Raw genomic sequence first — 219,510 nt, 5'->3', positions numbered from 1 at the left:
GCGCCCGCGCCGCCCGCGCCGCCGCCCGCAGCGGTGCTTGGAAAGGGGCGTTGCTGTGAGGACGCAGCTGGCAGAGTCTCTTCCCCGCCGAGCGCAAGTGGGCCTCTGTGAACTCTGTCCTAAGGGTGGTTTTGCTCTGTTATTTGCAGACCGACTTAATGTTACTTACTAAATCCCATTCCGACTACGCAGCGTGGATTGCAGCTGCTCGGTCTCTGACCTTCAAGCACCGCGGCATCCCTCCTTCCCTGGCGGCCAGCGCCGGCCGTGGGGCTCGGCCGCGGTCGCCCCCGGAGCCCGCCGGCCCGCCGTGCCCGCTCCGGCCCCGCGGGACCCCCGCAGGAGGCTGCGCCTCACACAGGCAGCGCAACCCAGCGGCGCGCAGCGGCTACGCACAACGCGTTCTCGTTAAGGCTTTCCGCGGAAGCTGCACCAAGGCCTCTCAACGGCTGGGACGGGCTCTGTGGCCACCTCCTTTGTCAGGCCTTTCTTTCCGGGAATAGCGTTTATAGTAGCAGCAGCAGAATAAAATGAAGAGCAAAAAACTGCCCTAAGAACCTTTGGAGATAAATGGAGATAAGCAATCATTAGTAGCTTCCCACCAAAAGTAATTGGTATAGAGAACCATACAGGTTCTCTTGTACTCCATTAAAAGAGCAAAAATCTAACATTATTTTAATTGTGTGCATTAAAGAGTGTTCCAGACACAGCTTTTAGGTCTCTTTTTAGAGTATATGCTCATTTATTGTATATTCGCAGTCGGAAGGTAAGGCAGTGGAAAGTTTATCCTATTGACCAACGTTTACTTAAGACTCTACCCTTGTAAAGGCTCTGCCTTTGTAGCTCCTGACTGTAGCACAAATACTGTCTTATAACAGTGGTTGAGTGATGTGAATGTCCAGAATAAGTGAAAATCCAGCAGAAGTCACTTAACCGTATATCTTTAATCTTGAAAAGGACCAAAAGTTAAATCAATGAAGGGAAAAACTGCAGTTGACTACCGTACTGATGTTTTTATTTATTATTTCATACTTTTAAAAGTCTCCATAGTGCTGTCAATACATGCTAGGCACTGTTCCTATCACTTAAGTTATACAATAAATGAATGTACTTCTATTTATAATGAGTTTTTGCACCTTTTGGTGCTTTCCAGTTGTGTATTGCAAACTTTTTTGGAGGCGTGAACTAATTAATCCTACTAACATTTCTTATAGTTACTTCTACGAGATGGGAAAGTTTGGCCAAAAGGACATAGGCCCAGCTTCTCTTTCTCTGCTTTCCTGGTCACCGCGCGATACAAATGGAGTCTCTTCCCAGGGCTGAAGGAGACTGCTCCTCCCGTGGAGCTGCTCTCAGCTCAGGCAAGGCAGCCGTCTCCCAGCTCGCAAGTGCTGCCCCTTGTCTTGGTGTACCCCCGCCCAGGGCCGAGTGTGCCTCTGTTCTCCTCATTTTGAACTTGTGCAGAAGGCTTTGGGGGGCTTTCAGCGCTCTAAGATGGAGCGACCCAGATAGTTGCTCTGATTTGCACTGTGGCTGGAGCTGTGCTAGTTTGAATATCAAGAGGTTGTAACAAGCTTTCTGACTCTTCCGTGCATCCGCTGTCGAGTGATTTGCCAGGAGGGAATCTGAGGAGAACAATGTTGATTAAGGTCATACTGAAAGTTCAGAGTCGTAGTTAATTGCCTTTGCCATACATGCCACCATAAAAAAAAAAAAGTATATTTTTTTATCAAGGATCCATTTGATTAAAACTGGCCTTAATCTATGTTCCAGCAGCCATGCCAGATTTACTCCAGTATGAATAGGAGTAAATAGGCTGCAAACATCCTGAGCTTTGGAGGCTGTGGCATGTGAGCACAACAGAGCCTTTGTTACAGACACAGCAGCGCTCCCACAACGGAGTTGCTGCTTCCAACTCTTGTTGTTGCTCTTTCAGAAAAATCAGCCTTCGAAGAAAACTGAACCAACCCCCCATGCACTTTTAGTGATCAGCATCTCTTTGCAGTGACACTGGTCCCCCATGCTACTTTCCAGGGGCCCCCAGGTGCAGCAGAGGCTCACGCCCGTAGCTTGGCTCTGCCTCCACTTGCCGTGGGCACTGGGAGCCACCGTTGGGCACCGTCCTGCGCTGGGTGGGCTGGAAACCCTCCACCTGGAATGATTTGTTCTGCTCCCTTGCTTCTTGTTTGCTTCCGCATCTCGAGGCAACAGATAGATAGCAATTGCTTTTACCTGCAGCACAGAAATTAATGTAAACAGGTATGTTAGTGTAAGCTAGTACTATCCGGCATAAGTGGCTACAGCTATAGTTTGCAGACCATTGCAATTCATAAATTGTATATCGTAAATCCAGCAAATATCTGTATGCAGTAGGATTAGTGTAGGCTGGCAATGATGAATCGTAAATAAAAACTGGAGAATGTTTTGTATGTGGAGCTTTATAATCGTAACAATGATGGTATCATCATATTCATGGTAACCAGCAGAGACATCTAGTACTTTAACACCTTACATCTTTGTCGTACAGCCAGATTCATGTTGGCAAAACAGTGTGAAAAGTCCCTTCTATGTTGATAAACAGTGTTAGAAGGTTTGGGAAGTGGAAGTGATAGAAAAATATAAGCATTCAGTACACATTCAGAAAAGTGGCAGAAACAAACAAAAGATCCACTAGTGTTCAGAAGGTTACCTACCATTCACTGAGCTCTGAAGTTAGCCACATTTACCTGCTATTATCTTAGTAAAAAAATGTGAAACGTTCTTTTGAACACAAATAACAGTTTTATAATCCTGAAAAGAGGAGAGCTTGACTCTTCTGAAACAATTAACAACATAGCCTTAAATCGTGCTCTTAATGGAACTAGAAACTAGTGTCCCCAAAAGCACAAACCCATGAGATTCCAGGTACTGATTAGCACAAGCTGAAAGTCGGGCACACTACGCAGGTAGCAGGTATTGAAGGATCTGTATTTTTTTATAGCCATACTTATGAAATAAGTGTATAAAGCCAGTCTTTTAAATAGCTATCTCATGTTGACAATAATTTTGAAGTCCATCGTTTAAAATACAAAAATAGGGAAAGCCTTTGTTTTACAAAGGTCTTTGCATGAGTGACTTATGCCTATAGTGAAAGACATCAGTATGAATCTTTGCAAGATTCTGAAGAAACAGGTTTTCTGTGTATTTTTCACATGCTTCTTAGTGCTGAGGCAGAAACAATAAAGCACACCCTGATTTCATTATACCCTTCCAAGTACTAGAGGCTGTCAGATTGTATGATCTGCAGCAAACTCTTCAGTGACTTTTATTGTTTTGTTTAATTACTTTTTATTTTCTATAAAATGCAATCTTTATAATTTGTACTTTCCTTCCTACTTAGGAGATCAGGGCTTTCTTGGAAAAAAATAAATGCCTAAAAGCTGCATTGCTATTAGATAGATACGTGAGAGATGTCAGAAATGTTTCATGGGAAACAAAGCTATCTGTGGTCAGTGTCTTTGCCGAAGACATTATCCCTCCTTTCTTGGGGACAGCCTCGAAGTCAAGCACAAAATGAAGGAACCAGAAAATGTTTCTTGCTGCCCAGGTTTCTTAAATGCAAACATGGTTTCCCCACAAATTTCTTTCCGCTTGGGAAGGAGGAGTAGTTTTTGGCTGGCAGTGGGCCCCGAGCTCCTGTGACGCTGCGGGGAGACACACCATGCAGGTAGCACCCGATCCGGTCTGCTGGGTCTGGCCTGGGTCACTCCCCAGGAGCAATTAGGGTGGATCTTGGTGCAGCCTCCATAGCTTTAACCAGAAGGTGCAGGGCGACAGGACGGGGCTGGGGATGTCTCACGCCCGGCCTGTGGCTGCAGGCGCAGGAGGTGAGAGCATCCGTCACGCTAGCCGCATGCGCCATACCACTGAGCAGGTTTGGTGGCTTGCCCCCCACCGCCTCTGTCGCCAGCTGGCTCAGCCTCTTCCAGATCACTGCTGCCATGCTCACTGGACAAAGGAACAACCGGACTCACCATGCGAGTTACCATGTGAGGCATAACAGCTACGAAAAAGCACGTGCCTCCAAAGTGCTAGCTGCAGAAATAGAAGAAAGAGTGCTGATTATCAGTGCACTTTTGAATTACTTCTATACAAAGTACCTTATGTTCAGTTGAAACCATATTTACTGCTCCACACGGCTTTCCTCTGCTTGGACCACAAAAAGGAATAATAGAGATTTTTCTAATGAGCCTTGATTACTTACTGACTTCTGCAACTTGCTCGCTCTTTGGCCATGGGGTTTATTAGCATTAGCTTGTTGAAAAAACTATATCTAGTACCACCACCATTTTTGCTTACATCAGTTTTATATTTAATTTCCAGCTTCAAAATGGATGATTAGTAGGTATAAGAAAATGTTAGTAGGCTAAAGGTGGTCAGATGGTGACATAAGTCAGAGATCAAGAAATAGGTGTGCCATACTATAGCTGTTGTGGGATGTGATCTTAGTAAAGGGGAAGACAAAAAGGGCTTTATACTTTCTCTGTGCCTTCCTCATATTGGGCTATTGTAGATTCTAGTGCAATTCTTACAAGGAGATAATCCAGTTAAAGTTGGTTAAAATATTTTGCCATAAATTTCATTTTTGTGAAGTGCAATTTTTCAATCAAAACTGAAGTATTTTTTTCTGATTCAGTTTTCTGTAAAAAAACCTCCCATTGAGAAGAATTTTTGGGTGTTGAAATCTAGCTATACTGTTGATTAGAATAGTTGCTTGGGGTGTAGGAGACGGATCTAAGATCCCTGTTCTCTCTGTTAGAATGATATGAGATGAAAATCTCTGCTCTGAAATAAGTTGAGTAGGACTACAGCCTAAGTCAGACATACAAAGGCACCACACAATTTGCTTGGTTTTCTGAATGTTTTATTTTCATGTGTTGAAACCTCAAGGTATACGTTTTACAGTCAGTTCCTGCTCTTTTTTGAAGCCCTTTTCAAGACTGTTCTGCTATGCAGAACACCCAGATTGCTGTGCCTTCATGCTTTCAATGCGGAGCAGAGAGAGGATAGCGTCATCGTCTATATTTGTATTTTTCAACTTGTGGTTTATGGAACTGTAGGGGAGGTGAAATGGGTGGGCCATCTGAGGACAATGTATAAAGTGCTTGAAAAATGATGAAGAAGAGCAAATTTTTATGTGTTATACCTCATTTTCATAGGGAACATTTCTAAAGGAATCTGTACCTTTGAGGGAAAATTCTTACAGGTTCACAGATTTGAAAATTACTAGTATATGAACTGAGAAATATCACTAATTTTTTTGACCAAGATACACAATATAGGGTAGCTGTACCAGTGGCCAGAAGCCAGGATACTTGTATTCACATGAAGTTAATGAATATGTTCTTGAGAAAAATTTCTGTACTTTGTTTCTGGGAGTCGGAATAGAAAGCACTTGGAAAGAGGATAAATTGAAAGGAGATTCTCAATAACATCTGTTTCTGTAGTGTCTAAATAGCAATTCTTTCTATGTTAACAAGAGCTTCTCAGTTATGGATTTTGAGTACATTCTCTATATAGATTCCTCTTCTTCTGGCTTGGGTTTTTAACTTTACAAACAGCGACTGCCTTCCATGGTGTATACTAACACTAATCACAGTCACTGATAGCTGCAGTGAATAGAAAGTGGATAAGAAATATGAGCTATTTTTAGAGGCAATAAGCCAGAGCTCCTGAGTCTTGGAGAAAAGGCATATTTAGGAGTGAGTGGCTGATCTGGTCAAAATTCATCACTGTGTCTACTAGTCTATGGATGTTCTTAAAGCTTGCAGACTTTATAGTTTGTCATGTTTAAGCATTCAGGAGCCTTAAAATATAGCTTTTGGAGTAGAGGAGTACCTTATTTTAAAGAGATTCAATATTAGTCATCATTCAATTACTCAGTAGTCAGTGTTCACCCTGCATGCCAGAAATCCTCTTTGAGAAAGATAGAATTTCATGACTAAAGAAATAATTGTATTACCAAATAAAGGAATTACATCTATAATCATAACTGAGACGTAGAATGTTTTGGAATGCAGGGAAGTAATTTTTCATTGCTTTATCAAAACTGTTTTGTACAACCTTCACTTTAATGTGAAAGAGTAGTCACAAATATAATTGTGTTGTTCCTTAACTTTAAAATATTTCTGAAAATCCATTTTTAGGCAGAATGAATAGGATTTTTGAACACATCCAAAAGCCCTAGGAGCCCAATCGTGGGCCTTGTTTCTAATTCACAGAGGTGTTTTAAAATCCCATTCATTGGTCCTCGTTTTGTTTTTACTTTGCTTAGTTCCCAAGCAGCTTGTAAACTTCTTGCTATATCAGTTTTCTGCATGGCATACATCAGAAATCATGGGGAATCAGACTGCAGCACTGACCTTTTTCACAGGAGTCATGCACATTTCAGATATACCACTGAATTCAGTAGGGCCACCTTGAGAATAAGGTACTATTCAAATGGAATATGAAGACTACCGTCTAATACAAAGTGCTAATAATATTCTGGTCCAAGGGAAGGATTTCTTGAGCTTTTCATCGTTACAGTATTTGGTGTTATACAACAGCTGAAATCTGGATGTACTGTTGAGTACTAAATTAGGTACTTGGCACTTTGTCTTCCAGTACATGAACATAATTTCAGAACAGCTCATACTGAGATGTGAAAAATAGGGCAGAGATGAATGAAATCATGCAACAATTTTTACTTAATAAGGTAATACTTTTAAATTTCCATAATAAGAAATATTGTAAAGAATGTAATCTTGCAGTGAGTTACTGTATGCAACAAAATTTTACAAAACTTGTAAAACGTAACAAATTTACAAAAGACTTCCCTTACAGACTCATAGCAAATTTTACTTCAGCAAGTGATCCTTTCTAAAGAACAGATCATTAAAAATCCTCATATTCTTCCCATGAGTCAGTGAGTAGGTTGAAGCCCCAATGTACTACAAAATTAAGATTCCCTGTTATATTACTTTCAGTATCAGAAACCATGAAGAAACTTATTATATGTACACAAACAAAAGCGAGGGAATCTCAGGGAGCACAGTCAGAGGCAGCTCAACTATATGCATGCAACTCCACTTTTAGGGCATGGCAGTGGGAGAAAATATTTCTGTACTTACATTAGGTAAGAAATTAAAATTTTGTCATTCTGATTGAATATAATCACAGAATCACAGAATCACAGAATCTCTGAGGTTGGAAGGGACCTCTGGAGATCATCTAGTCCAACCCCCCTGCTCAAGCAGGGTCACCTAGAGCACGTTGCACAGGATTGCGTCCAGGCGTGTTTTGAATATCTCCAGAAAAGGAGACTCCACAACCTCTCTGGGCAACCTGTTCCAGTGCTCTGTCACCCTCACAGTGAAGAAGTTTTTCCTCATGTTCAGATGGAAGTGTCTGTGTTTCAGTTTGTGCCCGTTGCCTCGCGTCCTGTCGCTCGGCACCGCTGAAAAGAGACTGGTCCCATCCTCTCGACACCCTCCCTTCAGATACTTGTACACGTTGATAAGATCTCCTCTCAGCCTCCTCTTCTCCAGGCTAAACAGGCCCAGCTCTCTCAGCCTTTCCTCATAAGAGAGATGCTCCAGTCCCCTAATCATCTTTGTGGCCCTTCGCTGGACTTGCTCCAGTAGTGCCACATCCCTCTTGTACTGGGGAGCCCAGAACTGGACGCAGTACTCCAGATGTGGCCTCAGCAGGGCTGAGTAGAGGGGGAGAATCACCTCCCTCAACCTGCTGGCAACACTCTTCCTGATGCACCCCAGGATACCATTGGCCTTCTTGGCCACAAGGGCACATTGCTGCCTCATGCTTAACTTGGTGACCACCAGCACTCCCAGGTCCTTCTCCGCAGAGCTGCTTTCCAGCAGGTCAACCCCCAACCTGTACTGTTGCATGGGGTTATTCCTCCCCAGGTGCAGGACCCTGCACTTGCCTTTGTTGAACTTCAGGAGGTTCCTCTCCGCCCACCTCTTCAGCCTGTCCAGGTCTCTCTGAATGGCAGCACAGCCCTCCGGTGTATCGGCCACTCCTCCCAGTTTTGTATCGTCAGCAAACTTGCTGAGGGTGCACTCTGTGCCTTCATCCAGGTCACTGATGAAGAAGTTGAACAAGACTGGACCCAGGACTGACCCCTGGGGGACACTGCTAGCTACAGGCCTCCAACTAGACTCTGTACCACTGATCACAACCCTCTGAGCTCTGCCATTCAGCCAGTTCTCAATCCACCTCACTGTCCACTCATCTAGCCCACACTTCCTGAGCTTGTCTATGAGGATGTTATGGGAATTGTTAATCCAATTTCTTATACTGTATCAAATATTGGTGAGTACCTTGTTGCTTCAGTAGTGTCTTTCTTGTAATGGTAATAAAGGTGCTTAAATCTACTTCATATTTCAGAATTAAGAGCTAGATTTTGGTCGCTTCTTATGTTTAGTTTTATTAGTTTCAGAGATACATGCAAGATTTGGATGGAAGCTTTTCCCTAGTCTGGTGCAGGGTGTGTAGCAGCTGACCCGCAGCTATTGCTGTGGTCCATCTATACCTATCCCAGGAATCTGGCCAGTTGATCCATGTGTTTTGTAGAGCCTTCCACCATGAGCTGCTTTGTTTGTTGTCAGACTGCACAGAAAAGGAACAGCTATTTTCAACTGTGTACACTTCAGCCTTTCAGCAGAACTGTGGTGGTTCTCTTCCTTTTCAGATTTTGCAGAAGTGTCTTTTGAGATGGAACGGGAAGGAAGCTGAATTTACACCTAATGAAATGGCCATCTGGACCGAAGGCTTTCCAAGTCCTGGGCTTCTTTAATGGATGCATTAATTTCTAAGAACGTGATACTATTGCTGACTTTTAGCGCTTCTTTTTTACAGCCTGGTATTTCAAGATTTTTGAGATGTTTGATTTAACTGAATCAAAAGTATGTTTCAAGTGTACAGGTGTTTGAAACAACCCAGTAAATGCAGAACTGTGAGGTCCTTTTGCTTAAGCATTTTGCAGGGCCTCTGCTTGATTCACATGATTTTGTGAAATAATTGTTTTTCATTCTTCTTCTAAATCCTTTTTCAGAACTGACCACAGCTATTTTTTATACTTTATCCATAAGTAAAATGTGTGTGTCCTCTAGTTATAATCAGAGACTGGATCCAGACTGCCATTTGCCTTTTTATCCTAATGGTAAATAGTTTGTTTATAACATGCTGTCCTGCATTTATGAGTGCCTCTATGGTAAGAACCTCGAGTAAAATAGGGGAACAAAGTATAAAAGGTTAGATTTTTCAGGACTGGCAAGAAACGTTTCAGTCCTCCATATCTTGGCACTGCAGCAAATTGTCCTAATGAACCTTTCTGTTTGATATGCACAAGGATACTAAGCTTGTGTCCCAGCAGAGAGGCTGCATGCTTTTAAGTCTCCCTTAGGCAAAAATAATTTTCTTCCCTATCCCCAAAGCTGATCAAGCCAATACTTTCATTGAAAGAAATATTCATCAAACTCTACCTCAAATTAAAAAAGAAATCGCTCCTGTAAAGTCATACGTGCTTTCCCCTCTGTACACTCTCTGAGTCCTTTGTGCCTACCATCACCCCTTGACTGCACTAGTCTTCTCTTCAAGGATTTTTCTGTTGTCCAACAAATTTGACTAGCCAGGATTTTCTGAGCTTCTGCTGTGCCATTCCTCAAGTGGCTTCTGCCTGAGCAGATCCAGCCAATGTTTAGACCCTCCAGTATTCCGGTTTTTGGACATATATGTCACACCTCTGGCAGCAAGTGGCAGGTTCCACATACACTGACATGTTTAGTAGTACAGAAATGTTTTGAGATCAGTCAGAATTTGTAAACTGCACAGAGATTCCCCAAGATGTCACACGTGACTTCTTCCTTCATTCTTTTTAATTTTAAAATCAATACAAAAAATAATCCATTTTTGATAGGATAGAATAGTAAAAAGCCTATTCATAATTCTGCTTCCAGTCCTGCTTATCCTCATAGATATAATTAGTTCTGTTGTATTTATGGTGACTACTCACATATATGAAGTTGTTTATTTGAGCAATATGCCTGCAGAATTAGGGCCTTGTTTGCATTATTATTTTTACCACAAACTAAAATGAACCCCTTCTATATAATTGAAAATCTTGGATTTATACTTATAAATTTTGTACTGAAGTGCAAATCCTATAATCAAATCTGTATAGGTAGATACTACCAACAAGAAGCCTTATTAATTTCAAATATTTCTATAGGTCCATTGGCAGGACTGTGATCTAGACTTCAGATCATATATATACCATGTAAACATCTGAGCCATATAAAGGATTTAAAATCAGATTTCTGATTATCCAAAGTCCTTTGGAACAGCACAAAAGAGTTTTTAGCTGCATGAAATAGGACTCAAACTGACAAACCTATCTTTGGATTTCCCTTTTCTTTTAAGCAGACATTAGAGGCCAGATCCAAGTCATTCTTAACAAATGTGGTTTACCTCCCAGAGCCAGAGTGTACTGGATACTTCCCAGATCATAACCGAAATGCACAGCATTTCTTTGCTTCTCTCACAGAGCAGGACACAGATACACAGCTTTAAACATTTGCAGCAGCTAATCTGCAGAAAAACAAAACAAAAAGCAGATCAAAGCCTAAAATTTTCTCTCGCTGTAGCTTGTAAATAAATCACTGTATTTGGGTTTGTTCCAGATTAGGACTCAACATTTTTACCCTTGAACAGTTTTCAAGTTTTTCTATTCTGCATAGTCATTTTATTTTATCAGTGACCCCCATGCATTTTTTTTAATTACATTTTTAGTCTTCCCTGGCAGAGCATGCCTCCAAAATGCATTAAACATTACAAAACATTAATGAACTGCAGTATCTGCTGAAGGGCTGGACTTGCTGCACTATCTGGTGAAAATATGATCTGCATTTCTAATTTTAGGTTTAAAGGCAAAAGGAAAGATTTTTCTCAAAGCTTTGCAAAAAATCTCTTATGACTCTCCATTTAAGGAGTCAAAAATAAATTTTAGAGAATGTGCAAAATATTTACAGTTTGTTGCAGTGAGAGGATTTTACTTTTTAAATATGATCGTATTCTCATTTTCATTTATTATTTTGTTAACAATAGACACAAGCAATAATAGATTTTATATATATTGTGGTTAGATATAACAAGGTTACATCCAGTCATAAGGCAACTAAATAACTTAATAAAAGCATATGATTATTTTTACATTGTTAAAAGAATAAATAAGCTGTGCTTATTGGTAATGGAAACAGGTTGCATACAATTATTTTCCAAACAAATATAATGTAAGAATCATACTTCCTATTTTTTTTTCTATTGCATATAGCAAAGCAGAACACACATTGCCAAAGAATTTCACATCTATTTTACTAGAGAGGGAAATTATTTCACAGTGTTTTTGAAAGCCTAGATGTCTGTAAGCCATTCCAGTGAAAATTCACTTTCTTTTTATTGATCTAGAGATTTTATGTTGCTATGAAGAAGCAGGAGGCTGCAAAAATGTTATAGCACAGAAGGAAAGGGAAACAGCAGGTATGGTCACATTATTTATGAATTGCATAATAAAATAATCCTGATGTTGGCTTCATTTTGTCATTTCTTAAAAACAGTTATAAATGACAATACTGCAGAAGCATCATGTAGGATATTTTTTAAGAAGAATAAAAAATAAATAGCTTTGCAATGGGAAAGCCACAGTGATGGAGCCTTGTGCAGGGGGGAGAGGAAAGCACACTAATCAGCTTTGTGTTGTATGCTCAGATCCCTAACAGAGCAGCAAAGAGAAAATCCTTTCCTATGCAGCACAGGAAGATACCACTTTCAATCTATACCTCAGTATCAGAAGTATAATGACAATTCAGAGACTGGCACTGATAATTAAGGAGCTAGAGCGACTGATTTATAAGGAAATAGCATTGATTAAAATTTGCATTTAGAGCATTTTCTATCAGAGGATCACAACTGCTGCATTAGTATTAGACCAGCATTTTTCAAAGCAAGCGTTAATGGGCTGCTGTACTCCAATGGACTCCAGTACTCAGCAGATTTTCAGAGCAGGTGTCTAACTGTGCCAAAGCCTGCTGAAGCCCCTTGTGCTAAATACTCCAGGAGGAAGCGGAGGGCTGAAGCGATAGACACATTACTGCTCTTTGTGGGAGCACGCAGTCAGCCCTCTTTGCCTTTGTTTCCAGCCAGGTGCTCCTGATCTAAACAGCTTCAAGCACAAATGAAGTGGCAGAAGTGAAGGGTCATTAGGACTGTATAGGCACTACTACTGGTAATTCAGCAAAGCACGTACCTTGGAACCACTAATAGGAAAAAAAACCAAAAACAAATAAATCCAGCTCTCTCACACTCCTTCCCCCAAAACCTTAACCAACCAATTAAATAAACTTTGACTGAAAATGAATGTCACAGAGATAGATGACAGCATGTGGAAGGAAAGAAGCAGCTACTCAGAAGTCTGGGTGAAACCAGAGGGAATTGCAGTCCAAAGGGTAGTTGCATCAGCCCGTGGCTGCAGCATCACATCCCCCACTAAAAGCACGTGATGCAGCTGAAGAGATTATAGAAAGGGGAGATGCTACGTGATTAAATATAAGATACATCCACACACTCTAAACAGGGAGGAAGAGCCACAGAGAGCTTTCCATGACTTCACCTAAAGACTATTGGAAAGACAAGCTCATGTACGAAAAGGATGAACTTGAGAAGGACCTGAAAAAGATGAATAGACAGAGCCATGATTTGGGAGACCTAGTAGTGTCACCGCAGCGTTGTATGCACTAACTAACTACCCCAAAATTTAAAAAAATATATTTTGGGAGCAGCCTGGTGTCTGACAGATTTATGCTCTACATTTCATTCTCCCATGCTTTCCCCTGCCCTTGCTCCTCTCTCCCGACCAATAAATACCTGCAGTTCCTTCCCATGTTCCTGTCCTTGTTAGGCAGAGGTTTGTAACAGCAATGCTGGGATTAGTGTGAATGGAGAATGGATAGGAATGCCTGGAACAAAAGGCAGGAGAGGGGATCTGAGAATGGCATGTGTTGATGGCACCTGGATTAGCAGCTCATCAGGAACCCATCATATTTATGTGCAGCTTCTAAGGATGTCCAGGTTAGGAGACAAAGGAGAGTGAGTAAATCCTGATGACTCACAGAGGTGGGACAGGATGGAGACACTGATGGCTGTCAGCTCCTAAAGGGTGTGGAAAAGGCATAGCCGAAATCAGCACATGGAGCTCATTGAGAAGAATGGAAAAACAGCAGAGAAGCCCAGCAGACTAATCTGCTCAGATAATAGAAGCAAGGAAATATTCAACCTCTGTTACAAAAATAGAAGGGGATTTTATGGTCTTTATGCTTTTTCCACTGCTTATTCTGTGGAATAAGTAGCCAGTATTGGTGGAAATGAAGTCATGCAAAGTATTATAAAATAACCTTGGGGAAGCAGAATAGAGACCCTGGGCCCCACTCAGCACACAAGTTCTCTGAAAGAAGTCACCTTGCTGAGAGCTGTCATCAGTGAGATGGTCTTTGGGCCTTCACATCGGACCAGGGACAGTATAAGTGACTAAGCCTAAGCACATATATCAGAAGATCTGGTGCATAGAAAAATTCTGCTGAATACACATTGCTTTTATCTTGAAACACAAATTCCTATATGTCACTGCTCCAGTGAAATATATACTTCAATAATAATTTTCAAATCTCTCAGGTTCTAATCATTCAACCATTGTTAATTATTTGGCAATTATGCTGATGAAAGGTTAAAAATGATCACAGAGCCATTTTTTCAGTCAGGGAAAGGAGAAACGGTTTAAAATTAAATCCTTGCAGTTGGTGCTTAATGGTAATGACATGCTATTTTTATATTATTCAAAGTAACAGATGATTACTTAGAAATTTTGACTTTGGAAAATGAGCTAGAGAGGTATGGTAAGCTAAATGACAGATGAGCATTCTCTACCGTGAAATTAGTACATGGTACAGGCTGTTACAGAAATACAACTTTACTGGTAAATATCTTGCTGACCACTGAATACTACAACCTGGGGTTTATAGTTCTGCTGTATATGTATACAGAAGTATATATAAAGTAAGCAGAGACTATACATAGGAGTGTTAACCTAAACTTCGTCTTTCTGAGAAAGAACAAGGTATAGTTTCACAAGGTATGTTTTAACTTATTATTAATGCAATAAGCCATGCATATTTAAATGAAAAATATAAGTTAAACCAATTGTGGGCATAGTATCTTTTTAAAATTGCACATCAATGATAGTGTCTTCTGTCGAACTGTTACCAAAAGGCAATCGGTGACAAAGCTGCAAATTTTTTGCTTCATTTTTTTTCAAATTTAGCATAGTTGGAAGAACTCAACTACAATATCTGGGTGGCCTACCAGTCATTTCAGATTACAAAAATAAAAGTGCAATCTATTTAATTTTTCCCACAAGCAGTAGCTGGCAGCCAGGGTAGGCACAGGAGCCTATATTTCATGTTTTCTTCCCTTCTTTAAAGGAAGTTGGAACAAATGAGCAGAATCTTATGCTCTTAAAGGGAAGAACTCCAGGATATTTCAGGCCAAGAGCAAGAGAGCATTTCAAAGCCCAAGGGGGTGACTGCGCCAAGCACTTAGGTTAAGGGAGGTGCATCCCGAGCACCTCTTCCAGTCGCAGCTCTGGCACCACAGGGAGGAGAGAGCGAGGAGGAAGGCAGTCTCCTCACACAGATTGATCTCAGGTTACCAGTCGCCTGTTATCTTCCTGGTACATCATACTAGGCATTATAAAGCCATCACTTAAAGCAGACCCAATCTTCTGAGTACCGCAGAGACATTTAACATAATGCTGGGTGCTGTAAACAGCTGCTAGGAAACTGATGACCTTGTGTTTATTAGCAATAGCCAGAGCAATCATACAAGCTATCATAAGAGGAAAGGTACTGGTACACATTATTTAAGAACAAATTTGAAGATTCAGTGCTGCTCTGCAGTACATGGAAGTACATGGCAGCATATGGAACTTCTCACACTTTTTTGAGTATTTATTAGGGCTTCATATCCAAATGTTAAATGCAAAATATTTCAGGAAATACCATATTTATGAAGAGGGGGAAGTGCAACCCTAGTTTCAGGCTTTTCATGACAGAAAAAAAGGTTAGGTTCCAATTTCAGGAGTTTCTAATAAACACTAGCTCAGATTTTTAGCCTGAAACTTGGAAATACTAAACTAAGTGGTTTCATTCCCAGTGAGCTAATTGTCCCCACCTGTAAATGGCAAATGAACTTGAATATCAGAACAGTATTTCACTGAAGGGAAGGAGTGGAAGGGTAACGACGAGATGGGGGATATACAAGAAATAACCTCTGCTTTCTCAAAGCACAAGCAACAAGCACGTAATATAAAGTCCTTTTCTTTCTTTTCTTGTGCTAGGTCCCGTGGCTCTTTCTCTCTCCCTCTAACAAACACCTCACTCCCGTAGGGTACGGCCCGTAGGCAGCTCCGGGGCTGCATCGCCCACCCTGCCGAGGAGCGAGGCCTCCTGCAGCTCGGGATTAAGCTGATTACCGGTCACTGCCTCTGCCAGTGCCTCCGGCCCCTGGCTCCAGCTGCCCCCTTGCTCCGAGGAGCCCCTGCAGTGTTGCCACTACGTAATTTCCCCCAGTGTGATGCGCCTGTTTATTACAAAGAGAAATATCTCACCTGCAACATAAATAGCGGACCAGGCGTCTCAGGGCTCACCTCTGTTCCTTCCACTCAGCAGCAGATGCCAGCCAAGTTCTCCTCCTCCTCCTCCTCCTCTTCTGGAGAGAGCGCAGCTCTTCCCTTTAGGCCTCAGCCATCAGGATTGCATTTAACTGAAAAGACAGAAAATTGTAGTTCATCTTCCTGGTTCTTTCTTGAAACAGCAAAATATGAGATAAAATAAATGACCTGACTGAAACCTTATATGAACATAAACTATGGTGTAAGTTAAGAAATCAGTTTGGTTGTAATAGTAAGCAGAGCTTATCATTACATTTCATTTCCTGTAATGGACCCTTTCTGTTGCATTTATATAAACAGAGAAATTCTTTTTAAGCTAAATTATGTGTGTTTATTCCTATGTGCTTTAAAACATCCAGGGCTTCAGGGCATATACATCTGAAGAGCACCGTACTCTTCCTTTTCCCTTTTTTGTTGCTTCAGTGACAAAACTGTGATCTATCACTGGTTCCAAAGTGATTATACAATGTCGAGAGGACAAGTGGGTCAGATACCACAAGGTTCTTCACATCTCTGTTAGGCATTTTTTAGGTTCTGCTCTTTCTCTCACAGTGTTCATCAACTTTGAAGACATACACACCTCTTTTACTCATTCTTATTGGCACTCAAAAAACTGTTGCTTGTTCTCATGTTAGAAACCCTTCCCCCTTGTAGTTTTTTTTTTTCTTTTGAGATATCACAGCACTAGGATGGGAGCAATTTCCCTTTATTTAGGAAGCATGTTATACATCCATAGTGGCTCATAAGCAGCACAGTTCATCTGGGATCATCTAAAGCACATACAGCTCCTGCACGCAGCAGTTTCTGTCGGGGTTTATACATTGCTGAGTTTATCTGTGTAAACCCATGGTAGAAATCATCTTCCAATCAACTCCACACCAACAGTAGCTGCAGAGAGTCCTTAGGGGTGGGATAACAAATCTAAAATGAACCTCATTTATAAGAGGATAGAAAATGAATGAGTCCATAATTCAGAGAAAAATATCACTATTGGGTCAAGTCACTCCCTTTTTGGGTCTCTGTCGTCTTAAAGGTGGTAGGCACATGTCTCTGAAGGTCCAGATTAGCACCACTGGAAGGCAGGAGAGCCATAAAGGCAGTCAGTAAAGAAGCCCTCTTCCCCCATCCTCACACTCTTCAGAGCTAAGCAGGGACAGATCTGAAAGCATCCTCTCATCCCTAAAATATTGTCCAAACAGAAACTGCCAGTCAGCACTTTGAAAAAGGTGCTACATGCAGAGACAGGCTTTTAATCTATTTCTCTCTCTCCACACACTTTATTCAAACAACATTTTCTATTTGTCTCGCAACATATAAAGCTTGACAGTCTTCTCAGTACAGAGTGGGGCTGAACTATTTCAAATGCCCACAGGACTTCAATTATCCTCCTTGCTCCTCTGCAGTGATTAATGCTTTTGGAAACAAACAGCGTCGCACCGGTACGGCGGGAGCAGGCGTGTGCGTGCGGGCCTGCCTGCAGGCAGCTGGAAGGGGAGGCAGGAGCAGCATCCCCAGTGCTGTGCTGACCGCAGAGTCCAATCAGTGATCCACAGCAAAAGCATCACGAGCTGCACAATGTATCAGGGGATTTGACAGCTGGCATGTACCATTCCTAGTGGCAGGATACCTCAGTGCAAGTCTGAGTTTGGAAAATTTGGAATATTTGGGGTTTTATTTTTCAAAGGACCTGTTGTGTATCGATACAATTGAAATGAGGAAGAGAATTTGTTAGATACAGTCATTTGTATCACTCCATAAAACCTTATTTTCCCGACAGAAGAAACTGTGGAAATCAAATGATCTGTTCTGATCTCTAGCTGACAATAAACATTCATCTATATTTTAATGTCCTTAAAAGGATTAAAAATATACTTAAGATTTGCAACAACCTACAAGCATAAAAATCACATGTGCCAGAAGACTTGAAAATTGTTGAACTGTATCTGTGAAATAAAAGTATGCATTTCAGAGATGTGTTTATTTTTTAAGGGACCTTAGATTCACACGTTTCTCACAAATCTATGATTTAGTGATTTAATTGCAGCCAAAAACAGATGGGTGGAAGAGAGAGAGAAATGCTTTAGGGGCATCAAAAAGGTATCTTGGCACCATCAAGCTTTATCCTGGGATCACAACACAGCAACACAGCTGCTTGTAGGCTAAACATTAGTCTAAACATTAGATATGGCTTTTATTCTTTCCATATTTTTTTGGGGGGGGGGATGTTTGTTTTTATTTTCTCACTTTCATAGTTTTCTCTTATTTTTAGCCTTTCCTGATATCATTCTCTGTTTCTCCTCTGCATATTTATTTCTGTCCCTCTGTGATCCCAACTTTCCCTTTGTTGCTCAATATTTATTCACACTCCTTCTTTCCTTCTCTCCTATTCTTCTTTCTTTATTCATCTTTTCTCCTTGCTCTAGAAGCAGTCTGTTGGATTGCTTCTCCTTCCAACAGAGGGAGGGCAGATTTACTTTTTTTTTCCTTTACTCTTCCCTGGCCCCACCTTTTTTTCTCCTTTTTTTTTCCCTGCTTCCTATGGCTCATAGAATTATCTTCCTATTTCTTGATTACCTTTAAAAATATTTCCTTCTTTACCATCTACCTTTCTACATCATGAGAACGGGCCCCACTTAACTCTAATTGCTTAGATGTTTGTTCATTGTTAAATGGGAGAAAGGCTAGGCACAGCGATGGGAAGTTGAACTCACATAAACAAATGAAGACAACTCTAATTAGATTCTCTGGCCCTAACTGATAATTTAACCACGCTGATTAGGTTTTAGGGACTGACGCCTGATAAGTACAGGAGTCCTCCTGACATTTCTTCAGTCAGTTACTATTTGTTCATAGTCTCCCTACAGTGCCCACAATTTTCTCTGATAAGTGCATCATCTCTCAGAAACTACTGGCATTTCAACAAATACATTTGGTCATGGAATGACAGCCGCAAGCAATTCAGATAACACTCAGTTAGCAGGAGACTGCACATAACGTGCTTGTCAGGCACCTCCCAGTCCCCCTGCCTTTCTCTGGATGTTCAGGCCAGGGAATATATTTTTGCCTCCTCTACTTTTCTGTCATCTGCATTTTCATTTGCTAAGAGTATTATACTGTCGTGTTTATCTTGGACTGCATCATCAGGATTTTTGTGCATCTTATCCCCTCCAGGAATTTCCCAGGGAAGTATTTCCTTACTGCACCTATTTGCTAGACACAGACAAAAGAGTTCTCTAACATAAAAAAGTAGAGACTGTCCTCAGAGAAAGCCAAAATCCTTCTGAAGGATAATTAATTTTCTGGATACAGTTCAGCAGAATGCCATTGTGTGTATGAGCACGTGTTAGCAAGAAATAAAAGCTTCGTGTAAAATAAGCTCTCTCCTAGCTGATTGTAGTGATCAGAAAAAGACCAGTTCAGTGTATCTCATGGGTTCTTAGCAGATACTTTGAGCTCCAACACTCAGCCAGGATTTCTGGGACCACTAAATACATCCCCTGAGAGCCCTTGGAAGTTATTTCCCACTTCCAAACACTGCATTCTGGTAAGGGGGAGGGGGGAAGCAAGAGAGAGATTATCATTGATAGAGAAACACAACTTCAGCCTGAACACTATCCCCAGCAACGTTGTTTATGATGATACATAATATATTCCCTTAAGCTAGTTTTAGAAGTAGTTTGTTATTTTGATTCCTCACTCACTAGAAAGAATGCACAGCAGGGCAGGCATATATACTGCTAGAGACCCCTTCTCCGGCCAGTGTGTGGTTTTCACTGGGTAGCGCAGTGCAAGAGGGCTTGCAATGCTGCCTGACCCTGTCCTTCGGTTCATCTAACTGTGGTAATTTCAGCAGCATTTAGCTCTGGGAAAAAAGATGCCCTTGTGGGGCCCATCCAGATTTGCTATCATTCTCTTCAGCTTCTGGAAGAACCTGCATTCTGGAGAGTCTTTCTCGGGAGACAGACTCTGAACTGAACTCCACATTAAGTTCAGTTTCACTATAGAACTAGTTTTTCATTTGCTTACTGTTCTGATGGCTCCCAAAGCATCGCCGGGGTAGTGCCGGGTTGAAAGCTTATGCAAATAAAGCTTCCTGATGGCCTCCTTTTCCCTGTGTGCCAATAACTGAGAGCAGAGAGCCCTTTATTCTCTGCGGTTTTACCCCATCAGGAGTGCTGGGTAAATGGTTTATGCAGATGGGTTAGCTCTCTGCCCATTATTCTCCCATTCGCCCAGAGAGGAGACTTCTAAAGATTCAGGCCGTAGGGCTTAAATGAGGTTTTATGAAATAATATTTTTCTATTTTAGAATAATACCTGTCAGAAGGAAAAACAAGCAAAAAAATCTACAGGAGTTAAGATTGCCACAGCCACATCCAAGTATTTAAAAAAATCCCATTATCCCTCTAGACTTACCACAGTGTTGACGATACTGTGTAGAGGTGCAAAGTTCTTCAGGTGAATCACTCTGTTATCAGATGCAATGAGCTTTATGAAAACAAAGAAGTTTCTGTTGATTCAGGGTCAGGTAAGGTCCATTAATACCAATCTCTCACTGACTGGTCCAGAAAGTGCCTCTAAGATTTAAGCTGGGCTCCTGAGTTTATATTTGAGTGCACTCTCTTCATATTTTCTCAAACGCATACACATACTTACTTGCCTTCGCCCACTTCAGCATCCCCACAGGGACGTGGGCCAGCCTTCTCAGGGTCTTCTCCAACTCGGCCAGTGTCACCACCTACAACATCAAGAAGCAGCCACAGCTGGGGCATCCTGGGCTGATGAAATGTACCCTTATTCCCCCATTGCTTTGCACCTTTTGGTGGCATGCCTGTGATCAGTATTCTCCACATTTCTTTCAAAAAGCTCTAGGTGTTTTGGTGATTCTGCTTAGTGTCCTTCTGTGGCATATTACTCTTTTTTTAGGTCATTTCCATCCCTATTTTTTCGGTACAGTTTTGACTCTGTGGCTTTTTCATTCAACATAAGGAATGAACTTTTAGTTGCAAATGTGTTTAAGCCCACTTATTCAAGGAATTTTCTACCAGGGCACAAAGTCTTTTTTTTTTTTTCAGCTGTTACGTTGTGTACATTCTCTTTTCCTCTCTACAAAACCATTGAGATTACTAGTAGCTATGTCTAATCTTATCTTTTCCTACCTGATAACTCTATAATCAAAGGTATTTGAGAAATGAATGAACTGACTCCAGAAAAAGGGTTTATTAGATAAGAGCTAGCACTATGCAAACACAGTTACACTCATTCTGGACCTGACCCAGACTCAGTTCAGTGGATTTAGTGGCTCACTGCAGCCCGGTGATGTTTTTACTATATTGTTTTGTATGATGCATAGCCATATCCTCCCTCACTTACGCAAGACTGTAGTGCTAGCTGGGCATAGCACCCCTTTCCTTGGCCAGACCCTGCTCCCTGCTCCAGTTTCAGAGTTGCTTCTCTGTGGTTGTTGTAACGCAGTAGCCATCTTCATTTTTCTGTACTTCTAAAACTTGGACTAACTATGTATGCAGGAATATTTCCATGAGGCAATGCCTGACCCAGATGCCTGGTCTGCACGGCTTTGCTCAGTGTGGCGCGGGGCTGTGTGGGACTCCCAGAGCCTCTCCCACACATCTCTGTGTAGCTCCTGCTGGGCTCACGGGCTGGCGCTCGGCTCTTACTCTACTGTCAGCGTTAGGGGCTGGTTTTCCTTGCAGATATTGTTAACTTATTTATTTAAGAATTTTGGCTGCCACTAGCTATTAGTCAAAGCAGAAAGATGTACATATACATTAATCCGAGCCATAGGAATTAATGGGAATATGAGTCCCCTGCTTAGCAGACTTATAATGGGAGCAATTTATAATCTCTTTTGAGCAAAACTGGATTCAAGCCAGTTTAACCAGCACACAAAAGGCTGTGTAGCTAATTAGCAGGTTTTTGTAGTATCCAGGCCCCCAATAAATATTAATGTGATGTCCTAAAGAATGAGGTTTATGTTCCTGAAACCTACATTTATTAAGTCAAGATTTGACCTTTTTGGAGATTACACAAGCAAAATCCTTTACTCTCTGCACACACAGGCAAAAATCAATCTCCTGCAAGCATACTCTGAAAAAATCCAAATGCCACATCCCACATTTAATGGACATATTTGATTGAACTGAATACAAAAACAAAATAAATGCAACTCTCCTAACCTAGCTACAATAAATTAAATATTAACACAAGATCCAAAATTTTAAAATGTCATGTATTAGTTTTGAGTAATATCAACAATTACAACTATTTTGTTCCTCCCACAGTAAGAGGAGAGTCTATCTATATATAATTACTGCCAAAAAGCTACATTAAAATCCTGTTGCGAGTATAAAGTCAAACACTCCAGAATTAGTAAATGCTAAAATGAAATCTATCAGTAAAGCAATCATTCTCCATTATGTATGCATTCTGGTATTTTCCTCTGAAATTAATGGTCAATAACATTTTAACTCTTATGCTTCATGCCCGTCAGCATGGTTCTCTTGCGCAAAGGGGAAACTTTTAGCAGAAGAGCTGTTTTCCCTCATATGGACCACTCATAATGCACGTGGTACCAGTAAGTGACGTGACTGTGGGGGAACGGCAAGGGACTTCCCAGCTTCTCAGAGCTCAAAGAGTTGGGTAGCGGTGAGGGAAAGGGTTACAGAAAGGGGGACGGGGATACTCGAGTAACATGCATTTTGTAAGAGGAGCAGCGCAAATGAGTCAGTGAGATTTCATTTTGCCACGTTAGCGACCGGCATTACATCCCCCTAGCACTTTGGATAAAGCCCTGAAGCACCATACTTGTAAAAGCAACTGGGGAATGTAATAGACTTGTCAGCCTGCTTGGGTAGGAATATTAGATCTTGATAAGTAATAAGAGTCATGATCTACCCAGAAATAGTTACCGAAACTGATAGAAATCAGAGTACACAATCTTGCGACTTCTGGCCCGCTCTATTTTACCATGTATTCTGTGAGGAAAGTCTCTCTCACTTCAGATGCAGCCAGGTGTGACAAGATTGCCTGTATGTCATGCTTGATGTGCATATAGACCTCCCCGGAGGTCTATATGTAAAATGACGGTTGGTGCTACTTTATCTTATTCTGTAATAATCCATTCCTCCCAAAATCTATTTCTACTACCAGTTGATTAATATATGCATGGCTGAAAACATGTGTGATAATGGGAAGCATCTTTCTTCAGGCCATAATTATTTTCAAAACTGAAATATATTTTACTTAAAAATATTTTTTACCTAAAGATAAAGACTACTATGTTAAGCAGATATGCCTATTGCACATCTGCAGCAAACTGCTACAGTTACTTAGCAACCAGTAAGATTTTTCTTTCTGACAGAAGCAAAAAAAAAAAGATCATGTAAAGGAAGAGAAATATTGGAAGCAAATTGAGTTGAATTAAAAAAAGCAAATACCGTATTAACATTCAATGTGCATAATAATATGGGTAAGTTTCCATTGTATCCACCAGCAACCATTGCACAGCATTAACTCTGCTTTTAAAATCAAAGATCGGTCTAACTTAAATTAACCCACAATTAAAATGCACTGCCTACCATCTTATGCCTATATCGTCTTTGTGTTTCATATTACAGAGAGAAAGATGCAACAATAGAAAAATGCTATGATGAATTAAAACGTTTGTGGGTGAGCACCATTTCTCAGACTGCACAGGGAAAGCAATCTGACCTGGAAGAATTTACTGGGAGCAAAATTCTGCTTCCTGCATTCAGGAAGAATAATTATGCAACCACACGGGACCTCAGCAGAACTGGAAACTCGGCTGTTGCGCAGGAAAGAATAGAGATGCCCCCGTGCCCCGGTGCCCCAGCTGGCCAGTGCATTTCTCAGCATTATTCGAATCTGCTGGGCCACACGCTTACCTTCTCCCATGGCTGGGGCACCCTCTTTCCTCCCTGCTAGCTAAGGCAGGATTTAAAAGTTCCATTGATTCACCTTAAAAGATGAAGATGCAATATACTTTCTGACCTAGAGTGAATGTAGTGAAGATTTCTATACAATGATCAATGAATTATAACTTTTGAGCCTGGATTTTATGATTTAGGAAGGAATGAATTGTATTCTAAGGGAAATTACAGACTTAATTACTAAGAGTAATGATGCTATGAATAAACATTTAGATTCTCAGCAGGCGGTAATTACATTTCTATCATAAGATCGTTTTGAAAAATTTAGCACTGCAGCTTTCTTTATAAGACAGCAGGGTTTCATCAGTATAGTGTAATATATATTACCTTCCAAGGCAATAAAAGTCTTAAGTATAAAATACCAGAGACCGACATTCACTTCTGTGGTTAGTTATTACATTGCTTTTTATGTTAAATTCGAGCAAAGGGACTGACAGTTACAAATTATTAGGCATTTTCTATGGAAAATGTTGATTGAAATGAAAAAGTGGCATTTTACTTGATATTTTTCACTACAATACTCTTTTGCAGATAAAAATTGGAAACCTACTGAGTTTTGTTTTCATATTTGTTTGCAGGTAAAAAAAATTTAGGAAAAAGTGTCCTTCAATAACTTTTTATTAAACATGATATTTTTTTCACTACGAACTTTGGAACAAAAATCCAAACAGCTCTCCCACAGCGTTTAATGTGGCACAGTTCTGCCACCATAATATTTTGCATTTCTAAAGAACAAGTTTTTCTCATGAAATGCAAGAGAAAAAAAAAAGTCTTTCCTAAGTTCCAGAGAAAGAAAAAAGTAAAGTCAAAAAGGGGTTGCGAGCTGGTGTTTTATTAATCTGAAACTTCAATTAAGTATCAATCATTTTAGAGGGGAGAGTGTCCCCACAGAAAGGCCATAGTGGGTGGTTACATTAGAAATGTGATTTCTGTGCCTGTTTCCTGAAGCCTGCTTTTGCCTGACTTCTTGTACTCGATATCCCTTGCTTGTACAGCCAGTGATTTATTGTTTATTTTTTTTGTAGAGTGCTTGAACTTTCTCTAGGGGACCACTTTCTTTTTAAAACACAATAGGAGTAGTTAGTGTTAGAGTTACTAATATTGGTTTCAGGAGACCTATAAAAATCTTAGGCTTTGTCGAGGGCATGGAAGTATCATTAAAAGAGGACGAAATATTGGCACCACCTCTTTGTTCCAACTGATAAGCGAAGCAACCGATCTGAAAGAAACTTATTCTGCACTAATTCAGCTCTTACCAGGCTTGGCAATTTTTACAGTTCTGTGGGAAGCATTTTGTGGACTTGCTAGGAGAGCATTTTGAGGATGGAATTTCTTTCATAATATACCACATTCACATCTTCATTTTTACTGTTACACTGAAATTTAAGATGATGTTTCATTGTTTTAGAAAACTCGTATTTTAATCACAAAGATGTAAACATAGGAGCCAAGTCATAACCGGTTTCACTCTAAGAGCTTTTTACATTAACTCTACACAGTTTTAGCTCTGAGACAGTTTGTTAACAAATACACAAGTTCCTCCCTGAGCAACAAATACATCACTGAGGTTTATGGGCTCCCAGCACTTTCACGTAGACTACCTGTGATAAACTATGGTCCCCAGCTTCCACAGGGCTAAGATTTCTCCATCTCCATTTCCAGGCATTCCAAATTAAAGCAAATATTTTATTTAGGCTGACACTCAACAGTGTAAGAACTGGCTTCATCTCAGCTCTGTGCAACCAGTCTGATCTGCATGTTCATTTGCACTTGGCAGAAGGAACCCTCTCCACTAAGCAGTTCCCAGTATCGATGTCTGCTTGCTGCTCTTGTGCCAGTATCCCACTGCCAAAAGAGGTTCTCATTGCCTTTGAACTTTAAATTTAAAAAATCACAGATTTCTCTACAGGTTTTTTTTTTGGGGGGGGGTGGGGGGGGAGAAAGCAGGGAACACTATACAAAGTTTCAGTGAAATGGAAAGTTCTGATTTACAGTAAGCAGAGGACTGGAACAGGACTGCAGAAGCTTAGATGAAGATACGTTCATTTTAAGAGGTTCAAAAGAGGAGTATCAATGCATGCCCATCTATTCAGTCTTTTGAACACTGCAAGAACTGTCACTGTGGTAGTGTAGGTCTGAAAAGCCACCTGCTTGTTCTCTACAGCAATAGCGAACTTGAAAGTATCGTTGCCAGGTTGAACAAGGCAGATTGATTTCTTCACAATAGAGGCAGAAGCCGACAGATTGACTTTCAGTGATGATCTTACGCCCACAGACTTTTAGCCGCTTTAGAGAGATCTGTCTTTTGATTGTATCTTTGTTCATAGCACACATTTGCTATCCTTCCCTACATAATCATATGAAAATGTTTTTACAGATTTACTTTCTATTTTTGTTTTTCTTATTTGCGGCTGGGTTAACCTTTTATATGAATCTTGAGAGGCCTGAAATTCAATTGTGCATAATTCCAAGAAAACAGATAATATTTATTTATTTTGTGGTGTGCCCTCCAGACTAAAACATAATATAAAACTTCCTCTAACATTCTCTATTTTTAGGAGCATCAAACATCAGAGCACGCCAGCAGTTTAAATTATATAACTGAACAAAAATAAATAGGATGTGTTTTTATGTTCTTAGCACCCAGCTAACACATGTTGCCTTAGTGCATTAATCTATGCAGGCCTCCATATAAACAGGTAAATAAAGCATCAGCATACTAACGGGTCTCAGGCGCTCTCCACAGACGTGCAAAGCAGGCAGAATGGTCTCAGTCCCAAGCTGGGATTCTGCCAGTCACATTTAAAGCCAAGACTCCCTGCAGCTGTTTTTTCCTCCCCTCTTTAAAGTGAGAAGCTCATTATCTCTTCTTTCCATCTATGTGCCTCACTCCAAACCTTTAATTAAGGGAAGGATACGATACTTTGCAAGATTTCCCTACTTTAGACTTGCCTCTTTCCCTTGAATGATTCATCACATTAGTGAGACTTGCTTATAGAGCAAAAAACTCAAGAGAGCAGCTAAAATAGTGGGCCAGATTCACAGTCGCTTACGGCCAGGCTGAGGTGACTGTGCCAGACTGAAGGGAACATAGGGCAAAGCATGGGTCCTATTCCATTGAGCCGGACAGGTAGCAGGACCATCCATATTCGCTCCTGGTCGGTAGGAGACTTACTGCATGTAAAACCCCCAGAAAGGGCTCAGAATTGCAAGATTGCAAGAAAATAGACTGGAAGTGACCCCCTACTGACTTATTTGGGTCCCTCTGTGGGGCCCTCAGGAGCAAGACAGATCTTCAAGCCTATCACCTAGACAAACATCTGTATGTGAGTAGCAGCCAAAGCTAATTTCTAGACTGGCACCAAAACAGTCTCCCTCAGTCAAGCCAATCTATTTGTGCGCTATTTGCTTCTGAAGCCAAAAAAAGCAAGATAAGCAAATGATATTACAGCCTTCTAGTAAGTGTTAGTTACCAAATAAATGCATAAAAATTTAGTAGAGTGTTACTGCACAGGAAGTGTATACATTCAGCAGCAACGATGTGATTTCAACTTCATTAAATCAAGAAAAATGAAATTTCCTGTGAATTATCACAGTGAGATGAGTCCAAACAGCTTGACTTGAATGAAAACCAGAACAATGACTGAAATGAGACTACTTCCCAAAGAATCAGCATAAAGTCACCTCTTAAGCTCTACTGTCAGATGTAATGTTTTATTTCTAACCAGTCCTGCATGCACTTCAAACCAAAAGAGTCTACAGAAAATGACTTTTCATATGGCACAGAGGCTTTCAGGAGTCCTGGCAGGGCTCCATCCACAGAAATGCATATTTTAAGCTTTAGATTGTAAAATTCTTTAGGACAATGATCAATTCTTCCTCTTTGTATTGAGCTGGCACCAAAACAGACAAATCAATACACATTAAAAGAAAGTTAATAATGTCCCAGTTTTTAATCCTCTGTTCAAATGGTCTCTTTAGTAATTTTTGTTGCTACTTGTATTCATTTTCAGTCTGATCATGGTCAGAGTGTGTAATAGTCTCAAAGTTAGAACAGAAGCAACACAAACTTGAGGGCTGATAAGGCAAGTTTTCTCCCATGGGCCTGAGGAATAACATTCTTATGGCAGTGCCACAATGAAAAATACACAAAAAACAATCAGACAGCATACAACTAATGTCTATGAAAGATAATATACTGATCAAACCATTATCCTGCCACAGGGAATGTGCTGAAATGCTGGAGATCACAGACTCACAGAATGGTTGAGGTTGGAAGGGACCTCTGGAGATCATCCAAGTCCCACCCCCCTGCTCAAGCAGGGTCACCTAGAGCACATTGCACAGGATCGCGTCCAGGCGGCTTTTGAATATCTCCAGAGAAGGAGACTCCACCACCTCTCTGGGCAACCTGTGCCAGTGCTCTGTCACCCTCACAGTGAAGAAGTTTTTCCTCATGTTCAGATGGAAGTGTCTGTGTTTCAGTTTGTGCCCGTTGCCTCGCGTCCTGTCGCTGGGCACCACTGAAAAGAGTCTGGCCCCATCCTCTCGACACCCTCCCTTCAGATACTTGTACACGTTGATAAGATCTCCTCTCAGCCTTCTCTTCTCCAGGCTAAACAGGCCAAGCTCTCTCAGCCTTTCCTCATAAGAGAGATGCTCCAGTCCCCTAATCATCTTTGTGGCCCTTCGCTGGACTTGCTCCAGTAGTGCCACATCCCTCTTGTACTGGGGAGCCCAGAACTGGACGCAGTACTCCAGATGTGGCCTCCCCAGGGCTGAGTAGAGGGGCAGGATCACCTCCCTCGACCTGCTGGCAACACTCTTCCCGATGCACCCCAGGATACCATTGGCCTTCTTGGCCACAAGGGCACATCGCTGCCTCATGCTTAACTTGGTGTCCACCAGCACTCCCAGGTCCTTCTCCGCAGAGCTGCTTTCCAGCAGGTCAACCCCCAACCTGTACTGTTGCATGGGGTTATTCCTCCCCAGGTGCAGGACCCTGCACTTGCCTTTGTTGAACTTCATGAGGTTCCTCTCCGCCCACCTCTTCAGCCTGTCCAGGTCTCTCTGAATGGCAGCACAGCCCTCTGGTGTATCGGCCACTCCTCCCAGTTTTGTATCGTCAGCAAACTTGCTGAGGGTGCACTCTGTCCCTTCATCCAGGTCATTGATGAAGAAGTTGAACAAGACTGGACCCAGGACTGACCCCTGGGGGACACCGCTAGCTACAGGCCTCCAACTAGACTCTGTGCCACTGATCACAACTCTCTGAGCTCTGCCATTCAGCCAGTTCTCAATCCACCTCACTGTCCACTCATCTAGCCCACACTTCCTGAGCTTGTCTATGAGGATGTTATGGGAGACAGTGTCAAAAGCCTTGCTGAAGTCAAGGTAGACAACATCCACTGCTCTCCCCTCATCTACCCAGCCAGTCATTCCATCATAGAAGGCTATCAGATTGGTTAAACATGATTTCCCCTTGGTGAAGCCATGCTGACTACTCCTGATCACCTTCTTTTCCTCCACATGCTTGGAGATAGCCTCCAGGATGAGCTGCTCCACCACCTTTCCAGGGATGGAGGTGAGGCTGACTGGCCTGTAGTTCCCTGGGTCCTCCTTCTTGCCCTTTTTGAAGACTGGGGTGACATTGGCTTTCTTCCAGTCTTCAGGCACCTCTCCTGTTCTCCAGGACCTTTCAAAGATGATGGAGAGTAGCTTAGCAATAATGTCCGCCAGCTCCCTCAGCACTTGAATCTCACTGATCTCATGTCAGTTCAATGCAAAGAAACACGTCTCATTCTACTGCTCATCAAATATGCATTATACAAACGTAGAAGCTCTATATAGGTTAGTAAAGATCCAACTTTAGAGGTAATAACATTCTTGATGGAAAACTTTTCCTCTCTGGTACCTGCAATGAAGTGATCTTATGCAGGCCATTTAGAAAGGTAGCAAGGGAACAGCAGGGGATCTGGTCTCCATAAAATCAATTAATGAGACAAACCTGATTTTGAAGCTTAATTCCTGTCTCAAAAGGTGCAAGAGCCTCTGCAGAATTGAAAAATAAAGAAAACAAACAGTAAAACTGGCTCACAATTTCAGAATGAGGAAGATGCATCTTGGGACATGGGAGTGGGGAGTCACAATGAGGGCATGATGTTGGAGGTAGAATTCTTTACTGTTTTGTATCTTTAAAAGTATAATATTAGAAAGCTTAGTGGAAAGGACTTTGTAAACAAGAGGTTGTAAGATGCTGGGTCAGAGAAAAAATGTGCCTAGGCTGAAGACCAGCATGAAATGCTGTGTGTTAAGGTAACTTAAACAATTACAGAAAAAGACCAAGAGTGAACAATAAATACTAGCAAGAGACCAATTTCAACTAAGGGAAAAAGAGTAAGATGATGAGATTTGATTACTCTAGAAGCCCTTTGGAAGAACTTTTATCCCCCAAAACAGACATCTTTCTGTAGAAGAGAGATGCAGTCATAGTATTGCAATAGTCACATGCTAAAAGAATGGGGAGTGCCATTTCTATTTTTATCTATTATCCTCTGTTATTTTGTGCAATTAATTTCCCTCCAGAGGCCACAAAGTAATTCTTTATATTGATTTATCTGTCATATACCTAAACTGTAGGCTTTCTGGGGCAAGATCATCTTTTATGTGTCTGAGCAGTAATGAGCACAGGGGATCCCTGACTGTTGACTAACATTACTTGCAATAAAGATACTCCTAAAATATACTGGGGGGAGATTAAGGAGTGACCTAGCCTAGCACATAAATGCTTGTAATGGATACTCCAGCCTGATACAGAAGAAATTTTCTGCTTTCCCAACACTATATGGTAAAAGCAGGAAGGCTCCTTATGTTGGAATCTAAATCATTGTCAGCCATTTTCCTATGGTTTTTGTGTTTTTGAAACAGCATTTCTTGTCTATTTAAGATGGTTCATACCAGTAGATCCAAAGTAACAGTCCTTTGACCTGTCAGAAGAGGCTGATGAAAGACCTAACCTATGCTGGGCAGAGACGCTTTGTTAAAGGCAAAGAACACAGTCTTGTTACCTGAAGGTATTTTAGCTGCAATCAGTGCCCATAAAGCAGACAGAGAGTTACAGCACCAGAGGAAGGTTTCCATAAGGAAACGCGGACGGCCAGACCTGGAGATTTATCTTGGAAAAGTTAAACTGCATGAAAAATATTCACCTGGGGTTTCAGACAACAGAGATGAAGTGTCTGGAATAGCATGTTTTTAATCAGCTGTCAACTCCTCTTGCTTAGCACAATAGCTTTCACTGTGTCTGTGACAGAAACTGCATTATATGCACAAGTGACTTTTGAAAACTCTTCAGTGTATAAGTAGATTGGTGAACCCCATGTTCTTCTTGGAAAAATGTCCACTCCAGTAGCTCTTCCAGTATCAGTTATTCTCAGCTTTGCTGCTGGGGTTCAAGGGACAGGTAGTAAACCCCCTGCATTCAAGACAGCCTTTTTGGTCAGTACAAAAACTGCATAACATAAATTTATTTTCTTTTGTAAGACTGACATTTATAAACATTTCATGATTTAGTTCAGAACCATTCCATTTAGCGGACTGGTGATTTCAGCCTTCTACAGCAGATGAATCATAAATGCTGAAATCTAGCTCAGATTTAGTTTTACTGTTGTGATAGGCACCTGCACTGAACAATCTATAAATAAAAGAATATGAGCAACTATACATCATAAATATTTATTTTCCAGTTTATGTTTCCCTATCCATCACGCAGACCTGTGTCTGAGGCTGAAAAACATATTTGTGACAACCCCTTCTAGTAGCTGCAAATTGCAGCAGTACAGACATCTTGGGGTCTTTATTAATTTACAGGTAGTGGGGAAGTGGGACCGAGTTTCTTAAAACTGTGTCCCCACAGCTTTCCTGACACATTTCACAACATGAGCTAGACAGCTGTTCTCATCTTCTCATGAGGCAAAATAAAGATGACTTTTGATATCAGTGTAACTTCTTTTTCAGTTAACAAGCTGTCCCTCTAAATCAAGAGCTGCCCTTGATGGTCACTGTCTGCAAGCCCATATCAATTCTGGGCTACCAGTATGTGTCAGGAAAAGTAACAGAAAGGCTGCAAGAGGTCAGTGGCCCTGGTAGACTACAAGACTGTTTGCCCGGGAAAAGCACTTCACAAATGTTAATACAAATTCTGGCACTCTGAAATCTTGAACAACTAGGATTTTCCGGGAAAAAGTAAGTGAATCCTTGATGGAAATGTGTTGATCTAACAGGAAAGCCACAAGCCCTGGTTGTTATATGACCAGCTGATACAGTAAAATCTTGAACTTGAGCAGCAAGTATTTCACTCAGTGCCCTCAGTTTCTAGTTTCTGCTGCAATGTATTTTTAACAGCATTAATTATTGTTTGGTACTTGCACTTGAAATGTTTTCTATAAGTCAGGCTAAAAGTTCACTCTCACTAAATAATAATACAGAAGCAGCCAACTAGTAAAAATGTATCAAAATGCTCTGTAATACCACCACACTAATGGTTGATGTAGGACTTTTGATTTAATTACAAGAGCTAAGATGTCAAATGTTTGAACAAACAGCAAATCAATGAACTGTGCATATACAGACTATTAAAATCTGGAGTGGGAAGGGATCTCAAGGTATCAGTCAACACATTGCTCTGCACTGAGTCATTTTTGGCGAAAGGTTTGCTGAGAGGTTGTGAAATCTCCTTTGTTGTAGGCCTTAAGAACAAAGCCTGGACAATTTAAGCCAATGCTTACTCACCCAAACCACGAGATTTTCTTCCTAATGTCTAGCTAGCCTCAATCAATAGGAAGAACAGCTCGTTTCCTTCTTTTCTGCTGCATATATAAACATATGTTGCATAGGGTCCGGTAAGGACTAGACCCTTCCTTTAGGCAAGCTTGTGCAAATTGCCGGGGAGCGTGGCTCGCAGCTCCTGCAGCAGGCGGCAGCAGGTTTGAATGGGGTCTCTGCCACTGCCAGAGATGCAAGTAACTAGTTCAGCCCTTCAGGCCACGTACCTTTGCCTGTCTCTACTATCTAAGCCGATACAGGGTCTCTTACTTATCCCATAGAAGAGCATGCTAAAAATCCAGGGTGCTCTCATTGGGTCTTTATAAGGTATTGGCCTTATATATAACTTCTTTCAGTTGGAAATATGTGGTTAATTCTCTCCTTATTTGTAACACAAGTAACTCTTACTTTGGCTAGAACTTATCCAACTTTCTAGGCCACTCTTATACACAGACGTCACTTCCATAATGTGACATTTTTTCTTCTTTAACAATTTTTTTGTTTGACCTATTTAAATCATATGATTAGAAAAAAAGTATAAGGAAGACTGATATTTTATTCTACCTTGGGACAAATTTTAGTAAAACAAAAAAGCCCAAGACAAAAGTGTTAAGTTTGTGATATTGTCCAAACAGGAGAAAATTGAGTGGCTGTTGCTGGAGGGAGGTGTTTGAAAGCTTCCTGCTTTCTTTCCTTTCTATCTGAAAGTCCTGAAACTGAAGTAGTTGATGACCTCTAACTCTGATATTACAAAGTGAAAATGAGGACGTTCTGATACAGAAATGGAGCTGTGTGTCACTGTGTGCAAATCATATCAGTAGTAGCTACTAATAAGCAGTAAGATAATTAAATACTTCAACTCAGAGACCCATCACTTAGAGGAAGAATCTCTGTCTTCCAAAAAAAAAACCCAGCCCAAAATACAAATTAAGTTAACAGAAAATATGGAATCAGGGAAAGAGGAGTCAGTCAAGAAGTTATCAGAGATTTAAAAGAAAGAGAAAAAGATCACTTTCACTGCTTCTCAGTGAAGTATAAGTTATTACATTTTTTAAATGAATGTTCAATTGCCCGAGTTAATAACTCAGATTGGTAGTTTAGTTGTGCCCTCAGCAATATCTACTGCAGGCTGAATGCAGCCCAGTGTTGCTGGAGGAGAAAACCTCTCCATTGCATGGCACAGAACCGGAGATGCAGAGGATAATGCTAATGGCAGGGCTACATCAGCCTCCTTTTCTGCGTAAGCATCTCCCTATCTATACAATCTATTAGCAGACTTCATATGGGAAGTAGAAGCCAAGCTAAAACTTCTTAGGTAATTTCAGGGCTGTTTCTATCCAGAAAACAGAAGACACCACACAAACATAGCATGCAACATGGGCAAGCTACAGAAAAGTGCTGAAAAAACCTTTATAGTAAAAGAAGTTATTAAAGGTACAGTAAAAATCTGTTTTGCAGGTCTGTAACAATGGTGGCAGACTTCCCTAAAGAGCTCATTCCAGGATGCAGGAAGAGTAGCTGTAAAGAAGGAAACAGAGCAAAACAAAACACTAAAATACTTCTTCAATAAAAGGGCTTTCTCAGGGACCATACATGAGAACAAAGTCTTCATCTACAGAAATGCTGGCATTTCCCTTTGATAGCCTCACAGACCCAGCTTGGTGATAAGAATAAATACATAGGAATCATCCTTAAGCAGCTTGTCCAAAGCTAACGTAAGCTATCTGCAGAGGCATGGGGCTCCTTCCCCAAATGCTGCAGCACGTTCTCCGTGGGGCCGAGAAGACCAGCTCTGGGCAGGCTCCCTCCTCTGCCCTCTTTTCCTAGCGTGTACAAGGGATTTAAAGGCACAGCTCAAAACTTCTACTCTGAAACTGAGATTTTCCTCATTAAATCCACTTTATCTAGAACGCTATATTTATTACCTTGAAGCTTGTATTCCCAGGTTATGTTACATGAACAATGGTCGAGGTTACTTGCATGGTATCCAAGGAGACAATTTTGCTGAGATAAGCTTATTGGGCATATCTTTTTGCTGTTTACAGTTGTTCTTAAATAGACGGTAACTGATCCTGCAGGGTTCATTATAGTTCCTTTATATGGAATACTTTATAAAGATATGTAATGTATTCATCAGAGCTGTTTTTGCTACTTAAAGTAACTTTTTTTTCTATCCCATTCATAACATATCATTATTTTCCACTTCTTGCTGTCAGCCTCTAGTTCACAATATGCTCCCCTGAACCTCATTTTGCTTTAGTGTCAATAATGCCGATTTCACCCATTTGTGTCTTCTCTCTCGGGCGCATTACTGCAATATTGCCACTAGGTGTCATCAAAACTCACACCAGCACAGTGTCTCTCCACTTACTTGAGAATAAGAATTGGGAATTCTGGGAAAAAGAGAAATTCGCCTTAGCTACCACTAAATTCACACCACAGTAGCGGGGCACCCTGCTTGCCCGACTTGCCCATCCCCTTCTCTGCGTAGCTGGTCCTTTGCATCACAGCAATAAGCTGCAAGCAGCACGTTCAAAGCACTCGTATTTATATGAGGGCGACACCAGCTCACCTGTAATTTCATTGAGAGTGATTCTACGGTGTGTCCAGATTTATACTGCTCATCAGCACTCCTGGAAAAGATCTTTCTGCTTCAGTCAGACCCTCTTGGCTTTGCAACAAGCCATCCAATTACACTACATCTACAAGATGAAAAAAAGCATGAATTGAAGAGGCATCAGACAGGATGCATTCATTCATTGCAGGGATTCACCTAAAAATAAAAAAAGGTAGATTCTGAAGCAGTTTCCTTCTCAAAACAAATATAATTCTTCCTCTTTGTTCTCCATGTCTTCCTCCCCAAATTGTTTTTACATATTAAAAAGAAAAAAATTAAAATGCTCTTTCTCCCTACCTATTATATTCCAAATGCCCATCTCTTTATGCTGTCAGTTGTCCAGTTCTTCATTTCTATTTTCAGTATTCTACATAAAGTTGGGTTTTTTTTTAAACCATCTGGACCAGACATTTTAATAAATTATAGGAGTTCACCAGGGCTGTTAATCAGATCCTTGATACAAAAACATTATGTCAGGTGCAGCAGCAAACTTGCCCCGAGTTCCCTTTGATGGCCAGGACTACAGGGCTTGCTCTGCGTGCAGGGGAAAGTAAACCCCACCAGGGCAGTGAGAGCAAGAGCTGCTCGAGAGCCGCCGGGCCGGGCTGGCTGCAGCCGCGCTGGGCTCCGGGCGCTCCCAGGGCGCTCCCGTGCTCCGGCCAGCCCCCAGCCTGCCCCGCGCTCCCGGCTCCGCTGCGCTGGGCTCGGCTCTCTGGCACCGGCCAGACGACTCGCAAGAGCTCAGGGAAAGATTCACACCTTCGTTTTCTTATATATCAGTATCGGTATCTTAAATACTGGAAAATCATAGCGCATGATGCAGTAAAAAAAGAACAGCTTCACCAAAGCTTCTAGCATCTTTCAGGAAAGCAAATCCAGTTCATCACACAAATAGATTCTGTATTTCCAAGGTGCTTATTTTGCTTCAGCACACACAAGCCAAAACATTGTCACTGATTTACCATTCCTGCAAGGCCTGGTTTTCCTGTTTCACCTTGCGACGTTGTTCGGTGGGACTGAACGTTACCCAGTGCTTTTTAACTGCCCTGCTTCTGCCCGGGTCGGGGTGGGATCCCGCTTTCCTCTTGGGTCGGAGGGAAGCAGCCTGAAGCCGTCACTTGCAGTTACCCTTATCTGAGGCAGTTAGCGGGGCCTCTTCCACTCATTTTAGTTCCTTTGGGAAAGAAAACTGATTAAACAACAGTAGGAGAAGAGCAGCCTAGAAGCCCTGGGCTGGGCTGGCCTGTGACCCCCGAACGCTCCCCCGAGGGGGCAAGCGTACGAGGGAGGAAGAATTATGGAGGGGTTTCAAATCCTGACAGAAGCCTGGGTCGCTTTGGCCGATGTCCTCGCCCTGTGCGAGGTGGCCGTGTACGTGAAGCTCGGGCCTTGCAGGATTCTGCACGCTGAATTTATTGCTAAAAGTAACCCCTGCCTTTCACCCAGGACTGGTTATTATTAATAGCCCTAGGTCTGTTTGACCTAGATTCAGTAGGCTGCAAAGTGCCGCATTTAAATCTAACTTCTAAAGTAAAAATAATTAAATCGACAAATCAGTCACTGGGCAATTTCGCATTCAGTTCATTTAAGGTCAGATTCCTGCTGCCTCAGAGAACATAAGTTATACAGTTTCAGCTTTCTCAGTGGGCCAAGTTGAGAAGTGATGCGAAATTAGGCATAATTGCACACTGGCTAATGAGTCTAAATTGGCATACAGCATACATCTTGAAAGGTATGTACCCATTTAGATTCTCTTTGACTCACTTATTTTTTGGACCCAAGACGACAAGGGTCAAAAAATGTCGCCGGGGCTCTGGGTTGCTCCAGAGGTGGCAGCTGGCGTGGACGTGGACCCGCCGCCTCGCTTTGCTACGCAGCAAACGCCTGAGGCCGGGGCTTGCAAAGGGCTTCCGGAGGGTCTTTCCGCTGCAATTCAGGGGCTGCTGAACCAGACGCAGTCTGCTGTGGATGACTGACCTTTGCAATCCATGTGGCACCGTTGAAACCCTTTTGCACCTCTCTGCTATGCTGGCTCCAGGTAAAGTCTGAATCCAAGATGAAACCCAACATGCTCAGGCTAGTTCAGCTTTTATTCCTCTTCAGTCTTCAACTTAACTCTATGAGCTACGTCTTGAGTTTCTGTTGAAAATCTAGAATAATCCAGTTGGAGAGGAACGCGAGCCTTTGGTCCTACATGCATTTTTTTTGAACTGCAATAACTGTGTTCAGCTCAGAACACTTTTAATAGAATTTCTAATATTACGAAGTATATGTGCATCACGGCACATTACACAATATATGCATCTCCACCGTTCATAGAGCTTAGCCCACTGTAGTTTGGATCCAGATTAAGACAGATAATTTCAGATTTAAGGATCTGCATCTTTGGTTCTCTGGCTTTTTTTTTAGTTTATGGGGTCTGACTAATTAAGTATAAAAGTATTTTCCTATAAAAAGGATCCCTACTATTTTTATTATAGCACAGTTAAATGTCAGTTCATGTTAAATTTGTATGTGTCTTTACAGGATGTTTCATTTTATTGTATACTATATTTTAAAATGTCTTCTTAGGTTCTCTGGCAAACAAGTTTATTGACTTGCAACTTACTCTGAAGTAGTTAATTACTTTAGGAAAGTAATTTGGAAAGTACTTTAAAATAGTAATTTTTTTCTTTTGATGATGTGCTCGCTCTGATTAATCTGTGCTTTTAGTGAAGCAATATTGATACAGCTGCTTCCCCTAATAAAATCATTCTTTTAGAGTGAAAGATATGTGACACAGTTCTTTAAACAAGATGACTTTTTCTTAAAAAAAAAAACCCAAAACTATTGGCAAGTTTAAATGTGCTCATCTACTCGTCTAAAAATAACAGCAGTTAGCCATAAGAAAATCTACATTACTTCCTTTACTCTGAAATGCCGTGTAAATCAAATATGATGCATGCATTGAACTGCTGTTCCCTAGTGCTGAGTCCATTGACATCCAATGAAGTTACACTAGGAATCACTTTATTCCTGAAGTTTTGCTGTTCAAGGTAGCATGAAGTGCCAGAAGGAATCACAGATTTTTGGTCTTTATATGCATAACAAATCAGAGCTTTGGATATAAAGAGCCATATTTTTCTTTTCAGTGGACATGCCTCTGGGAGGAGCACAACTGGTGAGAAAGCTGCAGTGGGGGGGACTTCATGGAGTTTCCTGCAAGTGTTCTGCTCAGCAGAGGCTTACAGATTTTAGGAGTGTCGTTATTTCCTGTTTCCCTCTTTTCTGGGTTAATGCATGTTTATTGCTACTGGCTGGACAAGCTGCTGGCTCAGCAGAGTGAAAGATGTGCTCTTGGCCTCTCTGCTTATTTCAACAGCATGAGGCCACCTCTTCTTCTCAATCTAGTTTAGAGACTTAGAAAAGGAAATTCTTTAGATCTAACTTATTTACACAGAAAACGGCAGCTACCAAGTTCTGTAACACCTTTTCCACTCTACTTTTCCTTCAACAGGTGACCAAGCAAAGGAAAACACCTCAGACATGAAATTAAGCTGCTTATCTCTGTTCCTCTATTTCTTACGGCAGCCAAGGCTATACCTCCAAGTGCAGACATTGAAAGGATCAATAAAAGTATGGAAAGATTCTGAAAATGTGAATAATTAGAAATTCAAGTTCTAATTAATTAAAAAGCTTGAAAAGCTCTTTAAAATCAGCTGTATCTTCAGAATATTATTATTTTCAGTGCATTGAAACACATTAAAAAAATTATAAAATGGAAAACCAAGAAGCTTGATCAATGTGAACTTTTCAGGCAGCAGTAAAATATATATATTTATAATCAACCTAAACACTTTTTAGCAGAACTGCACTATTTTTACTATAAACTTACATTCAGCTCTTCCAGGCCTGACAAGCTCTACTGAGCATTAGGTGGAGTCTGTTGCTGTCTTCCTGGTGTGAAGACTCTGTAGGAACTTCAGAAATAATTGGCAGCAGCTCTCAATTCCTACAATGACTACAGAGAGATTTCTTTGGATGTACATATTAAACCTCCACATATTTAATCTGTGCCAAGTTGAAATATATTTCTACTAAAGAGGGTTTAATTTGTTTGCTTCTTTACCCTCTAAAGATTCTGGGTGTACTGAGCTGGTCAGAGTCTGCTTATTCCAAGATTAAACTCCAGAAAAAAAAAAAGAATTCCAGTGCAGCAGAAATGTTTTTATTTTGTGTTTGTTTGTTTTAATGCCACTAGAATAGGAAGATCCTTCCCAGCAATTAACCCCCCCACCACCACCATCAGTAGTATCTGCAGACCAAGTATCATGCCTTTTTAGCAGTGCACAAAAACTTGGAAGTGAATCAGACTGGTCTACCGTTATATGTCAGATATAAATTTTTTCTTTGAAAATTGGATTTTCTCTTTACAATATCTGTACATACTTCCTAGAGATAAGCTTCTAAATGGCTCCAGGTTCTCTGCAGCAACCAAGCAGCCTTGTGCAGGCTGGCTGCAGAGTCACAAGTTGCAGGAAATACCAGTCGCTCTGTCCAGAGTTCAGACAAGCCAAACATTCAAGACTTCCCAAAGTTACTGGCAGGGCACCCACCTGGTTGAAGAGGCTGGCTTCACCCCTTCTTCCATACCATTGTAAAGCAAAGAACAGAACTGTGGCGTGAGCTCCCTTTCGCTCCCTTAGTTCTTCCTTTTAATAATAGATAAAATGGTGAGAGCATGATCTCCCATCAGCACAGAGACCTGGCAGCCTGTTTTGCTTTGATGCAGTCCTGGTAGACCTGCTCATGTATTCCTCTGTAAAGAATTGCTAGCTGTTTTTAAAGTCATGGTGTTTCTTTTCATCAACTGGCAATACCAAAAACTTCCTTTGTCTCATTAAATATAAATGAATGAGACACTCATGGAGTCAAAGTTTTTCTTATTTTAAATGAAACTAGAAAGCAAGGGGGTGATGTTGAAATGCATCATTGTATGATCTGCTCATTGAAAGCATGTGGACAAGCTTTGAGAGAGGGTGGGAATAATCATATGCTATCAGTCTTCCAAATCTGAAGTGAAAAAGGTTTGAAGATTTTAATCTTCCCTCTCTGTCATGATGAGAAAAGACAAGTCCTTTGACAATACGGCGAAATACATTTCTAATGTGAGAGAGCAAGTTCTTTATTTTTTTGCTTCATTATTTTCTTAAAACAAACTTTCTTTGCTATCTGGACTTTGCTTCTATTAGCCTCTACTTAAGTCCTTTGAAAAACTCTATGCATATTTTGGGAGAATCAGATACTTTAAGATGTAGTCAAGGCAGAGATAAATTTTCCATGTGGGATGTTCCAAACGATGTCTGGTCTTGTCGATAAAGTCTTGGGAGGATTACAGTTTCTAAAGTAGATATGTTGTATTTGAATTCTGCATTGTAACCACATAAATGTTATTCCCGTAAGAACAGTTACCCCATTCAAAAATTGTCATCAGCCTAATAGATTTGCATTAGCAGTGGAAGATTGCATCCAAAACATGAACAAGTGTCAGATCAATCTAAGAACATGATGCAAAAATGTTGGTATTTCTCTTTTATTTCCATACTAATACGCTAAGAAGCCCATATTTTATCTGTAATCTCAAGTTCTCTATTGCTGCCTCCTCAGGAATAATATGTAATAGGCATTTTGTGTTTCTTCCTTGTGCCAAGGTCAAATAATGCCAAGGTATCAGGATGAGAAACTTCTTTCCTCCCTCCCTCATGCCAAGAAGAAAATGTTTTATTTTTGGTGCTCAGCAACATTTTTACCAAAATAGTGGAAATATTTGACAAGTTCCATTAGTCTTAAAGTTCCTGTCATCATCAATATTCTGTGTTACCACAGAAGTGTTGAGCTGAATGTCTACTTTAGAGGAAACACATGCAATGAACATACTAATAGAAGGAAGTAAGCAGGACTGGTCAAGTTTCTTCACTGCTTTCCGGCAACTGCTTAACTTGGAACATATGCTGAATCTAGAGATGTTGACAATAAATGTAGTTGTGCCTTGTGAAAAATGAAGAGATCTCTTCTGAACTTATTTCACAACTCAGTTTTTCCAAATCATAGAATCAAACTTAGCAGTTAAAAGTATAGCTCCAGCAAAAAAAAATTTGAACCTTTTTTTTAGGGTTTTGGTGTGCAAATATATTTTTAGCTGATCAAACCACGGTGCACAGAAAGAGAGGTGCCAATAGAGTGGGTCAGAGCAGCCAGGTAAAGTCCTTGGAATTGAGCAGAGTCCTGCCCTTCTTGCTGCTAGAAGAGCCTTCTGACTTTCACTTCATAAGATACTAATCTATCAAGCAGCTTTTTGGTTTAACTCTTAGTTATAGTTTATTTTTGTCACAATGCAGAAATGCATTGCAAATCACAATTGAATTCTTGCTTGCTCACAACGTAAAACAAACACTGACATTTTGAAAACATACCTTCATAAACATGTTGTCCTCCTTAAACATGCCCGACTGCATTGCACCTGCTAGCTGCTCACACACTGTCCTGGTGCAGTGAGAGCTCCCCCTCTTGCCGCATTCCTCCTTGACCCTCTCATTTTTAGAAGCAGAACAGAACTACAAATCTGTCTCCTATCTCTGCTGATGGAGCATCACCCCGGCACCTGGTGACCAGTCCCTACAGGAGGAAAATTTAAATATAAAACGTCTCAAATTTCCATTAATTTCCTTTAAAAATAGATGTAAATAGTGACAGGCAACACATGCGAGTAGTTAAGTGTTTTCAGGGAGAGCCTAAAACTTTGTTCCATGGGTGTGTAATTCGAGTGACAGGGGACTGCAGAGCAGGCCAGCCACAGTGATTTAGAAGGCACAAGAGCGTTCCCAGCATCCAGTTCCATGTATGGAACAGCAAGTCATAAATTTTAGAATTAACTTTTGTGTTTGAAAACACGGATGTAATTCTTAGCATCCCCTACCTCTGAGCATTTCTGGTGCCTTTGGTAACACTGATCAGTCTCTTCAGCACTAAATCATTTACAGAGAGCAACCAGTGCAGTTGAGTTACAGCCCTGGTGCCATATGCGGCACCCCAAAGGGCTCAGCTGGCAGGAAGTGTCGGTGCTTGCACGATGGGTAGCAGAGAAGGGTTAGGAGTGTAACTGGAGTCTGTTTAGCATTGGCAAAAACCTGGAGCCTGGGATTTATGGGTTGGTGGCTGTCACACATGAGAAGCATTCATTAATGAAGTCCAAACTGTGCAGGATAGACACTGTGTTCCTGTTCTTATCTCCTTTTTCTTGGGGGCTGAATAATTCATCAGCAAACACTCACCTGTGAAAGTCAGAGGTGAATCTCACACTGGAGGTTTTGCTAAATGCGTTGTGACTGCTCCTCCACTGGGGGAGGGAAGAAGGAGGGCAGAGACACATGAAATGCACCCCTGAGCCAGGGGACGAGCGAGGCAGAGCCTCCAGGCACTCCAGAGGATTAACTTTTCAAGAGAAAAAAGCGGGTTCCTGTAGCCCTGGACTCAGTGGCTGTTAGAAAACAGTAAACAAATCTCTTGTCACTCTAATGCACGGCAGATATTTAGCAGGAAAAGAAATTAAAGCACAACATCCATTATAAGGCTTGCCTTACGTATGCCCCTTCCCATAATATATGGCAGGCCACAGCTTCACTGCAAACAGTGCTGTTTCAAAGGGTGGGTGGACTCGCTTCAAAACAAGAGCACATATGTGATCTTATAAGGAATTATATGGACAAGAAAAGCAAGAGCGGAACCAGTGGATTTTGTGTTACGGAAACCAAAATTCCACTATTTCGCTTGCCCTGTTTGGCAACAGGTAGACCCACACCACTCCACCACAAGCGACAGACTCAGAGCTCTGGTGAAGCTGGGGAGCAGAAGATCCATTTTTCATTCAACTTCTGCAGAAAATGTTAGAGAACATTTTAAAATTTGAATTGCATGTGAAAACCTGATTTGGTGCAGTTGAACGTGGAAATTAACTTTGAATGAAGCTACCACCTGCCATATCCTGAAAAGGAAGTGTTTGCAGGCATCACCGACCCTCTAAGGCAAGCATCAGATCTGCCAGAAAATGTGCTTAGCATAGTCACGTTGACAGCGCTTAGACAGATGAAATAAGAAGGGTCATGGTTATGTTGTTCCCTGTTCTTAGGTGTTCCTGCGTGTTAAAATCTGGCATCACAAAAGCTCCTGCCGGTTTTACTCTCCCTGCAGGTGTAATGGCGGTGGTGGATTTTTTTTCTTTGTTATCACCATAGTTATTTTTAAGTATGCTGCCGTAAGTGAGTTATATGGAAGATTTTGAAGGCAGATTGTCTGGTGACTTTGTAATATGGAGAGCTGCTTTCAAGCTTAAGGGCAGAATGGAAAAAAACTCACCAGCACTTGCTAGAAAATGAAGACTGACCTCACTCAGGGAACGGAGGAGGGAGCTGACATCTTGATAGAATATGAGAACTGATACTTAAGAGGCTGATAGAAGCCAGAGAAACAAAACATGGTTTGATGTGGTCAAAGGAGAGGATCAATGAGCCAGCTGATATAATCAGAAGGCTAGGAAGGAAGATGCAGCACCAGATTGAGACATGGGATGGCAAGAGCTTGGCTGGCAGAAATAGGTTTTTGAACAATGGGAAAACCCTTGTTTTTAGAGCTGGAGTATAGGAAGGACTGTCAGAATGTAAATGCAACTTGGATGGGGGACTCTGGGAAGAAAGCTTAACCAAAACCGTTATCTTTGTTAAGAGCATGCAGGTTACCGAAGGAAACATAAAATCCTGAGGAAAACAAATGGAAATTTCCCTTGCTAGACAAAAGCCATATTCATATCTCAAATGCAGGAATGAAGAGCTTGTTGTCTGAAGTGTCCTGAAAACCTGACAGTGCAGTTGTGGTAACTGCCTGGTTGCTATGCCTGTTGGACATACAAATCTGCCAAAATTACATTGCATATCTAAAGCATAAGCCACAGTCTTTGAAAAAGAAGCCTGTGTGCTGATGGCAACACTGGCTGTTCCTGGCCTAGGAAAATAGCTCAAACTAGCTAACACCTGCTAAACAATGTGTTTCAACACCACTACAGTCAAACTCTTTCATTCTTTCATTAAAGAATGCAAGACTGACCTAAACTCTCAGCCCCTTTCCTGATGCAACCTGCTTCAGGAGTTCAGACCTGGCACTTGTGCTGCCAGCATGTCGTGCCTGTGAGCCTGGCTATGCCTGTTCCTTTCCTCAGCACGTCGCGCGGGGGAAGCACTCCTTTCCTCCACGGCGCCTTGGGACTTCTGCGCAAGATGAAGCCATATGTTGTTTCTGAAAGATTTCTCAACTAAAAAAAACACTGCAAATACCTAAATCTACTTAGTCTCAGGTAAAGAGACTGGCCTGATCCTGTCTCCCTCACACAATACAAATCAGACTTTTTTTCTGGTGTAATAATTTCCCCCAGTTCACAGGAATCATTATATCTCCCATCTGCGTTCTTAACATTCCGCTGCCCTCACCTGTCATGGAATTTAGTCAAATAGTGGAGGCATTCAAATATTTTTTCAGCAATGACTGAAAAATAACTAGTAGCTATGGTGTGAACTCTACCTTTCAGTTTGGTTCCATTTTTGTTTGGCTTGCACGATAAAATCAGAATATTTTGCCTCTTTTTGTTTCAGAGGGAAGAAAGGAATTATTTCTGTTTGTACTGATGTGTAGACCTAGATCTGTTTTCAGAGAGAAAACATTTGTACAGTGGATTTATGTTTGACAGCATATCTATGTTATATGGATTTGGTTGGTCAGTTCTGCAGACCCAGAAATCATTCTCTTAACTTGTGCAACCCCACTTCTGAGTCAGCAGGCACCCTTTTTTTAAATCAGCATCTTATCTACATAGACCAGTGCTTAGTCATCAGATTCAGCCAGCAGCAGCCTGTCTGTTGCACACAGTATTTTTTTCCCTATTATACTGCATCCTCTTGCTGCTACTTTACTTTATTGCCAACATATTCCTTAAACAATCAATACTTGTCTAAAAATATGACCTTTTTAAATTAATCTTTACCTTTTTAAGTCTGATAGGGAATAGAAGAAATATGCAATTTAAAACCAAAACAGTCCATTGTTCCCAAACACATGCACGCAGAGACAAATACATAACAGCTGTTAGCCATGGTGCTTAATGAACTAATGGAAGCTGCTCTGCTATGAACATAAGATGTAACCCAGATTTGGTGAGAAAATTTTCAGCAAAACAGATTTTTGATTAAACAGTTTCAGCTCATCTAAACAAATAACTTTTGTGAAAATGTATTAGTTTTAGCAAAACTCGTCCAGGTTTGAATCAGCTTACATTCCAACTACTGCAATGTCATTTTCTTGGCCTGAAAAATACAATCTCAGCTCCCCACAAAACCCAGCCACAATATTACAGTAAAAACCTTTTCCCCACCCTATCGCTTTGACCCACTAATCCTTCCACATATGTCCTTCTGTTAGCTCCCCTTCTTCAGCACATTACAGGTAAGATGCTTGTCTTCACTTTTTCAGCATTTCATAGTAGGTCCCCACCATGTTATGATGAATTAGTATTCAATACTCAGAAGTTTATTTCTGTCCGTAATTGTCCTGTAATGCAATTACTCAACAGAACACCTTTTTACCTTTCAGAATTACAGAACCATTTCCGAGGGAAGGACCTCGAAAGGTGACCATATCCAGCCTCCTGCTCAAAGTGTTCAAAGCTGGATGAGGGTGCTTGAGGATTTGTCCAGTTGGACTTTGGGCCTCTCCAAGGATGGACATTGCATAACCTTCTAGGGCAACCTGTTCCAGCTCTTATCCCCTGTTCTGTGGAAACTGTCAGAATGGTCTTTTCTGCAGCTTGTGACTGCTGCCTCTCGTCCTTTTGTTGTGTTCCACTGAGGAAAGCCTGGTTCTGCCTTCTCTAAAACCATTCATTAGACAGTTGAGGACAGTGGTCAGAACTATTTTAGCCTTCTCCAGACTGAACAAACCCGTCTGTTTCAGTAACCTGTATATCATGTACTCCAGTTCCTAACCATCTTTGTGGTCTTCTCCTAAACTTGCTCCAGTTTGTCAAAATTTCTCTCATATTGGAGGCCCAAAACCAGACACAATATTACAGATGCAGCCTCACAAGTGCCGAATAGAGAGGAGCGATCATTTGCCTTAACCTGCCATCCATATTTTTGCTAGTGCCGCACAGTATCCAGTTAACCTCGGTTGCCACAAGGGCGCACTGCAGACTTGCATTCAGTTTGTCCACCACAGCCCCCAGGTAATTTTCTGCAAAGCTGTTTTCTACTCAGTCAGTCCCCAGCCTGTAACATTGCACGGGGCTAGTCCACCCCAGATGCAGGACTTTGCATTTGTCTAGGACTTCATGAGGTTCCTGTCAAATCATTTTTCCAGCTTGTTGAGGTCCCTCTGAATGGCGGCTTTACTTTCCAGGATATTGGCTGGAAAAGTGGATACCCCAATTTGGTACCATCCACAAACTTGCTTCAGGCGCTCTCTTTCCCATCGTACGTGTTGTTATGTCAAGCGTTACTGACCCCTGAGGAACACCACTCATATCTGGTTGTCACACAGACTGAAAACTGCTGCTACTCTTTGAGCTCGGTGGCCCGGCCACTTTTTCTACCTGCTTTATAGCCCACCCATCCAGTTCTTTCCTAATTTGTCTACAAGGATTAGATGAGAAACTGTCAAAAGCCTTGCTACAGTCAAAGTAATGACATCCACTGCTCTCACCTTGTCCACACAGCCAGTTATCTCATCACAGAAGGCAGCCAGGTTGGTCAGGCACAATTTGCCCTTAGTAAACCCATGTTGGCTGGCCCCAGTTACCTGCTTGTCTTTCACATGCCTGGAAATGGCTTCCAGGAGGATTTGCTCCATGGCTTCATGAGGACTGAGATTAAGCTAACTAATCTGTAGTACTTGGTGTATTCCTTTCTTGCTGTTTTTGAAGATGGGTATAACACTGCCCTATTTCCAACCATTGGGGACCCCCTTCAACTGCAAGCTTTCAAAGATGACAGGAGGCTTGATAAGGCTGGCACTTCTCATGCTTGGCTGGAGTTCGCTCTCAGCACTGTGTGAAATGTACAAGCTCATTGGATCTGTAGTGTATCTAGCACTGTACTGTATTAATACTAATAAATATTAAAAGGAAACCAAACCATTGCTAAGGTCACTTACATTGTTAGGTCAATGTTACTTTTATTCAAGAACACTATATTATCTAAGAATTATAGATACTTTAAAAAAAGATAGTTTTACCTGAAAAGCTGCTCATTCCAAAAAATGCTTAAGAAATACTTGAGGATGCTTAGGATGTCACTGGAAACAAGGATGTTAAGAGAAAATGGTAAAAAATAAAAATAAAAAATAAAAAACACACAGTAAGATAATCATCATGACCACTGTGACCAGAAGGTGACAGCTGTGGAGATTTACTCTCCAACCAAGCATGAATAAATAGTACAGTACCTCACTTATTCAAGGTGACTTGTTAAGATACATAGTGGGGCTCATTGGATTATTGCCAACTGCATGGTGAAATATTTCCTGCAAAGAATTTCTCTCCCCTAGCTTAGAACAACCATGTCCTTCCCCCCACCCCCCACAAATGTGAGGGAAATTCTTTTACAAAACTTTTCTGAGCCTAAAATGTATTGCTCAAAATCAGAGTAAGGGAGTAAAGCAAATAAGCAAATTTATTCTTTAATTAAATGATCTCTTTCTTACAGGAAATGTCTACAAGTTCATCTAATGCTGAGAGATGGACTTTAATTCCCAGTGTAACATTATCATAAGAGTTCAAGTGGTGATACGAACAGTAGAATGTATGTGCTAGCTTCTCTCTTCCTCCCTCTGCCATCTGACCAAAATCAGAGTGAAAGATTTTATCAATTTTTTGTCCTGTAGAAATGAGAGGCATTCTAGCATCCTTTAGTGGTCTCAAGAGATTCTATTTTTTGTAATATGTCTTAAAAGTATTTACCTGTATAGACTATTTGAGCACATCCTCTATTCAGTCCTCTCTACAGAAATCTTTTGCAGTACAGGGACTGTGATGTGGGCACAAAGAATTCCTGCTCATATTTCTGTGTCTAGTCTGGATCCTCTTTCTTCTGCTACAGAAGGAATGGTGGTGCCTGGTGACAACCCCTCACTGATACAGGGCCCGTATAAGCCTTACTCTGGCAGCACAACTTTCAGCTTCTCTTGCAGGAACGCCTTGCAGCTCGGGGGTTGGGCTGGTGCCCACTACTGGTGCCCTTATACACCATGGCCGTTCCTGCAGTGAACACAACTAGAATTAACAGACATACGACAGAACAGGACCCTATTACCTTAACAATAATATTTGATTTGCACATTCAGTGTATTCATTCAAAATGGTGACTGCATTGCAAGTATTGCATTTCTGTCTAACAAATCCATTAATTTCATTGCTAGCTGTCTGTAATGATATTACATTTCGGAAGAGACCATCCTAACATATCGAAAAGGCAGCTGATATCTTTTGTGCAAGTATGATATCATTTTTCCTTCTCATCTACAGTTTGTTTCTAAAAATGCAAGATCCCAGCAGGTGTAATGGGAGGTTTTACCATTTATCATGTAATTATTAACTCAAATGCTCAGTCCTGTATATCATGGACAAAACTTAGGTGGAAAATGGAGTTACAGCACACAAAGTGTAAGTTAACACAGCAAAGAGTACTAAGGGTTTTGAATATGAATCTGAATCTTCCTGGCTCACAGTCTTGGTCTTTTAGCTCTTTGTGTTTCATAGGTTAAATAATTCCACACATTGCTGGATGACACGACACATTCTTTCACTCTTAGTGACATAAATATTTCTCCCATATAAGATGTTCTTTGAAACAATCAATTGCCCCGAAAATCTACACATTGCTGATAGGTCCCCGCCTCAGTACAGCTTTTCTCTATTCTGTATGTGAACACTGTCAATTGCATTAACTTAAAATTGCTTTAAATCCCTTATCACCAATAGTGGGTTAAAAAAATCAGGCAAATTAGTGTTTTAATACATAGAAAATTATTGTTTCCTGAACAACCAATTAAAATATACAGTTCTGTAAACTTGTCCCATGTTGAGTAGAAATAGGTTCCTCATGCAAGTAACTCCACTGAAAGCAGCTCAGTGGTTAAACCTGACTCGAGATGAGCATGAGTTACAAAATCAGACAAACAAATGCCCATGGAAGAGTGTCTATCTGCACATTGTAATTCTCACACTCCACACGATTAGTACAACCTTTACTGCTTCCCTGAAGGATGGTAAAAGCCTGGCTCCCTGACGTACCCATTTGCAGGTAATTCTCTAGCAACTTCTCCCAACACAGTCTACTACTATACTGAATAGGGGAAACGGGCAGATTTAAACTTAAGGAAAATGTTCTCTAGTACATTGCAGCCATGAGGCATATATTGGTCTGTAAGCTGTGTGTTATAAAGTTCCCAACATTTTAATTCCTTGGCTTTTGTGGATTTGTAATGCCCACGCTGGCTTTGTATTAATCATAACAGCCTAACAGTTAAACTCTTTTTGCTCAGCAATAACCAAGATCTGTTTTCAACAGAACAACTCAAGCTCCTTAGCAGGGGAAAGGAAATTTCAAAGCTGCCCCCACACCTGCCTTCACCAGCCGGCAGCCCCAAGCAGCTGCCTGCTCTGCCAAAGCTGACAAGCAAGCCCTGGCTGCAAAGGGGCCTGCTTCCAGTCTTGCCCATGCCCAGGCTGGTTTTAAAGATGGCCCTTAATCTCATCAAGGGACGGCATAACCCCTTCGTAGCTTCCTGATGTAGGGCAATAACAAAAACCATCACCACCCACCTGGCTCCACTGCTTCGTTCTCTCAATCTCCAAAGGATTGAATGTTTAGAGTCCTATTACAGAAAAGCCCCAGTAAAGGCTGTAACAAGATGTAGCAAGGAAAAGACATTAAGACGTAAGGGAATACAGGTTCTCTAATTATGTTTTATTACAACTCTAATGCTTTGTCTGCTTCTAAAGACTTTTTTTAGCTACGTTTGCTTGTTCTGGGCATTTTTTTCCTGTACTAGTTAATAAACACAAGAAGCATGTATATTTTTCTTATTATTTTATTGAAAAGGTACATTTAAAAAAATACACAGACATTTTACTATTATGGATTGCTGATAAAGATGCTCTAAAAGTTAATTCAATTTTTTTCTTTCTTCCACCTGTTGTCCCCATTATCACATAATGACTTCAGTCTGAGTACTGCATATTGATATCACCTTTATAAAAGGGTTGGGGAGGTAAGGAGAGAGGTGGGACATTACTGCAATATATTTAGTAAACAGAAAAGACAGTCAGTCAATTATAAATATTTTATGTTCTGTACATTATTGCATTAGGGAGCCACAACATTATGCAGCATTGTTACAAAGGACACTAGTTAGAAATGAAGAGAAAGGATATTCACGTACAAATACATGGATCCATTGTCTTCTCAAACAATGCATGTGAGCTGTGGTAATGTGCAATTGTAAAGCTTTTTTTTTTTCTCTTTAAACATTGCTTAGCAACACCAGTGAGGAAACAACAAAATAAGTTAAATGAAAGTAGCAAACAAGTAGTAATCTTAACTATATGTTATATGGCTTTCTATTTTTAATCTCTCTAAATAAAGTGTGACACAAAAGAAATAATTAAAAAAAAGCCTCAGCGCTTCATTGCTTCCAAACCTCTGCACAGAAACTAAAAATTTTAAAATCAGACATGTGATACATCTTTAGTACTACACAAGATACACCAGTACTGGGGTCTAGGACAGTACACAATCCCTGTCAACAAGAGCACACTGAAAAGAAAAGGACACAATTCATTTTTAAGATGCTATCCACAATTAAGCACTTGGTTCATCTACCTTTTTTCACACTAGAATATACCCCATTGGTTTTCAGAGACCTATTTACATAAGTGTGAGCGAGGAAGACCCTAGTTTTCAAGTCAGTCAGGAAAATATTTTACGTTCCTTGTTTCCAAGGTGCATCATACACATTTAAAAAAAAAAACACCATTAATAGATGCATGAATCTTTAACGATATAATTTTATAAGCAATTAAATTTTTAGTAAATCACTCTATTTGGATTTAAAAAAAAAAGAGAGATTGACAAAGAGATAGAGAGAATTGTCTAGACTTCTAGAACGCAGTACCCGTCAACGATGAATTTTGTGGTGTGGTTGGTTAAGGTGTCACACTGGATGGCATTTCAAAAGAGAAAGACATTTTAAAGTATCGACCCCTTTCTTGCTTTCCTTTTACCCCTTCTACTGGCCATAGTTATCTCTTTTTTACATCACTGAAACTAGTATGGTGCAAAAAGGATCGAGGCAGGTGTTGCACGGATGGGACCATGGCCCGGCCTTAGGAGAGCTGGGGGTATTGCAGGTGCCTGGAACAGAGAGGCCGTAGGACGGGGAGGAAGGGACAGAGCTGATGAAACAGCCGCAGCCGCAGCAAGAGGAGATGAAAGGAAAGCAGGTGCCAGCGGTTTAATCATGTCTTTCTGGAATGCAAGTTTTGCCTGCAATGAAACAAACAAACAAAAAAAAAATCAGTGTAAATACAGCCCTCCCTGTGCCCATTTTTACATGAGGGAAAACATTAACCCTGACAAAGTGCACACTGTCGTTTTCCATGGAAGCCTGCTGTCAGCTGTTCTGAAATTTTACCCACATTGTCTTCTTACTCCCAGGACAATTTAAGCAATCAAACAGTATATTTAAATGCATATACATCTCTTGAGCATAGGGGCAGTCACAGTGGAGTTTAGGAGGAAGCATAATTTGTAAATGAGTAACATCAAATTCTATAACTCACTACTGTGCAAGAAATAATAAAAAAAACATGACCATGACTTCAATGCAGAAAGTTAGATTTTCCTCCTTTATTTACACTTGCAAAAATTATTTGCAGAAAAGTACAAAGGTCAGAGAAGGGAAACCAGTATTAGTTCAGCCAGCTATTCCCCTGTTAATGCAGAGCTGTTCTTTTCAATATATATATATATTTTTTTTAAGATCAATACTGTAAAAAGTTCCTTCTGAAATAATTATCACTCAGTTCTCAGAACTACAATGGGGCTGGTGCTCATGGTGAAAATAAACTAACCAGAAATATATACAGTACAGTTCCACTGAAAATGGCAGGTTTCACAATCATGTGTGTGTGTGGGCAGAGATACTCACATCCTTCTTTTGTTAGTGCAGGTCTCCTCTTACCCAATAGATTATAAAATGATGTATTACACAAGTCAACAAGATTACTGTGTGCAGAACCTACTGAATGGGGAGACGTAGAAAAAGCCTACGGCATTTTCATTCAGCTCTATACGATTACAAAGACACATTAATATTTCAGCCTTAAAGGCTTTTCACACGCTTACTCTTGCATACACATATTTGCCCCTCTTTCTTTCCAACCTATAAATTGTTTTTGTACCATAGATGGCATGCACTTTTCCCTAGTGAATAAAATACAAGCTGAGTCATAAGCAAATAAACATACAGTCTCTGCTGTGCTAGAGTCAGCCTGAACTCCGTCTGCATCTGACCGGCAGAACCAGCTTGGGGAATTCTTGGAAATGCAGGTAGGTGTGAAAGGGGAATGGTTGGGGGGCACAAAGACAGGAGTAGTGTTTTGAGAGCTGGTGACAGACATAGCCCAAGTGTGCAGATAGACCATCGGTTCTCTTGAACTCCTTATAGCTCCTTGGCATATCTAATCCAGCGCTCTGTTTTGCTATATGCAAAGAAGGAACATTAGTATTTTTATATTTTAACACCTTACATCATTTTCCCTGACAGCATCCATCATAACTGGGAGTTATCTCAAGTGCCCAGAAAAAGAGAGTATATGCATTTCGGCCTTCAAGGAGAAGTGCATTAACGCAGCACAGTTCATACCTTTCCACTAGGCACACAGTTCATTCACTGATTATTTGCTTCTTCCTAACAGTAAATAACACTCACACTGTTGTTTGAGTGCCTTTGACTGAGCAGACAGAATACACAACTACCTTAAAATCTGATCCCAATGCAGATTCAGCCTGCAGGGGGAGAAACTCTGTGGAAGTGTCAGGTCTGTCATGTTCTTGTCTTTGTGCAGTAGGAGTCCCCAAGGTCACAAATTCACATAGACAGTGATGACAAATAAGAATACTTACTGCTAAAATACTTGGGCTGCGCTGAAGTTTGTTGTAAGGACTATATTTAGGTTTCATAGGCTTTCCTGCAACTCTGTCCTTATGCCTTCTGCTGGAAATATGCTGAAATAAATATCACCACATTTAATTAGCTGTTTAAACATTTCTCAGTTTTCGGTTTAAAACTGATGTGGTAGCAGAATATGCTTAAGCCTCTGTAAGATAAAGTAGGTGCTTTGGAGAGGGAAAAGATGAGTTTTGCTAAATTAACAATTTGGAGCACATCAAATAGAGAACCAGAAACTAATCAAATACAGCAACTTCTGTAATCCGAGACTAGTTCTGCAAATAATTGACATTTTGGTTAGTATTTTCCTTTTCTACTCAAGGAGCTTTGAACCAGACAGAGCTGTAATCACTAGGTCATAGAGATATTCAGAAGTAGGGGTATACGTACACTCCAGTCTTTCTTACTGATGTTGTTCCAGTCGTATACATAATTCAATATTAACTGAAGGAAGAATCAGTAACCAGGGATATGTCTATGCCATGCAGTTTAATACTATCTTAGAGATAACTGAAGCAACTGAATGAGAGGATACATTGACATATCACAGCACCATCCAGTTCAGAGATTCCAGTTTGGGTATCAGATGCAATGTAGCTGTATTGGCATAGGTCTGAACCTGTGGCTAATTAGCTTGGACAGAGCAGAACTGTATGTTGCTACAGCTGTGCTGCTTCCAGGGCTAATGATAACATTGCTGTATGGTACTACACAGGACAGACAAATCTAGAGTGTGTTATCCTCCTGCTGATTGTCTTAAACTAAGATTCAAGCCACATTCTCCCTCTCACATTCAATGAGTATTAAAAAATATCCCAGCAGATTAGAAAAGCACCAAAGGAGGAACTTAGGGAACCTCAGCCCAGGATTTCTTGCATTTGGGAGAGCAAAGTTCAAATCTGCTCTCTCCTGAGCCATGACAAACTTTGAAACTAGATCTACTATATTATTTGCTGATACTGACACCTCTTCTGCTTTACAATTCTCAGCCCATTTTTTTCCAGCTGAAACAAATTAGATGAATTTGTTGGACCTTTAGAAATAGTTCTGGGACGATGGAAAACAAATGTTCATTGAGTTCACTTTTTGCCAAAACATCTTCGCACAAACCTACGTGAAACCTATAATACTGCAATATAGCTAAAAACAAAGAAGAAACCTCACAGACACACAAGCTACCTGTTTAAGCTGAATTTCTGAATTAACATGGACGTCACAGATTTCACAATGAAATGTCTTGTTCTGCAGTCCTGAGCCTTTACTGCCATTCTGAACCTTCAGCCGAGATCCAGGTCTAGGATAAGACTTAATGGGACCAGCACCATTTCGAGCCTCAACCATTGTCTTGTGCTTGGAGCCTAATGGACAAGCAGATGCAGATGAATTAATAAACGGCAATATATAATTGTATCCATTAGTCTTGCGATTTCTTGCAATATGTTTATCTTCAGGATAAAAGGGTTAAAATCACCAATAAATCTAGATTAATAATGATGCTGCTTTTGGTCAGCGTAGTTCCAGCATCCCTGGATCCAAAGGGAAACCAAAGAATGGAAGAAGGGTTTGTACAAACAATCAATATAAGCACACCAGGATACTGCCCCTCTGTTTGGGGGGCAGCGTGTGGCTGTATGGCCCAGGTGTCTGTCACTTGCTCTTCTGCCAACATCCATGTAGCTGATGGATCACATCAGGAAAGGGGCATTAGCCAAGCAGGGAAAAGGAACCATAGCAGTCGCTCAGAACTCCTGCACAAAAAGCCGTGATTAAGCTTACAGCCACTATACTGGAGGACATGTGGAGGAAAAGCCACCGCATGAAATCTTGGCTCTGTTAATTTGATTACAATTTTTCCATAAACTTAACTGGGATCAGAATTCAACTCTTAGCTTCAACTGTGGGAAGAAACAAATAACAAACTAGGAGAGGCTGATCTCCTGAACACTGCATGATTTTGGAGGTCCTGATCACCCTGAGACTTAAAGTGCCCAGGAAGATTATACTAACCAGAGACACAAGTCCTCTGGATTCACCACTTTAAGAATACTTTTATGCAGAAGTCACCATGGCCATTTTCTCTCCAGTACAGGTAGCTTTTAAGGAAAATAAATCTATATTAAACTTCCAACACTTAAACTTAATGGTGACTGTGGGACCATGCAGGAAGGTGTAGAACAAGGGAGCTATACATATCACCAGATGCAAATAGAGGTGATGATGATGGAGACTGTAGCAGTCCTTTAGTATCTTTGATTTGGAAGGAATGTCTGCTTTGGCCATTTGAAGAATAGACTACAGCTGTAAAACCAGCTTCACTGGTTTGTTAAGAGGCTTTCCATCACCAGCACATCACAGAGCAGCCACAGTACATTAGGGATTGTTGCTTGGGACCTTATAAAGAAATTATGAGAAGAATGAGGGGAGAAAATTTCAAACATTCCAGGACATCTAGGAAATCTAAAGAGCCCGCCTTAAAAATATCAGATAAAAGATACATCTTTGCAAAAAAAATTACTACTAGCTATGCCAGCAAAAAACAAGCATCAGAGACAGAGAGAACTGAGAACTGAAAGAGATACAGAATTGTCATTTTAGGAACTTTGGTTGTATGGAAGCCACGATGGAGGCATGATGCAATATGATTAGGTGACATGATTTTGTCAGTTAAAATCTTATAGAGTACATGAAGTTTCAAAAATTAGTAGAGAAGTTCAATAAAATATCAAACACACCATTGCCATCAACAGAAACATTTCTGTAACTTGCCAATGTAAGTCTACATTAAAAGACTCCCTTCAGTAAAGTGTGGCTACAATAGTGTCAGAAAATCAGCTTGTTTTTATAAAACAACTCACAGCTCACACTTGCATTGTGTACATACTTACCTGTATTGTGGGCTTCTAGTTGTGACAGGGAATTCACAGCCACTTTGCATAATGAACAGTAAAGTAGTTTTTTGGCTTTTTCCTCTTCTGACTCGGAAGCTGTGGTAGGAGCTCCATTTGTGCTCTTGGAAGATGGCGTAGGTGCTACAGGTGCCACTGCTGCCACTCCGGGCTTGGGAAGAAAAGGACCCACTTCTGTACTGGAATGCTGACCTTTATCTTCTAAAAGAAGAAAAACATGTATGTCATAATATGCTGCACATGACAAAGCATTAAGTGATTGTTCTGTGGTTTTAGTGAATCTAGCACAACAGGATCCTAATTCATCTATTTTATACAGGACAGCAATATCCGTGAAGCCTTGCTAAAATCCTACCGTGAAATGTATGTAATCTGGGGGAAGGGGTGATCTTCCTGTTTTTCAGGGTAGCAGTGAGTACCAAGGACTCTTCCCTCAACAGATTCATGTCAGCCACTGTTGTTATCATGCTGCAGGTCTGGGCAGCCCGAAAGGAGCCCCCAAAGCCGCTGAGGTGAAAGGCCGGAGAGCACTCAGAAACACACAAGGCTCTGTCCTGGGGATTATAAAAATGCTTTTGAAAAGCAATATATTTGCCTTTGGAACGGCCCAAAATTCACAAAGTCACTGGGATGACACTCAAAGACTTGATATATGATTTCCCTCATTTCAGTTACAGGAGTTGAATATAGTACTACACTATCCACATGAACACAGCTGCTAATATTTTTAGATTATTCAAAGAATAACTCTCCACATATTCAGAGATCTGATGCTTCTGATGTTCATTCAGTGCATTCCTCTATCACTTCACAACCACTAATCAATAATCTGTGCTCCGTTGGGACAGGTAGGCATACTTCATTTTACAGATGGTGATCGCAAGGCAGAGAGATTAAATGTCTTAACTGATTCTTAGGAGGGACTGTGGGCCAGAGCCAACATTCAAATGTACAACGACCTTGCTCCTTGCCAGTGTGTTGCCTATAAGAGTTCATTGCTTTTTAAGATATTCAGTTGCAGTCCTTGTGGCCACAAGCCATCCTAATCGTCAGCAGAAAAGCAAATTCACCTATAAAGGACCTGAGATGGGAACAGGAAAATACAGTGGGTCTAGTGTGAGCAAGCCTTACAAAAGGGACATGGGAAGTGATTGCATAGGACTGGGACCTGTTATCACTCTGAATAAACTGCCATCATCAGAAGAAAAAAGAAATCACCTTGACAAAATTTTAGTTCTATTGATTAAATAACATTGGCACCTGACAGTTTGCATTTTTAAGATTTTTTTGTAAGTGGAAAAGGACTAGATAACTAATTTTCTTAGATACCAACCAATATTAGCCTTGACATTTCCGTTCTGAGATTAACAAAATTCCAAAGGCCAGCTCTGCATTTAGGATTAATCATAGTTGGATCACTTGCAGCACAAGCACAAAGAGAGCATGACATACAGATGAAGTATAGAGAAAGAAGTGTGAGTGATGATGCAGACAAGCACGTCCTCAAAGTTCAGGCTTATATCTTATTTTCTCAGAAAAGTTAGAAACCCAAATAGCTCCACTTACATTGTGCACTGTTTTTTTCATACTCATTGCTTTTACTTTATACCTCAAGACACCTCATCTCTAGTGAGAAACAATGTGGATTTATCATTGCTGTCACTTCCACATGATGACTGCTCCCTCTACTTTGGAAAATCCAGAAAGGGATGAGGAGGGAAGAGCATTCCTTACTCATGTGCCCACAGTAATTAATATTTAAATGGCTTTGGATAACTAAGTAATGTCCTCGGTCCTTCTTTATGACCGCTGCTAAATTCTGCCTTGATTTACATGACATTTGCTTCTGGTTAAGCAATGACATTTTTCACGGCCTTCAGATTTGAAAGAATACTTTTAAGTATTCAGCAGCCACAACAGGAACCAACTTTTTAGCATGGAAGTTACAACATCTAAGTAACAGCAACCTCTTAAAAACTACTTATCTCCTGTTTGAATCCTACGACATAGTTTCAAATGTGTTGAACTGGTTTGAAAATCTAGGTTCTATTTTGAGCACTCAGTTATTTTTAGATATGGGTTCTTGCAATTTATGTTTACAGTTACTAGACTCTGTCTTAACGTCGCTCTGTATATCAGGCCAATGTTGTGCTATTGAGAATTCTGAAAGCAGGACTGGACCCTCTATCAATATATGGCAATAGCAAACACTTGAGAGTGCATACAAACTATGAACAGGAATGTTGATACTAAAAAACACAGTTGTTGGCATATTTCCCAGAAAGGCATTGCAGCGCATCAATTTTAGATTGTTAAAACCAGAAGAAAAGAATTTCTAAATAAAGGAATTATTTTTTAAAATACCTGTAAAACACTTTCAAATTACACAATATAAACTATACTAAACATATAAAATAATTAAGTATGAAGACCACTATTGGGACCAAATTCATGATAAAGCCAGATTCTGAAGATATTTTTGGTTGATAAAGTGAAAAGTGATGTTAAATCATAATTCATTGTTCAATTTTAATGCCGCTGTAGTAATTGGTGACATCTGCAAAATTCTAAAACACAGAGATAATATCACATTCAGTACTTATAAAACACATGCTTTCAATAAATATGTTTGCTAACATTCTAAATTAGAGTGTTTTCAATATGGAAGGTTCTCAGAGGTGCTAACATATAAAAATGAAGCATGCTGAACTGTTACTGTTTGTGAACTGGCATTACAGGAAAACAGATTTTTTATTGCTGTTGTTCTATGTAGTATTATGCCAAACTGCAAAAGGCATAATGCCAAAAGGTATGTGAACTTGAATCCAGAAAGAAAGCTTCCTTGGTATCTTGCATTTCAGGTCATAAAGGTTTGAAATAAATTAAGAAGAAAGCTCCCAAATAGCAAAAATTCTAAAATAAGATACCTGCAGAACTGCAAGCTGTATCTTAATATATATAGACTATACTTCTAGCTTGGGCTTTCCAAGCTTCAATGTATTTTTTTTTTTTAATATAAATGTACACATTTAGTGCTTCTGAAACATTTCCTGGAGACAGAATCACCTCACTCTGTAAGAGACAGAACAGCACAGGGCAAGCAGGAAGGCAACGTCCTGCCTCCGTGCCGGGACAGCCCTCACTGCCGTAACAGACTGCCTTGCCGAGCAGGGGGACAGTTCACTTTTGCCTGCAGCCTCTGACCTCCGGGTTCAAACTGCCTGTAACAACAGGGAACAGATTTTTATTTCTTTATTTTGCCATTAAGTGTCTGTGGACTGAGATCCTAAACAACGGAGTAAGATCCATTTTACACAGGCCACCAATTACCATCACAGAGTGAGTTTTCCATTGCTGGATTTAACAGGTGATTGAGAAATGACAGACCTCATTTCCCACTTCCACTTGCTTAGACAGCCACTAATAAGGGGGATTTAGTTCTGTGCCTCAAATGCCAGCTGATGTAGTACTTCAGTATTTAAAATATTCCCTAAATTTACAGTGTTTTCACTATTCATAATACTGAGAGATTCTACAGTACGTAACGTGCAACAACCTGGCAAGAAAACGTCTAGAAAACTAGAGAGAAGTTACCAGCACCCAGCTGGGCAAAATTCTGTCAGTTCCTTAGCTCCTGGGAAGGACCTCAGTTCACACTGCCGCTCCCTCATTCGGAAAGCTTCCCAACACAAACAAGCACTTCATCTGTGTGGATAGACATGTATGTGGAAAGACACATGCACCTCTATGAATTGGCATTTCTTTTCACAATTCTAAATGCTTAATGCGGAATGTCTTCAAAAATCGTAATTATAAGGTTATTATACAGCTTAATTCCCACAGAAACTACACGGAGCAAAGTGCGTGCTTATCACTTCAGCAGGGCCAGAATTGCATTTTTTTGGCTTCTAAAATCAGAAAGTTACACTTCTCCAAGCGGGTTTTAGATAACAGCTTATTGTTTTCAAACTATAGAGTTAAAAACACCATTACTTACATTTTTAGGTTTGAGATAGAAATGCCTACCAAATATTCAACTGTGCAAAGCACAGGAAATGCAAATCATACGTATATATGAAGCACGAAGAAGATTACTCCTTTATTGGTATTTATAGCACAGATTTAGTAAATAATACCCCCAAGCAGAAACAAGAAATGTAACTGTTTAGGCCTAAACATACATATACAATTGTAATCACTCTTTAAAACACAGGCGGATGGCTAGATGTGGCTATAGGATTATAGGGCACTTGCTATTTCTGACAGCAAGAATTGAGAACAGGTGAGAATAGGCCAAAATTTGCACCGATTTACACCCGGCCCAAGCCCCCTAGGCTCAGCCGATTCAGACAAGGCTGACGAGTCCCTGAGCAGGTCCCTTCGGCTTGGCACCGCCGACGATCCAGCTCCTGCTACGCAGCCCAGCAGGCTGCAGCACCGGGGCTCCAGCCCCACCACGGCCCCTGCTGCTAGCTGGAAGCAGGAGACCGTGACCGTGCCAACCTCCTCCCAGAAAATTACGGCTGTGATTCAAGCTGGCTCGGGTTCAGGTTGAAGTGCTCATGTCAGTACTCACATACAAGGTGTTCACTGAAAATCTAACTCATACTGCATGGGACCATGTTCTGTTACAATAGCAGAACAGACCTATTTTGTCTGTGTTAAATTCCTGTCTTTAAAATAAGTCTCCCTTTTCCTCAAGACTCCAGAGGGGTAAATCATTGGTTCACTTCAAGTTCTTACTGAAGCCTGAATTTATTTTGAAAGAGAGGCCAGGGAAAATACAAAGCAAGCTAATTAAGTACTGCTTTGGGCTCAGTAATACTGAATGCTCTTGTTGCCCACCTCCATTGTTTCGATCTGCTTTGAAGTTGTTTTTATATGTTCATGATTGTTTGGCTTCTGTTTGTGTCAGCACCATGCTAGAATTCAAGACTTTTTCTTAAAAATCTAATTAGCACTGCCACATTTTAGATTTGTGTATCAAAGTCAGAACATGCAGTAGGATAAAATTAAACAGGTTCAAACTTTCCATTCCTTCCCAATGCAAGATCAGCTTAAAATGATTTACTATGCGCAGGTTATGCCAATCTCACTTCAATAGCTACCACACAATTTAACAGACTACCTGGTAATGGTGAAATCCTAGCCCAGCTAAGGGAACGGGTTTTGCTCTTAGCTTAAAAAGGGGGGAAAATGTTACCATACATCATCTTCCCTGTGACAGTCAGCCCACATTTCTTTTTTTCAGTTGTATTCTTTCTTGATTCCTGGTGAACAACTGCATGCAAACGCTTTGTGCCCCGCTTGCAGCCCAGTGATCGGGGCAGTCCGTGCAGAGTATCTCTTTGAGGTGCAGAATGCAAAAAGAACATTTTTTCTCCTAACCATTCTATTAAGCAGTTTGATTTTCAAGGTACTTTTCAAAGAGTTCACTTGGTTTATTTGTGATTTCTGTGAGGTGTTTACAATATATTCTCATACATATATTTATGCACATCAGAAATTTATACTTTAAAATGTTCTCTTATGGTACTAAAATGTGCCTATAGGTATTGCTTTCTAGAGTTAGGAAAACACATTTTTATGTTCTTGGCTATGAGTGATGATTTTGATACGTGTTAGGCAAAGGTGTAAGGCAAAAGGCAATTTGGACTTCATGACCAAAATATATGTGCTATTTTCAGTAGAAAAGCAACCTCAAAATTCAGATTTTTGATAAAAACTGGGATCGCCAACACAAGCAAAACTCAAAAACACATATGCGTGTATAAATAAATTAGAAAATAAAACATTATACGCTCTCTGTATCAATAATATTTCTTGCATCCTAAAACATGCCTACCTGAACAGTTTTTATCACTGAAGATAGGCAAAATATAACTTTACAATAAATTTTCTGTTTCACAACTGCCTGTTCAAACAGCTATTGATATAAAATCAAAAGATTATCCAAGGCAAAGATGATACATGTGTATACATGATGATACCCTTGCAGGAGCCCTTTCCATCACATCTGTGTCATCAACTTTTAGATACGAAGTTCTACTATGATCATAAGAAAAACCTTTACAAAATTGTTACAAACATTTTCTGCCTGCGTTAATAAATACATACATAAGCAAATCTGCTCCTACTGGGATCATAACAAAAGAAATAATATCTTGTTTACTTAGTATATATATTATGTTTGTGTGTGCATGTGAGAAAAGGTATGGCTTTACACGTGCCTGCCTGTCTCCCCAGCCAGAGGAGGGGACCATTCATCCTGACTGCTGCCAAAGGCCCGGACAAACAAGGATCTGGGCAGAAAACAGACTCCTTGAGCGGTGCTGGCTGCAGCGGGGCAAGCTGTGAGCAGGGCTGCGGGCTGCCCCGCGGGCGACTTTCACGCAGAGCGACGTAACTGGTGGTGTGCCAGTCTCATGGAGAAACTACAAAACTTTTTAGAGGATCTAAAGCAGACACAGAAATTTCAGGAATATTTCACAGATAAGAGGCAATTGCCCAAAGCATGTGCATCTGTGCCCCAGGGGGAAGAGACAGAGTCATGCTTATAAGCACCTCTGCCAAGCTCCAGCTTCATCCCTACCCTTGTGTCAGGTCATTCACCGTGTCCCCCAGCTGCAGGCACTGCACAACAGCCACATTCAAACTACGTACGACACAAGTGCAGTTCAAAATTGCAAACTAACCACGCCTGCTTGAGACAATCCTGCACCAAAGCTCTTTTGAGGCATTTGCTAGTTTCCTGTCCTAGAAATGGAGATTTATTTTTAGAATTCATCTACCTGCCTGCATAACAAAACATATCGCTAGCTTGTAAAAGAGTGTAATGGAAAAACTTTTTCAGAAGTTTGAATATTCGTGAGTCTCCTTTGTGAAGGTGAGAAAATAGTAAATACTTGTGTCTTCCTTTTCTTCTTGAAAAACCTGAGGGAAAGAGCCAGGTGAATTCCAATGCAATTTCCTGTCTAAAATGTGAAAACAGCAACTATGTGAGGAGACAAAAAGAAACAAAATAATTTAACGTATAATTCAATCAGTGCATGGTTGTCTGTGCTTTGCTACCAAATAGCAAAACTGATGCATGGCCAGGTGTAAACTCTTTTGCGTTATCAGCCTTGGTTACTGTGGCATGTTACAAAGTCCACATCACTGCTGAAAGAACGACTTTCTAAAACAGCTAGATAGCTTGATGACTCTGAAAACCTTACATGAATTTCTGACTATGCCATTTCCTGTGGTAACTAAAAACAAAGTGATTTCTGAAAAGGGTTCATGTTTTATTTAGGGGTTTCATAGCACTGATCCTTAACAGCTTTATGACATCTCTAGAAATGCAGTGCAAAGATTGTCTCATGATACCCTTGAATTCACATAAGTTGTGCTACAGGACACTGGTATTAGTTTCAAGTGTTGATTCTGGAGACAAATTGAGACTTTGAGGTAAAGCATGCAGATCTGCAAAACCAGCAGAGCTGTACTGAGCAAAACCAATTTTAAAGTTCTCCCTGTAATTTCGACAGCTCCAGATATGACTATGAATATGAGGCTGCATTAAGCAACCTTTGAAGCATACAGTGATGGAGAAAAGGAAGTGAATCACATTGTCAGAGTACTGTTACTTGCCTGATCAACTGCGTAGCAAAGAAAAACAGTTACATTAATTACAACTGTATAGAACACACAAACTTTGGCTGAAATGCTTACCACTGTAGTTAAATTGGCATCAATAGAGACAATGTGAAAATGTGTTTATTGAAAAATAAAATTCTAAATCACTTAAAATTTGACATTTGAGATGCTTGTCACAAAACTAAAAAGTGATCCTTATTTTCCACTACATTTTTTCTTCCTACACTTTTTTGTAAAATATCCACACTGACAATGCTGAAGAGAGATCTATAAACTATCATTCGATCCCACTGTCCGAAGTTTTCCACAAACAGAACAATAAGATGGTGCACAGGCCAAAAGAGCATCGGTTTAAGAGAAGAGATCACAGCTGCAGAGAGACAGATATGAAATTACAAAAGAAACAAAGACAGAACAATAGATCAGCAAAACAGGCATTGGTGGGGCAGCCAAACTTCTCACAAGCTTTTTTCTGTTTTTTAATTCATCGCACAAAAAAAGAAATTTTCAGAGGTCAGAGTAACAAAAACAAGTCTGGCAGATGTTTATAGGGAGCTCTTCCCAAATAAAAGGACCGACAAAAGGAAAAGTAGGAAGCTGTTTGGGGAGTGAATAGGCAGGTGCCAAAAGTTGGTTTCAATGGCAAGTCAGGATCTGGAAGATACATTACACATACAGGTACAAGGTTTGAAGGGCTCTGAAAGTGAAGAACAGGAAGATTTTGGAGAGAGAAGACTAGTAGCTTTAGTTTGGGGAGATAAAATGAGTAAATAACATAGAAAAGCTACCATGGTTCACTCTGACAGTCTGGGAGCATCCCTGCAGCAGTGGTTCTGAGTGGTCTGGCTTAGACAGAGCTGCGTTTGGCAAAGCCAGGAAAAAGGATGCAGCTACCAGAATGCAAAACTACAAAAAAAAGTTAGCAAGAGATGGGAAAGGAAGAGGAAGGAGTGGGAGATCAAAAGCTGTACCTCGGAAATATTGTAACAAAATTTGCAGTACTTGCACAAAAACAGGGAGGTAGAAAGACCACAAAGAGGTTACAAGCCTGACTAATATTCATAAAGGAGATGGTGAGAAAACCAGGACAAAGCAAAACCAAAGTGGGGTAAGAACTTTTTTAGCCACATTGTGCTTGAACGGCTGCCTAAACAATCCTAAGATCTACACTGGGACACAGGTCTGGAGCAGGGAGAGAGGATTCACAAGTCCTCGTAGCAGAAACAAGAGTCACTGCAGATCAGTTTGCCCAGAAGTAAGGTATGGAGGCAGAAGAGGATCAGTGACAGAACTAGCAGAAGGCCAAGAAGGGCCTTCCTCAACATGCTACCGGAAAATCTCTACTGAATAGCAAAGCAGACAGTAGCTCCAGAAAAAAGAAAGCAAATACCAAACCATTGTTCTTCATGGAAAATCTTACCTTCTGGTGGCCCACGCTGTTATAAAGGAATAAAGCATGCATTTGAACAATTAATTTTCCTTTTTATTGAAGAAAAAGATGAACACTATGAGTAATGTGTGCCATAAAGGCAATAGCAGGAAAGCAATAAGTCACAAGTGGTCACAACCTTTGCAGCACTCATAAGCACTCGGTCCTTCAACTCATCATCATTCAAAGGAAACAAAGAGCATTACATGATTTCTTGACACTCGTTAAGACAAAGTCAGCTAACTTTGATAAGGGATTCCAAAATCTTGTTTTATCTCCACATTGCTCAATAACGAGACTCTAATGGGTGTCAGACAGAATACCTACTTTCTCACCAGTTGTACAGTCTGCTGAGAAATGAGGCTGAGAAACCCGTAGGGCTCTGCTCTAGAAAAACTCCATTGCAAACCTACATGCAAATCAGACAGCACAGTGTGTCTGTTAACCCTCTCATTACCTTCAGTTTTTGTAGAAACTTTTTGCCTTGTACTTTGAACCTATTTGACAAAAGGCAAAGTTTTGTATAATTGAAAGGTTGTTACATGAAATAAGTATTTGGCGGATTCTAATAAAAACAATTTTGTTTCTATATGAAAATGACAAAAACAAATGGAAACTACAAATATAAAGCTTTTCATCTAAAAAACAGTTATATGTTGAAATAAGCTACAACATATTTTGTGGAGATACTGAAGCTACATCGGGAAATGCTTGGATGGCTCTGAAATATTGAGTTAACTCTGTAGCTGGACTGATTATTAGATTAACTGCAACGCTACTCTCCAACTGGCTAAGCCAAAGTATCATTTTCATTTCAGAAGTGTTGCTTGCTTGGCTACGTTACAGCAGTGATGTTGATACTTGTTGATTTCTTAGACAGTTTATTTTTGATTTGGCATGCCAAAGACCCTAGAGATTTTTTGTACAAAACACCTGGCTTTTTTCAGAGTACAAAAATATTTGTAACTAATCAGATTGCAGATACAATGTTATAAAGGTCTGGTTTTGAAAGTTTGAATGGGTTTAATTCTTATGAAAGTGGGCTGATGGGAATCAGAAAATATTAAGATGTCCACACAGTCCTGCAACTTTAAAATCTTCATCTCCAAAATCTAATTTTTTATCTATCTGTACACCTTCGTGAACAGAGAATGTTTGTCGTTCCAAGTACTAGGCAGTTCTGAGATAACCTTACTATTTCACATACTATTCTTACTTGGTTCCTTGTTTCCCGGGGGATTTTTTTGGTTGGTTGGTGTGTTTTATATCTATTTTATTGACCAAGACCAAGAAAAAATTGGTACCCTAACCAAAAATAGCTATGCTGGCACATACATAAAAAGCATATATGCAACGGATTGCGCAAAAGTTGTTATATATCAACAAAGAGCATTCGCATTTCAAAAAATCTGTTAGTTAATGTTTCAACACAATGCAATTAATTTGTCCAAAAGAATAAGGAACAAGAACACAGTTTGATTTTGCACTGTTAGCCAAAACGCATGATATTGTGTACTAGCTGGAACACACAAACTAACTTATAACACTCACTTGAAGCAAATACAGCAGCAAGCTCGTTTTGCGTCTCCATTTCACCTGCTTGTCTCCATTTCTGCTTTTTTGCATTTGTAATTCCTTTGTTTTGTCCCTTCTCTCACTTATGAAGAACCTCTTCCTGGGTGGTAAAACCAACAGAAGTAACTTGCCTTTCCCTCGCTCCTTCCCTGCTCCCTCTGAAAGGACCGAAGGCTGCAGAGCTATATCCACCCAGCTGGCTTGTGAGGTTAAAAATACACCCGTCACTCATTTGCCCAACTGATTCCTTTGCATCCTAGCAGGTATTTGCAGTGCTGAGAAAAGCTCTATCAGAGTCTATCAGTTCTGTTACTCAGGGGCTTTTCCTAGATCCCTTTTCTTATCGGGACTACTAGGTTATATCGTACTTCCCTTTTCCTCATTTGAAAAGAGATTAAATACATTTTTTCCCCTTCTTTACCATTTTCAGACTGAATAGTGTGATCACCGGTAACTACGGTGAATGTAATTTCAACAGTGTGTTAGTTCTGGAGAAAACCAGCTCACTTACAAACACAAATACACACCATCTTCTTAGTGTACATGGCAGATGTCTAATTTTTCAGTTACACACCTCATCCCTATTACAGCTTGGGAAAACTTTCACTAGAAATTTGTACACAAAATTCAGCAAGATCAGTAGCACCACTCTGCCAGCAGTTGAAAACAAGGTGGATCTAACTAAGGGACATCTTCTAATCATACACAGCTAACAAGGCCAGACCTTAGCTTCAGGAGTATCCATAAAGTGAGAATATCAAACAACTCAGCATTCCTGGGTTCTTTCGCTATACAGGTAGCCAAATTTATTTTAAAGCTATCTTCACCTTTCATCTTTTCTAAGCCATGCCACTTTGTACTGGCTGGAATGAAAAAAAAATTAATGTAGACTTAGAAAATCACAATACAGTTTGGGCAAAGCTTGATATATGGTTTATGATCTTTTATCTAGGCAAAGGTAAATGTATATGCTAGTTTAACCTACATTTTCCTGACACCAGACATTATTTTGTAAGTATCTTATACTCTCATCATGGACTATGTCACATTTATTTTAGAGGTCCTGGAATGCAAACTTTCTATGGTACTGTATTTGTCTTTTTAATGTTTTAATAATGTAGGAATGTTTAGAAATACAATATTCAAAGATTACAACAAACATACTATATTCTGCCCAGGCATCCTTCACATCTGCTTATGAAAGCCTTGGTTCGTCTCCTAAACTATAAAAATAATGCTACCACTTCCATCTATGACTGAAATATATTACTAGAAACATATTTCACTTGCAGTTTGTGCAAAACAATCTTAAAATTCTATCCACAGCTGCTAAAGTGTTTTGGAACTCAATACAAAATTTATGGGAGTCTAAACAAATGAATCAAGAAGAACTGACATTCTGCATGCAAGTATGCTCTCATGGGACTGTGTCTGAACTACTTATTCAGTACTTGCCCAGGCAGAACTGCCACTGAAGTCAACTATGAAACACTCACCTTCATTTCAGTTAAATGACATCTATAATTGTGCATTCTCACTGATTTCAGCAGCAGTTTCACCCGAGTACTGTGAGTATTCGGTCATGCCCTCAAGATTTGACCGATAGATTGCATTTCAAATACCATTTGCCTAAAAGACTTCATAGTATTTTCACTGCCTTTGAAAATAATAAGTAACCTATTGTTTGTACATGTAATTTTTATGTTACAGGAAATATAGCATATTTCTCGTATTAATTCAATAAAGCAGCAACTGTAGAATTAAGGCTGAAAGGAAAACAAAGGAATACTTTCAAAAGACCTACTTAAATGTCTGATATGCCAGCTAAGGAAAGGATATTTTTGCATTGCTTTTAGATACTGGATGTCTGGACAATTTTGTTTCAAAACAAACTGATCAAATTTTAGGTCTCCCAGGTTCCCGCCATCTCCTGCATTCCCCTTAGCAACATGCAATAGGAGGTAATTTTTCCATATGTTTGTACTCTAAATGCTGCTTGGATTTATATTGCAAAAATTAAGATAAATATAAGTAAAAAATAACATTTTCAAGAAACAAGCAAAATCAAGCAGCAGGGGCTTAATGCTGCACTATTGATGTGTGGAAGTTGCCACTAGATTGATTTTGTATATGTCAAGGCTTTTTCCTTTACTTGGATAACAGTTGATAACAAATGCAGAACAAAGCCACCAGCAAGCCTGTTTTGCCCCACTTGTAAGTACATCTTTTCCAATAAGACGGTTCTGCTTCAAAAATGGGATAATATTTTCTTGTGTAGGAGGCTAAACCAAAGCATTTTGAAGCAATACCACCCCTGGGTCTGACCCATTCTTTTACATTTGGAGACTAAATTCACTCAAAGAGTGAGAGAAAAGGAGGAATTTTAAACGTCTAATTTTACAAACTCAGCACAACCTCTAATTGTGGCACAACTGGCACCAGCCAAAACCAGACAAAACTCCATTCAACTACCAGCTGTATGAGTGATCACCAGCATTCCCTTATATATTCTCTGATGATGTAAGAAACCTAAATCTCTGGCATCAAAAAAATGGCCTTACTTCTTTAGCAATATATTTTTTAATGAGCTTTGGGAAACTATGAGGCACAGACTCCTCCCAAAGCAAACAAAAAAACCCCCAAACCCCACAACCCCCCCCCCCCAATTCCCAAACTGAGCAGTTGTCTCTATTGGGAGTTTTGCATTCTAATGAATTCAGACACCCAATTTCAATCCTACTAAAATGACAAGGCTTTCACTTACTTGAATTTTGTACTCATCTAAAAGCATAGTGCTTGATTCATGAATTAAACTTTTCTTACACAAATAATATTGTCATTCATGTTTGGAATAATCACTATTTTAAGGTGACAAAAGAGGACATATTATTTTTCTTTTTGGAATTTTTACAAAGTTTCATTCCATAACCCTCACTTTTTAAGATACTTCATCTTCCTTCCCAGAACAGAAAATTGCAAAGCAGATAAGTGACATTAATATCTCTGTCTCATACTCTCTCTTTGCTGGCTGCTTCTTTTTTGTCCCACTTTTGATTTCTCCTTTTTCTGACCTGAAGACTCAAGAACTCTTGTAATAACATGTTGCAAAAGTAATGATGAATTGAGAATGATGTGATACATTATACTTCTTGCATGTTACGGTCCATGTCTGGCATTCTCTTTTATCTCTGAGGAAATATATAACTTTTTAATCAGTTGTTAGTAATTTTTGTTATTACACATTCATCTTATCTTCTCTAAAAATACAAAAAAAAATCTTTGAATATTCAATAAACACATCATTAACACCACAGATGAGAAAAGGAGATGCCTGATCTCACAATCTAACAAAGTTGATCTGAAAGATCAAATGTATAAGTGGATTACTTAAATGACCATTTACCTCTAGCTAAAAAGATAGTAGTTGAGAGCATCCCTGGCTCTGCTCCCACTGCCCAGCTATATTAGTAGTCAATACTGTTAGTCAATACCTATCTTTACCTCTCCTCAAAGTAAGAAAACCTGAATAACTTTTAAGGATGCTAATGAAAAAATATGCAGGGAAATTCCATTTTTTAGCATTAGATTAAGTAAAAGAAAGTAATAATAACATACTTTTTTAATGATATGGGACACGAATGTTCAGGCAAAGGACAGAACACCCAAAGAGAGGTTAATTTAATCTTACAATATATTTTTAATGCAGAGTTTCTGCATTTAAATAACTGCAGGAGGAAAAGCCTGACATTTCTTCAAAATAAATTCCTGCTTGCATGTATTTTTGATTGATGTAATGACTGGAGAAAGAAAAGACTGACCTTTTTCAATTTGAGCAGGAATTGCAACAGCTCATCAATGTAATTGTGCCAGTCACAGAGCTTATTTTTCACCCAATGGCACCTATAATCAGTTTTCAGTAGAGGTACAGAGTTTGATACATGCTATTTAGCATTATTTTAGACAGACTGAAGAAATACTTGAATACTTCAAGGACCTTTCAGAAGTTCATCAACACCAAAATATGCAAAATAACTGCCCTCCCGTTCAATTTGTAAGAAGACAGACATGGAAGGATGAGGCTTGAAAATCCTCTTTTGAAAAGTATCAACAGTAAAAGAGACAGGAAAGAGAGCATTTAAAGATCAAACCTAATATAACCATTTCTTGTTGAGGGACTTTGGTTTGCTAATCGTACTTTTTGCTGACCTTTCATTTTAAGAACATAAATTGCAACTTCCTCAAACAGGTGCTGAAATAACCCACAAGAAATGCCCACAAGCTATTTGCTAATAGACCCAATATTTACATTATATATGCTACTGACAACATATTTTACACAATCAATTCTGATACTGACAGTATAATGTTTATGTAAATCCTAGCATGGTACTTGCACATGAAATCACAGAGTACATGTGATGAATTTATGAGATTTTATTAATTTTACTGCATTATCAACTAAAAATACATTGCTGTCAAGCGGCAAATCCTGCATTGTGCCTTGACCTCCATTTGGGCGACAGAGTTTCAACAGGTGGCAATACAGAATGATCTTCAGAGGGCTGTGAAATCTTGAATGGAAAGAGAACAAAATTTACCATCCTCAGAGTGTTTCATGAAAAAATGTCATTGAAATGACACTCCTTGGTGGGTGTATCTGACTGAATTTAACTTAGCTAACCATAAACTAACGTCTTTTTCTAATGGAAGAAATTCTTTCACCTTATGCTGTCAATAAAGAGCACCGAATGTTAATTTTTATAAGTATTCCAAAACTCAGGGTGCTTTCATTCCTGAATAACCATTTCCCCCACAGCTGAATGCATATGATGGCAACACAGTTTCTGGGCTTGACTCACAATTATTATTCTCAGTGATAAAATATATATATTGTAATTTTGTCATAACCTAAGTAGCAGAAATTTTGAGGTCTGCATGATTTGGGAACATTTTAGTCAATAGGACAAGAGTATTAAGAGAATAAATACACTAGAAACACTGTATATTTTGAGGTTCTTATGACAACACCCATATAGCAAATAACCTAGAATTCCTCAGAATAAATACAGTACAGTTCAGCTGTGGAGGCCTCATGTGCCTTCCTTCTTGGTATTTCTTGAGGATTATCACTTAAAAAGGTGTTTATTGCAGATATGCAGACGAGTATTTTCTTTAAAATGAGTGGAAAATAAAATGATGAGTGGAAATAAACGTTAAGGTGAAGAAAAGGGATTTTTAAAGAGAACTGGCTATCTTAGGATATTTGAACTGCAGAGATGCATATGGAAAAGTTTATAATTTTAGCATTGGCAGAAAGATTTTTAAAATAAGCAATAAAAATGACACTACTTGGGAGTGCCTTGATGGTGCTCTTGTGAAATATGAACTGAGCCCTCTCTTAGGACATTACATCTCATTGGTAGTCGATGAATAAACAGCACTGGTAATTGGCACACTGGAGAAAACCAATCCCTCATAATGTTCCTAAGTAAATGTGATTCAACACTACACTCTACTATTTAGGAATAGAAGGAAGGAATATTCAGTTGTGTTGTCAAAGCACTCACAGAGAGCCCCTACTGAAGCAAAAGTGACAGACAAGACCATCAAGATCAACCTTTCTAAGTCTGATAAAGCTTGGGAGTTGCCAGTCCAGTCTAACAGATCAACTTATGGTATGTCTATGTGACAAAATGGTAATTATTGCATGAATCAGTGCGTCCAGACTGCTTTCAAAATCTGAGCTAGCCCATTCAGTGGTAGACACAGCACTGCACCCTACCATGCTGACGCGTTCTTTAGAACAACCTGCAGCTGGTTTTAGCTATACAGTTTTAATTACTGGCTAGGATTAAGAAGCTGGAAAACAACAACTTTCCAGTTAGGTCCCTTTCCTGCGGTCCTTGCCCCGTACAGCAAATCAGCACAGAAATGTTCATACGCTAGCATGTCATCAGTGGGACACTATGAACTGCTTGTTTAGCTGCTCTGAGACGCAGTTACAGAACAAAGCAGTATTAAGAACCACCAGGATTTGAAACAGGGTTCAAAATTTGGCCTAGTTGAGGTCATAATGTTATATATCCCTATACCAGCTGAAAAAAAGCAGTTTTCATAGTCGGATTGTCCAAATGGTTCATCTGTAACTACAAAGCCCCAAGTAGCAGAGCCTTCTCATCTTACTTGAATGAGGACTGAACTTGAAATGCCTACATATATCATTTCACAAACAGCTCTCACTGACACAAGGGAAATGGATCAAAGATAGAAAAATGTCTTCTTTTATACTCTGAAACCTGGTTCTGACTCCTTTGAGTAGTTTAAAACATTTGCATTTACCTTCTGATTTTTATATCAAAACAAAATGCAAAGAAGGTGAGACTGCAATTTTGTCTGCTTCATTTTGGACTATTTATTTTGACTGGGAAGTGTGATCAAAGAATTCCTCTTTGTTTGATAAGTAAACAGTGACATTTCAGCCCAGTTATTATTAAACGCATTCCTAAAGCACTCATCACTGTAAGCATCTAGACTATGTTAGCCTGTGATCATAGATGCCAGTCTTTTATTGCATTCTCAGAGCTATATTTAAATGCATCCTAAATACTCTAAACTGTTATGTTGCTACCCCTGCCCTTTTTTAAAGGAATGTATTCCACTGTGACTGATTTTTTTTTTTTTTTTAACATTCATACAGCATCCTTCAGCTTAAAGGACTTTTCAAATTGCTGAACAAGAGCTGACTTTGCAACTAGGTTCCCCCTCATATACATGCATTTCTGTATGAAGCCACCCTGAAAATCTTGGCTTTCCACGGGGAGGGGAAGGAAAGGAATCTCTGTCCCACACTAGAGAGCAGCTCTCTGTTAACACTGCTTTGTTCTGTAACCCTGTCTCAGAGCAGCCATACAAAAAGTTTACCGTATCATGCTATCCCTCACAGATACTCCTATCCGAAAATACCAGTTAGGACAATCATGGCACACTAAGTGGTACAGATCCTACCTGCAATCTTTTGTAGAGCAGTAACAGGCTTTTAGGAGCCTGTCTTTCATAGAGAATTCTATGTTTCTCCTTACTGGCAGAAAGTGTTTAATTAAATTGCCACTCTGATTTATTTTGCATGTAGGAACACTTACAATGGTATAATCCAATAGATGCAGATGGTAATCAGACTAACTTGTGTGAAGTAATCAGTTGCCCCTGTTTTGACAGTAGGTCGTTATATGGCATATAACGACCTACTGTCAACAGGACAATATAACAATTTCAAGAGCATATTTCCCTTGTCATTGGATTAGATTGTATTATTCCCTCTCAAAAACTGAACACAGTAGTGAATGATTTTAGGTATACGGCACAGAGAAGAAGAAAACTATGTTAGGGACAGATCTTGTAGTCTGGCATAAGAAATGCATGAGATAGCTCCAGACTTATGTAAAATAGAGTTGGAGATGATGCTGGAGTTAATAAAAGATTCCGAAACTTACATTATTGGGGCCAGAGCCTTTGGCATGGGGGGAGGCACTGTACAATTAAATTATCACAGAATGTATTCTTAAGACGTTAAAAACTAAAGTTTTAACTGAAGTCTTCTTAACTAAGCCCTTGTCAGAGTTTTTACACTGTACACATGTAGTAAGCTACTTTAACTCAGTATTCCAGAGAGTAAAATTTTTATCAAATATTTTAAATCTTTTCCCATTCAGTGATTTACATTCTTATTTTATTTAGAACAAACAGTAGTTTGCTACTGTTTTATAGTAAGTTCACTCGTTTACTTGAAGATACTACTTGAATTCATGTTACCTCACTCAAACCTAAAAGACACAGTGGTTACGTGAATCAAATCAAAATTAAGAACCTGTTGTCATTGCTAAGGGCCCAGACCTAGACTGTTTTGCTGCTGTGGAGAGAGTACGAATACAAATAGCAAATACTCTGGAAATGCTCTGGGTTTTTTTGTTTTGTTTTGTTTTGTTTTTGTTTTTGAGAGAGAGAGAGAACTGCCCGTGCCATTCACCTTATGGCATTTGAGTCAAGCTCAGCTCTGGATAGTAAAAGAGGCTAGTAAATGGCTACCAAGGCAGAAGCAAATGTATCAGCAGCAGTCTATTAGACCAGCAGTTGGGAAACCCACAGGAGGTGCTTTCTGCTGGATGACAAGAACAATACTTTAGACTGCCAGGAAGGTCAGGAAATTCTCTTGTTTCATTCAGTAACACAACGCTGACAGAACAGAAAGACTCAAACAACTCTCCTGCAATTACTGTTAATGATCTTCCTCAGATTACTAACATGGAGGGGAAAAAATAAAAATAAAAAAGCGCTGTTCAAGCATCAGTGAGGCTGAGGAAGTCAGGAAATATCCATGCCTGGAGGCTTCACTTAACAATATTCTGTGGGTGTACATGCATGTTTGAACAATATTATTCAGAAAGGAAACATTTTTTAGAGAGATTTCTTGTGCCTCAGATTTCAAAGTCGCCTAAATATATACACCACAGACTTGCCCCCTGCCCCAGCCCCATCCATTCCTCATTGTTGTCGGATGAACAACATCCATAGTTTATAAAACTAAACTTCACAAGAGGGTCTTAACTATTTGAAAAAAAGCTACTTTAGCATTCAGGTTTACCAGATGTTTCAAAGATGTGAAAAATGCTTTGATAATACCAAAAACAATAGTTCTGTATAAGAAAGCATAGTAAACAGTTTAGAAAATACAAGTCATGGATCAGTATCATGCAATCAGATTTTCTCATACAATCAAAAAAGGAGAAAATAAAGGATGTATAGAACAAAAAAATTTCATTGACCTGATTTGTCAGAGAGGTTGGCTGTGACTGGCGTGATGGAGCAGGTTGTGTTAGCCTTTGCGCTGTCCTTGGAAGAACCAACTTTTGGTTTATTTTTCGTTGCCTCTAGTGCTTTGACCTTCTTGGCATGTTTACTTCCTTTGTAGTGGGCCTCGGCCTGGCTCTACAAAGGAGAACAAATCAGGCTCACTTTGTTTTGTACTTATATATAACACAATGGATAAGGCACAAAAGCAACACTTTCAATAGTAGGCACCATATTATTCCACCTAGAAAATTTTAGTAGCTTAACACTAACAATTCTTCTAGATATAAATTCTTATATATTCAAAGGGTAGGATTTTAATGAACAGTACATGTTTTTGGTAACTTGGAACAAGAAGCTTCAAGATTAAATAAAGTTCTGTCAGTTCCAATATAATTCTTTGCTTCCAAGCTGCTTAAAGATTTAAACGTTATACAATATATATGTAAACACATCCAATTGCAAAAGATACTATTCAGTTTTCACGTACTGTTCCCTACTCTTTATTGCTTATAGTTAGAAAAATGTACCACGCTGTAACATGAACAAACAACCCATTCTCTTCCCTTCTGTTTGACCTAGTACAAAAGTCATAAAGTATTTTCATCATCACACTAACAGCAATTGAAACAGCCATTAATGACATTATGACTTCACTATTAGATCAAGGAGGAAGGGATAAAAAAAAAAGAAACATGATATCTATAAACTTCAATAGACCCAAGTGAAACACAAGAAAAAAATTATTAATTGGTGTTGATTGTTTTATAAATTGCCTGGCACAGTTTTTTCCAAAGACTAAGAAAATTGGAACCAGAAGGACAGGAAATGGAGGACCTTATTTTTATTACCAGCTTCTTTGCTAAAATGCTTTATATATAATGTATTCTTCTCGGTCTGCTCAAACATAACAGTAGAAATACATATTAAGATGTAACATTTACTTCACTTCTGTTGTAAAACTATCCATAGAAACTAGGTCAGGGTTTTCAAAGTTGCATATAAAGCTAGACAAGTAAATAAATGCCTGTTTTTCAGTGACTTCAAGTCTCCATTATTCTTCTTGATTTTACATGATCAGCTACCTTAACAAATCAGGCCACTTCTTTAGGTGCAAAGCTATGAAACTACATGCTCAGTCCAAACTCCAAAGTTTGGAAATTTCAGCTATTGAGTTTTCAGTATTTTTCCTGACTTCCTAAAAATTTATCAAAAATGAACAAAGAACAGTTTTATATAAAACACAATCTACTTTTGTAACATTGTACATTATACTATTTAGCAGTAGCTTTGCATTACTAGTATTATGAACGTCACTGTTCTAATGATTTGAGATACACTACTAGGTGCCTCTATTGAAGGTTACATATTAACTAACAAGTTAATAGTGTAGTTTAATTCAAAATAAAAGGCTCAGAGAAAGCATGCTTCAGGTAACAAGATGAATACATCTTGGCACCTGGCATATAAAAACATCAGCACAAGGAAATTTTTGCTATGTTCATGCAAAAACACATCATCTCTCTGCAACTGATTAGGACTATTTTACGTAGTTCACTGTATTAAATGAAGCATGGCATGAAACAAATTACACGCTTTATAAAAAGCAACTAAAGACATTAGGTGTGGTAAACAGCACTGCCTTAATGAGGAAATTTGTTTTAAGGCCAGTGGAAATAGGCATCACAATAAAGTCACCTCGGGACAACGTGTAGTAACAATTTTTGTCACACAGTAGAGTGCAAGCAAACAAGCTGGAACAGGTAAGTGAATAGATACAAAAGTATGCCTGCTGGAGTCATCACAAAAATTATATGCACCATTAAAACTAATGGAGAACTGCAGCTAAAACAGGGGAGTGAAGTTCCTAAATGCTGAAGTGTTGTAAGTGATTACATACCCTGGGAAACTCAACGTTTTCTACCTCAAAAGAAATAGTGTAAGTGACATGTTATGGCTGCATCTTTTCTTTAGTGGGAGATTCAGTAAGCAAGCATTCACTAAGAAATGCTGCTAGATCAGTTTTATCTTTAATTCCTTTGAAATTGAGGGGTTTTTTTTTCATCTTCATTATAAAAACAGTGAAGATTTTACTCATCAATAGCTATTAAACTATTTTATGATTTTAAAACCTTTGGAATTTAACATGTATACGAACACAATTAAAAGATTATAAAGAGACAACTAAATGACTATACAACCACTACTATGTGCACTACTTAAAGGCACACTTGTCAACTTGTGGGTTGGAGCTACTGAGTGCTGAACGTAGGCAGAGGAGCACAGATCTGTTTGCACCTTGTTACACACGTGTGCCTTAGGCAGGCAAAGGAGCTAGGTATTGTCACCCCGTTTCTCTCCACCCTTGCTGGGCTTTGCCCATTTCATTTCAGCTTCACTGTCGCTACATGAAGCACCAGAAGGAGTGTTGACCATCAACAAAATTAAATCAACTATGCATACAATATGATGTACAAAAATGTGAAGCTAAAAATTGAGATGTTTATATACCCTGTCCGTTCTAATACTTTTAACTGTAAATAATAGCATGAACAAGATTTTCCACTCAAACGTTCTCCAGTTGATGATGACCCTTTAAATATTTGGACAATAACTATGCTCCGTGCGCACATGTGCTGTTGATAGGATCATATGCTGCCTGAGGTGGAAGCTACAACATAAGAGACATAGGTGCACCCAAGAGAAAGGCTTAGTAAGTCAGATCATTGATAATAAGCCTTTCTGCTGATATTTGCAATAATAATGCCTGCAATATCAGTAATAACCTACTACAGTCTTTGATTCCCTTCCTTCAATCCTCACATAGTGTACATGAGACCTGTTGAGAACAAACAAGCCCAGGCAGAATTAAAATTAAGATCTCCATAAATACAAGCAAAGCCTCAAGGAAATGTGGTGAATGGCCTCCCTTCTGATTTCAATGACATAATAATTATAATCTTTATATTACCAAATTTGTAATTGCACAGTATAAAGCCAAAAGGTACAGCTGTGATAATCCAAGTGTGGCTTCTGAAAACACCAACCTTTTCCAAAACTGTTTGACACTAACTCATATTCCTTAGAGGAAAACATTGTCCAATCTTGATTTTAAAGTAGCTAGGGATGGAAAATTCACCTTTGGTAAACTGCTTCAGTGGTTCACTTCATCAGTTAAGTACATACCATTTATTTCTTTGAATGTATCTAGCTTCAACGTGCAGTGAGTGGATTTTGTTGAACCTTTGTTAGGCTCTTTCCACACATCTCTGTTCCCTGAGTGGCAACACGGACAGTCTTTTCAACGTGAAGTTCAGGGGCATCCCCTGAGATCCCGAAGCAATGTTTTCTAAACACATAAGCACTATTTTCTAACTCCTTCAGATGCAATAAAAGTTCAGACTTTACTTATTATCCACTGCGGGACTCAAATCACTTTCTGATTTGCTGCTTCATGGAAGAGATTCTCCCACCTCATTTGGCCTAAATTTATTGTTGCTAAAACCATCCCTATGCATTTGTCTGCTTTAATATTAACAATGCGTTTGTGCAGAATTTGCAAGAACTGATGCAGACCGGTCTATATCAATGACCTGTCTTTGTCTGGGCATATAACCCACAATATACAATGAACTTCAACTATAGTTTTAGATTATCATGTTTTTCATAATTTTATCATGGTTCAACTTCATTGGCATAGCTCAGTGACAATGAAGTAAAGAGAAAATCTGTGCAGTATATAAAACTGTCATAACAGGGACACAATATTCAATTGCTAATTACTTGCCATACTTCACCCAAGCATCCTATACAGTAGTTGGATTTAAAAGCAGATCTTACATTTTTAAAAATAATATTATATTTTATTTTTGTCAGTGCACTAGTTTCTTTGTAATTAGAAGCAATAATTTAAAACAAAATGCACAAGTTCAGTGAAGGGCAGAATTTAATCCACTATTCTTAAGCAGTTTCAAGTTATTTCTGTTCCTATACAATTTATTTTATTCAGCTGCCTTTTGGAAACTAAAATACAATATCAGCATAGAACCGTATTCTGTGTAGCTGTATTACAAAACCCACTGCTCTTTAGTGTTTTCTGGAATAAAAAAAAAGGAAAGGGATGGTTGCTACAATCTGAAATTTTAAAGAAAGTTTGGATTATTACTGGTGTTAATTAGTTTGACTATTAACGTCTTGATTGTTGTTAAGCCCAGTTTTATAGGATATTTGCACAGACACCACATTACAGGCAAACATATTTGGTCCATGTCCTTTAAAGAAAGAAAAATACTTGCTTCTTACACAAATACAGCAATACAGTACAGGTAACAAGCTTCCATTACACAGATAATTGAAATACTATATATAACTACAGATCTGTCACTACAGATAAAACATTCATTTTTAGTTAAGATGAGAAGCAATACATTTCTTTCCATTTGCTCTGACAGTCCAAAAAAGTCCTGTACACACAAGGTTTAAAAGTCAAATGTTGTACAAAAGTATATTTCAACATAAAAAAATACAATATATAAAAAAGTAACTATATTAGAAATACAGTATTTTAAATGGATACTGAATGTACTTTTTTGATTATCACTAACACTAACCAAACTAAATACAATTCATTTATGCAAACTCCATACCATCAAAGCAATTTTTGTGAAAATTAATAATGTTAAGAGCAACAGTAATATTTAGGTTGCGAGAACGAGAGCTCTAAAATTAGGAATAGTCAAAATTAAAGACAATCTTAATGAGTCTTACTATACTTATGCATTGTGATGCATTTTAATTGCATAATATTTTTTTTCCACCTGACATGATTGCATTCAGTGTACAGAGCTGCATTTACTGTAAGGAGAAACAGGATTCTACAGCGAAAGAATTTTGGTGGTGTCACTGCCACAATTCAATGTTATTGGAATTAAGTTGCATTTATTGCTTATATAAATAATATTAAAAGTCACCATTGAACTTTTTTTTCTTATTACTATTATTTTTCAATGAAATATGGACTAGGTTAAGGACAACTACTATTTTCTGAGTATATATAGATACAGATATAATTCATATGAAAGAACTCCCTACCCAAAGGGAAAATCTAATTCCTGCTCAGTTCTAAAAAAGACTGTGGTCTACTAACTTGATAACATACATATTTCTACAATTTAAAATGGAATCCCCTCCTTTTTAGAAAATATAGGAACCTATTAAATACCAGCTAGTAAGTTTAAGGAAGAGGAACAACTTTAAGCTGCAATAAATGTGGAATTAAATAATAAATTGAGAAAAATACTTTCTTACTGCCTTGTGTCAAATTCTACAACAAAGCTTTTGCACGTGCCCAGTTCTACATTTTGAACGTACTGTTCAACAGGATGCATACAGCAAGACACTAAACATATGTTTAAGCCTTCAGAAGATCATGGTTTATTGAAAAAGCTGTATTTACAGTTCGGTCACAATTAATTAAGAATATTATTGACACAAAAATGAGCATGCAATTTTCAACTATGGTTTTTAAAATTCTACATCTTAAAACATCTGCATGTCTTATCTTTAAGGAATCTATATTTTTAATTCCAGTCAAACTCTTTAAGCAGGAAGTAAAAAAACCCAAGCAACTAAGCCTTATATATTTTTTTGTTATGAAGCCTTCTAAAATATAAGGATTCCGGATTTGGTTGTAAATAAGGATAAGGTTTTTGCTCTTGGAAGTATTTTCCATAAAGACAAACAAATGATCCTGATAGTACCTTTTATTTAAAACCTAAAATTAATTGTTAATTTTCAATATCACTGTTAAATCCCAATTAAGTTTGTTATTATCCAGTTATTTAAGAATGTGAAACTGTGAAATTACATACAATACATAAGCTATATGATATGCTGTCTTACATACTAGACTGCATCTAATAAAACATCAACAATGCAAATCTTTGTTTTCTACCTGTAAACTAGCTTTCTAAAAGAGCTTTTCTAAGAGAGAATATTACAGCATACTATAGTGTTCAAAATGTCCTAAGTAGCCTTGCTTTACACCTACATAAGTATGCATACAAGTACCGATATATATAGACATAGATATAAATAACCAGGAAACATAAAAGGCATACAGATTCTTTGATAGTGGTATTACCTTTAAGAAATCTTTAAAATTCAGGAAAGACTGCAGTACAAAGGATGACAGAAAATTATCCTTGTCAGGAGCGATGACTGACAGTGTATTTGAAATCAGCACTATTCATTTTGACAGTTCACAGGTGAGTGAGTTTGAGAATCTATCTGGTGTGTGAATGACTAATTAACTGAATTTATTACAACCTGAAGAGATGAAATATTAATCTACCAGATTTGATGCAAGGTTTGACTAGATCTTAGGTCTCTGGTTAAGCGCGCATGCGTGTGCAGTCAGGGGTATTTTCAGGTTTCACTGGAAGGAAACAGATCTTTGAACCTCCAACATTTAAGCTGAATGCTTGAACCTACTACGAGGTTATCCAGTCTGACAATTAACACATAAAATGAAATATATGTGGAGCTGGAGGCTAGTAGGAAGAAGAAAGAAAGAAAGGGAGACTCTGAAGTATCCAACAAGGGAAGCCCGGGTTCATGTCTTACACTCTGAAATATCAGGTGAGTGTCATGACCAATATGCAACTGAATATGGTGGTTCTTAGCTCCTATTTCTTCTCCTTTACTACTGCGCCTTTTTTAAAGCAGGAATTCCACCCTGGATGGGAAGCCTTCTCAAAGGCAATTTGATCTCTGTATTTTTATCCTTGTAATATTCAATTTTTTAACCCTAAATCACCAAATGCTTGAATTAATCAAGCTTAATTAAATCAATATAATTTGTGTCTGAAAGTTATAAAATGAGACCTAAAGAAGTGCTGAAACATAAGTAATAGCATTCTTACTAAAAGTATGAATCCAAGCATGGCCATGACTTCTGGAAGTGCTGATAATTCATAGTTTTTACCTTTAATTCAGTAGGAACAGGGATTCTAAGAACCTCTGAAAGCCAACCCTGAGTGACTTACCCAAGTTCATGGAAAAACTAAAGAGAATTTAGATTCCGTAATTGCAACTAAAATGGACAATTCCCACAAAAAGTGGGAAAACCTTCTTTCCTAGCATTCCAAAAAAAAAAAAAAAAAGTTAAAAGATAAATACATTTGTCCACAGAACATTGTCACAAAACCATCCACTATATACATACACCTCATTAGCACTGACAAGTACCAGGTTTATTATCCTACGTTAAACTGGCAGAAGCAGAGATTACAGGAAGCCTCACAGCATGAATTATACTCCATAAAACCCCAAAATTCATATTATACTAATGTACATTATTACATTGTGCATAGCTTCCAGGTATCAGGCATACTATGCCATTAGATAGTGATATAATTAAGTATCTATACCACATTTAGTGCTGCAGTCAAGGTTTCTAGATCTTGAATCCAAAGATATTTATGGACATTTTTCAGCTGAAGTCATTGGGACTGGACACATGTATAAAGTTAAGGATGGATATATGCCTGTATCTAGTATAGAAAACCACCAACATAACTATATAGTCTCAAGTATGAAAAATTCACTCCATTTACATAAGGCTGTGGAAGTAGCTAGGCTAACCATAATTGTGTTAGATTAGGCAGTTAGGAGAAGTGGTGTAGTAAAGCATGGGCAGCGTCTCTGCAAGAAACCTTCTGTCAGGGCTGCAATGGCAGTGGTCTCACTAAGGCAGGCTTCTATCTTTGCAAGACTGGAGCACCAGAGACGCATTTAATTCCAGAATAAACTATAATTTACAAGTCCTAAATTATCAAGCTCCCTTTCTTAAAATAGTAAGATGTTTAAGAAATGTTTAAGAAATATTTGATTATCTAGCTTACCTGTTAGTATCATGTTAGAATAGCATGCATATTTATGTGAGGAGTACGAAAATCAAAAAAACAAAACAAACCCCAAATCAGACTAGAATTATATAACTTTAGTGGAAATTACATAATGTGATAATTAGGAAATGGGGCTGAAAATTTTCAGTTTTTATCTGTAGTTTGATATTAAGCATAGATTTAATTGAAGAAATCTGCAAAACTGCAGTGTTCATATTTTTGTTGTACAAAAGCTATCCGCTATTTTTTAAATTCTGTTCTCAAGAGATTTCTAAAATCTAATTTCTCCAAATAGTGAGGTATATTACTACTCAAGAGGACATGGAAAGAACAGAAAATCTGTGCAAATCAGCCAAGTAATAAGAAATCAACTCTCTAACCAAACTTAGTTAAAAGCTTTGTTAAATAGCTGTTATTTGAGCAGAACTTTCAGCACATTATAACATGCACCCTATAATCGTGCAATATTTCTGTCATGTTGAAGCTAAAAATTTTCATCATTTTGTCAGTTCTGTCTACAAAACTGAATTACCTTCACAAGTTTCTGAAATTTATGCTTTTAATTACCTCCTAGCTGCTTCACTACCCTCCAAACCCAAAGAATCAATATAAACAGTCTTGTTTATAGGGAAAATGTAAAACATTTGACAAAAGACTATGACAGTTCTGTAAATTTTTATTTGAAGCTGTTGATCATTTTGTGTGTTATCTTTTTGACAGCATGAGTAATTCATTCAAATTTGCAGAGCTAACATTTAGTAACACTTACCTAAACTTTAAAAATTTGCCTTTGGCTTTTTTAAAACATGATTGCCATCATGCCATCTTTTTTATTAGCTTTAAACGTATTCAATAATAAGGTGACCTTCAGCATCTCTTAATGCCCAACTGTTACAACAGCTGCTTTTTCTGAACTGACTTTATGATTTTTTTTTCTTGATTTCTGAGTATTCATGGGTGATCCTGAAAAGCTGTATTGACCTACCGTCATCACTCACAGACTGCAGCACACTACACAAACACAAGTGTATTTTAATCAAATAACATCCTTTCCAATCAATAAGGTGGTACCTACCAGGCTTTATCCGATGAACAGAAAGTGTGCAGTGAGAGAAGGAGGAGGCATACACATAGCACGGTTTTCTTTTAGATCTGATCAACAGATGAAAAAATTTAGTTTTCCAAAAAAAAAAAAAAAAAAAAAAAAGTTGACTGCTGACATAATATATTTGTAATCAAGCATGGAGTACACAAAGGCCTGGAGACTAGGAAAGTGAAAGGATTAGCACTGACATTATTGTATAATGCTCCAAAAATTTTGTGAGCATCAATACAAATAGTGAGAGAGAAGAACAGAGAGAAGTTACTTAAACATAAGACAATGATTCATAGATGGAGAAAAAGCAATTTTTCAGAAACCAAAGAGGTGTCCCTGCAACTATGACTTACCTTCCTCTTATGGTTGCAAGCTACAGTGTCAGATACTATAAGAGAATACAATAGACAACTCAGGGACAATCTGGCCAAAGCTCCACAGCTGCTAGAGGGACTTGCTGCCACATGGCAGCTGCAGGAGAAGCTGTAGATTTGTCTGCTGGCCAGAAGGAAGAAGAAGATTGAGCCAAGAGCAGGCAGAAAAGGAATCTATGTGGGATACAGAATAAGCCATTTTTCCCTTGCCCTGTTGCTACTGGACCCTCTTGTGGGTATCATAAAATTGTGGGTATCATAAAAAGTCAGCAAACTCACTCAAGCTGCTTTTTGTTTTTGCAAGAATGTCTGTAACATAAATAGTAACAACAAACCTGGCCTATATAGTTAATACGAAAGCTTATTTAGCAAAGCTTATCTGTAGTCCATACAGATATACCATGGGTTTGGAAGGACTCCCAGAATTCTTGGAAGAAAAAAATATTTTAAAAAGGCTAAGCTCGATCTTTCTCAGAATGTCTTGCTTCCTCTTTTTGGAATAGAGTTGTGCCCCTTGCTCTGCTGGCCTTTACTGGAGTGTAAGATCTGACTCACTATAACAATTTGTTCCACATGGATTCTTCCTCTTCTGCTCGATGTTCTCTGATGGTAGTGAATATAACTGAGATATTTCTAAATTTCTCTTAGCTGTATTATAACACAAGACCATAGCTTGAACTTTACTGACACACTAGACATTACTGCATTGAAATACATACTGTTTCACCATCATGTAGAAATTAAAAGATAAAAAGAGTGTTAACATATATTTTGATGCAAAGATGAAAATATGTATGTTTATTCTAATATACTGGAGGAAATCCAAATGCAACTATCCACTGATGGTAGGCTTTTTGTTTTAATTAGTTTTTCGAAGCATGTCCATCTGCATAACAGAATAAAGTTTACACAGGATGAAATTAGTATCTCAGTTGAGCATCTATTCTGACTAATGAATCTCGTCAGCTACTAATCCTCATAAAGCTGCCCCTCCTAAGTTGTTTTCCTACTTAACCCATCACCAGCTGACTTTGGCTATCTACTGTCATGAGAAATCAGCTTAGGAAGAAGCTATCTTCTCTCTATTCCCTCTTAACTTTTTTCTTCATTCACTTTCCTTGAACCATTGAGAGCTCTACTAACCTTCCAGTTTTCTCAGATCATAATCTTGGGGTAAGTTATCTTTCTTCTGGCTTTTTTAATGCTTCTCTCTTCTCACTGAACCCTTTCCCCTCCCCACTTTAAAAAAAGAAAAGGAAAGTAAAAAGCAAAGTTAATCAGTTCCCTTTAGACTCAATTGGGATTCAAGTGTCCAGAAACATGCATCCTGTACAATTTGCGATGTCCTTAGATGTGCTGGCTGACCTCCAGCTGCATGTCCTCTGTCAGATCTACCAGCCCAGTGTGGATGTTCCAGGTACCCCAGGTAGGAGACATGTTTAGGCACCTAAGCCCACCCTAAGTATCAGCTAGAGCATCTTAATTAGGTTATGTGATAAATATTGTTGAAACAACCTCAGTTATTGCTGATGTTACATCAATATTAATACTACAGATAAGTAATTCCAAGTCAAGGGTGTCAAAGTTCAGGTTATTACAAATTTAATTTGGTATTATTCATAGGGATGGTATTTCATCCTTCTGTTTCTCAAGGCTTTTAATCATCTTGTACTCCTGAAGTTTTCTCTGAAACTTCTGGAGTTTACTCTAGATTTGAAAGAGCTTGGAAGGGTTGTTTGAACTGCTTATGGCAGGATTTATTAACAGAAAAATACAGCTTCCAAACTGACCAAATGGCTAGTAATGAATTTTTGAAAGGGCAAGTCAGAGTATGATGGTGAATGTCTAACTGCACAAAGGGAAGGTTTCAGCCCCTTCTTTGGGGAGCATTTTATTACTTATAAACAATATAGAATGGCTCCAGCAGGAACAATAAGGAGAAAGAGCTCCTCTAGGATATCCCCAAACTGTGTTTTCTTGGGAACCAGAAAGCCTTGTTTAAAATTTTTATTTTAGAACAGGCAGTGTTTAAGGCTTGTCTTCTACAAAAAAAAGTCCCATATCCAGAGTCATGAAAGTGTGACACTTCCAATGCTGCCCCTTCAACAGTGTGAAAAGAATGTCTATCTCCTCCCAAAATACAGGTCTTTATTTGCATATCAGCTTTTTTTTTGTTTTTTTTAACATCATTCAAAGCAAAATATTTGATTTTGGTAAAAGACTATGTTTCATTCCATTTTGGTCTACTTATTTTCACTGTTATGAAAATTCAAACCAAACCAAAAATAAGTATTAGCTGGGCATAGCCACAGTCCCCAGCTAAAGCAGCTCAAAACATTTCTTTGAATGTTTCAGCATCTATTTCATTAAATATACAGAGAAGATTTGATGTGCTGTTGCACAGCTCTTGTTTTACATTTGCAGATTTTCATGGAAAGGTATTAGTGTAAAATTGGGCTATCAGAGACCATAGTAGGCCCACTGTGCCACATGATGGACTTAAGAGTGCTGAAATACAGCTTTAACTGCCTGGTTTTAACAAAATAATTTCAGGTACCACCTTGATGCCTTATGCCAAATACTTGGGCATCTCCCTACAACTATATTTGCAAACAACTTATTATGTTCTATGAAGGAAGAATACTGAGTGCCTGAATGTATGCAAACACAAACACATATATGTAAATTTGATCCTCTTCAAATGAGAAAGACATGATGTTCCTTAACTGAATTGTCTGCCCACTGGCAAAGTTAATAGCACTAATTTCTAAAGGTTCATTTGGGAAATGTTCATGATGAGCACTTGTACATTTGCATAAATGTTGCATAATTAAAATGTGTAGCCTTTGCCTTCTAACAATGATGTATTGCAGAGAGGATGGAAAAAAGGACAAAGGGGACACTGACAGTGGGTCACACTGACACCCAATTGTAATGTATAGAACCTTCCTTAAATTACTTACATGTACCAAACTGTAGTATTCCAGAAAAGGATCAACTATATTTTAATTCTAGTTTTCAAAACCTTCTTCACAACCTACATCATCTTAGTCTCTTCATACCATTACAAATGTTCATTCAGATTTTCTTTGTGTACATATGCAAAAAAAAAAAGTATAAGTATAAATAACAAGCAACCAAGGAAGACCAAATGCAAAATAATATAATGTTTTCACTTATATAGCATGTATACATGGAATAGCAGACCACTGCTACTGTAGATTTTCAGGGATTTAAAAAGTTTTCTGAGAGTCTGAATTCTGTTCATTAAGAAACTTTCTTTCTGTACCATGTCAGAAAAGCTTTTTAGCTTTTTTTTGATTTCTCTCTCAGGCATACATTCACCCTTCCCTGTATTCACATTTTGAAGATGGCTAACATTGATGATTTATTAAAATCTAAAGCAAATGTGCATAAAATTCACATACTGCCAACTAAAGTTCAATGAATGGCCCAGCATCCATTTAGTGAAGAAATGATTTGTGTTTCTTGTTCTACTTCTAGTAAACCAACCTGAAAGTGTAACATGCCATTTTGATTCTTCTACAAATTTAAAAGCTATCAGTTATTCTATTGGTAGATAATTGGGATCTTTGGTTTACCTAGAGAAGTGGAAATAGTTAAAATAATTTAGGCTGTCACCTCAATCATTTTATAAGTACCTTTTTCACCACTGACCATTTGTTTGGTTTCAGCCATCCTTACTTGGCACGTACACAGGATTGTTCATAACTTCTGAAGGGCCTGAGTACTAGAAACTGCAGTTAGGCTCTTTATATAATGTTCTTATAATTAGGGACCCATTATATAAATGGATTTCATAACAGAACTTAATCTTCCAGTAAACACTGACTATAAGCTTGCATGGACCTATTTTTGCAATTTAGGCTTTGCTTTTTTGAAACACAATTACGAATAATGCACGATCAAGAACAAAATCTAATTCAAACAATTCTGGAAATCTTTTTGTGAAGAAGAAACCAGATGAGGGCCAATGACACAACTACTACTGAGAGGAATCACTTTTGGCCTCCAAAACCTGCCTTCCCAAGCCAAACAATTTATTTACTGAACTGGCTTAAAGATCATACATATTCTCTTTGCTAACAAATTTCATCTTGTTACATTTTCCTCTTAAGAAAAGAACTGGGGAAAAAACAACCCCAAACCTCTCCCCTCTCCACAAACTCCATATGGCTGTTCCTTAAAGACTCTTTTGAGACTTACAGAAGAGAGCCAGGATAAGAAGCAGGCTATCTTGAAGAGATATATTTATTTTCCTCGTATATTCACAGATTAATCTCCAATGCATAGAGTGTGGTTTCAAAAGTATGAGTCAAAACCCATCATTTCTTTTTTTGGAAGCAGATAAAAGAGATCAGGCTAAAACTAATCTAAGTTTAGAGTTTGTATACAGATCTTTTCTTCTTGTACTTTTTAAAAATTGTTTTAAAACTACAGAAGACTGGGAAATCCTGAAGAATTCAGTGAGGAAACTCTCTTTTCAAATTATAATATGGTAGAAGAAAAATAACATGTTAGCAGTTTTTTTTTTTAAATAAAAAACAATTAAAAATTTTTCCATTCCTGAAATCAGGCTTTCTCCTCCTGACAGCTGCAGACCCCTGTCTCTGTCTCTGATGACAGACCACTGTAGCCAAAACTGAATCTGCAGAGGCTAACAGAAGAAAAGAAACCTGAAAACTTTGCAATTTACTGTATTTATTCAATGGGAGGTTTCAAATCTATAAACTGAGTAGTCAGAAATATTTTGGTCTACTGGTCCAGACCAGTGGGTGTCCACAGTGTGAGAAGATGATTACAGGAAAGGAAACCAATTTTCTTCTTCTCACAGATGAATATCCACTTGCCTAGATGTTATTCATGCAATATATAAAGCACTACGAGAATCAAGTCAGAAGCTTCAAATACCATGCACTGAAATTCGGCTAGGAGAAGAAAAGAAAAAAAAATTACTTCATAGCTTACTTCTGTCATTCTTATTTCATTTGCTTGCATAATTTAGGTCAAAGGAAGTTCAAAGGAACAAAATGGCCATCAACAATAAGGACCATGTCAGCCTTGGAGAGCAAGGGGAAGAAATTGCAAATGTGAAGTGGCTGTACTACAAATCTCATACTACAACGTGCTATGCTTCTGCGCCCAAAGTTTTAATGCAAACTATCATAATTTCTATCAGAAACTATCAGAAAAAGTCTCAGCAAATTCTTAGGATGTTCTATAGTGGAACTGATCCACTGAAGAATTCAACAGATAAGCTATTCACAAATATCTGACTGCCTTTTCCCCAATCCAGCACAGTATGGATTGTAAAGACCATTCTGTACCCTAAATAGGAAGTTATTTTTCTCACTGTAAAGGGATCAAACAGAAAAAAAACAAGTAAGAAGCCCAGATCTGTGTTTTCATTTGGATGAAGAATGTTATAACAAGTTGAGAGAACTATGTATCACCTTTTCAAGGAATAATTGCCACAACAAAACGTGTGCATATGTGTAAGTATATATGTATTCATAAACATATACATGAGTGCATGCGTGTGTGTGTATGTAAGACGACTCTACCTACGTAAGAGTCTTCAGAGCTTAGTTAAAAGGGCATTAGCATTATTTCAGTGAAATTATGACAATGCAGATTATGTGGGGGGAGAGGAGTATCTAAATAAAATAAGATTTATCACTGTCAAAGAAAAGGCAACACTTTGATATTCAACTCTTAAGGTCAGAAGACTGAACCTGGAGACAAGCTTCTTAGGAGAAACTGAATAACCCAATGAGAGACTAGACAACTTTTAGAATAAAAATGCTAGGAAAACTTTTCTCCAAATACTCCTGTATGCTCTGGTTATGAAATGTTTTTGAATTTTTCATATAAATACAAGTATTTTCTAGTATTAACAACATCACTAGAATCTCAGCATCTTCTAAAATAAAATTTGCAGGATGTTTGAGAATGTCCTGGGGTAAAGCAAACTGATGCAGAAAGTAATGAACTGCATTTTAATGCTAACAGTGGCATGGTCATGATGCTTCATCCCCTCTTACAACCATCCATTAGAAAAGCATGGTTATATATTTTCTAGTAACCAGAACTGAGTATTTTTAGAAAATTTAGAAAAAAAGAAAGACAACACAGGATGAATATATCCATCCCAAAATAAGAAACGAGGATATAATCTCCCATGCTCTGTGACACCACTGTTGAAAGTGGAACATGATATTTGTTGTTCTACATTGTGAATAAGTCTAAATAGGAAAAACTGCTTGGTTGGCAGATGCACAAAACAATATAATATTTCAGCTCTTCTTTGTTTTGCACCATTAAGCTGTGAATCAATATGACTGCCTTGAAGTGCTATTTGTCCACCTGAATGTCAGTGCAGACAGAGCAAGCTACTCCTCTAGGGACAGGATCACTCATCACAGGAACTCTGACCTCAAAGGGAGAGAGCAGAGCAGAAACAGGCTAAGTTGCCTCCTCTGTGACAGAATAAGGTCCAACTCAGAAGCAATGTTCAGATCCATAGATGCCCATATATAAACTTTCTTGGTTCCTTGTTTTTATGAATTAAAAAAAGAAATTAAAAACAAAACAAAAACAATTAAAAAGCATTGGTCAGGACCAAGTATCAGAGCAGAAAGACTTTTTTAGCCTTAAGGAGGAAAGACAGATGAGCTAAATTTTATGCAATGTTTCTGAAATGTTAACTACATAGATATTGCCACTTCAAAGAAAGTTTAAGTAAATAAGCTAGTCAAAGGACAACAGTTTTTTTCATTTAGAAATCAATTTGAAGGTAAGGAAGCAATACTTTAAAATCTCTGCCAGTTTAGACAAGCCAAAGCAAGGAAACCACATCTCAAGAGATTTTTTTCAAAGTGGAAAGAGGCAGAGAAAAACAGAGCAGTAGGTATGGGGGCTACACTGTGACACTCTAGTGGTACCGAAGAAGGTACAGTGGCCTTGAATTGCTGTCTTCAAACTTTCTCTTAGAATAAAATAACAGCAAAATATTTAATATTCACACATCAGTTAAGTGCTTGTTCTCACACTTGAGATTCAAGAAATCTGAGAATTTTTTGTTTTTATTAGCTTCATGTCATTAGTGAATATTTTCCATGAACAAATATATATTTTCAAAGTGTTGAATGTGTTAATTTTCTTAAAGATAATTTTCTTGAATTTCTTTAATTTTCCAGCTATGCCAGACAACTTTTAGTTGGATATCTACTTTAAAAATATCAGTCAATGTGCTCTTTTGGAATATACTCTTCTGAATTACACCTCAGGAGACAGCTTCCTTGCACTTGATCACACTCAAGAGACCGCTAGAAGTAAAGGTTTATATTTATTACCACTAAAACTTGGAACTAAAACACTGGACAGGTGACTTTATTAAGAAATCTGGAGACTTATTATCAGAAAGCATGTAGAAAGAATAGGAAAAAAAGGGAGATACCATACTTCTAGAAGAAAACTGGGTATGAAATGAAAAGAACAAATAGGAAAAGTCTGCTGCCCCCCCTGCTCCCCCATTTATTTTAAAGGATTTCTTTTGCAGTACTTCTTGAAGGTTAATAGCCTGCCAAATGGAATATCATCAATGGACATGACATTGGACATCGCAGCAGTCTTTTTTCTGCATCTGACCAGAAGTACAGCGATCTGTTGGGGTAGCACTTCAGCCAGTGTTCAACTGAAAAGCAGGTATCTACAGAGCTGCTGTCTCGACCGTGAGAAAAAATTACACTGCCTAGTCCTCAAACCCAAGAAAGAAGGTGCGTGTTAGTTGGCTCCAGGTGCTCAGCTAGTCATTTTGCCTTAGTAGTGGCAGTCTCTGCTGATCAATTAAGTTTACATGTAAAAACCACTAGTTGCCAGGAACATGCAAGAAAATCAAAGAGCGGGATACCACTACAGACTTCCACTTCTGAGTGGACAAAATATCAGCACAACAAGCTGTTCAGAATGTAGGCAGAATTACAGAAGATTTTTTTTTTCTCCAAAAGAAGTTTGGATTAATCACACCTACTGTGACAAAAAAAAAAAAGAAAAAAGAAAAAAAATAGAGAGGGGGAGAGAAATGGAAATAGCCAATACTCACATCAGAGTTAAAACGAAGCTGGCAGACATTACAGGAAATAACTTGTTTCTTCTTTGGGGGAATGGACACTCCAAATGTATGGTTTATGACTGCTTTTTGCACAGGATCCATCTGGAGAACAAACAATAATCAATTTATAACTTCTCAGGGCAATATACATTACAGAAAAAGCTAAAAAATAACACTTTCTGCTGCAAGCTTTCTCTATCCTCTTTTTTCTTTCTTTTCTTTTTTCTTTTTCTTTTTTTTTTTTTTTTTTTTTTTGAGATAAACAAGAGGAAATAATATTTCAGCCTTCATAATAATTAGATTTAACTCAGGTTAGGGAATCGGTAGCATGCCAGAGTCTATGAAAAAAAGGCAGCTCCATTGCTGCTGCCACCCCCAGGCTACTACGCAGTCCCTCCGCCAACCCTGCATATGCTCTGCGCTCTCAGGGCCCCAGTGTCACATCCAAAATGCAAAGAGCTCACTGAAAGCTTTCCTGCACAACTTACTGATTCAAGAGACACATTATTAAAAACCATTTTTGGTCCCTAACAAAGTAGAGTTGTTTATCTCTATTTGTTTTTCTGTTTGATGATAAATATTAGCACTTGTTGGAAAATATTCTCCCATGAAGACCTCTTTGTGAGAGGAGGTTCTTTGCAGGCTTCATCAGAACCATCACTTGCTGGGAAAAGTAGACGCAATCCCCAAACATTTCCAAAGCAGAGCTGGCGAGAGATGGGATCAGGGAGAACATCCAGGTTAGCAGAGCACGCAGGGAGTGTTTGCACCAGCAAAGGTTGCAGAAGTTACCATGCTTCAGAAAATGCTTTGACACTGTGAAAATTTTGAGATAAGCGAATCACTGAATATAGTAATCCTAAATTTGACTGAAGATTTCCAGGAACTGGAAGCTGCTTACACCTTTGCTAAATATCAGAACTCCTGCTGGTCACCAATTCAGAATTAGCTCAAGACTCCAGAGAGCTCTGTTGTTAGCACTGCTGGAGTTGGAGAACTGCACTGGCTGTTAAGGAAAAAGAGTTTAACTGCTACTGCACAGAGGCGGCCTCAATTAAGCATAATGTGTCATTCATGATGTAATATGAACAGAGACTAAAATAAATTCCCTGACTCAAAAGATTCAAAAGTATCTTCACAATTCACGTAAAATAGAATATCCAGTCTGGTATCAGAGCTGACCCTGCTTTGAGCATGAGCTTGGACCTGATAGCCTCTGAGGTCCCTTCCAATCTGAATTATCCTATGCACATGTGTACACGCGTGGTTCTCCATCCTTATTTAAGATAACAAATATATTCTGGAAAGGAGAGAGGAAAAATAGTAGTCTACAATAAAAGATAAGTGCTTGTTTCCCAATCAGAGAAAATAGTTCAAATTGCTATAAAGTTGTCTTTTTCTGAAGCTTGTTTTGCAGTGACATCAGTGATGTTTTTCCCTTTACAGCACTATTTGAAGAAACCAAATCTGGCTATTTAATCTTGTATGGTACAGATCACATTTGATACTAAGATGAATTATAAAAGGAAGAGAAAAAAATTGAAGTTAATGATTCATTAATTAAAAAATTAAAATAGTAAATTAAGTGCTTTCAGAATTTCTAAACCCAAAGGATAAATATTGTAATTTTCCCTTATTGCAGGTTATATCCTTCCAGAGAAAAGAAAACTACACTAATGAGGATTTTCTCTGCATTTATGCACATGCACAAATATATAAATTTAAAAAATGTTTTGTGTCTGCCTACTGAATACCTGCCTAAGAATAGGTTTTCAGATAATCTATTACCTAACATTTAACATTAAATAAACAATATTTTTGGACTAAGGTTAGATAGGTTTCTTGCTACAATCCTTCAAAATCAAATGCTTGGTTTTGTAAACGTCATTGCTAACAATTTTTCTGGAGAGATGATATTTTTATCAGCTTTTGCCATTAAATACTGTATTTCACAGCTATAAAAGTGTCACATTAACACAAATAATTACAAAAGTAAAAACAGCTTATCTAGAATGAACTACTGAACTATCAGATGACATTACAGCTTTATTACAATGAATGTGATATAGTCTAAAATAAAAACTGAAGTATCATTTCCTCTGTTTCTAGAATATAGTAAGTGTTTAAAACACTATGTTCAAAGTCAGAACAAAGTTGAACAGATTAAAATATAACAAAACAATTTGTTTCTGACTTATACCATTTATTGCATCATCCTGCATAAAAAATATAGCACAATTATACGTGCAGATTAAAAGCTTTTTGAGCATTCATTTTATAATAGAGATGCCAGTGAATGTATATTAGCACATTTACAGTATCTGTTAAAAATTACTGTATCATTAGGGAATAGCATGACTTTTTTTCTTGAACAGAAGATACATTTTGCTTTTCAACTTAACTACTAATTACTAGACTAATCTAGACCAAAGAGTAATGCTAAAAAGTACCTCAACCATTCAAAGTGTGAGATCAGTGAAAAGAAATAGCAAAAATACCCACTAGTGTCTGCTGTCCCGTTTACAAAAAGAAAAAGGGAAAAAGAAAAAGCGATGAGTGATTCCTCCGAGTATTCCAGGTAACAATCCACAGCACTAACATTAGGCAACTGTCAGTTCAACGCGTTCAGTGCAGAGAAAGCCCCGTTTCAGACAGAGCAGCAGCACGAGGACAAACTCGCGGGAACACCAAGCCCAGGCTGCCTCCCGAGAGCACCGCTCACCATCCCCAGGGGAACGGCTAATGATCCTTCCCAAACCGGAGCCCCGAACCTAGGCTGGTCATGATTAGAATTCAAGAAGTGCAACATTAACAATTAATAGGTTTTAAATATATCAGAAACCGGGGTGGATTACAGCATGCTGGAAAAGTAAAATAGTATCTCTCTGTTAGAAGATTAATGCTGCAGGGTAAACTGATCTCAGATAACTACACAAAATTATCCTCTTCATTGCAGGGAGGAAGGGAGTAGGAAAGAGGGAGAGAGCAATTTGTTGAGGTGTATATTAGGAAATGACGCAGCATGCTTTGCCCAGTGGGGAGTACCAGTTTTTAAAAAACAGTTCTATAAAATAAAATAATAACAGAAGCTGAACAGCCACTTCAAATGCAAATTCCTTCTCAATTCTATCACATTTTAACAATTCAATTAAATATTTTGAAGAAATGGACAGGAACCAAACACTATTCAAGGTGGATCAGTACTGAACTCTGAGCTGATGTTTTCCTGGAATCACCTATCATAACCCCAAGACCTCACTCTTAAGTGTTAACAGCCATTCATAGCTCATTATTTTATACGTGAAGTTACGATTGTTTTCCCTCCACATGCACCACTTTACATTTATCTAGATGGAATTTCACCTGCCATTTATTGTTCAGCCTCTCAGTCTCATTAAGGTCCTTTGCAATTTTTTGGTCTTTCTTTGTCCTCACTACCTTGGAGGACTTCAGACCATCAGCAAACTTTCTCAACTCACTGTTCACTCCCTTTCCAGATTGTTTATGAATGTGTTGAATAGCACAAGTCCCAACACGGATTCTTGCAGAATGTCCCCTTTGCAAGAGCTGACATTTCCTGGTCTGCTTACTCTCTTGACTTCTTATCTCTGGAGCATTTTTTCTTTAAAAAAACTTTACCAAGAGACTTTGTGAAAAAGCCTTTTGGAAATTCAAAATGTGTCAATCAAGACACCCCTATCCATGTGCTTGTTGACCCCATCAAAGACCTCTGACATGTTTGCAGAGCAGGATTTTCCTTTAAAAAGAAACTATGTTGACTATTTCCAGAGAGTTTACAGTTAAGTTGGTGTACCCTCATACTAGTCTTTATCGAAGTTTCTACTAATTTGCCCAGCACAAATATGCCTCTCAATAACTTACGTAGTCCCCTGGAATTGTGTTAAAAAAGTGCATCATGTTTGCCACCTTTTGGTCCTCAGGTACAAAAGCAGTTTTAGATGAGTTGATACACATTATCATCAGTAATTGAGCAATTTCATCCTTGAATCCTCTTAGGACTCTTGGGAGAGTACCATTTGGTCCTGGCACTTTCTCATCAAAGTCATTAGTAGCTCTTTTCAGTGGCTTTGCCCTCTAAATGCCTTTTAAAGTCTGATCACTAACTGGCCCTACAGAGTTTCCCAAACTCTTCTTGCTCCTGATGTGTTTGAGGAACAATTAGTATTATATTTGATTGCTTTTCTTGTTCTCTCCTCGAACTTTTTTTCGCCTTCTTTATTCTGTTCTTACTTTTTATCTGCTAAAGTCTGTGACCTTTTTTTATAGTCTTCAGTGGGACACAACCTCGGCTTTTCAAAGGACATCTTATTATTTCCAACAGCTTCCCTTACTCTTCTATTCAGCTATGCCCAGCTTCCTTTTACCTTTTCTTAAGCCTTTCTGAATGTGTGGTACATGCTGAACCCATGGTGCCCTTTTGCAATCTCACCACTTAGAAGCTTCTCTTAGCTACCTCTAACTTCTTTTTAACAGCATTCTTCATTTTTAGCTAGATCTACTCAAACACACTCATGGTGAGATTTTTGGTCCTTGTTGCTCCTTAATGAATGTTTCTCCTAAGTTATGGTCATGGTTACAGAGTAGCCCTTCAACTGTAAGATTCTGAAACAGAACCTGAGCTTTATTTAAGACTGAAATAATAGATGCATCTTCTCCTCTGGGCTCCTAAACTGGCTGCTCCACAAAGCAGTCCAGATCGTCTCTGAAGTCCTGGTCCAGCACTACATTGTGATTTGCAAGGGAGGCAGAGATAACTGAGGCCTCACCCTGTATCCTCACCACCATCTCTGATCTCCATCAGCATGTCAAAGTCAGTGTCACCATCCTATTTCAGTGATCAAATCTATATACTTCTTATCTCCCGAAGATTTTATATTACTCATAATTTTATTCAAGTCTAAGCTTTCTAATATACAGTATTACATTAGGCAAACATTGCTGTTTAACAGCACTACTCCACATCCAGCACAGCCTTGTCAGTAGACAGTCGTCTCCCTTCATCAGGTTTCCAATATACCAACTGTTCACCTACCATTTTGTCAGCTTGACATTCCCAAGTCTTCCATTCCTATTTCTTAGATTTTTACCAATCCTGAAAATCAGCTGCACCACAGTTTAAGTTCTCTTGTTGCTCCCCTATTTAGACAGCACTCCTCTATTTTCCATTTTCTATTTGGCTACTTTTATCCTCTGGCCTCTCTTTTATTCGAGAACACAGAATTGTCCCTGTCTTCATCCAGAACCATATGGTCTTCCACATCTTGGCTTTCTCCCACTCATGACAGGTAGGCTCCCTTACTGTTCAAATGAAATTCATCCACCTGCATATACCCTAAAACGTTAATTTCTTGCATCATCATTTCAGCCAGGCATTACAATTCTAACTCTCTCTGGTCCTGAACGGGATACCAAGAGCACTTCAGAAAATGCAATGGAGAAAATCTTGTTTTCAGTTTTCTTCCTAACAGCCTAAATTTTACTATTGGAAACTCTCTCCTGCCCAACTGTATGTCCTGGTACCCACAGATTCTTCCCTGATGCCTTTTAGGAACTGATCCAGACTTCTAAGAGACGGCAAAGTATGTTTTGGAAGGAGAAAAAGAATAAATTGGGTAAGGGCATCAGGAGAACTCCTTCCATGAAGCTGAAGCTCTGGTTATAAGGTATTTTAACAGGCTCTTTACACACAGCTGACAGCAAAACCCCCAATTTGTGAGCTGATGAATCACACTGATCCTGTCAAGGGATAAGCTACTACAACAGAAAGGTTAGGATCATTTCTAAGCCTATTATTTAAATGAGGTGATGCTATATTGCAAAAAAAGCTGTTTTCATGGTATTGCAAATCCAGAATATTTTTATTAGTTTTGCTTGGCTGCAATCTCCAGTTTAAAAGTTTGTATAAGGCCAGATTCTTGTATGAGTTGAAACTTTGATGAAGTAGCATGATAAATTGCTGGTTAGACATCTGGGTTGGTGACTGAGCATTGATCTACATTAGTCATTTTTACTTAATGACCTAATCTCTAAATTTTCTTTCTCTTCCTAATCTACTTAGCTATTGAAGCAGGCTAAAGCAACTGTCATACACACTATTGCCATCACTCCTACCAAGATCTACACCCAAAAGTTCTGTCTTCTCATAATAGCTAGCAATAACAATGCTTCTGTTTCACAGCAAGGGAACTCTGTTAGATGGGATCTCTGTTCAATTCAGAGTAAAGTTTAAAATTGTTACTGGGAATTTATGCCCTCCTTTCAGTTGCCTCATATCATGATATAAATCTTAGATCAAATCTAGAGTTGACTATTAGAGAAGCATTTGTAAACAGAATGTTGATAAATGGGAATAAAAGATTTAAATGAGTATCACTTAACCACTGGTGATTAAGAAGCTTTGACCCTGAGGCATACTATGCCATTTCACTCTGATAAAGCAAAATTTTAAACAGTATATGGAACGAACTGATACTTTAATCCAATGTTTTCCTCTGGTAATTAAAGGGAGCAAACAGTGGCAGCATCTAAATTAAGTTCTGGGATTTTTCTACACTGTTTGACAACACTCCTACTTTGTGTGACTCCCCTTTTTTTTTCTCTCCATTCTAAACAAGTAACCAGGCAAACAGCAACAAACATCCTTCCAGATCATAAGACCTTACGCCAGCATGAATTCGTTCTGTGTTTGAACTCCAGTTTTCAGGAAAGCTGGGCACATTGCCATTATGGGGCTTATACTGAAGCTTATCATGAACTCGGCCATTTACACACCCTCCTACCAGAACTCTACATGTTATGATGACTAATGTAGTTATATGAGTGAATATACGTACTCAACAGAACACATTTAAAATGTCCAGTGTATAATCAAATAAACAGTGTGGGGGAAAAATTAACATAAAACCAGAAAATCTAACACTGTGATGTGATAGCTTATACACTTTGGCAAATGCAAACTAGCAAGAATCTCTTTTTACATTAGTGCTGCTTTTGTCACAACAGAGAACATATCTCTCACTGGGCTAATGCTAACTGTAATTTACTGTTGAAGTGAGCACTATACTGTTATATATGTCCTTGTTTATTTTGCATTACAAGGAACACTGGAGTCAGCGCTGCTGACTTGTGCTACTTCATTTTATTGTGAGAAGTCTGCCGGTGTTTCCTGCTTATCTGTCCTGCTTGACTAGCTCAGTGTGGGTATCCTTGCCAGGACATACTTCTGTTTGGTTAGCTTTTCTTTTTTTTCCCCTAAACACCATCCTCCCACATTTCTATCTCAATGTTCCTCACAGTGGTTTGGGGTCAGAAAAGTCAGGCAGAGGTAAATGGCTAGTAATTGAGGATGGTTTTATATCAGTATCTCTCTCTTTTTTTTTTTTTTTTTTAAATTCTACATTGATATCTTTCCCCCAAGTGTAGAAAGATACCAGCATGAGCTTCGTGCAACGGCTGAGACAGAAGAAAGACCACAGGGACTAACGTCTCCCTTCCCTCCCACGTGGTTCCCAAAATACAGAAGCAACATTGTACTCTGACAGAAAACCTCTCTAGCAGACAGACTAGCTGAATGCAACGCCTTACTGCATTTGCCTCTCCCTCTCTTGATCAGTTCAGCACCAAGGGCCACCTTCCCTCAGGTGAACAGTGCTGTGATAGCCGTGACCACCACACGCTACTAGTCAGTGAATTCAGCCCAAAGGCATCTTAAAACAAAACAAAAATCTTGCTGTAATTCATTTGCTAACATGTCAGATAACACAGACATCCATGAAGAGTTGTTGGAATAACACTGAGTACCCCCCCAAAAATAAATAAATAAAAAATAAAAAAATTGGGAGTTTACATTTCTACTTCATTCTTACTACAAGACTACTAAAAGGGCACCTAGACCTGGGAATAACCTTTTATGTCTCAAAAAAAATGAAATACTAATAAATTCGGCTTCATCATTTTCCTTTCAGAAGTATAGGCTGAGCTAATTTTATTTTTGAAAGTTCTACACTATTTCTGTCAACAGGACTGCAGGGCTGGAATAGCAGCATGTGGGACACTGCTTCTGTGTGTCCTGCTAGGGGCAGGCAGACTCCCCTCCCTGCTTTTCTACATTCAGCTCTACAGCACGATGCAGAATCACTTGCTGTGCTATCCTTTTGCATATTCCCCTTTTAAAAAAAACATCTTACAGATTCATAGTGTTTTAGGCCAGAAGGAACCATTACATCTGATTTCCTGAATAACGCAGGACACAACTTCACCCACTGGAGAGTTTCAGCCTTTCCTATTATGAAGTCCAATAATCTGTGGTCAACCAGAGCTTAAATTTTAGGGGAAAAGGAAAAAAAAAACCCAAACCTTGATTTAAAAGTTTCCAGCTATGATAAATGTACAACATCACTGGGGAAGCTATGCTAACAGTTGATTATTCCCACCGTTAAAAATCCTTGCTATACAGTGTCTACTATAAACTGCTCGACCTAGTTGTGCCTCTCTGTATTAGATTAAAGTGCACCCTAATGTCAGATTCCTTCTGAGTATGTAGGTATTTATACGCTGCAATCAGATCAGCTCTTAACCTTCTCTTTGATAAACTAAATAAATTAAGTTCCTTAAGGCTCTCATTATCAAGGCCTTGATTCATTTTGTAGTTTTTCTCTGAATCCTCTTCAGCTTTTCAATATGCCATAGAAGTATAGGCACTAGAAGTGAAAACAGTATGCTCAAGTATAATTTCTCTTTACCTACTTAATTAAAACTCATTTCTTTCAACAAGAACTGCATTAACCTTTTTGCCTCAGCATTACCTTGGGAGGCACAGCTCGGCATATTTACTAGCATGACCATTTATCCATCTCGTGCGCTAACACTCTGGATTTTACCATCACACATCCTTCCACATCCTAGGATGTGTTCTGACCCAATTATAGAGGGAGCTGCCTGAAATATCACCACACTGTGAATCTTCAGCTGGAGTAGATACTGTTTCAATAGGTTTTTCACTCAGCTGAATTTTGCAACACTTTGTTGGACCCTGCTCAGGAGGCCTAAAATGAGTCCCAGTCTCAGTAGAATTTTGTTTCTCCTAAATCAGTTCGAAAGTGGTTTAGACCAACGTATGCAAAGGGAACAGTGTTCCATGATGTCCAACTGAAAAAAAAAAAAAAAAAAAAAAAACATGGATCTTCAGCTCTTTTGCTGTTCTGTCCTCTCCCTCACTTTGTGCTTCACTGGCTTAAATTAAAAAATTCAGATATTAAAAAAACAAAAACCAAAAAACAGGTAAATATTCTAATCTCTCCTTTCCCCTCCCTTCTGCCCATATAATGCAATTATGATTAAGAAGAGAGGTCAAAAGAAATTTGAGAAAATGTCTTTTAATGTTTTTAATTATTTATTTCAGTGCTGGGACTGTTCTCTCTCCCATTTCTCCTCTTCACCCATGTATATATTCATTAGGTATTAAAAATAAATTCTAGTTTAGTAAAATAATTTATGGAACCTTAGAAAAAACTTCTAAAAATGAATTACTACTGGTGTTTTAGAAATAGTCATGAAAAAGATAATTAGAATTTTATATCTGATCTCTGTGAAAGACTTAATCCAAAGAAAGGAAGAATGGGTGAGATATCACAGCAAAAAATTTCTGAATCAGGTCTCCTTTTCTTATATGGCTTATTCGTAGGTGAGGGCTTGGATACCTAAAAGGATTGCGTTTGTAATGCGAACAACAACTGGTGCTATTGACCAGCTAAGCACTGGTGATGCTTCTGTTTACAGTAGAATTAATCCTTACAGTAGAAAAGTTTTTGCTCCAGACAAGATCAGAGATTTTATTAGTAGATGTAAAGAAACAGAAAGATGCTGAAAATGTTTTAGGACAAAAGCAGGGACAAAAGAGATTTCTCACACACCCAAATGGAGAATCAGGAAAAATGTAAATATCTGAGGTTTAATGCTTTGTTTTGTACTAAACTGAATTCAGGTGCAAGTATTAAATCAGCAGCTTCTTTTTTAATCCATCCAGACCACTCTCCTGCTACAGTACAAGACTTTGTACCTGTAAGGTAAGTTTTTAGGACCATGAAAGACCCAACCTGAGAAACAGAACAAAGTCAAGTACAAAACCTGATGGTTTTAGCTAATCCTTAAGGAATACGACAATTTCCCATCCCTTTGTGGCTCTACTGGCTCACAAGTTTAACTGTACGTGAGTTGCTTCACCTGACTAAGCCTTACATTATTCATCTTTAAAACGGGGATAAAAGTATTTACAACCCACAAAAAGGCTGGAAGGCCTAAATAACATGTTTACAACTCTTCAAAATCCTCTGATAGAAGATGCTATATAACTGTTATTTATTATTAAGCACACTATTATTCAGAATACTCAGCTTTATTAAGCTAAACAAAAAACACCACCAAAAGCATCTTGCCTTCAGATGCAGCAAAAAATAAAAACATTCCACGGTTTGAGACTTGCAGGAACTCAAACCAAGAACATACCCCAAGAGTAAAGCTATTCTTATTACACTATTACCATTTGACAATAAAATAACATGAATCAGCAAAACAGTATGAAAAATTACCTTTCAGCAGTATCCTGCCAAAAGACTCAAGCCTAGGAGCTTATAGCGGGAAAAGCTTTGATAATATGTGGGCTAAGCAAGACTCCTGATATTTGATTTGATCTTGGAGATGACCCTTTTCCTCTTGAGGGTCTGCTCTAAGTTTTCCTGGAAATTTTCTTGCTCCCAGCCTGCTCAGAGCACCAATAATACATAAAAGTAAATGGTGTCCCATTAACTAGATTTGAATTACCTTTTTAATTCTGAACTGCGCAAAGAGAGGCTAGGGTCAAACTCATAGCCTTGATTAAAGCTGTGAACAAGAGAGAATAAAGACACAGGAAGCCTAATCGTTTGAAATGAATTAATGCTATTACCTTCCAAATATTGAAATAAAAATCTAGAAAGATAATAAGTTATATAAATACACACTTGAATATCAATGCATAAAATGCCTGAATATCAATGCATAAAATGCCTGAATATCAATGAGAAGCAGTTCAGAACTGAGAATTTCCTAAGTGTTTTAGCTGACAACTGTCATCCACTCTTTGCAGTGAGTTAGGAATAATAGTTTGTTCTTCATTTAAAAGTCAATAATGAGGTTTTCAATTTTGTTTTTTTCGATCAGTAGCACGCATTACACCAATAGCTTTTAAAATGCTTTTGATTAAAAAAAGCCCTGTATTTAGAAACAAACCTTTGAAGGAACATTCCATTTCTTCTTCATTAAGTCTTGAAACTTAATATAAAAATCAAAATCTGCTTTTTTTTTAATCTAAGTAAATGAGACACAAAGATGGCAAAGGCAGAAACCTTTTTTTTTCCAACAAATACATGAACAAGAAATGCAATCCTCTTTCCCTAGTGCTGACACGGTGAAGCAGCTGAAGTTTGTGATATCTCCACTGTGAGACCACATGGATGAATACAGTAGAAGACCAGCTTGAGTGACAGATCTTCAAATCAGCTCTGCTCAGGTGATTGAAATGGGCTGCTCAGTGCTTCAAACCTGCATATCAGCAGCTTTCAGATGTGCTACAGAGAGACAGTTCCACACTATGACTTTAAATTGCCATACTGCATTCTAAAATTTTCATAAAGTTGAGAGTATCTAAATCAAAATACCACTAGCTATATCCACATTCAGAAAGAAAGAGTACAAAAAATTAATTCTTAGCTAAATTCTTATTATTTATCAATTAATAATCACTGCATTAGTTCTTGGTTTCTCACAGAACGATGCAACGCAGCTCTAAGTGAGAGGCGGGAAAGCCAACCATGAAAAGCTGGCAAGTTGCATAAGCAGATACTTTGTATTCATTAGACACACATTGAGGATTTAGAGTTTTCTAAAGGTTTTCTAGAATTCTTCTTAGGACAAGAGATCTTATAAGTAGAAACTACTGAAATCTTTACAAGTACAGTGGGTGCAACCCGTGTCCTGTTTGTCTTTGGCTGTAAACCTGTTACTGCCAGCTGTGAGAGGGGCTGCTTCCCTCACAGCATATTTGCAAAACATCCTTCAATGCTCTAATGTGCAAAATACTTACAGCTAACAAACCTCACTCTTTAAACAGCTTTCCTGTGTCACGAACACATTACTAACTTGAGAACAAAGCAACTCAATGAAGATAAAAGCTTCTTAACTTTTCCCTATGCTGACCAGTAAAAGAAATAAACACCGCTGAAATGTCAGAGACTAAATCCAAGCTTTCTATAAATACAGAGATGAAACATATAGCTGAGGAACAGATTTTCTGGAGGACTTGGGAAATTATAGGATTTGGATGCAGAAGCTGGAATTTTGTAAAGAATTAGGCTGATGACCAAATTACTTGTATGCACAATAACTAAAGTAGCAGTTTAGGAACAGCAATTTTTCAAAAAACACACCTTGAACACTGAGCTCCTATGCAGTGGCTAGGAAAAGGCTATCACATCTGTTGATTTCTCTCTCCCTAGAATGTCAATGCACTTTCTATTTAGAGACAGGGGTTTTTATCTGGTTGCTAACGCAGTAACTTAGAGAAAGAAGCTAATCCATCTCATTTCTGTCAGAGAAAATCCAAAGTAACCGGAATCTTTAAATGATGATTAACATATGAGGAGAGTCTCCTTTAAAGAGGGTTTGTATTATTTTAGAAAGGTTTTTTTTTTTTTTTAAATGAGAATAATATGTATTAAGGACTAGACACAAAACAGAAGAAAATATTTAATCGCTTAACAAAGAGTTGCTCTTTGAAGAGAACCTTGACAGGAACTAGGGAACCTGCATTTTTAAATTGAAATAGCACAAGCTGTAACACCTGTCAAACAAAGACTGACTGACAACTCCCCACTTTTAGCAGCAATTTTTTTTCCATATCTAACTCGGTTCATCTTACCAGGTGTTTGCTTCAAGCTGAATATTTTTTGGAAGTTTCACCAGAAATGCCTCAAGTATTTTGTGGGGAAAATACATTGTTTGGCATAAGCATGTTTCAGGGCCTCCAAAAGCTGAGCAGAATTCTTCCAAAAATTGCTACCGCAGTGGAAAGAAAAGGTCTCTGCTGGCTTGCATCCAAGCCGGAGAGACAAGGAGGAATTCCTGACTTAGCACAAAAAGAATAAGGACACAAAGAAAAGGGATTACAGGAAATGGGAAAGAGGAAAAACAGCAGATAAATGGGTCTGCAATCAGATAATGTTAGAGGAGAAGAGAGTTAGAGAAGGAAAGCAAATAGGAACTAAGGAGAAGAGTAGCAGAAGCGCGTTTCCAGAACCTGGACTTTATGATGTCGTTCCCAAGCCTCTGGTTTCCTCTCCTGTAAATATCTGGGAAAACATGTATTTTGCTCTTTTATTCCCTGATCTGTATAAAAGATAACAGGCTGATTCCTCATGTTGTAGGCTGCGTGATTCTGCATATAATTTGGAAAACATGAACTCTAGAGGTTCCAGAACAACTAATGGCGAAGTAAGAATGTTTTTAAGTGTTTAACAAAGGAACAGAAAGGCAAAGCTAAGTGCCTTGCGTGCCTGCACTGTCTATAAACAAAGGGCATATAAAATGTCTGTAAGAAAAATCTTGCCATTTCCTGCATTAAAAAAAATAAAATAAAGAACACCCAGCTACCCCACACTATTTAATTCCAAGTTAATTGCTTAAATTTCTTTTCTGTGCTGTTAGCTATCCTTGTTAGTAAAGGATAGCTCTTCCAAAATGTCACCTGCTCTTTGGAGTAAACTATTTCTGAGAGTTGAAATAAGCAGTTCCCTTCCCTTTAGCTCTTCACAGAAGAGGAAAAGGGGAAATTCAGACCTCATGCTCTTTAGGGCAAAGATAAAGACGACAGGGGATAACTGGTTGGCGACATCCAGTTGGCTGCATCTGTAATTTGTTCCTGCTGTGCTCCAGAGTGTGTTTTGGCATTGCAGCACAGTACTAAGCGGCTGAAATTCAGGTCCTGCTAAGAAAACAAGAGCTCCCCTAGCTGTAGCAGATTGCCAAAAGTAGAAGACTTGGCACTTGGCACGCTGGGGTGAGAAGTCAATGATAAGAGTGCACTGGTGTCTTAGCTTCAGGCCTCCCTTTCTGGCTTGGTTCCTTCAAATTTGAGGGAGAAGGAATCTAAACTAGATAGGTAGTAGATAAAAATGAGGGACATAATTGAAAATGCAGAAGAGGAGAGAGCAACTGAGTCCTTCTGAGTAGTCTTCTTGGGGGTAGGCCAGGGATAGTCCAGGCAAGACTAATGCTGGAGAGAATTCAGAGACTTCTACATTACTAGTCAGCTCCTCTTTCCCTTCCTGTAGCCCCCTCCAGCTGGCTCACCTTCAGTGGCAGCTGTAAAATACTTCTGGTCCACTTTGCAAGGGGAGATCCGAGCTCTAGTAAAGAATTAGCGTAAGCTTTCTACTTGAAGAGAAATAGATACTGAAGCAGTAACTAGGCCACATTAACCCCTGCATCCTCTAAAATATGAAGGTATGAACCAGTATTTAGAAACCAGTCATGATCTAGTTAGACGGAGAATATTTCACTGATGTGAAAGCTACAAAAGATACTACAATCTTTGATTACCCCTGAGGCCATAACAAACTCTGAAGGAAGCTTATGCATTGCTGATTATTTTCTATGACGACAGAATCTCAGAAACTGCTGATACTGCTTTTATGCAGACTGACAGGTCCCTGGTTGTATTACTCCGACTTAATTTGAAACACCAAATGCTGCTCTGATTCCAAATCTACTTTTAGGAAAGTAGAGAGTGTTCAGAGTTTTGGAGACTTCTTCTAGGGTGTATGCAACCTTTATAGGGAGGTGCAGACAGTGATCATGAAGTCTGCTTTGCAAGATAAAGCCTTGCTTTTGACCAGTCTAGTGACTGCACTGTGATAACCTTCCATGACATGATCACGTAGTGTCTTTTCCTCATTCAGTCCACGAGATGGATGACAGGAGAAAAAGAATCACAGAGGTGCAGGGGAAGAATGTCATATAAGGTGAAGCTGTGTGGTGACAGAGATAGCGAGTGTAACATTCAAGATTACATTATAATAAATGTGTAATGGGGACAAAATTAAGATTGCACAGTAATATTAATTCTGACTTTAACTAACTTTACCGGACTTCAAAGTCTTACAGGTCTTTCAATGTAATCAGTATGCAAGATGCTAAATGTTTAGAAATCATTAAAATCATTTTAACATGCTAAAAAAGAACTCTGTTTAAACAATGTCTTTTTGTACAGCACCTGTTACAAATTGGAGGTACCAACTTGAGAAGTTCCTTCCCAAAAGGCTAGCTCTCATTTCACTATACACAGGAATATTTTAAATTATGCCACCTGAGAATTTGATTCAAACTGTGCATTTCAGGCAGAGGGGAATCAATAACTGAGACAGAGCTTTTAGAAGCTTGAGGCTAGGACAAACACGCCATCCCCTTTGGATCAGTTGCTGCAATACTTCTATGCAGAAAATCAGGTTCAAGTTGTGACAGAATAATATCTGTCCTGTTCTGACAGAACTATTTGCTAGCGCTGTAAAAAGATCAGCAAAGAACAGAGTACCTCTTCTGCCATACCCCTCTGCTTGGAACCCCTTTATTCTGCACTTAGAAGATCCCTTTCCGGCCGATCTGTTGCAACAAAAAGCCACCCTTACTGAAGATTAAAGGCATGTATCCAAAGAGTTAGTACAATCATTCTCCAACTTATTTTGCCTATATAATAAGCAAGTCCTAAGGTACCTATCTCCTCCATAAACGGAGTCTCACAAGTAGAAATTGAATTGGAGCTCGAATGAATAAATACTATACATACGTCCACAGCATTTTTAGAACTATTAATGTCTTTAGAAGAAACAGAAGGGAAGCCTTTTCAACTAAATCACACAATTTTCACAGGAAAATAAAATATACCAGGGGTAGGCATTTCTTAAAAAAAAAAAAAAAAAAAAAAAAAAAAAAAAAAAAAAATCAGGGTCTGCCTAGTGCTTCATCTGAAAGTAATCCATGCAGAGTGATCAGAACATTTTCACAAATGAAACAAGAACATTCGTGTTTCATCTGTAGTGTCACACATTTTCAGAATTGAAAACTGCCAAAGTTAAGTATATAAAAAAGGGTTTACCCCAAATTTTAAATATATTTCTGTAAATAGGAGGAGGTTTTTTGGAAACACTGTAGGGAGTGTTCCTTTAAAGATGTTTCTAGTTAATATATTTTACCTGTTTCCTGCCCTGGTAGCTGCTGTATCAAGCTCTTAGGCAGAAACTTTTCTTTTTTCAGGTCACTTCATTTAAGTTAGAAACTACCTCCTGACAAGGTTTAGAAAAAAATGCTTCTATACCTGACTGCTATTGAAAAATGAAGAGGTGAATCCAGAGTTTGGTCTTGAGACCAGATTTCTTTTTTCCACTTTCAGTGAGCATATGCAAGCATGAACAGCAGCCTGATCCAGCACTGGCACGTGCTTCAGGGTCCTCTCAGCCCTACTGAAGGCAAAGAGATTCAGTGACCCACACTAGGGGTTTCACTGTCTACATTGCTTTACAAGTAGTCTTGTGAGTGAAATGTGTAGATTTCCAGATTAATCCATAAGGCAAATGACAGGGTTTCTTTGGAAAGGGGCAAAAAATTCTTCCAACATTATGCTACTGCACAGGACGAAGAAGATAGGGACTTCAGAACACGCATATATTACGGGTTAATTGGGTTTCAGTTTTGTTTAGTCAAATTTGATATTTTGGGAAAGCCCCCCCCCCCCTTTTTCTTTAAAAACAGATCTTACATATTCTCCCACCACTTACTCTTATTTACAGGGGAAATTTATATATATATATATATATACACATACACACACACATACATATATACATATATATAAAAAACACACACACAAACATGGAAATTTACATTTGCAAAGGTTGTGTTAAGTTACAAAAAAAAGAAGTGCATGACAGCTGGTGTTCACTGTGTCTGTCAGAAGACAACCATAAATGATTCAGTTTTCCAACAAGCTTTATCTAAAGCCCATCATAAAAGACCATTAGGTAAAACCAACACCTGCAAGACAAATGACAAAGTCTGTGAATTAGAAATATAATAGTAGTGAACTACTGTTCCTCAGCAAAGAGGTGTTAAAACATGGTGTGTTTGCAGTGCATAGCAGTATGATTTTACGTAGTTATCAAGAATTCCAAGGGAGGAAGTAGAACAGGAGCTGGCAATGTTTGCTCGTGACCCCAGGCCTCTCTCTTTAATAAAACCCCTAGAGGTTTGGAGGGAAGTGACAGGTGTGAAGGATAAACACTAGAAATTAGGCAAATGGAACATAAGCCAGATAACTGTAACCTAGTGTACATAGGCAAAACCAATCCAAATCTCCAAATTAGTCTGCCTCTAGAGGCTACTGCAACTCACATAGTAATAGCAGTAAGCAAATAATGTTGGTGGACTCTACAGCTACAATATCCTTGAAGTTCTCAAAGTCTTTATGTACAGCTCAGTGGAAAACCTCAGCTATAACAGTACCATTTGAAAGCAAATCAATAACAAATAAAATTCTTCAGTTTATTAGAAAGAGGATGGAAAATGAATTACACCATGCCTATAAGATGAAAATGACACAGTCTTCCTAAAATTGTATTGAGTTTTGTTTGCACTTTAAACACATCTAGACTTGCAACTTTTATCTCTTTGACCACATGCATGTGCATATACCCCCGAATCTATAATATCCACATTCTCCCATCTAAATACACAAGTTTTACATGCGTGTTTTGCAATGAATCTAGTAATATTTGCTCAGGTTTGGGCTGCTGACCTTTGAAACAAGTTGGCTGGTACGTTACCTCATAATCATCCCAGAGCACTGTGTGTTATAGTACAAGGCCTGTCAGCAAGATTTATTTGCAAGCCATGAAGAAAAGAAATCCTCTTGCTGGTTTAACTTCAGACAGAAGGTAAGTTTGCAAAAGGAAACAGTTGGCCGTAGTTCAGCCAGCCACTGCCTGGCGGTATTGATAATGCGCCCTCTTCCATTCCCCCCAGCAACAGTGACAACTGCGATGCTGTGCAATTCGTGCAGCACTCACGGAAGAACAAATCACATTTACTGACTGGATGGGAACTATTTACACAGTGACTGGAGCCGCTTTCCTTCCTGTTGCTCTTAGCTTGTTACTTGCTGACTCATTCCATGCTGAATTATCTGCACACATGGAAACTTGCTTGCCAAACAGGCAAAATACCATTTTTGGTGGACTCAATAAGTTCAAGATGATAACTAAACAACCATGAAGGGCAATAGCAAAAAGGATTTTAGTAACATCCAGACCCTGTTCATGAACCTATTAAAGAAGTGCAAACTACAAAGGAGTATATTTTTGTTATTGCCGCTCTGAAAAATTTAGAGACCTACAGCAACATTTGGCATTATTTTAGAAATAATATTTTACTGCAGAAACATTAAGAAAAACCTGAAAATGCCTTAACAAAGAAAAAATAGTGGATTAACATTTTTCACTTTGGCTGGCTGCACAATTTTAGATTTTATTATTATTGTTCAGAATAAGCAAGGTCCTCCAGTTACTTCACTGGTAGTAACAGACTTAGCTTGATTTAAGTCAGAGGATCTACACCTGTCACATTTTTCAATTAGCTTTTGCTTTTTCCATTTTTACAACACATGAAAACACACATGTCCATACAAACGCTCAAAAGGATTCTACTGCTCATTAAATCCATATTGTGTGTGTGGGGGGGTTCTCCATCCAATGTGCAAACACCATCCCAGTCAGCCAAGTTAAAAAAGGATTGGGCCCATTTACAGCGAGAAGATTGAGTAAGTCTGTCGCTGTTCCACACAAGAACAGCGACTACCATAGCACAGACAAAAAGGTTTCTCTGAAATTGTGTCAGTGCTGCACAGTTTTAGGGCAGCTTCAAGTACCGGATATTTGAACTGGCTTGGAAAGCATACACTGAAACTAAATGTGGAAACACCTTTACTTACTGTGTTAAAATTTGGGAAGAATCCAACAGCAGAACTGCTGTCCACGGGGAAGGACATAAAGGGCTTGAGATCCAGCGAAGGCTGCATCATCAAGGTGGGTGCGCGTACAAGGGTGGGGAGAGTCGTAGTGCCTGCCAAGAGCAAACAAAACCAGGAATTCATAGTATTCTCCTTCCATATTACATGCAGTACAGCTATCTCTTGCTGACACAACCTCCGAGAAAAAATATTACACAGAGGTAATAAAGTGGCTCTGTAGGAGTTAACATCATTAGAAGAAACCTATTTCCACACACTATAGATGAGGCAGAGCACTCTCCCATGGCTGTGGTTACTCAGCGGCCAAAGAGGGGACATATGGTATGTAAATCACACTGGCAGGTAGAGTAAATCCTTTCTAAAGCTGAAAATTTTTTCTGTGCCAAAAAGGCCAGGATGAGCGCCTGCAGAAGTCAGATGCTTTTGCAATTCATGGTTGCCTATTAGATCAGCTAGCACAGACAGCGTATGCAAGCTGAAGTCAAGAGGTTTGCTTCAAGCAGCTAGCAGCATGTTTGTTTTTTCTTTTCTGACAGTAAAGTACCAGGTGCTGCACAAATATCTTTTCACCGAACATCTAAACAAATTCTTTCTGCTTTACAATGCAATGACACTAGCAAACAGACAGCAAGCTGTTATACACTATTAAATAATCAGATGGCATGCAAATGAACTCAAATTTCTTTACATGCAATAGAAAACAACATTTTCTTAATAGAAGCCTAGATGTTTCACTCTAAACAGGAGCTTTCCAGATTTGTACATGCAGAAATCACTTTGGTATGCACCTGAGCACCACCCCCAACACGACCCCGAAGGAATGAGAAGGTACAGATGTCCAAATATTCATTTATAATGAGCTGTCTGTCCTATTTGCACAACAGGGTGCCTGGTGTGCCAGCTATGCCTGCAGGAGTAATTTTTTCTGAAATCAAATAAAAAAAAATTTTTTTCAAACAAAATTCCCCTCATTGAAATCAAAAATGCAAAAAACCCTTCAGTTTCTCCTTTCTATATTGAATAAGTAATTCAACACCGACTGGCACAGGAATGGGAATGCAAGTTACCCCGCATCTGCAAAGGAGGGTGAGTCTTTCTCTGCCTCTCCTCCAGGTCCTCTCGGCCACAATTCCTCCGTAATTCCCTCCTCCTCCCACCTACCAACGGCCAGCACATCAGCTGGGGGAGGACAGTGCTATGGTGAGAACACCCTTGGTCTCAAGCAGAGCTAACCATACTAGTACACAGTATATCGTTCCTCAGAGAAATTGTCCAAGCTTTTTAAATCCAGTCAGGAGGGGGAAAACAAGCAAGCAAACTACGCAATTTTCCCTCTCTTCTCCCATGAAATCAAATAATTTGCATCTACTTGCAAGTACGAGTCTTCCATTACAGGATCTCCCTTTCTCCCTGTTAAGGGCACATGAAACTCAAGCCAGAGGAGACATTTTCCTTCTTTCCGTCTCACCATCCTGCCTCCACAGACAGCACTTCAAACCCATCCTATCATACCTGAGAGGGCGGCTGAGTTCAGGACCCAGATGTGGCTCCTGGATGGCCAAACACTTATAACCGCCAGCCCTGAGCTTGCATTTTGTAGAGGGAAGAGAGACAGCCATTTTGATGACAGCTGCAGCATGGTAAACATTATATAATGGTCTAGCAGATTAATAGCAGGCTATAATCTATTCTCTTTGTTTCTTGTACAGGAAAAGTGTGATGATCGCAGCAAGATGGGTCCCCAACAATTATGGAGAGAGAACTATTGAACAACATCTCAGCTGAGCTGCACCACTTGAAAGGAAAAATGTGGTTGAGACACACTATTCCAGAATATTTTCTCCTTTCTCCTATCCCAGTACTTTCAAAATGTAAGGTTTGTTTCAAATCTTTAAGGCAGTTAAACCCTGTATTCTGCATAAGCCCATGAAATTCATTGACAGTTGTGCTTAATTCAGTGTAAATCAAAGTATTCAAGTGGAGTCACAAATGCCAAAAAGCTAAAGGCTGTCTAACATGCCTATAGTTGCTTCTTCACCTGTAATGAAAAAATATATCAACAGGAAAGTAGTGTTTCAGAGGATTTATCCAAAGAAAATGTCTTCAACTGCAAAAGCAATGATTATTTCTCCTAGCTGGTTCTGAAACAGTAGATTTACATAATTCAGATTTCAGAGTTGTATGCACACAGCAACTATGTTGTATTCAATTACGTAAAGTCTATAAACTGCCATCATCAGTCTAAGTTCTATGAGTTTCTCTTTAAGGTTCATAAGCAATTAAACATCTATTGAGTTAAAAAAAAAAAAAAAAAAAAAAAAGCCCTGTCCTCTCTTTACATACTCACACTTCAGTGAAGCTATGGTTACATATTTTAACTACATTTTACAGAAAAAAATATAACAGATTAGAGTCAAATTGTGACAGACATTTAAAAAACAGAGTTAAGCTGAGCTTCTGAGAGAGCCTTTAACTGAGGTATAGAAAGCACTTGGCATAATAGTAAGTTTTAAAAATTAAAAAATGTTTAGCATCCCTCTCCTGCAACAACACAATCTTCTTAGCTGAGTATGGATATTTCATACGAAAAATATATTTGAATTCTGCCTGCAGCTTTTCAGTCCACAGTGTTTCTGCTGCCAGACTAATGTATGATCACTAGGTCTGGATATATTCAAAGACAGTACAAACTAGAAGAATGTACACATCTCACAGATTGGTTAGTAGAGGCATTAATGATAGAAAATTGTTCTACTATTACCAATGAAATAGCAGTGGCTCTGTTTGACTGGCGTTTGATTTTTAGACCCACCTTTAAAAACCTCTGAGGAATTACCAGAGAAAAATGACCTAAATTTCAGGTAGAAGCCCTGCAGGACAGAATCCTAACTCGCACACAGCAGGGCACAGTTTTACACTAGCATTGCTCCTAATGGTCGAATATATTCCCACCAGCACCCCATCAAATCTGTATGCAAATCGGAACAAAGCAGGAATATTGGCAATGAATGCAGCTTGTCAGCTACATCTTTATCATTATAAATATAACAGATGTTTACCATTTCATTAGCATTTTAATGATAAAGACAATTTACCATGTCAAACACAGATTGTTTTAAACTACTTGTAAATCTTTGGCATAAATATAACTGATCTTTCTTGTAAATTCATTTGCTCATTTCAGCTTCATAATTTTTAAACAGTATTTTACCTTTTTGGTAACTTCTATTTTCACTCCCACAGCAAAAGTTACCTATGTACAGAAGATGCAAGCAGCAGACAGACTTCGCTAAAATGCACTATTCCTCCCTGGTCCCTTTTACCCTTGTCTAAAAGGAGGAAAACAGGTCTTCATATGAGCAAATGACCCCAAATAATTCTCATTTTATTGAGAGTTTTTCTTCCTCCAACACATACTCATCTCAAAAACAAGCCTCTGTAATAAGCACTACTTCTCTTTAATCACATACATTTGGCTTCAAACATCCTATAGCTCACTGGGCCACTGAAGTTTTTGCCACAGTTATGAAAGGCTGTCATCTCTAATTTCTCAAATTTGATCCGTGTCTAACAGAAAAGGCATGTAATTAATAGATTAAGTGATGAAAGTGATATTTTGGGGAAGGAATTGGTGGTAGCAAGCCTTGTGCAGGTCACTACAACGGCAGCACTAGTCTCCCTGGGCCACTGCGATGGGCTTTACATACAAACCAGCAAGGCGGCAGCCACCACCGAGAGCTCACCAGGCTTGGCAGCAAACTCCCTGCCCTTCCCCAGTGTGGCCAAGGCAGCGAGTCTGCAGCGGCCCAGGCTGCCACAACCCCAGTTTTGGCAGAGGCAAACGCAGTTAACTTCTGCTGTGGTTCATATTCACTGCTCATCCTTTTCTAGCAAGAGTGGTGTCAAGTTTCAGTAAAATCTGATTGGTAAAATCTCAAAGTTTTTCACTTTGTACCCTTCTTAAAACTATCTATAAAAATATTATTTCTTTGTTTTTCTCCTTAAGTGCTTTTCTTTATTACCTGCAAATATCAAAAAGTGTGTAATGCCACCACATTAATTCCTCTGATTTGGATCAATATTAGATCATTACATGAAAGAACCCAATTCCATTACAAAATTTATTCATCTAAAATATGTTTTTTAAATAATGTCATCATATTTAAAGAGCAATTTTCCAAAAACAAATTACACTTTTTAAACTTGAAAGCATGCTCTTCAAAAATCTTCACCAAAGGCAACTACAGGGAATTCTAAAGCTGTATTCGATTCTCTCTGCTTTTTGTTACCTAAAGCTGTTAGTACAATGTTTTGATCCTCAGGTCCAAGGAAGCAGTTCGTACTTAAACAAGAGCAATGAAAGAGTAAATGAAGCATTACCAGGACTGAATAAAGTATCTAGCTGACAAACTGCTATGGACAGGACAATCTTGCATCTACTTCTGAGACTGCATGTGGTTGCCTTTGCTTAACTTGTGCCAGAGACAGACAGTATGGGGGGGGGGGGGGAAATCAAGAGGAACTAACTTGGGTTACCAACACCCACTACTATGTATACTTCAGAGTTACACTGAATAATTTTCAGTTTAGGGACTGGCTATCCTAGTTTTCTCATCCTTGAATTGTCTGACCATTTTGAGCTATGAAGAACCATTACCTAGCCAGGGAACTGCAGCAATACAAGAATAACTAATGGGAGGGGTGAGTTCTGGGCTTTTTCCTCTCTTGATTTTAGTGCAGCATTTTTCAGACACTGTGGGAGCCAACAGTGTCCCTCGAAGGGTGGATAACAGTTGTCCCTTTGGTTTTGCACAGGTTGGCTGAATTCATTACAGACTGCAACCACACTACGCTCAGTCACCCTGCCTTTAGACTTCACACTGTCATCTCAATTTACACTGTTTGCCTTTAAAGATCCACAAGCCTTAGGACCAGGCGAGACATGTTTGAATTGGTTTCATGAAACGATTCTCAGAGAATTCTGCATGCATACATCTATAACCTCTTCTGGGGCTCTAAAGCTTTCAGTACAATTTATTAATTTGTCAGTGGAACTTTTGAACATTGTCAGAAATATTTATTTCAGCATGTGGTTCAGAAACAGTTTTAAAAACAGGTTAGAGCCAGAGGTAGTACCTAGGCTTTCAGATTGAATAAAGCTCTCCAACTCCATTGCCTATGCCTTGCAAGGAAACATTGCACTAAAAAGAAAAAAAAAAAAGTAGCTTGCTGAATATTTTCCTACACTTACTTATATGCAGCTTTATGGGATGATTAGATTAATGAAATTATGTTTATTAAAAAACCCACCTAATTACAGAAATGCATCCCATAAAAAACAAACAAACAAAACCCCCAAAACAATAAGTTTGAGTAAGATCTGTGCCTCTGTTGCATCATGCCCTGGACCCATCCACTCGCCTAGGACTCCCTCCGCAGAAATGACAGGCAAGATTAGTCACTTGCAAATCATTACATTTGTAGTTTACGTATTTATGTGGCATTCATCACCATAGCACCTGAGATCTTTCCCAATATTTAGCGACAGAAATACTATTCTTCCTTCGCAGTGTGATCAGCTGACAGGATTTGGAGGGTTTTTTTTAATCTTATTTTTATAGTTATGGCTATACATGGGTATAGAGAATGTCCTGCATTTCTGCGTATGCCTAAGAGAAACTGCTTAAAAAAAAAAAGTTAAGCCCAAGTAATGTAATTTTGAGTTTCTGAAAACAGCAGGTGCTGATATCAAAATGCTTAGGTAAAAAGCTATTTTAGAAGTATTTAATTAAGAATCTTCATGGATGTGAATTTTAAGTCATTCTCCTGTCTTAAATAAAAAGCAAATGTAACCTCTTTTAGTAGACTTTTTTTTTTTTTTTTGGCAGGACTCACTCAGCAGAACAAACATTGCTTCCTTATAATATGCTATGATAGATGAGACTTACTGTATCCACAGGGATTCTAGCTTGTTGAATGTAAAGAAGTAAAGATGAGAGAGATAAGACCACTCTTTCAGAGTTTCCCAGAAGGCAAATTAACATGAACTTAAGAGATATTCACCATTCAGGCAATGGAACTTATTTTTAAAAATAACTCGAAGCAGAACACCAGCACATGAGAGACACAGCACAGCCCTCAGCTGACAACAGGAAAAATACTAAGAACTTCTATAGTCCCTGGGCACCACACAAGCTAATTCATTAATGAATGTGAATGGCAGTTCCTTTGAGAATTAATATGATTACCACTAGAACTAGTTATGCACACAGCTTTTAAAATTTGTAGAGTGCATTGAATTCATATCTCTTAAATGTTATTCAGATATCAATGCAGCAGTCAGTCCTTCCATTGGCTTGTTAACAGATTTAACACCACAAACCATACATGTTCATTCATGTTTGGCTATTAAAAACCAGTACAATCTCAAAGATTTTTTTCAAAAGCCCCAAGGAAAGAGCAAGAACTAGAGTAGCGCTTACAGCTAGTGGACAGTATTAAGCAAGAACTGCCCTGCATAACTAGCAAAACACGAGTTATAGGAAAGCATTAGTCCAGGTCTAACCTTGCACAGCAATATATCTATTGAAAAAGACACACCAAATATTTTGCATCCCATTCCGAGCTTGTTTTTTCAATAGGTAAGCATTGCAACAAACCCACAGGCATTTGATGCAGCTTGGCAGCAATGCACAAACTGTCTATATATTGTACGGTTTCTAAGCTCTTGTACTCAAACATGATGTGTTTAAAAAACATGGCAGATTATGAGACTAGTTCTGTCCCTACAAATTAAAATGTGATTTCCAGTATGCTTGAGTGGGAAGTCAGTATTTTCATTATTATCCATCTAGAAATAACGTGTGGTGAAGATATGTTAACAGAATTCTATATAGAATTCTATATCCTCTCTTTGTATACAATCAGATGCCTTGAAATGAAGTATTTCTATATCCCAAATATATGTAGGATTCCACCTAACTAGGTCAGTATAATAAACAAATTGAAATCTATATTGCTGAAATGTATGGCAGTTTTGACATTTGATCAGTCCCCAAAATCAAGCATTACCTACTTACCTAATATTGATAATTATATACAGCTCATTTATAATCAGAAAGAAAAAATGCATAGCCGTATATATCTATCATGCATTTCACATATGGATTATAAAATTAAGACATAAAAAGCATAGTCTAAATATTTCACAGAAAATACAAATGTAACCAAAATATCTAGCCAGCAGCTGGGGATGTAAATTTGCATGACCATTCTCTTCATGTCTTTTGAAATCCTGATGAGGTTCTGTTCCTGGTAATTTGTGTGCCCATGAAATGATTCACCTTCTCTCCCTTGTTCACAATATAAAGTTCACAACGTTAAAGGGGCAGCACATGACAGCAAAGGAAGCCAGGCTACTAACAAAAGTATTCGTTGCATAGATTTTAAACAGGAACATATCAAGTGCAATGTCTGAATTTAAAAAGAAAGACAAAAGCATAACTAGAGTATTAGCAACCTTTTAGCTTCATATTAGCATGCTGCCAAATAAACAGGCATATTGGTTGACCCTGATCAAATGTTCACTGTTGTCTGTACGAGCACTCACTCAGACAAGTACAAGACTTTTGTACTTCTACTTACAAGCGAGTCATTACGAGACCAGACCTGCCTCATTACAATATTGAGGAGCTGACTTGGTACCACGTTAGCTTCTGTGAACTGTAAAGATTCCTCTGCCTATCTGATTGCTTTCCATCTCCAAAGTCTTATGACTGAAAAACGTTCATTTCAGAAAACAACAATGTAGAATATAGATCATAAATACTATGCATACAGTTACTATGAAGACAGTCCTGGAAGAGCTGATATTTAAGACCTCTGCTATAATAATATTTATGTTCAAAAGATATATGTTATCTCTACATTTAGTACATCAAAAATCACGGAAAGCAAATAATGTTTAGCCTTAAAAGGAGAGGCGTTAACAACAGAAAGCTATAATTTCACTATTTTAGAGATAAATAAATCAAAACATTAATCAAGAAAATCTCAGTCTCCTTGCAGTTGTACTGCATTTCTAATAGCTTAAAATAAAGACAAGAATCACTACAGGTTTTGCACAGAAGACACCAGACCAGATGGAGGGAGAGGAAAAGTCCAATAATTGGAAGTGGAACAGATTATCTTGCATTTTCTCTGAAATAATTGTGTTACAATTATCTGATCATAGCATTTTGAATAGCCCTGTCCATCCCACACATTTGCAATAATCTCACTCATTTGGTTTGCAGAATGCATGACCCACACCACTGTCCTCTCTCCCCTTTAGGTGCTACTCTGCCTTGTGCTTTTGCAGCTGAGCAAGGAAACACTCATGCCATATACAGCTTCATTTTGACAGCAATTTTGCTACCCTGTTCCACATTTTTTTTGCATTATTTATATCAAAGCATGTTTATTATCATTGGCTCCTTGTCAAGCCTAAGCAATTAAATAAAGGAACATCCTCCACTATATTTAGAAGAAACATCCTGGCTTCAGTACAACTGCAATCCGCTATTATCTGTAGGTAGTATGGAAATATTTGTCATTTGTTTCTTGAAAGAGCTAGTTCTTTAGACTTCTAAAACAAACAAGACTATTTGTTTAACTGGAAAGCAGAGTGGCATGTTATAACTTAGTACCATCTAGTCTACTAAGCTGGATTTTATTCTAGATAAACAGTGGCAACTGATAAACACAATACTCCTTGTCCTACAGGAGTCCTGCTTGCATTGAAGTCAACTGGACTTTGCAGTCTGTCCCCATTTCCTTTCAGAAATCTCCTGGCTTGTTCAAGTCTCTCTCCCCAGCATCCACAGGCTTACGAGCAGCTCTGTCCTCCTCTGTTCTTACCTGGTTCTAGGAAATGCTGCTTTGGAGTTGTTTCCTCTTTGAGATTGTTCAAGTATGACAAAGAACAGCTGCGTCTTTTTCAGCTCTCCAGATATCCATTCTTTTGCCATCTGTACTAACGGAGAATTGCCTTGAAATCCTGCAAATACTTTTTCTGGATTTGCTCAAATCAGGACCCTTCGACCCCTTGCCTTTTCTACTCTCCAGTACAAAGGTGCAGAGAAAGAGGGTATTTGCTTGTTTTTCTGCTGCCATTTTTAACAAAAAAACCCATAGTATCACCACAATCATACTGATGCCACAACTTTATCCAGAGCACAGGGCAACTTGCATTCCAGCTTCCTATTTTTTTTTTTTTTCCTAATTTCATATCCTGCTGGGCATCATGTCTGTGAGTGCCACAGGAGGAAACTCAGCAGTCCAGTCCCTCTCCGCTCAGGATCCTGGAAGAGTAACCAAGCTGTGCCAACAGTGTATTACCATACCGGTCCAAATGCAACTGCTTTTTCCCCTTTAGGAACCTGTAAGAAGTGTTATATGGTGATAAACAGCTTTCTAAAGACAAGTACTTTTATTTAGAAAATGGAAAAAGTATCAGGGAAGAGCCTAAAAATCCCTTTTGATTAACACGATGTTTCATTACAAACTGAAGCTTCCCTATTAAAGAACAGGAGCAAGAAAGGACCAATTTATATTATTTTAAAAGTTCCACAGGTTTCAGGATGAGGCCTGGTCTCAGTTTGCTTTTTAGGGAGTCCATCTCCCCTGCGCCTTTCACGCAACCTCATGTTTCTCAAAATGCAACCCTTTTATCCTGAATTCAGCTACCACAGTGCTCATCATCTAATGCTTAGAAAGCCTCAGTACAGACTTTCTTTTAGCTAGCACCGAGGTGCTATCTACGAAAAACTAACACGTCTATCGCAGGAAATGCTACTGGGTGACTGTTCTCTCATTACTCGGTCAAAGCTACTGTGCCTTAACTCTGATATTTGGAGGATTTATGTCTGCAGCTGGTTTCTGTCTCCTTATTCCACTTCAGTACTCCAACACCCCAGCTCGGCAACGCTATACATAGAGGTAATCATACATACCCATACACTTGCTCACAGATGTCACTATTAACCAAATTAGACAGAATTTACAACTCACTTGAAAATCATCATAGTTCAGAAAATTTTATGCCTCATCTGCTTTTCCCATGTATCACACAATCACCTCTAAGAAATTTAGTTACTTAAGTTACTTACTTTTTTTTTCCTAAAGACAAAAGACTGCAGCAACAGGTAATTTAGGTTTTTGAAAGGGTTCTACTGAAACTATTTGCAATGGAAACAAGGGTGTCTACTGAATGAAATTTAGCTTTCCTTTTAATAAAATTTTTCAGTTTTTCAGAAAATTCAAAAGAAGTGTTTGAACATTCAATTTTTCCTCCCATTCTATGCAAAAGGTCACAATTTCAGTGGCCATCTTTCTGCTGTTTTCTACAGTTAGGTGCCTGCTTTTAAAAGAACCACAGTCTTTCTGTTTTGAAATAAGAAACAATGAGATAGGAAAGAACAGTGGAATTAAATACCTTCATAGTACTGACCATGTAGCCTCTATTCTGTGTTGAATGTAACTGTTCTACCAAGGCAGGCAGCAAACACGTGTCCAAGACAGGTCAAACTTGTAAAGCTAGTGGCAGATTTATTATACTTGGACTCAATTTAAACCGCATGTGATATAATCCTTTTTCCAAGGCTAGTTTTACTAAAGAAAATCCTAGAGGACTTAGGAGTTTAGAGAAGAAAAGAATAATTTTATAATTTCCTAGTTAATACTTACTACAGAAAGGAAAAGCTCCTCCTTCCCTAACTCATCTAATTCTTCCTAGTGCCCTATCTGTTGCTCCTACTTAAGTGACAAGAAAGTATGATTTCCTAGAGGAGTTCTATTTTCTCATAATCATATGCCCTACAACATCTCCCACTTCTCAGAGCCCATACTTGTAAAAGTTACAGTGAGAGACAAGTCAAAGCTCTGTTTCTTGAGCTTTATAAGTTACTAGCCCTCTGTTGCACTGCACCTGGAAACATAAAAAGTGCAAAGACCTTGCCCTGCTCAAGAAAGCGGGAGTCTGATTCAGCACTTCTCTCACCTAAAAACACAAAAAAGGGTACTTTAACCTGGCTGTGAAAAAAAACACAAGAGTTGTATTTCTGACCAATGTTCTTTGGGCCATTCATAAAAGAAAAAAGGCCACTCATAAATATGCCTTGGCATATTCAGAAGCCAAATCCAGAGAGGTTTTGGTAAGAGCAAACAGCCATGAACAATTTAGCAAAACAAAAGCACACGACACAGATAATGTAGTCCCATAAAACTTCCCCAGTGTTACGCAGTGTCGCGATGCTTACCTCAGTTCCTAAGATTACAGTCCACCTCCACTTCAGCATTTGAGCATATACACAGCATCAGACTCAGATAAATAATCCCTTCGTTCCAGTATGGTGCTTTTGTGATGTTAGGTGCTATGAGACAGTGGGCGAGCAACAAGTCTGAACAAATTGAGGGTGCTGTAATTGTTTGCTTAGCTTTAATTACCCTTGAGGATAGTGTTTGCAACCTGACTCCGGAGGGAGGGTAGCCTACTATTGACATCATCAGATCAAATATAATCTAAAAGACTGATGATCTATATTTCAGTGGCATTTCCTCAGTTATTATTCTTAAAATTAAGCTTAGGGGTTACTGCTTTAGCCGGCTAGCTGACTGCTATAGAGCTGCATTTTAAAATAACTTCTGATAAAAGAAATAATGTCTGCTCAGATTTTTGAAGAAGTTGGTCTATAACTCTGCTGGGAGTGCAGGGTTATAGACACTGCAGGGTCATGCAATTCAGAAAATCCAAGTAGTCCAAAATCCAAAACCTGTCTCTGTTGAATTACAGGTGCACTGCTGTACTTCATTTATTCTCAAAGTCAAAATTGATGAATAAATAAGAATTTGAAAGTTTATAAAACTAAAATACATGGTATCTACCCTCTCTTACACAGGGAGGAATAAAGGCAATAGATTTAAAAACTAACAGCACAAACAACACTGTTTATCTTATTGAACACCAATTAATTTGACTAGAAACATTATTCTGACTTAGGAACCTGCAATGTACCAGCCCTGCCAGGACTGGTCCCTAAAGAGCTTTGATGCTGTTATGTTTTCATAAAGATAGACTGCACAACATTAATTTAGGCGACTGTACCCTCAGCTAAATTCAGAGAGGGAGAAAAAAGCAGTATATAACAGAATGTTTCTGAAAAATTAAACTGAGATTGGACCAGAGAAGAAAATTTTTAAGAGAACACTCAAACTGACATTTAACAGGACTTCAGGTAGTATAAAGCTTTCAAAAAAAGTCTTCTTTAAACTCCTGATGAATAAATAATTTAAGATATTGCATACCATTAAATATAATTTTAAAAAGCTATATTGAAAATTAACTGAAAGAAATAAAAGGCAAGAGGCAATATAAAAAAAGTTTTTTTGTTTTTTTTTTGTTTGTTTTTAAATGAAAAGTGAAGTGTATCTGCTTTACAAGGCCCTGGGTGGAGCAGAGCGGGCAGTGCCACCTTCGCTGCATTCCCGCTGCCCCGCCGTGTCTGGCCCTTGCCCCAGGCACCCCCACGCAAGCACCCGCTGCATCAAGCCGGTCGGAAACAAATCGGCCAATAACCAACAGAAGAGAAACTTGCTTTCAGGCAGCTCAGTGCACTGCTCCAGCTGAACTCATGACTCTGCAATTGAGAGTACTGAGATGGTGGCAGATGAAAAGAAAACTTGCAACAAATGCCAAAGGAAAAAGCCTGCAACTGGATCAGATTAAAGCTAGTGTCAAATCGTACCTTCAGCCGTTTATTAAATTGTACTGTCATAGCTTAGACTTCTTTTGTTATTTCAAATGAAATGTTCACTCAAGCAAAGCGCTTTATCCTTGAACATTAATAGCAGTAAGATGTTGAAAACAAGTAGCATTCAGCCACAGTGACACAGGTCCCAATCCCGCAGCAAGCATCGGGGCTGCATCCGTCTGCCTACGCAGACTCCACCACAAAAGTTAGGCCTAAGCAATTTACAAACTCTCTGCCTGGGGAAGCAGTGACTTTTGTCGAAGCATAAGGAAATTATTGATACACTAGATAAAAATAGCATGCCTTCCTTCATGAAAAGGTCTTGATCGAACAGTTTTTTCCTGAAGGGGCCTTCTGCAGGAAGAGATGCTCAGAGTTACCGAGCTGGATTTAGTCCACTATCTCTTACCAGAGTGCGAACCCCCAGACAGCTGCTTGTCAGTGCTGGCCGGCTGCATACTACTACTGAAAACAAAAACCATGAGGAAGAGCAGATCATTGTCATTTCAGCTCTGAAAATAATACACCTTACACTGAGACAGATGAAGTAATTCACCAGTTTTGACAAACTCTACTCCGTTACCAGTGAAACAATTAACAGGGAAATGCACATTTCAAGTGCGTTCACAGCAGTTCTGAATTTGTCAAGGGTCTATTAGAGCCTCCTAGACTGGCAACGGAGCAGATGGAAGCTTTACTGAAAAAGCTGAAGATTAATATCTGATTTAAATGGACAACCAAAGGGGGATATTACTTATTCTTATTTGTCACACTTAGCCTTCTGACATCAGCAGTTTTCCAAATATCTCAAGGATTTTGTTGACTGAGAAATAGAGCAGGAGCAAGCAAGCTTTTAAGCAACAAGCAGCATGGGGGGGGGGAAGAGGGAGAGAGTAAACTGCTGATACACAGAGGACTAAGCACTAAGTTTGCTCAGACATCAAACTTTCAGAGTACAAACAAAATTACAGTATGCCTCCAGGAATGGTGTGAGCAAACCTGCCTTTTTACATTATGTATACACAGATGTGTCTGTGTAAACACACACACATACTCAGGCACACACAGTGCACTCATGCAGTTAAACAAGGAATGTCAGCTCAACTCACCAGTTTCAGGAGACCCTGCTTGCAGAACAAAAATGAAAAAATTTCCAGTTGATCAGCTGGTGCTTATTGTCCCCACCAAAGGAAATCTCTGTATTGTAGCTCTACCGCCTCAAATCTCTCAGAGCAGGAATTGTGTTAATTTTGCTTATTAGGTACACTGACTGACAACATCTCAGCATAGCTTTCCCTGAGCAGTAACATTCTCCTTGAACTGGCCTTCAGTGTAGCAGTTTATATTCTGTAACAGTTTATAATATAGTTTATATTTGTACTTAAAGTCCATTACATTCAGGGTTTTAACTGAAACTCTTCTAAAAGTGAAGTGGAACATCCATTTAAAGAGCATCCCACAAAATATAGGCAGAAGTCAAATATTGTCTATGCAACTATTATAAGAATTAGGACAAGAAGAACCTGGAAGCCATGCAACAACCATAGATTGGCTAACAGATCAGCAAAACACGTTGTCTCGGGCTAGAAATCTGAGACGTTACCACCTGAGCTAAGAGAGAGACTTCCCAATAATTCATATGCTCCAGGGTCAGAGCCGGAACTCAGGCTCACCAGGAAGCTACATTAAGGCTCTTATCCATAATCCTCCCTGCCCCCCCATAGCGTCACATCACACTGAAAGTCTTCCACAAATAACAATCATGCACTGAGCATAAAGCATGGAAGTAATGCTGGATAGTTTCTCCAAGGAGCCTGGAATTATTTGTGGTATCACAGAGCTACAGGGAGCCTCAAGAACTCATCTAGCTCCTTCCCTCCTTGCAAACAGCATCAGCCACCTCTCTGCCTTTCCTAATGGACACCTGTCCAACCCAGCCAAAAAGACTGCCGGTAATGAGACTCCTCGCTGCTCTGCTCAAATCCTTCCCTGTTTTCACCACTTGAGAGTTTTTCCTGATTTCTAAGATAAAACTTACCTTCTCTCTCTACCGCCAACAAGATCAGATCATTCCGTCAGTCACATTTCCCTCTCGTGTATTTATCATCATTTCGTCCCTAAATTATCTTTCCATAAGCTAAATTCACTCAGTCTTTTCCTCAAAGGTCCTGTCTGTGTGAGCACTGATGATTCTCATTCTCATCGAGACTCACCTGAACTGGTCCTCACCTTCCTTGCAGTGTAGCAGAGGATTTCCCTGTCTCTCTCACACTGTGTTTCTGTTTCTATCTCTCAGGATAGTATTGGCCTCAGCTAATAACACAGCATTGTTAACTCATGCTCAGCTAGTAATCTGTTTTTGCGTTCGCATAATGGTGACTCCTGCTTATGTGCTGTGTCCTGAATTTCCTCCTGTTGAGCAGCACCCTGTATTTTCTATTATGATTGCTGAATTTTAAACCCATCTTACAACATGCTTGCAGGCCTCTTGGGCTGGTGTTCTATATAAAGCTACTAAGCAGATTTATTCAGGTTGCTAGTGAAAGCATTAATGGTAGCAGAACATCAGACCGTCTTCTGTTTAAATTGTGAACTTTTGGTAACTACACTCTAGTTGGTTTCTCAACCAAATTTGCATCCTATCTTATTTTTGTTCTTCCTTGCCTGGCGTGTGTCAGGTGGACATACTAAAGTAAAGGTATGTGATTCCTCTTTCCACAAGGTCTGTTGTTTTGTAGAGAAGGCAATTAGAACAGGTGAATGTGACTTCTCCCTCAGTAATACACATTGGTTATTATTCAGTTCCTGTTTTCCTTTGTGTACTTTGGCATAATTAATTTCTGTTTCTTCAAATGGAAAATAATCTATTAGTTCTTAAACTGTTTCTTCTTTCTTCCCTTTTAAAATACCATCACCCTATCTGCTCTTTGTTAGTGCTTCTGGGCTTCATCTTCTCATCACAAATGGTAGCAGCGCTGAGATTTCCGTCAGTTCAGGTGTTCCAGCATGGTGTTTGTCAGAACCAGCATTCTGAAGACTGTAGTTTATCAAAATACTCTAACTTGTTCTTCTTAAATTGGAATCTCGTCCTTTTGCAATCAGTATTAATAATGACAGTAACTTTAGCACAATTGATCTTTCTAATGAAAGATAATGCTAAAATGGTAGCACGCAACCCAAACTTACTGGCTTCCTCCAATATTCACAGAATAACAATCCATCTTTTTCCTTGGTATTCTCTAAGTATACCACAATTGCCACATAATTTACAAGAAAGAAAAATCACATATAGATGGCTATTCTGTTATTATTTCCATTGAGAACCTTACTCCCCCCGATTTCTAATGTATAGCCTTTGCACCTTCTTAAAAAAATCTAGTATTTTACTCAGATGTTTAAAGAAACAAGCTGTACTTAAGATTCAGTCTGCTAAATACTAGTTTAAAGAAGCATCTAAGCAGTATGTAGGCTTCAGTCTACCTTCTAGAACAGACATATTTCCCTTGCCCATTCACTTCGAGTCCTTAGTTATATTCTAAGAGAAATGATCGTGCCTATCATTCTGAAGAGTAAGATCCAAGCAACACACACACTTACATTTTTTCTCTGTCCTGAAATTTACTTTGCGTATTTTAAGAATGCATTTATATTCCCATGCACTGGGCCTTAAATTCATGCTTAAACGTTTTCCTTAATTCTCTCAGGAGTACCACACACATTTAACCTCACTTAATACTTAGCTGTTGGCAAGACTGAAGTAAAAGAGGCTTTTCTGATTGAAAAGGAATACATATTTTACAGAAAATTTACTGTTTGAAACATGGCTCGAAATCTCTTTAAGCTTTTCAAAACTTGACATTGAGACATAAAACTTTACAGGGGAATTGTCGATTCAAAGAAAGGATGTTTGGTTTTCATGAGGTGGGGAAGACTGGAAAAAGGCACAGAGGATGGAAAATACTGTATTGTAAAGACATAGCTTCCCCCCAGCCCACCCCAAATGTTTCTAGTAGCTGTAATGCCACTCACTGTAACAGGGTAAGTAAAAACCCTGAAACCCAGATTGGCAGAATGCTGGAGAGAGAATTATCCTTGTAAGATTTAAGTCATGGCTGACAGCATTTTAAAAGGCTATACTTTGAGACACCAAGAAATCTTAAAATAACTAACTTTACCAGACCTCTGCCTTTCACTTTTAATTGCATATACTTGCTGTTGAGAAAGAAGCTGGGAGAAGTGAGGCAGCGCTCCGAGGCTTTTATAAACTTAATGCCTGGAGGTACAACGTGTGATGCACTAACTCCTGCAAATGGCCCAAACCTCGACCTGTTACCCTGGCATTGATTTGAGATTGTTCTGTTTAAATCCACAGCGCTGCTGTGACGAGCAGCAGGGCGAGCGCAGAGCTCGGCCCATTAACTTCAGCAGGAGCTCCATGCAGGAAAACCAGCTACCGAGTCAGACGCTAGAGTTTGCATTTCTCAGTGCAAAGGAATAATAAGAGGAGATGCCATGATTTTCGTTAGCACAGTTTTTTGTCTTCACTTTGATGCATTAACAGAAACTGCTACATGCTTTGTTTTTTTTTTAATTGACTAATACTCCTTAAACTGCTGCCCAGAGAAACCAGTAAAGTAAAAACAGAAAAAAAAATATGAACAACGAAAGGAGAAGGGCAAACAATGATGACACTACACTGCTGGCAGCATTTGCAGCAGAAGGACCACAGCAAGTAAGTGATACAGAATGATTTGTCACCCAAGGAGAAGATCATAGTCTGCCCATTCATCCCATCTCTTACCACATACTCTGGGCTACACACTGCAGCTCTCCTTCCATTTCTGTGCAAATGTCCTGGATCACAACATCTGCTGGCACTAAGCTACTGCACTAACATGCCAAATTGGGCAAGCCAAGTTTGCAAAGACAGGGATGAAAGACTGACTCCTTACTTAAGGTCAAGGTTTATATGTTCTTGTGGATACATCAATTATGGTTTCATAGTTAAGCCTACATTCCAAAATGGGCTTAAAATAAGCCATATATTTCTGTAACAGAAACAGCCTTTCAGAGCGAACCCATATTCCAGAAAGCACTCCCCACTGTATGACCAAGGGAATCTAATCCAGGTGCCTAACGCAGAAGCTAGGGCTCCTTATGAAGCAGTGGCTAAGACGCAGGCTCTGAACTTACATTTTCACAAGCACTCTCTGGAAGTTCAATCACTTGTAGAGGGAGTCCACACTTTTAACATGGTCACCTACAACAGACCCTCCATCTCCACAGGTGACATATACACCTTTTGAATTTCTGTATAGTTTTCCAGAATTTTCAAAAAAGTTTTCTGGAAGTATTTGAAATTAGAGTTTGGGCGAAACTTGTCCATAACTATAGCACATGCCTGCCAGCACAGGAGATCAGACAACTTAATGTATCATCAGCTTCTACTATCTACCTAATCAAAGCATATAAAAGCATGACAGCTTTAGCAGCTTCACAATGAGAGAATTCCTTAGGCGTTTAAAAAATGTATTCAGAATGGAGAAGAAAGCAGGAAAGGAGAGAAGCCTAAGTCCATTTACCAGCAGTAGAATGTTTACATTAAAGAGAATTAAGGTCCATTTCACAAGTTTTGCAAAGACACTTTTTATCTTACAGCTTTCTGCCAACACAGAAATTCATACTTCTACAACACCTATTTCCCTCAGACATGAATTTCAAACATCTTCTGTTAAACACTTCTGAAAGTTACAAAAAAATTGAGACAGTCGTGTAGAGTGAAATTTAATACTGAAATGCTTTTTCTATTACAGAAAAACAGAAATGAATATAGCATATTTTAAATCCTTCATGGAATGCAAATTTGAATACAGATCCACGACCGATACATCCATTAAAAAAAAGAAAAAAGAAATATCTATCTTTAGACAATACTGGAGCTAGAAAAGGAAGCACCTACAAACAAGCATTGTTTTTTTTCCTCCCCAGATTTAACTTATGCAACAGCACTTGCTTGCAACAATGAATTCAAGAATAGCCAACATTCTACATGAATAATAAAGAAAATATGTCTCCAATGCATTCTAGATTTACTTCCAACACCAATTGAGAAGTATTCATCCTATGGTGTGAAATCTCACCTGCGGAACAGTGTTTAATTCTTGGCATCCATGATCAAGGAAAGGAGAAATGGATTTAAGATGGAAAAAAGAAGAAATGGTAAGAGCAGCTAGATTCCAGTGTGGTCAGAAGATGAAAACCTCAGCTACTTTTGAGATTGTGCACCAACAAGAACACGGGAATGGACAGGATGTCCCTTGTCCAGTATTTCTCTTTGTGCATATACATATTTAAATAAAACAGTAAATGAAATCTGTAAATCAATTAACTGTCTAAGACCACCTGATCTTCATATGTTGAGATAGGCTTTGATAAATCAATCCATCGGGCAGCACTGCAGAATTAAAATAAGACTTGGACAAAAACTACAGACAAGAGAGAAGAAATATCTGGTCATTCTGGCTAAAAAGGTTTGGGGTGTTTTTTTGTTTTTTTGTGTTTTTGTTTTTTTTAAGATAATCTTGATCAAGCAGTGCGAAATATGAAAAAAGGTATAGATAGTAAAAGTGTTTGATATGTTTTCAAATAATATTTGAGTTGCAAGTGCAAGGGATAGACCTGCCAGAGCAGCAATTAAGGAAAAGGAGATAAAAAGTCCAGTTCCTTCTCCTGCATAAACCAATCATGCATAAAGCCTAATAACCTGGCTACAGCATGAGGTACAAGACTTTGACCTCTTTAAAGTATCAATATAGAGTTGACATGAAGTAAGGAATTACCAATCCCTTTCAATGCTGACCCTTAGTTTATTCTGTTGATCAGTAGGTACCTTTCTACTTGAAAAGCATTTACAAATCAAAGACAGACTGAGGCGAGGCAAAACAATAGAAGCAGCAAGCCCTGAGAAGTCTAGCAAAGATAAAAAGTTAAATACATACAGGCTTGTAACATTACAGGACAGATATAAAGGCAAATGGTGACAGGATATTTGAAGGTCTAAAAGAATTCTAAAAAGGTTTAGAGGCTGGAGAGAACTGAAATAAAAGGATATAACTCAGAACAGCAATAATGAACATCAGGGAAAGTTTCTCGACAGCAAGATTATTCTGAGTGATATTTAATGTTCATGGTGGCACCCTTTTTGAGATGAACCAGTCTGTGAAAATAACCTCCCAAGAGAATTCAGGAATCACAACAGCAGAGACATTTGTATCAAGAGTGAATAAAAGTGTTAAACATACAAGAGAAGCAATTCCACACTGGCAAGGAGAGGATTAGATGACCAGCAATGTGTACTATGATTATAGTCATTAAAGACAAATTACAATAAGGTATTTATAGCCAATGTAATTTACTTTTCTTTTATGAAGTATAAATATGACCTTGCTTGATTTCAAGGAGGCTATGTCTTTCAGAAGGAGTTTTATCACAGGTTTTGGTCATGAGTTGAATAAAATAAAATTTAATAGAAGCATAAACATATACTGCAAGCTAATGTCCATGCTGTCCCAATATACTGGATTTTGTCAGGTTAGTTCTCCAGCACAAAAGAGGGTCCTTCCTGGAGAAACACAGTTATCAAAATCTTAACATCCTAACATGAAAATATGTAACAATATCTCTATATGTAGAAATAAAGTTTTAGTTTAATTCACATAAAGCATAAGACTGTTTAAAATTTGCATTTTATTTTACTGTGGTACTTGCATTTTTTACATTCTAAATCTAAAGAACAGTATAAATACTTTAAAAGAATCACTCTAAGAAGAATTATGTGCCAACTCTACAGACAATTGAAGTAGAAGAACTTCTCATGAACAGTTTTGTCACATTTGGATGTTGACAAGTCAAAATTTTCATGGTGCTCACCACAGTAGCATTTGCAAATTGTGGAAAATGAAAGTAGCTAAGACTTCCCCTCACCCCAAAAGTGGAATTTCCCACTCATTGTAAATATTATTTTTGTGAAAGCAATTTGTACAGAGTCCTGCTACCACTGTACATGAAATGGAAAGTTCCACATCTTTAATGAAACTGGGAACTTTTGTTCATGGAACATTTGTATTTTCATATTAAGGACAAACATGCATCATAGTCAACAGCAGTGTTTCTTATCTGTGCAGCAAATATTAAATTTACGATTTTATTTTCAAATATAACTTGTACCTGATTTTAAATGTTAATTTTCCATAATGCATTTCCAGCAAAGTTCATGGTAAAACAGCACCAGCACAAGTGCTAGTTGCCATGCACCTTGCACCTATCTACCACAACAATTTTAACTGGTTGCATGCAAAGCACTGAGTTGAATCAGTGAAAACCACAGACAGCTTTCATTTGGCGATATTATGATTTATGCAAATTACAACATAGTAAAATATCCATCAAAGAATTTATACTCACTACTTCTAGGGTGACTAGCAACTTTCAGATATTATTACAATATGCATCAAAGCATTTTGATTAAAAGCTGATCACTGAAGGATGGAAATTAGGACTAGATAGAATCTCAAGAAGTCATCCAATCCATCTATAGAAAATAAAATGTGCTGATAATTGGCAAGAATTTTTTCTTAGATTTATGGCGTCAGTAAAGCTCTACACTATTTGAAAATCCCTTTACTATAAAAATCACTCAGAACACAAGGAAAGAAAGTAAAGGCAAGTGAAAAGCTGGCAGGAGAAAAAAAGATGAGTACTACTGGCTCCATGGAATTTAGTGCATTTTCTGTGCATGTATTTTGCTGAAAAAATCAGATCTTTGAAATATATCTTAGTGAACTGTAAAGAGGCATTCATTATAAACTACAAAAATCCCTAATATGCCTCACATTTAAAAGAAGGGTCAGCAAGATTATGCAATATTTGAAGAGTAAATAATAAGTAATGACAAGCATCAAGATCTTGCTAATAATCTGGAACTTTAATTACTTGGAAGAAAAAGAGAGAAATAATCAAATAGATTGCAGATCTTAATTATACAGATTAATAGATGGAGTTATAACTATTTACATCTGTTAAATTTCATCCTTCAATACCGGCTAGATATGGAGTGATCTCTTGTGTCTACTATCAGGGCAAGTTATATAGACATAAGGTATATGTCTATATGAAAAGAATCCCACTGTTCAAAACTTTGCTGACACTGTGAAAAAATAAGTTACAAAAGGATAAACGTGCATTTGGCTTGCAAAAAATTTGTCACTGGTGAAGAATCACAGCAAAAAGAGAATCCTATGTAACTTTCAGTTTTCAGAAGAGTTGGTAGGGCTGCATTTAGGAGCAAAAAATAGCTTTGCTTATAGATTGAGCAACTCTGCTCAGTGAGAATTAGGAATCAGTGAGATTTAACATACAGAAAACGTCAGAAGAGAAAAGCTTCCTGGCAGACTGAAACAAAGAGGACTGAAATGGGATATAAACTTTTCACTCTAAAGCAACATGCAGAATCCAGCCTGAAGCAATAATGACTTATAGTAGGCATTGCTCAGCTTGGAGGTCAGCTTGGAATGAGCTGGTGGTTTTAGTTTATGTCCTGGCACACACATGACAGACTAATAGTCACATCTGGCAGTATTACATGTGTATCTGTCTGTCTCAAGAGAAAAAACAGGTAAGAAAGGATAAAAAGAATGAACTCTCCCTGCCCATAGCAATCTCTTCAGTTCAGCTGCGACAAAATGACAATCTAGAGAAGCCTCTACTACTTATAACCACTCTGTCAATGAAAGGAGTCTCTCAGTCTCAAGTGATGCCATTATCCTACCTCTTACAAGAGAAAAATTCATTTTATTAAGTAGCCTGGGAACTCCAGTCCAACACTTCAACTCATAGCAATCAATCTCATCAAAAACAGGAGAGGGTTTTTGCCTATATTTATTTCACTCTCACTTAGACTTCCTCCATTTTGTCTCTTTTCCTTTACTACTTTATAGATAGTTGAATTTTTCTGCAAAATGAAGGGGTAGGTGGAAGTTCTTCACCCTGATGTCCGACCTCCAAAGGTTAAAACTAAAAATGACAGCAATCCTCTGGCTTCAGAGCTTCCTTGCAATGCCCTTCCGCTGTCAGTTAGGCAGCAGTTCACATCTCAGATTTCCAAACAATTTTCTTAGTTGCTTGCCCTCACATCCCCCTGGAGAGCTGACAGCAGACGTGGTGAGAGCACGCAAGATTGATTATTCTTCCCCACCTGCCTGACCAGCAGGATCCCTCCTCAGCATCCTTTGCTGACTGTTGCCAAAGAGGGAACCCCTGCCTCCACTCCAGCCCCACACCTTGCTGTCCCAAGAGCCTGCCGCTGGGGACTATTCTACTTATCATCACTTGGATTGCAGGTTAACAAAATAAGTTCAAACACTGATCTGAATGAGGTCCCTTGTACAGAGCCTGCCTTAGTGTTGACTACAAAGAGAACTTCAAGAAGTGGTCCATATTTTGAAGGGTACTTGTTTGTATAAGCATTAGAAATACATAAATTCAACACCGAAGACAAAAAATGTTTTTTTTTCATTCAAACAAATCCCAAACTTATCATGAGAAAGTTAGGAAGCTGTGAACATCAAGTAAAAAATAGCTTGTAACAGTTCTCTCCCTTTAAGCCTGCAGTTCCTGTGATAGATGCAGCAGTGGCTATATTGCTAACCTGGTCTCAAACCATATGGTAGAAGAAGCTGCATGCAAACAAATTAATAATTGCTGTAAGATCTCAGCCTCAGTTTTAAGTGTTCACACAACATGCCGGCATATGAACAGTCAAGGACTATGCAGATTAGAATTTCAGTTTAATTAAGAGTTTCAAGAATGTCTAATGTAACTGGCAACCTCAAAGAATAATGTGTTATTGTATTTGAAATATGTATATGATTTAGGTTTACCTACAGACTTTCAATACACAAAGATATCCAAATGACTGCTCAGAAAGCTTTTGTATCTGAGACAAATGCATACATAAATAAGGAAATCAGGCTTGTGGGGTGGGAGAGGAGATACTAGCAGCCCTGTAAGTTTTGTTTCATGAGCACTCCCCCGTAACAGCAAGCAAGAAACACTTTTTTGCCCAATAGGAAAAGGACACAAAGTGAGTTGGATGTTTCACACTGCAAACAGTTCAAGATAGTGGGCTGACACACTAAATAATTTGAAAAAAATTTAAACAAGATATACTGCTGCTGTCCTCATTTGGGAGGGACAGAAGCAAACAGGTGTAACTGGAGTCAGGAGTAACCAAGGACCACACGAGTTTGTCCAGTTCTCTGAAGTCCAAACCAGACATCAGACGATATCTTGTACTGTTGTCACCGAGTGAAGCTGTTCTGTTTGTCTGTATTAAAAGGTTTGTGTGAGGCTGTCAAGTCAGACTGTGAAACAACTGGTTGCAATCTCTGCCTTCTCTCTTTCTAGTAGAAGAGAAAAGCCTTCTTGGCAACAGATGGTTCAAACAATCGGGAACACCACCCTGGATTCAAGAAATGAGGCAACACTTTTACAAAATACAGAGCACATTCGTGATGCACTAACTGGAGAAAGTAGCACTCTGTCTGTACTCTTGGTTCAGAATTGATTTGCCCGTTTAATATTATGTCTCAACTACATAAAAACTACTTCTAATTCCAAATCTCTCAGCATTAGCATCAAGCATCTTTCTTGAAATTATTCTCTCCTAGCAGGCTTCCAGCACTAGTCTCAGTAGCGTTCAGTCTGTTTTTCTCAAGACTTTTTCCCCTGTGAACAACTTGCAACTCTACCTATCAGTGGAACACCGAAATCTCTGGCACCATGGGGTTAAGATCAAAAACTGTGATATCCTCACCCCTCCCCCAACACACACACACTTACTTTTTTTAAAGGAAAAGTATTGCCTTTTGTTTTTTAAATGCTTCCTTTTTCAGAACAACACTGAAGCTAGATAAGAACTTTAACAATTTCTATTTACCTGCTTTAGGAACTGACCCTACCTTCTAAAGTACAGCTTGTTTTCTGTTACATTGAAGAACTGAAAAGAAGCCTTGAGCTCTCCACGAGGGGTTACATACGTTGCATATACACAAGGAGTTCTTCACTTTTCATGCAACTCATTCTATTACAGAACGTAAATGGTAGTTTCCTGCTGAATTTTTTTTTTTTTTTTTTTAAAGTGCCTCATATATAATTTATAAAAACTGCCAATTGCATCAACCTTACTGCTAGGTTTTCTGCTTCAAAATGTCACATGCAATACTTTAGTCATAGATGCAATATCTATTATTGGCTGTAAGTGACCCTGCCCTGGCATCCATTTTGTTGCTATCAACAATCATTTGAACATTTCAGATTTTTTGGCTGACAACACCTACTGCTTTGTTGTTACGCTTAATGTTGCCATGGAGACAAAAGAACAGCTGAATAGCAATTTTAATGGTTGAGAAATGCTTATTCTTTAGTAATAGGATGCTACTTGTCAGTACAGAGTCTCAGAGTTTAATGGAAATTATTATAAATAGTAACTTTTGAAACAAAGTCACACTCAAAAAAAAGGCAAAGACAAAAAAAGGTACTTGGGTTTCTTCCTATCTTCTCCTGTACTTCTACTGATAATGCACTAGGGAGGAGGAGACTGTCTCCCTACTGTGGCGAAAGAAAAGTTGCCTCCCTCTCCTGTATCCTGGAGAATACAACAGCCACTGCACAGAGACAATCACCTTATTTTCTAGTGCCTCTAGGTTGCAAATAATCTCAAAACAGGAAGGAATAAGGAAGTTCCATGCTTCATCTTCCTCACCAGTTCAGGTAAATTGCTGCTCCATCCACAGAAACACAACACAAGCTAGGAAGAAATCAAGGATCCTCTCACTGAATTTATTCCTCCAGTCATATAGTTCTGCTCTTCTCTAGCACAACTCTTCCTACGCAGAATGTAGAAGGCTAAGACTAACAGCTGACAACTGCTGCTCTCTCCTTATAATCCATTAAATCACATTAACATAACTAGCAACTCATGGGAACTGAGTGCACTCAGCCTCTGGATTCTGGGTCCCTTTTGGATCCCCATCTTAACTCTTTAATTCCTTCTATTTCACTGCAACTCCTGAACAGATAGAACACCTGGGATCAAAATGAGTATCATCTAAAGCCTTGTCTTCTATCTTAAATCCAGTTGTTGGTTAGTCAGACAACTCCTAAAGATCATTCTGAGTAACAGCATATCCCTGGTGTGATACTGTGGGTCAGGGACAAAATGCAATAAAGCAGAGCCTTGCCCCACACAGCTAACCAGGGGGCAAAGCAGGCAGCTGCCAGGGAGGTGAATATTTTCCTACACAAGAGCCTTCCCCCCACCCTCCCAACAGATAAGACACTTGATACTGCTGCCCCTCTCCCAACATCTCTGTGGCAGCAAGGACACAGATGCTGTTTCCCAGGGATTGCAGTCTGATCCTTTACCACTGGCAGGAGCAGCTTTGGCCCCTTGATCTCCTGCACCATGGGTAGACCCTGACTTGCCCCTTCCTAGGAGGTACAAGGAATACTCTAGCAAGGGAGCAAGCAGATGATGGGGGTAAGGTGCAAGCGGAGGAAGGCCCAGATAAGGATGATTCTTCCTCTTTCCTCACCACACCTCCTTCCTGAAGAACTCCTACACACCCTTCCCCGGTTGTCAGAAGCCTACTCTGCTCTCCCCACCTTGGCTCCCCCACAGCCCTGATGCTCCAGCCGTAACTCCTCTTACCCATACAGAACATTCCAAGTCCTCTCATGACCCCTCAGCTTTCAACAACCCCACCTTCATCCTGAAATAATTTTGTTGACACTTACAGAAAGAACATTTCACTCTGAGGATTATTAGCCTTTACTCAAGTTGGACAAGATCTCCTTTTGCTAAGCAGCTGTGAATTAACTTTGGAGCCCACAGAAGCAAAAATATTAAATATGAATATATTAAAGAACCTACAGACTGAAGACAGTAAAAGTCTGTTCCCTCTAGCTTGGAAGTTTCCAGCTGAGTGAGAACTGATAAACTGAAACAGATTGATCCTAGTTTTACAAATCCTCAGATCTATAGCACAGGTGTTTTATGTGGAAATAGCATTATGAAAGAACACTGCACCTTTTTGTTCTTTTGAACAAACTTTTTGATTACTTGGGAGGAAAAGAGAGATGATGATAAAATATATTTTTATTACGGACATTTAACTTGAGCAGCTCAAACAACTGCGATCCTAAGGTCTAAGGGATATGATGCAAATGACCACGACAACAAAGAGAAGGAGTGAAAACTTGAAAGCACCTTCACCTCAAGGAGGGCAAGACTATTTCAAACAAGCTCCTTGCCCACTTCCAGCACTTCATTATTCCAACCCGCTTCACCTAGGCAGTTCCTGTTTTAAACATGTTCAGTCAAAAGTAGATTGTGCAGTTTATACAAGTCCTCTCAGCAGTCACCCAGCGAGACAGGAACTCGCTGAGAAGAGCACATGCTCTGCAGAGACCTTGGGCATCCTATTCAGAGGCATTGCCAGCCATGCCTGGGATGCCCAAAGGCAGCACGCCGTTCCCTTTGGATCAGGGCATGGCAGGGCCAGCACAGCCAGGACCAGGGCTCAGGCACCGGCCGGTCAGCGCCGCCTCCAGAGGCTGCCAGCTCCTGCCAAGCCTGAGCCAACATGATGTATTTTTCTGTCTCGAGCTGGAGACTAGTCTGGTGCATCACTTCTGGCAAGTTGCCAAGCCCAATTCCACGTCTCTCTTTACTGTACTGTTAAAACAGAGCTACAGATTGAGGTAGAAATCTGTTAATAAAATGATGTAGTTTCTGATCCTTGTGTCCCCGCTGTCAAGCCTGAAGGGAAGGGAAAGAAGTCCACACACCACTGAAACAAGGTAAAATTTAAAGGGAAAAGGAAACCAGCTGACTGGCAGCCTCAGCTCAATCCTACTGGCATTTTGATCAAATAGGTTTGGAATCGCTCCCACCCCAGGGAGAGAAAAACATTGTCTGAAACTCATTTTAAAGAAATGTGTGACAAGGCAGGAAATAAAAGGGCTTCAGTTTAAAAGGTTATATGGAAAGACCATTTTATAAAGGGAAGACTTTCAGAAAAACTTGTTCGGTGAAAAAAAATTGTGACAGAACTCAGAAGGAAATAAAGCAGAAAACCGATAACTTTAGGATGAAGTTGTATTTAAGGATTAATATATATTCAGAAGTTATAATCTGTGTGATAAGGAATATGAGAGAGTGTGAATTTAAAGCATAGCTATTCACAAAAACTCCCTGTGAGGACACACTAGCACTATCCTAGCATCTATGTGAAGTCTAGGTCAATCTACTTCATTTAAGGAGAAATGCATCTTGAAAAAAAACCTGTAACTTCCTCAGGCAAAGTATGAGTTTTGCTTTCACTTCAGATAGGACAACTGAATTAAAAAAAGGAAAATTAATGCCCTAAAATAAATCATAGATGGTTGCCTTGCAGTAGTAGAGGTTTGCCTAGGATTTCAGCTCCTATCTTTCTGGTTTAAAGAAGGATAGTATCTGAAAAGCATTTAAGATAAAAGGCGAATAGAGGCCAAATGTATAAAGTGTTAGAATGTATCCAATCCAATTATGAAAAAGAAGAAAGATGGCATACACACACACAGAAAGATAATCTAGAAACTTACAGCAGTAAACAGAAAATACAGACTTGCCTGTTATCTTGCTATACGAGCTCATTCCTTCCTTGCTGCACCTCAGTAAGTGATATGAAGTATGGCTTGGCGTAAAGGCAGCCCAGGAGGCCTCCAGAGGTTTGCTAGAAAGAAGTCACGCTGTTGCCTAGAGCAATGGGCTGTGAGCAAAGCACGGGAAAGCTGTGGCAGCAGCCGTGCAATGCCCTTGCACCAGCTCCAACTAAGAAACCCTGCTGCTCTTCCACTATGTCTCCTGTCTTTCATCTGGTTGTTTCCTGGTGTTTGCTCCAGATGCAATGTAATAAGAGTTTGTATATTTTCTCAGAGGTCAGGACCAGGTACTTCATTATTTATGTTCATGTTTCCTCAGGGAATAAATGTATCTGAAGGGTTTTAAAATTCTGATGATGGGTCTTAAAATTCTTCCTGGATTTGTATTCATAACTGACTGTATTACATAATTTTTAAGTACTGATTGACTCAAAATTGGATATAAAATACTAACTTTATAGGGACTTTGTGCTCTTTAATACACTTTCATTGCTCTAAGAGCCTAGGATTTCAACTCCTGATGCTTGGATTTATGAGAAGAAATTCCTCTTTTAAGGAGATGTCTTTGCTTTGTTTAATTTTAAAAAGCAAAGACAATGCAGAGATCCTCATTTCTGTAGGAGTTGCATTGCTCCATCTCAAAATACTCCTCAGACAGCTTGTAACAGAAGGATTTCCTGAGTCTTACAGCTAGCCCTCCAACTAAGAGCAGGATAAATCCTAGATTTACTGACTCAGCATGTTAAATGTATGCGGATTAATCTTTTCCATGTAGATCAAATATTGGAAGGTCTTATTGTTTGGTCTATTTGGCTGTGACCAGCCTACCCTCCCCTGTTCTATAAAAGCTGCCTATTTCTTTCAAGTCAAAGAGCTATCCAGATCCTGTAATGCATCTTTGAAATATTAAGTCTATTACTAGCTTCTTAAAAATCATTATGGTATAATAAACCTTTACTTTTAATTTAACTGGACTCCCGAACAGGAAAAAAACACTTTATTTTGTTGTTTTGGTTTGCTGCTTTGTTTTACTACTACTGAGTCATAACAACCTCCCTGTCATTACCCGGTACTATTTGTTAATGGCCAAACTTGAATAGGGACTCAAAAGGTAAAATGATACTGTTATTAATGTCCCAAGAGCAGAGAGCTAAAACGGTAAACTGACACCAGTTACAGCTGCTAAAAGTGAGCATTTGGCTTAAAGAAGTTTCATGTAATCTAAAAAGTGTTTCAAAGCACCACACACTTGCAAAGAGAACACCACTAAGTAATTCCAAGGTTACTGATTATGAAAGAACATCAACAATCAAACAGCAGAAAGCCAAATGTCACCTTTATAAACCCAGCGACCAGGATGGGAATCACAGACTAACTCTATTGCAGGGAAAGCAGTATTCAAAAGTACCTAAGGGTTGACTAGGTACAGACAATTTTGAAATAAAATGTTTTTAATGCAGTCAGTACAACTGTTAACCACTGAACACTATTCCTACTGCTGTTCTGGGGACTAATTAAAAAAAAAAAGTATCTGCACCCCTCCCTGCACCACAAATGTCTGAGTATATACTGTATGCAAAATTTCTTAGTTTGATACACTGGGGCATAATTAAGAATGATGGGATAGAAAAAAGAAAGGAATATTACTCCTAAGGCTGGATATTGGGAAAACCAGCCTGACAACATATCCAATAAGGCAGAAGTACAGCATCCCATGGGAGAGGCAGGAAAGCCTTAGGACTTGTTAAAAAAACAAAACAAAAAAAAACAAAACTACAAAATTGGTAAGTGTAATCTATTTTCATGTGTTTTTCAGAAGGGTCATCCTAACAGCATCAAAAGTCTTTCCCCACTTTTTGTCTTTTTTAATTTTTATTTTTTTTTTTACAACATGCCTTATGCTCTTTTATTTGACTGCAGGAAAAGTTTTAAGAAATATCAATAAATTCATTTTCCTCAGTCAATATAAGCAGAAGCTTCTCAAAAGGCATGGCATCATATAATGTTTAGCAGGAATTAAGACACAGATCCCACCTGAATAAGAATAGAAGGGTAGCGCCAGTTCACAGAATCACAGACTGGCTGGGGTTGGAAGGGACCTCTGGAGATCATCCAAGTCCCACCCCCCTGCTCAAGCAGGGTCACCTAGAGCACATTGCACAGGATCGCGTCCAGGCGGCTTTTGAATATCTCCAGAGAAGGAGACTCCACAACCTCTCTGGGCAACCTGTGCCAGTGCTCTGTCACCCTCACAGTGAAGAAGTTTTTCCTCATGTTCAGATGGAATTGTCTGTGTTTCAGTTTGTGCCCGTTGCCTCGCGTCCTGTCGCTGGGCACCACTGAAAAGAGTCTGGTCCCATCCTCTCGACACCCTCCCTTCAGATACTTGTACACGTTGATAAGATCTCCTCTCAGCCTCCTCTTCTCTAGGCTAAACAGGCCCAGCTCTCTCAGCCTTTCCTCATAAGAGAGATGCTCCAGTCCCCTAATCATCTTTGTAGCCCTTTGCTGGACTTGCTCCAGTAGTGCCACATCCCTCTTGTACTGGGGAGCCCAGAACTGGACGCAGTACTCCAGATGTGGCCTCACCAGGGCTGAGTAGAGGGGGAGGATCACCTCCCTCGACCTGCTGGCAACACTCTTCCTGATGCACCCCAGGATACCGTTGGCCTTCTTGGCCACAAGGGCACATTGCTGCCTCGTGCTTAACTTGGTGTCCACCAGCACTCCCAGGTCCTTCTCCGCAGAGCTGCTTTCCAGCAGGTCAACCCCCAACCTGTACTGGTGCCAGGGGTTATTCCTCCCCAGGTGCAGGACCCTGCACTTGCCTTTGTTGAACTTCAGGAGGTTCCTCTCCGCCCACTTCTTCAGCCTGTCCAGGTCTCTCTGAATGGCAGCACAGCCCTCCGGTGTATCGGCCACTCCTCCCAGCTACAGGCCTCCAACTAGACTCTGCACCACTGATCACAACCCTCTGAGCTCTGCCAGTCAGCCAGTTCTCAATCCACCTCACTGTTCACTCATCCAGCCCACACTTCCTGAGCTTGTCTATGAGGATGTTATGGGAGACAGTGTCAAAAGCCTTGCTGAAGTCAAGGCAGACAACATCCACTGCTCTCCCCTCATCTACCCGGCCAGTTATTCCATCATAGAAGGCTATCAGATTGGTTAAGCAAGTTCTGTTGTTTTTAATGCTCTTAATTAAAAACATAGTAAATTTAAGATTTTTAAGAAAAGTACTAATCAGATGAGTGTTTATGGCATCACTTTGATCAAAACACAGATTCAAGAAGTATCAGTTTTACCTCTGTTTCAATGGTATTTTTAATATTAATGTTATTAAATGCATTTTAAATGTGATGATTATTATAATTTTAAGATTTAAAGAGCACAGATCCATGAAGTATTCCTGAAGTCTCTAAAATTGCTGATCTTAAAGTATATGTCCTTTACTACTGGTTGTGCTCAGTGAAAAGCTGGTTGATTTTTCTCCACCATTAGAGTTCTGCTTGAGCAGAAACCACACATTACTCCAGATAGATTCCTGCACACTCTTGGATTTCCGAAGAAAATTACCTCCTTCCTAAGATTTTACTTGTCTTTCATTTAAATCAGACAAAAACTAGATCTGTGGATTTTCTGAGCCTACTTCTGTTCTCACACATACTTATGTACATCAGATTAATTTCACTAGCCTCAGAGAACTCACCAGTTAAAAAAAAAAAAAAAAAAAAAAGACCAAGCAAGCCAGTCCCAAAATACTTCCAGCTGAAGCACATGCCCCACAACAGGTTGACCTGAAGTGCATTAGGAAAGATACACAGTGGAGATGCTGATGGGCCCTTTGTTTTCAAGCATGTCAGAACTGCAATAAATGACTTCAGAGACTAGTTCTTCATTCCCTGTAGTAAGTGACAAAACTTCCTCTGAAACCAGAATTAGAAGCTAACAATTTAATGTTAAGAACATTCACAGGAAAGTCTTGTCAAACCCTGTAGCTCAACTTTTCAGCCCATCACATAGCATAAACTGTAAGAACACTAGTGAACAGAGACGGACACCATGCCCCTTTTCCTCCAAATATTCTCTGTACCTTTCACTGGCTGGACATCCATCCTTTCAGCACCATCAGAATCACATAAAAATTGCTTTTTCTGTTAAACCAAAAGATTGATTCTCTATCCTTATTCCTCAAGTTTTTCAAAAGCTTTAAACATTTTTGAATTATTCTCCTTTAACATTTACACTTAGTTTCCTGTAGGTCTAAGATGCCCAGAGTAAAGTTTCTCCTCCTACTTTTCTTTTTTCCCAGTTCTGATTTTGATTGTATCCTCTGTTTTCTTCAGCAATCCAACTTTGCCTGTAATTCATATCTCTCCCTACCTGTTCTGACTTTCTTCCTCCCTTCAGTTTCAGAGAGCATAGTAAAACTGTCTCTGAGTTGCCAAGGGAGGATTCTCACAAAATATGTATTTCACTCATACAGATTTACTTGTCAGCACTAGTCATTGATTCATCCTTACCCATAACTTGAAGTGAAAGTTTTAAAATGCATACTTCTAAGAGGTTTTAGATCCAGCACATCTCCAAATGGCCTCCAGACTACCTTAAGTAATGAATTTCCTATTTAAAGCAAAGCGCTTTACCAATTTATCTTTACTACTAGAATTTGAACTGGTGGTTTTGCACTACCTGAGAAAAAAGAGACTGGCTTTTAGATTAAACTAAAAGAAGTTTCTCTGTTTTGCAAGAACATGGAAAAGGAGACAGCAAGGATTTAGAAAGAGCTTTAGCTATGGACATTATCTTTCAGGACAGAATTTACAAACTCCTGTGAGGATTTTCACACTCACTGAAAATCTGAATAACTATGTAATACCTACACATGCAGGGATGTTCAAATTAAGATTTTTGAATCATCACTATTTCTTTAGAACTTCCAACCTTTTCTTCTGAAAGTTAAGTTTGTAAGTTAATAGTTTTATAGTTAAATTAATAGTCAGGCTTCAGAAAGAACAAAAAAGCTTATTTTCTAATCAGCCCTGATTTTTAATGATTTCCTCATACACATGCTATTTCAGTTCTCTGCCAGAACATAACCTCAACCACCCAAAATACAGGACTGCTTTCTTGTTCTATTGTGCTACTATCTGTCATATCAGGAAGCTGGCACTGGATTTTTAAAGATTTTTTTTCAGAACTATTTTTAGACCTAATATTGACATTTTCTACTTAAGTTTCAGCTATGCTACCATGGTATTCTGACAGAGACATTAATATATGATATTTCAAGCCTCTAAAGGGCATTTAATATAAACAAATTGATTAATTTTTAAACAGGAAACAAAGGAAAAGAATCAACCAAAGAATAGTCCTAGAAGAAAATTATCAAATGCAATTGCTGATCTGCATACTACTCTTAAATTCAATTAAGAGAGAGAGAGAGAGAATGAGAATAAAAATTGTTTTCAGCATATGACCTCCAAAATATTTTCAAGCTCTTTAAAGAAGAGAAAAAAATTGATCCAAGAATTTTGGGAAAAACAAAATGCTTTAGATGTCTTAGCCACTTTTCTCGGATTAAGAATTATCGACTTTTTCAGAATTCTAATTTGGTGCCTATTTTTAAGGAGTGTGCTACAAAAAAACCTGTAGAATAATAGTATATGTTCTCATATCTTTATTTCAAAATAATCGTAGGATGTTGCTTTTTAAACATATTTTCTAAAAAAAACCAGCCTAGGGCTGACTCATCAGCCTCCTGCCATAACTATTTCATTCTGTCCTCTGAGTTTGGTTTCAGAAAGTTCCTAGTATTGGGAAGAGCCCAGCAAAGGGACTGCTAAACAAGAAAATGAATTCCTGCAGATTGAAAGGGCAGCCCTGATGCATTCCTCAGCCAAAGAAGTGGTGGTGAAAAGAAATGGCATTGAAAATTAAAGCCCAATAGGCAAAAACGATGTCTTGGTGTATCATTATATATATATGTCTGATAAACAATTCTGAAAATACATTCTTAATCTCTGAATTACAGCAAATGCTTCATCTTTACTAGTAGAACTTCATATCAGGGAAGTACTTTTTCCACAGAAATTATTATGAACTAGTATCCGAATAAGAGAGTTATTAAACTGACTATTTTATTATTGAATTGCAAAAAGGAAACTGGAAATGCATTTTACAACCAGAAGTTCAGAGGGCTAGTACTTACTGTCTTCTCTTTTATCAAAGTTTCCCCCTAGCAGAAATATAGCTTCCAGGCTTGACTGGTACTTAGATTTCTGAAGGCTTCAAGATTTTTTTTCTTCCTTTAAGATAGTATGAAGCAAGTATAGCAGCAATGAATTAGTAAATAATTCCAACCGTGGTTTAACTTTTCCGCTAGGGCTTTAACCAAATCTCAGAAAATAAAATATAAAAAACCCATTGGTTGATTAATGGGAATCAAGTGCCTAAGCCTCTCACATCTCTTTGCATATGCCCATCTTTGCTTTCAGTCCACTCTTTAAAACAATACTCAATAGACAATTTCAACACCTTTTTTCTTTCTGAAGTCAGCTTATAATGCAAAGGCTAACACATAAGCAGTCACAAAACTTACTAACACCTACTGATAACAGCAGCAATAATTTGGGTTTTCAAAGGAGAAAATTGTATTTCCTAAAAATAAAGTTCTTCCTGAAGTACAAGAGGCAAACCACAAGAGTAAGGCCACCAGTTATGGTAAGGGGAGAAAAGAAAAAAGGTTGTGCTGAAAGGTGCACTAATGTCTCTACTCTTTTTAATCGCTATCATGAGACCAAGACATCAGATGTTCATGTTCAATCTAGGAAGGACATTAGTATGCTGCACGCTCTGGCTGAAAAGGCTGTCATGTCATTACAGCAGCAGAGGGACAGAGGTAACATGAGTACACGTTTTTCAGACCTAGAACCGTGTCACACCGTCGCAGTTGGCAGCCACGTGACAGCTTTATAGTACATATAATTGCAAAAGGTCGATGATCTACTTTCGGGGGAAATCTGAGAGCAACAAAACTGCTGCAGACTTGGTTACCTACATATATATATATTATCAGAAATTTTTAAAACTTCACAGCAAACAAGACTGTGCAGTCTATGAGAAGATAGAAGAACTATTTCCTATACTGAATGTGCAAGTTCCAGGGATAATCAATCTGAAAACCCAGTCTGAAAGGCACAGGTCAGCCAGACAGCAAAAAACCTCATATCCTGAAACATTCAGGTCTTCCAACGAAGTCCATACTGCCTCATTTTCCTTACGAGACACAGCTAAAATACTGAACCTTTACACTTTTTATGTACCTTATTTACATGGCACAGCTCTTCAAGCTTTTATGCTGGTTGTGGGGGTTTCCTAGTTAATAAATCCGCTTCACATACAACTTGCTTAACCTAATTAAACTGGTGCTTGCTATTCCAGAGATGGCCAAGGGGTTTAAGCAAAACTGCTTGCATATGTTCCAGTTGATTAAAGTTTGCTTTAAATGATGATGCCTGCTCACAGCTGGCACTTTTAGCAACCAGGGAATATAAAAAGGCCAGTGACCACAAAAGGAGGAGAAGTAACACCACCATTATGGAAGGTAAGTGTCCTTCTATTCCTTTGGAATTGGATAACCTCTCCCCAAGAGCCCATAGCTTTTTACAGAAAAGTCAGCTTCAGGAAAATCAAAGTCTGAAGTCATTACCTTTGTTAATGGAACTGTCCATCTTTTAACTTTACTTCTTAATACGATGAAGGAAGTTACTTGGTATTATATCTTGGTTAAGAAATGCTAATAATGTAGTGTTTCAATGGCATTCTACATAAAACTTTCTCTCACCAACTGTAAGGGATCAGAATTGTTGTATATGAAGTTGTCTTTTCTTTTTGAACTTACTTTTTGTCTTTTCATTTACTAAATTACATAACTTTGCTTAAGCGGACAGGAAAGAAATTAAAGGAAAAGATTCTGACCATTCTAGGACTGCCATACTCTTCTATTGAGATGATATTCATGAAATATTTGAAAATGACCACAGCGTTACTGTGTATGGCTTAAAACAACTTCTCCTAATATTGGTTAATATTACCATGGAATTTCATGTAAAAAATAATGTGATTATTATGACAAGTATAAACTGATATTTGAGCAGTCGGAAAAGACTAGAGAAAAGAGCTTAAAAGGCAAACCTATAATGACGGTGTAATTGTGATGACAGAATAAACTATTTATGCAAAAACAGTGAGGCTTAGGAGTTAACATTAGAACACTACCCATATGTTCTGGTCTTTGTAGAATCCAGACCTGCAAGCATTACCAAACTGCAGCATTTGATACCAGAAGTAGCCTATTTTGAAGCTAGTGACTACTGTATGAAACTAGTGAATATTGTATTTGGTAGCAATCTTTGCAGAAATACCTCTTACATACTGGTAATGAGGGAGATTCTCTGTATAACTTCACTACATATCACAGCACACTCAAGAAACATCCTGGTTCAATTCAAAAAATAAGTATCTCTCTGAGTTTTCCCAGACTGTCAGCTGTTTAAAAAAAAATAAAAACACAGTGGTTACAGTTTCTTCCAATAGCAAAGAAACAGAGAGGCTAAAATACATTACTCATAAAACATAATTAGGATCAGCATAAAGTAGCATGTTTCTCCTCCACAGAGCTTACAGAGATAGACCTCCTGATATATGCGAGCAAGAACTGCTTTGCTGAGAACACTGTAAGACCATATCCCTAAATAAATTACTTTTATGTTAATCATGATTAAGTCTCTAGAGTCTGAAATTGTTGCTATAATTCTATCTTAAAATTATATATTATATGCAAGAATATATTGTAACCCAGTTTAATTACAACAATGAATAAAACACAAAGCACCCTAAATTGAAATAGAACTATAGAAGCATATAATAAGTTTAGATTTTTGGGGGGGAGGAGGGGTTGTTCTTATTCTTAGCTTTTTCTCAGTCAAGATAGGCTATTCTATAAGCTTAGGACAGAAACTATCCCAGCTGTCAAGCAATATGGTATTTTTGTATATCATTCAAGGTATGATTGTATGGCTTCACGGGCAAGCAAAAGAAATATAGGCAACAAGAAGCAAAATATGGTGGGAGGAACTTGAGCATTCTTGTGCTGAGCAAAATGCCTTGGCATTTAACAATGCACTTATTGTTGTAGAATTACAAAGAGGAAAAGTACAAAAAGAAGTTTTCTCTGTTCTGAAATCTCTCTCTTTTTTCAGGTTCCCCCCAAAATATAGAAAAACAATCTAATTCTTTATCCATCACCTTCAGTTTAGTACAAGGTGCAATATTACCTCAGAGAGAACATACTTTTCAGTTACTGCCTAAATACTTGCTAAAAGGAGAGGAAAAATTTAAATTACTACAGAATATAGTTTATCTGCATAGGAAAGCGTCAATGTACATTCTCATTTATTCTAGTACTCCAAAACCACATCTATATAAACAAAGTGCTTAATAAGGAAGCAATACAAATGGAGCTCTGCATCAACAGGAAGATCTCAGTTGGCCAAGTGATGTTTTTTGAAAATAACATACAGGAAGTATCTTGTAAATGCTGGTAAGATGTCTGATCACTTGTGGATACTGCATTTATCACTCTAATATGAGTTTGTCTCTTCAATCAAAGGAATCTGCGTTATATCAGGGAACACTGGACATTGGTTTGGATCTGTGCCCAAAGAACGGATATAGTTCTTTGCAGCATTGCCCTTAGAAATGTGCAAGTTTCAGAGCTTCATTTCTTATCACTAATAACTATTAATAAAATTACCTAATAAAATTGAGATTTCAATCACAAAGACTAGAAAATTAAGTTGGGTTCCATGGTATAATCTGAACTTCACCATCCGGCTTGCATTACTATGATAGACAGGATATTTAGACTAATTAAGAAGTTTGTATGATACTTTAATATAAGACTATGTTTTTCAGGAGCTTATAATGGGTTGGTCTATTAGTTTAAGTTCTCCTTGCCTAATTTGACTTTTTATCATTGTTTTAAATTTCAAGTCACTGCTGAGAACAGCTATTATAAATAAGCCAGAGGACATATATGCTAGAACAAAGACACTGGTAGCCATCACCTATTAGGATTACTGAACACTGCCCACTGCGAAGGATTCTTAAACCTCTTTGGGGAATTTCTCACACCTCTGTTGTCCTTTGATATTTGGAAGAATATCCTAAGCCTGCCCACCTAATCTTTGATCTGCTGATATAGCTTTTTACATGCTAAAAATCATCAGTTCCTTCCCTCACCTTTGTTCCGGAGAGATTTCAACAGTCTACCAAAATCTCTGTCACTCATAATGGATCGTGCCATTTCCAAAGCTTATGCCACATCCCCAAACTTCATGTAGTTGGTCCCCTACAACTTTTGGAGCGGTGAGAAAAACCACCAGGGTAAGAGCAAACCAAAGCACTGAAATGCAGCAGTGTCTCAATAGTCCAGCTACCCTTACAGCAGGCAGGAAGACCATGACCCCTTCAGGAAGGCGGCAAGGGACAGGCAAGCCTTTCCCTCAGTCATTCCTGCATGTAGCACATGCTGTCAGCAATCACTCCGACCCACCAGCACTTAGGGAACAACAAGGCATTGCTCAGAGTCCTAGCGATATGCATACCGGAGACGAACGGAACCAGGACAGCTTTAGCTTCCTCATGCAAGTTCCTGGATCCAGCAACCCTGTCTCTTGAACAGAAAATGGCCAACTTTGTCAGTAAGTACAGCTAGCCCTGCAGCTCAGACACCAACAAGAAATATGTATGCTGTCGTCTCCTGTCTCTCCTCGTCCCTTCCTGGCTGCACTGAGTTCTTCTGCCTCCTTCCTTCCCTTTGCCTATCTGTCAGCAGCGAGGCAAAACTTCTCCCTACAGGCACACAGGACAAACGGAAATAAACATTATAGCACAGAATCACCAGGCAGATGCAAGTAAATCATATAGAAAGAAACTCTTTAACTAAGCCAAAGCAAGTCATATGAGGATCAGATTCTTCCTTGACTAGGACCTTCTATAAAGGCTTAAGAAAATTTTAATGAAAGACCTGATCAAAAACTCGGAAAATAAAACAGGAGAAATCTGTTCCAAATACAACATACTTCTAAACAACCCCTTGTTTCAACTGCACAGCTTCAAATCTCAGCCAACAAGGTTCTGCAGAATTCAAGCCAAACCATCCCCACTGTACCCATCTTTACCTAATAAGAAAGTTTTTGTTCAGAAAGATTCTACTTTTTTTTTTTTTAAACAGTTAAATCAAGTTCTGCAGGAGAGACTACTGCTTGTCTTTGTGCCCATTACCCTATTGATTGTTGTGTAAATATTAGGCTTCCTGCTTGCGGGGAAACTACTGCAAAGTTTCTTTCAGGTGTGTTTGCATATTTCAAACTTCTGCGTGGTTTAGCACAAGGAAGTTTATGTAATGTTCCAGCGAAACTGCAGTACAGCATGGCTCATTTTAATTCAGGTATGAATACATGACACAGATGAATTCACAAAACACTCTTTTCATCTGAATTTAAGTAGTAACCCTTTCTCCCCCTGAAGGTTTAAGCAGCTTTAAGTGCTGAAATGGTTATATTCTCCTGTTTCTTTAAAGCAGTCCTGCAGAGAAACAGCTTAGAATGAATCTTTCCTGAATTTATTCAAAAAAGAATACACCATCAACTATCAGGATATTCAAGTAAGTCATTCCAAAAGATCTCAATGTTCTCTACAACTACCAAATACAATGATTTTCAACTTTGCCTAAAGCATTTTAGTATTGCAGCACAAAAAAGCATCTTTTCGCCAAAAGCCAAACGTGTGGGTGCTGAACCAACCCAAGTATCTGCTTAGAAAAATCTAGAAATCCACACGTGCATCTGGGATATTCACCTACCTAACCACAAATCTATGAGGCTAATTTTATTCACGCGATGCCCATTACCAGAGTCCATCACTGAAAGCCTTGCTTACCTACAAAGTTGGTTTCACCTTTCCTAAAGATACTTTTTACTACTATTATTATGAAATGTCATTGGGAAAGTCACAGCAGAGTATTTTTGCGCTGTATTACCCACTACCCAGATACCCACCCTGAATTCAGAAGCCTTTTCAAATGCTCCCTTTCCTGCGCCCTTTCTGTCCCCCCGCTGCTTCTTGCTCTCGTGACTCAGGGAGCCTAGTGCCTGCTTCCCGCAAAGTGGGATCAGCATGAAACACCGCCACCAGCAAGGAGCAGACATTTTTCCCCTCACCTGGCAGCATTCATCTTACTCTACACTTGCCAAAATTCACATTATCTTTGGTCCATAATTTACCAAGTTTTGCTGGGTTTCCCCTCTCAACAGGATCTCCCTCTCAGCTGAACAGATCCAGATGTTATGTATAAAGCAGTTTTGATGAGTTAAAACTACTTTTTATTTTCTGAGCAGATAGAATTTTCCCTACAGTTTCCATCACATAACAGTCCCCAAGGGCTGGATATGAGTTTTGGGACTGGACTCTCACTTCCCTCCCTCAACTTGCAAGCCCCATGGCTGGAGCAGGAGACAGCGGCCGCCCGACCCGCTCGGCCCCCCAGCACCTCCACCCGGTCTGCTTGGCCGCCCGGGAGCCGCTTGCTGTGGACAACGTGCAGCAGCCTAGCCTGGCCCCCAGGCTGCCAGATGAACCACATCGAAGACTGAGATGCACATGAAGTTTGACATGACCATCATGATGGTAGCTCAAGGAACTTAGGGCTAGCGATGTTTAACTAAACATCCTGAAGGCAGCTTTGAAGGTATGGAATGGTTGTAAGCTCAGAGAGAATCTCATATATTTTTAATATACAATGCTGCAATCATCTCAGTGAGTAATGGGAACATTTCTCTCAGACTTCTCTATTAAGAACTTCCACAACATGTATTTCTTTGCAACACAGCAAATGACTGTCATGACTATGCCTCAATACACAAATAACAAAGAAGCAAAGGTCTACAGTAATCACTGAGCATTTCTATATCACAAACAATTCAGTACCCAAGCTATAATATTATGATCAAACAAAACAAACACAATATCATAGACAGAGAAAGAAAGAACACAAGGGATAAATACTTTTGAAAAAGATGTGCTTTCAATCCTGAAGCACCTACAAACATGCAACCTATTTTGCTAAAATCTGAACAATTTAGCTGTACTAACTAAATACTATACTAATCCTAAATTCCGCCTAACAAAAGTATCTCCCTAGGGCATTTTATTGCTTTTGGAAAGTTAAAACACTGTTAAAAATGAAAAATTATGGTAAATGACCCATGTCATTTTTAGTTAAAAAAAAGAGAGTGTTCTTTTTAAAAAGACTGAATCCTATCTGAATCCTATGAATCTAAGTTTGCCACGTCCAAAGGATGATCACACTTGCAAAAAACAGTATTTTATAACATTCAATTCACAGTGAATGAAGCATTTTATCATTATTTACTTAGATGTCTGAAAAAACTGCTAATGACATTCCTCCAGACAAGGCTGCCTTGTATGAAATAAAGACGTTTTCTACAAACTAATTTTCTAACTATAAACAGGACTTACAGGATGGAAGGAGAGCATTTATCGGTTTTCTGCCTAACACGACATGCCACAGAACTTTCTGAAAGCATCATGCACATTTCTAACATTTCTGCCAAGCAGTAGAGTGAAATCTGCAACATATTAACATTGCATAAGCTCAAGAATTTGAAGATGTTCTTTAAAATACACATGAAGGCATTCTTTATTTTAAAGGCTATTGCAATTTACAGTTGAAATTATTATATAACATACTATCAGTCAACAGGATTTTAGCATTCTGCTGTTAAAGGAAGTTAATGACATGCAATAGGCAAGCATTAAATTTTTACAGTGAACCATTAGCATGCTCACAAACAAGAAACAAGTTTATTCTAATATTTAAGAAATAATCTCTTCCAATTGGCTTACTAACAAGAATTTTCATTTATAGCCTTCCTTCACAAAATGTCATGATTACCATCTGAGCAGGCAAAAAAAAAGATAAAGTTCAAATGCTGATTTGGGCATTTGTATTTTTCTGACATATTTTATCTAAAGATAAAAGTTATCAAAAAAAAAAAATCACAGGCACCCACAAAGCCAGTATTTTATAATTTGATTATTCAGTACCTAAACCATAGCAAATGAGTACAACTTTCACTAATAGATTGCTATTAAAAATATATCAGCAAAACATTGCATGTATTTCTCCTTCTATACAGCTGGAGCAACTATACAGTGTTCTATTATGCAAGCTAGTTGAAAAACAGATTTCAGCCTCCACATGGAATTACTTACCCAAAAGCATGTTTTTCATCTAGAGTTATTTCGGCAGAATGGTAAGTTCTGCACAATAGATTTAGCAAGGGGAATGTTCTCACAAACTCCTTTTTGACTTGGTTCAAGTTTTGAGTAAGATTTGAACCTGAGCTGCTGAGAAATATGCCTTGCCCATAGAGCTGCTGGGATACTGTACTGCACTCTCATTGGTGAAAGAGACCTCTTCAGAGTAGGTAGAAATGATGCAGAGACAGACAGTAGCTGGTGCCACCTTAAACTGAGGTAACAAAACCATAAAAAGAGAAAGCGGTCACTTTGCTGAAGTTTTAAAGTGCTATATTTTAACACACCTGCCCTGCAACTGGTTTTAAAGTACTTGCTTATATTTGAGCAAGGGACCCCTACAGAACTACTGTATTACACAGCATGTCTTGTTACAAAGTACCCGAAGTGTCGGGAAAAATGAGTGGTGCGCCCATTTTTCACAAACCTAAAAGTACTTTAGACAAAATATTTGTGAACAGATTAATTATGTAGCCAGTCCTCACTAAGACACGTTGTTCCAGTGCCTACACTCTTCTCTAGGGTGTGACTATCGGTTCCTCAGAACAGCACACACGAGTTCAGCCAAAGCTTCTTCCTATTTTATTCTACAACCTCCTACCCCTCAAACTCTCTGTAAAAGGGGGATTACTTTAATAATTACTTGACAACATGACTTGGCAGCAATTACCTGATTTTAACTGTCATGAAGAAAAAAAAAAAAGGCATTGCTAGCAGTAATGATTACAGAAAAACAGTGGAAAAAGTGAATCAGCTTTGACATAAAAAGGCAAATAAAAATGAAACTTAATTAGAAATAAATCCCTCTGATTCTTAGGCAAATCCTGTGATCTTGGAAGATGTGACTCATTCTCGTTGCGCACTTGGGATTGGCAGCATCGATCTCCTATGAAACTTTATGTGGAATTTATATAGACTCAGATGATTTAGAAGGAACACCAGTACTCCCAAGCAAATACTACCTTCTTTCATGCTGATAATACTTGTATTTGTATTTTCTGTGATGTCTGAGGAATTTTTTTTAATTTCACTGTAAACTGCAGGTGTTTCATACATTCCACAAGCACGTAATGTATCTATGCGTTAGAACAAAACAAAATGGCAAGGCCTACATTTCCCAGAACCGGCGGGCATGCTTCCCCCACTCCCTCCACTTGTTCAATGACTTTTGTGGCAATGTCTGATAGTTCCTTACTTGTTAAAGCCATTAGCAGGCACCGGCACGCTGAGGTTTAACCACGTAGCTGGTTAGATGCCCTGTAGCTCCCTTCTGTTTCCTTCTCAGCAGTGAACACCAGCCAGTCTCACAGATGATCAGCCTTTGGTTGCAGAGCAAGGTTTAAGATTTACTAAGCAGTTTTAACGTTTTACCCTGCACTTTAGCTCACATTTAAAAAGCAATTTCCAGGACACAAAGGGTCAGAATTTTATCTCTACGCCTCTCCTGCCTCACGTTTAAAACAACTGTTAACTCCCATCTGCTCCTACTGATGCCCACTGTCCCAGGATTTTGCAGCTCCCTTGAATATTCTTTTGCCCAAGAAAACCCCTCCAGAGGTTTACACCCAGTGCTGTTACAGCCATGACTCCTCCGTGCAGTCCGAGAGGCCATCGCACTGGCAACATGGGCACACAAAATGCTTGCGCAAGCGCAATGGAGACGACGAGGGTGAAGGGAAAGCAGGAGGATAACGCTTTCTTTTGGAGCACCAGTTTGAAGTGATCATGCAACTACTGCATTATAGATGGTGCTGAAGAGCTAAAGAAGCAAAGGTAAGGACAAGTGCAGGATGAGAAAGAGAGAAACAGTGGAATACAGAGGAGATGAGGATTAAGAGAAAAACAGGCGAGAAGAAACCAGCATAATATGTAAGAGAAGAGTGGAATGAAGGGCAGGGCAAAATATTATTGTAAGATAGCAAAGGACAGAGAAGGAAGGATGAAAAAGAATAAGCAAAAATAATATGGAGAAATGAAAGTAAATCAGGAAAAGAACAGTAAGTGAAATACAACAAGGGGGAACCCATCTCTTCCCAGATAGCTGACAGGTGCTGACCTTCCAGAAGGTAAGATATGACATTCACTCCAAATGTGGTACCTACTACCACAAGTCTAATTAATCTGCTCCTTCTTTCTATTTTGCCTCCACAGGCAGCATCCATCCGTTTCCTTTCCAAATGAGGCTGCTATGTAGAAAGGTTCCCTCTTCCCCTTCAAAGACCCCAGAGTCACCACCTTTTCTGTCAAGAAGAAGCGAACCTAAATCTTCAGGCAATCGGAGTGGGACAGCAGGGGGGAGACGGAGAGCAAGGGGAAGAGACAGAGAGAGAGAGAGAGCGCACGCACGCGCGTGTGCAGCAGCTAGTTGCTCTGGCCAGGAGCAAGGCGAAGGGAAAGGCCTGTCCAGCAGGGGGTCCGGAGGTGAGCGCAAGCAGGCTCACCCAGGAGCAGCTCCCCCTGTCCAAAGTGCGAACAGCTGACAGGCAGCTCAACTGGTAAGAGCTGCAGGTGGTGTCTTTTTACTGAAGTTTATGCATTCAAAAAAAGTTTTCCTGTGCTTTCCTGGCATCTCTCTCTCATTTGTGGAAGCTGGAGAAGTGCTGTTTTGAGCATTTGTAGCAGTTTGCTCATTATCTCTGGCTAACACGCTTTAGTAACAAAAAAAAAAAAAAAAAAAAAAAAACCAATCCTAGAATCCATCAAAGCCTACACGAACCATAGAGTTTAGACTTCCACTCTTCCCACCTCCACTCTCTGCCCCCAAATTGCTTTGCCTTAGACAGCCTCCCTAGTAAGCTGCACTATAGCAGGCTTATATTTTGACTGACTGAGAACTCTGCTGTCAGGATGTGACTGATGAAAAATGGACAGTGTATGTAGATACACTACATTTTCAGCTGAAGTTGCTCTCATGGAGCAACTAATTCTTCCGGAAGTCCAAAATTTAGCATTTGTGCCTTCCATAGAGATTAGTGTCAAACAGTAACAACAACAACAACCTACTGTCAAACTTTAAGAGGCTTCTCTGTGTGGCCACGCTTGGATCCTTTTGGTTTGGTCCTTTGCTTTTCATGCATGAACAACTGTTTACGTTTGTGGTACCTGTTCTCAAGGTTACACCTTCAGTTAAATGTATACCAGTTGCATATAAAGTGTTACAGAAGTTTTTGACAAAAGGGTAACCTAGGATAAATGGGCTATAGCTACTATATCTGGTAGTAATGTACAAGAAAGGCAAAATCAAAAATTAAGTGGTTAACAGTTTAACTATATTGTTATTGCATATTAGTCATCGTGATTCTTAATCCTCAGCTTTCTCCATTGAATTTTTTACATATATATGAACAGACAAATGTTACTGTTAAGATCTCAGTGAAAATTAATACCTTCATGAATACATAGGTGGAATACACTAATGAACTGCAAGCATTCTCCAGAGACATTGACTTAAATTAATGGCTAGTATATGAAAGAGACATCTTTTCAAGGAAAAACACATCTATCCTGCCTCTTATAATAAAGGATTTACATCTATTCCAAATTCTGCTAGGCAATAAGAGTTGCATAGAGAGTGCCAAATCACCCCTGTTTTGTTTTTAGCATTCAAGGCGGGATTCAAAGCAAAGGCAAGGTGCCTTCCTCCAGAGAATACTGCAATGCTGTCAGACAAACACTCTAATTTATGGACTCAATGTGGGCTATGTTCTGAACAGTCAGCAAGCCAAAACTCTGATTGCTTTATACAAAAGCAACAGAGTAAGTGGACTTAAAATTGCAGTAAATGTGTATCCACTAATCTCTTTTTGTGGGTGAATCTCTGGCTAGCAGTTAAGACAGAAGGGAAGAAACTGTGGCTACAAAACACTGCATGCCAGGGAGTCTGCTGGCCACAGATGAGTGGTAGTTTAATCCAGTGCATTTTATACAATCCCTAAGAATTATGCTCAAGTTTGAGTGAAGAAAATAGAGGTCAGAAGAGTGCAGAATAATTTGATCCTTAAGAGCCTATGAAAAGCATGCAGACACATAGGAACAGGGCAGGGAGATGTTACCAAAAACATGTAAAGGGAGTAACAGTTAAATCCATTTCTCAACAGATAAATTCTGAAGGACACCACAAACTCCCAAGGCTGCTCAGAAATTTCTCAGAGCAGAAGGGGATCCAAACCCAAGGAGTTCACTTGTTCTGCTCTTAGTCTTTTCCCCACATTAGGCTAATACAAGTGAGTAGTAGCACATGCAAATACAGGTTAACAAAGTGGTGGCAAGTGATTATATTCTCCCAAACTCTCAAATCACATTCCCCAGCAAGACATATGCACAACCAGTCATATATGAATTCCAGCTCTTCCTCTTCCTGTCATACAGAAGAGCCCAGCTGGATCCAGCCCTCAGTAAAAGTTTTTCCTAAATCTTTCCATAGCCTCAAGGATTGCAAGGGGTCCAACAGGTCCACAGCCCTTTTCGGTATCGAGACCCTAACAGATATTGTTGAGAATATCAAAGGCCTGCTACACCAGTTATAAATGTACAGTAAAACCTATTTTTGTTGAAGTCATTAATCACTCTCACCCCAGCCACTTGCTGCTTTGACCCAATATGAGAATTTGTCATTATAAGCTCTAGATGACAGCAGATACTTTAGGAGCCATTCCAGCAAATAATTACTTCACTGCAGTTGCAAAAGAGAAATGACAAACTTATTTTCTGCTTTGTATCTTGTGCTACAAATCACTGAAAAACAGAATCTTTCACATGCAGTATAACAGATCCAGTTAATCCTTCCTTTTAATAATGAGCATACATAGATTCTGAAACACTCATCACCTTTCAGTTCTCAGACTGAGTGTATTTGCATTGTATTTTTTCTGTACATCTTTCAGAAATATTCAGAATTGAAAAAAGTATTTGAAAACAGCAAAACTTTAAAGTCATACATGCATATCTATCTATCTTCCTCAGTTTTTGCTCCCAAAATTCAAACATATATATTCATCATTATGTTGGTGATGAAAGAGCTCACACAAATAATGGGAATCACAAAGCTTAAGTAGCTGCAATTAAGCCTAGGAAAAATTCTGTAAGCCATCTCTTGATGACTTATAATTATATGTATTACAGTAATGCTGAGAAGTGTCAAATGACATCAAGCTCCATAGTACTAAGAGCTCTACATACACAAGAAAATTCCTGACCAAAGAGATTACAATTTAAGAAATACCAAAAAAGGATTCACAAGTACACTAAATTTTATATATAATGAATTGAAGCATCTGTAACTTTCCCAAAGTCAAAAAGAAAATCTGTGATATGCCCTGCTATACAACAACAAATGCTACTAAGCATGTTCTATTCTGATCACATTTTAAAATGACCTACTCAGAGATCTTTACCAGAACAGGGCAACAGTTATCCCATCACAACAGATAAACCCTAGAGGCAGTGCTCCTGAAACATAATCAGCTTTTCAAGGAAGTGTGAACACACAAATACGAAGGAAAAAAAAGAAAGAAGAAAGAACAACAACAATGACTTAATAGTCCACTAACAGTCTGATGCCTTTTGTATCTTGAGACTGCAAAGTACTGTCACTGAGAGCACAACACTCATGCTCTAGAGATTCCCAAATCCTGGTGCAGAGAGTTTTATGCTCAGTCTAGGGAAGCCTGTGTGCTTAGTGAACGAAAGCATGAGAGCTTTCAGAGAGAAAGAAGAGAGGAAAGGAGCAGAGAATAGGGATTCTGAGTGCTGAAAGAAATTTCTAGGACATGGGCAGGGAGAAGCGCATTGTATCATATGTTGATACCAGTAAGAGCTAAGTACTGATTTCTAAGGAAAGTATTTGACTTTGCTACCATGAATACCTTGCAAGGAATTCTACAACTAGCCTGAGAGCCACCCCTTTGACATCACAAATATGAAAAAACAGGAAAGGCTTAGGAAAGTAGCAATAAAAAGTTGCATGCTGATAAATTGCTTTTTTTAATCAGTATGCTTCTTTCTCTGTTGTTAAGGGATAATAGAAGTTAGCAAGCCAATCAATTCATACGACAAATGGAAGCAGAGTAGGTCATAGTCACAGAAATGTCAGATTGATGATAAAAAAAAAAAAAGAAAAGAGAAAGGCATTAGCACCGACATGAAAAAAGTAAGTTTAAGACAGCCTTCTGAGACATTATTTAGTTTCAAAATACATTCAAATCCTTCCAATGACTGTAAGAGGCTTAGGAGTTCAAGAAAATTTATATGTGCATACTGCTTGCAAGGACTAATATGCCAAAAAGTTTGACATAGGCAGGAAGTATCAAGACAGTTTTACTGAGAGAATGAAGCCATAAGAAACAAATGACACATCCAGGTATATCATAATAAGGGCTGACAGCTCAAATCACATTAATGCCCTGATTTAAGGACAATCTCATTAAAAATATTTCTATTGTCCTTTTGTCTCTCCCTGGAATGTTTCAGAACAAAATTTTACATTAGAGAAAGAAAAAGCTGCACCTGTCCATAGCAAAGACAAAAACCCATCAGATGTACTGATTTGTTTCATTTACATTAAGTAGATAATGACACATTGATCAATTTAAAGCCCCTATTGTTGGCAGGACAGGCGGTTCTTTCGTAAATAGTCAGAGTTGATGTAGCATAGAGCCACCAACTTACTCAGTTCATCGAAGTAACAGCCCCTAATTACCCTCTGATGTTGGAGTGTTTGGATATGAAAAGATTGACATTCTGATGCAAAGAAGAAACAAAACAAGAAACAAAAAGAAAACGAAACAGAAAAGAATGAAAAGAAACAAAAGAATGAAATCATGAAAAGAAATAACATCCCTAATTCACAGGGGTTCACTAACTAGGCATCTTACTGGCAGACTTATCTGACATACTAACACTTGCTTGTGTTCAGATTAGAAATGCTATTTTTTCTGGATGGACACTCTAGTTTAAAGGCAGGGCACAACATGAAATATCTGGAGATGAAAGCACTTCTGATAACCTACTGCCAGGGCCGGGAGGCCACGTAGTCTAGTCCTAAGCTGGGTGTTTCAACAGGATTCAAGTATGATATAGTGCAACTCATTTAGCATTTGTGTTAAGCTACAGTTGTAAAACAAATACCTAGAAAAGTCTCCTGCTTAATTCACAGGGCTCAGCTGCTGACCCAGCACAATATGAGAAGCACAATTCCATCCCTGCCCTGTAAATGTGAAGAGATGTGTCTGCTCTTCTGTGGATTGCGTACTGGCTCAAATCATCTCCCACATGGTCTCTTCAAGTTAGAAGGGAATTATACATTCCCCAAACTCCCTTCCTTTCAATCCTTCCTATTTCTCACTTGCTCTCTATTTTCCCTTTCTTGATCCTTCTATCTATCATTTCTCCACTTAATTAGCACTCCATTAGGTGCAACTGTGATGATACTGGCCTCTCCTCCTTTGCTAACTTTTCTTGCCCATCGAATCCTTTTCCTGTTTGTTGAGTCTGGAGTCAGCAGCTGTTTTTTTCTGGGTTTGCACAATATCTTGTACTGGAACCTCAAAGTATTTCTGCAATACTCCAGCTTAATGATGTGCACTTCATGGCTGGCTGGAACAAAAACACGCTCTTGCATCACTATAGCTGCTTTGCAGATCATGGGAAGGAAGGAACAGTTATAAGGAATGTAGCCGCCCCGCAGACCAGAAACCATGTAAGAGAGATTTTAGAAATAGAAGATGTGTCTGAAAGGAAGAGCTCTGTGCAGCCTGGAGGGATCCTTCCTGGGGCCAGGCAGCAAACCTCCATTCCAGCAGGACAAGGGTTGCAATAAATTCCCTCTGAAACAGACTGACATGTACGTTATTCTACCAAGACCAGTCTCTCTCAGAGCATGATGACATGTAGTATCTTGTTTTTATTTCAGCCTTGTATGTTAAAGCCAATTAGACTGCTAAACTGACAGAGATGATTTTTCTTGGCACCCAGCCTTCTCCTTCTATGAAGCCATCACACCATGTGCATGGCCTTTGCAGAGACAGCATCTGTGCAGACACTGGAGTAAGAAGCGGAATTTACACCTGTTAAAAATCCATCCTAAAAGCTTTGCAGGTACACAGGTGCACACAGTTGTTTGAATGTCTGTGAGAATCCTAAGTATGTACAGCTACAATGAATACAAGTACATGCTCCCAAAACTGCATGAACAAGTGTGAAATATATGGAAGTCTGGCCAAAAATTTCCAGGCTTTGGATGGAAGTAAAAAAAAAAATCCCAAACCAAACAGTCCCAAAACCCTGAAACGGTACCACAGTACTGGATTTGTTTTCAGAGCTCTATCCATACAGTTTTGAAGGAAAATTCCATTAGTTTGCTCTGTAGCTTCTGAAGCTAATAATTTTTAAAACATCACATCAATTTTGTGTAGGCTATGCTGTTACAGCTCAAAATCATAGGGATATCTCCTAGTGATTATTTCACTTTGAAATATTATCTCTGAATCACATTATGTCCAATAAGCTTTCTGCATAGAAGGTTATTTGCAATGTATAAATGACATGCTCTTTCCAATCTGGATAAAATGCTGATCTTGCAGTTTTAATCTCTAAGCTTTTTGATACCTTAACTGCCTTTTATGGCATGCATTTAGGTATGATCTTTCCTACAGGGAAACTGAGACATGTCAGTTTTAACCCTATGGGACAACCTGTGCACATAGGATGTCATTTCTTTATAAGGACATTCACTCAGCTAGCCCAAGTTCTCAAGAGACATTTTAAGCACTGCTAGTAGTAAGGAAGGTCATTCCAGATGCCTGTTATGAATTTTTAAGCAATCTAATTTTATTAATAATAGATTTCAGTCATTTGGAATTGCCCAATGAGAATGGTATGTATTTTTATCGTTTCTCTTGGAAAAAAATTTTTTTTTTTTTTATGTTCTTCAACAGATTCATAGCACAGTAGTCTGCCACCTTTTTGGCAAAGTACCAACATACTCAGCCTACTGTTATGCATGACAGGACACAGATTTATGTCCATAAAACATAGTTTGAACTACTAATTTGCAGTGATCTATAATAATTTGAGTATAATTTATTATATAGAAAACAGGTATGTACCACAATGATAATTTTTTAATAACACAACAAACATGCATTTGCAATTTCTTCATCAAAAGAAATCATTTTTGGGGTCAGGTAACAATTGACAGAGATCATTCCATATTTTCCAGTTTCATGAAATGGCAATAGTTTTTTTTAATGGCAAACTTAAATTTAGAGAAGCAAATTTTAATTACCTTGAGCAGAGGACCACTTACTGTAAATAAGTCAGTTTCTGAAGCCTGTTCAACAACTGTAAAACTGTACCAAACACCATGAAATGATAAAATTTGCATAATAGTTAACATATTTAAAATAACAATAAGATAACTTTCACATCTCCTCTAATAACAAGCAGGTAATGCTATGATTTGTCATTTTATATAGACAGATTTCCACGTTATTCTTACTAACTTCTCCAAAAATCCTTGGGCCAGCATTGAGCACTTGATAGGATGACAGTGGAGAAAAACCTTTTTATGGCCACCCCCCAATCCTCCAAATACAAAATCCTCCAAAATATTAGTCAAAATGAGAATACAGAAACTGCCAAATGCCATACCAGGCAGCAGATGGAGCCAGCACCTACCTACAAAGCTAACAGAATTACACTGAAGCCCCATGTTTACTCACCTTGAAATCGGCTCTGGAAGTCAGGCTAGTGAAGAAGTTAGTTAAGAATGCTTTGGCATATGAGTTTGGTCTAGAAGTCACCTGCTTTTACTTGCCCAAACCCTCCGCTGCTGTAGTGGCTGCCTGGGACTTGAGCCTTGACATTCCGTGATCTGCACTAATTTATCACAACTCCAGGTCATAAATTCCACTTGGGTGGGTTTCTACTTACCTGGTTTGTTCCCCTGGGGTGCTACGCAGACATGAGCACCTAGAAATCCGGCTGCACAGAGCAGCTTGCAAGGCTAGGTCACACTAACTCATTTCAAAGGTAGATGAATGATAATGGACTGTATTTTTCATTTCATTTTCACTTCCTCCCCCAAAACACAAAAATAATCTGTATATTCTGGGAATGGATTACCTGAGAAGTTAAGGCTTGCCGACTGCACTATGATACTGCCGGTTAAAATAAGTGCCTTAACTGCCTTCACTTAGTGAAAAGGGCAGTGAGAGAAAGGAGTCTCCCCAACCCCCCAAACTATCTGCAATTATTTAAGCAGCAGGGTATTATTTTACTGTTTCTATATTTTGCAGATATTTCTAGGTCACCTTGTCCATTGTTCTACTGAGTATATCGGGTATCATCTTTCATTTCATTGATTTCAAAAGAAATCTAATGGGTAGATGGTAATTAAGCAGATATAGTGGAAGATGAGCAGAAAGGGTTGACTTTAGGGTTACTTACATTAAGATTTCTTCCTCTCAGTCTATGTTCTGTAGATAAAACAGTCTTTCTTAAGTTTTTTTTCCCCAAAATTCATTTCTTAATCAGAAACTTGATATTAGTAAAACTGACCTTAGTTTCTCATTTTAAAAATTGGACCTCTTAAGAAAAATCTAAAGAAAGATGCACACACAGGCAAAAGTGTGTTCCAGTTGGTATCTCAAGTGGTAAAAAATAAATAAATTATCATATATGAGAAAGTAACCCTTTTAGGAAGAAGTATAGTATTGAAGATGTTTATATACAAAGCAAAAAAAAAAAAACTGTATAAAAAAATAACTCGCAGGAAGGAAAAGCTTGTGTAATTCCTCAGATCTTCCTCCAAATTCTACAATCCAAGAACTTCAAGTCTTTCAAAACCAGTGGGAAGAATACAGGCCAGTATCAATCCTGTCACAGAGTATATTCTTTCTCCAGGGTGTTAATCTGCACAGGGCAGCCATTCTCAAATACATCTCGAAAAAGAGATGGGTCCCTCCTGAAACTAGAAAGGACCCTTACAGGAAATCTTTATACCTTTTGGAAATAAATTCGATCTGCAGCCAAGCAACTGCCTACCATCAGTGTAAATAAACAAAGAATAGCAATAACAGAATTGTGAAATATTCCTATTTCCACACTAAAAAAAGAAATCGGATAAACAATAATCCAGTATTTTCTTGTTAGACATCTTTGAGCAGAATTGCACAAGTACTCATCCGTCTATGCCTCCCAAACAATTCACATTCATCACTGGCCTTTGACAAGAGCAAACTGACTAATGAGACAAGTGTTGCCTCTACACCAGAGCCAGATTTAGAAAAAGATTGAAACTTGAGATGCAAAGAAATGCCAGAGCAGCTTTATCTCAATCCTTCATATAACCTTTCATTTGCATATGGGAAAGCCAACAGAGTGAAATAAAGACTGGCATCAAAATGTATCTTCTTGCAACCTCACATCTGCTTTTTGAGGAAGACTGACATCCTAGCTTTTCCTTACAGAGCAATGGTCATCCTGTATCAGCAAGAACCTCTTTATAAATAGAAGGGAATAAGAGAGAAACCACATCCAATATTACTGGCTGTGTATCCAAACGCAGAGAGATTGCAGAACAGTGTAGCTAGTGCTGGTCATTTTAATCACTTTCGAGAGCTCAGTATGAAACAAAAATATGTTTAATCTTAACCAGTTTTGCAACTGCCTGTCATGGTAAAGTTTGAGTATATATACATCTACTGCCAACGCTGAACGACTTACCATAAATAGATGCACTAAAAAATAAATAAAATAAAAATAAAAAATATGAGAATGTTAAATTAACATAGCACAATATTATCAAAGTAGAGAGCTTATCTCTTGTTTGTCCTTTTTCAAAACAGCCATTGAAAGTGCATGACTATTCCCATTACTGTGCATGTACAGTGTTTCTTGCTTAAGCAAGTCCCGAGTCGCACAGACTGGCAGAAATATACAGCAACTATATATAGTGCAATCCATAGAAGATGAGCAGTTATTTCTAGTAATAGATAGGAGATCTAAGCATACACTTCCAGAGCATAGAAATAACATCAAGAATTCTCATGCAATCTATAACTATCAACCTGTAAGGGAAGGTTGCCATCTATACTGCTAATAGCTAGCTGCCAAGTTCCCCACAGGCTATGTGAAATGAGTCAGAGTCCATTCTTCATACAGATCCCTGAGAGCTCTCAAGAGCAGATATATTTATATAATTTAAATCCATAAAAAAATAAAGCAAAATGTTCAAACCTAATTTTAAATTTTTTATATTTTACCTAATTATATTTATATATTATATATATATAAATATATTGTAATTATATATTATATAGGCTCTGTCTTCTCTCAACTTTTTAGTAAGGACAAAGTACTTTATGCTTTAATATAATTTAATAAGAGTTGATGAATTTTCCATCAGGAAACTTGAAAAAAATAGACAATTACTGCTCTGGGTCTTTTTGTCAGCTCAGGTTTGGGAGTCAGAGCTTCTGCTTTTGCCTAATAAAGTAGCTGCTGAAATAAAAATCTGCTCATCTAACAAACTTAAGTCTTTTGAAGGGGTAAGGGTAAAATATTTAAGGAATAATCTCCCATAATAGCCACCAAAGACCATAATTATGCTGAAACTATGTTTTGTTTTATTTTTCTTATCATCAGTTTTCATTCTCAAGACAGATGCAATTGTTTGAAATGCCGCAATTACATTATCCCATGGTGCCTCTTGATCTTCTCCAGACTGCTCTGATAGTTAACAGTTAAGAGAGGATAACAACCTTTTCAGCTATCAAATGCCCAGTATCCAATTTTTATTAAAAGCATTAGGTATGAAGGTGAAGTTCACCATGCCATGTGGGAACTGAAAACTGAAATGCATCTTAACAGCAACTGTAAGAAACACAGTATACTCCTTTTTATGGTCTGAATTTGCAGAAGCTGTGACGATTTTAAAATCAATTAACGATCTGTCATAAAAAGCATTCTTTCAGATAATTCTGCAAGCCCTACTCTTTCCCAAAAGTAGAATGTGTTCCTTGCTAGATAAGTGTACATGCAGAAATGCACAAACATATTCTGCCTTAGAAGCCACACCATGAATGCCACAGCGAGCAGCAGCCTGGCTTTTAGATCAGTAAGACCCCACTCCTTTCCTTTCCCTCCTTCTTCCCCTTAGAAGGCAGCTTCATCAAGAATTTCTATTAGGTGAGAGTAAATATGCTTATTATAGTTCCAGTCGACTTCCACATCATTAAAAAGAAATACATTATTTAACACAGATGAACTACATTGTATTCATATAATCCAGACAGGACTGCAATGTTTTCACTGTTACTAAACCCATGCAGATTAAAACACATTAAAGATTTAGACAGTGAACACAGTCTTGGAGTCTGTTTTTCAGCTCTAAATTACTTTTCTTTCTCTTTGACTGGAGACAAACAGGTCAGCTGAGTTTAGAAACCATTAACTTAAACTACAAGGTCATCAAGATAAAAATAAAATCAATAGGATTGTCCTTCTGGGTAGATATTGCTAGTAAGTCTCTGCAGCACATTCTTCTCCACACTGGTTCCTTTTTATTCAAATATTTACCCAGGTTGCAGTTTAACCTGAGGTTTGCTCTGTGAGGTGTCAATGTTCTGCTTTGACTAGAGCACCATTTCTCGCAGCAGTGGAACCGCACTGCTGGAAGGCATTGCTCACTACATACAACATCAAAAATCAAGTCTGGTTAACAAATCTCGCTGAATAGGATGAAAAAATTACGCTCAAACTAATGGAAGACAGTAATTGGATACTATAGGCATGACCAACATTATAAACCAGAACAAATGCCTGCATTAGAAGTTTGCTGTTATTCATTGACCACAACTGGAGAAACTGGACCCTCAAAACGCAGCTAACTGACTCAACCTGAACCACCCTACTCCACAACTTGAAGGCACGGCTGAACTGCAAAGAACTTCACAGTGCTCCCCAAAACTCGATTACAGGAGCTGGTGGTGGAGGCATTCTTATCAGACAATGCGGATTACTAGGATAGCTTATCTTTCAATGCTGATCAGTAACTTTCAAGGCCCTTTGCAAAGCAGTCTCTTGCTCTGCCCCACTCATCCATCCTTCCACTGATAACATGAACATCGGTGCATTTGTTTCTCACACCCCTTACGCAAACCCTTAACCTGAAGCTGTTCCGTCTCATGGTCATCCTGTTTGCCATCATAAACCTCTAAGGATTATTTTAAAGAAATTCTCAACTCTTAATGGTTAAGTAGATGGTTGGAAAGGGGATTAATATTCAACCTATCTGTACTGTACAGCTTGCGAAAAAGCAATGGCAATACATATCTGGGTTGTATAAACACCAGGTATTTTCTACATAATCCTATTTATTTTGGCCTATAACCCTGTTCTTTCCCCACTATCTGTAATCCCACACTTACCGAGCCTGGTTTTAAACTACACTGTAGATCAGGAGATCAGTACTGTCCTGTACGCTGCGCCATTAGGGAGCCTAGCACAACAGAAACCCTGACTGAAACCCGCTACAGACCTGCTAAAACCCTAGTAACATGCACACCTACAATCACTACTAAACGGCGGGGACAAAGAAACCCACCATCATAACATTTTTATCAGGATACTGAAGTTATTGCACATAAAGGTAAGATACCAAAAGTGAAAACTTGAAAGCAAAATGAAGAAAGGTTAACCTACACAGCAGATGAACAAACTTTGGATGATTTAATTCAAAGTTGTTTCCTTTACTCTGAGGATTCCCCCCTATCCTTTCAACAGCACAATCTGTAACAGTGAAGTGCTTGCTTAATTTAATGACATTTACTTAAGCGACAGTAAAAGAGTTACAAATACATGCTACAAAGAGTATACTAACAAACTTTGAAATTTAAATGAAAACATAGCGTAATACATATGAATGAATTCAGATTTTACTTATATGGGAGGATATACAGTATGAGAAAACAACATTTGTGTTTTATGTAGGAAGAAGCTGGTTTTAAAGAGCAAGAACTACAAGGGGAACAATCCCAAAAAAGGTATTTGGATACCACTGAACTGGCACAGAAATGGGAAAGGTATTCAAAATTTATTTTGTAAATAAAGAATAAATTCATCTATTTGTTGTGATTCACAGAGATGTCAATGCATTACACATGCTGGCAGGGAAACATAACAAACCTATGATTTCTGAAACTCTCAGAGGCTTAAAGTTATAAATATAGTAAGTGAATGGAAATATACTGTTCACATTTGTGCTTCCAAGAGAGATGATAATTAAGTACTATACAGAACCTTTTAGCTCCCCTTTGGTTAATCTGGATTAAGTTGTTGTAGATTTTTTCAGGAATAAGAGCTAAGAAAGTTTCTAAATGCTATGAAATTGTAATCAGCCAAACATTCACTGACTACAGAAATCTTACGGAGGTAATGAGTCAGATTTCAGTACTTCAGTCCTAAAGCCTGCAAATGTTTATACACTAAATGAACTTTCCAGAGTAACTGCACAGCTAATATTGTGAGGATTTAAAGTCTTATGAATGTTCTGCATTCAAAAAAAACCTAAGTTACTCTGAGAAATGTATACTTGAAAAGATAAATATGAATGCTGTTTATTGAGGGAAGAGGGTGACAAGGAAATACGCTAGAAAGTGTGCACACAAATACAATTTATGGTGTATTATTGAATTTTGGTGGATTTTGGTATATATGCAAGGACAGAGAAGCATACAGGAATGCTCTGTCCATTCATATTTCATTCATATCGATACAGAACACAAACTCATTATTTCAACATATAATGCAAACTTCAACACTGAAGTTCCATTCTTTCTTTTGAAATTATTCAAAACAAAGTTAGATACAGCTGGGAGTCTGTCACTAAATAAGAACAAAAAAGATAAACCTTTCAGTTTTTATCAGCTACATTCAAAACTTGCCTGTAACTACAAAAGAGATAACATATTGCCTGCATTTAAGTAGTCCTGTAGATACATTGAGACAAAATAACACAAGTCAAGGTTTATTAGGTATTAATAATCTAAAATTTTATAGTCTTCTGCAGAAATTCATCTATTTAACTTTTTTTAAAAAACAAATTTGGCAAGTGAAAGTAGGCAGAATCTAGAAACACGTTAAAAGTAGGTTGATTCTCCATCAACTGGGTAGAACTTGATCACATCTATTGTTAATCCTTCACAGTTACTGATAGCGTATTTCTATGAAATCACACATCGAAGACTTGCTCATTTAACATGAACACAAATAATCTAAGCAACAAACAGATATTAAAATGCTCACAACTCAGCAGACTTAACTGACTGATGTGAGCGATACAATCCGAGTTCAAATGAAGTTACACCAGTTCCAAGGAGTCTCAAAGTATGACACACTGAGCACACCAGGTTCTCCCTCATTCTACTAGGGATATGTCAATAAAAGCAGAGCACCTGATGAGTCTCTCAGAACATGCTTCAGTGTTTGAATATTTAAGAGAGCCTTGCAACAGTTAAGCTAAAGCAAAGAGACAAAAAGCAGAGCAAAACCCAGAAATACAAGCATTTGCATGACCTTCTCCAATAAGTTACATACACACAGGCTTCCTTCAAAAGCCTGCTGGCCAGACTTTGTCCTAAAGGACAATTCCAGTGGTAGTAAGTACCAATGGTGATGTGTCCAGCTACAAGGATTTACTGCTTTTAACTCACTGAAGTAAGAGAAGCCTGTGTTTTATTACAAATCATCAAGTCTATTACTTAAAAACTTAAAATTAAGTATATAGTTAAGTGTTCTGCTGGCCTATAAACTCAACTCCTTGACAAATTAAGTCCTTGCTCAAACCTAAGTGTTCAGCACTTAGCTTAACCATTAAACTGTTATGCTAGGATGAACTAGCATACTAAGCTTACCTTGAGTTTTCCTGGCTTTGCTAATTTAATACCTGTATTGCTCATACGAATCTTCAAAAGTTAATACCCTTATTTTCAACAATAAAAAAGTGTAATTTCCCCAAAAAATCAAGTAGGTATACTCCATGTTAACAGATGAATACAGAGACTCATGTTATTATGCAAGAAACAAGTTTTTAAAATGCAGACTGCAAACCAACATGCAGTGTGGCATCAATGTTATGTCTGATAAGATTATCATACTAGTAGTTACTGTGGCCTATCACAAATAAATGTAGCTATTGATTGAAAAAATCATGACCTAATTCAGCCATAATGCATGATTTTGCATTATATTACAGGTTTCTGCCAATTTAATCTTCATACACTAAGAGAGCTTGATGTTTTCCATATGTGTTTGAAGAAAGTCCAATCTTCCTAAAAGCTAAAGTTTCAAGCTCCTCGACTCAATGCTGGGTATGCTACCATCTTGAACAGGGAAATCAGCAACACATTTCTGGAGTGAAAATTGTTTCTAGACTCCTGCTAGATAAAACAAGAGAGCCACAGAAAACTTCCCAGAAACACACCTCAGTAGAAAGCTGCTTGGCAACATATGATTTTTACAAACTTCTCAGAAATCTCAGAGGCCCAAATACAAAATCCTAGATTTGTGACATGTGGATATGTAACTCTACCTTAGAGAGAGAAGATGTAAAAACTAATGAAGGCAGTGGTCATAAACTGAAGTTTATCCTTGCGTAACATCTATACCGTGCTAATACTGCTCATAAGATAAACACTGTAATTCAGCTTGAGTTTCACGAAGTAGCGGCTTGATCTCAACAATCCTAAAGTGTTTTTTCACAGATCTAATTTTGCAAGTGATAATTCTCTTTTAATCAGTTGCTAAGTTGAGAAGATAACTGAAGGACAGGGAGCATCTGTACAGGCAGCTACATAGGACATGCTAAAAATAAAAACAAACTATGTAAACAAGAGCAAAACATTTTAATACATTTAGAACAGCAGTACTCTGTATAAAGACAGTAAGTACCATCAACACCACCTCATTAGGGACAACGCCACCACAGTGTGCTAACCCTTGCAAGCCATTTGTGGGCTAAGCTTAATGACACTTTGTAAAAACCATTTGAGGAATAGACAGCAACACCTGCCACCGATGCTGAATTAGACTATCTAGCTTCTGTTTTCAACATCATTCTGTTTAGCTGCAACCTTTGGAAAAGACAACAGTAAAAAAAACAAAACAAAAGAAACACAAAAAACACTTGCTTTTGTGAACTATGCAGTGTTAAATCACCTCTCCAAAAAGAATCAACTAGCCAAAGAGTTAGACTCATGGCAGTGAGCACAGATGCAGGTTTTATTTGAAAGCACGAACCAAACAAAATCATCTGGACGCAGGTCATTTCACATAGACAGAGAAGCAGGTGCCGCTTTTAATTCATCATGCTCTCTGCTGTGCAATCTCTTGCATATGGAGAGAAACAGAAAAGCATTTATCTAACATACTAAACAGTGAAGACAGACAGTGCCTCTACAACGGCAGCAAAGGACCATCTTAATCCTTCAGAGTATAAAGACACCACAATAACAGTCACCAAATGTACACTCTGTAAGTTGAAACCATCGTCATTCACAAGGAATACTATGGGGAAGGAGTTTTCTAAATGGCATATATGAGCCTAAGCTATCCTCTGAGATGCTGACAACTGTAGTCAAGTAGTCATTCTGGACGGACAGTCATGATAAGAGTGACGTGAATGCTGATGGGGGCCATAAAAGTCACCAAGCTAGGAAAAACAATCCAAAAATCCAATGTCACAAGCACAACACACAGATATATTCAAATTCATTTTTACCAACAAATGAAAACAACAGTTTTCACAGTTACAACATACAATTGGAAAAAAAAAAGTGGCTATTTTGAGACTACCCTAGAAATTCAAGTTTTCAGTTGGTCAAAGACCTAAACTATTAAATTTCAAAACACTTCCAGATGTTCTTCCAGGACAATTATTTTAATAATGTGTGTTAATGTCACAAAAAGCTTTCCATGTTTTTGAATAGCTGTAATTAAGATGCTGTTTGTAATTATTTTTATAAAGGACAGCTAAGTATTATCCATCTCTCAGTGACTTCAACTAGTATGTCTTCTCCACTCTTGCTAAATTTCATAGTCCTGAATTCCACTGAGAAAGCTTAGACACAATAGTAAATAAACTCAAATGAGAATCACATATTGTGAATATTATGAATACATATATGAATACATATTCACATTATGAATACATATAATACTAAATCCATTATAATTCACTGAAATCTTCTATCACTGCTCAAATAGACGAGTACAACCATTTTCCCCCTCAGTTTTGTACTCTGGAATTATACTTTTTTTTAATCTACTGTGTGTATATTACACAAAAGTATATATATATATATATATATATATAAAAAACAGTATAAATTGAAACACTTCTGATTTAACCCATTGGATGAAAGACTAATAACTAAACCATTCTGAAAAATCAAATCACAATATGAACAATAGCTTTAATAACAGATGAGGTCACGTCTTTATTCTTGAAAGCCCAGTTATGAAGAAATACCCTTTGAAACAATTCCACATGCCCATAAAACTGCGTGCAGAACTTGATTTCTTATTTTTAAATTCTGTAATACTGTACTCTGCTTATTTCCACTATCTCCTTGGGATATGTTATTGCACTCAGGTATTTCCTTGAGTTACGTTCACGTACTTTAAGCGTTTTCTCTTTCAGACATTGCTTAGGACTATTTCCCTTTACTTTTTTTTTTTCCATTATTGCAATGTTTAAAAGCATTTCAGAAGTTTCCTGTGATACAATCTTTACCACTTCCTATAAAAATAGCACAGTTTTTCTTTATCCATGCCCTTCTACCTGACCTCCATCTTCTAACATTTGAAAGGACCGTGTTCTTCTTAGAACCATTTAGATCTTATTTTCCTTTGGTGTGTAAGATTTATTAGCTGTGAAATATTTTATTGCCTTATTTACTGGCTTCAGTGGCCCATTCCAGTAAAGGAGGCAGATCAGCTACAGGCACCCCTAAAGACAAAGATGTTAATGACTCCAGCTGATGTTCCTACTGCTTCAGCCAATGGAAAAGTGAGCCTTGCAAGCTCCATGTTTCCTGAAGCACTGCCGCAGCTCACTCAAAGTGTTCACCACCTGGAGCAATGCCAAATATATTCCTTGGACTGATTCACAGAACTCTAGAAGACTACACTCAGTCATCTAACAAAGAAAAGAAGTCATTTACACCCTCCAAAAGCAGGACTACTCCACATAAAGCCAGGTGAGACATAAGAAGGAAAAAAGTACAGCTAATTCTCTTCAAGGAAGAGGCTCAAGGCAAACATAATTCAGTAATGGGAAAATAAAAATAAGATTCAATGTGTTTCTATTTTAAGTTTTTACAAGTCATTTAAAGACGTTAATTTACTGAGGTTTTCAACATGCTTCTTCTTTGTTCATGTAGCAATCAAAAAATTCATATGTGCAAGCTTTTGCTAACAAATCTGACGTATAAAACCAAGAAAATATAGTTTAAGATGATGAATGTTTTAGAAATGGTTCATTTGCACATGTCAGAAAGCACCCGAGCAAATCTAAATTCCTGTCATCCAGCAATATGAAATTGGCTGTGTCCCTCAACCTTCATCATTAAATAAACAACAGAAAAGAGATAATTCATGCAACATATACCTACATTTAAGAAATTAAATCCCTCCTTGAGCACTAAGAAAGAGGTGCCAAACTTGAAGGAAAAAATTCTCCTAATAGCTCCTTCCAATTACTGTGACATCCTGGACATATTGTATAGCCCTACCAGTGGTCATTCTAACTTCCTGGATCATCTGCTGTAGATACTTAAGTTCTATGAAAACTGTGTTCCAGTAGCGCTGATTAAGCTCAAATGTATACGCAGAATTGTACCAAAAGTGTGTCCCCCCCTTCCACCCAACCAAAAATGTAAAACATTAAGCCAATGTCAAAAATCTGGAAACCAATCTCAGGCAAATTCCATATATGCATCAACTGTGTAACATCATCCAAACGTATCATAACCAGGGGTGGTTTAACGGCACGCGACAGATGAAAAGAACAGGCAGGGTGCAAGGATCACTAATCAATATGGTGTGTAGCTTCTATACCACGCCTATCCCAGAGACAAATTTATATTAAAAAAACCTCCTGATTTTTGCAATTAAATATTTACGTTCCTTCTTTTAAAAGAAGTTACCAACATTCAGAACACATCAGATTTGGACACTGTGCATTTAACATCACAGACTTAGAACTGGACTCCTGGAAACCTGGGCATGTATAACATGCCCTGGACATCACAACCCTAGGAAGACACCAGCTATATCCTAACTCTCTATCTCATTCTTCATAGCCTGTTACCTTGCATACTCTTTTTCTGAGAGTGATTTATTGATTCATTCCTGTCTTTGAAAAGGAGATGCCTTTATGGCCAAGTTTTACTTGCAAGGAATGGAAAGAAACAACTAGCAATTTGTATAAGGAAAAACACTAAATTTTTATAGCTGTCTCATTAACCGATCAGCTACATTGTGTTTAGACCACAAAAAAAAGCAACCCTGCCCAAGCCAAGGACTGCCCTAAGGCAACAAACTAATTTAATATGCAACAAAACAGATTAAACCTTCAGTAAGTCATTCTGCTTGATCTTTTTTGTATGCTATCCATTCTTCTATGATGATATAAAGTAGTGTTGCCAAAACATATTCATTTTCATGGGAAACATCAAGATAATCACTTGATTTTGGCAAAGTAATTGTTTCTAGATCCCTCTCTTATTCCAATTTGCTCTGCTGTCTTCATGAATTATGTTTCAAAACAGGTTTTAAAATTTCAGATGCAAAAGTCTTTCCCATAATTTCATATAAGTCCAGCAGAATGGAACTGTGAATCTTTAGACATGTCTGCAATACAAATAATCATTCAGTTAATTATTATGACATAAAACAAATAAGGTCTGAGAAAAATGCCTCTCATTTGCAAAGATCATCATGATCGGTTTTTTGCCAAGACAAGGCTTAAGATTAGCTTAAAAAAAAAGCAATCTAAAGTCTTGCTTAAAGTTTTTTTTGACATAAGACTAGACTGAACAACTATATGACTTTTTCATCTTGAAATCAAGATATACAGTACGTACATACAATAGATTCCCTTATTAGACATTCATTGGCAGATATTTTCATTATAATTCTTGATACCCATTCTGGCTTTTTTGAAGGCACTTTATTAAGCCTCCATGCTCCATGTCCTCTCCAATTCTTATTACTATTTTTAATACCCTCTGGTGGAAGTGACAAGAAGCAGTGCAAATCTGACAACCAGGAGCACAGAATCTAGCAAGAAATTACTATGCAAATGTGCCTGGGAGAAGATAACATTAATAAATATTTGCTGATAGGCCTTTTGCTCTCGCAGGTAGCACATTTATAATAAAAACTTAACAGTAATTTAAACCAAAGATCAGAAGCCTCAGATGTATGTGTGGCTGACAGATGACAAAGAAGAAAAAACTTGTATGTGTTGTCATTTTAGAGGAACCAAGCCAAGCTCACTACCTGAGAAGAAAATATTTTCTTGCCAACTTCTCACATTCTACAAATGTTCAAGCTATTTACCAAAAAAAGAAGCCTTTCTGTTCATCAGTGACTATAAACTTCCAACCACTGTACGTCAAAATACTCAGACACCGTATTCTCAGTGCTGAAAGATGAAGCATAACACAGGCAACATTAGGTTTGGGGGGGGGGGGGTAGGGGAGGAGGAAGCCCTCAGTGGTTATTTATAAGAAAATTTACACATTAAACTTAAGTTAATTCTGCAGCTAAAGGAATGCAAGTCACAGGAAAGCAGGGAAATTTTTGACTTCACTATAGGGAAAAATCAGTTACTCTGACACAGAGGAAAATATGAAAGAATGGGAAGAAACACCAGCACATAATCACATAAAATGAAAATATTAATTATTCAATTTATCCTACAAGAGTGTAAGATCATGTTTCAGAAAAAACACAACCATGGCTAATTACTTACCTTCAGTAATGGGAACTAGATGGAGAGCTTATTGACAGAAAAAAGTAGGCTATTCAGAAGTGACTAACTTTCACAGACATCCAAAGACACAGAAAGGCAAGAAGTTTGCTTCTATCTTAGTTGGAGTTTCTCCACTGTAAGAAACTGTTACAAAACAACTTCCTTTTTTAATCCAACCTACATGCTGATTTTCAATTCTTAAAATACAAAACCGTAAAGCATTTTTGAATTTATTTCTGACCTGCACTCTTAAAATCCTTCTATGTTGGATACAGGTAAACGTATGGATTGGTGGTCATTCTGACCCAGAAGCGAAAAGAGCTTGTAGAGACAGCAGCTTCTTACACCGAAAGATCAAGTCCTCCAGAGATACAGAAATCACAGAAAAATTCCAAGCAGTACTTAAATTCATACAGCTTTTTCACTCCTACTTCTCTGGGAAAAAGTCTGTTATCAGAAAAAGACCATATTCTGGCAACAGGCTCTTTGGAGTCGGAAAACCTGAAGACCAGCCTGCAAGGTACTAGAAAGATTAACGTTCTGAATTACAGCCACAGGCTTAGAAGCAAGCCTGCTAACGATGACATCTTGTCCAGGCAGTTTTGTGCAGCTACTGTAAGCATTACCTTAAGTATAACAGGAAGGAATTAGTTATCCAAAGAAATTAGTATGCTTACGCTGTGCTTCCACTCTTCCCACAAACTACAGAAAAAGGCTTCACATTTCTCTCACTGGATTGAAATGTTGGTACTTGGGACAAACTCCAAATAAGTTAAAGACATCCCAAGGATAATAGTCTTAATATAATAGGGTATGATATTGTTTCTAAACAATCCAGATGAAGTTGGAGAAGAACAGTAGAAGTCCAGAAAAATCTAGAGAAGCATTAGTAACATGCTCCTAACTAGATGCTAAGAAACAGAGATTTATGGACTCAGTTCCGGCTGAAAGCATATTTTTTATTGTTAAAAGAGTACGTAGTGAAGACTTCAAAAATCAAGTCTCACCTTTCCATTTTTGTAGAGGCAAGGTTGTCATTCTGACTTATCACAGTCATTAAGACTACTGATATGAACCATATTATTAAAGAGAAATACATACTCTTTCCAAATGTTACATGACCTTTGCAATTTTTCACTTAATACAAAGAGTGTTGGACTTCGATCTTTAAATCAAGCTACCTTGGCATTTTATTAGGAGAATATATCTAATAATAGTTTATTAGGAGAATATATCTAATAATAGTAGGGAGGCAAAGACACAACAATACCTTGCAGTTCAAAAATAGAAAATTCAAATTGGGATTAAAACGCAGCTCTTAACTGAAGAAGCAACTGATTACTCAAAAAATTTAGCAATCTAAGATGCAAATTTACCCCTGAAATCCTTACATTGAAATTGGATATCTCTCTAAATAATGTATTACAGTTCAACTGCAAAGTTACTGGACTTAACAGCAAGCACTGGCAAACTAGGGATGAATAATTGCTTCTACTGAAGGAATTATTTTGTCCAGTATTGTACAGGAGATAAGACTTGCTGATTCTTTTGGTTCTCAAAAATCTAGGAATCCTAGTGGATACAAGTTTGATTCTGATTTTGCTTCTATCAGAAAAATCAGGCTGGAAAACATATGGCCTACAAATACATTGACTTCCATTTTTCTCATTATTTTCAATTTATCGGTAAATGTCTCTTCAAAAAACTTCAGTCTGGCAGTGGATCACTCCACACCAGAACAGTAGTCATGTTCCATTAACGTTCAGCATTAAGGAGAAAGACAGACAGAACGAACAAAAGACAGACCATCATGATATACAAGACTCCCCAAACAGTCCTCTTTTGCATGTCTGCACTGTTACTGGTTGTTGCTTTAACACCTATGTTATACCTGAGACCTTAAATTTGCAAAACAGAATTTCTGACTACAGAACCCTAGTAGAGGTAGGCAGAAAATGTGTTCAAACAACATATAGCCCAGAAAATAGTACAGCAAGTAAATGGATTTCAGGATAGATAATGCATTTACAACAGTATATCAATTTTTTGCAAATTATCACCACTCAGCTACCATCACATTCTGCTGTTTTGTCACACATATACATGACATATACAATGGTATATACCATTTCTAGCTACATGGTTTTTAATGCATTCAAGACAGAATAAAAACTGACATTTTTTCACCCAAGTTTCAGGTGTGCTCCCTATCACATACATGGATATCCCATTCAGTCTTTCCAAACTACGTTTTTCCAGTAGTGTGCCTTTGCCATAGAGAAATCAGTGCTGTACAAATGAAGCATATCCTCTTTCACAGGGACTGAATTTGTTCCTTTCTCCATAGTACACAACTGTCAGTTCTGAGAATGAAAACATCTCATATAGAATAAATGGACTTCAGAAGCGTAGAACAGTTTGTTAATCAACAATCAGCAGAGACACACGTTTACGTTCTCCACACCATAGTCATTCAATTAACGAATGAACATTTCTGTGATTTGGATTTTTAATCTTCGTTATTTAGAACTGTTAAAGTAACTTTGATGCTTTGCACTAAGCTTACAAAGGGAAGACAGGGACACTGTAACTTGGAATTGCAGGAACAAACATAAGATGATGATGGACTAAAATACCACTAGACCAAGAGTGAGGGACACCTGAAAGCTGATCTTAGCTCTGATATGGACTCTTTAGAAGCTTCTTCCCTTGACTTTATGGAAAAACACTAAATTCTAATAACATAAAACGTATAAAGAATTTTAACCAAACTATAGTCCATTTCTAGGTAGAGACACTAGTTTCATCTGACATCATTAATTTCAAGTGCTTTTGTGTTTGTTAGTATAAGTGATTTAAAATTACTTTAAGGCCTGACTTGAGGCAACCAGAATAGTTTGCTTACCATCTTAAAAAGTAATCCCAGGTTTTCAAATGAAGAAAGGAGTACAAGGAAGGAATACTTTAAAAGCAGAGAGCGCTTTATTTGCACAATTCATCCACTAATTTGAAGTCTGGATCATAACAAGCATTTCTGAAGCAAAACTGTAAAAGTATGAAAAATAACTGCATTTGGTCTAACACAGAAAGTATACTTTTGTCATTCTGTCACCCCCTAAGAATTTAAGCAAAATAAACATATTTTGAGTACCAAAAATAGCTTGTCTTCCTAGAGTAGATGCCCAATAGAATTAAGTGTAACAGACAGGATCATTACTGTCTAAAACTATGTGAAGGCACCTGCTCTTTCCTTCTGCCATTGCAGTCTTGACAGATTAAGTGTAATGAAATGCATAACCGCAATTTCAAACAGGTCTATGACTTCTGCAGTAACACTTGGTCTTCAATGAATTAAGACCTTCAAATGTATTTCTTGTACATAAAAGACAACTACCCAGAGAAACCTACATTAACAAGCAAAGAGATCGACAAAACTTCACTGTAAAAATATACAACTTTCAGTAAAGGTGGCTGAAAGTTTTACTTGAAACATTAATAAAAAAATTAAATCATTTGACACAATTATTATTTATAAAGCTCTTTTTCAGCTTTTGAATTTTGCTCTATCTAATAACATGCCTATCAGGCATAAAATTTTATCGGCTGGACAGGGTGGGATGCAGCAATGCTTTGTGCTCACACAAATTCCTTCCTCTTGTTTCATTTTACTTCTTGACCTAATTGGTATATCACAGTTAAAAGCTCTAACACAAACTTTTCCCTTTTCACCAAGAACTTGCACTTTCTGACAAGTGAGCATGAGCACAAAAGAGAGCAGGAGGAGCTGTGTATTTAGACTGCTGAGCATCTTCAGAGCATGGAAATCCAACATGATTTTTCTCCGTTCTTGCAATACCTCATGCTGTTCTGCTGCCCCCCCCCCCATTTTATTTCTCAGAAGATTCTAGTAAATTTGGGCTTGATCAATGATATTTTAGGGAAGTTGTCCCCCACATTTGCACAGTGACCATGGCTTTAGCAATAGCTGGAATGCTATACAAACCAGGGAAGCATGGTTTACATTTCCATGCAACTCTGTTCAGAATACAGGGTTGATGATATAGATTTGCTTCAGGCTGTGAAGTGCAGGACACTGGAAATTCACCAACATGATGATTTTTGGTAAAAGCTCAAACAAAAAGTATTTACAAATGTGATATCCATTTAGAAATTAGAAATTACAATTATCAAACTATAATTAGCAAGGCACACATGAAATTATGTCAGGTCAAAAATCTTTTTTCACAAATATTTAATAGTTTGGATAAATACCTTTCAAACTCTTTTCTTCCCTAAATTATACTTTTCTTAATTTTCTCACTTTATTTCTTTGCTAGCAGATATTTTGATATATCAATATAGCAAAAGGCTTTTTCTGCCTCCTGACTGAATGATAAAAAACACAGGATTGTAGAATATTAGTGAACAATATGAAACACCTTAAGTACCAAACACTATTTGCAACAAAAATCCTCTAGAATTTGGGGATTTATACAGCATTTAAGTAAATAAGTTTGTCATCCAAATATTCAGGTATTAACAAGAATATTCAGTCACAAAGGATAACTAGATTACAGACTTAATTCATTAGATGTTAGTAAATTATTACCTTATAATTTGGGGTTTAACCTTTATTGATTAACCACTTCAAAAATATTAGTTACAGAAGGATACCAACTGCATAGATACCATGCAATAACAATGATTCCAGAGCAGAAGTCTCTTACACAATTAAGAGAATAATATCAACAAATTTTTTTTTCCACCAAAACTAATATGAAAAAATATTCTCTAAAACAAAGTATGTTAACAGTGTCTGGAGGAAGGAGGAAAGAAAAAGAAACAAAGATCTTTCCTGGAAGGAGAAATGTTTATTAGAGAAGATAAATTATTAAAATGATCTAATGTTTTCAAATGATAAACAAAATGAAGAAGGGACAGCAATATTTTTACTTGTTTCTGCCAGTTGTCAATAGTTATTAACAATGAATCTGGTATTACAACACTTTCAGATAAACATTTCTTTTTTAACCATGTCTAATAGGAAAAACTGAGGATGTTTTCATGATGATTTAATCCCCCAGTAAATAAACTTCTTGTGTTCTAACTTTGGCTTTTCTGAAAATCTGTGTCTTGCTCACCAGCCTAAGTGACTGAATCGTGCAAAACTTATTTTCAGAAGTAACCTGGGTGCATAGATGCCAAGTGCTATTTATATTTCCTTAAAAACAGTCTTCTACAATTATTACTTTATAGAAGATGAATTTTCACTATTCAGAACCTTACAAGAGGCATATCAGGCTTCAGCAGTACCACTAACAAAGCTGGCCACCACACACTAATTACAATTCCTAACAATAAACTTCAGTTCTTTCCAACTAGTCTGCTTTTTCTTGATGAAGTGATTTCTGTGACTCTTTATCCAGATGTGCCACTCTAAAGCCTAGAAATCTTCCTCACCTCTATTTTCTCCACGTTCTATTTTAAGTGGGTTTGCTGATGAAAAAGCCTTCTTTTTTCTGTCCACACTTAACTGCTCACTCCTAGAACTATGATTTCATTTTGTGTTGAAACAAAACATGGTTCAGGACATCATTGTTTCAGACCTTCCAGGCAGAGAGGAGGACTGTACATATGTGAAAATTCAGAATCCAGCCTGAGCAAAAATGACAAATAATTTTAAGAACATCCTTCATGGATTTCTTCTCTCCCTTTCTCCTCCCCACCCCCTCCAATGTGAAGTATCCTACAGAAAGGATATGGAGGCACCTGGAAGCCAAAACTTCCAGATAAGTTCGGACTTCTGAATTATGTTATTACAGAATGCTTGAAGAAAGCTAAGCTGAAACAACAGTACCCTGGCTTACGTTAAATCTCCTTACAGCAAATTATGCAGGCTGCTATCCAATTTTCTAAATGTAAAAACAAAAACAAAACATGAAAAAACAGAGTTCCTGCACAGGTTCTCTGTTCAGGAGAAGGTACTTGCTCAGCAAGGTAGAGACACCTGTTCTCTCTTCCTCTAGCCCAATGAAGTATAAATATTACCCAAGTGAAACAGCTCTAACACAACAGAATGAAGAAAACCAGCTCAGAATTCTGTAGACCTGAAAACATCTTTCAACCACCAGTCTTTCAAGTGTGGGGCTCAAGTTCATGCGTGTGGAACTGGAACTGAACACAGATCTCCCACACGCTGTCCAGGGCAACTGCATAAAATGACAAGTGACACCATCAAACACATCGTATCCAGAATTTTTGTCCAGTCAAAAGCCTGAACTTCTCACAAATAAACTCTTCTCACCAAGAAGAGTTTCCTCACCTGAGCTTTCACAGTCGTATCATATCACTCTGGTAGTTTCTGTAACATACTGAATGAAGTTCAGAATCTCAATCCTTATTTTGAAGCAGCTATATAGTCTATTCTTAGAGTATTTTACAAACTTCCTCATCTCCTCTTGAGATCTCTACTGCTCAATCACAGACCAAAAAAAACCCCAAAACCAAAAAGCAACACTTTCTTCATGATAGGTCCAGGATCATGGAATTTAGCCTTTAATCTGAACACACTGCTGGTATTACTACAAAGCACTCTTCTCAGACCCTGCCTTCTCAAGCCTCAAAAACTGCTTTTCACACTTAAAACAAACGAACAAACATGAATAAAAAAACCAAATCAAGCAACAACAACAAAAACAACCAACACAACATATGTGAAAGAGGGAAGTTAACAGGTTCATTTTCCCTTGAAAGACATATTATGAGCATGGCTTCAGAATCTAACTGAGCAGAAAGCATATGAAAAAAGCACACAATTTCTTGGCTGAACATTCCAGGAAAGACCTCCAGAACACCAACCCCTTAGCCTATAGATGGGGGGCAGGGGCAACATATATAACCTCTGCCTCCAGAGGTAGCGCTACATCAAGGCTGCTACAGTGAACTCACAGTTCTCAGTTTACTCAGCTCCTCCGGCAGGAATCAGTGACCCCCACTAAAAAAAAAAAAAAAAAAAAAAAAAAGGCAAATTCGAGATTTCCATGAAGAGGCTTGACTATTCTTGGGTCCCAAAGACAAAACCATCAACATGGAATTGCTTACAAATCCTAACCACTTCCCTAACCATTTTTTCCTCTTCGTTGCAAGATCCACATCTCCTTCAGAAGCTCTTTGTAAGTAAACCTGCAGTAACAGGGCTGCTAACCTCTGAACACACTCTTAACATGCAAAACATCTAATACATAATATTCATGTTTTCTAAAGGAGATAAAATTGAAATTATGCTGGTATTGCCTGTGAAAATTGGCAATCCGATATACAAATACTCTCTTGAAAAAATAGAGCTCCCTACCAGGAACCTAGCTAGTTCTGTCCAGCCTAACTAGCACTCCTGATGCTGCTTCTTTCATTACTTATCGATACGAAATGGCAGGAGGGGAAATATGCAGCAATAACAACACTTGGAAGAGAATGCAAGGTCTTTGAAGTTGAAAGCATACAACAAGGTTTTGGAACAAAGAACTAGCCTACTTGTAATACAACAAGCATGTATTTATAGCTATGAAAATCATGCATAAAAGAATCCCCAAAAGAATAAAAGGCCAAGGAAAGGCACACTAGTTAAAGTACTTAGAGAAACAATACAAGTTTTATGTGTCATGGTAGTGACACACGACATATCCTTTTCCAAATGTTTGTAACAACGTTTGCTGCCTGGCAGCCTTTAAACACACACTGAACAATAGCAAGCAAATTTATTCAAAGGTCCTAAAAACACAGCAACAGTATTTTTTTAAAGTTACATAAAAAAATAACTTGTCAATCTGCAGCTATTTCGTGACTACAGGCTGATCCAAACAAGAAAGCTTAGAGAAAGGAGTTTTGTTGCAGTGATGCTCTGTTGCTCCTTTCAAGTGTCTTTTACAAGGAGTAGTAGTCTCCGTAGCTTCTACTTCTCTTCCTCCTCCATGATGATGAAAAAATCTGAAATTGGTGCACCAGTTTAAAGTTTACTTATCAGCTATGGCCTCCAGCTTCTTCCTTCCCAAAAAGGTATACGGGAGCCAATCAGGATCTTTCTCCAGCGCTTCGAGCAGAAATGCATTGGTTCTAGAGCCCACCAGATCTTCCACGCAAGAGGCAAAGTCAGAATTTGTCTCTTGCAGACACAACTTGGCAAGAAAGCAAATACTGTATCATAAAACCTGCTCATTGCAGAATCAAGTCAAAATTGTGGAGCCTGGTATTAAAATCAGCACAATTAAAATTATCGAATATATCTAATATAAGGAGACGTTAATACAACTTGGACAAAGTAATCCAAATGAAGCCTAATAGCATACAATGTTAATCATCATAGTCTTTCACTAAAAGGTAGCTGCAACTGAGGGAATAAATTATAATTTGGCAGCATAAGAATTCCCTCTTCCAAGAGGGAAACACAGGTAAAAAAGCTGTCTCAATTTATGAATAAAATGTATTAAAGGAGGTTTTAAAAAATATACAGCAAAATTTTATTTTGACTCCTATGGGTTAAATATTTCCAATTAAAAATGAAATCTATAATGTGTTCAAAAGTTACAGATCAATAAATTCTAGACAATGTCTCCCCTGAATGTTTAGGGTGCTTCATACACCTTTTTCAAGTATATTTTGTCCTTGATCTTTGAATAAGCACACAGAGCAGAACAATATTGAACTATAGTGGATTTCCCATGTCATGCAAGAAGCTTAGAGCAAACTGATTACTAAACTCTCTATGAAGTACAAGAAGGTGACAACGCATTTGTTAATATTTTTATATCATGAATGACAAATGTATGCTTAGGAATATTATCTGAAAGACTATAAAACAAAGCAAGTCTAAAATACTAAAAAACGTTAGCTGTTTAGGTCAATGAGGAAAATTTTCCTTCATTGGGGTCTCCTCTCCCGCCTTTTTTTTTTTTTTTTTTTAATCTCCATAGAACACCTTAGCAGAAACAATCAGCTTTGACAGAACATCAAAATTCTGGCACTGAACCATAAATTGACCATCACCATAAAAAAAACTGCTAAATGAGAAACCATGTGCTCAGTATAAAACTAATTTCATGCTTTCAAAAGCACACAGTGGCTTCTAGCAAGATAGTGGCCCTGGGACTTGCAAAGACAGATTGGCTAATACAAATGGTGTGTGCTCCTGATGCAGTCTGCTTAGCCAAGCTTTACATGTACTGGCAGTAAATGGAAATTCTCGAATCTTCTGTCAAACAAATACACACTTATCTATAACTTTAGAGCTGAAAGCTATAAAACAGCTGCCTCAAATAAATTTAGCAGGAAAACACATGAGCTGCCCTAGTTCCTCATAAAAAAGCAGTCTTTACACAGTAAGCATAGACATTTTTAGCAAGCAAAACAACATTTTAATAAAATATTTTTCAACATCTTTCCTCTTTCATTAAAAAAAAATCATACCAGCAGACTCAAACATAATCACAGCAGGTCACATCACAAACTAAACATATTAGCAGAACAATAACACTTAATAAGTAACTGAAGTTAAATAATTTTGTGTGTGCTGCTATAGGCGAAATTCTCAATAAGAACTTTTTACATAGGTACAAAGTCTATTTAGTTTTCGATAATGCTTTTGTCAAGCTTAAAAATTTACTACTAGAACTTCAGAGGCTACCTTTAGCACACTATCTGTTCCCTTAAATAAAACTTACTGCACTAAATGTCAAATTTAACTGAAGCATGGTTAGGGAGTAACGACAGTAATTTTATACCCTTCTCAAAGCAAGTTGTCAGTGCGAATGAATTACTGCAAGCTACCCTGGGCACGACAGGTCATAACTTTTAATATTAACAATGACAGTCATACACAAGATATCAAATCCAGTATACAATTTATTTCATTTAGTTTCTTGTTTATCCGGAGAAACCAACAGCTCTTGCATTTTACATATTATTATAACTACAATTTGAGATTTAACAAGCCAGAAAGCTAGCTCTGGTAAGAGGTATTTAGTAACACTGCTAGTTAGCTTCTTTCTATAACAATAATTACACCATTATTGACATGTTCCAAAACCATTTAAAATGCATAGGAAAGTCACCTACTGTAAAGATGCCCTCTGCAAACAGCAAGCAAAGAAAGGCAGCTTGCTACATATTTACAGAGTTCCTTTTAATACTGAAATAAGAAGAGAACAAAAATATGCATTATATACCTTGCCATTTTTGCTGTCTTTTCCACTGGAATAACTAGAATACAAATGACAGATACAGAAATAATGCCAAACATGTAAGCATTGACTATTAATATGATACCACAAAGCTATTCAGTGAAGTTTAATAATAAAAATTATGCTTACCTCTACTGGCAAGTCCACTCCACATTATGGCAATAGTATTTAACCAGCTGAAATAGCAACCAAGTTACATAAACAAAACTTCCAGTATGTGACCAATATGATCTACGGTGCTACAGACACTTGGCTCCAGCCCTGATCATCTGTGTGACAGTACACTCTTATACCAGTGCAGCTTCAAACCTTCCCAGATGCCGGCTTATTGCATTGCTCATTGAAAATCCTTCACACGCTGGCAACATTTTAGGGAAGGACAAGCACACTCTGAGTCATTTGTAAAGAAAGCAAAGCAATTTCAGTTCTGTATCTTCATGCGTACCGAAACACAGAGCACTGTCAAAGTAGAAGTCTGAGGTGAATTTATGCTGAGAAATAGGCAACCTAAGCCTTCATTATCAATGCATGAAATCAGCCACAGTGATCAAATTCAAACAAACCATAAAAAGAATATGATTATGAAAGACTCTACAGATTTAGCTCCAAACCACACAGAACGAAGAATCATCTATCTAGATTGTGTGAATGTTAAAAATAGCTCTGTCTTTTCTACAATGAACATGAGACAGGGGAGAATCAGTAGCCTGTATTGTGATGAGCTTCATTATTGGAAAAAATCCTGCAATAAAAACTAATGATTCCTTACAGCTTTTCTAAATAAGATTAATTAGCAATTATGCAAATGAACAAATAAGTACTTTTTTAACCACGCAACTGACAAAGTCTATTATCAGGTATCACATTTGTTTATATATTAAACAGTAGCACAAATATTTAGATAAAATTCTGGAATACTGACCTAGCAAAAATCTTCTGTACAGTCCAGCAGATTAAAAAAACAACAAAAAGCATGACATTATTTGACCACATGTCTTTATCTTTCAAGACAACGATTTTTTTAATTACTTACTATGGAAAATCTCCATGGCTTATTAAATTCACGCTCCTTCTACTCCCACAGATACTTCCCACTATACAAATCTTTTTATCTTTACAGGTACTTCACACGTTTTCTTTTGCAAAAACAGTAAGAGGGCATGTTTCACTGTGCATACTCACACCCACAGAGATTTTAAACACACAGTGTAATACAAGTCAGATGTAATCATGAAGAGGTTAAGTTTGCAAAGAAATAAAAAGACATGGGAGTTTCTATTATAATACCTGTACAGTTATCCAAATATACTATTGTGTCATGAGACATCTATGAGAGAAGTTTTGGCAGGATCTGTTCCCAGATGAGGATACTTACCAGACAGCAGAAAGTATCTGATTTTCATTTAAGAGATAAAAATAATAAACAAATCTGACTTCATTATTTTATTGTTTCAGCCATTTAATACTATAAAAATCACTGTCAGGAGATACACACTGAATAAAAATGATCACCCTGCATTTATAGACTCCTTTTCACCCAACCGCCTACCCCCATAAACTGTGGGTCACATCCTTCCATGGGTGTGGAGACCCTTGCAGCAACATGAACTCCACCGATCTCAGCAGCTCTCCAGGTAGTTGCCCAGGCTGCCTGAATTACAAGGGAGACTCCTGACCTGACTAGGAATTGTGTCATCACCGTTTCTGCAACCCTTCTCAGTTTGAAAGTGTGGTAAATGCTCAACTGTATTTTTTAATTCTAGATCATGGGATTATCTAATGTGTTACATAATATTTCTTTACCGCAACATAATTGACCCATGAAGAGAGGTTAAATTGTCTGAGCAAGGAATTCTGGAGAGGATTTTGATATGAAATTATATTTATGCATACTAACGCTAAGAAGTGCCAACCATAGTAGCCACTTTTATGTTGAAACTCCCACCCCACCCAAAAAAAACCCCTAAAACCATGGTTTTTCCATATTAGTCAAATACCCAGTTTGTTTGCTTACAAATGCCATATGCTTCCCCCCCCCAAGAGAATAAAAGTAGAGGCTACAGGTGGATGTCTGATATCCATTAAGAACTCTAAAAGAAGGTTTTTTCCTCCCCATTGGAGATTTTTTTTAGTGTTCTGCTTTAATGCAACTTCCCAATTACTAAAAGTCGACCTTAATTAAACAGTAACAGAAATACACATATCATCTATTTATTTTTAGTATTTTTATCAGTACTTTCACAGTGCAGCTGTTAAAAGATGGCACAAAGTATTATGGATGCAGTTTGTAGTTATCAGCAAGAGACTATCTGTAACATCAGCTTTGTCACCGGATATCAACTTTCATCATCAACATTTAAGAAATATCAAGCGCACCAAAAGAATATAATAAATCCTCTTAATTTCAAAGCAACTAATTATGACTGCAATGAAAGAAAAACCGCAATCAATTATGTTTCTACCGTAAGAAAAATGTTACCTTATGTAATATCACTATTTTTGAATTAAATTATGGAAGATACTCAAGTGATAGAAATAATGCGGAACCATCCACCAAAGACAAGCTTGTTCAGAAGAACACTGAGTAAGAAAAGAAGTTGATATGCATTATAGTGAGAAGTGAAACACTAACAATTTCTCAACAGCTAACTCCCAACTAATCTAAAATACATTATGGGAATGCATTTTTTGAATCACATCAGAGGAAGATATTAGTTTTACTTTTTAACAAAGGAGACAATCTGATCTTCTTCAATTAAAATAGAAACAAACCAACAAACAGATTTTGCCCAGACTGGGTTAACAAGGAGGAGGCAACCTCTCTTTCACATAATGAAAAGGGGCAGAAGGAGCAACAGCCCTAAGGCATTACTCCATCCTGGGTCCCCAAAGGAGCTCTGGTAGGACTACTTTAAAAAATGCTGGGTTGTAGGCAGCAGATGGAGAAGGCAGAAAGGGAACCGACTTTCTACAAGCCTAAAAAAGGTTTTGGCATAACACAAGACAGAGTAAGCTCACTCATTTTTCCTACCCTCCTTCTCTTCTTCCTAGTTAGAAGGACACTAATTCCACAGCTGTGTATGCACACATATAGTAGGACTCCTCAGCATACAAACTTATTCAAGCTACTTTTGGTTGACATTTAGCATTCTTCTGAGTATTCACTACAACAGTTCATAATGATCTTCCATAATAAAAAACAAACTATCCATTAGACTTTTTTTTTTTTTTAAGGAAAATAAAATACAAACACTGATAAAGAATTTGAGGACCTAGTTCAAGGGGTTTAATGTAAGCAAAAATTCTGCTCCCCATCAAGCTGTCATAAAGCAGTCTTAAGATGACGATGAAGCAAAGTCTTGGCCCAGGTAAAGTTCAAACTTGCATACAAATACTTCCATACAAATACAATGACTTCCATTTAGGATTGGATTCTGCTGACAATTAAAAACCAAGGAAAACTCCACCAAAATCATAGTAATGCACTGCAGTTCTACTCTGTTGTAACAGAGCATATTTTACCCCTTAATCTCATGTTTTCAACATTGATCTTGCAAAGGTATACTGACCTAATCTCCTGGAAAAGTACTTTCTTTATGCAGTTTAATAAAAATGGTCTTCCTCATCCACATCAGGGCGAAGGTGGGTGGTTTAGATTTAAAAGCAGCATATTTTCAAAACAATTTCTCAGTGTTTACCAACAGTCGTTTTAATTTTTCCACAGAAACATAAACAAAGAGTCAAATGCTTAGAAAATGAATTATTATTCTAAATGAGATCCTCATAAAGGCACTTTTAATTTGACATAGCTAGAGGACATTATTCACACTTCCTAACTCTAGACTTCTAATTTGGGAACCTAATATACTTAAGTTCCCTATATAGTGCATGGATCCTTTAGAGGGGAAATTTAGAGTACCTTAATTATAAGCCTACATGCCTCCATTAACTTGAAAGGATGCCTAGACTTCCACTTTAATATGACATGACACAAGAAGGCAAAGTAGATCTAACATTTCTCTATTACCAAAAGTGAGAAACCTAACTTCCTCCTGCTCTCTTTTTCTCCTCCATGGCCCAGATTGCATAGTTTTACTTTCTCCCTTGCACTAGCTTTATCAGATCCTTTTTGTGACTCGATTTAAATCAACAGCACAATGAAAAGTATCTATTTATGTATTTATTTTGTTAGGTTAGTAAGTCCCTAGCTCACAGGGGAGACTCGTGAGAAACAGCATTGAGAAGCAGTATAGCTGGCAAAGAGCTCCTTCACTCTTCCATCCTCAAGAGGGATGTCTTAGGTGAAAGCCTATGCATAACCCATGAGATTCTTGCAGTCATTATGAGCAATATCACGCAACTGTCACAAAAGTCAGTAATCTTACAGGAAATCATCCTGTGATACTTCCTCGTATCATATGGCAACACATTAATCGTAGGACTGGTCTGTATGAAGAGTCAGAGTACGACATCCACAGCATTTTCAACACGGTCCTCTGAGGTCAGAAATTTGAGAGCAAAAAAGGTAGAGCTGCTGCCAGAGTACACTACTGAAGGACAGACATCCCAGCCTCGCTTCCTACCAAACCTACAGGAAGATCTTCAAAAGGGCATTACTGAGTGCTTGCTGGACCATAAAGCACATTGCTCTCCAACACAGCCTAGGACCCTAGAAAAAGCGATTCCACTTTTCAGCTTCTAGAATTTGGGCACCTTCTGTAACAAAAATGAAACTACACTACCCATTTCCAGCAATTGGTAAAAATTTGGATTTTGATAGGTATTTCTAGAACACCTCATCTTACAACTATACCAACTACTTCTATGTTAGCACACAAGCAAAGGAGAGATAATCAGGAGATTCACCAAGACACACACCCCAGGGAACAAGCAACAAGAGGTTCTGGAGCAACAGCAGTCTCCAAAGGAGAACGGAGAGAATGAGACCATTCACAAAGCTGGCAACAGTACAACAAACAACTCACTGTTATCCTACAGAGAGTTTAGTTAATAAAACAGGTTTTAAGAAATAAAAATAAACAACAGAACAAATCAACAAAGAAAATTGCTGTGGAGCAAAAATATAGATCAACTAGTTTGATCTATAGCCCAGACCGCAGCACCACCTTGTGGAAGCTCTGCAGTGCTGCATTCACAATCAGCTTCCCGCACTAACTAAAACACGACCACCCTCCCTATTTTTCCCCCCTAAACAATGGTTTTCTTCAGCAGATAAGAAGGTGAGCGGTTTTAAATTAGTCAAGTTTGTACCATACTCTCAAACCAGGGTCCTCCTCCTCCAAAGAGCACATATTCTAGCCCTTGTTGTCTGGGTTGCTGGTGTGATTTAGGGGACCCTAAGAACCAGACTGTGACCTGATGAACTCCTACAGCCACTGCGTTGCAAGGAGGATGTATGCCCAGACTCTGTCCAGGCACATTGCTGCAAAACTTTGAGACATCATTTCTTTCTTTGTGGCAGAAAGCCAGCAGTGTATCAGATGTGCCTAGCAGAGAGGCAGAGAAAGGCTTGTAAGCATGGTATTGTTGACAGACTTCAGCACAGGTTCCAGTAAAATAGGATGGGTGCTAATGGTCATTGACCATTGCTTGCACAAACAGCAGCAAAGACTAAAGGATGTTTTAAAACATTCTGAGGCACCCTGTCATAGAGAGGACCTCACAAGAGGAAGAATATGAAAATACTCCTCACAACTCCTCCGTCTTCATCACCATGTGGAAAAAATCAGGGAGGTTGGAGACAACAGTGGTGCACAGGTCAATTCTGTTACAAAGGACCAAGCCAGTTTTCTGACAGTTTTAGGAGGATGGTAATCCAGATTTCTATACTTTCAACATGTATTTACAGTCACATATGTTTACAGTCACCTTATTTGTGACAGGAACATTTCAAATTCATTTCATAAAGACAGAGGAAAATAACTCCAACCATAGATTAGCAGGAACCTTTGCAGGAAAGATTCCTGAGCTGTGCTGAACCATCAGCTGTCCACCACCTGCTACATTAGAGGGGTACTGCAGTTATAACAGCTAGGTAAGGGAAGGACTGCTTGCTTCCTTTGCGCATGGAAGGAAGTCTGGTCGCTGTCGAGGTGAGATGAATATAATTGTTCTTTTACCATCTGCACAACTAACTGTTTACAATGTCAGGCAAGGAAATGGGAAAGAGATTCTCTTTACAAGGGGTAATAACACTCCAGGGACATGGATTAGGACCAAGCTTGGGTAACGTCAATTTATAAGACAATTGATTTCTACTTATTTTTAGAAAGTGTTCTTTGAAGACTACATTTTGGTAAATCTTGTTCATCTACTGGCTCTTAGGAAGCATATTAAACTGTCTATGCAATTATAATAAACTGCCTATGCAAAGTATTTTTCTTTAAATGATATGAAACTAACATCATTCAGCTATAAAAACAGAATGCCTGTTTCAACATGCACTGCACAGACCGGTATAATTAGTAAATAAATAGGATATAGTCTGATACAGCATACTGCTAAAATAAACAAATTTAAACTCCTACACCATACCGTGACTCCAAAACGTATGTTCCAGCAAACATAAAATATTCTCAGCCTTAAAGCATTCTTTGGACAGTGATGCCAGATGTCAGGTGCAGGGGTTAAGCTAACAATAAACCAGTACAAAATATACAGTGTAAACATTTTATGTTTTCTCTCAGCACACAGAGGACTTGACTTAAATGAGAACGTCTCATACACAAAGATATTTAAAGAAAGTACACAATTAAGTCATTCAGGTGTTATGCAATGATAATTTCATTTTTTGGACTATAGGCCTTACCCAAGTGATAACCACACCCTGCTTAGATTCAAAACCAAAACTATACCACAGACTTCCACAAAAAAAGTCAAATTCAATAAAAAAAGATCAAAAGCAGAAAGAAAACAAAGAAAAGGAAAAGGAGCAATTTTCTTGTTTTTTCCCACCAGTATTTTTCAAAGTTTTTGATTTATTCTTTAATGCAGTTTGACTGCATTAAAAAAAAAAGTAATCTCCCACATTGCCATGCTACTTTTCTAATAAAATGAATAAATCTCTTTCATAAGGATTTGAGGTCTGTCACTTCATCAATATCTGTGTACTAACTATTAATAAGCAGCACTTTCTTCTTCTTCTAGACAAGAATTCCTTAAATCTGTAGCATTTTTTTTCGTTTTTCTCAGAACAAGAAAGGATGACTGTTATATCTCTTTTAATGTGAGATGCAAAGAATGCTTTAAAGTTCAGCTTTGCCCCTTTTGGATTCTACAGGATGTCAAAAGACGACTTGAATTTTGTTTAACAACATTAACTGAAGTGAAGAAAGCAAGCATCTACTTTCACTATCATCAAGAAAAGCATGCTTAATGTGCTCTAACAAGTTTTCTTCAGTGTTATTGGAAGCTTCTGAATATCACAGAAAAATAATAATCCTGCAGCAAAGTCTTTATAAAACTGTAAACATCAAGGCAACAGAACATCTGCCATATCATGATCCCTAAAAATAAAGGGGGGGGGGAGGGAAGGTGTCACAACTTCCTTACCCTTATAACTGTACAAAAATGAATTATTTATTCACTTTGTTACTTTCTCACATGCCTAGAGGAGTAGGAAAATACTAGCATCTTCTTCAGAATAAATACTCTGAATAACACTGAAGCAAAAAACACCAAGAAAAAGACCACAAAACCCAAAGAGACCTATGAACCTTTTGTATATTAAGTCCTTTTGCACGTTACATATGTTTTGCAAAAGCAACGGGCAAGAAGACAAAGGTCCCAAATAAGTAAAAACTATTATGTCAAATCACTTCCCATTTTAATGAAACAGATCAAAGCTCAGATGCGTGAAAGCAGAAATGATGAAAGAAGGACCAGGCCTATAAACTCTAGCACTCCTCCTCCTCCCACCACTACCCTTCTGTAAAAACTTCTGCTTTACATGCATTGTCCTTCTAGATCTTTATTTTGGGAACCAAATGAAAAGATGCACTCAACTACTTGGACCCACAATAGCTACTTTTAAATAAGCCATACTTCAACTTCGTAAGGCCCAATCCTCTCATTAATCATGGAATAACATAATACTGCCTAACTACAAGCTGGCTTCACAGAAAGAGAGAAGTATGCCAGTAATTATGAACATGGCAAAATATTATTAATTACTAGTATTTATATGAAGCTTAATCATTATGTTGGGTGAGGGGAGGTACAGCTTAAGATCTTCCTCAAATTTCCTGACCAAAAATCATCTTCTCATATTGATCACGTACCTGTACTTGTACTTGCAAACAAAGTGCCAGGAGCTGTACTTGCAGGGAGTTTTCCATTATTTAGCTGCTTCATTCTTTTCAGGTGAGACTTCCCATTGTAATGAACTTGAGCTTGTGCTGCAGAGTTCAGCTGTATATTGCACACTTCACAGAAGGAAAACAGTATCTTCTTCTTTTCTTTGCTTAATTGATAGTCTGGTCTGTCATTCCTCAGTCCTTTTTCTTCAAAGCCCCGTAGAAAAGCTGGTTGATTCATAATCCCATTCTCAAAGACGTGGCCAGGACTTAATGGACGCTTCATACCTACAAAACAGAGAGAATTGTTGCCAGAACCCAATTAATAATGCTTACTACTAAAACAGCACTTTATTTTTTAAAATGCTTTCAACAAATAAGGTTGCAAAGTTGCAGCAGCTTCTCTTAATAGAGAAGCACATGCATTTGTGACACACTGCAGAGCTCAGAAATAATACGGTGGTAATAGATCACACTCTGCACACAACACACTCATTAGATTGTTCTGCAGCTCTCTTTTAAAGCAGGTTTATTATTGCAACCCTAGTGGAGGTTGAGAGTATTTTCAGTTACATTTCCTTTCCTTCGCCTCACTAAAAATTGGTTCCAAAGCTTTACACTTTCCAGTACCCAAAGTAGTACACAGTGCCCCAAATAAAATTAGACTAAAAGGATGATGACAAAAGGTGTTACTAAAACATTGTTTGGAAGACAGCAGAATATTCAAGTAAGACTAATAAACACTTTGCACTTTTATTTTCCCCAGAAGCTCTATCCTTCACACCAATATTAAGATGTGGTCTATAATACCTTCACCTTTAATACCTTCACCATTAAAACTATTACACAGAGAAATGTCAGCTAGAAGTTAGCCTTGCAGGAGCTACACAAATACGCAGTAAATGAACTATAATCCAAGAGCCTGAAATATGCATTTGTCCCTAGAGAATAAAAACCTCATCCATAAGTGAACCAAGCTGCAGAAAAAAAGTTTTACACATAAAAATACAGGCATGTGAGAGCGCGAGTGGGCGTATTTTATTTAAGGTATGCAGCTAAACAAGTCAGAGGAGTGGGGAAGCATGTTGTGTAGGGGGAGAAGCATTTAGGGTGACCCAAAAGGGAAAAAAAAAATGTTTTCTTTGCTAACCAATTTGTTGTTTACACTTTATTCTCCCTCCCATCCTGAATATTCTGGATCATCCCAAACATGGTATTTACTTTCAATGAACCATTTAGATTTGACAGTGATGGAAGAGAGAGAAGATATCTCGTAAAAATAAATAAAATTGACAAATGCTATTTGAAATTTGTAAGAAATTGATTTATCAACCAGCTCAAGCATACAGGAGTCCCTATTTTAGATTTTTGATGCAGCTATCATTTTGCATTAGAAAAAAAGACTTCGGGTCATCTGCCAGAAACATCAATAGATCACAAATTATCTTCCATTTTTCTTCACAAGAATAAAGAGATTCAGTACTGCCTCCCTGAGACTTGAAACAGCCCCCTTTGGTTTCATGGCTCACAGTTTTGCCAAAAATAACAGACTTAACAAAATTTTGCTTAGACCAACTGAGACTGCTCAAAATTTTGTTTTTAACCAAGAATCACATCAGCTTCCTGTTGGTAAAACGTGCCCTGCTTATGCCCCCCATCAAAATACCTAAGGGCAGAAGCAGAGGCATTTACTCTCCAGAGCGGGAGCGTGGCTCCTCGCAAGTGTGCACCGAGCCATCTTTCAGACGCACAGAGGCTTTAACCGCGAGGCCCCTTTTCCAGCCCAGGAACCCGAGTGAGCAGCACTGCTCTTCGGGCATACCTACCCCCCTACCAGCCGGCACACGTGATGGAGAGCGTATGTCGAGGCACACAAAAAGAAACACAGAAGCAGTAATATTAATTTTTCAAAAGAACTATACAGTATTCCTAAGCAATACTAGAATATTCCCCTCTCTAACCAGACAAATATATTACCAGGAGTAAGTCTGTTGGTCTTTTGGCACAAGTATGTAAATGTAAACAAAACTAATTTCAGAAATAAGGAAAATGAGAACCAAAGGGCTTACTTCCATCATCACATTTTTTATAACCCAAAGCAGGTATTTCATCATATTCCTAACTCTAGTTCATGGTTAAAATTTTAGTATTTGTACAAACACCTCCTAAAGCATGATTCATTAATCAAGTATTCTAAATAAAGTGTTTGTCATATATTTTTATTTCATACATCTTAGTTTTGTCATCAAATAAACAAAAAAGAATATAACCAATACATTCATTAAAATATACATCACATTAAATGTTAAAAACAAAAACTATTATTAAAAATAAATTTTAGGTTCCAGGTATCTAACTGCTTTTTAAAACAACATACTTGTGATCCTGAAAACCTAGGCTAGACACTGTCACACTAAATCATTTAAGCATAAGTATCATATTTCAAGGCAAGCAACCAAGATCCTCGACTCAGCTGAGCTTAGATGACATTTTCATCTGAAAATTTAATCTGTTCGGAGCTTTGGTGTTTGTTACTTTTCAATGCATTTTTTAAACCATAAATAACTTCCCCCTAGTCCCTTTGTTTCTATGTTTTTAGATTTCTAAGGTGCTGTTGTATTCTTTTATTTCCAGAAGTAAGTTTCTGGGGGGAAAAAAAAGTATTTTTATATTATATATTTTAGATGCTATAAACATATATGAATATACTAATTTAATAATAAAATAACAGTTAAAAAAACAGAGCCTATCAGAAATCCCATAAAATAATTACAGAAAGCAAATAATAATTAAATAAACTAAACTTTTAATGAAACTCAATTGGTTTGTATGCATTTAAAAAAGGCAGAGGGTAATGTCTGCATTAGTAAGCAGTATGGGCCAGAAGACGCAGATTTACACGGCAAATCAGTTGGTTCCGAGTACCCGACCACCACACCAAAACAGTCTCATAGGGTTTTTGTTTTGACCAGCTCTAGCCTGGTACCACGAACTGAATTAATCCGTTATCACAAGAGCATGAGAGACACAGATGTTCCTGGACTGTACGTTCTGGCTTCATTTCAACCAAAAGAAATGCAGTTTGTAAGCTCAGACTGCTCTGTGATATGAGCCAAAGGGAAGTAAGTGGAGAAAGTTCAGGAGACTTCCTTCAAAAGTGCACTCCTGACCCGACCTGACCGAAAATGCATTCATGGAGACACACAGCGTGGACACACTGAGAGGGAACCACCGCACATAGCAAGGACTCAAAGCACAGCGCCTACGCCCCCAGGCAGCGTCCCAGCTGTCAGTTCAGAAAGAAAAATCACTCTTCAAACAAACAGACAAAAGAATTAAGACCAAAAAAACACTGTTTCGCTTTTGTTTACAAATGGAATAGTTTTAAATTCACTTTTAGTACAAAAGTACCGTCTTGCATCAAGACAAATCAGTTGTACTTCAAGCAACTCTTCTTGATACTTAGTTTAAGACCCAGAAAGCACAGGCCAAAATTTTAAAATAACCTCGACTGCCTAAAGCTCTGTGTCTAAATTAAAAGGTGACCTGATTCTGAGAAGTACCGGCCTCCCAGCGACCGCTGGGATAGCAGGCGCAAAGCACTTCTGAAACGTTACCTACACGGAGCATCTTCAGCCCCGGGCCTGGCGCGTAGGCGGCGGCATACTCCGACAGCCGCACCACCATGCCAGGCGACCCGGTGGGAACCCGCACACCCCGCCAGAGCCCAAACCGCCCCAGCCCTAAGAGGTCCCTCTTCCTGAGCAGAAGTCCCAGCTGCCTTCTCCTGGGGATTAAGACACCTGAAAGTCACGTATGGCTAAGCCGGTCGAACAAGGCACGGAGGAGGCTGGGGCGCAGCTTCACACTCACCGGCGGGCTGGGACGAGCCCTGGGCATGCAGCGGGCAAGTGCAACGCAGCGGCTGCCCCAGCGACACGGCATGTTGCTGCCTTCTGCGGTGACAAAGCGGGGAACTGCGTCGCCTCCAGGAACCAGTGTGGTCGCCTTCCCAACCCGCCCAACGCACCCCACGAACCTGCAAGCAGAGGCGCAAAACACCTCCCTGCCTCTCTCCAAGGGCTCACGTCACGGAGAACTGCAAAACTCTCACCAGTTTCTATAGGACCTATGAAGTACTTAACGTTTTAAAAATTAGGCCACTTACAAGATGCTTAAACACAGGCAGAGCCCATCCGTGCTTGAAAAGCCTGGTCTAGTACCTTCTAAAATGTTTAAAGGAAAAAGTGCTGGTGTCAAACAGTGACGCAGCTTTCCCAGCACGCACACAGCAATACAGCTTTTACTGTGACTGATCACTTGTGGTGGTGTATGTATTTGTCCAAGAATTAAAGTGGTTATTATATGAAAGGTGCTATTTTTCTTTAAAATTTGTTATCCTTTCTTCTTTAAACTTAGGGCTGGAAAAACACACCTTTAAAAATAACTGCTGTAATGTCCTGGCTCTAGCATAAACAGAACAAATACAATTCTGCATGGAGTTAGCATAAGAACCACAACTTGAATGCAGATGTACTTTCCAGGAGAAGCTTCCTTTAGAAGGCTATCTGAATCCTTTACGCTTTTATGAAAGCAGCTGTTGTATCTACACATTTAATTCCATTTTTTATTAAACAGCATTCTTTCTAATCTCTATATTTCATCATCACTTGAAGTTACACAAGCAAGCATCTGGCCAGTGACTTTTCTTTTGTCTTTCTAAAAGCTTTTTGCTGCAGACAGATTTTGGGGGAGCGGTGAAGGGCATGCACCCTCATTTACCTGCAGTCACATAGGAAACTGGGCCTTTCAGTTCCGGCCAGGCTTACACCCAGCTCAGTGACATTGCAATGTCACTGCAACAGAAGCAGCTACTTGAGACTAGAGCCAGTGAAGTGAAAATAAAGAGTAAGTAAATGATCATTATATTCTGCAGAATCAAAAGATCAGTTAGAGTCATATTTCTATATGGGATTGTGAAGTATTTAAAAGTAGGGTCACAATTCAAAACAAGAATATAAATTCATTAAAAGGGAGAAAAGGTAAAAATTATCATACGGAGAAAATATAACAAGAGATCAATATTCTCTTTTTGGTTAAAATCTAGCCAGATTTATCGGTTGCTTATGTTCACAAGGATAATTTTACATGGATATCTATTTGAAAAGAAGATTTCTATATAAAAGCTATTACAACAGAACCTTAAAGAATGTGTGATTTCTAACAAAGTGGTTTTGAATCCATATTTATTTATTTAAAGTGAATATATTTATACACTTTTCCATACAGCACCTACTACTGCATTTTATTAGAACCAATCATACAATGCAAATATTTTGCTTCTGTTGCATGTGAAATACTATCAACCTGTATGTGTATTTGCAACTTTGAACCTTTACCCAGAACCCACAAAAACCGCTATTCATTCCAAAGAGGCATCAAGCCAGATCTGCACATGCTCCACAATTCAGACATCAACTTGTCACAAGCAGGGACCTTTTAAATGCGCAGCATGAGAAAAAAATTGCATAGGGGACGGCAGTTCAGGAGGTCCATTTGTTTTGTCCTTCAACAGCCCAACATCCTTTGCGCCCTTCCTAGACAAAGCCAACAACCGGGATTGAGTCTGGAGTGCCGGGGAAGGGCCCGTTGTTCAGCTACTGTTATAAGAAACCTGCAAATTGCCTCAACTTCTGCTTACCCCAGCCCTCCTCTACTCGTACCTGGGTCTTCTGTTTCCTTATACAGAGCAAGGGATTTAAGACCTTCATTTTAGAAGCAGCTAACTATAGCTCAAAAGCTCACATATTTTAGGCTTTATTAATTAGTGAACAAGTCATTAATGCTTCCCATTTAAGACTAATATTGATATAACTTGCTTCTGTCAGCTTTCACTTTTGTATTATCTGGATTCAGCACAGCATAGAAGGCCAAGTTTCAGCAGTGGCTGACATAACAACCTCCACAAATTAAAATATCCTGTTCAAAAAGGACATGATTCTGTGAATTCCACTGGAGAAACGTACATATCACAAAGGTAGTGATATATCTTTGCAAGTAAATGCATTTACTCAGTGACTTTAGAGGACTAGACCCAACTAAAAATTGAAAGGTGAGAACACGAAAGAAGGGAAAAGCAGGAAACAGAAAAAATCCAAATGTGTTAGAAAACATCCAGCTGAAATGGTCTGGAAAATCTATGTCCATAAAGGGATTGTATGGCATATTCATCTTTCACATGCATGTGAAATATTCTGCTTCTTTCTCTTGTAAAGCTAAGTTCTGCTTCCAACCAAATACATTAATTTTTCTTCTAATCAAAAACATCAGAGGAAGCAACGGAAGCATAGGAGCTTTGCAGGTATCCGACATAAGCTGTTACCGGACTAAACAAGTCCCCACCCTCATGTTTCATTCCCAGTATACAGAACTGTGATCTGAATAGATTCTGCAAGCAATACTGGAGCAAGCATAAATTAGTGATTTATGACACCACATTAAAATTCTTAGGTGTCATGAGATACCCTGTTTGGATTTCTGAAACCACATCTTCTCAGCCTCTTGCAGCTGGCAAAGAAATCTAAGCATGGACATCCTTTGTACTTGAAGCTCAAGGCAATTAGCCTTTCAATTTAGCTAATTTACTTTTAAACAGAGTTGTGCTTTCAGAGGAGCTACAAAGAAGTATTATATATAGTACAGTCCTGTAGGTGAGAATGTGCAAATCTTTACTCAAAGGAAATAAGCTTTTGGTTCTCCTAATGAATTAGTGATGGTTACATGAAGCATTCTTTTCCTGAGTACTGGTCTAAACTTTTGTAATGCTCATTCCTAATTAGTTCATACTTCAAAGAAACACCATGCTGCAAATGTAATTAGAATGCTATCCCTCTGTGGATCTATGCCAGGTAAGCAAAATAGAAAATGTATTTTAACAACTTACATATGGGCAAACAGAATTTTCTTTTTTTAGCCTTTGGAAACAGTCAAATGAGTTGTGGAAGACACAGGCACAACTACTAACATAAATCATTTTTCTATTCTGTTGTGTTTCCAGAAAGGTTCATTCAGCCAACTGCAAAAAGAATATGACTGAGCCTTGTACTATACACCTCTTAGGCATCACCGATGGGGAAAAGCCATCCGTGCAGGCAGACCAATGAAGTCTGTACACATGCCTTGAGAGCTGTGGTCTTGCACTGGAGCAAATAAGATTCCACAGTTCCTCAGCTCTGCCAAGAAACACTCAAAAAGAAGGAAAACAACCAGCCTGGATATCTCCAGAGCATTATTTAAAAAAAAAAAAAAAAAAAACTCACTGTTTTTGGTAAGTCTTATGACCTTTCTTATATTTTTAGACAGTATTTCCTAAACACACATAAACTATTGAGAGGCATATGGTTTGCACCATCTGGGCAACAAGTTCTATTGGGATACTGTGGTGAACAGCATATGCATAGTGCCTTGTGCTCAATATCCTACAGTGTTAGGAAAGCACTAGAGACTATTTTGAAGCCAACCTTGAAAGATCCCCCATATGTCTAAGGGACCAGTTTTCTTTCAAAAGATGCATCCCTTTTCTTTTAGTACAAATCAAAACAGAGAACTGCCATGTTTAATCTCCATCTTGCTCTGAAATTCCTCAAGGAAGCATCATATTCTGTGATGTTTCTACCTCTCAAACTATTTATGACCTATCTATATGCACCTGATCAGCTATTCTTTATCTCTTTCATCTCTGCTCACAAAGCACATAGAATATTTTAATTCAAAGTTACAGTAAAAACTGGATGGCTCATAAAAGTAAATAATAAAGAACAATCTGTTAATGATGGCACATTGACCAAGCCAGGTTAAATACTGTTTTAGCATGCAAGTAGTTTGATGCTAGTTTATCAATATGAATAGAAATAGGAAGTCAGCTTGCTATTCTTGTACATGGAGAATTTTGAATGGTGTAGTATGACAAATGGCTGACAGGCTCTTCACTAACACATTTCAGAATATTTAACATTTGAATATGATTCTCTTTAAACTGCAAAAACAGATGGTTGTTTCTCAACACAAACATTAGCTGTTCAGTATAAGGTAATTCAGAAAACTGAAAGCATTCAAGCAGCTACTATTTATTCTTCGTTCTCCTTAAAAGAGGACAATTCAAGACTGGTAAATCTAAAATTAGTCTTACAGTACTGGATTGTGAGTTCAGCTAAACTGGAGTAAATGAAATTACTGTGGACTCAGATTATCACAGAACTGATGTATTAGTTTTGTCACAGGCTGCAGTTGCATGTACCCATGTTTGTAGATAACTAAATTGAAGGGTGACCATTTCCTTTCAGCCCCATACTTACAAATTGCTGGCATTCTTAAAATTAACAAGAAGGAATGGACTTACACACGGACTTATTTTCCAAAGAGATGTGTCCTGGCCTGACATGATATATCTGACCACTGCCAAGAAGGTTAATCAAGTTTGGAGTCTAGACAGCTATTTCAGATGATGCTTCAGGAGAAGCAGATAATTTTCTAACATCACTGTAACATGATTTTGACAAGTTGGTGGCTACTTCTCAGGAATCTGTCATTAAGCCATTACTCACAATTTTTTTTAGTTAACTTTCACTCTAGCTTAAGCACTCTTATCCAATTTCAGAAGAACATGTAGAGGCCCAAAGTGTTCAATCTATGGTTGGATACAGCATCTTGGTCTTTTGTCCTCATCTACCATGTGCATAAGCCTGCCAGGGAGAGTACACCTGCCAAGAAGATGGCTACTCAGCTTCCTTGGCTTTCTCCAGCAAAAAGTCAGTCGTATATACTTCCCTGATAACTGCGCTGCCACCCTTGGTGCTTTGCCTGTAACACATTCAGCCTGGTGCCACTTAGTCCAATCTGTGTGTTAGTGTCCTTATATACAAAAAGGATGCACAACATACCAAAGATTACTGATTGTCAGTATCAGGTCATATCTGCATCTTATTTTCACCAGGAACTCTAGTCTTCTATCAAAGTCCTACAACCCAAATCCTCTGAAATTCCAAAGCAACACCCATGAATGAGGCATAAAAACACAAAAAAAATGAGACAGACTTCACTGATTTCCCTGTTGGACAAGGCCAGGACTAAAACATCCCACGTGTCAAAATGCTGAGCAGCCAGCAAAAAGAATAAGTGGGCTGCTTTTCAAAAGTTAAACATCTGAAAAGTACAAGTCATCTTAATAGCAATCTCCTCAAAAAGTTCTTCAGAAAAGTGAATCAAAATTTTTAAAAATGCAAAATTTTCCAAAATAAAAATGCACTAAGTGAATTTCTTTAGATGTGTTATCCATTTTGATCATTTTCATAACCTGCTTACCTGAGACTATGAAATGGTCCTACTCATTATCAAATTAAGAAAAAAAAAAAAAACTAACTTACATGCAGGAAACACATGTATCATTGTCTCCAAGACAACCTTCTAAGACTATTTCCTAAATCTTTAGAATTCTACCAAGTTGCTGGTTTGGGATTTTTCTCACATCTTTCAAAGTATTGTATCCAAATATTCTTTTAAATCAGAGGATCCTTCTTGTATTCCTTTGTAGAAAAAAAGTATGTTGAATAGCAGAAAACATTAATTAGATGCATCTTCACCGGATTTTACAACTCAAAAGGGGAACATATTACATGTTTTGTCTGACTGAATACTTTTGATTTATGATCAAGTAATAAGAGAGCAACCCAAATGGTAGAGTCACAGACCATACGAAGAGGCAAGTGGATTGTCTACTTTGAAATCATCTACAGCAACTGACAAGGCTGAAGTCAGCAGTGCGCTGAATGTACCCCTTCTCTTTTCGTTTTCCTTGTTTAAATGAACCACAGCTAAGCACATTTTGTGCTGATATTAAACTCTGAGCCCTGAGGCAGAGATGGAGCTCTGGGCCACTCCATAATTCCACCCGCCCATTCACCCACTTGCACAGACTTCTCTCAAAGTCAAATTTGCAGTCACCTCAGGCTCTAAGCAACTGCTTTGACTGCTCCATGTTAAAAAGCATTCTGAATACCTTTCTTATTCCACATTAAAATATACACTTCAGTTCATAAAGAATAAGACAGCCTCTTACTGTTTTTGTTGACATCTTATATCCTACTCTAGAGAAGGCATATGCATGCTGCAGATAATCCACACTGATCTTCCCTGAATTAAGAAGAACAAACCTGTTCGAGTGCATTTGCTCATACAACTTTGAAAGACAAACCCCTCTCATTTCTTTAAATTACAGTCAGTGCAACCACACTGTCACATTAATCTAATTTGAGTTTGATAAAGTATCCATGGTATCTTCCTAAATTTTTGGATTTTAATCCCTACCTCTAGCCTTTAAATTTTAAGCTAAAGATACCATTTGAATTAAGGAAGAGTTCATGTAGGGTTTTGGTTGTTTTTCTTCGCCTTCATCATTAACAGAAAATCAGTATACTATTTGGACAGCCTACTTGAAGAAGCAAAACCACCTGAAGACTCAGATAGTCTATTCCATCCCTCTAACTCCCTCATACCAAAGAACAGTTGGCAACTCAAACTGCTTGAAACTGCGCAAACGTTTTGAGCCCCCCACTGTTCATATATTCTGCAGTCAGAGGATTTCTGCAACAAGTATCCTGAAAGTGTCATGAAAAAGAAGTCAGCTATTTGATTCACTAACGGAAGCACCGTTTTCTTAAACTGTTATTTCATACTCATTTCAGCAGATATGTAGACCAGCTAAGTGCAAATAAAACATGCTTTAACACAAGCCAAAACCAAAATGGATGTCTTAACTGCAACATAAAGCAAATTACAAGACTGATGCAGAGATTTTTTCCTTTCAAAGACGTTTATACTCAATACTAGCCAGAGCTTCCTATGGGACCAACTTTACTGTCTCAAATACTCTATGTAAAGAACCTGTCACATGAATGACAAGGGGCCCTTCCAACGAAAACTGGTCTAAATAGTATTTGTCAAAGCACATACGGCAGGAGGAATCAGGTTTAGTGCACAGAGCCAGGAGCAGCCTGAGTGAGGGAAGTAGCTTGTGTGTATCCTCAGAGTTCACCCTTGTGTACTCTGGTTTTCACTTCTCCCAGATGGGGCTGCGCCAGGACACCTGCAATTTCATTCCTGCATCCCTAACGGAAATACTGCTTGCTCTTCTGCAAGTAATTTCACATCATTTGTGCCCAAATCATCCCCTCCCTTCACCCATCAACTCAGACTATACTGTCAAAGCAAGGGCTTATAGCATACCTTATATTTATGCTCATTATCAGCAGTAGGTCTAACCTGATGTGAGGTGTCTAAACATCACCTCTGACTATACCTAAGAATCAGAACAGTTACTTTTAATCACAGAAGCACCAAAGATTAAGGGTGTGCAAAATAAGCGCCATGCAAGTTCACCATCAAAACCAACAGAATTCAGAAGAATCTCCTTACACCCGCCCATATTACAGAGATGGCCCTAAGGCACACGAATTCAGTTTTTGCTGAATACTGCACAAAGTGAGCTTTTTGCAGTGTTGACTGCATACCAACCGCTGTGCTAACAAGCGGTGTCTTCCTTGGGACATTTACATACATCAGAATGCTTATTCATGACAGTACCACATATCATCTGCCACCCCAGATGGTGACTGGTGGGATGCTGATTTTGTCCTAAGGCAGTTACCACCCACCAAGATAGTATACACAGGGCTAAACAAAAGCATGTGCCATCTGCTGTCAAGTTTATAAGACTTTTTGATATCCACTAGGTTAGTTTAAGTTTATTTTAGTTCAGACATACAGGTCAGGAGGCTACCGCTCTCTAAACGCCCAATAAAAGAAGGGTAAGTCATACTGTAGCAGACGTGAGGTGAATCTCAAGGACAAGCTCTAATGCATTGCCTACCTCTAAAACCCTGAGAGCTGCAAAGGATTCTCATTGCAGTCCGTGGCAAAAGGCACCTACAGCTCAGAAGGCACTGCAGGGAAACTGAGACCAAGAAGCAAGATTAAGTTCTGCAGAACTTAAAGATTCCTTCGGCCTGAAGTAATTGTAGACGTTTTTCTTTTTGCTGACAGGATTTTTTTTCCTGACTCCTTTCCTTACGTCTCTCTGTTGTTATCATTTTGATAACTGTTCTCCATCTTACAATTTCTTTCCCAACTCCCGATCTTTTCTCACCCCCATATCTCTGTAGACTCCTCTCTTCCCCCTGCTCATGTCCTCCTACTATACAGAGAGAGGGTAAAGAAAAGAGAAAAAGCAGAACCAGTGTGGCGACATCTGTCTGCTTTACAAACCACATATACTTTCCCTCAATACCATCATGTACCATATTTATTTATAGATGGTTAACAGAGAACACAGCAATTTCCCCAGTCTGGGGCCATTAGACACTTGAGCTACATAAAATAATTCTTTCCTCTCTTCTTCAGCCACCTCCTAAGTCTTTTTTTGTAAGTTAAAGAATAAAGATCTAAAGAAACCAGAGCAAATAATAATTAAAAAAAAAAAAGCCACACATCCACCAGTGCATTTTTCCTAACATTTCTAAGCCACCAAGTATGTGAAAACTTTCAGGAGCACCGAGGCAGGGAAGTAAACCTTGTACAAGTGTAGAAGCTGCATCTGCATAGATGAAAAAAATATTGCCTAAGTCCACTCCTTAAGAACTGGAATTTCAGAACATGGCCAAGTCATCTGTAAATAGCAGTATAACAAAACCAGAACACAGCAAAGACAGATCACACAGGTCTGTACTGCACAGCAGTGAGTTAGGGGTTGCAAAGGTCCCAGTACCATAAGAGCCCCTGCAGCTACAGCCCATGTCAACAGGGCTGTGTCAGCACAGCTCCTTGGGGAAGCCCGGCAGCCGATGCCGGAAGGTGACACTTACTGCCAGCACAAGCGCACCACCTCCTCCAGTACTCACACCATAGGGGACAGGGGCAGGAGAAGAGAATACCAAACAGTCACCTCCAATTGGCAGCAAAGCTCTTACGAAAAAGTAGAGGCCGCCTAAAGATAGAAAATCTAGAAAAGTATATGCAAAGAGACAGGTCTGTCACTCCTCTCCGCCCAACACACAAGCAGCCAAAGGCAATGAGGGACGCAAGGCAGTTTCCCTGTGCTCCCTAACAGAAAGTTTCTGTAGTCTCCTTTAAAAGACTGTTTTTACAACCAGTGGACTCCTGTGTGGTTTTAGATCATACTAGACTGCCTCCTCTACTACAAAAAAAGGCCACAAATATCAATCTATGTACCCTATTGCAGCTATGTGCATAACACATGACCTTATTAAATGCCCAAGTAATCATAATGTGGATTAGAACTTGACACCAAAATGAAGTTATTTAACACAAAATGATATGGCAAATAAAATTATACTAGTCAGAGTTTGTCTTATACTGCCATCATGTAAAGAATACAATTCTGGCATCTCCTTAGGGGTATAAACATTTTTCCACCTTCCACTTTACAACTATGACTCTGAAGTCTTCACGGAAATTCACGCATACTGCTCCCATAAAAAGTAACAGTGCCATTTTGGAAAGGGATAAACTTCTGATGAAGGCAGTCACACTGAAAATTGGCTGTTAATCTCCCCTGAATAAATATAACCCCCCAAAAGACAGAAGTGTGAGCAGAATATGTATTTTTCACACTTGAAAATGCTGAGGTGTGCAACGAGAAGCTTTTACTTCAGCACTTACAGCTGAAGTTATCCTTCGAAATCCCATTTTATTCTCATGAGATATTTCTCTCTGGTCATTCACTTTTCAAAGCCTTTTGCAACTTTAAGATTGCAGTAAAGCTGACTTTAATATCTTATTTCAGTACATTTCTCTCTCTTGTCCAAGCTGTTCAGTTCCTTAGAGACACTTGTTGGTTTTCCTAAACTTTTTATTAATTATGATGGGGAAAAAATATATTTGCAATGTTTTAGCAGTATACTTCATAATGCAAAACATCCTTGTGATAAACAATTCATCTAACAGATCATCTGATTAATGAAGAGTGCTCTCTCTCTCATGACAGCTTACCTAGTTGACCTGTGCTCAAATTATACTTTGCTGAATAGCTGAAAAATCAGTGACTGAATACAACTTCTAAGATAGTTTTAAACACAAAATGCCTGAAAATTTATTGTGTTAAAAGATCTAGTGGGTGGGATTTGGCTCCTGGGCTGGCATCACAAACATGACATTTTGAAACATCCAACATTTAGAAAGGTTCTCTTAGCATAACCTAATTTATCAATCTGATGTCTCTCTCTTTTGCTTGTGAAACTTAACAAATCAGTTCAGGGCTGCTAGTTCTCAAAATTTTATCTTGTAATATTCGGCATTTTTCCTAAGCCAGGCTTTTTTATTTTATGCAGCTATAAAAATCCCTCAGAACTCTAGCTTTTTAAATACCCCTCTAATCCTTGCAGGGGGGACTGAAAACATGAACCCTCAAGGCTCAAAACTGGAAGAGAATTAAAGAGAAATCAATTTAAATTTTCTTCTAGGACTTGACACAAGCTTTTTTGAATGTTCAGAGCTGGCAATATTTTTGGCAACTAAGCAAAAGCACTGATGTTCTCTAAACCGTGCACTGCTCAAGTCCTGTACTGCTGCTGTGCTTTATCACCTTAAGAACAAGAGGACTTAACAGGCCTCAAAGTCCAGTTCCTCATTCCTCAGCCTTTATCATCCAGCACCATTCCTAAACACGTCAAGCTCCACTTTTGAATGTATTAGTACATTAGGCCCCACTATTCCCACTAGAAAGTGGCCTCAAAGTCGCAAAGCTCTGACAACAGACCTGTCTTTAGCTAGACTAAGGGAGCGTCTCCCCATAAGAAAGGGGATCTCTGCTTCCCTGGCCAGAAGCAGAACTGCTCCCGGCACCCGTCACAGCCTGAACCCACCAAGAGCAGCAAGCGAAGCACATTCCTGTTCCAGACGCGCACTCATCACATTTGCAAAACGACACTAACGCTTCCTAATCCCTAAAAAGCAGGAAGCTTAGGCATCGCCAGTTCATTTAACAACATACTTGTAAATAATATACAAATTGTTTCATTTAACCACAAGTCATTAGGTACAGCAATTAAATAACTGGCAAATACCAGTGAGGGAATCTCAGCTATTGTAATTCCTGTAGCTTACATTAAATGGCCGATTTGATCAGTAACCCAAACTGTCAATTAAATGCCACTCTATCATTTTTAAATATTTATCAGTCCTTAGCTAAGAGACACACAAAGAAAGCCCAGTTTAACTGTCAGTAGAAACAGACTGTCATCTGTCACAGGAAACCACAGAAGAAAGCAACGATATTTCAGATCCCTAACAAAACATCCTTGCGAAGGAATGGATGTTAAGGACTTCGTTTCCAGAACAAACTTCCAAATATATCCAGCTGAACATTTTCCAATGAAATTTTCTACCCCCCAGAAAATCCTGATTTGTAGCCAAAGTTTTCTCTGTAAGTGGATCAATTTTGTCAAAATGGTTATTTTTCATAAATTGCATAGTAATTAAATAGCATCGCAAGCACCTGTTTCATTACTTTCAAACAAACATTAAAAATGAAAACCTGAAAACTTTCAACATATCTAAATTTTATAGAAGTAATTGTTTTGATTAAGTGTGTTTTTTGTTTGTTTGCTTTTTAAAATGTAGAGACTTTTCTCCAAATTTAGAATAAAAATAAAAATTGAAACAGAGAATTGAAGTGAAATGGAGAGTTCGGTTCCCAAACATTTTTTAGCTAACAAGGTCTCTGGTTCTTCAGAGACCCTTCTTCAGCTAGGCTGATATCGCCTAAGTCTCCTCGATCCTGCTTATGTTTTAAAATGTGGCATTGGTTCAAGCAGCAGTTTGAAGCAAGAGGTGATCAACAAGTATTTTTAAAGAAATGGGGTTGTGCCCTAATCCCCACTCTCCCTCTTTAATGAAAGAGATTTTTCATATATCAAAAAAAAACCAAGCAACAGAACAAAACAAAAAATCACAACAGGCTACAGGGAGAAAGCAGCATGTTAATGGCTAACTTGTACTACTCAATGCATGCACAGGTGCCACAGCAGACCCTTCAACTGCAGTACAACTATATCCTGATATTAATCAGCCTGGAGGATGGAGTCTAGCTCTTGGCCTCTTAAGATGTTCGAAGTTCATACCAAATCATGAAAAATCCTCAGGAGAAAGTCATGGAACAGTCACCATTTACATTTGATTAAGTTTCACATTGCATACTTGTGGCCCAGCTCCTCACGCAGCAAAAATCCCCAAAGACAACGGTTTCCGAGTGCACAAAGGATGACAGCAAGCTCAATTCTTCCCTGGGGTCTGTGCAACTTTGTAAATTCCAATGACTAAAAAATGTACATAGCTAATCACCTATGGATTAACCACATTCAGATTGCCAAGAGCTGTATAATATGTTTACTCTGTCAACACAATAAATAAAATCTAACAAATTACCCTGTCTCAGGGCAGATCAAAGTTCTTACACAACTCCCTGAGCAAGCATGACAAATGATGCCTGTATTTTTACATATTTTACATATATATATAAAAAATAAATAGATAAAATCTCACAGAGCTCATATGAGATTTTATCTCCCAAGATGACACCTGTAATTTAGCTACCATTTACTGGAAGTCTGTTTTATTCAGGTTTTCCCCAAGAAAATTCTTGCTTTTCACGTACCAAGCAGTTTCTCTTATATTTATGAGAAAGCAAATTAAAATAAGAGACTTCACAGGCTCCAAGTAGCCAGGTAGCTCACAATTTTGTTTTCATGATTTTCTGAAGATGTTTCAGGCTGCTATAAGGTAATTGTGTTCAGGGTCTCCTTTAACATACACTGAACAATGTCTTCCCAATTCTGCAAGGGTGCTCACCAATGATTTCTGTACCACAAAGTTTTCCAAACTGCATTTGAATTATACTGTATTTCCAAGGGACAAGGTCCATATCTACTTACACTTGCTGCAATCTGTAGCTACAGTACATGAGCTATCTAGTGCCTGCTCCTGCCATGAAGGCATACCTTATCCAGAATATCTGAATGAATCCTAAGAAAGAATTGAGGAAGAGTTTAATCATGCACATTTTCTAGCTATGAAGACAGATAAGCTAAAATAGTATCATCTTAAAGAACCTTAACTCTTTTTCTTGTGCCTGACTGCTTGGACTGTAAGTGATAACTTATTGCCATTCAATCTGTTCTCTTGCTGATCTTCACAAACCAAATAGACAGATGGACCACAGAAGCACAAAGTTAAAATACTTTCCCCTTTCGCAGTCATTCATCTAATTTATTTAAAGAATACACACACAGATGTAAAGCTCTGAGGAAGATCTAACAGAGAACAAAACTTTGCAATCATTCAAGTTCTTATTGCAACAAAAAAACACAGCATAGGCCCAACACTCAGGTTATTAATAAATACCAGCTACCTAACTTTTCCATTTCACACCCTATACCATGTTACATTATGTTGCTAAACAGCTGCCACTTGCCACTCTCAGAATACCATAAATTCAGTGATGGGTGATGCAATTCCTGTTTTTTAAAATACATATAGATCCTTTGAGATAAAAAACACTACAAAAATTTGTGTCATTTATGATCAATGATAAACATTTACTTGTCCTTCTTAGGCATTAAAGTGGTAAGCATTCTGAAATCATGCTCACACAGGATGAGTTTTGGTTTGCTTTTTTAAAATTACTTAACCACTCTTCATATTCCATTGATAAAAGAAGGGAACGAGGGAGAACATCAACTGATTTTCCTAAACCAATTCACACTAACAATTTACCCTAACATACTTCAGAACACTGAAAGAAAAACACTGTTTCTCCTGTGTGCATAAAAATCAGAGTGAACTCGTTTACTGAAAGTAGGATAGAAAACCTAATCAAAGACGGACAAATGGACTAGTTATACTCTATATAGGAGTAATGAATTATATTTCAAATTAACTCTTGTGTAAGAAAAATAGTTGAGAACAAATAAATCAGTGTCCTAAAACACTGTCAGAGAGAACTCATTTGAGATCTACAGCTGTCGTGCTTTAGAGATCTGGATTAAAATCCGTCATTATCTTTCAGTTAATACTCTTGCATCAACCAATCAGCAGTCATACGGTGTTTACCATCCCTGGTCACTTAACCCACTTGAATGGCCTTTGTGCTATAATTTGTACTTCAATACAATCAGATTACTTCTAATCTAAACGATTTGTGTCCTTTACAGGACAGATAAACACTAATCCCAAGGTTCCTAAAACACTGCAAGCCTAAAGACTGCCAGTAAGGCATACAGTGTTTGCAGCTTTGATAGAGTATTTTATCCAACCTGGGAAATATTTGATTTGATCATACTGACACTACCTTTTGGATACTTACCCCAAATTTCCTATATAGAGAAAAAATTACATTTATCAGCCACTCAAATATACAAAATCAGCAGAAAATGCCTTCTACTAATACTACCTACTTAAGTACTACCTATTGATCAAATTACTTCACAGAAAAATATATTTATTCTTTAAATACAGTCTGAGCAATGATGAACATTTTAGAACTGCTTGTTTAGCAAGCACACATGCATATAGTGGCCCACAGCCCCCAGTTCTCAATAAAAAGGCCTCCTCTTCAGAATGGTTTTCCAAGGATTCAGCAGTTAAAAATGTCACCTAAGATTAACTGAAGAACACAGATGAATGAGAACATTTGAAAGAAAAACTGCACAGTCAGTCCAACATCTAATTACACTTAGCAGTAATACACTTCAGCTTTGATTTCAGAAATCCTTCTGCATAGGTGGATCAGTAAACACGTGACAATTGCCCTAGAAGAGGGACCCACAGACACAAATACACTTGCATGACTGGAGCCACAAACATTAAGGTATCCATACCTTAAAAACACACGAGAGTAAAAGGCACCAGAGTAGGAAACAAGAACAAACCAACAGGTCATTAATAACCTAATGGGGTTAGGGTGCTCAACAAATATATAAATGCCTAAGTAAATGAAGATGTTACCAGTGTTGCCCTACTATATTCACATGTATACTTAGCACATATATTTCTTACCACAGAAAAATGGGTAACTAAAATTACAGCTCCTTCAAAACATACCATCCTGTAAAATATAACTGATCATATCTCAAGTTAAGCAGGGATACGTCTACTCGGTAATTGGATAAGAGATGCCCAAAGAAAAATTAAGGTTCTGGAAGATCTTAATAGCATCAACAGCTAGACCTTAACTGTATGCAAATCTAAACAGATTTACTTGTAAATCTGTCTTTAAATCTATAAATCTATCCTCACACACAGATCCTCATATTTCGTATTAACTAAAGTTTCTTCCTAGTTGACAATCTAAACAAGAATGTCCTGTTTCTTCTCTAAATTCACTTAATTAATTTGCACCTTAAAATACAACCCTACATGCAGAGCAGCTCTCAATAGATGACCTTAATCTACTTCTTAGTGAAGAGTGAACAAAGACACATGCAGAGAATTAGGAGCAATCATCCTTCCCAAAAACTCTGGTTTGCAACTGAGATAGAAGCCTGACAAGTAAACCTTTGAAAAGCATCCATACAGATTTGAAAAGAATGAGGCAGAGCTTCTTACATAGCACCACAAAAAGCAGGAGTGAGATTGTATTACGAAATTTGCTGTTCTGGCAGTGAGCACTTTGAGGATTATTCTGCAAGTGGTGTGCATACTCCTTAATCTATTCTGGAAGTGTCTATTTTGAGGTGAATTGTACTTTGGGCAAGATCCCTATTAGCCATTACAGAATAACCTCCTTGAAAAGTCTACCAGAAATTATGACTTGTTTGAGGTCTCCCAGGAGAAGTTGAAACAGTTTCAGGTGTGCTGGGAAAGCTTCTGCAATTCAGTTCTAGAATGACAAGCCGAGCACGTCACCAAATATAGTTAAGTTTAAAAGAACTGACCTACCTTTCCAAGAGTGATAACCTTTGCTTTTCATTAGTTTCTTGAGCTCTGCCACATACCCTACGAAGGTTGGAAAGTTCCTTGAACACTGTACTTCTGTTGTCTTAAGTGAGTTCATAAAATAAGCACAAACTGCAACTGTAAAACCACAAGTTGTGGCTTATCTTCTGCTAACGCTTAAAAGAACGAAGAGTTCAATGCCCAGAAGTCTGAGATACAGATGTGTAACTATGATCTGCGCAGCCTGCTTTTGTAATTAGACCCACTGCCAGTGCTGGGAAGCCATTTGGTCATAAGGGAGTGTTATTTTTTTCCAGATATCTAACAATTCCTGAACCAAGTGAGCCACAGGCTGCAAGTTCCAGAAGAGCTTGTAAAATTGACAAACACTGAACAAAGATTTATGAACAGCAGAAAGTGATAATTTGAAGGAAGGACCTGTAAATTCTACATATCCTGAAATAATTAATGAATGAAATACTTGGCAATAGCAAAACACACATTATCCCCTGTGAACCCCAAAATATACGTGATCTCCCATTACAAGAGTAGGTAATAGTCGTCTTCACTTGTAAGCTCTGTAGTTAACATGTGGTATCATACAAACTGCAAAGGTACCACACAGATCTTTGAAGATTAACAGCAGTTCAGTCCAGACTTCACAAATGCCACAGAACGGATCTACAGATCTCCAAGGATGGACCGCAACTCACCAATGTGAAACAGCAAAGGCTCTAGACTTCACAGCTCCAGAGACAGGACTACAAACTACATAAGGAAGAGGAACTTCCTAGAATATGTAGGAAGTGTCCATTAATCACAGCTACTTCATAATTAAATGTCTTCTCCACATGCACACACAGATACTAGAAACAGGTGTATCAGTAATGCACTCCTGAAAGAGGGCGATAATTGATCTTAAATTATGCAACTGCATTACAAAATAAAATGGAATTTTCAAGCTATTCCGAAACTTCAAATGCTTCCTCATCACTGATTACAAGAAACAGCTGCTCCAAATGGAACACGAATGATCACTTGAGCTCAGAACAAGTTTGAGGCCTGTTCATTACCACAATATCCCTGATTTTTCTCCTCCTCACTCCAGAATACTTGGCAAAACTTTAAGCAGCCAGACATGTTTATACTAGTTAAACCAATATAAAACCAGAATTAACTAATTTGAATTTCAGTGTTGCAGTTGTGAATATCAGAACCACCATATCAAACATTTTGTAAAGACAGAAATATTATGAAACTAACAGAAACATAATAATTAGAGAAACTTGTGGTACAAAAGCAACAGGACAAGCAATAATCTCTCGGTACACAAAAGTTACTGAAGTAGTCAAAGCAGCCATTTGAAAAACAGCTCCCCAGAAACGCATAACTAACAGAAGAAACTGCCTGTTCAGGGTTTTCCCCACACCACTGGAACTAAACCATGCTAGCACACTATCTCTACTGTTGAGAAAAAGTTAGAGCTGGATTTAGAATATGTGAAACAGCTGCATTAGATTAAGTTTGAGCAAGAAAAATGCATTTCTATTCTTACCTGGTTTTATGCTTCACGAAAGAGCTACACTTCCCCCCTCACTCCAACAAACTGGGTATGTGACAAGGAAGCAAACAACCATAAGTTGGCAGCAATATGGACTTTTATATCCTTGCCATAATAAATGAGAAGATGCTTATTGCTGCTTTCTTCTCCTCCAGTGCACTAGTCACTAGCTAGGGGAAAACATTAAACAATTGGAGAGGTGAACCCATTCTAGCTTTCCACTTCATTAAGTCATATATCATTTTTTATGTAGGAGCCACAGAGCTTTAAGTCATGTGAGACAGAATGACAGCTAATTAAAGGGTCAGCTAAGCATATAATTTTGCATTGTTGCATATCAGAGAACCTAAAATTGGAATATTTTCTATAAAATGTTGCCAAATATTAGAAGACATTTCAAGCAGATGGTTATTTGCTTCTACAAAACAGGCACTTTATCTGAAAAAACATCAATATTTAATTTCACAGCATGAAAGCTCCATGAAACTCAGAGCCAGCTTTTTTGTTGTTTTGGGGGTTTTTGTTTGTTTGTTTTTAAGACTTAACTGTCTTGCATGCATGTGTTGTAATGCAGTCCTGTGTACAGTCTTTACACTTGGTCCACTTTTTTCTTGCTAGCCAAAACTCCTATGCATTTCAAGACAGAAATTCACAAGCAAAGTCTATATATGCAGTAATATAAAGCACTGATCAAATACATCTAAATCTAGCAGTGAGATGCAAGTGTGAACATTTCAGGCTATTTACAGGATTCCTTTATCAGTGTATTTCATTTAGAGGTGGGGGGCAGAGGTATTTCCTGATACCAGATTTTGCAGTCAGTGCAGTCAGGTAGTAACA

General features: G+C 38.4%; 1 protein-coding gene across 3 annotated transcripts; it reads right to left on the bottom strand.

Moving 5' to 3' along the window:
* Positions 1–50,409: 50,409 nt before the first annotated feature.
* On the bottom strand, positions 50,410–189,900 carry ZNF385B (zinc finger protein 385B). 3 transcript variants are annotated; one of them, XM_067298988.1, is made up of 8 exons: positions 189,827–189,900; positions 112,529–112,659; positions 93,430–93,540; positions 75,903–76,065; positions 56,421–56,642; positions 54,715–54,893; positions 53,490–53,591; positions 50,410–51,848 (listed from the first exon to the last, which is right to left on the bottom strand). In XM_067298988.1, exons 1-8 carry the CDS (start codon positions 189,840–189,842, stop codon positions 51,630–51,632), a joined length of 1,143 nt encoding a protein of 380 aa, XP_067155089.1. In that variant the 5' UTR covers positions 189,843–189,900; the 3' UTR covers positions 50,410–51,629. The 3 variants fall into 3 exon arrangements, with proteins under 3 accessions (XP_067155089.1, XP_067155088.1, XP_067155090.1); XM_067298987.1 differs by lacking the exon at positions 189,827–189,900 and adding an exon at positions 188,923–189,138; XM_067298989.1 differs by lacking the exon at positions 189,827–189,900 and adding an exon at positions 156,719–156,750.
* Between the last annotated feature and the right edge of the window lie 29,610 nt (positions 189,901–219,510).

This window comes from Apteryx mantelli, chromosome 6 (genome assembly GCF_036417845.1).
Source record: "Apteryx mantelli isolate bAptMan1 chromosome 6, bAptMan1.hap1, whole genome shotgun sequence".
Classification (NCBI taxonomy): Eukaryota; Metazoa; Chordata; class Aves; order Apterygiformes; family Apterygidae; genus Apteryx; species Apteryx mantelli.
This window is presented reverse-complemented; position numbering and strand designations above follow the sequence as displayed.

What these genes read in the sequence shown, in the direction of transcription:
- ZNF385B (XM_067298987.1), bottom strand. Translation starts at nt 188,947, where the DNA reads ATGTGGAGTGGACTTGCCAGTAGAG. An exon ending in CAACCTCTCTGACAAATCAG is followed by an intron (nt 56,643 to 75,902) that starts GTCAATGAAATT and finishes TTCTTCTTTTAG; the next exon opens with AAGATAAAGGTCAGCATTCC. An exon ending in GCAGCCCAAGTATTTTAGCA is followed by an intron (nt 51,849 to 53,489) that starts GTAAGTATTCTT and finishes GTTTCATTGCAG; the next exon opens with GCAAAACTTGCATTCCAGAA.